Source organism: Canis lupus, chromosome 24, assembly GCF_003254725.2.
Source record: "Canis lupus dingo isolate Sandy chromosome 24, ASM325472v2, whole genome shotgun sequence".
Lineage (NCBI taxonomy): Eukaryota > Metazoa > Chordata > Mammalia > Carnivora > Canidae > Canis > Canis lupus.
Genome location: NC_064266.1, coordinates 31977986 through 32236638, shown reverse-complemented (window position 1 = coordinate 32236638; position 258653 = coordinate 31977986). Strand labels below are relative to the sequence as shown.

General features: G+C 45.6%; 5 protein-coding genes and 1 long non-coding RNA gene across 28 annotated transcripts in view; 3 read left to right on the top strand and 3 right to left on the bottom strand.

Moving 5' to 3' along the window:
- CCN5 (cellular communication network factor 5) overlaps positions 1-6567 on the bottom strand; it is a 12837-nt gene extending 6270 nt beyond the window's left edge. The window contains exons 1-3 of one of the 2 annotated variants that reach the window (XM_025470178.3): positions 6242-6567; positions 5983-6097; positions 1798-2014 (exon numbers count right to left, since the gene is read on the bottom strand). In XM_025470178.3, the coding sequence (XP_025325963.1) occupies positions 1798-2014; positions 5983-6042 (277 nt within the window). In that variant the 5' untranslated portion in view covers positions 6043-6097; positions 6242-6567. The remainder of the gene's footprint in view (positions 1-1797; positions 2015-5982; positions 6098-6241) is intronic. The other variant, XM_025470177.3, reaches the window with a different exon arrangement.
- A 41979-nt stretch (positions 6568-48546) lies between these two features.
- On the top strand, positions 48547-84273 carry ADA (adenosine deaminase). Of its 8 annotated transcripts, none has more exons than XM_049100483.1 (13): positions 51931-51968; positions 52937-53011; positions 67587-67648; positions 73337-73459; positions 77995-78138; positions 78846-78961; positions 80022-80146; positions 80835-80906; positions 80987-81088; positions 81347-81411; positions 82630-82759; positions 83402-83504; positions 83964-84273. In XM_049100483.1, exons 2-13 carry the CDS (start codon positions 52958-52960, stop codon positions 83978-83980), a joined length of 1113 nt encoding a protein of 370 aa, XP_048956440.1. In that variant the 5' UTR covers positions 51931-51968; positions 52937-52957; the 3' UTR covers positions 83981-84273. The 8 variants fall into 8 exon arrangements, with proteins under 8 accessions (XP_048956445.1, XP_048956442.1, XP_048956440.1 ...); XM_049100484.1 differs by having other exon boundaries at positions 51952-51968; positions 83967-84273; XM_049100488.1 differs by lacking the exons at positions 51931-51968; positions 52937-53011 and adding an exon at positions 48547-48754.
- Positions 84274-84751: 478 nt separating this feature from the next.
- On the bottom strand, positions 84752-184859 carry PKIG (cAMP-dependent protein kinase inhibitor gamma). 11 transcript variants are annotated; one of them, XM_049100491.1, is made up of 6 exons: positions 117275-117643; positions 112335-112409; positions 107064-107133; positions 101095-101158; positions 89183-89356; positions 84752-85490 (listed from the first exon to the last, which is right to left on the bottom strand). In XM_049100491.1, the coding sequence occupies exons 5-6, from the start codon at positions 89331-89333 to the stop codon at positions 85411-85413; spliced, it is 231 nt and encodes a 76-aa protein (XP_048956448.1). In that variant the 5' UTR covers positions 89334-89356; positions 101095-101158; positions 107064-107133; positions 112335-112409; positions 117275-117643; the 3' UTR covers positions 84752-85410. The 11 variants fall into 11 exon arrangements, 10 of the variants coding, with proteins under 10 accessions (XP_048956448.1, XP_025325958.1, XP_025325959.1 ...); XR_007405597.1 differs by lacking the exons at positions 84752-85490; positions 117275-117643 and adding exons at positions 184280-184313; positions 184716-184859 and having other exon boundaries at positions 89341-89356; XM_025470173.3 differs by lacking the exons at positions 112335-112409; positions 117275-117643 and adding an exon at positions 177546-177654.
- Positions 184860-185883: 1024 nt separating this feature from the next.
- On the top strand, positions 185884-205113 carry SERINC3 (serine incorporator 3). 2 transcript variants are annotated; one of them, XM_035705415.2, is made up of 11 exons: positions 185924-186062; positions 186484-186726; positions 190773-190934; positions 191546-191739; positions 193305-193384; positions 194084-194221; positions 197239-197408; positions 198220-198310; positions 199153-199333; positions 203348-203575; positions 204180-205113. In XM_035705415.2, the coding sequence occupies exons 2-11, from the start codon at positions 186724-186726 to the stop codon at positions 204316-204318; spliced, it is 1386 nt and encodes a 461-aa protein (XP_035561308.1). In that variant the 5' UTR covers positions 185924-186062; positions 186484-186723; the 3' UTR covers positions 204319-205113. The 2 variants fall into 2 exon arrangements, with proteins under 2 accessions (XP_025325936.1, XP_035561308.1); XM_025470151.3 differs by lacking the exon at positions 186484-186726 and having other exon boundaries at positions 185884-186062.
- A 4249-nt stretch (positions 205114-209362) lies between these two features.
- On the bottom strand, positions 209363-247548 carry TTPAL (alpha tocopherol transfer protein like). 4 transcript variants are annotated; one of them, XM_025470161.3, is made up of 6 exons: positions 224049-224184; positions 223483-223708; positions 220420-220879; positions 217750-217943; positions 215853-215963; positions 209363-213701 (listed from the first exon to the last, which is right to left on the bottom strand). In XM_025470161.3, the coding sequence occupies exons 3-6, from the start codon at positions 220862-220864 to the stop codon at positions 213423-213425; spliced, it is 1029 nt and encodes a 342-aa protein (XP_025325946.1). In that variant the 5' UTR covers positions 220865-220879; positions 223483-223708; positions 224049-224184; the 3' UTR covers positions 209363-213422. The 4 variants fall into 4 exon arrangements, with proteins under 4 accessions (XP_025325946.1, XP_025325947.1, XP_025325949.1 ...); XM_025470162.3 differs by having other exon boundaries at positions 223483-223541; positions 224049-224172; XM_025470164.3 differs by lacking the exons at positions 223483-223708; positions 224049-224184 and adding an exon at positions 247453-247548.
- On the top strand, positions 224666-225646 carry LOC112674000 (uncharacterized). The gene is made up of 3 exons (XR_003145181.3): positions 224666-224993; positions 225179-225219; positions 225408-225646. It is a non-coding gene; the product is annotated as an uncharacterized LOC112674000 (long non-coding RNA).
- Positions 247549-258653: the final 11105 nt, after the last annotated feature.

Below are 258653 nucleotides of genomic sequence, written 5' to 3'. Positions count from 1 at the left end.
TGCCTCTGTGCGGGCTCACCTGTGGGGTTCATCAGCCTCCAGATTTGGTTCATAAACACCCACTACGTTGCCTGACCAGGGCTGGGAGTTGTAGGAAGAAGCAAAGACCAAGTACATTTTTTACCTCCCACTGTTTGAAGTCTGGATCAAGGTGAAATAAGAAAAGCCCCTTATTAGACTCAGGGGCAACAGCAGCCAATATGTACTAATCAAATGCTGAGTGTCAGGCAGTAGAATGATGGAAATGAAGATTGTGAAGCCAGCTCCCTGAGTTCAAATCCCAACTCAGCCACTTATAAGCTGTGTGACCTTGGGCAAGTTGCCTAACCTCTCTGTACACCCCCCCCTACCATTTATAAAATGCAGATGACATTAGTACCAACCTCATATGGTTGTTGTGAGATTAAATGAGGTGATATTTGTGAAACCCTTAGAGCCTGACACACAGTAAATGCTATGCAAGTGTTCAATAAGTGAAGCTCTGCCAAACGCTTTACATGTGTCCTGGCTAATTAAAACAACAGCCTGGTAAGCTGAGTGTTACTTATCTCATTTTTCCTTTAGCTACATTTTTATTAGCAATCATCTGAGTTCATAAAACAAAGCACTATTTTCTCATGATTATACTCCCTTGATCTTAAAAAAAAAAGCATTTAACAAGGATTTAGTATTGATAACTTCATGTCTATTAGTCTTGTTGGGTTTTTTCCAACCTTGTTTTTTTCTGTAAGTGGACTCATTATCGGTGACTCATGAGCCCTTCTCTCTCTTGTTCATTTTTTAAAGTGATGCATGCAAATAGATGATAGAGGTAGATTGCTCTACAAGACTTATTAAAAAAAAAAAAACGCCCTCATGTTTTTCTGTTTCTCTAAAGAAGTGGTTCTCTATTGGAGATGATTTTGTACCCCAGGGGACATTTGGCGATGTCTGAAACAGATTGTCACGACTCGAAGGTGGGGGACAGGCTACTGGCATCCAGTGAGCAGAGACCAGGGATGCTGCTGAATGTCTTACCATGTACAGGACAGCATCTCCCCCCACACACACCGCCATGAAGAATTATAGCAAAGAAGTATCTGAGCCAAACAGCAAAGTTGAAAAACTCTGATCGAAGGCATCAGAGGGCACCAAAGCTTGGAATGGTGGGAGACGTCACACGCTCAAGGTCATTAGTAAATGGCAAACTCAGGATTCAAACTATGGTCCAGGGGCTCCCAATCCAGGAAGAAGACAGAATGAAATGTTGCTTCAGAAACTGTGTGACCTGGTCCCAAGCTGTGCCAGTTAATATTACTGAGCCTCAGTTTACTCACCTACAAAATGAGTTGAAAGGACAAACCTCATAGGATCACCGTGAGGATTATGTGATTTATGGGAGGATCATGCGGTAAGTTTCAGCATACTGCCTGACACATAATACTCTGTGTCCTAAATAAATGATTGCATTTTTTATCTTCTCAGAAGTGTTGTGAAGGTCCTGAGAAAGGATAGTGATTCCTGGTTTGAAGAATCTGGGAGGACTTCTCAGGGGAGGAGTGTTTGAGCTTGGCTTTGACAGTTGGTTGTGATTTGGGCAGGTAGGAATGGGGGGGGGGATATCCATTCAGGTGGTGGGTGTGGTCGAAGGGGAGGAGCAGAGGGAGGGCCTAGGGAAACCAGGATCCCCAGGTTTGGCTGGAATGGCTGGTGTACCTGAAGTGAGGAGGTAGAGAGAGAAGAGCTCCTCTTCAGCTTGGGACCCCTCAGCCTTGACCCTCCCAAACATACCCACGTGAGTCCCGCAAACCTGCTTACAGAGGCACAGGGCCCCTCGGCCACCAGGGCCCGCCCTGGGCTGGCAAACCAGACCCTGGCTGGGGTCGCAGACGTGGAGGTGGTCACAGGGCTCCCCCAGCCGCCGCGCACACACCCGGCAGCAGCTACAGCCATCCAGCACCAGGGGCACCCCCAGTGGACATCGGGGTGGTGGCCAGGGGCAGGCACATGGTGTTGGGCACAGCTGAGCACACACCTGCAGAGACAGAGCATGTCACTCAGCCATGGTCATTCAAGGTGGGCAGTGAGCGGTCCACACTTGGGCCCCAGGGTCACACAGACCTGGCCTTGAACCCTGGTCATCTGGTGACTCCCCTCCCTAAGAGGCAGTGTGGCATTGTGGTCAGGAGCAAGGACTTTGGACTAGAGAGCCCATCCTAACTCTGCTCCTTATTAGCTGAGTGACCTTGGGCAAGTTGCTTAAGCTCTCCAAGCCTCAGTTTCTTCATCTGTAAAAAGGGAGCAAAAGTAATATTTAACTCAGAGGATTGTTTCCAGGAGTGCATAAAATGGTACATATTAAACCCTGAGCACACAGCCTAGATGCCGTAGATGTTCAGTGCATTCAGCTATGATGATCACCACCGGAAATTACGACGAATGATTAGGCCCTGCCCTCTAGAAGCTTACAGAAAGGAGAAAGCAACAAAAGCAAGGATTATAATGACAAGGTACAGTACATTTTCTAGCATGTAGACTGTGAATATTTATCTTGACAGCTGAACCAGTCAAATAGTATCATAGATGTTTTTGGTCTTTGGAATAATCCAGAACATATTTCTGGATACATATCAAATGAGCCAGGAGACTTGGTAAAATACTGATCCCCAAGCCTCCCCTGGGATTTGCCAAATAGGACTTCCAGAGACAGGGCCCTGGAATCTGTATTTTTATTGGGCTGTCCCGGGACTTCTGGTGCACAGCTAGGTTTGGAGCACGTCTACTCCAGTACTAACCCCCATTCCCCTGCCAGGGTGAGGTGGGGGAAACTGAGCTCCAGAGAGAGAAAGGGTCTTGCCAAAAGTCACAGTGTGTTAGCTGCAGAGCTGGGAACCTCCTTAAGGATCCTGGAATAGAGAAAAGCCTGAGCCGGGGACCCCTCCCAGGGACAGGGTCAAGGCATCGACCCAACTATCCTGGTTGCTCCTCCCCACTCAGGACAGAGAAACAACCAAACCAGAAACCAGATGCCATGGTCTCCCCATATGTCCATTTGAAGGTGGGGACCCAGAGACAGACATCACTCAAGATGCTTCCAGTGGCCCCTTCAGTGACAGACCAACCTTTAGGTCAGTAGGATCCTTGGAGGACCAGAGAGGGTTTTATTTGGAGAATGGAAGACTTAAAGTTTACAAAAATGGAATACATAACATCCTAACTTGTATGTGGCCCCAAAGCAGGCAATGAGCCCTTTGCCCTGGTCCCCACTTTGTCCCACCCCTAGGACCCCTCAGTCCTGCAAACCTGCATTCAGTGGCCTGCAGCTTACACCCTGGCCACCAGGGGCCGCCCCAAACTGGCAGACCAGCCCTGGCAGGGGAGGAGGCTCCAGCCTAAGACAACACTGGCAATGAGGCAAGTGGGTGCTCAGTGCCTGGAGCCTCACCGGAGAGCGAGTTGCCATCTCTGCAGGAGTTCCAAGCCAGAGACTGGGTGATACTGAAGAGATTCTAGAGAAGATGGCCTAGCCTTGCCCCTCAAAGCCTGGTCTGGACCACCAGCAGCAGCGTCGCCTGAAAGTCTACAGTGGCATCTTGGGCCTCTCTATAGGAACCTAATTCTGTATTTTAATAAATCCAGAAATGGTTCTCATGGAATGGACCTGAGGAGCAATCGACTGGACTTTGGGGTTCCTTTTCTTTTTTAAGATTGTATTTATTTATTCATGAGAGAGAGAGGCAGAGAGATAGGCAGAGGGAGAAGCAGTCTCCCTATGGGTAGCCTGATAGAGACTCGATCCCAGGACCCCGGGATCACAGCCTGAGCCAAAGGCAGATGCTCAACCACTGAGCCACTGGGGTTCCCTTTCAAACCAGAGGTTGGGTTCCCTTGGTTAGTGGGAAATAGGAACTCTGACCAGAATTGGCTCTCGGGTCCCTCCCACCTGAAAGCAGGGGTGCCAGGCCACAGGCTCTCTGCTTTGTACCCAGGTTCCCACTCTGAGCTCTCTAGAGGGTGAGCATGGCTGGGGCCAGGTGTGCAGGTCCTGATACCCAGGAGGGGCCACTAGTGATATCGATGATTGTGGCTAACATTTACGGCGGGCAAGCCGTGAGCTGTAACATGTTGTCTAACCCTGTAAGAGGAGGTACCAGCTTTGTGCCCACTGTAAAGACAAGGAAGCAGATGCTCAAAACAGTGTAGTGACATCACTGATATAAGGTAGAGTCAGAACCAGAATCCATATTCATATGAATCCAAGGACCAGGCTTTTATTACCACACCTGCTTCTTGTCCCTGGGCAGCTCTGTTGCCAGCTTCGCTACTGCCTCAGTTTACCGATTTGTAAATCGGAGGGACCGAGACAGGTCGAGGGAGCACAGCCAAGGAGAGAGAGGCCCTCTCTGGACTCCCTCGATCTCCAGGCCCTTCCTAATCACCCGATACATGTGGTTTCCCCAGACCTTTGCTGCAGCCACCACAGGGAGGAGCCCTGGACATGGAATATTCTAGGGAAGGGTTGAAATCCAAGTTGTATCACTGATGAGCTGTGTGACCTTCAATATAAGGCTTAACTGCCTCGTGGGGAGGGAGCCACTTCCTTCTCGGTAAAATGGGGTGGAGATCACCTGCCTTATAATTGTGACAGGGATTAAATGAGCTCCTGGCTAGCTCTTGGTCACTGTGACTTTGTCCGTTTCCAGGTCTCTGCCACCTGCATCTGTTCACAGGCCTGAGCCCAGGAGCCCACAGCCTGCTGGAAGATTGTTGTGGCTTTCCACCTTCACGATGACTAAGTCCCTGAGTTCTGTGCAGGATGCTGCCTGGCTCCCTGGGACGGGGAAGAAGGGAGGGGTGGACAGTGGGTCCAGGATGGCTTCATTTTGGTCTTTCATTTAAGCCTGGGCCCGGGAACCCCAAATCCCCTGCTCCAACTCCCCAAGCCACCTGCTCAGGCATCACGTTTTGCTCAGCCCCTTCGGGAGAAGAAACAGTGGGGTCAGGTTGCCAGCAAGGTTCTCAGCCTTGCCCCCACTACTGCTCAGGACCTCACAAGAGAAAGCTCCGGCCGTGCTCCTCAAGGGGGTGTGAACCTACAGTGAGATCATGGCTGTGGTGGGGCCGATCTTCATGGCATCAGGAACTCAGCATTTGCTGAGGAATGACAGGGCTCGGCAGTTGTGGCCTTGGTCCAGGTAGGGGAAGAGGCAGGGGCAGGAGAGGTGCAAATAGAAGGGTCCCTTCCCCCACCACACACCACCCCAAGCCGATCCTGGGCTCCACCTCCTTTGTTACTCTGATGTTTCTTCGCTGTGTGATTTTAGGCAAGTTGCTTGCCCTCTCTGAGCCCTGCTTGACCAAAAACAGGGAATAATAATTCCTTAGGAGGTCATTGGATATGTTAGACAAGGTAGCTATTTCACAAACCTTTTGGAAAATGTTCCATAAGAGGAGATCATTATTCCATGAGGTGACTCCCTGTCCCCCTTCAGCCAGGGTCTGCAGGTCACTCACTGCCAACAGCATTAATGCCCTTGCAGTATGGACTTTACAATCAGTGAGACACCAACATCCCTTCAAGTCCTGGCTCTGAGTTAGGCAAAGCAGGTTGTATGCTGTGTCTCCCCATTTATAGTGAGGACGCCCACGTCAGCTTAGAAGGGCCCTGGGGACTGCTAATAGCCATGGTCCTCTTCTTTGAACACCTGCCATGTCCCAGGTCCTGCACCGAGTACTTCCGCTGAATTGCCAAAGTGCCTCGTGATCATTATGCCCCTTTAACTGAGGAAGCAGGTGAGGCTTAGAGAGGAGGAGGGACTTGCCTGGGGTCACATAGCAGAGCTGGCCGGAGGCAAGTGTCTGGGCACCAGGGGGGAAGCTGGGCTGTGCCCACCTTGAGGGACCTGCAGGAATTCCCCCAGGGGATCCTTGGCCGGGATTTCACACCTCCCCCACCACACCGAGGAAGTCAGCAGGACGTCCTGGGGCCCGGGGCGCCCTTACCTTTGAGAGGAGGCAGAGGAGGGAGAAGGCCAGAAGAAGGGTCTGTGGTGTGCCTCTCATGTCACTGTGTCCCCCACGGAGCCAGCTTTGAGCCTGGGAGGCAGGACCTGTAAGTCTTTATGTTCCGGAGGCTGTGAGGTCACTCCCAGGCGGGCGTGCGCGCGCGCGCGCACACACACACACACACACACACACATGCTGGTCTCTACATTCCTTCTCTTCTCTCCATCCTCATGCTCCCACTGATGAGCCCATTTACCTGAAGATGAGATGTGGAGGCCACCAAGCGGGTGCCTGCCAGTGTGAGTGTGTGCGTGTGCGTGTGTCTGTGTTTGCGTGTGTGAAAGCCAGAGCCGGTGCCAAGAGCCTGTGACAGGCTGGCAGGGGCCTCTCTAGCTCCTCCCAGCCCAAGGGGGCCTTCGGAGCTGCTGCTGCTGCTGTGGCCCTGCCCCCAGACCCCTGCCCAAGCCCTGGGGGGGCTGCGGACCCAGGAAGAGCTCAGCAAATAGCCCGTGTGCAGCGCTGACCCACGTCCTCCGAAGCCCCGTGGCCCGGACTCTGGGCAGTTTCGGCTGGGCCTGTGGTTTCTGGCAGGAAGATTGGCAGCCACCCAGAGGCGGGTGTGACCCAGAGCAAAACTTCCCTGGGCGGCCTGTTTGCTTTTGGCAACAAGGGGCCTCCCTCCAGCCTGCTTCCCTAGGCTCTGGAGGGTGGCCCATGGTGATGGGCCCATGCAGGTTGGACCTACTGTGTGCTGGCACTTGCTGGGCCCTGCCAGGTGATCTGGAAAAACCAAATCCATTTCGTTTCATTCAACCATCTCCGAGGCCTCCGTCTGTGAGAGCTGGAGACACAACAGTGACTTGGACAAAACCCAGAGTGGGAGACGGCAGTGCAAAGACAGGTGGACTTCCTGGGCATATTGAGGAGGGGTCGTTGTCCAGACCGAAGGTGAGGGACAGCTTCCTGGAGGAGGTGCCTTTACAGAGAGCCACAGAAAGAGGGTAACAGAAGGCAGAATGTGGCAGGCAGAGGGAACAGTGCATGCAAACATCTAGAGGCGGGGGTGAGCATGATAATGTGCCTATTCTGGGAGCCAAAGTGTGGCCGGAGCTGAGGGAGGTGGGGAGTGGTGTTGTACACGGCGGGGGGGGGGGGGGGGGGGCAGGACACCCAAATTCAAACCATCAATTTCTGGGGGCACCTCCCACGGTCCAGCCACTGGGGGTGAGGGATGTAAAGACAAGGCCTTGGACTACAGAATTTGGTAAAGACACTAAACAGGTGGTGTCAAGAGTTGGGTTGGGAAGGCTTGGACCCCCATGGTCTCCACCAGTACTCCAGACCTCGAAGTGAGGGCCCTGGGTTCTAGAATGGGCCAGGGATGAGGAAGAAGAGTGACCTGCTTTAGGGTCAGACTGAGTGACTGAGGGGGAGACTCCCTCCTGACTGCAGTCCCCAGGGAAGGAGGCGATGGGATGGAGGAAGGTGGAAATGCACACTAGGCTCGGTGGTTCTGGGTGGAGGAAGAGGAGGGCAGGGTCGGGGTGGGGGTGTCCCCAGGCCTGGAGGGAAGGCGGTGCAGTGTGCGTTCATCTCTACATGCTTATGTTTTAGTCCAAGGTGTGCCTAGGGTGCCAAACACCCAGAGCGGATCGTTGCTGAGCACCCCGCTCCTGCGCACAACAGGATTATTTTCAGTAATAACCACGAGATGAGACAAATACTTTTCACGTATGAACTGAAGTTTGCACTTACCAAACAAAAACAGCCTCCCTTCGCAGTCACACTGTCTCACTGTTTTTAATTTTAAGCACAAGCCCAAACTCCAAGGAATCACATAGAACGAGAGAATTGAAATACCTATATCTTCGTCTTCACCATCACTCTGTGACTGTTGTTGCTTTGAATCTACTGTTGGGGTACAGAATCGCACCCCCAGGGTTGGAGACAGGGCTGTGCAGGATTCTGAACCATCAGGAGCTTCTGCTTCTGGTCACAGGTTCCTGAGTTCATGTGCGCTCGGCAGCTGTCTTCCTAGAGACCTCCAAGTTCACTTCCATGTAGGGTAGGTTTATTAAAGGGTAAGAAATTAGGGGGTGCCTGGCTGGCTCGGTCGGTTAAGCACCCCACTCTTTATTTCAGCTAAGGTCATGATCTCAGGGGTTGTGAAATTGGGCCCCGCATGGAGTCTGCTTGAGATTCTCTCTCTCCCTCTGCCTCTGCCCGTCCCCTGTGGAAGAGAGAGCTTTCTCTTGCTCTCTCTTTCTCTCTCTAAAAGAAAAAATAAAAGAATAAGGAATTAAAATGTGCTAAATTTGAAGCTTACATACATATGAGTAAAATTTAACAGTTACCGCATCAATTGTTTAGAACTTGGACCAAAAAAATGTTTTCAGGACGAAGTATTTTATGACTGACATGATTTATATTTATATACGACATGGTTTATTTACTTTTTAAAAGATGTATTTATCTTAGAAAGAGAGAGCAGGGGGAGGGGCAACGGAGAGGGAGAGAGTCTTTAGCAGTCTCTGTGCTGAGTGTGAGCCAGACTCGGGGCTCAGTCTCAAGACCCTGAGATCATGACCTGAGCTGAAACCAAGAGTCAGAGGCTCAGTTGACTGAGCCACCCAGGCGCCCCAATACTGACATGATTTGTATTTCTATTTATATACTGACTTCTCCTAAGTTTCATTTTATCTTTAAATTCTCTACAGACAATATACCCCTCTTGTTGCCTGCACCCAGGGAAGACCACTCCCGTGCCCTGTCCTTGCTAGGACCACTGGTTTTAAGAACAATTAAAGTGATTACATAAATGGCACACAGAGGAAGCCAGCCTTAGGCTAAGGGTTTTTTTTTTGTTTTTGTTTTTGTTTTTATAAAATGTGGTGCTTCTAATCCTCACAGTCTTTGCCTCAATAAGAAAGGGGAGGTTCAGAGAGGTTAAGTAATTTGTCTAAGGTTACACAGCCAGAAAATAGAGCAGGTTTTCAGTGCAGGTCCACTGGACTCCAAAACCTTATCTTGTGGTTTTGTTATTTATTTTGGCTACTGCTAATAGAGCTCTCAGTGGCATATATTTTTTAGATTGAGGGGTAATGTGTACTGGGAAGTATATATCTCAACAACTCTTTTTTTTTTTAAGATTTTATTTATTTATTCATGAGAGACACAGAGACAGAGGCAGAGACACAGGCAGAGGGAGAAGCAGGCTCCCTGTGGGGAGCCCAATGCAGGACTCAATCCCAAGACCCCAGGATCACGACCTGAGCCAAAGCCAGACAGTTAACCACTGAGCACCCAGATGCCCCCATCTTGACAACTCTTCACATGTGTGCACACCCTTGTAACCACCACCCAGGGCACAATACATTTCCAGAAGGTTCCTCATGCCCCTTCCAGCTACTCACTATTCTGACCTCTATCACCGTTGATCAATTTTTCCTGGAAGGGACAGTGTGGAGCCACTTCTCTGTCTGAGGCAAGAAGGAAGGCAGGAGAATTTAGGTGTGGGGAGGAGCCGGCGAGAGGCGCACAGCTCAGGGCAGCATCTGAGGGAGGGCCTCCACCGACAGCCAGGATGTGAGGCTGCAGTGGGCTCCCAGGGGAGTGAAGAAGGCATGAGCCAGCGTGGGCCAGGGAGGCGACAAGGAATGAGTGGAAGTGCTGCCACCACCATCCTCCCCCCTACACCCACCAGGGCCTCTCTGAGTCAGAGTGTGGCTGTTTGCTTGGAACTTGTTCTCTCTCATAACCGAGGATGGCAGCGTGTGGACAGTGGGAGGCCCTGGGGCCCGGCCAGTTCTGGAAGTACGCGGCCTGGCATCGGGGCGTTTGGTGATGGAAGTGTCAGAGATGAGCCTTCCATGCACAGTTCAGAGTGTTGAAAGCCTGCGGTGGGAACTGCCACTTTGCTGACTGGTTACACGTGGGTCAGGCCCCCCAAACTGCCAAGTTTGGTGCTAGAGGGCTGTGACAGTCCAGGGGACCCGTGCACCTCTCAGCTTGCTGCTATAGCCTTCCCCACAAATAAGACCCCAGAATGAACCTCGCTGCCCTTTGCATTTCTGGAAGGAAACACAGGTTCATAAATCAAAACATCTTGGGTTCAAATCCTGGCTCCCCCCAGGACTCACAGTGCCTGGATTAGGATGTGGTAAGAGGGGCTCCTAGATGCCCCAAGGGAGCAAAATGTAAGGGCTGTTCCTCTCAGGTGCCCCCTGGCACTGCACCAACCGGACAGTGAGTGCCTCCTGAAGAGGGAGGCGCCTGGGGCATACAGGGAGCTCCTGGCAGCAGCTCAGTGAATATTGGTTGCCTGACTGCATGATAATCCCCCAACCTACTGCGTTAATCAGGGTGCATTAGGCTATGCCGAGGTCACACATCCCCAAATCTCAGTGGCGTAACCCAACGGAGCTTTATCTTTGCTCCCGAATGGTCCAATGGAGTCAGGCAGGTCTCCTCCGTCTTGGGGCTGATCCTCTGGCTCCCCCCTCCCTACCTGCCTGCTGGGATGTCAGCATCGCCCAGGTAGCTTGTTCCCAAGTGTGGAATCCCAGCCCCGCCCAGAATCAGAATCTGCATTTTAATGAGACCCCCAGGTGTTCTGCGTGTGCGTGTTCCAGTTTGGGAATCGCCCCAGGTCACCTCGGAGAAGGCACCCTGGGGCCTCAGCTGCCTTGGACCAGAGGTTGCTCCGCACTCCTGCTGGTGTTTCATTGGCCAGAACGAGCCTGCGTTGTGTTCATTTTATCCTAGGAGCAGCTTTTAGCTCTGCTCTTCCACATTCTTTTGTTCTCTAGTTCATTGATTTGTGTCCAGAAGTTACTGTGCAGCTGAACCTCATTTGGGCCCTCAAATCCTGAGTCCTTCCTTGTCTGCAGCGAGGTCACCTCCATCAGGACGGGCCCAGTGAATGGCCACGGCTCGCCCAGGTCTGGGCTCCTGCCCCGGAACACGAGCTTCATCAGTCCAAGACCGCCGCCTCCACAACGCCCTCGCCCATGACCTTGTTGGGAGGAGCTGGTGCAAGTACCGCCTGCCCCCATGCGCTGGTCCGCAGATGCCCGGCCCCCAGGCGCCTCTCCACGGCCTCCTCTCCGGCCAGGGGTTCGGAGGTCTGCTCCTGACCCTGAGATCTCAGGTGCCACGATGAGCTCCTTCCCCCTGCCCCGGGACAGCTCTGGGGCTTGAACCGTTTAACACTTGGCTTCAGCCTGCGCTGGCAAGGGTCTGCGTGCAGGGGCTGACGCGGTCCTCCCCCAAGGGGGGGTTGGAATGTGGAGCTCTCAGCACACGCATGTGACCGCCGCTGCGCACGGCTTCACATCGCAGTGTGAACTGGAGGGCCTGGCAATGAACTGGTCCTCACTTGCTGGGGGGGGGGGGGGTGGCACAGGGGCTGTGCCAAGGGTGCAGCTGGTGAAGCATTGATAAGCCTGCTGGGGAGGAAGTCATGATGGGACATGGAAAGGGCTTTGGAAATTGGCACCGGGGTTTATTTGCAGACTTAGTATGCCAAGGAGAAGGCGCTGAACCTGGCAAATGTGAGGTGCTAGAGATACATATTTGTTGCATGCATGCATGCATGAATGAATTGGGGGACCGAAGCTCTAATCCTAGCTCTATTACTGTACATTCTTGGGTAAGTTCCTTGGCCTTGCTTGGGCCTCAGTTTCCTCATCTGTTAAATGGAAGAGGGGTAAACACCATATTTTCTAGGGCCTCTTGGCTCTAGGAATCTATTTCTATGCCTGGAAGCAGGGAGTGGCAGCTCTGACCCAGAGGGAAGTTTGAAGGGGGGGCCCTCAGGAATACAGAGTTCTAGAACATCAGGAGGCAAAGGTGGTTCGTTCAACCAATGTCTGACTAATTACCAGAGTTCAGGAGACCTCGTTGAGCTGGAACAAGTTGTTGCTCACGAGGACTGGGTGCCAGGGCAGAGGTAGCCTTGCTCTTGGCTAGACATGTCTTGGAGGACGTAGATAATGTATTAGGTTACTCCCCATCCAAGAGCCTCTTTATCCGTGGGGATATCCAGTCTCTAGGGACTTAGCTCTCACAGTCTGAATCCCTACCGGTGCCATTACATGTCCGTATCCATACCTAATCCATTTATCTGTTCATCAGTCCATTTGTTGATCCATTGGTTCATTTGTTTGTCCATTCATCCATTCAGCTATTGGTCCAAGTGTATTTTAAATTGTCAAATTTTCTGAAAATAAAGAGGATTGAGAAACCTAAAAAAAATAAAAATCCATCCATCCATCCATCGATCCATCCATCCATCCATCCTTCCATCCATCTATCCTTCCATCCATCCTTCCACCCATCCATCCATTTGTATATCCATCCACCCATGTATTCAACTCAACAAACACTGAATGCAGTGGGTAAGGCGCTACTAGTATATAAAGAATTAAAATAAGGTTTCTGCCCTGTGAGCTCACAGATCAGAGGGGCAGAGAAAGACAAGTGGGGGTGATGAGAGCACAGTAGGTGGAAAAGCACTGAGAGGAGAGGATTGAACCCAGTCTGGGAGGTGGGAAGGGTGGCTTTGGAAGACTTACTGGAGGAGGTGACATCTGAGCCAAGTCTTGAAGCAGAAGTAGGAGTGTCCGGGCAAAAAGGCCATTACAACAGAGGGTGTGAGAACAAAGGGAGGACCCATGAAAGCAGGAGCTGTTTGTGGAGCAGTGAGGAGCTGAGTCTGGATAAAGCCCACAGAGCCAAGTGGGAGCTGCCTGAGATAAAGCTAGAAAGGCCTGGTCACGGAGGGCCCTGTGTCTGCTGGGGAGGACATTTGTGGCTGGGGGTAAGAATAGGGACAGAGGCCTTGGGACATCCAGGGACTATCAGAGATGTAGGAAGGCTCTGGGTCAGGCATCAGAATGCCAGCTTCCTTCCTCCTCTCTACCCCTGAGTAAACTTAAGGAAGTCACCTGCCCTCTCTGGGCCTCACATCCCCCACTGTGACATGACAAGGGGGACCCTCTGTGGCCTCTTGGGAGCCTTCCAGCGCTGAGGGAGCCCTTGAGTCACATGTGGTTAGCAAAATCAATACCCATGTGAACATCTGGCCTGGCCTGAGGCCGGAGTTAATTGTTCCCAGTCCCTATGTGTGTTGGGGGTGGGGAGGGCATTGGTTAGGAGGACCCTGGTTAGAGGTCCTCCTTGGGGCTCTCAGTCATGGGACAGAAGGGTGTACTAAGAAGGGAGTGAGTCATCAGCCAGTCATCAGTTTGGGCCCCAGGGTCCCCAGGTAGAGGAAGGGGAGCCCCACTCTTGGCTCCTTGTCACCCCAGAGCCCCCTTCTCAAGACAGCCGACCCCTATTCAGAACAAACTCCCATACAAAACTCTAATATTTAAAACAGGCCTAAGGAAAGTGGTTTAAATGGTTTGGCATGAAGCAGAGGGTGCGGGCCCTCATCTGGGGCTCTGGGTCCTCTCTACCCCCCAGCAGCCCCCAGGGCCCTACCACTGTGCCACACTGCCTCTCAAAAGATGACCCAGAAGCACATCCCAGTTTCTACTATTTGGGATTCAGATAATAAGATAGAAGTGATTCAGAAGGAAGGGAGAGACCCAGTCACAACGTGGCTCTGTCACTTGCTGTGTGACCTTGGGCAAGTCACTCCATGTCTCTGGGCCTTAGTTTCCAAGCAGAGTTGTCATGAGAATTAAAGGGCTGGGGGCTAGCTGCACTCAGGGGATAGCTCATCCCAGCCCATCCTCCCCAGTCTCAGCACCCCACGACCCCTCGCAGCCCTTGGCTTTGGGTGGGGAGGAGGCCGGAGTCACAGCTGAGACTTGCCCTTCCACCTCCAAGCTGCCTGGCTCTGTGTCCAGGAGAGGCTGTTTCTCTAACCCCGCAACCCCTCAGAAAGGACCAGCCACAGCCTCCCTCTGGGCGCAGCCCCATCTCTCAGGATCCCAAGACCTGCCCGCTCAGAGGTAATTTCACCCTCGGGCACGGGGGTGGACATGCAGGCTGCCCAGGGCTGCAGCGAGGGGCATCCAGGCCAGCGTCCAGGATCCCAGTGCAGGAAGTGGGGTAGCAGGGCCCCCGGTGGCCCAGCCATCCAGCCCCACCAGCCCTGGAGAAAACACTTCATTACTGGAAGCCCAGCCAGGCGGAGGGGTGGAAGTGGCCATGCTGGAGGAAACCTCACAGGGTCAGCCAAACCTCGGCCCCCAGGGCCGGCAGCCCACGGATGGCCACGTGGGGCTGGCTCACTGGGGTGTTTACGGAAACACTGGCCCTGAGGCCAGCGCAGCTGCTGGGCTGGGATCCCCTGAGGCACCCCCAGGCCTCAAAGTGCCAGCTTGGCAGAGGACATGAAAGGCTGAGCTGAGGCCTTGTCCTCCCGGCCCACCTGGGGAGTGGAGTGCTGAAGAGCCCCCTCAGGGAACAGGGGGTGGCAGAGATGGGGGAGGTCTTCAGGCCACCCGGTCCAGCTTCCTGAGCTGGGTCAGGGGACCAGGCCCTTTCTGGATACCCCTAGAAAATGGCCTCAATTTAAAAGAAGCATGTAGCACCCAGTGGGCTCTGGAGTAAGGCTGCCTGGGTTCAAATCCTGACCTTGCCCCTCACTGGCTGTATCACTCTGGACAGCTTGCTCAACTTTTCTGTGCCTCAGTTTCCCCATATACAAAATGTGGGTAATGATAATAGTACACACTTCATGGAGATGTTGATACAATTAAATGATCTCATATGTGCAGAGTGCGCCACACCAGTCGCTGTCGCATCTCAAGTGGGATGTTTATTATGGAAATCTTTTCCAGCAGCCCACGTGGCTCAGCGGTTTAGCGCTGCCTTCGGCCCAGGGCGTGATCCTGGAGACCCGGGATCGAGTCCCACATTGGGCTTCCGGCATGGAACCTGCTTCTCCCTCTGCCTGTGTCTCTGTCTCTCTTTCTCTCTCTCTCTCTCTGTGTGTGTGTGTGTGTGTGTGTGTCTCTCATGAATAAATAAATAAAATCTTAAAAGAAAAAAGAGAAATCTTTTCAACTTAAATATTTGCTGAGATCCACACTGTGACTGAGGAGCTGCAGTTATGGAGATAAATCTGATCAAGGTGAGCGTTTGGGGGGTTAGGAGGTCTAGGGTGATACATTCAACTACTGTTGTCACAGCGGAAATGAACTGGTGAACATCTGTCCGGTGTCTCTGTGGGAGCAGGGGCCACATGAGTACAGTCACCGCTCTATCCCAGCACCCAGCATGGAGACCAGCACCCACTCGGTGTGTAAACCTGGCTGCAGAAGGAGTAGAAGGACACCTAATCCTTTCTGAGCCCTGAGAGGCTACAGGCACTGAGCCCAGCACTTTGCCTGCATGACATCCTTCCAGATCCTCAGCACCCAGATGGAGTTGCTTGTGTCATTCTTTCTGCGTTCAGAGAAGCAAACTGAGGTTCAGAGAGGCCAGCCCAAGGTCCCACAGCTGGTAAGTGGCAAAGCCAGGGCTGAACCCACGCCGAAGTTCAGAGCCTGCATTTCTAACCACTAAGATCCCCATCGTCAGTGTGGGATTAAATTGCACAGCAGCCCTCAGGCCTGGGAGTTCAGGGCTGTGTTTAGCCCGGCCTGAGGATCTAGGGGGAGGGAGGACACTCTAGGCAGAGGGACTCGCCTGTGGAGAGAGAAAGAGGCAGGGTCAAGCCACTGTACTACTAGTCTCTGCAGCACGGGCTGTTTGTGGACTAGCAAAGACTGTGGTGTGTGGGGCTGAGGTGTGTGAGTGATGGTAGCACCAGGGGGCAGGAGTGAGGGATGTCTGCAAACAGCCTGGAATGTCAGGGAAAGATCTAAACTTTCCTGTGGGGTATGAACCCCTGGACAGTTCCAGAGCAGAGTTTGCATGTGCCCAACGTATGACCACTCTGGTGACCAGGATCAAAGATGAATTACAAATGAAAGAGTTAGGAGTTGGCTGAGGTTTGTACAAGTGACAAACCTCAAAAAAAAAAAAAAAAAAAAAACAAGTGACAAACCTCAGCATTGTTCCTGGTGATAAGCTGTCTCCCCCAGATCAAAGTTTACCTGCCCTATGTTCTACTTGATCTGGAGCCATGTGTACGTGCATTTGGGGCCCAGGGCCTGGGGCAGGGAGTGGCTGAGCTGGGACTCCTTACAGCCCAGAAACTGCCTCTGTCCCCAGCCCAGCCTCAGCCAGAGCCCCAGCAATGACCTACTTTGAAGTTAACCCCATGTTGCCTGCAGTGGCTGCCAGCAGCAGGAAGAGGCACAGAAGGTAGCAGTTGACTGGGGGCAAGTGCCCACAAGGCCCTCAGCAGCCAAGCCTTCAGCCCCCAGCCCACTTGGCATTCAGTGGCTGAATGGGAGTTCAGATCTTGGACCTGCCATATACTTGGGCTCTGTCCTCAGCCAGCTGCCTTGAGGTCTCTTTCATTCATAACATGGACAATCATGAATGAGAGGAATGTTGTGAGGCTTGATGGGGGTCTTTAATATGGGGAATGGAGCACTGCACTGGTTCAGGGTGAATGTTCTATAAATATGAGCTCAGGGTCACTACCATGGCAGCCTGAAGACAGAAGCTGCTGTCTGGTTGGGGAAGAACTCAGAGACCACCTGCTATGGCCTGGAAATCCTCCAAGGGCATCTGGGCCCTGTCCCCTAAGCACCTGGTGCCTGACTTAGCTCTGGGAGGTCAGTCTCCCCCAATGGGTAGGGGGGCTCCTGGCTTGAGTCATGTGTCTATACCTCGTGGGCCAGGCTGGTGGAAGACCAAAGGAACCATGTCTGGGCTCCAACACGCGGGGTTTTCCGTTAGACCTACCCCGAGCTCTAGCCCTTCCTCACGGCCCATCACAGGACAAGTTACTTCATGTTCTAGTGCCTTGGCTCCCTTGTTTGTAAAATGGCCGTATCATGGTTCCTAGTCACAGGGTCACAGTAAAGATTAGGAGAGAGGTGGCATATACACGCTTAGCACAGGGCCCAGCATATGCAAAGCACCTGGGAAATATTAACAATTATCGTGGAGCAGGAGCTACAGGACAAGGAAAGTCATGAGATTGGCAGGAATTAAATACCGAGAGAAAGGGACCATTAAGTTGTGCAAACCGTCCAGTATGCCCAGGTGGACGGAGATGCAGGCCAGTGAGAGAGCCGGGAAACAGGGCCGGGCCTGGGAAAGGGCCCAGCCTCCTTCTGAAGAACAGTAAGAATAACAAACAAGCAGCAGCATTTCCCAAAGAGCAAGCCTGAGGCGTGTGCTAGGCCCTGTGTTAATGTGCTCTGCACAGAATCCCATTTCTTTCCCAAGACAGCTCTGAGAGGAAGGGCTAGGATGAGAGTTGGCAGTCAGATGACAGGCCTAATTTAAGGGGTGTAGGACTCTCTTGCCTGAGAGCCAATGCCTCCTTACATGTGTCCTGGGCACCCAGCTTGCCTCATCCTAGTCCCAGATCTGCTGTGAGTTGGGATAATAATTATCCCCATTTGATAGATGTGAAAGCCGAGCCTTCACCAGGCGGGGCACCTGTGCAGTGTCACATGGAAGAGGCACTAGGAAGAAGCAGATCTCCAGATTCTTAGATTTTGAAGCCTAGACCTCTTTTTACTCTGGGGAGCTGCCTCCCAGCCTAGGAATAAAAGGTCCCGATCCACCTCCCCAGAAAGCCCAGCAACCGGGAGAGCTGCCTAGAACCGCCCTCCTCTGGCTGGCCCAAGGCGGCCCAGAGAGCTGGCCTGCAGGGCAGAGGCCTGGAGATTCCTCCCCACATTCCTGTGGGTTAAGTCTGGGGACCCAGGCTTCCAGCATCAGCCATCACGTTCCCCAGAAAGAATCTCTACTAATAACAAACCCCAAAGGTCACTCATCTGGGAGGGAGCCTTCTGTCTCCACCCCTGGGCAAGAGAGAGGGCCCCAGCTTTTATGGAGAACACCCAGGTGCCCAGATGGGGATGTGGGGCTTCTGGCTGGCCTGTGAACCCCTCTCCCTCCTCTTGGTGTCGTCTGTGGATGGTGGTTAAATGGGACAGGTGGACAGAGAGGATGAAGGAACATCCCAGTAGAAGCCACCTAGAGAGCTCTAGTGCAGGAAATGCCTGGGCTCTGGACTCAGCCTGCCTGAGTTCAAGAGCCCCTTTCACTGCCTTCTAGCTGTGTGGCCTTGGGCACCTTACTTTACCTCTCTGTGCCTGTTTCCTCTTCCAGAAATGGGAATGATAATAATCCCTTCTTGCATGAGGATTAATTAAATGAGATCCAGTCACTCAACAGCTATTTTATTGAAGGCCTACCAACCTCCAGGCAGCGAATAATAAAGCAATGACTAGAAGAGACAAAACTCTCTGCCTTTAAGCTTTTAAAGAGGAAATAACATGATGAATATTATTTACTTTAGAAAATGCTGCTTTAAAAAAAGCAGAGTGGGTGGTGCCTGGGTGGCTCAGTTGTTGAAGCATCTGCCTTCAGCCCAGGTCATGATCCCAGCTCTGGGATCAAGCCCCGCTTCTGGCTCTCTGCTCAGTGGGGAGCCTGCTTCTTCCTCTCCCTCTGCCTACCGCTCCTCCTGCTTGTGCTCTCTCTCTCTCTCTTTCTCTGTGTCAAATAAATTTTTAAAAATCTTTTAAAAGAATAAAAAAGAAAAGAAAATGCTGGTACCCCCCCCCAAAATGAAGCAAATATGGTAAAATATTAACAGTAATAAAATCTAGGGGACGGGCAAATAGCAAATGGGTGTTCATTATATGTTTTCTATGCTTTTCTGTATGTTTGAAATATTTTATTAATAGAAAGAAAAATAAGTGAGATAGAAAAAGAACAGAAGGAAGGAAAGGAGCAAGGAGGGAAGAAGAAAGGAATCTCTGCCCTTCTGAAACTTATGATCAAGTGGGGGAAACAGACAATAAAGGAATAAGTGAAATATGAAGTATATCAGTTGATACTAAGGACTTTGGAGAAAAAACAAAAGGGAATGGAGAATGCCCAGATGGTAGGAGTCACATTTTTGTTCGTGTGGCCTGGGGGGGCATCCCTGGGCAGGTAACATTTGGGCGTAGAGCTCAGTTCTGGTTCCCAGACCACGGTGCTGCCATGTCCATGTACAATCTTCTTTCCACTCAAGGAAAGAGTCGTGGGAAAAGTCCAGAACCCAAGACTCTGGGGATTGTGAAATCTTAGAATTACACGTAGCAGCTGCAAATCTCAGTTCAAAATTCAGGTGAGCAGGATATGTAATCTATTTGGCATTTATTTTTAAAGATTTTATTTATTCATGAGAGACACAGAAAGAGAGGCAGAGACACAGGCAGAGGGAGAACGGGCTCCTTGCAGGGAGCCCGATGTGGGACTCGATCCTGGGACCCCTGGATCACGCCCTGAGCTGAAGGCAGACGCTCAACTGCTGAGCCACCCAGGCGTCCCTCTATTTGGCATTTTTGTTGTGATCTCCCTCTTCACACATGGCAGAAAATCAATCCTGATCAATTTCTCTCTCTCTCTCTCTCTCTCTCTCTCTCACACACACACACAGGTATGCATTTGCACACGTGTGTGTGAGCATTTTCCCTGAGGCTGTGCCTTGGTGTGAGGGCGTCTCGGGCTCCCGAGGCTTAGACACACCACATGACCGTTTCATCTTTCGATGCCTTCCTCACTCTACTTTTGGATTCCTCAGAGCCGTCTGGGGTCATGTTGACCCACACAATTCAAAAAAAATGTTCACTCAGAGCTTCTCTGGCTCCCTTCCCAGCTTTCTTATTTGGGAGGAGGAGAAGCAGGGGGTGTGGTGGTGGGGGGTGTGTATCCGTCAGGGTCAGCTAGGTCATGGTGCAGTAACAACCACCCCCGAGTCTCGTTTCTCAGTTACTCATGCTGCGTGACCTCTCAGGCCTCTGCAGCCCGGCTTCATGTCCCCTCACCCCAGGATCCGGAGCGACGGAACAGCCACTGTCCCGAAGGTTGTAGAGTGGAGGGACAGAGAAAGCAGCGAAGCATGTCTTCCTCTGACTCATGATGTCTTCACTCTGCCCCCAGTCCCTTCAGGAATGGTCTTCTGGGGAGAAAGGGGGGCTTTTGAAACCTAAAAAGTGACTCTCTACTTTCACTGAAATATCCCTTCCCTGAGTCAGTAGGTGTTCCACAGTCCAGTCACCAAGAGGGGAGCAAAAAACACGGAGTGGGAACAATGCCTACAATCCCAGACTCCTAGATTTTGAGTATTGTGCAATCCTAGACCGGAGGCTGAGAACCTTACAATCACAGATTTTCAAAACCAAAAAGCTCTTTGAATCCAGTATCATTTTCCAAGCGGGAGTTACTTCTGTAACCTTCTTCACAGAAGAAGAGGACGGGGCACCGGGCTTTGCTTGTACTCTCCCAGGACAGGGGAGCTCGTCGCATCTCAAGACAGCCTGCTCGGTTCTGGATCAGCCTAAAAAGCTCTGCTTTAGGGGATCCCTGGGTGGCTCAGCGGTTTAGCCCCTGCCTTCAGCCCAGGGCCTGATCCTGGAGTCACGGGATCGAGTCCCACGTCGGGCTCCCGGTGCATGGGGCCTGCTTCTCCCTCTGCCTCTGTCTCTGCCTCTCTCTCTCTCACTCTCTCATCATGAATAAATAAAAATCTTAAAAAAAAAAAAAAAAAAAGCTCTGCTTTATAAAATGAGTCAACTTTCCCTCTCTCAGGCTCTTCCACTCAGGTCCTGGTTATTTTCCTGGCAGAGCAAAGGTGCGCAGCCATCACCAGGACAACCTTGGAGACAGGCCGAACTGGCAGCCAGCGCTAGGGAACGAGTCCAGGAGAACCTGAACAGCCCTGGGGGCCAGTTGTATTATTCCTCCGATGTCTGAGGCTCCGCTGTCATAGTCTGCGGGTCCCCGTGAGGAAGGCTTCTAAATAGCAGAAAGCATAAAGGCTTGGACCCAGGCCTAGGTTCAAGTGCTGGCATCGTGAGCCTGCCTGTAGGCCAGTTTCCTCACCTCCCTGAGCCACGGTTTTCCCCTCTGTTCGGCAGGAACAGGCACAGCAACCAGAGCGCCACCTCCCATGCAGGACTGCCGTGCACATCCAATGGGAGAACGTAACTAAACACCTGCCACAATGCCCAGCACGTAGTAGGTGCTCAACTAGGCCTGGGTTCCAATCCAGGTTCTGCCTCTTTGTATCTGTATGCCCTTGGGCTTCATTTCCGTGAACTTCAGATTCCCCATCCCTCCAATGGGGTTGATATTCCTCACACCTCCCAGGGTCTGGTCAGGATTTTGTAGCTCACGTTCACTGATAATGTGCTAAACTCTTTACCTGAATTGGACTTTTAATCCTCCACTGAATAGGTGGAGTATTGACAGGCACCCCAGTGTTAGTAATGGAGAGACTGTGGCACAGAGAAGTTGGATTGAGTGACTTGGCCAAGGTCATGGGCTGGTGAGGTGATGGAACCAAGATTTGAATCCAGACAGCTTGCCCCCACATAGACACTATGTATGTCAAGGGCCTGGCATGTGGTAGATGCTCATTTTGTGTTTGAACTGCTATACCCTCCCCACCTCTTCCCCCCAAAATAAGCACAATACCACGTGCATTGGCTTAAGTGTTTTCGGCATTCACTACCGAGTATCGGTCAGTTAGGGGATTTTAGGCTGCAAGTAATAGAATCTCCTGATACTCCTGACTTCAACAGTAAGGACCTTTGTGGTCAAGAAATCTGCAGGTTGGGTAGTGCTGGAAGTGGTTAGTTCAGAGGCTCAGTGATGGCACCCAGGATGCATACGGCAGCTCCAGCAACCTCAGTGTGCTGGCTTCAGCGCCTCATGGTCTCAGCATGCCTGCCAAAGTTTCAGACATCATATCCTCACAAACCACCTGAAGGGAAAGAACAGAGGAACTGCTCCCTCTGTAGCTTCTCATACACAAGGCAAGCCCTCCTCAGAGCCTCCCAGCAGACTTTGTGCCTCCTTGGTGAGAACTGAGTCACCCACCCGTGGAAGCCCGCTAGCATTCACCAACAGCCATCTTCCCTCTGGGTGCACAGAAAGGCTACAGTTCCCAGCCTCTTTTGCAGTTAGGTGTGGCCGTGTGACTGAGGCTGACCAATGGGATATGAGCAAAAATAAATGCATCCTTTTCAGGTCTGGCCTAGGGTCCTTGCTGTTTTTTCCCATCTGCCCGTTGAATGGAGAGGACTCTGAGGATGAGGAAGGCCAAGTCACAAGATAGGAAGAGTCTCAGGCCCTGAATGGCCACACAGAGCACAGTCCTCCTGCCAAGACTCTTTATTCCGGCACGTGAGAAAAAAAATCAGACTTTTGTGGCAGAAAGCCACTGAAATCTTGGAGGTATCTGGTACGGCTGCTAACATGACTTAACCCAGCCAATACGCATGCCCGTCCCTGAAAGCCAGCCAAGGGGACTGGAGAACTGTGAATGGCTCAGCCCCTGGGGCTGGGGAAGAGATTTCTTGAACACACTGCCCACCCCATACTAGAACAAAGGCAAGCTCTAGAGAGAAGGTTGGAGGCCGGAGAGAGAGTGGGCAAGGGGTTCTAGACTGGAGCTGGATGGAGCACCCCAGAAGGATGAGGCCCAGGAGACGCTGCCTCCCTCCCAGGCCTCGAGAACCCGGGTGGGGGTGGCTCTACTTGAGGAATGTGGGTTTCTGAGAACTGTGTGTTTGGGGACCCTTGGCAAATGGAATCTCATGAGCCTCAGGTGTGGTGGGCTGGGCAGGGTTCGCTCAGGCTGCTGCTGTCGCCTCCCAAGGGGAGGGGAACTTGCATGGTGGATGAAGAGGCCAGACTTTAGCATCTCAATTCCACAACTTTCTAGCCTGGTCTGCTGGACAAGTGAGCTCCCCCTCCTGAACCTGAATGTTTTCATCTGCAAAGCAGAGGAGGAAAATGGATGCCTTCAACATGGGTGAAGATGTGTCAAGCTCAAGACCGCGAGGCCAGCTAGCACTCCTTAAGTGCTGGCAGCCGTGGTTATAGCTGGGTGGAGGGGACCACATGTGGGTTCCATCACCACCCCCTCCCCATCCTGCTGAGGTCTGAAAGGGGCTGGTGCCCTCCTGGAAGAACTTTCTCTTGCCCGGAGCAGACATGCTGGACTCAAGTCTGCCCAGGCCTAGCCCTGATTCCACCTCTTGCCCACGTGCCACTAATCTGCTCCAAGCCTCAGTTTTCCCACTTAAACAATGGGTACAGTCAGCCCCTCCACTCTGCCCCCACCACCTCTACCTCACAGCTGTAACTGAATTCAGCTGAAGCCATCAATCAGGGCACTTCGGTACACAGAGTCCACAGGCACCATGCCCTGGGTTCAAAGCCAGCTCTGGCCTCTTCCCATTTTATGACCTTGGGGATGCCAGTTGAATTAAGGTTTGGGGGCTTTCAAATGGTAAACCGCTGGTTCCTAGCTTATGGGAGGGATGAAAGGGGACCGGGCATGTGACGTGCTCAGCTCTAAGCCTGGGACTTAGGAAGGGTTCAGTTAATAGTAGCAAATATTGTATCACTAGTGGTCTCAGGATTTTGCAAAGTACAGAGAGGGCTGTAGGATGGAAGGTTCTCAGGTCAATCTCCATGAGACACCAGAGAACAAAGTTCTACTTCCCCCTTGAGGCCTTTTGGTTACTCCCCGCCCCCTGCCCCAACTGCTCTTCCTAGAACCAGAACCACATGGGAGGCAGTGTGGTGCAGGGCTGGGCGTCTGGAGCTTCGAGTTCTAGTTTGGCTTCTGCTGCTCACTGGCTGTGTGGCCCTGGGCAAGTGTATCACCCTTTCTGAGCCTCCTTAACAACTGTGAGGCGATGAGACTGCAGGCTCTACCCTAAAGACCATATGTTACGCCATTCACCGACTCCTTCCTCACAACAGCCAGTGGCCAAGGAGAGAGGGTGTGGCTCCCTCGCAGGGTCAGGATCCCTGCTCTGTGCGGAATCTGGGCTCTGCTGCCCAGAACTGCATCTCCTGATGCCTGGAATTCCACCATTAGTGACTCATGCCTTTGGGAAAGCATTGCCCTCACCCCCACTGAGTAATAGCAATAAGAGTCCCTCGTGGCTTCTCTTCACAGAAAGCGTCCACACTCCACGGTCTCGCGGGTCTCAGCACGCTACCGGGAGGTAGGCAGCGAAGTGAGGAAAGTTTGAATCAGATGCACGAAGTAATGTGTCCAAAGCGACACAGCAAGTTCGTGGTGGAGTCCGGAGTCCTGGAGTCTCCTGGCTTCTTGGTCAGTGCAGGTACAACCCCAACAACCTTGCTTAAAAATGCTGCTCCAGGGATCCCTGGGTGGCGCAGCGGTTTGGCGCCTGCCTTTGGCCCAGGGCGCGATCCTGGAGACCCGGGATCGAATCCCATGTCAGGCTCCCGGTGCATGGAGCCTGCTTCTCCCTCTGCCTGTGTCTCTGCCTCTCTCTCTCTCTCTCTCTCTCTCTCTCTCTGTGACTATCATAAATAAATTAAAATTAAAAAAATTAAAAAAAAATGCTGCTCCAAATACCTGTGCACCCACATTTGTAGCATTATTCCCACCGGCCAAAAGGTGGTAGCAGCCCAGGTGCCCATGAACGAACAAGCAGGATGGGGTCTACACATGCAATGGGATAGCATTCAGCCTTAAAAAGGAAGGACATTCTGACCCAGGCTACGACGTGGATGGGCCTTGAGGACGTTACGCTGAGTGAAGGAAGCCAGCCACGTAAGGCCCGGTAGCGCGTGAGTCCACGTACCCGAGGCACCTAGAGCCGTCAGATTCAGAGGCAGAAAGTACACGGGTGGTGGCCCGGGGCAGGGGCAGGAGAAGGAGTCCGCGTTAGATGGGAACAGAGTCTGAGCGTCACGGCGTGAAAGGAGCTCTGGGGACGGATGGTGGCGATGGGAGCCTAACCGTGGGAATGCACTTAACGCCTCGGAACTGTTCCAATATTAAGATGGAAGACTTTATGTTACCTGTGGTTTGTCGAAATTTAGAAGTTACAGTTTTTAGGAGCATCTGGTTGACTCAGTCAGTTGAGTGTCTGACTCTTGATTTCAGCTCAAGTCATGATTTTGGGGTTGTGGGATTGAGCCCCGGGATAGGCCCTCTGCTCTGTGGGGAGTCTGCTGGTCTCCCTCTCCCTCCGCACCTCCCCCACCTCTCTCTCTCCCTTTCTCTCTCTCTAATGAATAAACACATCTCTTTGAAAATATTTTAAAATTACAGTTTTTGAAAATATGCTGCTTCTGAGAGGAAGATGGGAAGTCCTAACCTTTTAAAGGATATGTATCTTAGTTTATCATGACTTGTACTAGTCAGGATAGGCTAGGTCATGCTGCTGTAAGAAACAGCCCCCAAATCTGACTTTTGAGTCAAACACTTACTCACTGCACCATACCGCCTCACGCACTAAACCTTGTTCCCCCTGGAACACTCTTCCTTGCTGTTCTAAACATTCCCTGCTCTGTCTGGACTCCAGGCCCAGGATAAGGCAATGGAATGGGTCAGATTCACCCTTGGCTGGCTATGTGGTTGTGGCTAAGCCAGTTAACCTCTCTAAGCCTCAGTTTGTTCATCTGGGAAATGGGGGCAATAACAGAATGTATCTTGAGGAGCATTTCACATGGCTTAACGCATGCTGTCAGGCCGTGGGTATATTAAGCAGAGTTTGGCATCCAGGCAGGAATGGGGTAGGCTTTAGTCTCCTGCCAGCTAGGCCCTCAGCTTGAACAATCCCAGGAGAAACACCTTCTTCCAGCCAGCTTTGCGTCAGGGCCGGGGAATGGGTGGGACAGGAGCCAGAGACTGCAGAGACAGTTGTCTCGAGCCTGAAGTACTTTTCTCCCCAATAATCTGTTTTCAATCTCTCATTCTTTTTCCCCCCCTTTTCAAACCCATCTTGCCAAGGAACAAGCACATAAGCATGCGTCAGCCCCCAGGCCAGCCAGCATCCATCCCACCCTTTGGGAATTTCTGCTTTAAATAGTAGAGCATGGGACCTTTTAACACACCACGCATGTTCTGGCCTCCAAACCTTCACATGTGCTGTTCCTGCTCCCGACCATGCCTTTCCCTGTCTCCTGGCTCTATTCCGATTCTGCTCATCACCTGTCAAGGTTTGGCTGCAGGAATCTCTCCTGCAACAGCCCTTCTGATTGCTCCCCTGGCCCCTGTTAACACATCTCCCCAGGTCTGCACATATGTCTTATTTCTTGTGTCCCTTAGTTACCTAATGTTTTTGACGGCACAGTGTCATCTAGTTCTTTGCAAAATCTGAGGCTTTTGTGAACTGAAGAGTGCTTTCATCACCACCACGTCAAGGGGAGGCAATTATTATTGTTATATCCCTGTTTTACAGATGAGAAAATGGAGTTCCTGGGAGAAGTGAGTGGTGGCACAGATGGGGACCTCAATCCCTGAGAAGAGAGACTCCTGCTAAGCCACCTGGCTGGGCTGAGAGCACAGGAGGCTTGTGCCTAAATGTGCACCAGCAAGAGAGAGGGCAGGTGTGGCAGAGACAGGTAACCCCTGTCCTCTTCTTTCTGGACATGCAGCTGGCCTACATTTCCCAGCCTCCCTTGCAAGGGACGCAAGGCCTTTTGGTCATGAAAGTGGACCCAATTCTCCATTCCTCACTGTTCCCACACCCCTTTACAATGAGACTTTGACCTAGTTCTTCTGTTTAAAAGGTGGATTCCTCATCCCCTCATATATGGGTTGGCCTTGAGTCTCTCTTTGGTCAACAGAACATAGCAGAAGGAACTTTGTGCTAGTCCTGGGCGTGGCCTTAAGAGACCTTCCAGCTCCAATCTCTCTCTCGCTCTCTCCCTCTCTCTGCTTCCTCTCCTTCCTCTGCCAGCCCCCTGGAGAATCCGAGAGCACATGGAATGGAGCCATGTTATCTCGACAGCTCTTAGGTAACAGTTCTACTATCATTTTCAGATGCAAACATGGTCTGCACTCAAATTTTCAATGTCAAGTCAAGATACTCATGGGAACTCCCAATTCAATTTAGGATTAGAGCTTCTCCCCTGCCTCTTCCCTGCAGGGGGGCAGTCAGAGGGCAGGGTGGGGAGCTCCTTCTTCATTCCTCATCTCCTCCCCTGTGGGTGGGGCTGAGGGGGCTGCGCAGAGGTGGAACCGGGAGAGGGAGGGTCTTACCAGAGGCTCCGCTGGCCTGGCTGACTTCCAACGCTCTAACCAGCAGACATTTCAAGCTGCCTTTCCCATTGTAGGAGGTGGTGTGGGCTCCATGAATTTGGCCATTGCTGAAGGCTCCTCTCATCCTTGACCTTGGTGGATGCACCTCTCCTCCTGGGGTCACTTGCCACTCCATGCTCAGCGCGAGGAATCCCACATCCATCTCCGACTTCTTGGGACAGGAAGGACCCAAGATGACTCCTGCCAGCAACCCCTACCCCAGCCCCATCTGTTCCAGAAACCCTCCCAGGTCCCTGGGGCCAACATCTGGATGTGCCATCTCTGTTTTTTTTTTTTTTTTTAAGATTTCATTTATTTATTCATGAGAGATACAGAGAGAGAAAGAGACAGAGACACAGGCAGAGGGAGAAGCAGGTTCCATTCAGGGAGCCTGATGTGGGACTCGATCCCGGGTCTCCAGGATCACACCCTGGGTTGAAGGCAGCGCTAAATCACTGAGCCACCGGGGCCACCCCGTGCCATCTCTGTTTGGCCATCTCAGGGTTCGGGGAAGGGGGGTCACTCAGGCTGGAGCTGCCCCTCCTCCTGTACAGTCTCCTCCCCCTTTCTCTAAGCGATGAGAGGTGAAGACTGGGGTGATGTATCCCTGGCCTCTTCCTTTGTGACTCCTTTGTACATGGTAACCTAGTCTGGAAGGTCACTTCTATCCTGTCACTGTGTCTTCTGTTTAACATTTTGATATATTTAAACAAATGCAAACATTCCTTACACTCTGTTCCCCCTTGACTTTTATGATCCGCTGTATCTTAAATAATTTTCTCACCTTTTCTTATAGACACCTCCCTTTTTAGAAATTTTAATTGTGGTAAAATATGCATGCATAATATAAAATTTGCCGTTTCAACCATTTTAAGTGTACAGTTCCGTGGTACTGAGTATATTCACATTGCTGTGCCACCATCCCCACCACCATCCCCAGAACTCTTCTCATCTGGTAAAACTGAAGCTGTAGCATTTACAACTTGCTCCCCTGCCTCCCCCAGGCCCTGGCACCCACCCTTCTGCTTGCTGTCCCCATGACTTTCATCACTCGGGGGGGGACTCTTCTAGTGGGATCATCTGTCCTCCTATGACTGGCTCGTTTCATTGAGCACAATGTGAACTCGAGCTTCATCCACGTTGCAGCCTGTGTCAGAATCTTCTTCTTTCGTACGGCTGAATAGTATTCTGTTATTATATAAACATGTTGTTCATCTATCCATGAACGAACACCTGGGCTGTGTCTATGTGGCACCTAGGAGTAATGCTGTTAAGATCATGGATGTTGGGCAGCCCAGGTGGCCCAGAGGTTTAGCGCCGCTTTCAGCCCAGGGTGTGATCCTGGAGTCCTGGGATCGAGTCCCATGTCGGGCTCCCTGCACGGAGCCTGCTTCTCCCTCTGCCTGTGTCTCTGCCTCTGTGTGTGTGTGTGTCTGTCATGAATAAATAAATAAAATCTTTAAAAATAAGAAAGAAAGGAGGAAAAGAAAGAAAGAAAGTAGGAAAAGAAAGAAAGAACATGGATGTTCAAATATCTGCTTAAGACTCTGCTTCCAATTCTTTTGGGAAGTCACCAGAAGTGGAATTGCTGAATGATACATGGTGATTCTATTTTTAATTTTTTGAGGAACTGCCATTCTGTTTTCCACAGCAGCTACAAACGTTCCCATTTCTCCACATCCTCGCCAGTACTTGGTATTTTCGTTGACAGTAGCCATCCTAGCGGTGTGAGTTGGTATGTCTCTAATTGTTTGCTATGATAAGAAACTGCAGTGGAAAACCTCGTACATGCTTTATTTCACACATGTGAAAATATATCTGTAGTTTAAGTCCTAAAACTAGAATCGCTGGATCAAAGGGCTTGTGCATTTTTTTTGGAGCTTTTTTTTTTTTTTTAAAGATTTTATTTATTTACTCACAACAGGCACAGAGAGAGGCAGAGACACAGGCAGAGGGAGAAGCAGGCTCCATGCAGGGAGCCCGACGTGGGACTCCATCCCAGGACCCCGGGATCATGACCTGAGCCAAAGGCAGACACTCAACCACTGAGCCACCCAGGGGCCCCTTTTTGGAACTTCTTATGGAAGCCTAACGTATACACAAAACTGAGCACCAATCCTAACTGTTTAGCTTGGTGAATTTTCACAAAGCAGTTGCACTCCTGCCGCCTGTGCCTGATTAGCAGAGCCCCACCAGCCCCGCAGAAGCCCCCTCGTGGCCCACAAAGAGGAGCTGTCACCCTGACCTCTAACATCACAGGGTTAGCTCTGCCTCACTTAAACTTTATGTAAGTGGACTCACACCACACGTACTGCATTGTGTGTCTGCTTTGTCCACACTGTGGCAGGCACTTAGTCATTCGTTCTTACTGCACTGCTCTGTGTGAATATACCAAAATTTATTTATCCATCCTGCCATTCATGGGCATTTGGGCTGTTCCCAGTTTGGGGACATTTCAAACAGTGCTGCTATGGAAATTATTAGTATAGTGCTGTTCAGTAACATATCCTACAATATACACTCAAGAATTGAAAACAGGTGGGATGCCTGGGTGGCTCAGTCGGTTGGCCCTCTGCCTTTGGCTCAGGTCATGATCCCAGGGTCCTGGGATAGAGCCCCGAGTCGGGCTCTCTGCTCAGCGGGGAGCCTGCTTCTCCCTCTCCCTCCACTCTACCTGCTTGTGCTCGCTCTCTCTTAGTTGGATAAATAAATAAATAAATAGCCTTTAGAAAAAAGGAATTGAAAACAGGGGCTCAACTAGATATTTGTACATAAACGTTCATCACAGCATTATTGACAACAGCCAAAAGGTGGAAGCAACCCAAAGGTCCATCAACTGATGAATAGATAAAACGTGGTACATAGGGCACCTGGGTGGCTCAGTGGTTGAGTGTCAGCCTTTGGCTCAGGTCGTGATCCCGGGGTCCTGGGATCGAGTCCCACAGTGGGCTTTCTGCAGGGAGCCTGCTTCTCCCTCTGCCTACGTCTCTGCCCCTCTCTCTCTTTATGTCTTTCATGAATAAACAAATAAAATCTTTTTTAAAAAATGTGGTACATAAATACAATGGAATATCGCTCTGCCTTAGAAGGAAATTTTGACACCCGCTGCACCATGAACCATGAAGACATTATGCTGGGTGAAATGAGCCAGACTCAAAAGGACAAATACAAAAAAAAAAAAAGACAAATACTGCATGTTTCACTCACCGAAAGCAGTCAGATTTACGGAGGCGGAGACAGAAAGGTGGCTTCCGGGGCCTGGGAGGAGGAGGGAATGGGGAGTTGTTGTTTAATGGGACAGAGTTTCTGCACAGGATGATGAAAAAGTTCTGGACGTGGATGGTGGTAACGGTTGCACAAAAGTGTGAATGTGCTTGATGCCACTAAGCTGTACTGTTAGAAATGGTTTCAATGAGAACTTTGATGTTATATGTATTTCACTACAAAAAAAAAAATCGAGCCACAAATGTAGACCACCTGTGTGACTTAAAATTTTCTAGCAGACACATTTTAAAAGTAAAAAGCATAAGAAAAAAAAAATCAAGTATAATTAACTTGAAAAATTATTTAACCCAACCTATCAAAAATATCATTTCAATACAGCATCAATATAAAAAAAGCTATGAAAGAGTTATTTTGCCTTTTCACACTAACAACATCTGGTGTGTATTTTTATACTTAGAGCACATCTCAATCCAGACTCAACACACTGAGACCTCAGTGTGACTGGTGGCCACCATACTGAATAACACAGGTCGAGTACAAGTCCGTGTAGCCGTGTATCATGCATTCCTGTTCGGATGCATGCAAATTTGCAGTTTTGATAGATCTATCAAGTCACCTACTGTAACGCGTTAAACCAAGTTTAAATCCCATCGGCAAAAAATAAATAAATAAATAAAAATAAAAATAAATAAAAATAAAAATAAATAAATAAATAAATCCCATCGGCAAAGTGTGAGGGCGTGTTTGGCCATGCCGTCACCTGCACAACTGCTGACTTGATAGATCAGAAGGGCCTGCTTGCTGTGGATTTAACTCAGATTTAACTCAGGTTTCAGTGATAAGAAGTGAGCTCAATCTTTTTATACGTTAAAAGCCATTGTGTTTCCTTTTCTGTGAACCTTGGGCCGGCCTCGTTTGAGGGCTGTTTGCTATTCCTCCAACACATCCCTGTGCTCCCTGGGCCCCACCTGAACCAGGTGTTCCAGAATCAGGAGTGGCTGCAGTGGGGCTGCTGCTGCCTGGAGCATTCTGTTGGCCAGGATTCTGGGAAGTGGGGCTTGTGTTTGAGGGCATGCCTCCCTCTGCTGGCAGCACTGAGTTTCGTCACCGCAGCTTGGGCCAGGAGAGGAGGACGGGCCCCTGGAGCCTGGTTTGATCTCACTTCTAACCATTTACTGCTGTGTGACCTGGTCAGCAATCAGCTCTCTGGGATGTCTACCCTCTATGTGTAAAATGGAAATCATCAGCCATTCCTCTGATCCCGGGTTTCCTGGAGGAATAATCAAGTGATGGGACATGAAGGAGCTTCAAGGGGGGGGGGGGGGTGGCGCACAGCAAGTGCTAAGTTAAAGGTAGCTGCGGGGTGTTGGGGGACTGTTGGTTTTTACTCCTGGAGGAAGGAGAAAAGGGTGGCCTAGAGGCTAGTAAAGGAGACAGAGGAGCAGCTGGCTGTTCACAGGTGCACCACTGCCCAGCCAACCACTTCTATTTCCTGTCCTGAGGTATGGCCACCTCACTTCACGGCAGGGGTGACAAGCCACCATGCCTGGGACCTTCACACCTCTATGACCCCATGCCTCACCTGGGCTCCCACCTTTCCCCACAAAGGCCTTGTGGAGGAGTGTGAATTCCCCCCACCACACACACACACACACACACACACACACACACACACACTTCGTGTGCAACCACACAGGGCTGTTGCCCGGTACAGGAAGACTTCCTTGGGGGCACCTAGGTGGCTCAGTCTGTTGAGCATCTGCCTTCAGCTCAGGTCATGATCTCAGGGTCCTAGATAGAGTCCCTCGTGGGGCTCTCTGCTCAGCAGGGTATCTGCTTCTTCCTCTCCTTCTGCTCCTCCCCCTTGCTCCTGTGCTCTCTCTCTCTCTCTCTCAAATAAATAAATGATAGAAGAAGAAGAAGAAGGAGAAGGAGAAGGAAGAAGAAGAAGAAGAAGAAGAAGAAGAAGAAGAAGAAGAAGAAGAAGAAGAAGAAGAAGAAGAAGAAGAAGAACTTCCTTGACGATGCTCTCTCCTATGAGCACCAAGGGCTCACCTCCTGACTCTGCCGCCTACCAGCTGTGTGCCCTTGTAAGTCATTTTCCAAGTCTCAGATTATTTATGATTGGTAGTAATGATTCCTACTTTGAGAGAGTTATTGCAGGAATTACATGAGATTAGGTGTCAGAGTGCCTGCGCACGGTAAGCACTTGTGTGCCAACCACCATTAGCAGAAGCAAGGGTAGCTGACTTCCACCCGGCAAGGCTGGGGCTGGAGGGTGAAGGTGGAAGCGGATCCCAGGTCCCTGGGGGATCCAGAGGTTTGTGCTCTTTGCCCACTAGAGGGAACCAGATATCACAAACATGTCCAGTGCTGGACCCTGGCTAAGCAGGCCCCTAAGCTCCCAAAGAGGTAAGAGTGAGAGGTTTCTGAGCTCAGAAGAGACCCCCAAGACCATTTAGGAGCCTGACAATTATCCTGTGTTCTTAGGTCTGGCCCACAAAGACTCTCCAAACCCCGAACTTCAGCAAGTGGAAAGGCAGCCCGCTCACCATGACCAAAGCCCTACTGTCCATCCCTGGCTGCATCCCACAGCCCGAGACAATGTAGGCCAAAGATCTCTAGGTTCTGAAGCTGGCTCTTCACATTTCTGTGTGACATTTGGCAAGTGACTTGACCTAAGCCTCAATTTCATTTTCCATGAGATGGAAATGTTACAGGTCCCAAGAAGGGAAAGGCGTCTGTGTGCCGAGGGCTGGCCATGATTGCTTGTGTTTCTTTCCATCAAATATGCTGCAGAGGAATTACTGTTTTCTGCTGATCACAAACGCAATGGATTGATTAATCCAAATGGTTTTTAAAGTGTCTCAGTATGAGGCAAGCTGTGTACTGGCTTGATTAGCAAAAATGAAATTAGTAGTTTTGTTGGGGGTGAATAGATTCTGGGTGATAGGTCCCCCCATCCTCTGTATTCTCCAAACTCTCTACACTGTTGATACATTGTCTTCACAATGGTAGACAAGGGAGTAAAGAAGGGATAGTGGGCACCTACTATGCACTGGACGTTTTTACTTTATCCTCCCTCCAACTCTGAAGGCTCCCTGCAGGCAGGGACAGTCTGGCTTGCTCACTTCTATATTCTCTGTGCCTAGCCCTGGGTGTGGCACATAGTAGGGCCTCAATAAATATTTGTTTAGTGATCAACAACGATTTGTGCAACGTTTACAAATGAGAAACTAAAGTTCAGAGAGGTTGTGTGACTTGTCCATGGTTACCCAGCCAGTAGGACCCAGGGCCAGGATCCTGAGGAATTTCTACTCAGTGCCTGTCCTTCATCCCTAAACCCCCTTTGCCCCAAACGGCTTATTTTGCAAATATGTACTTATGTAGTACTTGTTAGGCAACAATCCTAAGGGGTAAGCATTAGAATTTCCCCCATTTTATAGATGGGAAGACTGAGGCACCCATCAGTTAACTAACTTGCCCAGGTCACACAGCGAGTAAATGATAGAATCAAGAATTCTAAGCCAGGCAGTCTGTCACTAGAATGCTTGCCATTGACCACTATGTGAAGCCACCCCTAGGTGTGAATCTTGTTCTCTCGAACCCTTGGGTACCCCTGGAGGACCTGGATCATGCCTTCTTTTGTGCAGCCCTTGGAGCTCCTGGTACAGGGTTGGGCACACTGTATGTGGGCTCTCAGGTCAGGCCCTGCAGCCCCCCAGCAGATAAGGCCTTCTAGTTGCTGTAGTCTCATCTAGAAGTTAGTGGGTGACCCTTGGTTTCTAGTGCAAAGTCATCTCTGCTCTTTGAACCTATAGACATCTGTCTACACCTCACTCAGTGCTGTGCTGTACACACCCACCAGCACCAGAAGGTGCTTTGAGGGTGCAGGGAGGAGGCAGGAGTTGGACTTTGGCTGCTTTATCTGTACCCATTTTCCCACTCTTAGATATGAGTCCAAATGTATACAGCCTCTATGCACATGGATATATATATGCATGGAGCTCACGTGGATGCACGTGCCCTGTGCATGCCTGCAGATATGAGCAGTCCTGCAGGAGAGCACGCATGTGAGTCTGGGTGTGGCACATACGCTTCTGGGTGTGTCCAAGGATGCTGATACAGATCTGAGTGTGAACATGAGTTTGTGTGCCGCTCTGCACATGTGTGGGTAAAGACAGACCACCAAAGCGGAAGGGCACCTCCCTGCCTTGCCTTGGCTTCCTCCTGTATAACATGGGGACAATTACCTGTGTAACATGTCATCTCATTGGTAGAACAGCACCAGACACATGGTTAATTGTCATAATAATAGCTACTGTATTATCAACCTCCCAAGTTGCATGGAGAGTCCGTAAAACAATAGCTTTGCAGGATATCTGGCTCAAGAAATATTCCCGTCATCCTCAGATCAGTAATTTTTTCTTCTTACTCTCAGTTTTCTCATCACAAGGGGACCATAACAACAGCCAAGAGAGTTTGGAAAAAGAGGTGGGGAAGTGTGGGGAATGTATTACTCAGGGCCCCGCCACCCCCACACAAGTAGTATCTGCATCTTTACTGCTCCTTTCTGGGCTTTGTCCATCAGTCAGCTGGCTCAGGGCTTGGAACTCAGCATGTTGGTCAAAATACATTTGGATGAATTAACAAACGTACATTGTTTTCAGCTAAGATAAGATGACTAAATTGAGTATTTTTTTATTCTGCTTTTGTTTACTTATCATGAACACTTCCCATGTGACAACGTCTTTAAAACTATTGGAGATAACAGAAGAAAATTGGAAACTATCCAATGTGCCCAAACAGGGAAATATCCATTTATGGAAGAGCCAGATTAAAGTATGTTATGAAGTAATAATGGACACTTTTTCCATATAAGATTCTTTTTCCTTTTTGGGGAAAAGTTAGTGTTTCCATATGGGGAAAGGGGTGTCCCAGGATTTATCCGTCTCTAGAAACAAAATGGATTCCATTGAAAAAGATGGAGACATGAGCCATCAGGGAAATGCACACCCAAACCCCAATGAGATCCCACTACATACCTGCTAGGATGGCTATAATAAAAAAAAAAAAAACAATAACAAGCGCTGGTAAAGATATGGAGAAATTGCAACCTTCATGCACTGCCAGTGGGAATGTGAGATGATGCAGCTGCTTTGGAAAATAGTCTGGCAGTTCCCCCAAAAGGTTAAAAATAGAGTTATCATATGACCCAGCAATTCCTACTCCTAGGCCTATACCCAAGAGAAATGAAAACATGTCCATGCATAAATGTTCACAGCAGCATCATTCATACAATGGAATATTGTCCAACAATACCAAGGAATGAAGTATGGATTCATGCTACAACATGGATGAACCATGGAAACCTCGGTTAAGTAAAAGAAGCCAGGCACAATAGACTTTGTAAGATTCTCTTTGTATGATTCCATTTATTTGAAATGTCTGGAATAGGCAAATACATAAAAACAGAAAGTAAACTAGGATTGCCTAGGGCTGCTCGGGGAGAGAGATGGGCAGGGGCCTAGGGATGACTACCAATGGGTAAAATTTTTCTCTTGGAGATGATGAAAAAGTTCCAAAAGTGACTGCAATAAATATATGAAAAACCATTGAACTGCACACTTTAAATGAGAACATTGTAAGGCATGTGAATTTTCTCTCTATAGAACTGTTGCAGGTTTTTCAAAAAGGCTAGAGACCCAAGATGACAATGGGAATATACGCTGTCATTCACTGCGAGCCAGGTACTTGTTAATGGCACTTAACGGGGATCCCTGGGTGGCGCAGCGGTTTGGCGCCTGCCTTTGGTCCAGGGCGCGATCCTGGAGACTCGGGATCGAATCCCACGTCGGGCTCCCGGTGCATGGAGCCTGCTTCTCCCTCTACCTGTGTCTCTGCCTCTCTCTCTCTCTCTCTCTCTGTGTGTGTGTGACTATCATAAATAAATAAAAAAAATTAAAAAAAAATCTTTAATGGCACTTAACTTCCAGGACAACCCTGTTAGGTTATTTTCTCTATTATACAGATGAGGACACTGAGGTTCAGAGAGTTTGAGTAATTGGTCTAGGGTCACTCAGCTCATTAGTGATATGACCGTGATTTGAACCCAGATGCATGCTCAGTGTGAAGTACTTTTGTTGTAGTTCTGGTTCGAGATGGCAACATAGAAGATTCTGAACTCTCTTCCTCCCGTGGACGCTGGGTCTACAGCTACATACAGAACAATTAGCTGAAGGACTCCTACACATCGGGCGAAGGAGAACCCGCATCGGAGCAGGTAGGAGAGGCTAAGACACAGCCTCACCACAAACCTTACTCCTAGTGGGTAGACTTACAAATGAGGGAACTCAGGACCTCCGAGCTTTTCCCTGAAGAGTGAAGGGTGTGAACCCCACATCTGGTACCCCAACTTTTAAGATCTGCACCTGGAGTACTTTTGTTGCCTCCTTGGGAGAGGCCAGGAGCTGGTGCACCAGGCCAGCTGGACAGACAAACGTACAGCAGCAGGAAATGTGGGGCCAGGATCGGGGGCTCCTCCCTGCCTTTTATCTGGCCTGGGCAGTGAGTGGTCAGTCATGGTCAGGGCTCTTTATCACTCTCTCAAGTCTTCTCGAAGCATCTCCCTGTCCAGGGCCCTTCAAGGAGACACCCATCAAAGTGCTGCCTGAGAAACCCTGAGACTGGTTTGGCAAACAGATCCAGCTCAAACCAGTCTACTGGGCAGCCCCCAAGACTTCTCATCTTTACTGTATGGAGATAATTATACATGTGCCCTAAAATATATGGACAAGATGTTCATCACAGCATTTTTTTTTTAAAGATTTGAGAGAGCATGCGTGTGTGCAAGGGAGCAGAGGGAGTGAGAGAGAATCCTCACACAGACTCCCCACTGAACTCTATCCCAGGACCCTGAGATCATGCCCTGAGCTGAAACCAAGAGTTGGCCACCTGACTCAGCCAGGCGCCCCATTTCAGCATTGGTGTTTTTATTTATTTATTTTCCCCCCAGCATTGTTTATAACAGGAGAAAACTACAAAGAACCCAAATGCCCAGCATTTAAGGACTGGTTACTATGCAACAGGACGTGCAGAGGAAGGATCGGAGGCAGCCCTTAGAGCCCCGGCAGGAAAAAGCTGATGGGCATAGAGAACATTCACAGTACAGTGAGAGAAGCAGCCCCCTGCCACTGCCGGCTCCGTCCCCGCCGCCCCCCAGACAGCCCCTGGCTGCTTCTTACCGGCTAGCCACACTAAACTCCTTAAGGTCCTCACCCCCACCCCCACCCCCTAGTCCTCCTCCCCGCTTCCTCTCTTCTTCAGGCTTGGGGTGTTGGGTGGGTGTCCTTGGCACTTGCTCCTCCCTCTGCCTGCAGTGCCACTTCTGGTCCCTCCCTGTAATTCTCTTTCCAGCTGGCTGACTCTGGTTCAGCCCTGAGTCTCAGCAGAAGACTGAGACTTTTTGCCCCCAGAAGGTACTCCCCGGCTCCCTGGCTGGGGCAACACCCCCTCTGTGCTCCTGTAGCCCCTGTGAGCCCCCCTTCGGAGTGCGGTCACCCTCTCGAGGACTGTCTGCCTCCTACATTGGAGGCCGGAACAGGAGGCTATTTATTGCCTTCCTGACTATTGTCTTCTCAGTATCTACTCTCAGAGTGGGCACCGTCCAGTGAATTCCTCGGCAACTAGAATAAAAGCCAGAACTTGTTTTCATGGTCTGCAAGGTCTCATGTGATCTGGCTAAGGCCCACTTCTTCAACTCATCTGTGGCTCTTCGCACTACTCTGCTCACTGGCCAAGATAGTTCTCCAACATATCAGGTGCATTCTTGCCTCAGGACCTTTGCATCTGCTGTTTCATCTGCCTGGGATGAATGACCCAGTGATGGAGATCTAGTCCTTCTCTTCAAGTTGCTATTGGTCTGCTGGACGAGGCAAATACATAAACTGGCCCTGCTTTGGGCCTTGTTCTCCCCGACTATAAAATGAAGGTGGCCATCTGCCAGTCTCCTCCCTTGCAGGCCATTAGAGGATCCCATGGGGTCAGGGCAGTGCCTGTTTGGGGCAGCATGCAGGGCAGAGCAGGTGCAAATGGTTGTTGTTATAATGGGCTGAGGGCAGTGCTTAGCTCCCTGACCATCAGGAGGGGTAGGGCAGGGAAGGAGGGAACACAACCAGGCTGGTCCCACTTGGCCCTAGGCTGCACCTGGGTAGGTTCCGCAGACCCTGCTCTGAGCTCATCGCCACCAGCTGCAGCCTGGCCTCTGACAGGTCCTAGCTGAGGCTGGGAGGGGCGTCCATGGGGTCGGGTGTCTGCTGAGTGGATCTCCCTCCCCTTCCTGAGCCAGGAGGGCCTGGGGCAGGCTGCAGGGCACTACCAGCCCCGGCGCCTTTCCTATAGTGAGTCTCCCTTTGCCACAAACTTAAATTCTCTCCTCCCAGAAGGGAACCCAGGAAACAACAGGGTGCCAGAGGCCCCAGATAATCAGTTTTTGGGGGCTCCCCTCTGTTCTTTTGCCCCTACCACCATGACCCCCTGATCAGTGCTTAAGAGAATGGAGTGTGTGTCCTTCCCCTAGACTCACTGGCTGCCCTACAGAATCCTTTCATTCCTGTTTGTCTAGTAGGTAACTTTCAGGAAATTAAAGCAATATGGTGAGGTTACTAGCTCTGTACCGGGTAGGGTTCCTTATTCCCACTTGATATGTGAAGACACGAAGCTTTGAAAGATTGTGACCATATGAATTCAGGGAGAAAGGAGGTCTAGAAACTCCTCAGGTAGCTAAGATGGGATAGGCACTTAATAATCAGGATCTAGTTTGGCGAAGCCCTTCAAGGTAGGGACATTGGTCTTCATTTAGCAGATGAGGACACAGACTGAGGGAGGTGAAGTGAATTGGTCAAGGTATCCCCAAAGCCAGGTGGTGGTCCGGCCACCTGCTAGCACCAGTGCCCTTATTTTTTTTTTTTAAAGATTTTATTTATTTATTCATGAGACAGAGGGGCAGAGACATAAAGAAGAAGCAGGCTCCATGCAGGGAGCCTGATGTGGGACTTGACCCCGGGACTCCAGGATCACGCCTCGGGCTGAAGGCAGGTGCTAAACCGCTGAGCCACCCAGGGATCCCACGCCAGTGCCCTTAATCACGGTGCTTACGCCTCCTCTCTGCTGCATTTTAGCTGCACAGCAGACTAAGAGGTAGGTTACCGGCTGGATCTCTCATGGAAGAAAACCTCAGAGAAGTTGACGGGCTGTCAAGATCCCACAGCCGGCAGGACAGAGCGGTCTGGTCATTCACACCAGTTCAGGATTAGAAGGAATCACAAGGTCTTGGAAGGTCATCTAACCCAGCTCTCTCATTCTAACAGAGAAAATGGAGACCCAGAGAAGGGAAGCGAGTCTCATGCTTGCCCCATGTCCCGCGGTTAGCGGAATAATACTCCCACACCAGAGTAGTTTTGATGTGAGAAGCAAAGGCCAAAGAAAAAACTAAAAAATTAAATTTCCTTACTTTGTACAGACCATTGACAAGTCCTTGAAACGGGCAGAGTAACCTTCCCCTGGGGACTCAGCTGCCTCAAAGTTAATCCTTTGCTTCCTTTATCTCTAAACTCCCTAAGATACCCGTTAGCAATCATCCCCCAAGCATTTGACCCACTGATATGTATCTGAAGGGTCTCAGGACTCATGTTTTTTAGACAGTAATAAATGACATTTCCCTAACGATAGCTAAGCCCCTTAAAGTCCTGGAAACCTGGCTTCCAAAATTCCTTAGAGACTTACTCTATCCCTTACCTGCTCCCAACTTGAGAGTACATAATGGGCCACTCCTCATGACCGGTGCAGCTCTCTCTGCCCATGGGTTCCGTCCCTGTGCTCTAATAAAACCACCTGTTTGCCCCGAAAACAGCTCAAGAAACCTTTCTTAGCCGTCAGCTCTGAACCCCAATGTTTTTCCTACATCAGTTTGATGTTCCTGGCAGGGACAGTAGCTCACTATCACCACCTTCCTTCAACAGGTCAGTTCTCCAGCTCTGCATGATCATCTCGCCATCCCACATGGATCACATCGGTCCAGTTTATTGATAATAGTATGCTGATAGGACCTGATGATCTTAGGTGCCTGTTAAGACACATACAGACTGGAAGTGTGGAGACAGGACCAATAGAAGGTATGTGTGTGTATGTGTGCATGTGGGTGTGTGTCTATGTGTGCGTTTATGTAGGTGTGTATATATAGAGAGAGGAAGGTGGAGGAGGGAGATTGATTTTAAGGCTTGGTTCATACAATTATAAGATAAGTCTACCCACAATCCACTGGACAGGTCAGTCACACTAGAAATTTAGGATGTCTATATTACAGTCTTTTTTTCTTAAGATTTTATTTATTTGTTAGAGAGAGAGAGAGAGAGAGAGGGCACGAGTCGGTGAAGGGGCAGAGGGAGAGGAAGAAGCAGACTCCAGCTGAGCAGGGAGCCCGATGCAGGGCTGGATCCCAGGACCTCAAGATTATGACCTGAGCTGAAGGCAGATGCTTCACCGACTGAGCCACCCAGGTGCCCCAATGTGACAATCTTGAAGGAGAATTCTCATCTGCACAGACTGGAGCCTCCTAATTCCACTCATTTAATGTGGTGGTTCAAAGCATGAGCTCTAAAATCACAGAGTCCGATTATACCACCTGTATGCTCTGTAATTTCGGCTGCTTATTTAGTCTCTTTGAACCTTGGTTTCCTTGTATGTGAGGTGGGCTTCATAATTGTACCTATTTTGTAGGATTGCTTTAATGATGAAGCATAGACGACACCCAGCACAGAGCCTATACACAGCTAAGCACTCAACTCTTGTTGGCTATCCATCATCACCATCATCTATGTATGAGTGGTTAAGAAATCACTGAGATAATGAATAAGGAAGACTTTGGAAGTCAAGTTATAAGAGAAATCTTTGAAGGAAGCCACGTTATCCTGATTAAGAACAGCACCTGAACCCTGCCCTCAAGTGTCTGCAGAGCTATAATGAGACGGGCAGAAGTAGGTAGCAACCAGTTATTTCTGGGCCCGAGGGAAGATGAGGACCCAAGGGAGAACTGAAGATGGTTAGTGGTCAGCTTGACCGAAGAACTTCCCATAGTCAGAGTTTTGTCTTCTGATAGCATAGGATTTGGGGGAGGAGATAAGCTCTGCCTCCCAGGAGGTATGCAGAGCCAGCATCAGCGGGCAGCAAGGAGAGGATTCCTACACGGGTAGGAGGTTTGAAGAAAGACTTAGGAGGTCCTTCTTTGGCCTTGATCTTTCTGGATAAGGATCCCAAGATTCCTTCCCCTATTTGGCCACACAGCCAGTGAGAGTTCTCGTCAGGTTCATGGGCAATACCCTCTCACCCTCTCCTCTGTCCTCTCTGTGCTTCTATTCCTCAAACATAGCCATGTTTCTACCCCACTACCACTGGGCCTTTGCACATGCCACATCCTCTCCATAGAATTGCATCCAGGTCTTGTGGGTCTAAAACTTAGAAAGCTGAGAAACTCTCTTTGAGAAAAAAAAAAAAAAAAAAGAACGCACAACCAGATAAACATGTGAATATTTAGAATGAGAAACAAAACCATAACATTTAAAAAGGTGATAAACACTATACAGAAATGTCCAGAAAAAGAATGTAAGATTTATATTGGCCACTTGATACGCTTCCAGAATACTTTTATTCCTACATTTGGTCATCTACTTTCAGGATAACCTCTTCACTTGACATTGATTTAGTAATGTCATTTTCTTTATCTTCATTTTCTCTAGCACAGTTAATCAAAAGGGAGGTGGATATGTCTTATCCACGTCCTCCCCCCTTTGTCAGTAGTTTCAAAAGGTTTCTTTTAACTTCACAACTCATTATTGGTAGCATCAAAAGTTTTAGAATTGTTGTCAAATTTAGAAAAACTTCAATCAAGATCCAGGGTTTAACATAGAGGACTTCAGGATTCTTCATGTTTTCCTTGATTACTAAACTTAAAAAGTATTTGAACTGATGCCACCCACCAACCAGTTTGTTGCCAACATCCTGTTTGCCTTGGTGTTTTGAGTTTTGTTTTCAACCCTCATTGACATCATATGCCGTGACAACTTCCCCTTCGCTAGATTCCCCCGAGTGCCACAGCAGCTCCAGCAATATCCGAGGTCACAGGAAATGTGACAGGGAGGAGGCAGAGAAGGCCTAACTGCAGCAAAACAGCCTACTGTGGCCAACTCTAGGGTAGCATGTGATCCTGTGTCTTGCTGGGGCCCCTCCCAGGTCACAGGAAGACACTCGGGAAGTGAGGGGCTCTAGAGTTAAGCTTTGTGAGTTTTACAGTAAGCCTGGGAAATCCCTCCCTCCCACCCCACCCCTCCGCCAGCACGAAATCCCCACCCTACCCACCTCAGTGAACTGCATGCAGCTGGTCTTGTCTCCCTCTTCTGCAGCATCGCAGCTTCTAGGAGGCCTCCAGAGCCTCCCAGGAGGTTAGCTGGCCCAGGAGGCTGGAGGCCAAGTCCGTCTAAAGCTCACTGAGCCCTTAGTAGACTTTGAGCAGCGCCTGGTACACAGTAAAATCACAGGCCCGGAAGGCTGAAGTGACCACCTGCCAGCATCACCCGGATAGTAACGCCAGAGCTGGGAATCAACCTGGAAGGAAGGACAGATGGAAGGAGGGAGGGAGCAAGGGAGGGAGGGAGTGACCCCAGCTTCCCAGATGAACTGCAGACCTCAGACAGAGGAGTACACTTCCTGCCAGATGCCTTCAGAGCCCTAGCTGGCCTGCTTCTCTTCCTCCATCCTGAATAGCTGATCAGGAACCCAGAGAGGAGGTCCTCTGAGCCCCTCAACAGACTTCTCCCTCCCAGGCACTGTTGTGAGGGCTGAGATAAGAGTGTGGACCTGGGATTGAACTTCCTGACCACTCCTTAGCAGCTGCGTGGCCTGGAGCAAGTTAGCCTCGCCATTCTGCACCTCGATGTGCTCCTCTGTAAAATGGGCTTTATGGCCGTACCTCCTCCCACGGGGTGAGGGGACTGTCGATCATGTTTGCTGAGCAGACGTGCTCTGGCCCTGGAGCTGCAGCAGCAAGTGGCGGCATTATTTTTGTGAGGTGAGGCCTAAGCGGGAGGCTTTTCCTCCTCCCCACCATCTCACCCCCCACCCCCACCCCCAGCCCAGTGGTCCTCCCTACGCTAGACCTGATGCTGCCCTGCTGATGTCAACCAAAATGATCAACCTGCTTGTTACAGTCAAGTGACTCTGGGATCAGAAACATTCCTCCCCCCGCCTCTTGCTTGGAGGGCGAGGGCTGGCTCACCTCCATCACAGGTCAGGTGAGGGCCTGGCTCACACCCACAGAGATGGGAAGGCAGCGCCCCTGGACTGAGTGCCTCTCAGCAGGGCCAGACCTCCCCACACATGTCCCCAGCACTCAGCCCGGGGCCTGCCCTGGGGTCACATGCTGTACATGCTAGTTGGCAATTAAGGTGTTGCTGACACAACACCTGCCCCGGAGTAGTCACCCGAGTCACCCCAGTGGCCACTGGGACCACAGAGCGTGTACCCAGAGTGTTCCATATACCATGCTCGGCATTTCTACCTCCTCCTCCTCTTTCTTCACAGCCTTGTAAGATAGATGGTATTACCCCTATTTTGCAGAGGTGAAGGCTGAGGTTCAGCAGGACGAATCGCTTGCCTGAGTGCCCCCTGCCCCCCCCATCCCGCCCCAAGCTGCAGAATGATGAGGGGACTCCGCGGCCAGGGCCGCTGACCGCGCCCCTGCTCTCCCTGGCAGTCCTCGGGCCTAGCATCTCCCCCTCTGGGAATCATTCTTTTCCATTAAGGAATGCTCCTCTGCTAAAATGTAGCACTATGGCAAATAACTCTAACATTTAGTCTTTAAAATCGAATGCTATTTTCTACCCAGAGATAAAAACAGCTGTGAGCTCCTCCAGGGAAGGAATGTTGTTGCTTTTTTTTTTTTTTTTTTGCCTTGTTCTCACGTCCTCCCTCCCGATAGTGGGGCCCAGCGTGGAGTAGGAGTGCAGCAGGCGTTTGTGGCAGGAGGGTGTGAGCGCACAACCAGGCGAAGGCCGCTGCCTCACCAGTGTGGAATCACGGCCCAGGCAGCTAAGAGGAGGCCGCCCCACCCACAGGTCACAGACCGACACCGTGCAGGCTCTCTGGCTTCTAAGAAGATTTTCTTTATTCCGCACAATTCCTTTTACAAGTTGGAATCATTTGCTAACATTTAAAGATGAGAAGGTTTTGCATAGAATCCAGGTGTCCAGCTTGTAGCAGAAACTGGCTAGCTGTCACCCAACCTGTGCCCCGTTCTTCCCGGCACATGGCCTCCCTTGCAGTTAGTTGGGACCACGTGGCAATAGTCCAGTCACCGGATTGTGGGGGGAAGTAATATGCACCACTTCCTGCCTGGTCCCCAATCCTGCCGCCCACCCCCCGGGTCCTGCTCACTCTCTTCCCTGTCTGCTGACCAGATACAGAAGATCTGGGGAGGGGGGTGCTGAGGAGGACTCCCAGGCCTGAGGAGGGGACAGAGCCATCACATAAAAGGAGTGGGGCCCTTCCACAGCTGGCCCACATTGGACCACAGTACCAGGATATAAACCTTTGCAGTATTAAAGCTTTGCACTTTGGGGCTGCTCGTTACAGCAGCTTCTTCTGACTAATGCAGCTTCTTCAGAAAAGTCAGAAATGGGGTTCACTTTCCCATGCGACAACCATGAGCTGGAATTTTGCAGCTACTACCCCCTGTAGCCCAGCCTGGATTTTCCAGCTCACCTGATCCCTGACCTCAATCTGCCTAACTCAGTAAACAGGGAAATTGAGGCACACGGAAGACAGGGAACCACCTCAAATTCACTGTGTATTAGGGGGCAGAGCTGAACTTGGCCTGAAGTCTCCCAGCTCCTACTCCAGGGTTCTTTCTCAAGATCTTTCTCACTTCTGAGCAGAGAGGAGGTTTGATTAGGAAGTGAGAAGAGGGAGAGGTTCAAAGTCTAGGGCACTTTTGGGGTAAAAGGAGAGCTAAGTGCCCAAGAGAGGAAGGGGAACCCCAGATGGTGGAGGGGGTGAAAAGACGAGGGAACCATGATTGCTCTATGATTCCAGTTTGCAGAAGGCTTAGAAATGTTCAGCAGGTGAAATCAGGTGCTTTCCCCAAGGGGTAGACCTGCGTCTGGTGTGGAGGCCTGACTCTAATCCTCCCTTTCTCTCTCTCTGTCCCCCGCCCCCTCAAGGGCCCATACCCTTGGTTGCCAAAGCTCCACTGCAAAGAAGCAGAAGCCAGTTTTCCTTTCCAGACAATCAAATCCAGGAAGAAATGATTTGCAAAACAATCCCATGTCAAGGTTGTTGTGCCAGGAATGTCACCGTCAGGAGGGTGGGGAGGGTGCTCTGTGAAGTGTGCAGGGACATTCCAGGTGAGCCCTCTCCCAGTGGCTATGCTGGGGAGCTTCGCCTGCCCCCTTGCAGCCACTGCAACTCCCTAGTACCTCGAGCACCTGCCAGGCATGCATTTCTGGAGTGCCCAAAACATATCCCACCCAGGGACCTTCCCAGAGTCCCCTCTGACACTTTTCTGTAAGTAAAGTAGCATCTGCTGTGGAGGTGTTTGTGGATGCCCAGAGGCTGTTAGGAATCCTTTGGCTTTACTCTCTCACCTGCCCAGACCAGGCCACTGCCTAGAACCCATGGCAGCTTTGCCAGAAGCTCAGCTTGTTCATCACTTCTCCACAGCTTATGACCACCCTCCACCCCTAACCCTGACGCTGGCCACTGGGGCCCAGCTGGCTCCCCAGCTCAGACCAGGAAAGGTGCTTGGAGACTTGATTTTGCATCCACCACCCCAACCACCAAATACCCCACCGCCAACCACCACCGACCACCAAATACACTACCAACCACCACCAATCACCAAATACCCCACCACCAAACACCATCAGTCACCAAATACCTCAACTGCCAACCACCACCACCAACAAACACCTCCACGCCCCCCAACAACAACTACCACTGACCACCAACCACCCCACTGCCACCACCACCCACCATCAGCATATTGACAGGAACAGAAAGAAATGACTACATTTGAGGGTCTGAGTAGAGAAAGAAGGAAAGAGAGTGTCCCCTCAGAGCTGCTGGTGCAAAGGCCCTACTAGGAAGCTTCATGAACCCACGGGGACCTTGGGCACAAAAGCCTGAGTTGTCCTTAAGGGGCAATTATGTGGCACTTAGACTAGATGTGCATTAAACAATGACACAGCAAACCTGTACACATGTCTACAATCCCTTCCGCACACTTCTGAATCCAAGAAATTCTGAACAAAATAAGGTTAGCACTAAAATCATTTGGTGGAAAAAGCCTACCCTGAACAGATAAATATTCACGTTATTTTCTGCAGAAGTATTAATGTGTTTATAACTATGGGATGCTACCCCAGACCCCACTGATGTGTTATATGACATACGGTGTTTTCTTTCTTTCTCCTTTCTTTCTTTTCTTTCTTTCTTTTCTTTCTTTCTTTCTTTCTTTCTTTCTTTCTTTCTTTCTTTCTTTCTTTCTTTCTTTCTTTCTTCTTTCTTTTTCTTTCTTTCTTTCTTCTTTCTGTTATTGTTAAGTAATCTCTACCCTAACATGGAGCTTGAATTTACAACCCTGAGATCAAGGGACAAAGGGTCCACTAACTGAATCAGCCAGGCATCCCTGGTATGTGCTTCTTAAAACCCAAAAACTTCCCAAACTCCAAAGCATGTGAGCACCCTGAGACATCAGGGTTTGAGATAAGAGGTTGTGGGCTATATACATTCCAAGTGCTTTATATCTATTTACTCATTTCATCCTTACAATAATGTTGTGAAGGAGAACTCATTATTATTATTGTTCCCATTTTATAGCTGAGGAATCTGAGACAGAGGGAGGTGAAATGACTTGCTTCAAAGCTGGTGAGTGTTGGAGCTGGGGTTTGGATCCCAGCATCCTGGTTCCGGAGCCTACTCTCTGAACCGCCCTACTCTCTGCCTGGGGTACGGTGGTAAAGAGCAGAGAATAAGCATTTTCAGCTCCATGTGCAACAAGTGTATGCTCAGGAGAGAGTGTGAGGAGTAAATCTGTATTACAGGCGTTCTCGAGGGGTGGCCAACCATCCAGTCTGCCCTGGAATTGTCCTGTGTCCCAGGAAATCCCTCATTCCCACCAAACTGGGATGGTTGGTCGCCTTAGTTCTTGGGGACCATGTGCCTGTTCTCTTATAAGTGTCACGAACATCACGATCCACTGAGGGGGATCCCAGGGTCCCATATTGTCACATAACATGGCTTCTCAACCCAAACCAGGATCTCCTGCAGGTACTTAACCAAGATACCGGGAGAAAACTCGAGAGTGAATGCTGGCTGCGTCAGACTCACCGAGCGGCAGTGTGTGTGTGTGCAAGGAGCACCTGCCTGAGGGCTTATGAGGACAAGTGTGACTCTATGTGGCCTACCCTTTGAACATTGACTTTGGAATCCATTGTAAACACAGTGAGACTATTCCTCCAGAGGGACATTTATTCTGATATTCCAATTCAGAAAATGACTGGCTCTCATCCCTACCTTGGAATTTTAACCTGTTAAAGCCCACACCTGACTTCTTAGGAATGAGCCGCATCGGGGACTTCTAACCACCTGCCATCGGCTGCCCAGTCCTGTCTAAGTGCAAAGTAAAGGGAGCCAAGGTGCCTGCCCTTGACGAGCAGGTCTGGGCTATGGAGGTGGGAGAGGAACGTGCCTGGGCTGGTGGGGTGGGGGATCACCCCACGTGCTGAGGGTGTCCCTGGTCAAGAATGCAGGCTGGAGGCTGCTAGCTAAACCTGGTAGACTAAACACATTTCTTTACCTCTGTTGTTCTCTGAAATTTGAATAAAATGACATAAAAGCATTTTTTTTTAATGCACACCTATCCACTGGGAGAAAGAGACCACGTGAGGAGCTAACAGCAGATGAGAGGCGTCGACCAAATTCTAGAAGCTGGAACAGATGGTGAGTGGGGGCTGACTGAAGAAACTCAGAAAGCTGAAACCTGACTCTTTGTTGGGTGGGTGGCGGGGAGCCATCGGGACACGAGACAATTGAAGATCGTCAGGAAGGCTCAGGGCTGAGAGACACCAGGAACCTCCAAAGACCGGGGTGAGGGACAGGACTGGAAGCAGAAAGGCGGGGGGTGGTGATCCCAGGGGACTTCCAGGTCTCCCTGCCCGGCTGGCACGTCCCCACCATGGCTGGAGGCTCACCCACGAGAGAGCCCGGCAGATGCTCATCTGAGGTCACGTTCGCACGGGCTCTGCACCAGGCCTGGACTAGCACCGGCCCTTGGTAAGTTGCTGCTCTCGTGGTTATACTCGGCTGGTCTCCTTCAGTCTTGTTCTCCTATTTCCTTCTGTTGGTCAGTGAGAGCCTCAAAGAGGCGGGGGCGGGAGAGGGGAAGTGGACAGCAGGGCCTGGCCGCCTGGCCACAGCCCTCGCCTCTCCACATACCTCCTGACGCATCAGATGCTGCGTTGTGGCGCCAACGGCTCGTTGCCTCCCAATTTCTACCACCCTCTTCTTGAGTAACCAGAGCTCGCTTTCTAGTTAGCTACCTTGCCTCCCAGCTACGGGTATTTCTCAGTCTCCTTTTCACTCAGGTGTGGCCATTTGACTCTAGGAGTGGGAATGTTGCGAGGAAATCAGGAATTATCTTTGAAGGAAGAGAGCTCTTCCTCCTCTCCGCTCTCTGGGCTGCAGATGTGATGGCCAGTGCTCCAGCAGGCATGCTGGGCAATGAGGATAAAGGCCACATGCCAGGGATGGCAGAGCAGAGAGATGGAAGGAGCCATCTTCACCGAGTTGCCATAGCAGCCTGCACTGCCTACCTTTGGACTTCTTTTACATGACAGAAATGAACTTCATTCTTGTTTTGGCTACTGTTTTAGAATTTTCTATCCTGGGGCGCCTGGGTGGCTGAGTGGTTGAGCATCGGCCTTTGGCTCAGGGCATGATCCTGGGGTCCTGAGATCGAGTCCCACATCAGGCTCCCCAGAGGGAGCCTGCTTCTCCCTCTGCCTATATCTCTGCCTCTCTCTGTGTCTCTCATGAATAAATAAATAGAATCTCTCTTTTTTTTAAAGAATTTTTCTGTCCTGTGCAATGGATCTTAATTCTGTCTGTTTAAATTTGAGTTGGGGACAACACCTCCCTTGCCCTCTTTCCTATTCAGAGGTCAGAATAAGCAGAGACTTTGGTTGTTATGAAGTCCACAGAGCCAGGAGCAAAATCTAGTCCATTGATGTTTTTCTTAGCTCATACAAAGTTTTTAAAATTAGGAGATTTTTTTTTTTTTTTTTTTTTTTAATGATAGTCACAGAGAGAGAGAGAGGCAGAGTCATAGGCAGAGGGAGAAGCAGGCTCCATGCACCGGGAGCCCGACGTGGGATTCGATCCCGGGACTCCAGGATCGCGCCCTGGGGCCAAAGGCAGGCGCCAAACCGCTGCGCCACCCAGGGAGATATTTGAATACATGTTTAAAAACCTTTTAGTTATTTATTTGAGAGAGAAACGGAGATAGTGACAGAGGTAGCGAAAGAGAGCAGGAGGAGGGAGGGGAGGGAGAAGCAGGCTCCCCACCAGGCAGGGAGCCCCATGAAAGGCTCAGTCCCAGGAGTTCGGGATCACAACCAGAGCTGAAAGCAGATTCTCAACCTACTGAGCCACCCAGGTGCCCCGAATACATTTTTTTTCAGTGTTACTTTTTTATTAATATTTTTAGAACTATACCTCTTGGTTTTGATTAATTTTAAATCTTATTATTGAGGTATACTTGTCCCGCAATGTTATATTAGGTTTAGGGATACAACATATTGATTTGACAATTCTATAAATCACTCAGTGCTCATCATGATAAGTATAATCACCATCTGTCTGAACACATTTTAAACATTAAAATTGTGGTTTCTGGATTTTCTTGAATAAGTGGGGCATCCGGTGCCACTGGATCCATACTTCAGCATGGTAGCATTCATATGGGACATCTGCTGTCTCGTGGCATGGTCCTTCCCCTGCTCTCGCATGAGCTAGGCATGTCTATGTACTATCCCATGAGCTAGGCTTGTGTACATATATGTTAGCTCATGATATCCTATGAGTTCGGTATGTATATAGGTTGCCTATGAGCTAGATTTGTATATGGGTTTTCCTACAAACTAGGTATTCTATGGGTTATCCTAGGAGTTAGGTATCTATGTAGGTTATCCTATGAATTAGGGATGTCCATGCATTATCCTATAAGCTCGGTATGTATTATGTGTTATCTCCACTCAACAGATGAGGAATTTGAGGCCCAGAGAAGACTGGCCCCAAGTCACAGAGCTGGAAGTGGTAGAGCCAAGACTCCAGTCTGTCTGCATTCCATGCTTGCTCTGTCAGTCTTTGAGTTTGCAACCCTTGACTTTCCAACTCCTTGCTTAAAGTTTCACAGAAGAAAATAGAGCCAAGGAGAAGAAATACTTAATGACCCTTGTCATACCATTATCAAATTGATAGTGCTAGCTCCTCTGCTGCATTGGGAGAATGGATTTTTTTTTTCAGCATATCCTTCATGCCTGGCACAGAGCCAGCCTAGGGAACTACATGTTAAACAAGTGAGGTGGCCCATCCTCAGTCACAGAGCCAGCAGTCGAGCGGGATATGAACCCAGGGCTCCCGCCTGCCTGTCCCGGGCTCTTCCCCCAGGCCTGGCTGTTGTCCAATCTATCCTGCTTTCTCTTGAATACTAACAGAAGTCAAGAGCACAGGCTCTGCATCTAACATCTTCACACTCAAATTCCAGCTTCACCTCTTACCACTTTTTTTTTTTAAAGATTTCATTTTTATTTATTGATTTGAGAAGGGTGGGGAGAGAGAGAGCATGAGCAGTGGGGAGAGGGAGAAGCAGGCTCCCCGCCAAACCAGGAGCTTGACGTGCGGCTCCATCCCAAGACCCTGTGATCATGACCTGAGCCGAAGGCAGACACCCAACCAAACTACCCAGGCACCCCCACCTATTATCACCTTGAGCCTTGATTTCTTCACCAGTGAATGGGGCTAATCACAGAACCTACATCATCAGGCCACTGGGGGAGGAGGGAATCTCTAGATGAAGGCATCTGCATGTGAATAAGTGACCAGCACAAAATAGGTGCTCACTAAACAGTAGTTATCATTGTGACACAAGTTTGGTATGAGTGTGTGAGGTAGGGAGGGATTTTGCCTACGTCTTAAAATTCTTTCCTTAGGCATTATCTTGCCCTTCCTTAATCCAAGGCAGCCTGATCCCTCCACAGAGCTGGACAAAAGGTCATGCACAGGTCTGGACACAAGGTCACACTCAGGCAAGGGCATCCCATATATCTCAGGAGCTAGAGAACAATGACTTCCATTCTATCACTCACATTCTATCACTCCGCCAACAGGTAGTGAGTTCCTACTTTCTACCAGGCCCTGGGTTAGGGCTGGGGATCCAGGATAAGTTGACCTTGTCCTGCCTTCGGAGATTCTCCACCTGGCTGTTAAGGTTAGATGAGGTTACAGGATTCTCTGACACACAGTTGATGACAACTCTTATGGGAAGGGGAGGAGAAGGCCTACCTGGAGGAAGATGTATTCCCACTCCAGCCGAGACTGCTAACACTCCCCCACACCTGTAGTCTTCTCACCTTCCCAGGTGTGCTGCTGGACTACATTTCCCAGGCTCTCCCCCAGCTCAATGGGGCACGTGATCCAGCTGATGACTGAGCATGGGCTGCAATGATGTGCCACTTCAGAGCCCTGCCCCTCAAACCCCCAACACTCCTTAATACTCTCTTTGCCCAGTGAATGGCTGGAATAGTGATGACCCCCAGGGCCACCTTGAGACCCAGCTATTGAAGATTCAACCTGAATCCCAGAAGGACCAGTCAGAGAGTTGACACTTGCTCAGAATTGTTATATAAGCAGGAGCGCTATTTCTAGCATATCTGCGGGATATCTGTAACACCCTATGTGTAATAGTAGCTAGGATCACCCTAACCGATAATCTGCCATGAAAGCCTGATATTCTCTGTTATGTAACGCTTCTGCTTCACGGCTCTAACAATTACATTTGGCTCTGTAGTACTGTTACCAAAGCTATGGTCCCAGCTTAGTTCTTTGTCTAGCTGGAGATGATACTCCTGACCAGTTGTTTCCAATTGGGATACTCTTATTCCTTAGTTCTCTGTTTTCGTGCATTTATTGTTGTTATTGTTGGCTAGAACTAGATTTTTTTTTAAGATTTTATTAATTTATTCATGAAAGACAGAGAGAGAGAGAGAGAGAGAGAGGCAGAGACATAGGCAGAGGGAGAAGCCGGCTACCTGTGGAGAGCCTGATGCAGGACTCGATTCCAGGACCCCAGGATCACACCCTGGGATGAAGGCAGACAATCACTGAGCCACCCAGGCGTCCTTGGAATTAGATTGTGAGTGAGATTTTTATCTCTCTACCCCTCTTCCAACTGTGTAGACACTGGCTAGTCTTTGATTGATGTGGAGAAGTATCAGACCTGTCTATATCACTCAGGAGCCTGGCAGGAACCAGGTAAACACGCAGACTGAATAACTGAGGGGAATTGCATTATGTACATTCAGTTATGAAATGAATAAGGTCTGAGGATCTAATGTATAACCGATGGCTAGGGTTGATAACACCACTGCATAACTGAAATGTTGAAATGTGCTAGGAGAGTAGAACATAAATGGCCTCACCAAAAAGAGAGAGAGAGAGGTAAATATGTGATAAGTATGTTCGTTAACTTGATGGGGGAAATCTTTTCACATGTATACGTCTATCAAATCATCACATTGTATGCTTTAATTATTTACAGTTTTGTCAATTATACCTCAATAAAGGTGGAAAAAAATAAATGATTTACAAAGCTGTGGGTGGGTCCACCCCACATGCCCTCAGCATCATCTCTGCATGGAGCTTTACTGCTAATCTCGTTCGCTCTCTGCTGCAGGTGGGTTTTCTGGCCAGGGATGCAAGCTTAGCCAGTGCGTTGAGCAAGCCCAGAGTGCTAGGGCCAATGTCCTGGAAGCAGCCCTCAAACAAAGGCAAAGGGCGGTTGGCAGATGAACCTCCCAGGTTCCTCACTCCTCAGTTGGGTTAAGTCTGAGAGACCTGTTGCACATTGCCTCCCAGAGCTCCCCGGAGGACTGGGCTCTAGGTGCCTTGGCCCATAGCCTGCCTCCACAGGCTCACTTTTGGTCTTTCTCTGCACTGCCTTTCCACTGTTTCCTGGGATCTCTTCCTAAATTCGACTTGCACTCGAATCTTTGCCCCAGGCTCTGCTTCTTGGGAACCCTAACCCAGAGCAAAGTTTACGGGGAGCAATAAGGAGTATTGCAGTAGCCTGGGGGTAGTAACAAAAGGAAATCATTGCCTTTGAAGATGGGCAGAGGGACCAGGATGGCGAGGACAAGATCACCTGCCAGGATCTGTGGCCTTGGTGGAGAGACACAACTGACCAAGTGACTATACATGAGGGCAGGGGGAGAGAAAGAATAAACATCCTGACTTCTCCCTCCCCCCACTTTCTGATCTCCTGCTGGTGCCCCCTGTTGACCAAACCCGGCCAGAAGCCAGAGGTCAAGAGAACTTGCTGGTGTTTCCACAGTGGTCAGGTTGCCTGGCACAGAGCAGCGTGGAAGAGGGTAGGGAGTGTGCATTTGGAGGGGCAAACAGATGTGTAGCATACAGCCTGATTGTTTGTCTTTGACCTGCAGAATTTCGGTAGTGCAGGATCTGAAAAAGGCTTTTCCAGGTGTCAGAATGGAGTAAACTTTGGTGCAGAGACTGGAAGGGCTGGGGTGAGTAGGCACCAGCATTCCTGTTTCCTTGTGCAGAATGGTCTACCCCCAAGACTCAGTGGCTTCAAATAACAATTTTACTACATACAATTCTGTAAGTCAAGAGATTGGGTTGGGGTCAGCTGGGTAATTCTTCTGTTCCACATGGTGTGACTGAAGTCATATATTCAGCTGGCAACCATTCTGGTCTGGCGAGTCCAGCATGGCTTCACGAATATGTTTAGTTTCTTGGTGGGAGGGGCGGAAAAGCCCGGCTCACCAAGACTAGAGTGACTCGGGGTTCCCAGGGAGAATGTTCAAGATGCCCCAGTGGAAGCTGCAAGGTTGCTTATGACCTAGGCTCAAAGTCCAGGAATGACATTTCCACTGCATTGTATCAAACAAGTGCCTCCATGGAGCCCAGATACAACATGAGGAAACTTTTGAATGGGAGGAATAGCAAAGAACTTGTGGTCACCTTTACTTGCCCAGCCAGTCATCCAGGTTGACTAGTGTTTGGGGCATGTGCCAGGAAGTCAAGGAACAGAGGTTGGAGAGAGACTTGAAAGTCATGACAGGGGCTGGGGAGATAGTAATAAGGCAGAGAGTGAAGGCCCTAGAATTGGATTCAAACTCAAATTCCGTCTCTGCCACTTCCAACACTTGCTAAGCAAACTCTTCCTTTGTCTGAGCCTCAGTGTCCTTATCTGTAAAGATGGGCTGGGAAGGGGTCTAATAGTCTGCAGTTCTAATTGGTCCCAGGTGATATCGATGCCAATGATTCCCAGACCATACTCTGAGTAGCTGGAGACTACTTTTCCCCCCAAATAAAAGTTTGATTTCATTTTGCCTCTATTTACATTGTCCACTGATTTTCCAGTGTTCCAGTGTTTTCAGGGGAAAAAGACCAAGCAATCACTCACCATGTCCCACACACACCGCTGTGTGACCTGGCTCTCACTTAACTATTTAACTCCATTCCCATTTCCTCATCCTCTCTTCCCCTTACTTATTAATTTATTTATAATATTATGAAATAAACTGAAACCACCATGCTACCCAAGTACTGGAACATTACCAATAACTAGAATGTAAATGTAAGCTCCTCTCCTCCCCCTTCCCCATTCTCCCGAGATAGACCATTCTTCTCAAATATGTGTTTGTCTTTCCCTTTAAAAGTTTTTTTGGGGGCACCTGAGTGGCTCAGTGGTTGAGCATCTGCCTTTGGCCCAGGGCGTGATCGCGCTGTCTCTGGATGGAGTCCTGCACCCGGCTCCCCACAGGGAGCCTGCTTCTCTCTCTGCCTTTTTCTCTGCTTCTCTTTCTGTGTCTCTCATGAAGAAATAAATAAAATACTTTTTTAAAAAGTTTTTTTCTACCCATGCATGTATCTAAACATGCGTATTTTTGGTTTTGCTTTCACTATACATTCCAAAAGTTGCACCATAGTGTATATGTTCTGCAACTTGTTTTTTCATTTAAAATTGTTTCTGGAAAAAAAAAAAAATTTGTTTCTGAGATCTCGCTTCTCTGCCGTGCGGAAATTCATTCCATTTCCCGGTTGTGTAACATTCTATGGTGTGAGTATTCCAGTTTATTTGCCCATTCCCTGTGGATGTGCACTTGGGGGTGTTTCCAATATTTTTGTTGTTAGGAACAGTGCTGGTGTGAACATCCTCGAAAATGTTCCCTGACGGCACACAGGCAGGCTTCTGGAGGGTGAATGCCTAGGAGGATATTTGCTCTGGCCCCCTCCTCGCCTTTCATTTCCCAGCTCCTGGGGTCTCAGGCAGAGCCGTCCTCCTCCCCTGGGCTGCTCTCTTCCACCCCAACCCCTTCACCTAGGAAACTCAGAGAACCCTTCCCCGACCTGCAAGCCACGCTGGTCCCCCAACTGTACATTTATGTTGAGCGATTCTGTGATGAACGTGTGTCTCTCCCAGTAGAGTGCAAGCCCCACGAAGCCTGGACGCTCACGGTCCCCGGCTTCCAGCTGGGGCCTGGCACGCTGCAGGCGCCCCGGCGGTGGCTTGAAGGCTGCCCGATGGGGCGGGCGGGAGGCCGAGGGGCCGGGCGGCTGGAGCCTGAGCCCACAGGTGGCTCCAACCCGGCGTCCCGGGCCTGGCGATTGCGGGCGGGTCACGGATTCCGGGAAACGCACAGCTCAGGTCCGCGGTTGGGCGGGGGAGGCGGGGGCTTCGATGAGGGGGCGGGGCCCGGGCGGGGGGCGGGGCTTCGGCGAGGGCGGGGGGCGGGGCCGGGGCCGAGGCCGGGACCCGGGCGGGGGCCGGGGGCGGGGCCGGGCCCGGCGGGAGCGGGGCGGGGCGGGGCGGGGCGGGCCCTGCCCGGGCCTCGTTAAGAGGATCGTGGCGCGCCGCGGTCCCCGCAGGTCCTGGGGTGAGCACCGACCGGCGGAGGGAGCCGCGCAGGGGCGCACGCTTGGCACCATGACCCAGACGCCCGCCTTCGACAAGCCCAAAGTGAGAGCGGGCGGGGCTCGGGGTCCCGGGGGCCGCCTCCTGGTCTGGCTGGAGGCCCTAGGGGCGTCCCCAGCCCGGGAGTGAATCGGGGCCCCTGCAGCCGCTTCCTTCCCTCGGCTCGGGCCCTCGCTGCCTCCAGGCCCTTGAGGGAGAGACAGTGAGGCGGGGAGGGTCCTGAATCCCCGGGCGCCCGGCTGGCTTCCGTGTTCTGCCTCTGCCCCTGACTTGGCCTCTCTGAGTCTCAGTTTCACTACCTGTCAAATGGGCCTGGGGCGCCGCCGGCGCTGGGTCGCTGTGTGAGCCCAGGCAGGGGGCTCGACCCCTGGAACCTCGGCCGTAAAATGGGGCCCGGTGTCTACACCCGTAGGCACCTCAAGCGTTGCGGAAACCGCTTTATACTCCAACACTGTGATGGTTTTGGGAGCGCCCAGGAGCTCAGGTTTGTGGATGTGCCAGTCGGAAGGACCGTGCGGTAGAGCGGAGGGCGGGCAGCAGGGCGACCCCTCTCCCTGCTAGGGGCTGAGTGGGCCTTAGGCCCTGGGTTCATTTAGGGCCAAGACACAGCTACTGGCCTAGAGGGATAACTCCGTGGTCCCTCCTCCCACCAGCTGTGGCCTCCCGGGAAAGGCTGGATCAGGTTTGGAGCACGGAGATTCAGTCCACAGGCGGGAGGGGTCCAGGGGTCTGTCAGCAGGGTTTGAGACTGCTGGGGAGGTGGTGATGGGAAGGAGTGAGTTGTAATCAGACTCCACTTACCTCTCTGAGAAATAGGTGTGAGTGATGATGGCAGGTATCACAAAAGTGTTGGTGAGAATCCCATGTGTGTGGGGGAGTGCTGGAGGAGGGGTGGGCAGCGCTGGAGGAGGTAAGGCCTGGCCCCCACCGCTGATACCCTCATCGTAGGGTAAATGCCCAGCTACCCCCTTCCAGACGTTGTTTGATGTGAGCGGGGGAGCACTCCTGCTGGACCCCACCCTATGCCTCCTTCACGCCTTGTCTGGATGCCCCATCACTGGTGCTGCTTTCCTTGTGAAGGCTTTTTTTTTTTTCCTTTTTTTTCCTTTATAAAATACTTTTGGATTCCCTCGGCCCTTGGCCTGGGGAAACCACTTGCCCTAATCTGAATCCTGAGGTGGTAAACAAAGCCTCTTGACTGGGAAGCCCCTTGAAATTGGCATTTTCCAGATAAGTGGTAGGCAACGCTTCTGTAGAACTGATGTGCACCAAATCTGTCCTTGCAACACTTGTAATAGCCCCCTGAGGGAGAGACTCTTTTACCCTTTTTGGGCCTCACCCAATCTTCTCTGCTTCAAGCTGGTAGGTTATTCTCCCTTTCTGGGCCTCAGTTTCCACACCTGGGAAATGGGCTCCACCTGTTTGGGGAGAGATGTCCAGAGATTAAAAGATGCTTGAGAGGGAAGGGATTATCCACGATGTAATGAGGTGATTAAATTTTTTATTGCAAGGAGGGAACATGCCTGAGCTGGCAGGAGAAGCAAAAAGGAGCGTGTCTCAGCCACTGTGACCGGAGCCAGCTCTCTGCCTTCATGTGGGTTGGAACAGATCATAATGAGAAGTAGTATTAGTAGCTGGAGCTAATTAAGTCGTTATTGCCCTGTGCTGAGCTAATAACAGTCGTTATTACTGTTCTGAACTCGTTACTTTCATTAATTCATTTGATTCTAGCAATGACTCTGAGGTAGCGGGGAGCACCCCATTCAACAGATGAATAGAGGAGCAGAGAGATCAATTGGTCTGTGGTTACACAGCAAGGAAGCAGCCAGGCTAGGGTAGAGCCCAGGGAGCTAGCATCAAAAATCCCATAGCCAGCTTTCCTAAAATTGCCTTTGCAGAAGCCTTTGGGGTATAGGTGCCTGTGGCCCTGCTGTAGGCCCCTCTGGGACAGGAGCCTCTGCTGGGCTGTTTGGCTTCTTCTGGCTACCACTAGATGAGGCCCAGGACCTGGCCAGTTTTAAGAAAGCAGAACAAGGCTTTCTAAACTTTAATGTGTACCCCATCCCCTGAGTGCCTGGTTAACATTCAGACACTGAATTGGGAGGTTTGGGGTGGGACTTGATACGATCCCTTCTAACAGGTTCACAGGCAGTACCAACACTGCTGGACCACGGACTACACTTTGAGTACCAAGGCCCTAGGTGGCTGCCTCCCTGGTTTGATTGTGTTATCCTAACCAATGCTTTCTGAGCACCTGTTGGGCACTCGAGGAGGTGTGGAGGAGGCGGAGGGGTGGGTGGCCCTTATCAGTATATTTCTACATGAGGCAAGGCTGGAAAATCCCATGGTGCTCAGGAGTTCTTCATCACGGATCACATACCTGTTTTTGTAGTACCAGTGGGTACCTGGCACCTTCTGTGATTTACATCACAAATCTCTGGACACTTGGACAAGGTAGATCTCTTCCTCGTCTAACAGACCAGGAAGCTGAGGGGTGAAGTGACTTGCCCAAGGCCACACAAAATGAGCACAGCTGTAGACCAGCAAGTGGACTGGCCCATTTTGGAAGAGCACAGTTTCTAGATTGTCCTTCCCTGACGCAGAGAACTGGGGCTAAATCTCCCACATAATTTTTTAAGTAGGCTCTATAGCCAGTGTGGGGCTTGAACTTATGACTTTAAAAAGTTGTAAGAGTCACATTCTCTACGGACCAAACCAGCCAGGCGACCCACCCACACACTTTATTTCTCCTTTTTGAATGTTCACTCCATACCAGGCACTGTTCTCACTGCTTTGCATATATTCATTTAATGCTCACAGTATCGCTTTAAGGTAGATCCTCTTATCTTCAATTCTGTATGAGGGAATGGCTCAGAGAGAAGAATTTTCCAAAGTCACATAGCCAGAAAGCAGAGCTAGACTTGAACCCAGTTCTACCTAAAACTGAAATGGACACTGTCAGTTGTCTTGGCGATTTGCCATTCCCACTTTGAGGGGAGGGAGTGGACTCAGAGTCACCTGGGGCCTCAGGTAGATTGAGAGTGGGTCCCTGCCTTGGTGCTTGGCGGCCACAAGAGCTCACGTTTCTCTGCAACTCCACTTCCTTCTCTTATAAGATGCATTAAGACCAAGGTCATGGGGGATCCCTGGGTGGCTCAGCGGTTTGGCACCTGCCTTTGGCCCAGGGCGCGGTCCCGGAGTCCCAGGATTGAGTCCCCCATCGGGCTCCTGGCATGGAGCCTGCTTCTCCCTCTGCCTGTGTCTCTGCCTCTCTCTCTCAATCTGTGTCTATCATAAATAAATAAATAAATAAATAAATAAATAAATAAATAAATAAATAAATCTTAAAAAAAAAAAAAAGACCAAGGTCATGGGTTCTTGGGGAAGTTGTGCTGAGTGGCACCTGTGAAGCCCCTGGCTGATGAGCAGTGGGTCCTTAAGTATGCTTTTCTTCCCCTGGGACGGTAGTGGGGGTCCTGGTGCCCTCTGGGAAGCCCCTTTCCCCTGCCTTACCTCTTGACTTCCTGCTTCAAAGCCACTGTAAAGCCCACCATTGGCACTGATTTGGGCTTCTGGTGTTTTTGGTTACCAGAGCCACCTGTTCTAATTTTTAAAAATATTTTACTTATTTATTTTTAAAAGATTTTATTTCAGAGCATGTAGGCAAGCATGAGCCAGGGAGCGGGGCAGAAGGAGAAGCAGATTCCCCTGGGACTCCATCCCAGGACCCTGAGATCAGGAACCTGAGCTGAAGGCAGATGCTTAACCCACCGAGCCACCTGTTCTTAAAAAGCCCCTCAGCGTGCTTTCCTTATCCATTATAACACACGTGGCACTTGGGAGGGAAGGGAATAAATGAGCTTGGGTTTCAAGGAAGCCTTTTGTTTGACAGAAGCAGCAAGGACCAGAGAGGGGAAATGTGGTCGCACTCCTGATGCTACATCAGGCCTTGGGTTGGCCTGGCCTAGATGGGAAGGGGCCCTGTGAGGAACTTGTATACCTTACCCTGGTTGCCCTAGGAGGGGTGCCCCTCCCGGGCAGGGAAGGATAGCCCTGGACCTGGCTTTGGACAGGGGGGAAGAGCAGGCTGGGGGGCCAGAGTGAGTTTCCAGCCTATATTTACTCAGCGTTTTGGGGTCAGGCTCACTCTCACCCCTTAGCTTTCTGAGGCCCCAGAGCAGCGAGGTGAGGGAAGAAACCAGCCCTGGGGTCCTTGCGACTATGGAGGCAAAACAGTGAGTTTTCCAGTCTGTACCAGAGGAATCAGATTCGTGTCCAGCCTACATAAAACACCAAGCACAAGCCTGGCTCGGGGGTGGGGTGGGGACACCCAATGTTACCTGCTATGGAACATGGTTCTCAATCCTTCTGCTTAGATTTTACCAGCATTGACTCAGCACTGATGGGCAGGATGAAGGGAGTGCATTGTGGCCGTTACAACCTCTGGCTTTGACTCACACAGCTTCCGGCTGTGGTACTTAACTAGTCTGGCCTCAGGCTGGTTCCTTAATCTCTGGTGTCTCTGTTTCATCACCTATAAAATGAGGAATAACTGTACTGCCATTCCTGGGCTGTTGCCCGCCTTCCTGTCTTTTGAAACCTCTGGGGAGACTCACCGCAGCAGGTGAGAGCTCGGTCAGGCCCCAAGGCAGCAAGAGGCACCAAGAGAGATCCTCAGCCCCTTCAGCTCTGTACCTGGGCTCTGCAGCAGCTCAGATGGGGCTGAGCTCAGAGGACTTCCTAATGGAAGTGTGATTGAAAAAAATCTGTCAGCCCAGGGCTGCTGTGTCTCCTGGCTTTACCCCAGAGTCTGCTCAGAGGCCACGGTGGACCCTGACTCCCTGGGCACCACTGCCAAGAGCAGGGCTAAGAAGGGAGAGGGTGGCTGGTTGGCGGGTGGAGGCCACCTGTGGCTCATGCGGGTTCTGGGGGCCAGTCAAGCAACCCGGGCCTCTCTGCCCTGTCTGGGTTCTCTTCCAGGCCCAAGGGGGTCGGTCTGTCCCTTCCTTGCCCCCCAGGAGAGGACACCGTACTGCTGACCTAGGACAGGGGAGGCGAAAACAATTACTTGGTTATTTGGTGTGTCCTGAGCACTCTTTGCTGTGCTGGGCACAGTCTTAAGCCCCGAAGACACAGCAGCATGATGCAAGGTCCCCACTTTGAGGGAACTAATAGGGAGACAGCTGTGGTAAGTGAATATAAAAAGTCAGCGGGATGAAAACAAATCCGAATGGTGTGTCTGGGGAGCCTGGGGAGAAGTAGCTTGACTGGGGTGTTTGGGTGTGCCTCGAAGGCACAGAGCCTGCCAGGGATGAGCAGGAGTTCCGTCTGGGAGCGTCTGGCCCAGGAGTCCATGACCCGTGTCCCCGTCCTGGCTCTGCCTCTGACCCGTCGGTGAGTGTACCTCCCTGGGCCGGCAGGCTGGCTGGCATCACCTGAGGGCAGGATTTAACATGTTTTCCTGTGCCCAGCACCTCGTGGGGGCTTTGTAAAGATTTAGTAACTGGGGATGCTTGGGTGCTTGCTATTCCGCTCTGGATTTTCCTGCAGTTCGGTCAGAGGCTTGCTGAGTCAGCCCCATGGAGAGCATGTGCAGGCGAGGAGGGGTGCGACTCCCTGCCGGAGAGGCCAGGAGGCTGGGCATGGGGTGGGGGGCCTGGGCAGGACCTGGACTTAGAGCAGAGAGACGGGTTCTAATCCAGCTCCGTTGCTATCAGCCTGAGCAGCACAGGGCAGGTGGCTGTGTTCCTCCCCGTTTAGCTTGGCAAGCCTGTTTCTCCTCCTTCCGCAGCACCCTGGCTAATGTGTACCTTGCCTGGGGGTCAAGTTGAACTGAGATAAAGGACCTGATAACAGAAGGCTGCTGCCTTTATTGCTGAATTGCTAATGACAGTCTCTCTGAGGCTAGGCCTGTGGGGAAAGCCTAGTAAGAGCTGGGGACTCAGACCCGGGTTCGAATCCATCACTGCCTGCCTTTGTGTCTTTGGATCCTTCTTGGAGCTTTCTGGTTTCTGTGCTGTAAGATGGTAGTGAAGTTCCTGCCTTACTGGCTGCGAGGATGAAATCAGTTAATATATGTACATGGTCCAGCTCAATGATCAGAGGCCACTGCTGTTCCTTTTCCCTGAATGGGGACAGTAGAGCAGGGTCCCCACCCGAGTCCTTGAGCTTACACCCCAGTATCACCTGGGGTATGCTGACAGACATCTTCATGGGTAGGGGCAGTTTTCCAGAAAGTTCCGTGGGAGGCCTGCCTGAGGAGCTTGGGCTGCCTGGGGAGCTTGGGCTGCCTAAGGGGTGGTTGCTACCTCTGCTTCTTCCCTAAAACGTGTCTGGGCAGCTTCCCAGGAAGCCCTGGGAAGGGTGGGGCATGTAGGGCACGTGGGGCAGCAGGCTCTCCTTTCTCTGTCCCCAGGGGTGCTCTTGCCTCCTACGGCTAGCAATCTAAGACCGTCTTCCCCTGCACTGCTGCACTGGGTAGCCCATGTGCAGGGAGCATCTCCTGTGTCCAGAGCTGCGGGCAGATACTCCCTGTGGGTGCTTATCTCTTATGGGACAGGGGAGCCTTGTCTTCTGTCCTGGCTTCCTTTTCCCCTATTTTGCATATGGCAGCCAGAAAAAGCTTTGAAATGGTGCCTCCTGATCTCAAACCCTTCAGTGGACCCCCCTGGACTGTGACCTGCGGGCACTCCCTGCCTTCCACCCCCTCGCCTTCGGTGGCCTCCTCTCTCCCCCACTAAGCTCCTTCTCCACATCAGGCCACTCCCCTCCCCCCCCACACCTCAATCAGATGTCTGCACTTGCGGTTCCTCTTCCCTGGGGCCCTTCTTGGTCCTCCCTCTTTCCCTTGCCTGGCTGCCCCTCCAGGCTCCTCCCCCATTTGTCCCTTGTCAGAGGGCTCCCTCCCACCTTCTCATGGTCTCCTGCACCCCCTCTTCTCCAGCGCTCTTGCAACTTGCCCGTCACTTCCACTGCACGGAGAAGCCACTCTTTTCACCCACATTGACTTCTAGTCCTTTCTCCAGCGCTTTCTTCCCCTTGAGGGGTGAAATTCTGGGAAGAAGAATCTACACTTTCTCCGTTTCATTACCTCCTTCTTGCCCTATTCCAGCATGGTTTCTGCCCCCCACAGGCTCCCAGAACATTTCCTGTAAGACAGGGGTTCTCAGCCTTGGCTCCGTGTATTGAAAACCAGCAACACCCCCCAAACCCCCCCTTCCCCGCGCAGGCCGGGGCCTGAGGACTGTGACTTCGTGGACTGGGGTGGGCTCAGGCAAAGGCGACTTTCCAGAGCTTCCCAGGGGCTCCTAACAGGCAGCCGGGGCCAAACACCTCTCTTCTGGGCCCCGGGGCCCTGTGGCCTCAGCCCCAGGGACGTGTTTCTGTTCGCCTAGTGCTTGGCCACTGGCAGGACCTATTTGTTTCATGTAGCTGCTGTAACAAGTTGTCACACACTCCGGGTAGCTTAGAACATCAGCAATTTTCTCCCTATTCTGGAGGTCAGAAGTCCAACGTGTGTAGCTTAGAACATCAACAATTTTCTCCTCATTCTGGAGGTCAGAAGTCCAATATCGAGCTCTCCGTAGGGTCACACGCCCTCTGAGAGATCCGTTTGTGGCCTCTTCCAGCTTCAAGTGGTTCCGGGCTGCCCTTGGCTTGTGACCATGCGGCTCCCATCTGCCTCAGTGGTCACGTCGCTGCTGCCTCTTACAGGAGTTTCGCTCAAAACTCTACCTCCCTCGTAAGGAGATGGGTAATTGCATTATCCAGATAATCCAGGATAGAGTCCTCAAGACTTTAAACCATCTCTCTTTTTTGCCACGGGGGGTAATACAACTTCTGGGGATTCAGATGTAGACCTGTTTGGGGGGCTACCATTCCGCTGACCCAATGGGCCACTCCTCCTTGCAATCTGATCGCCCCTTGCCTTGGGCACACCACATTCCTGGGTTGCCCCCAGCCTCTCTGGCAGCTCTTCTCTGGGCTCCCCCTCTCCTGCAGAGCCACTGGGTGCTGGCACTTGTGTGAAGGCTTCCGCCTCAGCGCCTCGGTTGACCCGCTCTCCCCGGGTGAGCTCACTCAAGACCTCGGCTTCAGTTGCCCATATTCCTACTTGCATTGCCAGCCTGGGTGTCTGAGCACTCTAGAACTGCCCATCCACTGGCTCTGTCCAGTTAAGTTTGGAGGGCTCCCAGCTTCACCTCACTAAGATCAAACTGACTGTGTCTCTCTCCCTGCACCCCTGCCCCTTCTTCCCTCTTAGCACTTGGGCTTCTTCCTTGACAGCGTCCAGAGTGTGGGAATCACTGCCCACACCCACCCAGGCCTAACCTGAGGTATTATCCTTGGTCCCTCTTTCTGTCCCCCTGCTTTTCCATATCTGTCTTGCCACCCTGGTCCAAAGCACCATCATCTCTCATAAATTTGACTGCAGTAGCCTCCAGCTGGTTGTGGTCTGAGTCAGCCTCACCCTCCAGCCAGCTTCAAAGCCTGCCGTGGCTTCTCTGTGCTCTGCTAAAACTGGATTCCTTGTGGCCTGGGCAGGCCTGCAGCCTCTCCAGCCCGGTGACCCCTTCCTTCTCAGAGTCCTATTTCAGTTCCTCTCCTGCATCTCCTGTTCTCCTACCACATGGCCTTTGCACATTCTGTTCCCTCTGCCTGGAATGCTCTTCCAGCCTTCCTTCTCACCCTGCCTCTGCCTCGTTGGTTCCTCTTCATCTTTTGGATCTTGGCTCAAGCTCTGTTTTTTCCAGGAAGCCACTGTCGGTCCTCTAGCTGGGAAAGGTCTTTTGTTTGTTCTCTTTTGTAGGACTGTTTTTGTCTCTCAAGGAGTGGTCTTGGCTTGTGATTGCACATTTGTCACTGTGACATTTATTTACTGCCTCTTCCCTTGCTGGCCCGTACGCATCCCAGGACTGAGACTCTATCCCTTGAGCTTTACTTTCCAATTCCTAGTACTCAGCAGGGCCTTCGCAGTTTGGTGAATGCAGGACCCTTGACTGATGCTGTTTTAGCTTCTGCCCCGTGCTACGTACTGGGCTGGCACACAACATGAATGAACGTGGTCAAACCTCACAAAGCCCTAGGAGAAAGGCATGTTATCCTTGAGGATGCCAAGGTACTGAACGTGAAGTAATTTTCTCCAGGTCAGCAATGAGTGAGTGGGGGAGCCAGGATTCCAGATCTAACCACAAAGTATCCTCCCTCTCTGGCCATATTCTTAGCACGGCCATGTGTGGGTTAATGATTAAAAAGAAAGAAAGAAGGGGATCCCTGGGTGGCTCAGTGGTTTAGCGCTGCCTTCAGCCCTGGGCGTGATCCTGGAGTCCTGGGATCAAGTCCCACATCAGGCTCCCTGCATGGAGCCTGCTTCTCCCTCTGCCTGTGTCTCTGCGCCGCCCCCCCCCCCTTTCATGAATGAATAAATAAAATCTTAAAAAAAAAATAAGAAATACCCCATAGGCTCAGAGAGGGGAGGGCCCCTGTCCAGGGTCACCCAAGGTGCCTTGGCAGTTCCGTGGGCTGGAAGCTTCAATGTTTACAAGGCAATGAACATTTAGCTAGTGGGCATTGAACTTACTTTGTCAGGGAATCCAACTCGCTTGCCTCTGAGCCTGGGCTAAGTGCCCCTGGGTCCTTTGCAGGCTGGGTGACTTCTGGAGAGGTCTGATTACTCGGACCTCCTACTGGGAGGCAAGCTTGGTAGCTCTTTGCCTGCTGGCCTCAGTGGATGGGCCCGTTGCTCCATCCCTAGCCAGGACAGCTACTACTTTCTTGTCCAGGTCCCCAAATTCCAAAGAAGACCCCAATTGGGCAGATGTCCCTGGAGTTTTCTAGATCTCCTCCTGGCCCAGGAAAAGTCCCTTTCCCCCTTTCTCCCAGCACCTGTTGTGCTTTACAGCTCCTGGAAGATGCACTGGCTGAGAGGCCAGGCCTGCTTTCTGTAAACCACACATGTCCACCTACATTGTGGGGTTTGGGGGGTTTTGTTTTTGTTTTTTGTTTTTGTGATCCTTACAATTGTTCTTGGACAAAGAGGCAGAAATACCCTGTTGCTTTGCAGCTGAGGAAACAGAGGATCTGAGAGATCAAGCATCCTGGCTGAGATCACACAGCCAGTGAAGGGACAGAGCTGGGAGTCTGTCCGATGCACTGTCTCCAAAGCCCATGTCCTTAATCTCCTGGCTTTGTTTGTGGGGCTGTGTGTGTGTGTGTGTGTGTGTGTATGTGAGATGATCACACAGATGGCCAAGTAACTTGGACCCTTCTGGAGTACTGGAAAGGTCTTGCTTTGTCTCCTAGTGATTCTTGGTAACTGTGTTTAAGTAACACCTGCTTTTGAAAATGAAGCCTGGGTTTTTGAAAGCCACTGTGGATATTCACGGGTCTGGGAAGTCTGCGATCGATACTTTTTTGTGAAGGTTGGATTTTGTTCAGTGATTTGGCAGAGAGCAGACTGCTCGGGTGGTGGCCGGGGCTCCTACGGCACCCAGGCTGGCCTTGTGTGTTAGAACCCCAGCCTCAGGCTCGAGTTCTGGTTCTGCTGTTTACCAGCTGTGGTTAAGAACCGAGGTATTGGGCTGGGTTCCTGCCTCTGTGGCTTGTGTGTGAACTGGGGCGAGTTACTTAACCTCCCTGAAACTCGACTATGGTTGAACCTCTGTGGTCTTAACCACGAGAGAGCGGGAGAGGGCCATTAAACCCACCCCACAGATGAGGATGGAATAAGATGATGTGTGTTTGGGGAGCGGATGTGGTTAAGTGTCCAGTCAGTGGGGCTAATGGTTATCATGGTCATTGTGAACACGAACCCTCTGGAAGGTCCTGCAGACATTGATGGCTGTTTGTTCTCTACCCAACCCCCCATTTCCTCTCCCTGCCCTCTTGCAGGTGGAGCTGCATGTCCACCTCGATGGGGCCATCAAGCCTGAAACCATCTTATACTTCAGCCGGTAAGTCCACAGATAAGAGACCTCTTATCCTCCGGTTTGGGGACATTTGGGGGTCCACAGTTCAACCCAGAGGTCTCCAGAGAATTCCAGGGTGTTTGTTCCTTCCAGTATCCTCATGGAATGAAGCCAGCCCCCTGGCCAGAAGAAGGTGGTCTGTGGGGAAATAGTGGCCCCTCAGCTCTGAGCTGGAGACCCACAGCCCACGTCCTCTGCTTTCTATGCTTCCGACTCGTGTCCTCCTGCTGCTGAGTGAGCCAGGAGGAGCTTACGCCCCTTATATGCAGGTGTCTGCATGCATACATGCTCACAGCACACACATGCACACGCACACACAAGAGGAGGCAGTCATCAGGGCTGCACCCATCGCTATGTTTTGACTCCGCAGAGAGCCTAGGCAGAGGCGATGCCCCTACATGGGATACCAGGACTATTTGCTGCGCATCTCCTGGTGCTGGGCTGCTGGGCTGAGCCCTCTCCTTGACTCAGCAAATTTAATACCTCCCCAGAGAAGAGCATTGCGATGCCCATCCCGCTGAGGACAGCTGGGGGCTCAAAAAAAGTGAAGGCAGTTGCTTGAGGCCACATGACCATAAATAGCAGAGTCTAGAGCTGACCCAGGGCCATTGGGATCTCCAAGGCCTTCCCTGTGTTGCATGCCAATAGCCCACTGGGGGAGGTAGACAGGCAGCGCCTCCTCTGGGGGCCGGTCTTCATCTTCCACAGGACAGTGTGCCTTCTGCTTGGCTTGCATGCATGCGAGGGGGTTGTAGGGCCCCCCGGTGCCCCCCCAGTGAGGGACACCGGCCCCTCCCTCCCCACCCCAGAGCTCATGGCGGCCCCTTGCTCAGGTGGCTTAAGAGGTCAGAGGGTCTAGATATTCAAATACGGCCCACTGTCTCCTGGCTGCCACCTTGGCTGTAGCTTGAGGGCAAAAACAGGGCCTCCCTCCAGAGCTGACCTAGGAAACGGGGCCCCTTCTGCCCCCACAGACTATGCTCCTCACGTGTTTGCTGGACACTCACTTGGAGCTGGAAGGACTCCACCTCTCACATCACCTGGAGCAGTTGAGCTCCAGACCCGAATGTGAGCACCCTGCTCCCTAAGCCAGAGTCCCCTGGGTTCTCCAAACACCGCGACTCTGCAGAACTGGTGAGGCTGGGCAGTCTGTCCTTAGTCCTCAGGAGCATCTCTCCCAACCCCGAGTCTGAGTTCTGACAAGAACACTGTCCTCCACTTTGTCCTGCTTCCGCAGACCTCACTCTCCCTGGGAAGTTGCTACTGATTTAATTCTCGAATCTCTCCTAAGTCATCTGTTAGCATTTACTGTGTGCCTCGTGCCACGAGGCGCTGCACTGGGGCTGCTGTACTGACCCCTCAAGACAACTTGCAAGGGGTACTATTGTCGCCTCTGTATTATAGAGGAGGGGACTTAACTCTTGCTTTTTTTTTTTTTTTTTAAGATTTTATTTATTCGTTAGAGGCAGAGAGACAGAGAGGCAGAGGGAGAAGCAGGCTTCCTGCAGAGCCGGGAGCCCAATGCGGGACTCCATCCCAGGACCCTGAGATCAGGACCTGAGCCAAAAACAGATGGTTAGCTGCTTAGCCACCCAGGCGCCAGGAAGGGACTTATCTCCTAAGCATGGTTGTGAGCCCGAGTCCACACCCCTGCCCATTACTACTGCCAGCGAGAGGCTTAGCTGAAGCAGTTTGAAGAACACTTAGCTCAGGGCTAGGCACTGTCCATAAGGGCACTTAATAATGCTATTAATTATAAACTATGGCTCTGGCAAAGTGAGGTAAAGCTGCTTGGCTTATCTCTGCCTGTCCTTTGCCTGTGCTGAGTGCCAGCCGCGGTCTCAGAGTCCCAAATGAGGCTGTTGGGGCGGGTTATCCAGCACCATGATGGCATCTCATCTTGGGTACTCATTAAGGGGTCAGAGAGCATTTATTAGTGGAGGAAGAAGGCTGGAGTCCGGGAGAGGGTGGAGAGAGGAGGGAGGGGAATCACCCCTGTGGGGAGGCTGGTCCATTTTCTGTTTCCCACATGACCTTGGCACCTCCAGAGCTCTGGATGGGCCTCAGGGCAGGGGTATTATGAATGCCAGGTGGAGTTTGAGCTCAAGGTCAGTGGGCAGAGGACCAGGGAGTTGGTCAGACTCAGCTATGGATGCCCTAACCATACTGGAGGACTTCCTGGTGGAGATGGGCTGAGAGAAGGAAGGAAGACCCTCTCCCTGTCGGCCAGATCCAGTGGCCCCTCTTCTGCCTCTGTGATTTTGGGCCTCTGTTGCCTGTGTTCTTACCTACTCACTTCTTCTGTCCGCTCCTAGGATTCAGTCCTCTCCGGGGCTTCTGCACCTCTCTCAGTCTCCTTCACGAGCCTGTCAACTCTTTGGCCACAGAACATTCTAGATTTGGTGCTCATTCCCTTCACCACTCTGGCCTGAATCACCATCAACCTTCACCTGGACTATGGCAGTGGCTTCCTGATTGGCCTCCCCCCATCTCCTGTCCCCACAGTACTGTAGTCAAAACCTAGTCTGACTGGTCCCTCCCCTGCTCAAACTCTCCCCACGCTCCCAGCTTGCTCCGTGCCAAAGCCAAAGTCCATCCATGCCCCTTAAAGACATGCAAAGGCTGTGTTGCCTCTCTGCCCCCTTCTCCTTAGTCTGCACTGGAGGTTTCTCAATCCTGCCAGACCTAGTAAACAGAGAAGGTGAGTCAGTCTCTCAAGGTCAGACAGCCTTTAACAAATGCAGCTGGGGGGGTGGGGGGCGGGATCGCTGGGTGGCTCAGTGATTTAGCACCTGCCTTCAGCCCAGGGCGTGATCCTGGAGACCCGGGATTGAGTCCCACATCAGGCTCCCTGCATGGAGCCTGCTTCTCTCTCTGCCTGTGTCTCTGCCTCTCTCTCTCTCTATGTCTATCATGAATAAATAAATAAATAAATAAATCTTTAAAAAAAAAAAAAGAAAGAAAGAAAGAAATGCAGCTGGGATTCGAAACTAGTCCAATACTCTGGTTTCTTTTTAGATCATACACATCTTGCACCTTTTCAAAACCAGTCCGTCAGGCTTTGGAGTTGGCGGCCTTACCCTGGGCACGTAAACCACCTCATTTCTTCTTCTCTGAATGCTCCAAAGAAAGCACTATCTGTGCTACTGACGAGGACGTGGAGGTCCTCAGGTGGGACGGCTCCTGGGCGTCCATACACGCAGCAGGGAGATGGACCTCGAGCTCCTGAGCCCGGGCTCTCTGCGGCGGGCTCCCCGTAGGCACATCGCCCACCACGGCAAGAGGAGGACTGGCCAGGGCCTGGCTGACCGGGGGCGTAGGGAGCATCCAAGAAGCAAGCGCTGTCCCAGCTCTGCTGCCTCGTGCTGGGGTGGCAGGGGGCCCGAGGGAAAACTCCTTGCCTCAACTGTGGGTCCCAGACAAGAGCTTTACAGCTCTGAGCGGCTTCCGGAGGCCCAGGCCTGCGTGAGATCCAGAAGAGCATCTGCTTGTTTCGGGCCGGGACCCCTGCAGCAGCTCTTGGATCTGTTACCCACGCTCAGCCAGAAGCTCTTGAAGTAAATCTCTTCACCCGCTCCCCTGCTTGAAATCCTTCAGTGGCTTCCTGGTGCTTTGGGGGATAAATCCCCGCCTGTCCTCTGGCTCATCGCCTACCACTGACCCCCCGGGAACTCCGGCTGCCCTGCTCTCTCCTCCTCTCCTGGCTTCTGCCTGGAGCCTCCTCTGTTCCCTCCTCTCTCTTATTTCTGCTCTAAATATCCGCTCCTCGGCCCAGCCTACCCAGACCGCTCTGGGTGGCGAAAGATCTCTGGGCGGCTGTCGAGGAGAGAGGCTGGAGAAGGTGGGACCAGTGGGACAGACATTTGGGAAGTAGAATAAGTGGGACTTGGGGACTGGCTGGTGGTGGGTGAGGCCGTTGGAGCTGGGGGTTTCAGTGTGTGTGTGGCGGGGAGGCCCTTCCATGGGTTGGGGAGCTGGGGGGGATGGTGGGGCTAGATTTGGAAACATGGGGGCAGAGGGGAGAAGTGGCAGGAGGTGGGGGGGTCAGGGTCTGTCTTGGTCACTGCTCTGTCCGGTGGCCAGCACATCGTGGGTCCTCACGCGGTGGTGTGTAGTGGTAGAGGCCTCTGGATCTTGGGCTGAAAGCCACGAAAAGGGAGGAGTTCCTTGGGCAGGGGTGTAAAAGGGAGAGTCTGAAAGAATGGCCAGGAGGAAGAGCCCTGCCAGGCAGCGGTGGTGGAGGTCGCTGGCGGGGGACCACCAGGAGGATGGCACGCAGCAGGTGCAGCAGGCCCACCCCCTGTGGCCCCTGTGGGGACGACGCGGGCACCAGAGCCCTCGTCTGCTTCTACCGCTGGCTCCCCAAAAGCTCTCCAGAGCACAGCCCTTGCCGGAGAGGCTCTCTGGGGGGGGGGGGGGGCTCCTGAGGGCCGTGGGGCGGGCTGCCCAGCAACGGGACGCTCAGGGGGCACGGAGCGCGAGGACCGCCCTGGGGAGTCCTGCAGGCTGGGGGCCCTCCTAGGGACTTGGGCCACCAGAAGGGGAGGAGGGCCTGTGTGGGGGGCTTAGGGGACAGGCATTTATGGAGGGAAACATTTTAGTATTTGGGCCACTGAAGTCATTAAAGACTTAAACACACTAGTCAAACTTCCATCTCCCTGGCGACCCCTCCCTTCCATCTTCTGTTCTTGCTTTGTACAAAACCAGATGTTGGAACCTGATTTAATCACCCGATTTCCTTAATCATTTGCTATTTTTTTAATCTTCTTTTGTTCTACTTGCTGGAGGACTGTATTGTCCATTCATTTTATTACATCCTGATGAAGGCACCGTATTCTTCTAGGTTTTGATTTCTTCGTCTCGGGGACCCCCTTTCTGAAAGGGGTGTTCTATTTCAGGGACGTAACCTCTTCTCCGGTCCGTGTGGCGCCCTGTGGTAGGGGTTTCGGGTTTTCTTCTGTTCCCGGCGTGGTTTCCTCAGAGTTCTTTCTGGGAGAAGCCTTTCTTGCCTGTCTGGTGTTCCTCACCTGCCCCTATTACCTTCAAAGTGGGAAGCCCGAGGCCCTGGGTGACCTGCGAGTGGTGGCAGAGGAGGCAGGCCGGGTGTCGCCCCTGCTGCCCCGGCTGCGAGGAGGCTCCGGGCCAGGGGGGGCCACCGTACGGGGCTGGGGCAGCAGAAGCCCGAGGTGACAGCCGGGGAGCACCCTCCCAGGAGCCCGCGCCCACCCTCTCCCTCCCTGATGTGCTGGCCGGAGGGCGGAGGAGGGAAGTCTGGTGCCTGCCCCTGCCCTGGGCATCGTGGTGCTGCAGTAACTGCCCTGATAACCCCTGACCTGGCCGACCAGCTGGCCCTGCCCGCTGCTGGAAACTGTGGGCTTCCCTGGCAGCTTCCCTGTCCCCAGGAGCAGGGGTGTGCGTGTGTGCACGCGTGCGTACATTGCAGACTTTACCCACAGTTACCCCCCCCCCCCCCAACAGTCCCTGGCTGGTCACGGCCTTGGGAACAGGAGATGCTGGAAGGTTTCCAGTCTGGGGTCTCTATGCCCCAGGCCTCCGTCTTCCTGTCTGTTCAATGGGAGGAGTTGGATGAAGCGATGCCGAGTGTCCTGCTCTGGTCCTGGTGAGGAGTTAGTCGGATCCCGTCCTCAGCTGCCCTCACTGCTTTGTTCGCAGGAAGAGGGGGATTGCCCTCCCTGCTGAGACTGTAGAGGAGCTGCAGGACATCATCTGCATGGACAAGCCGCTCAGCCTCTCCAGCTTCCTGGCCAAGTTTAACTACTACATGCCCGCCATCGCGTGAGTCGACCCCCGACCCCTGGCCCCAGACCCTGTGCCGGCGACCTGTGCCTGCACCTCCCCCTGTGGGGTGGGAGAAGGTGCTCTGAGACCCCAGCTCTGCTGCTCATCCTCGTGTATACGTGTGCTGACTCTGCCCATACCTTTCAGGTCTTCATTTTCTCCTTCTGGAAAGTGGGTATAACGTCTTGAAATTTCTTCAACTTCTACAGGAAAGCGACAGAGTGTGAGGTCAAGAGCCCACATCCTAGTGCCCAATTCTTTCAGGAAATAACTCACGTTGGGAAAACTTAGCTTCTCTGGGCCTCTGTTCCCTCATCTAGACAAAGGGGCTTGTGATCCTATCTACCTCCTGGGGCTGGAGCTTGGCCTGGACACAGCTCTGTCCTCCACAAGCTCCCTCTTTATTGATAGCCAGGCCCAGGTGTTTTTATATTACCTTCTGTTCCTTCTTCTTTTTGTAACAGAATATCTTAGATCTAGAATACGTGTGCAGCTCACACAACTATACTTTGTAGTTGTCAACAGTCCTGTTATGGGACATGCTCCCCATTTGCAGAGAGGATATGCAGGCTCAGGGGATTGTAGGAGCGTGCCCAGGACCACACAGTTGCAAGGGGTGAAGCCCACATCCCGCCCTGAGGCCACCTTGGGCTTCCTGGCGCTGTCCCTCCCAGGCAATGTTCCCCAGGCCAGGTGGGGCAGGCCTCTGCAGTCTGTGCTGCCAGAGCTTGGGAGGAGAAGAGACAAATGGGCTGGAGGCAGTTAGGGAAAGCTGCCTGGAGGAGGAAGCGTGGCCCAGACTTTGGGATTGAGAACGTATAATGTCGTCCAGAGGGCTAGACCTAAGAAAAGTTTGGAGCACGTGCCAAGTATGGGTTGTTGGGAGACCAGTGAAGGAGGTCTGTGAGGCGGATGGAGGCCCTTGAGTAGATAAATAGATGGGCAGGTGCGAGGAATTCTGAGGAAGGAAGATGTGTGCCAAGGCTGCTTGCTGGAAGCTTGTGGACTCAGCCTGGAAAACACCGACTGGCCGCATCCCGGTCCTGGTCAGCAGATGCACCGAGGCATGTGCCTTCTGGAGGCACCTGTCATATCTCCCCTGGCACCCCCACACCAGAACATTCGGATGGGTGGAGCTCCTGAGCAGGCCCAGGCACCTCTCCCACATCACCCCCAAGGCAGCTCCTGTCCTCAGCCACAAAACAGAATATGCCTAGCTCCCTGAAGGCCCAAGATGACCAGGCTGTTTGGCATCATCTCCTTCCAAGTTGCTTGGCCTTTGGGGATGGGGCCCACAAAACTAATGTCCCCACCACTTGTCACCATCCACAGGTGTTAGATGAGAACCTTCATCTTCTGTCCTTACACTTCTCACTTCTCTCCCAGCACGCGGGCCTCCTGTGGCAACTGGGGCAACAAGCACGTTCCCAACCTCAGGTCCTCTGTGCATGCTGTTCCCTCTGCCTGGAATGTTGTTCCCCATAGATGCCCTGTGGTTAGCTTCCTCGCCTCCTCCTTAGGGCTGCTCAAGTTTTTTCAGTGAGGCCCTCCCTGGCTGTACTGCTGAAAATCGTAGTCCCCTCCCGTTTTATGTGTATCCTTAGACCATTTCACCAACTACCTACTATAGATGGTATGTTTTACTCACTTACCTGGCTCTCCTACTAAACTGTAGGCTCCGTGAGGACAGGGATTTTGTCTGCCTTGTTTGCTGTATCCCCAGTGCTGGTCATAGCATGGAATGAATGTGTTCCAACAGCCGTGGGGGAGATAGGGCACCCTCCTCCTGGGTGGCCAGCTCCCCTGCAGCAGGTCCGAGGTCCTAGATCCAGGCCCTGCCCCTGCCCACTGGGAAAGGTAGTGGCTGCCCATCCTCATCCTCAAAAGCATGGTATTTTCTCCCCACTCCTTCCCCTCCAGTAGCTTTTGTTTTCTTTCTTTTTAAAAACATGGTACTTGCAATGACCCTTTTCCCAGGGTGGCCAATTTCTGGTGCATTCTGGTGACCATTCTGTGTTCACTCTTCATGGTGGAAACTTCCAGCTAGGTATAGTTCACTGTCACTTGATCACCACTTAGAACAGCCCTGGCAGGTGAATGTGTGCCTTGCTTCTAGAGCCAGCACTCGACAACTAAAATACTTCCAAGTATCTCTCTGTTTTATTCCAAGCCCTGGCCTAGGTGAGTTTTATGAAGTTTAACATATTTGTCCTCACAGTCACCTATGACGGTAAATGTCAGGGTGACTAACCAGAGTCATACAACAGGTAAGTGTGGGAATCAGGATTCACAAGTCGCTGTTTCTCCACCACCCGGTACTCTCTGGATTTGTCCATCTGTGTCCTTTCCTCTCTCTCTCTCTTTTAGTTTTATTGTAGAATTGGTGGGAACACTTGAGATCTCCCCTCCTAGCAAATCTCAAGTATATGTTACAGTATTGTTAACTGTGGTCACTGTGCTGAACATTAGATCTCCAGAACTTACCTCGTCTTACTGAGAACTGACACTTTGTGCCTTTAGACCAACATCTCCCATTCCCCCCTTCCCTGTTCAACATGCTCCTGACAACTACTGTTCTACTCTCTGCTTTTATGAGTTGGGCTGTTTTAGATTCCACATGCAAGTGAGATCATGTATTTGTTTTTCTGTGTCTGGCTTATTTCACTTAGCGTAGTGTCATCCAGGTTCATCTATGTTGCACATGCCTGAATTGCCTTTAGGTGGAACGATATTTACTGTGTGTGTGTGTGTGTGTGTGTGTAGCACATTTTCTTTATCCATTCATCTGTCGATGGACCTTTAGGTTGTAACCATGTCTTGGCAATTGTAAATAATGCCTCATTGAACATCATGGCGCAGGTATCTCTTTGAGATGCTGACTTCGTTTCCTTTGGATAAAGGTCTGGAAATAGGATGGCTGGACCCTCAGGTAACTTTTTAAAAGTTTTCTTGAGCCACCACCACTGTCATCTAGAGTGGCTGCACACATTTGCATTCCCGCCAACAGCGCACGAGGGGCCCCCTTTCTCTGCATCCTCGCCCACACTTGTTGATAGCAGCTACCCTGACAGGTGTGAGGTGATCTGTCCCTGTGGTTCCGATTTTGCATTTCCCTGATGAGTAGTGATGTTGAGCATCTTTACATAAAACTGTTAGCCGTTTGCATGCCTTTTGAGAAATGCTGATTCCGGTCCTTTGCCCATTTGAAAAATTAGATTATTTGGTATTTTTGCTATTGAGCGGGAGAAGTTCCTCGTAGCTTTGATGTTAGCCCCTCATCAGGTAGGATTTGCAGATATTTTCTCCCCACTCAGTAGGTTGCCTTTTCACCCTATTGAAGGTCCCCCTTGTCATATGTTTTTGTTTGATGCAATCCCACTTATCTTTTTGTGTGTGTGTTGCCTGTGTGTGTTCTTTGATTTCTCTCCCCTGCTGACCTACACCCATCACTCAACAAACATCTGAGTGGCCGCTGCATCCTAGGCTCTGTCCTGGGCTGAGGGGTCCTAGCCATGACCAGACCATGACAGGACCCTTGTCTCACAGAAACTACATTCTAGTAGGGGGGATACAAAATAACTGACAAGCCATGCGGTAAGAACGTCAAGTCGGGATAAGCTCCCTGGCAGTGAAGCCTCAGGGAACAGGTAGGCCATGGCAGAGGAGTCCTTTCAAGGCAAGGTGGTCCGAAGGGCTCTCTGAGGAGGCCAGGTGGAGCTGGACCTAAATGGAGAGAAGGAGCCTAGGATGACCCAGAGGGGAAGAGCCATGCAGGCTGGAGCTGCAAACACAAAGGCCCTGACATGGGAAGGAGCTTGGATTGTTCCTTGGACAGAAAGAAGGCTCTGGTGGCCTCATGGAATGAGTCAGAAGGAAGGTTAGGGGAGAGTGACAGGGGCCACGGAACTGAGATGTCATTCTGTGAGGTAGGAAGCCACTAGGGTTCAGAGCGCAGGAGCACTGTGGTTTGATTCACATTTTAAAAAGACTGCTGAGGGATCCCTGGGTGGCGCAGCGGTTTAGCGCCTGCCTTTGGCCCAGGGTGCGATCCTGGAGACCCAGGATCGAATCCCACATCAGGCTCCCGGTGCATGGAGCCTGCTTCTCCCTCTGCCTATGTCTCTGCCTCTCTCTCTCTCTCTCTGTGACTATCATAAATAAATTTAAAAAAAAAAAAAAAAAAAAAAAAAAAGACTGCTGAAAAAAAAAGAAAAAAAAATAAATAAAAAATAAATAAATAAAAAGACTGCTGTACTGCTGTGTGGAAAACAGAGTTGTAGGGGCAAGCATGGCACCCGGGAGGTCCGTGTAGGCGGTGGTTAGAGTGGAGGGGGCAAGAATTGGCATGTAGTTTGGAGGTAGAGCTGACAGGACCTGCCATGTTTCTAGGATCTTCTCCAGCAGATACCTGGAACTTGGGGCTGGGGGGCCAGAAGTGGGTTTGATCTGCCAAGGGTTGGGGCAGCCTTGTTGCTCCCGGAGCTCCCAAGGGACTCGGGGAGGCTTGTCCCCAACCCATCTTCCCTTCCCAGGGGCTCCCGGGAGGCCATCAAAAGGATCGCCTACGAGTTCGTCGAGACGAAGGCCAAGGAGGGCGTGGTGTACGTGGAGGTGCGCTACAGCCCGCACCTGCTGGCCAACTGTAAAGTGGAGCCGATCCCCTGGAACCAGCCTGAGTGAGTGCTGCCTGGAGGGGGCCGTTCGAGGGCTGTGGTGGGGTGGCCTGACCCGAGACCCCATGGGCAGACTTTTGGGAGCCTCTGACCAAATCTTGCTCCCTGGTCCTGACTGTGGCCTCAGACAGATGGGTTTAATTCTGTCATAAGAGACCTGGTTCTCAGCCTTCAGCTGGGCTTTTTTTTTTTTTTTTTTTTTTTAGTTTTTTTACCTTTGGAAAACGTGTGTGGCAATGTCTTACCTGCCCCCCTTGTCCGGACACGAGCCCACAGTCTAGGGGTCCCCTTGTCCGGGGACTTCTATGTGTCCCGTTCTAACCCTGTAGCTGAGGGGAGGGCAGCCCATTCCCGCCCTCTGCCTGGACCGCAGAGATCTCGCAGTGGTATCACTCGGCCCCTGCCCCCTGCCCCCTGCCCCCTGCCGCTAGGACTCTGATAGCGGTGGTTGAGCCAGAAGCAGGCCAGGCGGGCTTAGCAGTGCCCTCTATCCGAGGGCCAGGGCTGTGTCTGGACTCCCCAGCTGGAAGGGGGCGTGCTGGGACCTGGGACCATGTCTTTTCTCAGAGGCAGTGGGTTGGTAGGGGGTGGAGCTGCTTCTGGAAGCATCTTCTTTCTCTTCCCCTCCTCAAAGCCCATGTCCCAGGCCCAGGGCTGTCCTTCAGCCCTTCCTTTATCCCTGGCCCATCCCTACTCCTCTCCCTACACAGAGGGGACCTCACCCCGGATGAGGTGGTGGCCCTGGTGAGCCAGAGCCTGCAGGAGGGAGAACGGGACTTCAAGGTGAAAGTGAGGTCCATCCTGTGCTGCCTGCGCCACCAGCCCAGTGAGTACACCCTCAGCCCTGCCCCAGGCTGCCCTCTGACACTGGCCCCCACCTCCTGGTCTGGCACCGGAGCCACATCTGGTCTCCCCATGCCCCCAACCCCATGGTCTTTGTGGAGCCCACCAGCAGGCTTGGGGCTTCCGGAAGTCTTTGGATCTTCCCCTGGGCAAGCTCAGAACTCCTGGCGACAGAGAGACCCTTCTACCCGAGGAGACCAGGCCTGCAGCCCTGTGACCTGCATGCAGGAAGCATAAAAACAAAGGAAACTGAACAGTAGAAAACCCCCCATCTAAGCCACGTTCTGATGAGCCCGTCTTCCCTTGAGACCCTGTGGGCCAGGCCTCCTCCTGTCTCGGCCACGGGCCTGTAAGTAGCCTGATATCCGGGGCTTCTAAGGAGCCTCGCCTGTGGCTGACACTGATCAGATGTCGAGAGCCCCAGCTTCCAAGGTGTGACTGGACAAGGCCCCTCACCTCTTCAGACCCCAGATACACGTCGCAGGCAGTGATGGTACTCATTCCCTGCTCTAGGGAGCAGTGCGAGCCACAGGGTTCACGCCACCTAGGGGCCTACCTGGGTGACTTGGTGTCTCTCCTCGGATCCTGGCCGCAGCCTGTGTGAGGCGGGCCTGCCATTGCTGGGTGGGGGAGCTGAGGCTGAGGGAGGTGCGGCCTCTGGTTCCAAAGCCTATGACTGTCCGTTCTTAAACACTTCGTGATGACTTGATTGGTTAAGAGGACAGAGTACATTAGCAATACGTTCAGTAACTGTAGCGTGAGTTCTATTGGGGGCTTAAATGTGAAACGGCAGGGGGCCTCTGTCTCCTCCCTGCCAAGTGGGGTTATGCCCCGCTTGAGGGCTGCTGTGGGATCAAGTGAGGAAACTCTGAGGCCCCGGTGGAACAGTTTGCTGAAGGCCATGTGCTTAGGCCATGGCCATTAGGATGTGAAGACATCCGGCCTTGCACTGGCCTCAGGGTCAGGGGACTGTGAGCAGGGGAGGTTGGGGGGCTTCTCTCCTTGGAGCTGCCAACAGAAGCCGGTGGGTGTCTTGCCCACAGACTGGTCCCTGGAGGTGGTGGAGCTGTGTCAGAAGTACCAGCAGACTGTGGTGGCCATCGACCTGGCAGGAGACGAGACCATTAAAGGGAGCAGTCTCTTCCCGGGACACGTGAAGGCCTATGAGGTAGGTCCGGTGTGGAGGAGGCAGGAGGGGCTGCCCCTGCGTGAGCCACAGGAGCGCCTTTCCACCCTGGAGGGAGAGCCCCGGGGAGAGGGAAGCCGCCTCCATTCTCAAGTGCACCTTAGTTGGGTCCTGGCGGTGCTGAAAATTGGAGATTTGGTATACACAGGAGATCCCACTTGGTGTTGGGAGTTCTGAGCCGGTTTCTGCCTGTAACTTGCTGTGTGACCTTGGGGAGACTATCCCTTCTCTGGGCTTCTCTTTCATCTATTGGGATGATGGAATCGGAAAAGACATCTCAAAGCTTCACAATGTGCTTCCTGTGGCCAAAGCACAGGCTTTAGAATGGGGCTCTGGAGTCTCAGAGCTTGACTCCCCTCTTCCCAGCTGTTTGTCTTCTTACTTTCCTGGGCCTGTTTCTCCTCTTGTGAAATGGGTATTAGAATATTTGTGGATATTAGGTAACACATACAAGCCCTTTCATATGATGACTGACCCATAAAACTAATAAATGGTAGCTACCACTTGAATTAGGATGACACAAACAAAAACCTCAACTTCCCCATCTTGAAGCAGGCCAGCTGACTGGGCATGGTTCAAGCCTGCCAAAGTTTAGACCCAAAGTGTGGTAAAGGCCGGGCCTGTTGGGGGGGCCCCCCAGGCCGCCTGTGACCAGCTCTTGCCCTTCCAGGAGGCTGTGAGGAGAGGCATCCACCGCACTGTGCACGCAGGGGAGGTGGGCTCAGCGGAGGTGGTCAAAGAGGTGAGGTCGCTGGGCTGGCGTGGGGCCCCCTCCCCACTTCGTCCCCACCTCGTACTGGACTCTACTCCACTTCTCTGCAGGCTGTGGACACGCTCAAGACGGAGAGGCTGGGCCATGGCTACCACACGCTGGAGGACGAGGCCCTTTATGCCAGGCTGCGGCAGGAAAACATGCACTTCGAGGTGAGTGGCCAGGGAGCAGGAGGAAGAGGGTGGAGAGCCCAGAGGGCCCCGGGAGCTGAAGAAGCAGGGCCAGCATGGTAGGAATGGGCAGGGGGCATTAGAACAGCCAGGTGGTGGAGGTGCCAGGAGGGGGTTCACAGGACTCAGCAGCTGGGAGGCCAGTGTGGCTGCAGCAAGAACGGTGTCAGAGTAGGTGGCTCCGGCCTGGGGCACAGAGGGGCAGGGGTCCCCGTGCCAGCCACCCACCTGCTCTTCCAGATCTGCCCCTGGTCCAGCTACCTCACAGGCGCCTGGAAGTCGGACACGGAGCACGCGGTGGTTCGGTGAGGCCTGGTCCCTGGGGCCTGTTCAGTTCTGTACCAGCAAAGCCAAGGGCGGGAGGGAAGTACAGGGACTGGCACTGGCCTGGGCGGGGCCTCTTGCTAGGAAATCTCTTCAAGTCCTTGGGAAGCAGGTGCTGCTGTCCTCCACTTACAAACAAGGAGGCCAAAGCTTGATATGCTGTGACGTGAGGTAGCCCAGCTCCTAAATGGCAGGACTGGGGGCCCTCTCGTGCACTCTTTGGTCAGAAGGGGGGCTTCCATGCTTCTAGATTCCGTCTCCTGGGCATCTGGAAGAGGAGTCTCTCTAGTTCATGTGGTCCCTTCTCCTGGCACCTCTGGGTGTTCCACTCTGCTCCTGATCCACCATCAAACTAGAGGCCTTGGTCCTCCTTCCAGCTGTTTTGTGACTGAGCCCTGGGAGTGGCCTCAGCCTCAGGAGGGCAAAGCCACCCTTCCCTGGCACAGGATAAGGAACAAGGGCTCTGATGTTGTAATTACGGGGTTCCTGAGGTCGGCTTCGGGAGGGGGAGTGTGTAGTACCTGCAGAGCCCGGCATGTGGGGATACAGCCTGTGGCTGGAGAAAGATTCACAAATCAGCTACACAGATATGGTGGTTGGAGAAGTGACAGCCTCAGGAGATGGTGGATGGAGCGAGAGGGCCTAGGAGAGAACCCAGAACAGTGACACTGAAGGGGACGGACAGAAGATACTAGCCTGAGAAATCCAGAGAAAGGGTTTTAAGAATAGCCGACAGTATAAAATCCTGGGACACAAGTCGAGTAAGAGCCACTGCGCTTCGACAGAGGGTGGTGATCTGGGCTTGTACCAGGAGCCCTTTCCATGGGGTGGTGGTTGAAGAGTCCATCCCAGTGGGATTGAGGGTAAAAGGGGAATAGACGACTCTCCCAGGATGTCGGCTGTGAAGGTGAAGGCTAGAGAGGGAGGTAACTGAGGGGGGCTGCTTGTTTGGCCTCCCCAGGCCCCCATTCCACCTGTTCCTCTTCTGCCTTTGCCTGGCTCTGGCCCACTCGGATGGGTTCGAGTCTGAAGATACTAGTTACATGGCATCGTGCAAGTCACCCGAGTTCTGTGAATTTTCTTCCCCTGTACAGCAAGCGGTGGGGGGGGGGGGAGGGGTGCTGCAAGGCTCAAGGCTGCGGTGACTATTCACTGGAGTAAGTGAACACAGGTGGCTCTTCCCTCACCCACATATCCAGGCTCAAAAATGACCAGGCTAACTACTCACTCAACACGGATGACCCACTCATCTTCAAGTCCACCCTGGAAACGGATTACCAGATGACCAAACAGGGCATGGACTTTACCGAGGAGGAGTTTAAGAGACTGGTGAGTGGCCGTGAGTCCTGGGGGCCTTGACCCGGCCCTGTGTGTAAGGCCTGCAGGCCTTGGCCAGGGCCTGCAACCTCTGGAGATCAGGGGGGAGTTTGCCTCACTGGGCCAAGCCAAGCCAGACCTAGAGTCAGGTGGCTTCTATGGAAAAGCTCTCAGACTGGCATGCCGAGCTAGGACCAGGTTTTTCTGGCTTTGCTTGCATGGAGTGCCCGCAAAGATTCCTTTAAAAGCTGCAACTCTTTCTCCGGAAAGGTGTGCTCAGCTATAAAATTCTACACACACTTCTCAGGCCATTCATAGATGCCAGGCTGAACCCTTGATTTTAGGAGTTTTGATACCCCAAATCTGTCCCTGCAGGAATCTCTGGCCCCACATATCCCACCCAGTCTCCCAATTTCTCCAACTTCTTCTCCCATCACGGTGTCATGTCTTAAAGTATGTCATCACTTTAAGAACACTGAACCTCATGGTCTCTGCTCTGGCACTTGCTGCTATGTGACACCGGACACGTCCTTCCCCACTCTAAGCTTAATCAATTGCTCATGCTCACTGAAGAGGATGGCTCATCACTCGATTGCCAAGGGCTTTCCTCCATGCTCTCTGGTTTCATATTATCTGCCATTCTGGCCCTTCTAGAACATCAATGCGGCAAAGTCTAGTTTCCTCCCAGAAGATGAAAAGAAGCAGCTTCTTGATCTGCTCTATAAAGCCTATGGGATGCCATCTTTGGATGCTGCAGGTATGTTCCTGGCTGAGCTTCTGGGCTGTTGATTTGCCTGGGCTGCAGCCTGGCTTTCTGTGGAATTTCCTACAAGAAGCCCTCCCTTTCTCTCAGCACTAAGGATGTGTGAGGCCTCCCTTGCTGTGTGGCTCTAGCTGATGGTGCCTCACTAGATCCCCTTACCTTCTAATGCCATCTTTAGGCTGGTCTCGGGGGAGACTTTCCAAAGCTCAGTCTCAAAGGTCTTGGCAACCTGGGTCATCTCCATGTCTGTCTAAAGCCAAGGGTGGGGGAGCTGGGCCCAGGTGCTCAGTTCCTCTCCTGCCTTCCTGTGTGATGCTGGCAAAACATTCCCTTGCTCTAACCCTTAGTCTTCCCATCTGCAGAAAGGGGTTCCTCTCTTGCTCTGATGTTCTGGGAATCTTCTACATCCTGGGTATTGGCAGGTGCTAACCTTTGTGTCTCTGACCTGTCAAGCAGGGCAGCATCCCTGAAGACATCATGGCCACCTCTCCAAGCCCTCCCCCTGTGGATGGAGCCTCCTCAATTCTCTGGGGTTGAACGACACTTACCTTTACTCTTTCAAGGAAGACGATGATGCCCATAGTCAACTTCTGCTGCTCTTGAAGCCATGTGCCTGTTTCTATACACAGGAATACCTCGGCACACCACATCTCTCCTGACTACGGGCCAGAGTCTGGTTGAATCTGAAACCTCCCTCCTATAGTGACGCATGCTGAAAATCTGGTGCTCAATAAAGAAGCCAATGGCTGGTATTGTGCCGCAACTGTGGTTTTGGGCAGAGTGAGAACAGAAGGAGTCTCTGGGCTCCCAGACTTGGGCAGCCTGCTCAGTGGCGGGTCCTGAGATCTGGTGTGGGGGCTGTGACGGGGAGGCTAGAGCTTCTAAGGCCGGGGGCAAAGACGGGACCATAGTCTGCCCTCCCTCCAGAAGAAACAAAGCTTCTCTTGAAAAGTGAATCTGCTTAAATGCTCCCTCTTAGCCCCCTCCCACTGTAGGTTTTAAGGGCTGGGCCTGTCCATGTGGGCAAATTGAGTTGTGGACTGGGGTGAGTGAGAGGGACAGCTGGAAGAAGACTCATCAGGCACCAGGCCAAGAAGAGTGCCAGGCTCTGGAAGACTGACCTCTTCTCAGGTACTTCCTGCACTGAAGCCCAGGGCAGTGACAGATCCCAGCTAACTGCAGACTTGGGAAAACCAGGCCCACCCCTACTTTTGCTGTTTAAAGGAGAAATTGTAAACCAGTCACACAAATCATCAGCATTTATTTCCTGGGTCCTAGGTGTCACTTATCTTGGTAGAAAGGGCAAAGAGTTGGTCAGACAGTTTTGAGCACAAAACCCCTTCCCTAGAAATGGATCTGTGGAGTTCCATGAGAGGACGCAGAGCTGCATAGAAGGTCAGTTTAGCTTATAATGCCTCCCCTGCCCCCCGCCCCCCAAAAAAAGCCAGCTCTCTCCCTCTCTGCTGAAAAAAGGTTTAAAGTTTTTAAAAAGTTTAAAAGTGTTTTTTAAAAAAGGGATGTGAAGATCTTGACCCAGAAGGTTGGGCTTGGAGAGGGGGGCAGAGCTGGGCTGTGGCTGTTGCCCAGGCCACCTGTGGAGATGCGTTCTTGAGGGGGCTGCTCACTCAGGTGCCTGCTGAATAAATAACACCCCACAGCTACAGGGCCTCGAAAGTGTACCTGGGCACAGTGAGGAGGAGGTGGGCCAGTGCAGCCTGAGGGTGCAGGTGGAGGGCTTGCCAGGGCAGGGGCCACGGTGGCCTCTCGGGGTGCCTTTTCACTCTGGCCTGGCCTGCCTGGGACAGGGGCTCAGAGAAGAGACTGCCAGGCCAGTGCCAGGGCTCCCTGTCCCGGTGAGGACAGTAGGTCTCTTTTCCATCCTCCATGGGCAAAGTCCGACTCAAGACGAGGTGGTCCCATCGCTGCTCTCGGGCTGGTTGCTAGCTTCCTTGTCTGGGGTGCCCACTTCTGTCTGTCCTTCTGGAGAGGAGAGAAGAGGAGCATATACACAAACGTAAAGGATAGAAGGCCCAGCCAAAGTGGTAACAGTGGATGAGCCCTGGGGCGCAGAACAGGAGCTGGAGTACAGGTGGTCGTGGCCAAAGGGGCCTTTAGCCTGGCCTCTAACACGTTAACCGTTTACAAAGAAAATGCGTGTGGTGCTACTAAGGTCAATGCAAGGCCAGGATCATGGATGAGGATAGCTACAAGCCTCGGTGAAGGGCTGTTGAGCGTTAGGAGGTTTGTGCGGGTTCTCCAAAAGGAGAGGGCAAATGTGAAGGTTGCTCAGTGGGGAACCAAGGTGTGGCTGAGGCAGGGCCCAGGGCTGTTTCACTTTGCTGTGTCCTTACCAGACTATCCCCACCCTCCCGCTAGGGCCTCTGTCTTGCATCCTTAGACTGAGCCCTACACTGACTGAGGCCGAGGACCCCACCCTATCCTGAGCTCCAAAGGCTGTGGACTGGCAGGCACTTTACACACAGCCTGGAGTGATTAGGGTCATGACATGGATGAGAAGAGCAGGCTAAGAGAGAAGCAGTGGAGGGAGCCAATGTCTTTTTCACTGACTTTAACTTCGGCCACAAAGCAGCACACTCCAGGGTTTCTAAGGGTCAGATGTCCTCGACACTGCCTCGTTCTGCCCCTGTAGCAGTGCGAGCAGCTAGTAGTGAGTGGTGCAGCCAGAACCGGATACCTGGCGCCTGCCCCCATCACGACTCCCTACCCTGGGGTGGCACCTGTAGCAAAAGCTTGGGCCCAGAGAGGCCTTTTGGCCCTCCAGAAGCCTGACAAACTAGTCTGCACTTGGGGCAAATTTCCCAACTTGTGATGTTCTATTTGACCCTGAGCTTCTTGTTCTGGCAAGCTGGAACATTCTTGTTAGATTCCCTGGTAATTTCTGCTCTGCCATTTCTTTGCTGAGGGACCCCAGGCAATTTGTTTCATCTCTCTGAGCGTTTGATTCCTGACCTATAAAGTGAGGATGGTGAAACCTCCGCCCACATGTGATGGGGGTATAGGGCCTGCAGGTGGTCATCTGGCACGTAGAAGGTCTTCACCAATGGTAACACTTCCTCTGTGCCAGTCCCAGCTCTCTCTCAGTAAAGTGTTTTGTTTTTTAGAGAGCACGAGAGTGAGTGGGGAAGGAGGTGGAGAGGGAGAACTTTAAGCGGCTCCACACCCAGCGTGGAAACCAATGCAGGGCTAGATCTCATGGCCTTGCGATCATGACCTGAGCCAAAATCAAGAGTCCGATGCTTAACCAACTGAGCCACCCAGGGGTTGTGGAGGAGAAGGTTCTTGAGCACTTTTGTCACCAACCAGTACCCTTGGGACTCCCTTGAGCTAGTTTCAGTTTCAGGGCACACTTTAAAATGTTTCATGGTTATGTACTGCTGGGCAGTGTACTCCTTTTATGTCTTATCTGTTGTTTCATTATTAGGCAAAGTAAGGAAACCTTTGCGCTCCCCACATAAGAGATACCAGGGAAGGCAAAGGTTGATGTATGCTCTGCTTAGCGTTAACACACACCAGCAGGCCACAGACTTGGGAGGACTGGGCAGCCAAGCCTTTAGGACAGGCCAAAGCCATGCCTCGCCTTCCATCTGGGTAGGCATCTGTCTTCTGGACTGTGTTAAGCAAACAGATTCTAAGCCGGGCCTCTATAAGCCCATAGGCTCACTCACTCAGTGAGTCTGGGGTACTGAGCACAGCCCCCAGGCCTGCCTGTGGAAATCACTCGGTGCAGGGCCCAAGGCAGCCTACAACTCTAGCATGAATGCTTCACTTCCTTGCAGTGAACACTGTTCCTTCCCCAGGTCCCGTTTTTAAATGTCTGTCATCCCAGCAGGCAAATGTCCTAGACCCAGAGGACCCAGAGACTTGAGGGATTCCAAATTAGAGAAAATAGGTATTCAAAAGGCCTGGGTCCATGGAAGAGTGGCTACCACTGCAGAGGTAGAGGGGGACAGAAAAGTTTACCAGAGCTGAGGATAAGGGTGCAGAAGCTCTGAGCAAGGCCTCTGGCTGCACGCCCAGTGTGGAAGTGAGGCAGGCTGGTCAGTGAGTAGCCGTTGACTAGGCAACCTCTCCCACCTGCCAAATGCCATGTACCATGTGCATAAGACAAAGATCCAGGTGAGAGAAGCCCACAGCTTGGAGGAGGGGTGCTATGCTAAATGGGATGATGGAGATGGCTGGTAGCAGAGGTGCTACCTCCTGCTTGTGGTCAGGGAAGGTTTCTCAGCAGAGAACAGTCTGGTCTCTAAGAATGAGAGAGGTGAGCCAGGCGAGGGGAGGGCAGGAAGAACCAGCCCGAGGAAGCAGTGTGTTAAGGTCCACAGGGGTTGAGAAACACATGTGTTCTCCTCTGGCTGGGTCAGAGGCAGCAGGCTGAGGTAAGCCATGAGGGGTACAGGCCACAGGACAGGGAGGGTTGACATTATCACTGGAAAAGGGAAGGGGTATGGGGTGTGCTTCCTTCGGCAGGGTGCTGTTCTGTGTTAACTTACTGGTGATCCTGAGCAAGCCACCCAGCCTCTTGGGCCTGTTGGTCCATCTATAACAGTAGTGGGTTGAGTCCATTTCTCCACAGTGTACTCTATACTTAGTTCTGGCCAATAAGCACCAAGGGCTCTAGATTGGAGACTACATTGGGGTTGGGGTGCAGGATTAGACAGTGGCCCTCCAGGACAGCTCTGTGGGAGACACATGGAATCCTATAGTTGCAGTCTGCTGTGAGAAGTGACACAGACGTCACCCCTGAGGAGCTATGGGGACAGGGAGGAGAGGGCTCTACCCAGTGCAGGAGGGTCAGGGAAGGCTGCCTAGAGCAAAGTCCCAGGGCTGACCAGTGCACTGAGCAGAGGAGGTCCACTAGGACAGGAAGGGAAGAACAGATGCCCCAGGAACTATGGGGGTTGCTGGCTGCTATTTCCCCCATTTGTTCAGGCAGCCTGTGGCTTCCAAACAGCTGCTCTCCTGGAGCTCACATTCAAACTCATGAAATCTTGTCATTCAATCAGTGTCAGGGCAGGCCCCTCTGAGCACCTAGTAGGAATTCAGCCATAGGACAGGTGGGAAGGTTTCAGCAGAGGAAACCATGACACAGATGGCTCTGGGGAGGGCATGCCTGTGCCTTGACAGACCAATGGTGGGAATGGGGTGAGGGTAGAGAGCCCCCCAGTTAGATCTGAGAGGAGGGCAGGGCTTGGTCACACCGTAGGGTGCTGTGACAACTCCTGCTTCAATATGAGTGTGACAGGGGGCTTGGGGTAGAGGCATGATAGGACAGGATGGTTTGAAGAAGCCTGCTGGAAGCTGGCTAGCTGGTGGGGAGTGGTGCAGGGAGGCCAAGTGTGTGGGCCATGAGTGAGCCAGGTCGGGGTTCTGGGTGCTGAGGGTAGAGGGACCTGGGATGTGTCTGGGAAGGGAACTGGCAGTACCTGTGGATGGAGGTGGTGGGGAGGAAAGGGAGGGGCCCAGGATGCCTGGCCAGAGAGTTCTCAGGGCCTGAGACACTGGTGCCCTCCAGCCTAGAAACTGGTTAGCCTCTTGGCCATTGACCATGAGACTGGGGCCTGATTTAAAGTGAGCAGTCTAGGACTTGAAGGGGAGCCCCAGAGCCCGGAAGAGGGACTCATGAGCAAGAATGAAGACCCATGCATTCTGACCTGCTCCCTCAAGTGTCAGCTCGCCCATGTCTCCAGCCAGCTTCCTCACGCTCACAGCCTCGGAATCCCCCTGGATGTCAGGGACCGCGTTTCGACGGCCTGTCCGGTCACAGGAAATGAAATCTGAGTAGGAGGACTCAACCTCCATCATGCCTATCGCATTGCTCCTCAGACCTGTGGGAACAGGGGCAGAGGGACAGGTGAGGCCAAGTGCATCCCAAAGCAAAGACTCCACTTTGGCTCCCAGCATGGATGTCTTTTGACAAAACGATAGTTTTTGCTTTGATCAATGAAGACAAAACGCAGAAGAGTATGAAGAACAAAATAAATCACCCATAATTTCACAGCCAAGAAACTACTATCAACAGTTTAAAAAACATCCTTTGTCTTTCCTCTAAAGTTATTGATAAATATCTAGTATTGGCTGCGTGCTGTAGATGCAGCCGTGAACATATCTGCCAGTCTCAGTCCTCAAGGAGCCAGCAGTCTTCTGGGGGCCATAACAAATTGCCTAAATCACCCAAGGGACTACCAGTGCTCAGGGATTCCAGGAGGAAGGCAAGGTACTGGAGTGACTTACCTGGGTCTGACCAAGGCTGGGGATCAGAAAGCAACATTTTAGATGAGCTCCAAGAAGACTTGTTATCTAGACAAGGAGTTGAGGGGAAGAGCATCTACGAAGGCTAAGGAGAGTGAAGGGTATTGTGGGATGCAAGAACCAAAAGAGCCATGGGCTGGATATGCTGACCGAGGGGGCAGGGACACCAAGGATGCTGCTGAGATAGGAAGGGGCCAGATCACATCTGTAAAGGTCACGAAAGATCATATCTGCACTTTCAAAGATGACTCTGGCACCTGGGTTGAGCAGGGCCCAGAAGTGGGCAAGTTGTGGGCTCCTGAAGGTCAGGTGTAAGAAGATGGTTAGTGGAGGAAGGAGGAGGTAGTGGTGCAGATTCTAGATTACCTTGGAGGTTAAATCAATAGGACCTGGTATCTGACTGGTGGGGAAGTGTTTCTGATCAGTTTTCTGATCCAACTAAGCTGAAGTGTAGTTTACTAAGATGAACAGCAGAGGAAAATTTTGGGGCATGATGGTGAGGTGAAGATTAAGAGTTCTTTTTTTTTTTTTTTTTTAAGATTAAGAGTTCTATTTGACCAAACCAACTTGGAGATGCTTGTGAGCCCTGTAGGGGGAGATGCAGAGTAGGTGCTTGGAGTTAACGGGCTAGGACTCACAGAGAGATGGGGGATGGTATGGGGAAGAAAGGAAATTAGAAGTTACTGCTACAGAGATGATTAAGAGCTCTATTGGTTGATAATACAGGCTACAGAGAGAAGAAAACCACATATATAAAGAAGAGCCATATATATTTGAAAACACTGGGGACGGGGCGCCTGGGTGGCTGGGTCATGCTCTCAATCTTTAAAAAAAAAAAGAAAACATCGGGGATTATACTGTATTTTATAGCCTCCTCCGTAGAATATTCTAGAACATGTCATTAAGATTCCCTCTAGATGAGTTTTGTACACACGTACTTGGATGTACCAAGATTTGATCAGTCCTCTAGAAATGAACATAGAGGTGTTTCCAATTTTCTACCATTATAGACAGTACAAGATCTTTATGTAAAGCTCTATGCCTAGCTCTAGTTATTTTCTTAGAGTACATCTCTAGAAGCAGAATTGCTGGGCTAAAGAGAAGGATGAGATGATTTTTAAGCACATTGTTTAGACACATTGCCAAGCTGCCTTTGTGAATAGTATAGGTACTTACGATGACAAAAAATAAGGAGAGAAAAAACTTTTAAATTCTGCACTATTCCTATTTATATTCCCATTTGCGACACATAAGATTGTCCATTTATCTGCACCCTTGCCAACGATCAGTATTGCGATTATATAAAAAATGTTCAACTGCTAGAGGGACATGAACATTTCTCACTGAGCACCTCTGATTTTCTGAAGGCATTCAAATAACACCAGATGGACCTGTACTGATATAGCAAGGTTTCTGAGATAAACTGTTAATTGCAAAACAACACCTAAGATAGAAACTAGTTTCTGTAGGGAAAGAGCAGATATGAGGAAAAAAACTTTGTCAAGTGTGGTTCTTTGTAACTAAGGGGAACTTTTACTTCTAAGACTATTTCTGTAATGGTGGAAGTTCTTATCAGCCCAATCGCATGATGCTTTCATTAGGTGACTGACACTGGCAGAAGGTGCCTGGTGTAGGGGGCTTAGTAAGTGTGGAGAGGGAGTGAGCGTGGAAGGACGGGCTGGGCTGCCAGTATGGAGGGCTGGCCCCACATCTCCCCACAACATCTAGTTCAGAAGACACAACTACAGAATATAGCATGGGCACTATGAGAATGCTCTGCCCCTCTCTGGGCCTCTGTTACCCCATCTGTAAAATAAAGGCAGGGCTTGTCTAAGGCAATCCCCCCAAGCTCCAATAGAGGGTGTGCTCAGACTACTTTTCTTGGCTGCCTTGAGAGAAAGAAGTTGCCCCAGTGCTTGGTCTTCTCAGCAAAAAACAAAACAACAAACTCTCTGAAGTCCCAGATGTGGTTCCTTCTGCAGGTCACAGAAGTTTTACTTCTGCACTCTCCCTCTTGGGAAATGGCTCAAAGCTTCAGAACAGGGGACTGGCCTGTTGCAGTAACAGTAATAACAATAAAATTTCTGACAATTCTAATAGTAATAATAAAGGTAACAGTTACCAAATCATTCTATACTTTCTGTACCTCCCTTACTAAATTGCCACAATAGCCTTCTGAGGTCATCGAGGTGAGCTTATAACCATGACTCAGAAAGGTGGTAGGGGGATCTATCTGGCTCCTGGGCCCAGGCTCATCCTCTGTGTTACATCTGCTGCCAAGCACAAGGGACAGGCCCTGGGAAGGCCACACCACCTCCCCAAGCTCTGTCTCCTCAACTTCTTTCCAACTAGGATGTTGGTTCCATAGAACAGGGATTTCACCATGCCAGACCAAAAGGCCTAATCCAGGCAGCAGAGCCAACACACTCTGGCTGCTGCATCCTTAGATTCTCGACCAGTGCCAGGCAAAGACTATGTGCTCAATAAATAGTTCTCAAATTTCTGTCTACTTACTATCTTCCCTCCATCTCTCTTTCCTTATCTGTGGCGACTCCCAAGTGCTGCCAGGAAAGGTCTCTGTCCATTGTAGACTACTGATATTCTTGTCCATTATCTCTAGGGTCTGACACTGTGGGATGGAGTTATAAGCTCCATCTAAAAGGTCAGCTTCCCATTGGAAGAGACACCCTAGGGCTTTGGCTCCTGCCCTTGCCTAACAAAGTTACCCTGTGCAAAGAGCTGATCCTCCTAGCTCAGAGAGGGAAATGTGCCAAGTGCAAAGCCCAATCCTAGAAAACACCAATGCACCCAGCGTGCTCTGGCTGCCTCTGCCCCATCCTCATCCTCTTGGGGAAGAGGGATTCTAAAGCTGTCTTAGGATTTAGTCTGGGGAGCCCCCTGATCCGCAGCACAAGCACACAATTTCATTTATCTTCAACACTTGAATGTTTGCTCTCTGTTCTTTAAAGTCAACAGCAATGGGGAAATGAATCCTTAGAGTTGGAAACTGCGTCAGAAAATGGTCATTATCAGACTGCTAATGACAGTATAAACTGCCAGAGCCTCTCTGGGGAGTGATTTGCTCAGATGCATTAAGAAACTTCAACTTTTTTCATATCCTTGAGCAGCTCAGTTCATAATAATTGATTCTAAGAATCCAAGTTGTGCATGAGGATAAATGTACAAAGATATTCATATTACTTACAATAGTCAAAAACTAAGATATCAAAATGAGCTCCTATATGGAAAACAGAGAAATATATACATATCTAACTAATTTACAGCCAAATGAAGTATACTTCAGGCATTAAAACATTTGTGATTTTTATTTTATTTATTTTATTATTTTATTTTAGAGAGAAAGAGAGAAAATCTTAGGCAGGCTTCTCTCTGCTGAGTGTGGAGCCTGAGGTGAGGTTCAGTCCCAAGACCCTGAGATCACGACCTGAGCTGAAATCAAGATTTGGACGCTTAACTGACTGAGCCGCTTAACTGACTGAGCCACCCAGGTGCCCCATGTTTCTGAATATTTTTAAAAGACCTGGGAAAATGTTCACAACTGTTAAATAGAGAAAAATATCAATGATAGCATCACAAATTTAAATTACAATTAAAAATTTTTCTGTATTCTTCATAGTGAAAACATTCACTTTATTTTTAAATTATTTCATTTTTGAGTATGTGTGCATATAATATAAAACTCAAAAAGAACATGCATCAAAAAGAATAAAATCCTTAGGAACAGCCAAGCAGTGAAAGACTCGTACTGAAAACTGTAAAATATTAATGAAAGAAACTGAAGATGACACAAACAAATGGAAAGGTATTTCCTTCCATTAATGGAATAATTAAATTGTTATTGTTAATTGTTAAAATTCCATACTACCCAAAGCAATCTATAGCTTCAATGGAATCTCTATCAAAATACCAACAGCATTTTTCACAGAACTGTAAGAAATAATACTAAAATTTATAAGGAACCAATAAAAGGCCCCAAATAGCCAAAGCGATCTTGAGAAATAAGAACAAAGCTGGAGGTGTCACACTTCAAGATAGACAACAAAGCTGTAGTATCAAAACAGTATGGTACTGACACATAAAACAGACACCTAGATCCTAATGGAACAGAATAATGAGCCGAGAATAAACCCATGCTCACATGGTCAATTAATCTACAACAAAGAAGGCAAGAATATACACTGGGGAAAACAGTCTCTTCAATAAAATGCTGGGAAAACTGGGCTACTTTCTTATACATCAAAATAAACTCAAGATGGATTAAAAACCTAAATGTGTGATCTAAAATCATGAAACTCCTAGAAGAAAACAGGCAGTAATCTCTTTAACACTAACCACAAGTGACATTTTTCTAGGCATGTTTCTTTCTTAAGGCAAGAGAAACAAAAACAAAAACTATTGGGACCACATCAAAGGCTTCCTGGTTTCATCTTTCACTTAAATCTCAAATATAGTTACAAATTCAAATTAAAACTAAGTTCAGACTTCATATTGAAGTCAGTACCATGGAAGAGATTTTAAAATGCACGTCATACCCATGTGAAAATACTCTGAAAAGTATAACATGTAACATAAAGCTTAAAAAATTAAAAAACAAAAACAAAAACCCAAACCTCAAAAGTTGTTTTTTATCTTGCTTTTTTAATTTAAAAATGTATCCTGGAAACAATTCCAGATCACCCTGAAGCCACAGCACTGATTATCAATCAAAATGTGAGAAATCCAAAATTCTTTATAGCTAAAACTTTTTTCTTCTTTTTTTCATTGACTGTATGGTATACTGCTGTCTCTGCTGTAGACCGATTACTTCTCTCTTGATGGACTTTGGGGTTGTTTCTTTTTTTTAAGATTTAATTTTTTAAAAATAATCTCTGTACCCAGTGTGGGGCTTGAACCCACAACCTCAAGATCAAGAGTCACATGCTCTACAGACTGACCCAGCCAGGTACTCCTGGGGTTGTTTCCATAAGAGCAGAATTGCCACATTAAAGGATCTGTGGATGGGAAAGGAGTGGTGAATAGACACCACCAAAATCTGCCTCTACAAAGGTTATTTCCCATTGGACATATATGAGGAACACTTTGTTTCTTTCTTTCTTTTTTTTTTTAAAGATTTTATTTATGTATTCATGAGAGACACAGAAAGAGAGAGAGGCAGAAACGCAGGCAGAGGGAGAAGCAGGCTCCATGCAGGGAGCCCGATGCGGGACTCGATCCTCGTCTCCAGGATCACACCCCAGGCTGCAGGCAGAGCTAAACCACTGCGCCACAGGGGCTGCCCAAACTTTGTTTCAATACACTCTCATCAACATCCTCATTTCCCCGCCCTCTGTCTGAAGGGTGAATGAAACAGTAACTGGTTCTTTAGCTTATACTGTTCCTGTGAGCAAAGCTGACCATCTTTCAACGTCTATTTCTTTTTCTGTACACTGTTTATTCAAATCCCTTTGCCTATTTTTCTACTGGATTATAGCTTTTTAAAATTGATTTGTAGGAATTTACATATAAAGGAAATGAGTCTTTTTACTGTATGAGGAATTACAAGTATTTTTTACTTGTCATTTGTTCTTTGACTTTAATTTTTGGCATTTTTTCCCCATGCACACAATTTTTCTATTCATGTGATCAAACTGATCCATATTTTATTTTATGGCTTCTAGGTTCTGGATCACTCTCAGAAGATCATGCTCAGAAAAGTTTTTCCCATTCTGAGATTAGTAAAGAATTCTCCCTCATTTATTTCTTACACTTTCATGTGCATAGAAGGCCAAACTTTCTGTTTGATATAAAGGAAAAAGGAAGAAGGGAGGGAGGGAATATATATATTGCATACGGTATATCTGGAAAAACAGAGAAAGTGCTTGCCCTGGGGACAGTGTCTGGTGCTTATGCCTTTTCCTTTTGTACCTTTTGAGGTTTGGGTTTTTGTTTTTTAATTTTTTCATGACTTTATTTTTCACACTGAAGTCTCTGATCTAGAGTTTAAGGTATGAGCTGGAGATCTACCTTAATTACTTTCTCCACTGACCTCAAAACCATTTGTGGAATAATTAAACTGAAGGAGATCCCAGACTCCATCTTGAGAAGTCTCTCATTAATAGCTGGGAAAACTGAGGCTCAGAAAAAGCCACTTGCCCAAATTTCTTGCATCAAGGAGTCCTAACTCTTGGTCCAGAGCTCTTTCTCCCATACCAATCTGCCCCTTCAGGAGGCCTGGGGGTGGTGGTGGTGGTGTATGTTTTGGTAGGCATCTCAGTATAAACATGCCGTCCGGCATCCCTATTCACTAGCTTGGAGACCTCAGACCATTCCCCTCACCTCTCTGGACTTGCTTCCTCCTCAGCGGTGTGGGGATGACAGTAACACCCTGCTGATCAGGGGTCTACTGCGAAGACTGACAGAGACGATGTGTGTAAAGAGTCTTACAAGGTATGTGGAATATAAGAAGCACACAATTAATAAGTCATTAGTATGGCCTGTTTCAATTGGGTGTCTTATCAGTAAAACTGTCTTCTTGACATTTTCATTCAAATCCTTTGTTTTTATGTTTATGTTTGATAAAACATAGTTCGTAGGTATGTAGAAGGCCAAAAACTTATACTTCCTTCTCTTGTTCTTTATGAAGGGAATGTAAGTTCCGCACAAGAGGCAGCCGTGGCTGGCATGTATCCTGCATCCTGCTATATCTGAAAGGCCTAGCACACGGTTGAAGTTCAATGAATATTTGATGAATGAGTAAATAATAGAAGATGTTCCAGATTCTAGGGCAGAAAGATCGAGGGGTGTGCTGCCCTGATTATAAAAGGGGCCAAAGGCCTGGCTCAATCTCCATGCTGAAGGGTGATACCCATCCTCTCTCCCAGCTTCCTTTTCTCCCATATGAATATAACAAAGGTTGAAATATGCTCTCTACATGTCTTCCAGTCCTGACATTCTTTCCTTCCTCCTTCCCTCTCATTCCCTCCTTCCTCTTGTTCATTCATTGTTTACCAAACACCTTCTATATGCCAGGAACTGTGCCAGTATAGACTGTACACTGGAGACTTAAAAGGCATTTACCATCTGATAAGAGAGAAAGGCAATGAACAGGTGAATGATCATCACAGACAGTGGTAAGTGCAAAGGAAGAGAACAGGGTTCTGTGTGTGGATATTTAGTTAAGGGTTGTATGGTCAGGGAAAGCCTCTTTACGCAGGTGACCCTGTGCTGAGATCAACAGGAAAGTTGGACAGAGTGTGATCCAGGCAAAGGCAACAGCCACTCTGGGTCTAGTGATCTAAGACCTCCAATCTCAGCTCTCCAGCCCCATGAAGTACTCAAGAGTGACACTCCTCACTCTTCCACAGCCTCAGGAGATTCAAGGGCCTTCTTGGGATCTGGTCACTGGTAAGGCATTTGACTCCAAATGCCCAGGACGAAGGGGAAGACTCTTGTAAACAGCTTCCCAGACCTAGACACAGAGCCCTGGCGACCCAGGGTCAGAGACTCTTGCAGGTGCTTGCTCTGGGCACTGTCAAGCTCCCCACAGGAAGCTGCCTTTCCTTTCGGTTTCTAAGCACCCCCCCTCCCTCCATAAACAGAAGAGGCCCTGGGCTCTGCCAAGAACTCCATGGTCTGTTCCAAGACTGCAGCTACTAGCCCTCATTGCTCAGGCAGATTCCAGCACAACTCCAAACTGTTTTCCAAATATACCAGAAAGGTCACTTCCTGTTTTCCTTTTCTTTTTCAAAAATTAAATATTTGCAGAGACCATACAAAAAGAAAGCAGACCCTTTTGCAAAAGACACAGGGCACGGAGTGAGACTTGGTCTCGTGGGAGAGGCCTCCTCAGGGGAGAATGTTCTTAAAGGCTTCTCTGAGGGAAGAACGGGCTGTGGAAACCTGATAGAAATACCAGGGCCTACTGAGCTGGCATTCCTCAACTTCAAAGGGAAGCGACTCTTCCGAACTCTGATGGACGGCCAGAAGAGGCACTGAGGCCAGCAGCAGGAAAGTCAAGGGCCCAAACAGAGCACATGCCAGAACCTGAGAAAGGGCAGGGCAGCAGATTCTAACCAGGTGCCTTGGGGGGCACACCCAGATTGGCCCACCAGAGAGAAGTCTCCTGCCAGGGCAAGGCCTTACGGGAGGAGCCTCCAGGGAGGCTTCACTTGGAGGCAGTCAGACAGGGCCTTGGCCTCTGCACCCAGAGGGCCAGGTGGTGGAGACACAAGCTTTGGGAGTCCGCTCAATAAGGAGGATCGGGCAGGGAGCTGAGTCACACAAAGTCCTCAGCGACCTCCTGGTTGCCAGTCCCTGTAGACATCCTTTTACTAGGATCACTGTCCTCCAGAGGCCTCCCCTAACCTCTTGGGCCGTGTCGTAACCCCTTCCACACAGATGCCTCCTCTGTTAGGGACTTTTGTGTTACAGGCCAGGCTGCCTAGGACTGGGATCAGGACCAGACTTGGGTTCTCCTCTTTATTGGTCCCTGGAAGTTCTTAATCCTTTCCCTTAACAGTAAATTGAGGACTTCCCACATAACCTAAGGCATCTCTCCAGAGCTCCAGATTTGCCAATCTGTCTACTTCAATGTGTCAAGTCATAAGCCTGCTCCCTCTAGCCTTCTCCAGCTCAGTGAAGGCACCATCTCTCCAGACTGCTCAAGCTGGAAGCCTGAAGTCATCCTGGATTCCTCCTCATCCTCCACTCATATACAATACATCACCAGGTCCTGTCATTTCCACTTGCAAAGCTCAGCTTGAATATGCCCTCCTTCCCCCTCCATGGTCTCCATCATGCCTCACCTGCACCCTTGGTGGAGCTTCCTCACTGGATCCTCGCTCTGCCCTTGCCCTTGGCCCAAGGTCTATATTCTACATAAGCAGCAGGGGTGAGGTCTGCAAATCAGACTTTGGGTCATTCCCTTGCTTCATTCAACCTTGGAAGCATTTCCATTCGACATCTGGAAAATCCAAACTCATCCCACCAGCCTCTGAAGTCCTGCATTGACCTGGCCTTGCCTTCCTCTGTGATCTTTCTTCACATTCCCGCTATCTTGTGGTCCATTTACTCTTTAATTCCTCAAACCAACTAAGTTCTTCCTGACCTCAGGCCTTCACGAGACTGTTCTCTCTGCATGGAATATTCTCTGTTCCTCTGCTCCCCTTACAGTGCCTTGTATATGGATTCCTGGCCCTGCCTTTTCAAATTTTGTTGCTCTGGGACTCTGACCAGTGGGACCTACAGGGCACAGCAGCCTCCAGGGCTCATCGCTTCTGTAAGTCAGGGAGTTCTGGCTGAGCCACCTGCAGTCCTGTGTAGTGTGGTGGATGTGACAGGGGCTACAGAGTCATTGGCTTCTGCCCCTACAGCTGGGAGACTCACCTGACCACAGATTCCTCTTCTGGAAGATGGGGGTTGCTGGGTGGGTATGACAACTGCCTCAAAAGGTGGTTGTGGGGAATAATTAGAGCCAGCATTTACAGAGCCCTTATTACATGCCAGACTGTGCACTAAGCATCTTATAGGCATTATCTCATTAAATTTTATAGCAGCTCTATGAGGTGGAAAGTGTTCTTAGTCCTGTTCTACGGAAGTGAAAGCTGAAGTGCAGAGAAGTTAAGTAGCTTCCCCAGAGTGATATATCCACCGAGTGGGGTGGGACTGAGCCTGTGGTATTCGGCTAGAAGGCACAGAAATGAATCAGCATCTACCTGGAACTTAGTAAGGGTTTGCTAAATGCTGCTGTCCATTCCCTTTTCTCCTCTCTGTCTCCAACCTCACAGTAAGGCGCTTCTGAGGGAAGAGCAAGAAAGCAATGAAGTCCCAAGAAAATATTCTATACCGCTGGCTAAAACATATACCTATATGTACTTTCCCCCCACTTAAGTGAAGTTCTATTTAGAATTTTCAGCTGGAGGTAAAAATCTTCAGAATCTTTTTTGGTGATGTTAGGTTGATTCTCTGAATTCAGCCACCAAATCCTATTTTTTGTCATCTAGCTTCACAGCAATGGAAAAATAATTATTTGGGGTAAATTTTGAAACTCGCATTCCCTCAGCAGCCACATCTCTCTCTGGGGCAGGGCAAGAGGGTAGGGCCTGGGGATTGAGACAGTGATACAACCTCTTTAAATCCATGAACATCTAAAAAAAAAAAAAAAAAAAAAAAAAAAAATTCCATGAACATCTGTGCTTCTGTAGAGGTCTCTGGAAAGAGGCAGAAAGTCCAGCTGTATTACCACTTGGGGACCAGGCATACTGGGTCTCCCCAGGCCTTCTGCTGTTTACACTATCTGAACTTGCTGATGGCTTGGCTAAAACAGTACCCAGAGACTGGCAGTCCCCAGCATACTGTGGAGGGAGGCCAGGAAAGAAAGTACTATCACTTCCATGCAGGCCAGCCAAAGGTCCAGAGGCTGGCCTGAGCTCCAGCTCTGCTAAGTACCTCTGGGTAAGGTTCTTCTCCCCTCAGACCTTGGGTGTCTCAAATGTAGAATGAAGTGGGTAAGCTGGGGTCTTTGTGGTGATTCTGACACATTTCTGTAAGTACTTTGACGCTCCTCCTATCAAGAGGGGGAATTTAATTTGAATCCTTTGAATGATGTGGCCTAACTAATGGATGCAATAGGAGTGATGCTGTGTGACCACCAAAATGGGGTTAGGGGAGGAGACACAGCCTCCCCCTGGCTCTCTCGGGACACTTTTGTCTTTGGAGCTTTGAGCTGCACATAAGGAATCTGAGGCTGCCACGGTCTGAGGAAGTTCAAACCAGCCCAAAGAAGTGTCCACATGGAGAAATCCTGCTAGGGCATGTGGAAAGATGCAGCTGGCAGCTGCTAGATGCACTGGCCCTTAGCTGTTCTTGCATGAGAGACCCAAGCCACAAGTACTTCCCCAATTTCTGACCCACAGAAATCATGAGAGATATCAAATTATTACTGTTATTTCAAACCACTAAGTACTAGAGCTGCAGTGTTGTTCAGCAATGGATAGCCAGAGTGGTCCCTAGCATGCTACTTCCAGCTCTGGGGTCCCTCTCCAGGTGTCTTTTTAAAAAAATAAATAAATAAATAAAATAAATTATTTATTTATTTATTCATTCATTCATTCATTCATTCATTCATTCATTCATTCATTCATGAGAGACACACAGAGAGAAGCAGAGACACAGACAGAGGGAGAGGCAGGCTCCCTGCGGTGAACCTGATGTGGGACTCGATCCCTGGACCCTGGGATCATGACCTGAGCCGAAGGCAGATCTCAACCACTGAGCCACCTACGTGCCCCCCTCCAGAAGTCTATAAAAAACATACCTTAAATCCACTGTGGAGGATGAAAAGCAGCAAGATATGATTTCTATAATATTAACGTATCCATCTGTTGGTTCAACAAAATTTTACTTGTTATTCAGTGTATACTAGGCTTGGGACTAGACGCCATGAATGCAAGAACAGTACAACATCACTGCTCTTGAGGGGAGTTCATGGCCTAGTTGGGGAGATCGACTCACACCTCGATACTTATAAACAGTGTGGGGGGCATATAGCACAATTACCAGGATCGCTTGGAGAGGGTTTCAAGCTGCACCCCTTGCCTATCACAGGGATTCTAGTAGTGCCACATGGGGACACAGGGCATGGGCTTCTGCTACTGCCAGGAGGGTGTCAGAGCCCACACAGGTGAGGGGACAGAACAGAGTTTAGGGATTATTTCTGTATACAAACCTTTAAAATTTTTCAGAATCTTTAAAGAACTTAGTAGTTAAGATCTGTAATGAAAAGATGTGTAAGGCAGAGTGGGGGGCTCAGGGGAAGCTCAGTCATTTATACACAGTCACTAATTTTAAGGAAGTTACTCGCCCTCCTTCCTTTTTATCTATCCCTCACTGGGCACTGGGGATTTGGCTGTGAACAAAACAGACTCTGCTCTCATGAAGCTGACATTCTAGTGGAGCAACTCATACTAACGAGCAAACAGAATAAACAGCAGGTGGCAAAAGTACTAAGGAGAAAACCAAACAGGGCAAGAGGTATGGGATTTTTCTACAGAGTGGATAGGGAGCCTCTGATAGGTGGGACCCTAGTGCAGAGAGCCGAAGGCAGGGAGGGAAGCAGGCAAATACCTGGGGAAACTGTGCCAGGCAGAGGGAGGAGATGCAAGAGGTGGGGGCTTGCCTGGTGTGCAGAAAGATTGGCAGGAGGTCACAAAGCTGGAGTGCAGGAACCCTGAGGGTGGCTGACCCCTTCTGGGGTCCTGGAGGACAAAGGTGCCTCTGGATTGCGCTGTGATTTTGATTTTACTCTTTCACAGGCATTTCCAATTGGATGCTTTAATAGTTCCCTTCCATACCAATTTTCAGAGCTTTCTGGCTAGTGTGGGGTGAGGGAAGCTTCGGGTGAGTGAAGCCACCTCATCACGCAGGGCTCACAGAACACAGACACTGTATGCCTGAAGGTAGTGCCAGCAGGACTTGGAGCCTCTTGTCTTAAGCTGAAAGAGAAACAAAGTTCTCATTCTATTCTTCCTGCCTCTGTCTGGATAGAAATACAGATCAGAATCCGCAAGACACAACATAGGTATAAATACTAACTAAATGGCCTCCCTTGGAACCTGGAAAAATAAGGCAGGGAGTATGGATTCCCCTGTGTCCTCGGCCCACAATAGCAGTCTGCACAGATTCCCAGTCCCTGGATTCAGTATTGCAGCCCTCCACCCTCCACTTCCAGGAATGGAGTCTTCGTGAGATGGCCGGCCCCCAGCCCAAGTGTCCTGTGTAACTCCTAGTGGCTCAGGACAGATACCCTTCAGCCAGAGCAACCTCTTCCCTGACCCAGCAGAAAAGATAAAAGCTCTTTATATTTTTTCATGATGCAAGTGTTGATATACCTGTTCACTATCTGTCTTCCCAGTTGGTTCCAAGAGGACAAGTACCCTGACTTTCCATGTTTGTCACTGTATCACCAGCACACAGCATAGCTCCTGATATATGGAAGAGGCTCAATAAATATAGTCATGAATGTTTTGGTAAACAAAATAGAAACTTAAGAAAATCTACACTGTCAAGCCAGTGATTGAAATAACAATCTGGCCCTGGCTCCTGACCAAATAACAACGATAAGAATAAAATTAAAATAGCTCTTACATATGGGGTGTATATACTGTGCATCAGGACACGGTAACAGGTGCTTTCCATACATCCTCTTAGTTCCTTCATGGTAGCCCTGTATAACTAGATCCCTTTTAAATATACTGGGATGAAAATAAATAAATAAATAAATATACTGGGATGTACTGGAGACTGCATTCTCACCCAGGACTGGTTGGCTCCTAGGCCTCAGGGAAGCAGAGGACGTGAGAGCCCCCACCCCCCCAGAATAGATGAGGCTGCGGCAGTGGCAGGAGTGGGCTGCCAAGAAGAGGAAAGGAAGGGTCTCCTTTGTCTTCATTTACATTTGTGTCTACCTAGCCACCTGACCTGCTCAAGTTCTCTTCTAGCACTGAGAATCACAGAACGTTCCCTCATTCCTTCCGTCATTCATTCAATACTTACTAAGTGCATACTCTTCCCAGCAACGGTCCTGAAAGTACCTCAGAGGCACTGCCTGAGGGTTATCTAACCCTCACAATGGAGACCAGGACTCACAGAGCCACCTAAGGCCCCCATCCGGTTAGTCAGCAAATCGGGATTGAACCCATTCTTCCTCACTCCTAATTCAGTGCACATTCTTTGGGATGCTGCCTGCCAGTGATGGGGGCTTTGTCCTGATGTGGCTGAGAGCGCATCTGTCTCATCCCCATCACCGAACTGTTCTGTTATCAAACTCCCTGTCCCTCTGGCTTCTCTCTACATAAACGGCTGTCCCCACCTGGGTGAAACAAGGCCCCCGCTCTAATAAGGGGGAGGAGGAGCCTTTCAGAGCCCAGATTTCCTGAGCACCTACCACGAGCCTGCTGCACAGTGCCTACTAAAGGTTTTCTCAAAGAAAGAATGAATAAACGAATGAGTCAGGAAAGAATACAATGGAGTCGCTACCATGAAAAAGCTGGAGAGAGCCATGCAGCTGGGTGTCCTCCGAGGGCCTGGCAGGATCCTGTGCATGCTGTCTCCTGAATTTCAAAGAGTGACAGGCATCTACATGAGCAGCCTTCACAATGACAACTATAGTAAGGCAAAGAGAGAAACCACATCAGGGATTCGATGACAGAAAAAAAGATCCTGTGCTGAATTGCCTCTGATTCTCATGCCAGTGGGGAAGAGTGGCCCCATGAAGCCATTGTTTTACAGCTGCTCACCAAGAAGAGCCTACTTGACAGGGAATGTTGACAAGTGGAAATGACTCAGAAAAAACTTGTTTCTTGCCTACGTCAACCCCAAATTTGGGCATATCAAAGACACGCTTGTAGCTTCTTAGCCATTAAGCCATTTATAAAATACGTTGGAGTCAAATTTCATTTGTCTAATTATCCTTCAGGGAATGACTCACTCCAGATCACCAAGATTCCCACACTGTTACTCTTGTAAGTATCAAAACCTCGTCTGGAGACAGAAAGTTGAATAGTGGCGTTGCCTAGGACTGGGGAGGGATGGGGTTGGGAAGGTGATGGGTAATGAAAATGTTCTAAAACTAATTATGGTGATAGACTAACAACTTCATAAATACACTGAAGGCCACTGACGTGTACACTTTAAATGAGTGAATTGTACGGTATATGAATTATATCTCAATAAAGCTATAAAAAAGCCCTTATCTGAATTATAACAGACAAATTTTTCTCATATAATGCATTAATGTGTTACCAACCTTTTCTAAATGATTGGAGATCATAGCTGTGTATCTGCTATAATACAGCAATGCTCTATTACCATATACAGGACAGTTTGATCTACACTAAATGGCCCCATATTTTTTCTTTTCTTTTTTTAAAAGATTTTATTTATTCATGAGAGACACAGAGAGAGATGCAGAGACATAGACAGAGGGAAAAGCAGGCTCCCTGCGAAGAGCCTGATGAGGGGCTTGATCCCAGGACCCCAGGATCATGACCTGAGCCAAAGGCAAACGCTCAACCACTTAGCCACCCAGGCGTCCAGACCATCTTTATTTTCTGTTTACTTTAGTTTTTCTGCCAAGGCACTTTACTTTCATCATAAAGCTTGGTGGTTAAGCTCACGTGCATGGGTCATGTATCACTTACTGACTTATGTGATCTCTGGTGAATTACTAGATCTCTCTGTGCCTCTGTTTCTCCATTTGTAAAACAGCAGTACTTACCTCACTGGAGGGTTGTGTGAGTTAAAGATGATGTGGATAAAGCATTTATTGCTGTTTCTGGCAATGGGAAGCCAGACTGAATTTCAGTCATCAACACTATTCTCACCACTGTTAGTACAGCTGCCCTAAAAGGACCCTTCTGAGCTATGGGCTTAGAAACCAGAAAAACCACCTAGAGTATTCAATATACCTGATGTGTTCAATAAGATGAAACAGGCACTGGGAGTATAATTTCAGGATTGGACTTTGGGACATCCCATGGGAAGGCTTTCAGTTTCAGTGACACTAGGTAATTTGTCCCAGTTCACCCTTAAACAGAAATACCAGAGACCTGGTAAGGTTTCTCAAGATCCTGGCATCTGGGCAGCCCGGGTGGCTCAGTGGTTTAGCACCACCTTCAGCCCAGGGTGTGATCCTGGAGATCCGGGATGAAGTCCTACATCGGGCTCCCTGCGTGGAGCCTGCTTCTCCCTCTGCCTGTGTCTCTGCCTCTCTCTCTCTGTCTCTCTGTCTCTCGTTAATAAATAAAATCTTAAAAAAAAAAAAAAAAAGATCCTGGCATCTGGGAGGCTAGTGCCCAGGGGGATACAGTAGGCTTTCTCTAGACTAATGGTTTCTAAAATTCAGAGGTCACAGATTCCTTTGAGAATCTGAGCAAAGCTATGGACATTTGGCCCAGAAAAGTATATTTGTAAATACTGTACCCATGAGTACAGAGGAATCCTGAATCCCAGAAACTAACCATAAACCCCTGGTTGAAAATTGTAGCTCTAGGGGAGCCTGGGTGGCTCAGTGGTTGAGCATCTGCCTTCAGCTCAGATCACAGGGTCCTGGGATCAAATTCTCATCGGGGTCCCTGGTCTCTGCCTCTTTCTATGTCTCTCATGAATAAATGAAATCTTTAAAAACAAAAAACAAAACTGCAGCTCCAGACTTCCTATAACCCTGGCATCCTCAAGATTCTGTGGCTGTGAGCCCCAGTACTCCCACAGCAACTGCAACAGAGGCCTTCTAGAGGCATGCCCTTCCGAACTGGCCTTAGCCAGATAAACAGTCCTGGGAGCTGATTGTTGCATCTTAGTCACTGCAAATAACTGCATCCAGGGGATTCCCAGGGACAGTCAGTAAGAACAGGACAAAAGCCTTGCTGATAAACAGCTGGGGAGCCCCAGCCCTAGGGCAGCTGCCAGATAGACTAGACTTTCACTCTGCCACCAACAAAAAGGAATTTTAGGAGCTAGAGGCAGGCTAGACAAAGAGAAGGAATTCAAAGGAGGTGGAAATCCCCCAAGCTCCTGGGACTACTAGGTCTTGGACAGAGAAATAAAGGCTGGAGATTCTGCTCTAACTGCAGGGAGACACAGCTGAAAGATGGTGGGCAGGTTGTGGGGAAGGGAGGGGACTGAACAATGGATCAGAGGCTGTTAAAAATGATTAAATGATGCCAGAAATGCTTCAGTGTGAACACAGGCCCAGAGTACCCATACTTCCAAGCAGGCCATTCGTATTTCATGAACTACAATTCTCTTCCGACTAGAAGGGACCTGCACCAGCTCTCTGCATCAGACTAGTAGGCTGTGCTTGTTTCTCCAGGCTGGTTTTTTCTTGCTTTTGCTCCTCTATCACAGTATTAAAATTCCCATAATGTGCCTTAGACTTTATGAAAATAGCTTTGCAACAATTGGTGGACAGGAAAGTTGGCATCATGCCCAAATCTGCTAATAACTCCCGTGTATGATTCCATCAGCATAAGTAGATGGTTAGAGAAACTCATTCTCTTTGGAGCCACTAGAAGCAAACTGTTTTTCTGATGCTATTTAAAAAATGGTCTGTAAACTGCAGTGTGTTATTGTAGAACTTCCATAAAGGGCCATCCTGCTTTTTTCTTCATGGGACCAAAATTCCTTTCTAATTTCACTTGGAATCTATTTGTTCAAATAGAAATAAAGGTATTTAGACAAACATTTGGGATACTACAGTACAGTGGTATGAGCACTGTGACTACCCACCTGGTTTAGTTTCTTTTTCCTACTTGCATCTCTTCAGATTTTCCACTGTTGACTAATCAGTGTGGAAATTCTAAGGGACCAGAAGAAAAACAAAAATTAGAGCCAGACACACTCTATGGCTGTAAACTAAAACAATCTTTTGGGAAGACAAGTTAAGCTACTACTAGTTAACATCTAGTAACATGTTAAAAGTACACATCCTTTGGGTCAAATATCTAGGAGTTTATGCTATAGGTATGTTCCCACAAGTAAAAGGATGCTCAGTAACATATACTGTGTAACAGCAAAGAAAATAGGAAACAAGTTAAATGTTAAGAGGAAGAATTAAGTTACAGTGTATTAATACAGCAAGAAAGTAGGCGGCCATTACAAAGAATGAGACAGATTTCGTTGAACTGACAAGGAAAAATATACATGCTCTGTTAAAAAAGTACTACAAACTGTATATGTCATCATATTTAATAAAAAATATGAACATGATTGTTTATGCTTAGAAAACTATAACATTTGTATACAATACACAGTTTTTTATATCTACACAGCAGCAAACCATAAACAGTCTCTCTGGGACTCAGGAACTATGGGAAAAGGAGTGAAAGACTTTTACTTTTTCCATGAATAATTTTTGTTTTGGTTAAAAACTTTGTAAGAGGCACACATAACTTTCACAATCATTATACATGCTGCCTATCTAGAATTCTAAAATATCAAGAGTGAGTGCAAAAGACATTTTCAGACAAAGACTGAGCAAGTTTGCCCTTCAGACTCCAAGCATGTTCTCCAACAGAAGGGAAACCAAACACAGAAAGTGAGATTTTTGGAATCAACAGTGAGCAAAATTAGTAAGTACAGCGTGTTGGTAAATCTAAAACACTGAGTGAAATAAAGCTAAGTGGGGACATAAACACAAATTTGATGATAACATATTTGACAATAAGAGCATCAAGGACGGAAGAGAGATCAGAACAAAAACTTCAGGAGAAACAGAAATACTGTTTAATTGAGACAATATATCCATGATGCATATTAAAAACTTTTAAGGTAAAATGACAAAACATAGAAATAGAACATTTAAGTTTCAAAGCAGTTAGCATGTTCCTGGGTAGAGAGGTCTAATTATCCAAAAACATTAATCATCTCCAAATTACTACTTAGTTTTAATTAAACTTTAATAAGAATATAAAGTTTTTGGGGGGTTTTAAAGTAAAATTACTTTAAAGTTCATATGGAATAATAAACTCTCCAAAATTTAGCCAAGAAATAAGAAAGGAAATTATTTTTTAAATGTAAACAAAGGATCTGTCTTAAGAGATAATAAAAATTTACTTTATAAAGACTGAAGAAAAAGATATGGTTGTAACGCAGGGATACACAAATAGGTCTGTGGACTAAAGCAGCAAGTTCAGAAATGGATACAAGAAAGGAACTTATTTATCACAAAGATGGAATTTCAATGCAAAACAGAAAAGACGGCTTATTTAAGAAATAGTGCTGACATATCTTGAACAAAGCTTCACCACTACCTCTTTGCTACGTTAAACATAATTCCAAAGGGATTAAAGGTTCAGGATTAAATAATTAAAACCATAAAAGAATTGGAAGAACGTTTAGGAAAAATATTTATATAACTCTGAGGTGGGGAAATTATTACTAAACAAGGCAAAAAATCCAGACACTGTGAAGAAAAAAATAGAAAAAGTTTCGTAAACAAATAATAGATTAGAAAAAATTTTTGCAATACATATAGAATCCTTAATACATAAAAAGAGCTCCTGTAACTTGAGAAAAAAGTAAACAATTCCTAAGAAAAAAAGGTGAAGGAAATGTACAGAAGAGGAAAATAAAATGGCCAACTAACATGAAACAATGTTCAATCTCACTAATAAAGAAAATACAAGGCAAGACACCATTTTCTGACATCAGCTTGGTCACAGAAAAAAACAGTACAGACAGAGGAAGGGATGGAGGGAGGAGGGGAAGGGGGAGCAGAGGGACAGATGGTAGGAGGGAAAAAAGGAAAGACTGTCTAATATTGGCAAGGATGAAAAAAATAATATTGGCAAGGATGTAGGGAAATGGAAGTACTCATATTTCTGGGAAGGATGTAATTTACTAAATTCTTTATAAAGTTGGATGATACTCTATTAAAATGTCAAATACATATACAACATGTACATTATTATTAAATTACGATATTGTTTTTGAAAATGTAACCTATAGAGATAAAAGCGCCAGTATAGTCAGTGGTATTATAATAGTGTTGTATGGTGACAGATGGCGGCTATGGCTATAGTGACACAGCATCACCTATGACTTGTCTAATCACTATGTCACACATCTGAAACTAATGTAACATTATGTGTCAGCTATACTTCAATTAAAATAAAAGCACCAGCAGAGGATATATATATAAAGATATTTAACGCAACAATATTTCTAGTGAAAACAAAACATAACAGATTGAAAATCTATCAAAGGAGAAATGCTGAATATATTGTGGACCCCTAGGTCTAAAAGCCCTGAAGCTACTTAAAAGGATGCATTAGATTTATACCTACCCAGGACATATTGTTTAGTGGGAAAAATAAAGTGCAAAATAAAAGTATGATCCCACTTCTGACAAAACAAATAACCACACATCTACCCAACCCTACATCCATTTCAACAGAAGACGGGAGAAAGGTGTGAAAGGATATGCACCAAACTCATTTTAGAAGGACGGAAATGGGAAGCAGGGGGAAGGGAGAAACTATAACTTTTTCTTTATAACATCTTCAAATTCTTTAGTTACAAGGAGCACATGTATTATTTTTGGGAAAATTAATGAAAATAAAAACAATGACAAGCATATGAGAGCAGAGAAAAATGCTGATAAGCATGTTATACACTACGTGTATTATCTTTACATATAGTTAACTTCATTTACTGTCACTTTCTTTTTTGTCCGAAATAGAACATCTTAATAGCTGGAAAACAATTAAAAAAAAAAAAAAGCTTCATAGAGGGGAAAAAAAGGTTTTTTAATTCCTAAGCATTTATGCTTTTTATTTAAGAAGGGGCAAAATATTTTCTAAGAAAAAATAGTATTTTCCTTATTAAACCCCAAAAGAAAGCCTAAACCTTTGGCTTGAAATTGCCCCGTTTAGGTGGTGTGTCGGCTTGTTCTGTGCTGTTGACTGTTTTCCATGGCTCAGTGCCCTTGACTGCTTTCCTCCCCCAAACCAATTAAATACACTCCTGGGAGTGAACTGGCTGCTGGGAACCAAAGCCCTGTAAATCCCTCATCTCTGCTCACAGGCTCTCTTGGTCTCCAAGCAGATGCTTTGGCTTCTACATCAAATGGGTTCTGGAATCCAAAGAAGTGAAATGGCTTTGCAAACCATTCTGATGGAAGGAGGAGAGGAAAGGGTTTATCCCAGCAGATGAAATAGAAGAGATGAGGAACAGTGTTCCCAACAAGCTCCTGAAGAACAGCGACTATACCGAATCTGCATTTCAGTTACGTGCAAGGTACATTCTGGCCTTCCCTGGTGAAGTGCTTTGTTTTTAACTGTTATTTTATTTCACTGACAATAAATTTTGCCTTGAAATAATAATGATACCTCACATTTCTACAACACTTTATTGTTTACAGAGCACTTTATTTTTTTTTAAACATTTTTTTATTTATTTATGATAGTCATACAGAGAGAGAGAGAGGCAGAGACACAACAGGCAGAGGGAGAAGCAGGCTCCATGCACCGGGAGCCTGATGTGGGATTCGATCCCGGGTCTCCAGGATCGCGCCCTGGGCCAAAGGCAGGCGCCAAACCGCTGCGCCACCCAGGGATCCCTACAGAGCACTTTAAAGTACCTTTCTCGTTTCACCTTCACAATGACCGGGTATCAGATGAGTATCATTCCCACTTACAGGTGAAAATGACTCAGAGAAGTTAAGAATCTTTCTAAGTCACATGGCAAGTTGGAAATAGAGCTGCAACTCAAATTTGAGTCTCCAAATCCAAGTCCAGTAGGGAGCTCAGGTATGAAATCACAGGGAGGAGGGGGAATTACAGACAAGCCGATGAATAAAAGCAGGCTCTTGGGACTAACAGTTTTTCCTGTACCTTAGGAAAAAAATTATAGTCTTGGAGTAATATCCTACACCACCTCAGAGAGAAACTTTGTTCATATACTGGAATAGAGCTGCTAAATATAGAAAGGAAATCCCATATTCCTGTGTCTGCCCACCCACATTGTACCCAACCTTCAATGCCATTAGACCTCTAAAGCCCAGGGGACAGAGGATGTATCTCTTTCATCTCTATGCTCTCAGGGTCTAGCCCTGGGTCTGGCACAGACTAGAAGCCACTAAATTTCTACCTTTAATAGTTTCAAATCCATCTACCTCTTCCATCCATCCCACCCACCCCTGGCTCCCAATGGTCCTACCCAATGCCAATCCTCACTCCCCATGACTACTGTGACTTCCCTTCAACCCATCCCCCACACAGCAACCACCACCCACAAAGGCCTTACTGACTCATCACTACCACCACCACCATCATCATCATCATCATCAGGCAGCCCCTGACTAATTCTCTGAACCCTAATCTCCACCTCTTTCTCAGTTTCCTTTTCCTCTATGCTTTGGCCACACTGGCTTCCCTTTATTCTCTCTGATATTGCATATGCTTTCCTGCCATGGGCTCTTGCACACATGTAACTGTCCCCTACCTGGATTATACCTTCCCACAACGCCCTACTTCCCCACCTCCTGCCTTAGCTCTTGGCCTAATGGACACCTCACCTCAGTTTAACCACTGCCTCTTCAAGCAAGCCTGCCCTGACTACATTCCTGTGTATTCACTTTATAACACCACCATTCATCTGTGGCCATGAAGGACCATGTGCAGAAGGATCATGCCTGTTTTATGAAATACTGTCTACCTATCACCTTGCCTAGTGCCTGGCAGATAATTAGGGGCTCAATGAGTATTATCTGAAAACATGAAAACTGTATTGAACTGTTCCTCTTTCTCAAGCTTTCCATGGCACCGTCCCTCTCTTGGGGCACATAATGACATGTGTGAGAGTTATCTGAGTCTTTTTTCCCCTATCAGACTACAAGCTACTTAGAAATCTAATTTATCTTGGTATTCCCCATAGCGCCTTGCATAATGCCTAAACACAAGGGTTCTTCTGCACAGTGGATGGATTCTTGTACATGCACAGGAAAGTACAAAGGAAGGCTCCAACCTCTCACCAACTATAGACAATGATTTCTCCTACCTGGGGGACTGCAGCATAAGGCATGAGCACTTCTGAGACAGGCGAAGACTCTGCCCAGAGAATCAGAAGTGAAACCTGAAAAGCAGTGGTAGTATATGGGTGAGAAGATAGAGGAGTGGAGGACAGGACAAGCCTGTACTGCTAAATGGGAGTTTCTTACACTGGCAGAAACTTTCTGATACCCAAGTGGAATGTGTGTAAGAGATCCAACAAAGTTCACCTCTGACCTAGACATGGCTTATTAAAAAATTGGAGATGTGAAACCACTGGGTGATGGTTTAAGTGTTTTTCTGTACTATCTAGCTTTCCTTCCATGAACATGTTCTAATTTTGTAATCTGGAAAAAAAACCCACCATAATAAATGTCATAAAAACAAGCCAACAGAAAATCCAGTAGTGATCTTAGACTGAAGAATTACCCATCCTTATTTCTCCTTACTAAACCTGGGATTGCAGATTCAGAGTCCTCCACGGTGGAGCCCCTGCAATGAGTGAGGGAGAGTTTCTGCCTTTCATCTGAAGCCTTGGATGGGAAGGTGCCAGGAGTGAAAGCTTGAGCAGGGCGCAGCTCTCGTTTCTCCCTAATGCAAACTCTGGCAAAGCTCTGAGAATCAGGAAATGGAGGGGAAGTGTGGGAATAAACAACCAGCTCAAGACCAGGACCCCCACCCACTAGAAGCCAATCCACTGCAACTGTTCATTTACATTCACCATCCTGTCTTTCCTGATGCACCAAGAACTTCACAAGGCCACAGGCTGTCTCCTCATGGCCCTGTTCCTCCACCCTTGTGCTCAGTATTAGTCTGTCTTCAGTGTAATTTACTGAAAGGCAGAGACCACATTTATAACGTACTAAACATAATGACTGACCTAGGTCCCTGGGACGTGATAAGAACACATCAGCTACCAATACTTTATTTCTGTAGTGTCCTGAAGGTCATTATTCATTTTGGAAAAGCCAAGTTGAAGAATAATAATTTCTTGGAAGATTAAAGAGACTTCTTTAAAATAAAGTTAGGAAACGCTGGCCTCCTCAAGTAAGAGCGAATGCATTTTCATCTGCAGTTCAGAATCATTCAGCATTGCAGCTGACTTGCAGCTTCCAAAGGAACCACTCTTTGAAGGAGTAGTGCTCACAGTTTTCACAAAGCATTTCTGAGAGATTTCCAGGAGGTAGTGAGCTCAGCCTTGAGTTGTGATTAATGACTTGTTTCCAAGAACTTTAGATTTTCCACATCTCTCTCCACTTAGGAATCACTTCTGGCCCCTTGTGAAAACACTCAGCAGAGTTAATTGGGTGAACTCAGCTTCTTGTCACACAGAAAATAACACCTGCCACCAGTTTCTTCCTTAAGTGGCCGGGCCAGCATCCTCTGGTCCCAGCAGAAGAGCATCCACTTTTGTTTTTGGTCTTAGCACCTGACTGAGTGATAGGAAACAGTGCTAAGGCTTGGCTGAAAGAGCCAGCATAGCAGCTCCAAGGGATTTCGACAGTTATCAGTTCAGAGATGACCTCATGTCCCTCATATAAATGCCATGCTATGACCAAGGGGACCAGGGCCTGTATACACTGGCTAACATTCTCCTTCTGGAAACCATAAAGTAGCTAATCCAAGCATGTATTTTTGTGTCAACTAATGTGCTATGAGCTTTGTTTCATCCTCGTGGTACCCGTGGAGGTAGGTATAACTGCAACCCCTTACTTAGAGAAACAGGCTCTACAAGGTAATCTGTTCAAGATGTCTCCCCTAGGAGGTGGTGAGGGCAGAGCTCTTACTGCTACTCTCCCCAGCTTCTCACTGAACTCTAGATAGTCTGAGTGACAGGGACTACAGACATCCACCAGCCTAGGGGCGCAAACGTAAATGCCCATAGGGGCCAAGGGGCAGGGGAGAGACTAGAGATGGTGACAGACCAGCAAGCAAATGGCATATATAGTAATGAACTGGAGAACACACCTGCTAAAGACATTCAAATTCATACAAAAATAAAAATCAAAGGCAGGTACTGTCATTCCAGAGTATCAACTCCTCACCACCATCTTTGGAAGAGGGACCACCCTTTTTTTAAGTAGGTGCCATGCATAGTGTGGAACCCAACACAGGGCTTGAACTCATGACCCTGAGATCAAGACCTGAGCCGAGGGGCACATGGGTGGTTCAGTCAGTCAAGAGTCTGCCTTCAGCTCAGGTCATGATTCTAGGGTCCTGGGGGAGAGGCCCATGTTGGGCTCCCGGCTCAGCAGGGAGTCTGCTTCTCCCTTTCTCTCTGCCCCTCCACCTGCTCATGCACTCTCTCTCAAATAGATAAAAATAAAATATTTTTAAAAAGCAATAAAGGGACACCCTGGTGGCTCAGTGGTTGAGCATCTGCCTTTGGCTCGGGTCATGAACTCGGGATCCTGGGATCAAGTCCTGCATTGGGCTCCCCTCAGGGAGCCTGCTTCTCCCTCTGCCTGAGTCTCTGCCCCTCTCTGTGTCTCTCATGAATAAATACAATCTCCAAAAAAATTAAAAATAAATAAAAACAAAATAAAAAAATAAGACCGGAGTTGAAATCAAGGGTCAAGGGTCGGATATTTAACCAACTGAGCCAACCAGGTACCCCTGGAATCATTTTTTTAATTAGCCAAAGTGTAGAGATCTTGAGTAGCTGGGCTGGGGCTGAGGCAGAGACAGAGACAGAGGCAGAGGCAGAGGTGGAGGCGGAGGCGGAAGCCCACTGCCCATGACCATGGGTGATTCCATGGCAACAATGGTCCACTTTCAAAGGGTTGAGATGCTGGTGAAGACCAAAACTCTCAGATATGCAAAGGGGCTTTGAGAACCCTCCTAGTAACCATGATCTTAATTCAAGCAGTTTTAAAAAATTATTTTATTTTTAAAAGATTTTATTTATTTATGAGAGAGGGTGAGAGAGAGCATGAGAGGGGTAAGGGACAGAGAGAGAAGCAAACTCCTGGCTGAGCAGGGAGCCCAACTTTGGGCCTGATCTCGGGACTCTAGGATCATGACCTGGGCTGAAAGCAGACACTTAACCGACTGAGTCACTTAGGCACCTCAATTCAAGCAGTTTTTAAATACTGTATCTTCCTGAAGGCTGGAGCCTCTAATAGCCTTAAAGATAAAAGTCCCTTAAACTGCCAACATCTAGAACCCTGGCAACTCTAAAATCCAAGATTTGACAACATCATTGGCTTTTCTTGCCCTTTGGCTCCAGCCATGGTGTCCTGAAGCAGCAGAGGCCATGTCTCGGTGGAAGAGCAGCAGAGAGATTTTCCTTCCTTTTCTCCCTCTTTTTAGCCAGGCTAGGGACTAGGATGGCGGGCTCTCCATAAAATGGAATATGCTAGGCCTCCTCTGGACCTGTGTGCCAGGCTTTCTACCAGGTAACAGGATTATGGTAATGGAAGAGACAGACTCAGGAGAGCGAACCTGTGGTTAGGAGAGAGGATGAATGGGGTGAATGGAAGGAAGTCCTGTAACTATGTAAGCACGGTTCAGGTGAACACAAGGAAGGCGTTCAGGATAATCTGAGAACATACCCTGGATGTTAATCCTCAATCAGTGGAGTTAGGGAATGATGACACTGACCACCTCAGGTTATGCAAAAGGCTGAGCACCTAAGAGACACTCAATAGTGTTGTTATTTCTCCTCCCTCCCTATTGTGTGTGAGAGTGCACACATGCAAACACATCACACTGACATTTTCTTTCTTCAGGAACAACAAATTTACAAAACTATAAAAACTCAGAAAGTAACTTACTGTTGCCTGTTTTATGTCCTCTTTTAATTGTCCTTATAGGTGCTAGTTTTTACCCACTCTGGCATACTGAAAACAAAGGGTAGTTTGCTCCTCAAGCCCTAAAGATTCTCCTCAAAGCAAGAGATATGGATGGTTCATTTCAAGCTGAATTCCAAAATATAGCTATCATCTAGTTTTGTCCCCTCATTTAGGAAGAAAAGAGGAAACCAGGGCCCAGGGAGTGTAGAACACTTGCTCAGGGCCACAAAGCCTGTGTGGGTGGCCCCTTGGTTCTTAAAGCTGAAGGCTTTCCCCTTTAACAGTGATTTCCCATCTATCTCTACCAGCTAGCAGGGGAGGTGGGTCGCACGCAGCAGCTGCAGGACATGTACCTCCAACCACCAGAGAACTGTCAGCTCAGGTGGTCAGCTCCGGTGCCCACCGGTGAGGGGCCTGGACCAACAAGGCCTCTGCATAGAATGGCTCACCTGGTTGAAAATCCTGAACACAGACCCCAAAAAATAAAATGCTGAAGTGCTTACTGACATTTGTTCTGTTTACTTTCTAGACATCAATGGCAAATTTTAAAAAGGAAGCAATAAAAAGACCACAAAGCCAAAGTTAAAGCCTTCCAACACTTCTTTCCATCTTGGGAGTCCGCGCAGCTGCTGTGGCAGTGGGGCTCATGTGACAAGTTAACTTCAGAAACCCGATCACTCCTGTATCTTACATTTAGAATACGAATCTTGTATTTGGGAGGGGAAGATTACAGGGAATTGTCACTTCCAGAGACATTTTTCTCTAGAGCGTTTAAAATTGTTTGTAGCACCTTCGTAATCAGAGAAAAAACTAAAAGTTTTACAAATCCCAGTGTCTAAGGAAGGACTTAATTCTTCACCTATCTTGATGCAAGGAGCTGCTTTTAAAGCTTTAGCCAATCTGTCAGCGTTCTCTGGGTAAAAAAAAGTCAAACAGCGATTGAATGGAGCCCATCTGTGAAACTTGAGTTCAGACTCTTGCCCCAGGCAATTTCAGACAAAGCCATAATTTTCAGAGCAATAATATATCATAATATAAAAATAGACACCTTGTGACCAACAGGCTGTAAAGCAAGCCAAGCTCTCCAGAGAGCTCTGCCTCCAAGCCCTGTTCTCCCTGGGGGTGGAGGTGGCGGTGAGAATAAAGTTCTACTTACAGGACCAAAGAGTTTCTCCAAAGTCCAGGGCTCCTCAGTCACAAGCGAAGGGAGAATTTAAGAAACCAGGATTCAAAATGCCTCCCCTTTTAAGGGTTAGAGATTAGCAGCCCAAGTCGGCAGGGCAGTGCAGTCTGGATTCTTTCTTCCCTCTCTCACTCTCCGTGTCTCTCCGCGTCTCTAAATGAAATGCACTTCGAGGTTTTAGTGGGTGTTTCCCACGTCTCCGGCCAAGTAAGTCCCCATTTGTTGTAACCCAGTGCTCAGCCTGATGATGTCAACCACTCAACTCCCTTGCTCAGTTTCCACCTCTCTGTCAACGGGGGAGATCCATTTCCTCTGGACAATGAGCCAGGGGGCTGTAACTGCATCCCAGGCCGTCACATTTGCCTAACATCCTTCCTTCAATTTTCAACAGCGCAGCCTTAGTGACAAAAGGCTTCCTATCCACTCACTGGGCCAGGGCTCCTGGCCTAAGTCCCTTTGCCTTGTAGTCACTGCTGACGGAGGGCGATCTAGTTTGCTTTGCTGGGTTTTAATTCACTTCTTTGGTGTGTAATACCCTCATTAGGGTGGAGATCTGCATCCCCACTCCACTTCACCCTCATTTCCTTCTGCTCAATTTTCCAAGTTGTTCAATTTCTCCACCAAGTTTCCTAAGTGCATGCTGGGGGATCCCTGGGTGGCGCAGCGGTTTGGCGCCTGCCTTTGGCCCAGGGCGCGATCCTGGAGACCCCGGATCGAATCCCACGTCGGGCTCCCGGTGCATGGAGCCTGCTTCTCCCTCTGCCTGTGTCTCTGCCTCTCTCTCTCTCTCTCTCTGTGACTATCATAAATAAATAAAAATTAAAAAAAAAAAAAAAAAACCTAAGTGCATGCTGGGCACAGTGTTAGGTTTGTCCCTCACATAGGGGAGATGACACATATCCAAGTGCAAGACTCAGAAGGAGCGCTGGTCTATTGCCTGGAGAACTCAGGTTCTGGTCTCAATTGCACTCCTTTTTTTTTTTTTTTTTTTTTTTTTTTTTTTTTTTTTTAATATTTTATTTATTTATTCGAGAGAGAGAGAGAGAGAGAGAGAGAGAGACACAGGCAGAGGGAGAAGCAGGCTCCATGCACCGGGAGCCCGACGTGGGATTCGATCCCGGGTCTCCAGGATCGCGCCCTGGGCCAAAGGCAGGCGCCAAACCGCTGCGCCACCCAGGGATCCCTCAATTGCACTCCTAACTGAATGAATGACCTCAAGCAAGTCACCTCTCTCCCTGGACCTCAGTTTCCCCATCTATAAAATGATGGTTTTGGGGTCTCCCACTTCTGAAATTCAATGACTAAGGAGCTTACCAACAAATGCAACATAAAAAATTTTACTACAAGCTGGCTGACTACACTTGAGGGAGGGAAGAACCTGTGACAGGTCAGAGGCCAATGCCCATGATGCCAGGTTTGGCCTGGCTCCTCAACCCCCTTTGCGGTGGAGCTGAACTGTTTCTCTAGGAGAAAACCCCAGAGAATTCACTGCACAAGCCCTGGGAGACATGGAAAGAGGCAGCATAAACTACCAGATAAGATAAAGGAGCATGAGAACTGTCCTTAGGGATTAAAATGGAACGGCAATGATTAGAAGAGACCATAATAATCTCTTGCATTTGTACAGGCTTCCAGGGGAAGACAAACAGAAACCTCTGTACTTCTTGTACAGAGGGAAGCAGTGTTACATGTATATTGCTTATAGGCATCAATTTGGGAACCAGAGATATGGATCTGAGTCCTGTTTGACTTAACTTCTCTGAATTTTTTTTAAACTATAAAATAGGGTAATAGGAACTCCCTTTTAGGACTGTAAGAATTGAAGAAAACATGCAAGGGAACTGAACGTATCTGCACATACTAAGTGTTGATAGATGGTAGCTTTGTTTTCATATATAATCTCATCTGATTCTTGTTTTAGGAGAATTAGTACCCAGGGGCTGAATTATTTAATCTGCTTTTCCTAGATAGGAAAATGAAACACAGAGAAGTCAAGTAATATGCCCAAGGTAACAAAGCTCAAGATTAAAGGCCCAGACCTAGAAACTGAGTATTTAACTCCTTAGGCCAGCACACGTGCCACACACATGCCAATGATACTTCTCAAAGTGGTTACTTCTCTGAGTATGGCCCTTATTTCTAATTGGGATCATTTCTACTTAGAAAAATGAGCTAAACTTATTCAAACAAATGGGGAAGGGGTGGGTTCAGACAGGTCAGTGGAGAACTGAGGTAGTCAATCTATTGCCTAAAGGAAACACTAGAGGCCACTAGGTAAGAGGGGGTACTTACTTGCATTGCTACCAAAACACCATATGACTTGAAGGAAGTCTGGGCATTAGTCGCCCCTCCCTCCAAAGGGCAGATTTGATTTGTCTTAAACCTACTTGGATGGGAAGTTGGGATTGGAACTCTTGGGAAAGAAGAAGCTATTTATAGATGGGGGTAAGGCTGTGGGAGTTTGTGACTTAACAAAAATTTTATTTTATTTATTTTTTAAAAGATTTTATTTATTTATTCACGAGAGATATATATAGAGAGAAGCAGAGACACAGGCAGAGGGAGAAGCAGGCTCCATGCAGGGAGCCCGACGCGGGACTCAATCCCGGGACTCCAAGATCACACCCTGGGCTGAAGGCAGGCGCTAAACCACTGAGCGGTGGAATCCCCAACAAAAATTTTAATTCTCAAAATCTTTGATGCTGTAATCATGAAGGACCAAGCAAACAGACTATATGTTAGGAAGGAGTTTGCCAATCTGAAGGCTTTCCCACAAGTTGGTGTGGGGCTGCGGTGGAATGAAAAGAACTCCAGCCTGTTAAGTCATAGAGAACAGCAGTTAGCAGCTCAGAGAGACCTGGGTTTCCTTCCCGTCTCTGGACCTTCTAGCAGTGGATGGTCTTGGGCAAATCAACTTCTGTGTAAAGTGCAAACAATAATAGCACTTACCCTACAAGGCTCTTGTGTGGATTAAGTGCCTGGCACATAATACAGGTTCAAAAATATGTGGAAAAAAAAACTTGCAAAAAAAATAAGTTACGACATCCTAAAGTAAAGACATTATTTTCTAATTCTGACTCAGTGTCACCATCCTCTACCCTGAGACTGATGTAACAGTAAATGAGTAAGGTCAAGAATGTCAGGAAACCAGAAGAAGGACCCATTATTTCTCTAGAAGGTCAGAATGAATAAGGACACCGAGAACTGTCAGGCGTGTTCTCAGCAGCAATACTCAGCTTGGAAGGCCTGGAGGTGGAGGCTGGGGCCATTGTCTGGCCGAGCCTTTACTCCAGAGGCTCAAGTGGGCATCAGGAAATGAGCTGGGCCCTGGACAGGTCAGTTTGCCAAAATCACTCTCAATGCTTTGAAATCATGTTTTGTTATTTGAACAAAAATAATAGGTAAGGAGCCCATTCATAAAAACAAACATGTTGGGGCACCTGGGTGGTTCAGTGGTTGAGCATCTGGCCTTTGGCTCAGGTCGTGATCCCGGGGGTCCTAGAATCCAGTCCCCACTTCGGGCTCCTTGCATGGAGCCTGCTTCTCCGTCTCTGCCTCTCTGTGTCTCTCATGAAAAAATAAATAAAATATTAAAAAATAAATGAATAACTAAATAAATAAAATCTTAAAAATAAAATAAAAAATAAAAACAAAAACAAAGATGTTGTTTTCTTTGACCACATATATTTTGTAACACTTGCATGGCTGACTGAATAATGTACACCTATGTCAGAATCCATGGAGAGAACAGACAACACCAGCACGTCATTCTGCCTTCTGACAGTGGCAGATACACTCTGTGGACTGGGGTCACGCTCTGTGCTGAGTATTCTATAAACACCACCTTCTATGATCCTTACAACTATCAGGAGCAGGAGGTTTACTATGCCCTCCTCTTAAAGCTACGGAGACCAATGCTGCTGAGGCTGACCAACCTGCACAAGGCTCACGGGAGTGAGTGACAGAGCCTGGGGCCAGGCCTGTATTCTGAGTCCCTTCCTCTACTGCTCTTGAAAGAGTTGCCCTCCAGGAAAGCTGGAGTTCTTCACAGCCAGCAGTATCATCTCCACCTGAGGATAAAGGAAACTCCAGCTGCTTCTGAGCATACAGCTGGTCTGAAGGGCTCAGATAACCACTTTTGCCACAAAGCTGCCCTTAATTCTGACCCCTCACCCTTAGCCTGGAAGGGGTCTCTCTCCCTCTAAATTTCCTTAGTACTTTATCTGTTTCTCTCTCAAGAAACTTAACCTTTTTTCCTCTATGAGACATATTTATTTCTGAGCAGACTTTATTCAGCTGCTAGAATTTGAGCTTCTTATGGAAAAGCTGTGTTTAATTTATGAGCATTTTGTACATGAGACACTGATTAAAATAAGGAAATCTATAAATAATGAAAACTTCTAACGGACGTTTACCATATGCCAGATAATATTCTAATTACTCTATATAAATTCTCATTTAACCCCCATGACGGTCCTATGAGATAGGCATTACTATCTCCACCTGACCAATGAGGAAATTCTAGACATAGATCAGTCATGTAACTTATTCAGCTGGCAACTGGTATCTGTTGAAAGGAGTACATGATAAATTCTGGGCACCACAGCTGATCTTCTAGTCCAAACAACTGCTGCAAAATGCACTTAGCTTTTCAGTGTATCAAAGGTAGATTTCAGTTGTCATGCCATTTCAAACTCACTTATTCACTGTCACACAGCTGGAAGATCCCCATTTTTTTCTAGACATAAGTGAGAAGTATACTGATTGAGACTTAGAGTTGTAAATATAGATTTTGTTTTCTTTCCAATTATAATTGCTTATTGTAAAAAAAAAAAAAAAAAGGAAATACAGAAGAGCAGGAAAGAAGGGAGGAAAATCCTCCATAATCTTACCACCCAGAAGTAACCAGTTAACCTGCTGGCATATGGACCCAAAAAAGAACCGTATCTACACTGAAAACAATGTTTTGGGGTGCTTGGGTGGTTCAGCTGGTTAACTGTCTGACTTGATTTCAGCTCACGTCTTGATCCCAGGGTGGTTACTTCAAGTCCCACATTATACGTGGAGCCTACTTAGAAAAACAACAACAACTTTTAAAATCAGACACTTAAGTCATTTGGGGGTGGAGAGAAGTCAATACCATAAAAGATGAAAAAGAAATGTTTGACTTTTTTTTCTGGTTTTGGAGGACACTTGGCTGCTTTCTCTGCAGGATTTGCGGTTCTGAGGGGCCACCTCCTAGCCCCCTAGGACAGCTGTTGATGCAGCCACTAAGCCCAGTGGAGGGATGGCAGAAGAGAAGCTTGATCCCAGAAAGTATATACCTAAAAAATGGGTAGGTTCACAGGATACTTCCCTTCTAGTATGAGACTGGGCATTCTTATCCTTTGAAGGACCCCCAGTCTAACTGCTAGTCAGGTGTCCCAAATCAAAGTGTACTGTTCAGTGTGGTACATGGAGCTTCTAGCAGCTTTCCACATAAGGCTGAGGCCTAGGTGGCAAAGAGACAACCAATTCCAGAGGAAATAAGGGCCTATCTCCTAAAAGGAGGTTTTTATTACTGTTTACAAGTAGAGGAAAGAAAAAGTATCACAGGGCATTTGAGGAAAACCAACAGCATGACAGAAACTACAAAAAAAAAAAAAAAGAAACTAAAATAAAGAGAAAATGGACACTTATGGGAAAGAAAATTCTGACAAGTGAAAACCCTTAAAAAAAAATTCGGGCAGCCCGGGTGGCTCAGTGGTTTAGCACCGCCTTCAGCCCTGTGTGATCCTGGAGAGCCGGAATCGAGTCCCATGTCGGGCTCCCTGCATGGTGCTTCTCCGTCTGTCTGTGTCTCTGCCTCTCTCTCTCTCTCTCTCATAAATAAATAAATAAATAAATAAATAAATAAATAAATAAATAAATAAATAAATAAAAATCTTTAAAAAGAATTCTATGTCATCAGAGAGATTCTGAAGATACCACGTCCACAAAACAAGCTGACAAAACCAGGCTCTTGGAAATTAATAATATAAATACTGAAATTAACACTTCAGGAGAAAAACTGGAAAATAAAATCTTTCAAAACACAGTACAGGGAAAAAAATATTTACAGGATAAAAAGGAATTTTGATATAGAACAATAATCCAGGAAGCTCAACATCAGACTGAAATAGGAATTCCAGAGAAAGAGAGGCACCTGGGTGACTCAGTAGTTAAGCATCTGCCTTTGGCTCAGGTCGTGATCCTGGGGTCCTGGGACTGAGTCCCACATTGGGCTCCCTGCAAGGTGCCTGCTTCTCCCTCTGCCTGTGTCTCTGCCTCTCTCTCTCTGTGTCTCTCATGAATAAATAAATAAAATCTTAAAAAAAAAAGAGGAATTCCAGAGAAAGAATATAATGTACAATAGGAAGTCATCTAAGAAACTATGAAGTCTTAAAAAGGGGGGGGGGGTGGCAGGTGGGGGGGTGGCAATTGGGTGGCTCAGTGGTTGAGCATCTATCTGCCTTTGGCTTAGGTCATTGATCCCTGGGTCCTGGGACTGAGTCCCCCATCAGGCTCCCTTCAGGGAGCTTGCTTCTCCCTCTGCCTGTCTCTTCCTCTCTCTGTCTCTCATGAATAAATAAATAAATCTTAAAAAAAAAAAAAAAAAAAAAAAGGAAGAAAGAAAGAAACCATGAGGAAACTTTCCCAGAGTTTAAAGTTACATCTTTGAACTGAAAAGTGTATCAAGTGCTGAGGAGGAGAGTCTATCATGCCTACATGTAGTCTTCTAACCTTTCAGAATTCAAAAGGAAAAAAAATCCCATATGTTTCTAGAGATACAAACTGTGTCAAAAGAAAAGAATCAGACTCCTTCCGAGCCACACTGGCTGCCTGAAGACAACGGAACAATGCTTTCGAAGGGGAAAGTTCTAAAGGAAAATGACTTGGAACCCAGAATTTATCCTCAGCTAGGCAAAATAAAGACATTTTTGAGACATGCAAGGACTTAGAACTGTTTCTCCCTTGGGTACTGTTTTCTCAGTAAACTTCTGGAGAATATACTTTAATCTAACTGAGGGTTTAAACTATAAAGTAGGATTTGAAAGCAGGGATCTAACAAGAGATGGAAGACACCAAGGATGAAGAGGAGGATAACTCCAGACCCCCAACTGATCTACAGACCAGGAGGGCACCAGTCTGACTAGAGCAGGAGGGTAGGAGGCTCCAGGAAACCAGAGTTGTGGGGCCCCCTGACAGGCCTGCCGGAAACTGTACTGAGAGTCCACAGGAAAGTGTGGGAAGCCTCTGCAGTAAGAAACAACAAGGAAAACTGACCATATTTAAGAAGAAGCTGTTATTAAGTCCAGGAAAAGTCTACAGAAAAGAAAAACAACCAAAAAGTTACTGGCTCAGCAGTAAACAATATTTATAATGCCATAATGCTATAAATCACTGAATACTGATTTAAGCAAAAAACTGTGATATCTGGAGAAAAAGGAAAAGAAGTGTGAAGGGGGCTCTGGTGCATGTAAAAAAGCTAAAGCCTCATGAACCATCCTAGGGGGTCATTAGGTGACACATAAAATTGATAAAGAAAAAGCAGTATGGTAGTATGTGGTCCTTGTTTGAATCTGATTTGAATAAAGAAATACTTAGAATTTGTTAATCAGCAATCTTTGCAAGTAATAAGGGATTATTTTATGTGTAATAATGGTAGTGTAGTTGTTTTTTAAAAAAGCAGTCCTTGTTCTCTTAGAGATACATGCTGAAGTAGCTATTGATGAAATGACATGATGTCTAAAATTTATTCCAAAATTATCCAATGGCAGGAGGAAAAGTGGCTACAGGCATACATGAAACAAAAGGTCATGATTCTTGAAGCTGGGTAATGAGTGGTACGTGATAACTCAATTTATTATCCTAATATTGTATATGTCTGAAAATATCCATAATAAAGAATGTTCACAGAGATAGCTGAATAAGCATATTATTTGGATATATGGAAGTAATATTAGAACAAACAGCCAGCAGGATCCAAAGGGTATCCCTTTGGGAGCAGGGCAGGAGGCCGGGGAGAGGGCTGGGGGCAGGAGACAGCTCTTTTCAGTACAAGTTTATAATGGTATTTGATCTTAAAAAGAATAAAGCAAACCTATGAGAATGTGCCATTTTGACAAAAACAATTTTTTTAAAGATTATTTATTTGAGAGAGAGAGAGAGAAAGAATAGGGGTAGGGGGAGAGAGAGAGAGAGAAAGGGAGAGAGAGAATCTCAAACAGGCTCCCCACTGAGTGCAGAGCCTGATGCAGAGCTTGATCCCACCACCCAGATCATGACCCAACCCAAAAATCAAGAGTCAGACACTTAACCCACTGAGCCACCCAAGTGTCCCAAAACACAATTAATTTAATTTTTTTAAAAAGATTTTACTTATTTGAGAGAGAGAGAGCAAAAGCAGGGGAAGGGACAGGACAAGCAGACCCCCCCTCTGAGTATAGAACCTGACATGGGGCTCAATCCCAGGTCCCTGAGATCATGATCTGAGCCTAAATCAGACACTTAACCAACTGAGCCACCCAGGCATCCAACACAATTAACTTTAAAAAAGAAATGGGAGGTGGGAGAAGTGTGTCTGGCTGGCTTGGTTAGTGCAGCATGCACTCTTGCTCTTGGGGTTGTGAGTTCAAGCCCCACATTGGATGTAGAGATTACTGGGGAAAAAAAAGAAAGAAAGAAATGGAGGGAACAATGGAAGGGCTAAAGCAGACGTTGCCTCAGGTGAGGGGGTAAGCAAGAAGTAAATCTGGACCTGGCAGATTTTTAAAGAAATGATGTTAATATATTACTATGATTTTTAAAAAATGTTATCTATTTTTATTAGTTATTGCCATCAGCTTTTAGCTGGGCCTTTTGCTAATCTTGACATCTACAAACTGAATCTGTTTCTCCAGGTCAAGAATCCTGAATAACCCAGAGTAAGTATCTTACATTAAATGTAATAATAATCATCACTGTGATTTAATAATTATCTACCACTTGTCAGTGCTTTATATGTTATCTCTAAACTTTACAACACTCTTGGAAGCCAGTATCATATTCCCATTTTACAGACGGTAAGGTTAAGGTTGAGAGACACATCAGCCATGTGCTTGAGATTACAGAGTAGAAGGGCAGGCTCGTTGAGACTCCTTCCACTACCCTATCTCTCCTTTATACTCTACTAGTTTGGGATAGTCCAGAAAGTACTTTAATATCCACCCTGTCATCCAATCCATGAAGCAGGAGAGACAGAATTATCTATACTTGGCAGAAAGTTAGGTAACTTGCCTGAGTATCCAGGTTTTCTGATCCTTAATTCAGTACTTTTGTATCAACCCTACCATCTGCCCCCAAACAAAATGTTATTCGTAACCTCCTCAGAGGCATATGACATAAGAGTCACTGTAAATGAATGCAGCTGAAGCAGGAATTTTAAAAAGAGACTTATTTTTTCCAAAGGAAATATAGTAATAAACCATGGAATGTCCTTAGTTGCTCTAATGTCAGCATTTTACTTGAGCCCTCAAAGGGGTTCTGAAAATGTCAGCAGCCTGTCTTCCTGGCATAAAGCAGATCAGCTGCTGGCATAGGCAGCCCGCAGCAGTTCTGACAGCTAGTGCCACTCTTCTTGGCTCCAAAAGAAAGGAATGAGCCATGCATGCTTCGGCCCTGGAAAAAAAAAAGTCTGTGTTCTCCTAAATCTACTTAAGTCAATGGCCATGTGGCCCCAGGGTTTTTTATAATTGCCAGGAACCTCAGATTGGTGCTAGTCTAGAGCAGAGTGAGTTTATAAAGCCGTAGGACAGGCTGGGTCAGGGTGGGAGCCCAAAGTGGGGAATTGAAGGGCCTGAATGTCTGCCCTCTGGTCATCTCAAACCCTGGGTAGCTGATGGCCCTGCCTGGCAAAGAAGGAGATTAAGAGTTGGGCACAAGTGCCATGAGCTTGGCTAGAGAAGCTGCTCCCTGGCTGTTCTGGCATCTGAACAATGGCCAAGCAGCAGCTAGAGGGAATAAGCTGTTTACTCGAGTTCAAACTATTTATAGTACCAGCAATCTGCACATATTTGGATGACAAATCTCTGGATTTCAAGTGAGCGGTGCTTTGCTCCTGGACAATTTCATCAAACACATTCCCTCCCCGCGCCGCCCCCGGACCCCTTCGCTCACACATGTTGCCCTCAGGATGTTTTATTTAAGTTGCTGAGTTTAAAAAGATCAAGATCATAAAAAGAAATCACATTTTAAGAACAAGCGACTTTTAATCCTTTTGCTTATGAACTTAAACCACATTATATCATTTTCTTTAGGCCTTGAATCAGAAATTAAATTCTAATATATGTGTATTCTATAAAAAAAATCACTAAAATTAAAACAGTATCTGAATGAGCTTTGTAATTTAACAGGTATTTTATCACCATAATGATGCTAAGCCCCACTTGAGACCTGCAAAAAGAATATTTCTTACGACACCGGTTTAGAACGATAAAAGGCTGTTACAGAACAGATCCACCAACAATATGTAATCATATACACACTACAAACAAACAAAAGAGGTCCTACACACCGCTTCTGTGGCAGCTGCAGCTGCAGGGACAGTGCTCCCAATGACCCTGTCCCTGGCACAAGCCACACAGGAGAGGGGTCTGATGGGAACAAAAAGATGTGCAGAGCCTTCTGCATGGTTTTAACTCACAGAAGGTTATTATTACACCCCTGCCAACACATTTGTTTGGAAAAACCAGCCTACCTCTAAAAGCTGCCTAGATTTTTATAGCAAAGGCAATGCTGATCAGCCACCTCCCCTGAGCCAGGCACTGGCTAATTCCAAAGGGGAAACATGGTTGTTAATCAACATGTATACTGGCTAACATGCTGGCAGCTTCCAGTCCTATCACATGATGCAGGCAGGAACTGGCAGAGAGGAAAGGGCACTGAGTGAGAAGAAAAGTTTATAGTATAGGGGGTGATGCTGGACAATGAAGGGATTCCTCCAAGAGACTAACTTGTTTCCTTATTTTTGCCCCCCACTAGGGAAGCTCTTTAGAAGGCAAACAGAAAGGTCTCCAAGATAATCTTTAGATTAATCCCACTTTTTAAAATCACACAGGAGAAAAGGGTGGTAAGGGTGAAGGAATGAAGTATGTTTGTAATATGGAGGAAATGTAAATTATTTGAGAAATTTTTTGCTGGTCAGTTGGTCAATATTGACCAAAGACTTTAATGCATGCAATTTTGATCCCATGACTCTACTTCTAGGAATTGAAAGAATATCCTCATCATTCAGACCTTAGCTAAAATGCCACCTTTTGGGGACTTCCCCAACCCACTCATCCTCAGGTAACCACCCATCTACCTATCACATCACTTAAAAAAATTATTTATTTGAGAGAGAAAGAGAGCACCAAGTGGAGGAAGGGTCAGAGGGAGACAGAGAAGCAGACTCTGTGCCACTGAGCACAGAGCCCGACACAGAGCTCGATCCCAGGACCCCGAGATCATGACCTGAGCTGAAGACAGATGCCCCACATTACTTTAATTGCCTGCACAGCACTGCTATTTTTCTTGTTCATTTATCTGTGTACTGTTCGCCTTCACTCATCATCTCATTTAATCCTCACAGCCACAAGAGGCTTCTGTTCTTATCCCATTTTACAGATGAGCAAAATGAGGCACAGTTTAAGTCTAGTGAGTGACTAGCAAGTGGCAGTAGGAATATAAACACTGCTATGCATGAACACAAAGCCCATGCTCTTAACTACCTCCCTCAAAATAAAACAGAAGTTTCAATATGCATAGTTTTTGACCAAGCATTATAGTTCTGGAAATTTGTTAGGTGGAGGTAATCAGACAAGAACAATGGTTAAATACATGTTTACTTACTGCAGGCTACCTATAGAAGCAAATATTGGAAATATGTTTAGCAAGTCTTCAGTTATAAGCCTCAAGTTTACTTTTTGGTAAACAAGGGGCTCCATCTCAGAGACACTGTGAAGATTTAATGAGACAAAGCACATCACATGGCTCATAATCAGTCTTTTACTATTGTTGTTATATGCATTTACATCTCTAAAATGATGTACAATATACCAAATTGTTATCAGAGGCTATCTCTGGACAGCAGGATTATGGCAGGAGGGGTGTTTTTTGTTTGTTTGTTTGTTTTGTTTTATTTCATTAACTAAATTGTGTACTTCCATGTTGTTCTAATTTTTATAAAATTCATACTGATGTCACAGTCAAAAAAATAAATATATGACTATTTTTCAAAAGAAGAATATGAAGAAAAAGTTAAAGAAATGTGGAGGAGGAAACTTAGTTTATGGGACAGTGAGGGAAGCCAGTTTAGTAGATCTCAAACTAAAAATGTTCCTCCTCTTTTGTTCTATCTTTGTTTGATCTTCAGTGGGCTTATAGGTCCTACCCCACTGCAAAGGCCTACATTCACAGTGAAGTAAGTCAGGGAGATTCTTATTAAGAACATAGACCTACAGAATTATTCAGATGGATTCAAGAAATCTGAAAAGATGTTAAAATATATATACAAAAGGAAAAAAAATATTTATATCCACATCTGCCTTCTGAAGAGAAAGGCTGTCAAATGGGAGGCCTTTTTAGCTACTGGTCACCTTTCTGAGTTCAGCCATGCAAAAAATAACAAAAGCTCAAGGTTGCCAAGTAGCTCTGCACAATAAAGAAAGGATAACTGAATTCCAAGGGAAATCTGTAAGGAATAAAGGAAGGGGAAGGAGAAAGGAGCCAGGGAGATGCCAGAGGTCCAGGGTCTGGGGCTCCCAAATCACCAACAAAGCTGGTAACAACACTGACAAATGCTTTCTGTGAGTGTATTCTTTGTTATTGATGGAAACCAAGAAAGGACTGAGTTTCAATTCTGAACTGACAGGTTAAGAAACAGGAAAGAGAGGAGAAGGAGATGACTGAGAAAACACCTTCACCCCCAAGGAATCTGCAGAATCTTGGGGGAAACTTCAGACTTCCACAGGACTGTAAACAAGGAGTCAAGCTGATCCTATCTACATCTTAAGGTGCTAACGAATCAGAGGTATATATGGTTTGCCTATCAAAAGGGATCAAGGAAAAAAAAGGGGGGATTAAGGAACAGACTGATATGTGTTTGGGCACAAAAATAAATTAACTCATCTACCCTTCCACACCACTGAAAAGCTTTTCACAATTTGTGTGGTGTTGCTAACTCATTTTGGGTCACATATTCCTTTGAGAAGGTGATGAAAACAAAGACCTGCTCTTTAGATAATGCACACCTTTAAATGCATATCATTTCAAGAGGTCTGTTGAACCTGTGGAGGCCATTTCTGGGATGCTCACTGTAGGAAAACTGCAACAGCACTGACTGATATTGCTTGTTGTTGACAATGGATACTCCAAGCCACCTTGTAGTTTATGCAGAAAGTACTAGAACACCGCTGACATCTATTGATTTATAAACATTTGTTGGAAACCTAATACACATAATCCTAAAGGTATAAACGTAAACGCAAAGTGATACCTCTACTCACAAAGGTATAATCTACTGAGGGAAGGAAAGACTATAGACTGTTATGATAGGGTAGGATAAGCCAGACTGTACATTTCAGACTAAGCTCACCCCTCAACTTTCTTTTTGGCCCCAGGACTGACTCCCTAACTACAAATGGAACAACAGGTGGAAACAAGTGACATGAATATGGAGCACAAGCAGAGGAAAGCAACAAGATGCCAAGGCACTGGGGCCATTTTAAATAGCCAGCCTGCTATTTTGTGGACTTCGATTTCTCTGTGTCTACATAAAAATATCTCCAAAAAACAAAAACCAAAAACGAGAGCTTTTCTCTTTAATAAACAGTAACCACAGATTTTTTAAAATGCCACTTTAAGAAAAAGTAATTGACAAACTAAGATTGTTCTGAAAAATCTATGTGAAGAGAAGCCTACAATCCACATTGCTGGTTTGCATTGTTAGATCAGCAAATATTTATTGAGCTCTGAAATAATCATGTCTGATGTTTGCATTACATAGGACCTTTTACACAAGATTATCTCATTTTTTTCTGCAAAATATCTTGTAAATGCTTATATTTAAGGGCATAGTGACTCGATAATTTACAGGTTGTAAGTCCTGCAGCCAAAATCAAAATACAGACCTACCTACCTTTTCCTAAACTCCCAGGAAAAATGACAGCAATGCCAGATACAGGAAGGGCAGGGGAGGTAACAGTCTTGAGAGTCAGAGTGGAGAGGACATGTTAATGTGGCACCAGGATAAGCCTGGGTGTTGAAATCAGATGCACTTGAGGGGTGCCAGGGTGTATCAGTTGGTTAAGCATCTATCTTCAGCTCCAGTCATAATCTTGGAGTCCCAGGATGGAGTCCCATATTGGGCTCCCTGCCCAGCCAGGAGTCTGCTTCTCCCTCTGCCCCTCATCCTGCTCATGAGCTCTCTCTGTCACTACCTCTCAAATAAATAAAATCTTCAGGAAAAAAAAGAGAAAGAAATCAGATGTACTTGGGAAAAAATCCTGGCTCCCTCCTCCACTTAGGAGCTATGTAACCTCAGGCAAATCACTTGACTCTCTGAATTCTGAGATCTCATTTGTAAAATGAAGAAAATAATAGCATCTATCTCATCTGAATGTAGGAAGATAGAGGGAAGAACAGGAGGTAGAGTGGAGGGGTGCTAACTACTTCTTTTCTACAGAGGGGACTCGAGACAATAGCAAAGGCATCAACACTGACTACCATTTCAGCCAACACAAGGGATCCCAAAACCGTCTTGCCAAAACACCTCAAATGATGGATGGGTGCCATCACCCTAGCAAATATGTCAAATGTAATCCTGAGCTTAAAAGCCAGCATGGGAAGTTTTCTGAGGTCAAATAAGAAGCACAAGTTTAGCAAGATGAGATAAGCACTGGAACGTTTAAAGACATCTGCTGTTTAATGATACAAAGCTACTTATAAAGTTAACTGTCTAAAAACATAAATAAAGAAAAAATAAGTATGTGTGTGTAGGAATCTTATTTACAATTTTGGAGGTAACTACCACAATCACTAAAAACCATTAAAGTAAGGAAGAAGTCTCTTTCAAGAGGAAGCTGGCTAAGTGAAGAGGGAGACTTCCCCCTCCCTTTTTTTCTCTGTGTATCTTTCTGTTCTATGGAAGTGTTTATTTTTATGTACAAGTAATACTTTTCTAATTTTTGTTAAACTGGCAAAGGAAGGAAGGTTGTAGAACTCTGCCATCACCAACCATAGAAAAGAGTAATGGGATGAATAACATAAATCTGAATTTCAGAAGGAAAAAAATCAGCTTTACGATGACTGGCATAGGTATTCTACTTTAAATGTACCTTATCAATGATTTATTTTGAATGATAACACCCAGTGCTGTGGTGATATGGGAAAATATAGGTTAAGAATGGAAAATGGTGCAACAGTCCTAAAAGGCAATTTGACAACACGTGCTGAAATCCTTAAGATCCTACATGCACAGGGGTATATGGGAACTTTCTGTACTTTCTGCTTAATCTTGCTTGAACCTAAAACTAGTCTAAAAAATAAAGTTTACTAATTAAGAAATATATATATGCATGCCAGGTCATTTGACTTCTAAGACTTTATCCTGGGAGAGATCATTAGAGGATGAGTGCAAAGACTGGACACAGGTTGTTGACTTCAGCAATGCTTATAAGACTGAAAGACTGAAAATAATTCTAGAAGTCATAATTAGGAACTGCAAAGTGCACTTTTGGTATACCTGCAGAATGGCATATTATGCAGTTATAATGCGATCTACAGAAGAATATCTCAAGACATGAGAAAAATCATCTTATTTTAATGTTAAGATGTATATAATAGAGGCTCATGGTCGTAAAAGGGAAAACAGTATTTTGCATAAAAAAATAACACTCCAAAAAAAAAAAGTAACACTCCAGTTAACTTTTATTATCTTCTTTTAGTATGTTGGCATTTTATTTTATTTTTAAAAGAATTTATTTGAAAGAGAGTAAGAGTGAGAGGTTCCACACTCAGTGGGGAGTCTGCTTCTCCCTGACACAGGGCTCAATCCCAGGACCCCAAGATCATGATCTGAGCCACCCAGGAGCCCTAGTCTGTTGGCACTTTAAATGTTGCTTTTTGTAATAAAAATACAGTATTCTATAAAAAGAAAAAATATAAAAAGTTGTTTTTAAGTTCCTTTGGACAACGCATACCAAGAAAAGAGAAAATAAAATATGGAAGAAAATGGAGGAACTTTTAAAAAGCAAGATGATAAGGAGAGAGAAGGGGCCAGGATCTGTGAGATGGAAGTGCCCTGGGCAAGTCTCTGAGTTCCTCAGCCAGAGTCCTGCTTCCAAAGCTTTGATGGGAAAATCACAGAGAAAGGACCCCAGAGCTTTCTTCTCATTTTCCATGACTGATTGCATCGCTCCTGGCATGTTGATGGTAATTACACATCCACTGGATTTCAGTACAACTAAAGATTAGATCAAGAACAAGGCTGTTAGTCCACAGAACTAAAGGTAACTTCAAACTAATCTGCACCAATGCCATGATTTACAGCAAACAGAGGCTATTTATTGAAGAGCTGCGAAGAAGCTATTGTGTCCACAGAAGAAAATTCTTAGCTGGGAAAAGATTCCAGGCCTGAAGCAGAGCAGTCTTTAAAAGAGAGCAGGCTTACAGAAGATAAAAGGGATTCTCTCCTCCCTTTCGGAGAGGACTGGGGCTGTTGGCCCAGAGATAACAAGACTCTGTAGATACTTACGCTGAAGCTTTTAGAAGTCCCAATAAGGAAAACAAAAAGAAAGGTGATGTGCTTGAAGAGTAATTTAAACAACAAATTAGACAGAAACTAGAGGAAACTGAACAAAAAGCTCATTAATAGTGTGAATTTGAAAGAAGAAAATCAGATGGCACAGTAACACTGGAACTTCTCCATTCTGTGGATCCCATGATAGGAGAATCAGGCTACTGCCTTGTAAGATGGGGCATAAAAACAGAAGACTTCAGTGTGGGCTAAATATATTACATGGGGTCAAAGAAGAGAAAAAAGTTAGACCTGAATCACAGTCCCTACAATTCGTCTACACCCAACTACTAACTCTGTATGTGCAAATATCACCAAGGATAATTCTGATTTAACCTGGCTTAACATACAGGGAAGACTGATCTTCCAAGCACCTGTCATTATCCATTAGTTTCTGGCCATATCCAAAAATGATTCATATGTTATGGCAGAGAGTTTACTGGACTTCTAACAACAGAATACTCTGTGAGCTGGAGATACCATTGTCTGAAGCTAAGAAATAGAGGGGGACCTTAATAGAGCAAAAGGCAAAAAAACAAATAAAATAATAAATAAAATAAAATAAAATAAAATAAAATAAAATAAGATTTAATTACAGAAGTAGAGCCAATAGGCCCTTTGGACTCTAACAACAAAGACAGGCTGGCAGCACTAAGCACTACACTAATAAATATCTGCACACCAGCTGGGGCTTTTGACTGAAAGGTCTGGAATGTCTGAAAGGAACCTTGTTGAGAACATCACCTAACTCAGGAAGCTGCAAGAGGCCCATTATGGTTGTGCTCATAACCTGTCTTATAAAGTGATACACGGATGGAGAGTTACAGAAAGATCACTGGATGAGATGGAGTTGGGATTAGGCAAACACATTCAGAAAGGAAAGCCCTTGGAAACAATGATCATAAAAATAATGACTAGAATTCACTGTAACTCATGCTACATCACAATTTAGAGAGAGCTTATAAATGAAATGAAGCTGTGCCTTTTTGTGATGTCAGAAAACAGCCACTTTAAAATGTAACAAAAACGAAAAAATAAAAAATAAAATAAAATACAATAAAATGTAACAAAAACGAGATCAAAATTGTAACATATGAAGCCTACTGTTACTGTAATAATTCAAAGTTTTGATAAATGAAATGGAATACTTAAAAAGGATTCAGTTTAAAACTATTTTTCCCACCTGCTGTGGGAAAGAGGAGCTCTGATTTCCTATGCTCATTCCAGGTTTTCTGAGTGAAGGGAATTCCATACTCTAAAAGATGATCAAGACTCTATCAGATCCCCTCTCCAAAGGTCAAAATTCATCTCTCCATCTGCCTGAGAAAGGTAAGATTAATAGCAGAGTCTTAGACTTCACACAAAAAATAATTCCCAATGGATCTACAGATTTAAATGCAAAAATATCAAACCACATAAGTCCTAGAAAAATACACGGCACAACATTTTATAGCCTCACAATGGGGAGGGCCATTCCAAGTATGAAATAAAATCCAGAAGTCATTAAAGAAAAGATTGCTAAATTTTATTGTATATAAATAAAAACATTCTGCATGGCAAAAGTCATGATCAGGAAAGTAAAAATCATAAGTCATACTGGGAAAAATTATATATCATAGTGAATAGCCAATTTCCTTAATCTACAAAGAGCTTTTAGAAATTGGTAAGAGACGGGCACTGGGGGTTATTCTGTATGTTAGTAAATTGAACACCAATAAAAAATAAATTAAAAAAAAAAAGAAATTGGTAAGATAAAGACCAATAATCTAAGAGGGAAATAAGCTTAGAATATAAACAGGGAATTTAGAGAAATGTATATACATATGGCTCTGAATATATAAAAAGTATTCCACTTTAGTGAAATATATTCTATTTTTCATCCACCATTCAGGAGGATCAAAAAGTCCAACATATTGGTGTTGGAAGACAGGAATTCTCATCCATCGCTGATACAATCATACATTAGTGTAGTATCATTTGGCAATCAATAGAAAAAATTCACATATCTTCTGCCTTGGGAAATCCACTTTTAGGAATGTATCAGAAATGTACTTCCAAAAATACGATATACGTATTCATTGCAGCGAAAGTTTAGAAATCATCTAAATATCTATTCATAAGAGATAGGTTAAATAAATTCAAGGTACTTCCAAATAGAAGCCTATGCAGCCATAATTTAGATACACAAACAATAATAATTTAGTGATGCAGAAAGATTCCAAAATATATACTTTACAAAGGGATCCCTGGGTGGTGCAGCGGTTTGGTGCCTGCCTTTGGCCCAGGGCGCGATCCTGGAGACCCGGGATCGAATCCCACGTCAGGCTCCCGGTGTGTGGAGCCTGCTTCTCCCTCTGCCTATGTCTCTGCCTCTCTCTCTCTCTCTCTCTGTGTGACTATCATAAATAAATAAAAATTCAAAAAATATATATATATACTTTACAAAGCCTGATGCAGAAAAATATGAGCAGTATACTATCTACTTTATAATAAGGAAAGAAACAAATATGCATATTTACTTTTATATGCATGGAATATCTTTAGAATGCATGAGAAACTGGAAATGGTCTCTCCAGGGTAGCTGAAGGATAAGGATGACAGGAAGATTTTTCTTTTTAGGATCCAATCTAGAACCCACTTAGAATCTGTTTTATTTCTTAAATCCCTTCTAATCTAGAATAACACCCATGTCTTATGAAGAACTGATATCTCTGTAGCAGTGAGTTTTCTAATATTTGCAACAAGATCTATCTCCTTTTAGTGGTTTTCTTTAATATCTCCCAATAAAATTTTATAATTTTCTCCATGGAGGCTTGTGATTTTTGATGTTGCTTTACAGAGTATCTTTTAAAATTTAATTTTCTATTTATACTGATATGTGGAAACAGAATTGATTTTGTATATTGATTTAGTATCCAGCAAACTTGAAAAACTGTTATTAAATAACTTTAATAATTTATTTATAGAAATATTTTATAATTTCTATATAAACAATCATATCATCATGTAAATAAGAAGTTATTAATTCATCCTTTCCAATTCTTTCATTTTTTCTTGCCTCACTGCAATCGCTAGAACCTCCAACAAATATTGAATAGATGTAATAACATTAATAGGGCAACTCATTCCTGATCTCCAAGTGAAAACTCTGTCAAACTGAAAATTCACCATTAAGTATGATGTTTGCTGTACATATTTTATAGTTCTTGCCACCAGATTAAGGAAGCTCCCTTCCTATTTTCTACCTATTTCTAGGGGGCTGACATTGTTGCTGCTATTTTAATCAGGAATGGATGCTGCATTTTATCACACGATCATCATTTTTCTCTTTTTATGTTAGCAAATTACACTAATTGAGTCTATGGTTTTAAATCAACCTTGCATTTTGCGTATAAAACCACCTTAGTCACGATCTATTATCCTTCTCACATACTGCTAGATAGGGTAACTATGTTTTCCAAAGATGGCCTCAGCAATACTACTCTATCCTGCATGTTTTTCTTACAGTGTGACTGTGATACTCCTCCAAGTGGATATAGGGTCTTGGACACATTCTCTGAAATCTGTAACTATCTCAACCAAGAGAGTATTGTCAGGATGGCAGTACGTGAACTTCAAGATTAGACCATAAAAATGTTAAGTACTTCCAATTCACTGACTTAGCACCCTGTACTTAGAACCCAACTGCCATGTTGTCAGGAAGCTCAAAATAGTCCAGTGTAGACAGAACACAAGGAGAGATCCTGCACAAGGAGAGATCCTACACGACATGAGCTGACAGTCTACACAACAGTCGATACTGTAGGATCGACTGTAGGACATGGAAATAAAAACATCTCCAGATGATTCCAAGCTAATTTGAGTCTTCTCAGCTGGGTGCCCAAACAAAATGGAGCAGAAACAAGCCACCCTGGTTGTGCCCTGATCAAATTCCTGATCCACAGAAACTCTGGTATAGAAAATTGCTATTTTAAGCCACATACTGGTTTGTTTCTTACACCACAATAGTAAGTGAAAAACTGGATTTTGCTTTGCTAATGTTTAGTTTAGGATTTTCCATAGCCATGAGTAAAAAAGCCTGTGAATTTTCCTTCCTCACGGTGTTACTGTCACATTTTTTTTGTTCTGTTTTGATAATCTCTTTTTCTATCCTCAGGAAGAGTTTGTGTAATATTAATTCTTTCTCAAATGCTTGATATAACTTTGTAGTGAAGTCATTCAGACCTGCAGTTTTCATTGTGGAAAGGTTTTTAAATTGCTGATTCAATTTTTATTTATAGTTATATTACTAATAAATTTACCCATTCACCTAAACTTTCAAAATTTTTGGCATAAAATTGTTCACAATATCATTATCTTGCTAATGACTACATGATCCCCCTCACTTTTCACTCTTGATATTGGTTATCTGTACCGTTCCTCCTTTCTCCTTCCCTTTCTCCCTGTCTTCCTTTTTTTATTCAGCCTCACCAGGGTCTATTATTTTTAATTAATATTTTCCAAGAACCAAGCTCTCATTGATAAACTATATTATATATTTGCTTTATAGTTCATTGATTTGTTTTTATTTTCTTTAGAATTATTTTGCTGTGCTTTTTCTGACTTAAGATAGATCCTTGATCACTTTTTAGCCTTTTTATTTCCTAATACACGCATTCTGAGCTATATACTTTTGGATATCTGAATTCATGTCTTTCAACAGTTCTGAGAAATACTCTGCTATTACCTCTTCAAATACTGGCTCTGCACCATTCTTGCTCTTCTCTTTCTGGGATTCCAGTTAAATATATTTGACCTTCTCACTGGATCTTCTTCTTTTTTTTTTTAAGTTTTTTTTTTTTTTTTAAGATTTTATTTATTTATTCATGAGAGACCCAGACAGAGAGGCAGAGACACAGGCAGAGGGAGAAGCAGGGTCTCTGCAAGGAGACCTGATGCGGGACTCGATCCCGGATCCCAGGATTACGCCTTGAGCCAAAGGCAGACGCTCAACTGATGAGGCACCCAGGCATCCCTCACTGGATCCTCTTAATTCTCTTACCATCTCTTTGATATTTTGTACATTTTTGTCTCTTAATGGTTCACTCTGGATCATTTTCTCTTAACCTACCTTCTAGTTCGCTCATTCTCTCTTTAGTGATTTCAAATCCACTGCGTTCTTGTTTCTGGTTATATTTTCAGTTCAACAAACAATGTTGTTTTCTTTTTCAAATCTGTTGTTTTTGATAGTGTCGTTACCTCCTGATATTTTCATTCTTAGCTTCTATTTCTTTTTACATAATAAATAAGTTGTTTTATAGCCCCTGTCTTAAATTGCAATATCTCATAGCTTTGAGGATGCTTTTGCTGTATATTGTTTTTTCTAGTTCTTTTCATGGGTATCTTGTTTCCTTGTAAACCTGGTTTTCTTCTATGTGCTGATCATTATATAACAAATTATTTAGAGGACTATTTTTTTAAACATTTTGTTTATTCATGAGAGACACACAGAGAGGCAGAGACATAGGCAGGGGGAGAAGCAGGCTCCCTGTAGGAAGCCCAATGTGGGACTCAATCCCCGGGACTCTGGGATCATGTCCTGAGCCAAAGGCAGACACACTCAACCACTGAGCCATTGAGGCATCCCTAAAGGACTATTTTGATATACAGGATAACATCTTCCTTTAAAGAAGATTTTTGCTTGCTTCTAGTTTCCTTATGGTGCTATTCATTTAAGACCATCAAGGTTAAATGTTCCCTGAAAGCTTTGGTTGCAAAGCTATATGAGGGCTGGTTTAGTTCAAAATTCCCCCCCGTCATGTCCTTAAGGGTCCCATTCAAATTGGAAAGGTGGTTTAATGGAGTCCCTATCTTTCGCAGGCAACAAGCTATGAATTCTGTCCTCACAGATGAGGCCACTAAAATTATCACTTAAACTTCATGGATGCTTTCTCAGGATAAACAAATGCCTTCAGAACAAAAATGGCTTTGGCATCTAGGCTTACCTCTCTTACCTTTTTACCTCTCTTAGCTAGGCTTATTTCTCTTACAATTGTTCAATATTTTCTAAACTTCTTGAAGCTTTCAGGAAAATGTCCCTGTATCTTGTACACTTTCTAAATTGTCATCAGCAGGGCTGACCTCATCTGACATTACTGGAAGTAGAATTCCCACCACATATCTTTCAAGTAACTCGGGAATTCTGTACCATATAATGGTATTGCCTGTTCAAATAAGTAAGTACAACAAACCCTGAAAGAAGTAAAATGATGAAATAATCCAATATTGAGGAAAACAAAAAGACGGAATGGAGAAAAAATAAGGGAAGTCAACTTACCTTTCAGTATTTCATAAAATGCCTGCTGGAATACCTTGGGTATATTGATGAACACATTAGCCTCTACATGGAAAAATATAATTAGCTAACCAAAAGCTTCTCTTAATATACTTATTGCTTGGTTAATGTTGAAATTCTATACTCCAGCCACTTAGATTTGGTTTTCCACTTGTTCTGACACTTGTGGTTTTTATGGAGTATTTGGTTATAAATAACTTTGTACCTTATAAATTAAAAGAAAGCTAGTTCCCTCTCTAGAATGTAAACTAGTGCAAACTTCTAAGGATAAATTGGCAATATTCAACAAATTTTAAAACGTACATACCCTGTGATACAGCACAATCTTCCACTAGGAATTAATTCCAGAGATACACTTAAACAAAAATTCACAAAGATGTAAACTAATTTTCTTTGCAACAGTTTTTTGCTAGTGAAAAAAATGAACATGACAACTTGAAAATCTACCAAGGGGTTGCTAGTTAAATAAATTATGGCATATTTATACAACAGAATACCACTGCAATGGAAATTCATCATTTTTTAAGCTGTCTGGCATCCAACTGCTACCTCCTATTTGAACGTACTCCCCACCACTTGGACTCTGAATCATAAGCCAGTGACACAAAGACAAAAGGACAGTTGGAATTCATTCCTGACAGAGTCCTAGGGCAGTAATGGCAACATTCTGGCCTGGCTGCTTCAGCTAAAAGAGGCTCATTGAGCCTATTACTTCATGATTCTCAGGCCTGCCTTGGTCCTGACCATTTTCCAAACTTTGTCCTACATCTCTCTGGTACATTCTTTGTTTTTTGTTACTTGAAGCCAAAAGGTTTGTAACTGATACAATTATGAAGTTGTTTAAAAGAAAAAACTGGATCAAAAAAAAAAAAAAAAAAGAAAAAACTGGATCTATGTGAACACTAGTGGCAGAACAGTATGTTCAATATGAGCTAATTGATGTAATTTTAAAGCAACCAACAGATCTAATATTTCTGCTGGGAGATGCACAGTTTCTGGAAAGATTATCCAGGCAATTTATAATAGTTATTTCTAAAAATGATCCACTTACAAATTTTTATTTTAAGAAACAGTTTATTTTAAAAAGGAAAACAAAAGCCAGAGGAGATGACTGTTCTGAAGTTGGGATACACTGAAATCTCTAGGTGCTTATTCTTCTTACTGAGGGCCATTCAAAGCCAAAGCCCATTATCATTCCTTAGGTAATAGGCGATAAAAAATGATTGAATTATTTTAAGTGGCAGATTGACATGTACAAAGTAGGATTCAGATATAACTTTGGCAGAAGGATGCATTAAAGTAAAGAGAGGCTAGAAAAAAGGCAAACTGATTAAACTGGAAGAAATATGAGCTCAGACTAGAGAGTTGGCAGTAAGATGGAAATAGAAGGGAATCGTGCAAAAGACAAGATGGTTTTACATCTCACACAATTATTTCTCAAGAATTTACTGAATGCCTAATATTGAGTGCCTAACAGAGAGCAAAAAGAATCTGAACTTTACCAAATCAGCCAACCAACTAAATTATATGTAGTCTATTTAGGTCTTAGTTCTCTTGTAAAATGGAGAGAATACCTAATTTATTGAATTGGTATAAGGATTAAAGGACACTATGCATATAAAATATACTAAGTCTTCCAGAAATGTGAATTACTACTAGCACTATTATTAGAACTAATACAGTGGAGAAGATGACAATTTAAATAGCAAAAATAATACAAAGTGGTGTATCTTTCAGAAACATATCTACGTTATGGAATGGGGTCTCATATATTCATTTTGCTGTATTAAGATACTGTGTTTCCTTTAAAGACTGAAAGTTTTATTTCTAATGATTCACGGCTTTACAGGGGTCTCTTGCAGAAAGCTGGTCAACTTTTAAAAAAATAGAGAAGTTTCTAGCCCCTTTGCTACACAAAGGGTCCTCCTAATTCTCTTTCAGTCTCAGACATGGAAGGTCTTGGGAATCCAAAGCAGCACCACATCTCATGTTTACATTCTATATTCTGCTGAAGTTCTTTGAGACCAAGGTATACATATGTAGCCTCTTTTAAACATTTACTATTCAGGTGAGGCTGGGAAGTTGACTGGTAAAATAGTATAAATAAATGAAAAAGTCAATTTCATTAAGAATAGATTACTCTAAATACACTGAAAATCCCAATAAAATCATTTGTTTATATCTGACCCTAACAAGACAGATAAAATTAATGATCCCTTTAATTTTAATGAACTAAGATATTGCAAGATAGATACAACCCCTGAAATTTATTTTGGAAGCGCAAATAATCCTTGAAGGCTTGAGGACAAACAAGCTTGGAGAAGTCAGAGACTTTTATTACACTATCATAAAAATAGTGAGTGGGACTTTTTGAATAATAGGGCGTATTTAGACTTGTGGAAAGGAAACACACAAGAGACTTAAACCTATACTTCCATTATGATTTCACATCCCAACTTAAGACAATTAATAAAAATATACCTATCTTTCAAATCTATACTCTCCTGTAAATGAAAATGTTACATACTTGGAATCCAAATTTAGTACAGATCTTTACAAACTTAATACTATTACTAGCCAAAATGTATAATTATGACTAATACTTAACTTTTGATTGTCACGTATGAGGGACAAGGTATTTATCAACTGAAATATATGTGACAAACATTTAAAAAAAAAAACTTGGAAATTTAATTAAATGAGGACCAAAAAAGAAAAATCTTTTATTTTTGGCAGTAAAGGATTTAATTGTTAATAGTAATTAATCAACAATACATTTTGAAACTGGTGGAAGTCTCTAATATTCCTTCTAACCTTGGGTTCTGTGAGATGAATTTCATCATGCAAAAAATATTTTGTTAAAAAAATGTATGGGAGTGACATTAGCAAAATAGGAGAAAAGGAGTGTTGTATCATCTTTTCTCCAAACGATAGTAATTTTGGCAATACACTCATGGACAAGAGAGTATCTTTGTGGAAAGAAGACAAGGAATCTGGTGGAAATTTTTCAGCATACTGTTACAGAAAAAAAACAAAAACAAAAACAAAACCCAAGACTGGACTCACTGAAGAGGGTAAGAGGAACAGTTTTGCTTTATCTGAATCATCCGTCCTCTACCACAGCACAGCTCAGAGCCCAAAGAGACCTTTACTTTCTTTTTTTTTTTTTTAAGGTTTTATTTATTTATTCATGAGAGACACATGGAAAAAGAGAGCGACAGAGACACAGGTAGAGGGAGAAGCAGGCTCCATGCAGGAAGCCGGACGTGGGACTCAATCCTGGGACTCCAGGATCACGCCCTGGGCCGAAGGCAGGCACTAAACCACTGAGCCACCCAGGGATCCCCAGAGAGACCTTTTCAGCCCATGATTTCTCCCATGAGGAAAAGAGAATGTGTGTGAGTGAGTGCCCAGATCCCCAGCTGTGCAAGATGCTGTCAAAAGATCCAATTCTTTCTCGTTCCATCCAGAAGACTAAGGTGTTCACATGATCATAGGATGGGGAAGGGCTGAGAGACCAGCAGCTAGGACTCTGGGAAGGCATCAAAGGGACACAGATCACACTACTCCTTCATGGACTCCATCAGAAAGCCTGCCCACAAGCCCCTGACAACACCTTACCTGAAGATCTCCAAACTGGCCCATGGGCACCCACCAAATCCTGTGAACCTCATTCACACACATACCATTCCATGGCTGGCTCCAAGTGCACACACACCCTGAGGGCAGGGAGGACAAGCCTTTACAGATGGCTAGTAAGCACATGCAGAGAACGCTAGCTTGACAATATGGGATTGAGAAAAAGCACACAAACTTAAGTATTCAGACCACCCAAAGGAAAGCAAATGAGAGGCTATCAGTACCTGACCTGGCTTTACACTATTGAGAGAAGGCATAAATCTTCAGAATTCCTCCTCAAAAGGCAACAAGAGTACAGAGCAGGTGTATCCATAGAAAAAGTCTAATAAAGCCTCAGAATCCCTAGTAGGGTGGACAGAAGATGTTTCTTTCTTGAGTCTAGTCACTAAACACTAGAGGAGGTGACTGCTTCTTCAAATGTGAAGAGAGCAACACAAGACTTCAAGGAACACGGAAAATCAAGGTAACATGACATCACCAAAAGAACACAGTAACATTCTAATCATCGACCCCAAAGAAATGAAGGTTTGTGATCTGCCCAATAGAGACTTCAAAATAGTTGTTTTAAGGCAGCTCAGTGAGCTGCAAAAAAAACAACAACAACAACAAAAAAAACACAGAAAGACAATTCAATGAAACTAGGAAAACAATATATGATCAAAATGAAAATTTTAACAGAGACAGAAATCATTAAAAAGAACCAAAGAGGGGATCCCTGGGTGGCGCAGTGGTTTGGCGCCTGCCTTTGGCCCAGGGCGCGATCCTGGAGACCCGGGATCGAATCCCACATCGGGCTCCCGGTGCGTGGAGCCTGCTTCTCCCTCTGCCTGTGTCTCTGCCTCTCTCTCTCTTTCTGTGACTATCATAAATAAATAAAAATTAAAAAAAAAAAGAACCAAAGAGAAATTCTGCAGCTGAAGAGCATAATGAATGAAATACAAAATGCAATGGAAAACATCATCAGCAGACTTAATTAAAGCAAAGGAAAGGATCTGTGAAGTCAAAGACAATTTGAAACCAGGTAGGAGAGAAGAACAAAGAATGAGAAGAGTGAAGAAAGCCTTTGTGACTTCTGAGATGCCATCAAGAGAAAAAAAAACAAACTATGTACTACTGGAGTCACAGAAGGAGAAAAGGGAGAAAAGGGCAGAAAGCTTATTTGAGGAAATAATCTAGGGAGAGATTTGGATGTCCAAGTTAATGAAGCTCATAGGCCCCAAAAAAGGTTTAACAGAAGATCTTCTCCAAGATACATTCTAAAACCGTTGAGAATCAAAGGCAGAGAAAGAATTTTAAAAGTAGCAGGCGGAAAAAAATTCCTCACATACAAGGGAATCTCCATAAAGCTATCAGTAGATTTCTCCACAGAAAACTTAGAGGCTAGGTCAGGGCAGGATGGTACAGTCAAAGCAATAAACGCATACATTAAGGAAAAAAAAGAAAAATCTCAATTAATCTATTTTTATATACCTTGAGGAACTAGAAAAAGAAGAACAAAGTAAGCCCAAGGTTAACAGAAGGAAGGAAATAACAAAGATCAGAGCAGAGCAGAGAGAGAGAGACGAGAAAAACAACAGGGAAGTTCAACAAAACTAAGAGCTGCTTTTTTTGAAAAGATAAAATCGACAAACCTTTATAGAAACCAATAAAAAAAAGAGAGAAGACCCAAAATCAGAAATGAAAGAAGAATTCCTCTTTTCTGGAGACTTCTACCACACGCTTTAAAGAGGAATTAATTCAAATCCTTCTCAAACTCTTAAGAAAACTGAAGAGGAAGGAAGGTTTCCAATTTATTTACAAGGCCAGTATATCAAAGCCATCCGAAGACACTAGAAGAAAAGAAAGTTACAGGCTGATAAGCCTGATGAATATAGATGCAAAGCTCTTTAACAAACTATGAGCAAACTGAATTCAACAGCACAATAAAAAGTTATACATTCTGATCAAGTTGAATTTATCTGTGGGATGCCAGAATGGTTCAGCATATGCAAATCAATAAATGTGATACACCACATTAATAAAAATGAAGGATATAATTGTATGATTATTTCAGTAGATACAGAGAAAATGTTTGACAAAATTCCTCCTTTCATGATTAAAGCTCTCAACCAATTTAGTATAGAAGAAATGATGCCTTCACATAATAGAGGCCATATAAGACATACCCAGAACTAATATCATACTCAACAGTGAAAATCTGGAAACTTTTCCCCTAAGATCAGGAATAAGACAAGGATGCTCTACTCTTGCCATCCCTATTTAACCGTAGTACTGGAAGGCCCAGTCAGAGCAATTAGATAAGAAATGAAAAGTATCTAACTTGGAAAGGAGAAAGTAAAACTGTCTGTTTGCAGACGACATGATTTTATATACAGAAAACTCTAAAGGGCCACCAAAAAACTTAGAACTAACAAACGAATTCAATAAAGTTGTAGAATATCAAATCAACATACAAAAATCAGTAATTTTTATTTTTATATTGACAATGAATTATCTGAAAGAGAAATTAAGAAAACCTCATTTATAATAGCATCAAAAATAATATTTAGGAATAAATTTAAATGAAGAAGTATAAGATTTATACACTGAAAACTAAGAAATTGATGACATTGAGAAAGACACAAGTGAAAGGAAAGATATCCCATCCATGTTAATGGATTGGAAGAATTAATGTTATTAAAATGTTCATATGACCTAAAGTGATCTACAGATTCAACACAATCCCTGTCAAAATTCCATTGGTATGGGGCACCTGGGTAGCTCAGTGGTTGAGCATCTGCCTTTGGCTCAAGTCATGATTCTGGGGTCCTGGGATCAAGTTCTGCATCAGGCTCTCCACAGGGAGCCTGCTTCTTCCTCTGCCTATGTCTCTGCTTCTCTCTATCTCTCACTATTAAATAAAATCTTACCAAAAAATTCCATTGGTATTTTTCACAGAAATAGAAAAACAGAAAAAACCACCCTAAAATTCATATGAAACCACAAAAGATCACAAATAAACAACATCCTCTTATGAAAGAAAAACAAAGCTTGAAGCATCACACTTCCTGACTTCAAACTATAATAGAAAGCTACAGTAGTCAAAATAGTATGGTACTTACAGAAAAAGAGACACATAATCTAATGGAACAGAGCAGAGAGCCCAGATACAAACACAGGCATATACAGTCAACTAATCTTTGACCAAGAACATACTATGGGGAAAAGATAATTTCTTCAATAAATAGTATTGGGAAAACTGGATATCCATATGCAAAATAATGAAACTAAACCTACCTTATATGACTTATGAAAATGAACTCAAAATGGATTAAAGACTTCAATGTAAAACCTGAAACTATAAAGCTCCTCAAAGAAAGCCTAGGGAAAAAGCGCCTTGACATTAGTCGTGGCAATGTCTTTTTGGACATGATAACAAAAGCAAAAGCAAAACAAGTAATACCATATCAAACTAAAAAGCTTCTGCACAGCCAAGTACACCACCCACAGAGTGAAAAGACAACGTGTGTAATTAAAGAAAATATTTGTAAAACATATCTGATAAGGAGCTAATATCCAAAATACATAAGGAACTCAATTCAATATCAAAATAATAATAATCCAATTTAAAGACAGACAATGGACTTGACTACACATTTTTCCAAAGAAGACAAAAAATGCCCAATAGGTATAGAAGAAGGTACCAACATCACTGATCATCACAGAAATTTACAAATCAAAACCACACTGGATAATAATATGGAGATTCTTCAAAAAATTAAAAATAGAACTACTCTATGATAATTCCACTTCTGTGTATATATCCAAAGAAATCACTACACTCAAAGAAATATCTATACTTCCATGTTCACTGCAGCATTATTCACAATAGCCAAGACACAGAAACAAACCAAGGTTTTGTCAATGGATGAATGGATAAAGGAGATGGTATGTATATGTGTATATATATGTATGTGTGTATATATATATGTATGTGTGTATATACATATATATATATATGTATGTGTGTGTACACACACAGTGGAATATTATTCAGCCATGAGAAAGAAGTAAAGCCTGCCATTTGAAACAGCATGTATGAATGCAGAGGTCATTAATTTTGAATTCATAGAAACCAACAGGGTAGAAGGATAGTTATCAGGGGCTGGAGATGGGGAGACAAACCTTCGGATATAATATGATTAAGCTCTAACAATCCAATGAACAGCATGATGACTATAGTTAATAACACTGTTTGAAATTCGCTAAGACCTTAAACATTCTTACCACACATATATACACAAAAAAGGAACTATTTGAGGTGATGGATGTGTTAATTAACTTGATTGTAGTAATCACTAAATATACATATGTTAAATTATCACATTGTGTACTTTAAACATATACAATTTGATTTGTCAATCATGCCACAATAAAAATGAAAAAAACTGAAACATGAGGAACAATAACAAATATAAGGAATAATAAAATAATCTACACAGACACACACACAAAACAAGTGGGCACACTAAAACAAAAGAAATACTTTCAGAGTTAGAGCAGGATGCTTTTCAGAGGAAGCCCTCAAATATACTAAGGAACTATGGGTGAGCTTAAACCCTGTGGACCTTAACTACTTTGTAATCTACCCCAAACCAACAAGATGGTATCTCTGAATTTAGACACAGAGAGATATAAGGCAGAATGGATAATTAGATCAATTTAGGTTAAGCCCAATGTGTACAAAAATATTTAGTAAACTTCTATAAAGACTGCAGAGCTTGTTGAGCACTGGAGAAATAAAACCTGGTGAGAAACAAATTTCTTGAAGATATATTTCATAGTGCCTGGGCAGTAAACTTTTTTACACACTGTTCTTTACAATTTTTTACAAAGAAAAAAGAAGGGAGGTAGAGAACACACCCAGATCTCCCAATACATTTTTATGTTTGCTTGTTTTAAATAGAAAAAAAAAATTCCTAATCGGAAACACTGAGGATAATTAGTTCTATACATGTTATCTTTTTTTCTTAAAACAACAATAACAAAAACAGCACAGCAACACATTAAATGATTTCTGGCACCATATCAAAAATCCAGATATTGAAATAGAACATTTAAATGATAAAAGCTTCAGTAAATCCCTAAAAGCCAAAACTTAACAATATTTTTAATACCCTACTCTTAGAAAAATGTCACATGTATTGTAGGTAATAAAAATACACCAAAAAGGTGATTATTTTCTTGTGTTTCAATGGAGTCGGGAGAAACACTGCCTCTGTAGTTAGCGAGGCTTTCTCCAAACTGCAGGCAGCCTGGGAGTCTTTCCAGGAAGACCTTGCAAAACAACAGTATTCTGTACTCTGTGTAGATACTTTGGATCCTACAAAAGCACTTAGGGGTTTGTCCTCTGCTAAAAACATTTTAGGAAATCTGAGATCCTGGTACATTCCCAAGCTGGGTTTCCCCACCCACCTGCACACAACCACCTATTCCAGTCCTGTCCTTCTGGTGCCCTTGCTACCCAGAGGGTTCTAAGCTAGCAATTAGCAGCAAGTCTGGGCCCTGCCCAAAACCCATTCCTCTCACTGCCTCACCATCAAGCTAAAAATCCTTACTCTAATAATAGAGTATTGTTACAAAAGTATATGCACTTGTCATGAGCACTGTACGGAAAATCTACCTCAATTTTTAAATTTTTTTAAATTAATAAGCTGATCCACAATGCTCTGCATGATCTGACTCTGCTGTTTCTCCAAATGTTTCTTGTGCCAAACTTCCCCTGCCATCAACTGTCCTTGGGTCCCCATGGAACTTATTTTGGTTCCTCCATGAGCAAGCTCTTTCCCTATTCAAAGCCTTACACATGGAGCTCCCTCTGCCTGGAATGTCTTCAGCTGGCCCTGCCCCACTCTACCTGCTTTCTCCTCAGTTAACGCCTACTTCAGCCAGTCTCAGCCTGGGCACCTTTTCCTTCTTTCACCTTCACACACAAGCACCTGCTCACACATACAGGCCAAGGCACCTCTCTGTTCCCTTAGCATCTTCTACTTCCACCACCATAGAACTCATTGCAAATGTGTCAGATTATAAGGTCCATGGCGGCAGGCTCCATGTTTTTATTATTCACTCTTACAGCATTAGCACCTACCATATCACAGATGATAAATATTCATTTAATGTATATCATTAAATACATGGTAAATATTGGTAAATATTCATTTAATGTATATCAAATGAAGGCATGAGGGTATTAGTCATCTGATCTATAACCTTCTCTCCCCACTGTGCTGACTATAATGTGCTGCCTGACTTCTGTGTCTGTCATCTCAAAGCCAACTGTTAAGGTATCATATAGGTCTGACTCTAATTCTGCTCAGGTTTCCTATCTCAGAAGAAATTTTCTAGGTTCAACAGAATGCAAGTTAAGGTGCCAACATGTGTTTAGTCGATTAACATGTACATTTCAGGCACTTGTCTAATCTCTCAGCCAACAGAATTGGTTTGTCTAGACAAGGTTTTATGTGAAACATTCAGCTACATGGCATTGGTCATTACAGCCATTCTAAAGCAGTAGCCTCTCCTGAGATGGAATTAATGACACGACACCTTCAAGCTTTCAACTTTGGAAAGTTAAAAAAAAAAAAGTAACCCGACTGATTTCCCTAAAAATTCTCTCCCTTGCAAGGTTGTTATGAGCGGTGGGAAGGAAAATGAGAAGGATGAGTCAGTGTGAGTCAGTGTTAAGAAAAAAGCTCTGCTTCTGGTAAACAGTTTGCTCTTTTACAGACAGGATTAGGATTACCCGACTCCCATTGCTAAAAATACACAAATAACAGGTGGTATACATTATATAAGTAGTTCCAAAACAGAGACTCAGATCACTGACTCTAAAAAGGGAACAGTTATAATCAGCGATTGGCCAGACCTTCTCCAAGGCCTGTTTCTTCTTGGAGAAGCCCCAGGACTAACTAAGCATTTCCTTTAAGATAATTAAGATCCTAAATACTTCTACTGCTCACTCAACTGACCTAAAGGAACGACTGAGCCTCCCTTACAAGAGCTACCACTGAATGAGCACCTATTTTGTGCTCAACTGTGCCTGCACTTCAGAGAATTCATCTTTAAACTTGCAACAATCCTGTAAGATGGCTATTATTATCAGCATTTATAAAATCTATCTATAAGATAAAAAAATCTGGAGCTCGTGGAAGTTAAGTGATTTAAGTGGCAGTGCCATGATTTTAACTCAGATCTAACTTGGAAGTGCTTGTCTCCCTATATCTCAAACTCAGTTCAGGAATGCATATAAATCACCAGGTACAAAACAAGGTACCAAGTATCACAAGGGATACCAACAAGAGGCTCCTCCAATGATCAAGAAAGTAAAGATGAAAGTGAGATCATCTATGGGAGATGCATCTCTATTTCATGAACCTTGTACAAGGCTTGCCATATTCAACTGGCCTAGGGAATTATTACTGAAATATATGTGGAAGGTAAGGGAAACAACACAAACGTAACACAGGCAGTCTGTGGTTAGCATCATGAGCAAGAACGTGCTATGAGGTTTAGATTATATCTGATGCAGGGCTCTGAGGAAGATCCATGAGTAAGATGGCATTTGAGATAAGCTTGACAAATGGGACTTTTTGACAGGCAACAGTGAAAAGTAAAGAAATGGTGGAGTCCAGGGAGCACTACAGTTGAGATAAATCCTTCAGCATCTCTATCTCTACCAAAACAGGGAAAATAAATCTGGAAAAGCAAACTGAGTGGGCCCTGAGTCTAATTCAAGTCCTTTTATATAGAAAAGCACAAGAGTTATAGATATTTCCTAAGCTGATTCAGATCAATACATGAGGAGACACTCTTATTGGTTAAATAAATCAAGAACTGTCATATAGCCTTTCTGGAACAAAGTGGTAGTGTAGTGGTGGCAGTAGTGGGGGATAGAATTGACTAAATTAATAGATCTACACAAATACAGAACATATGTGGTAACACTACAGGTAAGTTCTACCACTTCCATTACTTTAACACTGAATCATTACCCACAGAAGTATGGGTTCTGTGAGTGTACATTTTCTTTTAATTTAACCTACAGCCCCATCATTAGAAGACCAGTTACGTCAATAATCTCAGGCTCAGTCACTAGAGGGCTTTCGGAATTGGGGGAAGAAGAAAAGGCATCTTTGGTTTCACAGTATTTGACTGCCTACTCACTCAAATGGGTATTTAGAAGGTGGGGACAGGGACAGTAAATGTCCAGCAAACTGTGAGGTAGTCTTACAGAAACAAAATTGCCATTACCCTGCCTAACTTGCAAATACCAAGACATTCATGTAAGGGGAAAACCTGTTTATAATGATCTGAGCCAACCACAAATGTTGGAGAGGATGCGGAGAAAAGGGAACCCTCTTACACTGTTGGTGGGAATGTGAACTGGTGCAGCCACTCTGGAAAACTGTGTGGAGGTTCCTCAAAGAGTTAAAGATAGACCTGCCCTACGACCCAGCAATTGCACTGCTGGGGATTTACCCCAAAGATACAGATGCAGTGAAACGCCGGGACACCTGCACCCCGATGTTTATAGCAGCAATGTCCACAATAGCCAAACTGTGGAAGGAGCCTCGGTGTCCATCGAAAGATGAATGGATAAAGAAGATGTGGTTTATGTATACAATGGAATATTACTCAGCCATTAGAAACGACAAATACCCACCCTTTGCTTAAATGTGGATGGAACTGGAGGGTATTATGCTGAGTGAAGTAAGTCAATCGGAGAAGGACAAACATTATATGGTCTCATTCATTTGGGGAATATAAATAATAGTGAAAGGGAATATAAGGGAAGGGAGAAGAAATGTGTGGGAAAATATCAGAAAGGGAGACAGAACATAAAGACTCCTAACTCTGGGAAACGAACTGGGGGTGGTGGAAGGGGAGGAGGGCAGGGGGTGGGGGTGAATGGGTGACGGGCACTGAGTGGGGCACTTGACGGGATGAGCACTGGGTGTTATTCTGTATGTTGGCAAATTGAACACCAATAAAAAATAAATTTATGGGGATCCCTGGGTGGCGCAGCGGTTTGGCGCCTGCCTTTGGCCCAGGGTGTGATCCTGGAGACCCGGGATCGAGTCCCACATCGGGCTCCCGGTGCATGGAGCCTGCTTCTCCCTCTGCCTGTGTCTCTGCCTCTCTCTCTCTGTGACTATCATATAAAAAAAAAAAAAAAGTCCTACATTAAAAAATAAATAAATAAATAAATTTATTATAAAAAAATAAAATAAATTAAAAAAAGAAAAAAATACAATGATCTGAGCCTAGAACTTAAATCCTTTTCACTTGTAACAGCATACTTTCACATGGTTTTAGAGGCAATGTATTTTCCAAGAATGCATGGAAAAGGAAGGATATAAACGCCATTTAAAAGGAAGATGATGCTGTTTTGTATTCAGGGGTGAATTATCACATCTGTGCCATACTTTTGAATAGTCCAGTAAAAAACTGAAAAATACACACTTATAATAGAGAGCATATGCAGCAAAATGTTAGCACTGTTCCATGTTTCATCTAGGTATCTGATGCAGATGCTCACTGTACTTCAAAAAAATTTATTTCCTGTATGTTTGAAATGTCTTATTATACAAAGTTAGGGGGGAAATCTACCTGGGCCCCACTAAGTGGGAAGCCATAATAGAGGCTAAGAGAAGGCTAAGACTCTAGAGCTCTGTGACCTTAGGTAGACTACTGCCTCAGTTTCCCCATCTGTAACAAGCAGATCATAACAGTAACTACTTCCCAGAGCTGTTTTAAGGATAAAACAGGTTAATAAATGGAAGCTGCTTAGAACAGAGCCTGGCACAGAGTAGATGCTACTGAAGTGACAGCTATTCTCATCATACCTCAGTGAATAGTCACCTACCCATGCATCTGCCCATCTCTCCATTCTGAATTATTTGCTCAAACAGAAAAAGGCTGGAAATTCTTGACCAAAAGTCATTGTCATACTACTTCCTTCCAATTAGATCCTTTCCCTCTCTTTTGAACCTGTTCCCACCAGATGGATCCTCCTTAGGCTACTCTAGTGCTCTTCTTTTCTCAGATGCCTCCTGACCTTGTTCTCTCACACCCCACCTGAACACCTATCCTCCTTTGTCCCTCCTAAATTCTTACTCACCCTTCAGGATGCTGGCCAAGTACCAGCTCCTCTGTGAGCCTTACTAGGCTCAGCCATATTTGGCTGACCTCCTCTGAGTCCTCCCAGGCAAGTAGTAGAAGACTGCTTTGAAGTGTCAACAACCTTTCAATTTGCAGGTGTCTCTCCAAACAGATTTTAAGTTCTTTGAACAAGGGCTACATCTTTCTTTGCTACCCTATTTTCTTGGACTTCTCATAGTCCCTCACCACAAATGCATGAGGAAATTTTTCTTCCATCTCAGCTGCTGCATTTGTTCTGAAGAACTGCCCTTGTTTTTAATGCTGTCTCAGATAAAAACTGGATCCAAAGGGTTTGCCCCAAACAGAATACTTCAGTTAACAATACCTTCTGTGCTAACATAAGATATCACACCAAGGGTGATCCCAAAGCATTCCAAGCTGCATATGCCACACCTACAGACGACAGAGTACACTGACGAACTGATTGGGTGTCACCTGGTGCCTCCTCCCTGAACACACCAAAGGCCATCATGAGCCGTGTCGTCCTTTCCCTCCCAGCAAATCCATCATTCTACGTGAACTCTCTATTGGGAAGACCAATGTGATTACTGGGTGATATAGTCCTTTTCCTGAAGTGGTCTCCAAGAGAAATGTATGTACACGGGGGCAAAGTAAGGAATAGGAAAGCTTCATTCTAGACCAGGACTTTGGTCCCAGAACTCCCATGAGCTAAGCTGGACCATGTTCTTCATACTGTTGCCTTGTTAGAACCTTCCAGTGCCTCCCATTGTACTCAGAATGAGATCTACTCTACTCATAGCAGTCTACAAAGCCTGAGGTGACCTACACGTGGACTATTTCTCTACTGTAATCTGTACTCTCCCTCTCATTGCCTATCCTCCAGCATCATGGTCCCACCTGTTCTTTGAACAGGACAAATCCAACCCTCCTTTAGGGTCTTTGTGCCTGTAGCTTCAAGTCATGGTTCCACTATTTATTAGCTGTGTGATCATAGTTAAGTTACTCAATCACTTTGAAACTTAGTTTCTGCCTCCCTAAAGTTCAGTCATTCGGGAAATAGTTATCAAGCACCTACTATGTACATGTCCTTTTCTAGGCACTGGTAATAAAGCAATGAACAGAACAGATAAGATTTCCATTCTCTTTAGCTCACCTTCTACTGGACAGAAGGCAACTAAGTAAATAATTTCAGACATTATCAAATTCTATGAAAAAAATTAAGAGTAATAGGGCAGGTGAATGAAAGTGGGGAGAGCAGGCTGTATCAGAGTGGTCAAAGAAGCCTTGAAGAGGTGACAGGTGAGCTAAGTAATAACTAAGGGAACAGGTAAAGAGCACATGGGATCTAAGTTATTTCTTACAACTGCATATGAATCTGCAGTTAGCTCAAAAGTTTTTTAAAAAAATCACTCTGGTTGCCATATGGAGATGTATATATATAATATGTAATATATGTATAAAATAGTTTCTTAAAATTTTATTGTTTTATTTAACCCAGTATTTTTAAAACATTATCATTTCAACATGTAATCAATCTCAAATTATTAATATTTTTTATCTTTGTGCTAAGTTTTTGAAATCCATTTTATATGCAACATATCTCAATTTAGTCTAGCCACATCTCAGGTGTTCAATAGTCACATGTGGTAGGGACGCTTGGGTGGCTCAGCAGTTGAGTGCCTGCCTTCAACCCAAGGCATGATCCTGGAGTCCCAGGGTCGAATCCTGCATCGGGCTCCCTGCATAGAGGTTGCTTCTCTCTCTGCCTGTGTCTCTGCCTCTCTCTCTCTGTGGCTCTCATGAATAAATAAATAAAATCTTTTTAAAAAAATAGTCACATATGGCTAATGGCTATCCTACTAGACAATACAACCATGGAGTTCTATACCTAAAGCCTTGGATCATGGGCATTTAACATTGACCCTCATTTCTCTCTATACTCACTCTCCCCTGCAGTTTTATTGAGATACAATTGATATATAACATTGGACTAGTTTTAGGTGTACAACCATAAATTTTATAGTAGTCAAAAAGGGAATCAGGTAAGTCTTGGACTCAGCAATCAGACAACAACAACAAAAAATAAATGGTATCTGAATTAGCAAAGAAGTAAAACTCTCATTCTTCACACATGACATGATACTCTAGGTGGAAAACCCAAAGACCCCACCCCAAATTGCTAGAACTCATAAAGGAATTTAGTAAAGTCGAAGGATATAAAGACACATAGGTCAACGAAACAGAATAGAGAACCCAGAAATGGACCCTCAACTCTATGTTCAACTAATCTTCGACAAACCAGGAAAGAATATCCAATGGAAAAAAAAGACAGTCTCTTCAACACATGGTGTTGGGAAAATTGGACAGCCACATGCAGAAGAATGAAACTGGACCATTTCCTCACACCATACACAAAAATAGACTCAAAATGGATGAAAGACCTAAATGTGAGACAGGAATCCATCAAAGTCCTAGAGGAGAACACAGGCAGCAACCTCTCTGACATCAGCTGCAGCAACTTTTTGCTAGACACGTCTCCAAAGACAAGGGAAACAAAGGCAAAAATGAATTCTTGGGACTGCATCAAGATATAAAGCTTTTGCACAGCAAAGGAAACAGCTGACAAAACCAAAAGACAACTGACAGAATGGGAGAAGATACTTGCAAATGTCTTATCAGATAAAGGACTAGGATCCAAAATCTATAAAGAACTTATCAAACTCAACACCCAAAGAACAAATAATCCAATCAGGAAATGGGCAGAAGACATGAAAAGACATTTCTTCAAAGACGACATACAGCCAACAGACACATGAAAAAAAAATGTTCAACATCACTTGGCATCAGGGAAATACAAATCAAAACCTCAATGAGATACCATCTTACACCAGACAGAATGGTCAGGAAACACGAGATGTTGGCTAGGATGTAGAGAAAGGTGCACCCCCTTACACTGTTGGTGGGAATGCAAGCTGGTGCAGCCACTCTGGAAAACAGTATGGAGGTTCCTCAAAAAGTAGAAAATAGAGCCCAACAATTGCACTACTAGGTCTTTACGCCAAAGATACAAATGTAGTGATCCGAGGGGGCACTTGCACCCCAATGTTTATAGCACCAATGTCCACAATAGCCAAACTATGGAAGGAACTGAGATGTCCATCGACAGATGGACAGATCAATGGATAAAGAAGATGTAATATATATATATATATATATATATATATATATATATATATATATATATATATATAAAATGGAATACTACTCAGCCAACCAAAAGATGAGACCTTGCCATTTGCAAGCAGGTAGATGGAACTGAAGGGTATTATGCTCAGAGAAATAAGTCAGTCAGAGAAAGATAATTCTCATATGATCTTATTCATGTGGAATTTAAGAAATACAACAGGATCATAGGGGAAGGGAGGGAAAAAGAAAACAAGACGAAATCAGAGAGGGAGACAAACCATAAGAGACTCTTAATCATAGGAAACAAACTGAGGGCCGCTGGAGGGGAGAGAGGTGGGGGATGGGGCAACTGGGTGATGAACACTAAGGAGGACATGTGATGTGATGAGCACTGGGTGTTATAGAAGACTGATGAATCACTCAACTCTACCTCCAAAACTAATAATACACTATGTATTAATTGAATTTAAATTAAAAAAAAGTAAAAGGGAATCAGGGAAACATGTGAAGAGTCAGCCAATGCTCACAGGTTGCAGAGGGAGCAGAGGGTTTTGCTCTTATGGCAATGTAGCCAAATGGACTGGGTATGGACAGGACAGTAAAAGGGATCAAGGAAGATATTCTGCTTAAGCAACTGGGTATTTAAATCCTATCTACCTACCCAGGGATTCTCTGAGAATTAAATGAACTAGTATATGTAAAACACTCAACACAGGGCAGCCCAGGTGGCTCAGTGGTTTAGCACCACCGCCAGCCCAGGGCATGATCCTGAAGTCCCGGGATCAAGTTCCACGTCAGGCTCCCTGCATGGAGCCTGCTTCTCCCTCTGCCTGTGTCTCTGCCTCTCTCTCTCTGTGTCTCTCATGAATAAATAAATAAAATCTTAAAAAAAAAAAACACCACTCAACACAATAGTAGATGCTAAATATATGTTGAAATGAAAGAAAAAATTGATCCCATAGTTCTAGTACATAAAAAAAAAGAAGGTACACCTCATAAACTGGATAGAAATCTTCCAAACCCTTCAGAAGTTAAAACTAGTTCCAAATTTCATTTTTCAATGATTAACAAGTTAGATCAAGGAGTATATTCAGCCCCTTTCTAACTTCCTTTTCACTCAAGGAGATGTAAACACATATTACAGAGAAGGAAGCATTCCCATAATTATAAAAATCCAACGTTTTCCCCGGTCAACATCTCTAGAACCAAAATTAGATTTAAATTAGAAGATGCACTGGGAAGCCTGGGTGGCTCAGTCAGTTAAGTGTCCGCCCTCCCCTCAGGTCATGATCACAGGGTCCTAGGATATTGGGCTCCCTGCTCAGTGTGTAGCCTGTTGCTCCCTCTCCCTCTGTCCCTACCCCACCCCCCGTGCTGCTTGTGCTCTCTCTCTCAAATAAATAAATGAAATCCTAAAAAAAATTTAAAAATTAGAAGAAGCATATCTTCTAGTATAACATTGGCTAGATGACTACTAGAGATGATGTGAGGTAGATCTTTTTTTTTTTTAAGGACTTTCATATTTTTTTAAAGATTTTATTTATTTATTAATGAGAGACACAGAAAGAGGCAGAGACATAGACAGAGGGAGAAGCAGGCTCCCTGCAGTGAGCCCGCAGTGGGACTGGATCCCAGGACCCTGGAATCATGACCTGAGCCAAAGGCAGATGCTCAACCACTGAGCCACCCAGGTGCCCCAAGTTATATCCTTTCAAAAGAAATATCAACAAAATATACTAGAAACCCAGGGAAAAGCACCAAGAAAAGAAGCCGTGTAATAAAACATTTAAATAGAACAGTCTGTGGGAAATAAAGCTAAGAGAGGTCATATGTCACTGGGGTCAAATACTGGCAATTAGGATATTGCTCTTTTTGAGACAAAACTGCATTTTGTATTTATTTATGTTGTTATTTGGGAGTACAGAATGGGAGTTGAGTTTGTCTGAATGAAGAAGTTTATAAAAGTACAAGATGCTATAAATCACAAATGGTAACAAGGTCAAATTTTACTAACTAAAACAACAAAAACCAAACTTTTAAAAAGTCAAACCTATGGCAAGTAGTAGTTTGAAAAAAGAAAAATCTTCCTGAGAATGTAAGTCCAGGACACTGACCTTTGGACTGGGATTTATATAACTCTCATGCCCAGGAGACAAGACAGCTGATTGTCCCATCCAAACAAACATTGCAGAAATTTATTATAACCACCAGGGATATTGCACTTCTCTTCCCACAGTATCTTACTAATTCTTATCTCAGACAGATATGCATGTGATTTTGATGAATGTTCTGCATAAACAGAATTCTTTGCAGTACTAAGGAGAAAGCAAAGTGTTTCAAACTTAGACTTCGTTGAAAAGAAAAGAAAACTGATTTTTTTAAAAGAGGAATCCTGGAGGAATTCGGGAAAGCTATTTTTAATTAGGGATTGAGCAAAGTGTTATAAGAAAAATAAAGACAAATGAAAATACTGTTTATATTTCAAAGATGATGAAACCGATTCTGCCACAATATTTTTCCAACACTAATTCCCAGCAAACTGTTCCTTAGGAAAACTATTTTTATCCCTTTATCCACTTGGTTGATAAGTATTTCATTTCCACTGCATATATGGACAAGTTATATAAAGTAAAATTATTTCCATGCTTTAGAAACAACTATTCTGCAAATGGAAATGAAGCTTTCTGTGCTATAGTATTTATCTGCTAGGCTGACAAATGACTCTGGGGCCTGTTAATATCATACAGTCTCAGAACAAGAGTTCATACAAGTAATAGGCTTGACTCCCCCCAAATTCCGGAAGCATGGTACCTCTAGTACAGAACATCACTCTAGAAAATTGTGATTAATGTTAATCAATCCACAACACATTTACATGTCTCATTGCACTGTCTTATGTGGTATATAAGATGTTACTATCATTCTCATTTTTCACATGAAGAAACCACAGCTTGGAAAGGCTGATGTCCACAGTCACCAAGTTAATAAGTGCCTCAGCCAACAAACTCTGCTCCCTCAAGTTATGCAGCGGTGACAGTACTGGTGTGGCAATGGCAGCACTGAGTTGCATTCATCTTGTGCTACGCCCTGTTCTTTGCACTGTTCATTTGTCAACTCACATAACCCTCACAACAATCCTAGGAGGGAGGTAGGCAGGTTTTCCTAGGCCATCACCTCCTTTTTTCCACTCTGCCCATCATACTTGGCCTGCGTCTTTCCCCACAAAATCAAAATGGGCACACCAGGGTCCTCATGTCCAAATCAAAACTGATTCTAAAATGTTGATAACTATTGAAGCTAGATGGACGATGGGTAATGGCAGTTTCTTTTTCTGCTATTCCATCTTTGTTTACATCTTAAAATTACCTTACATTTAACATGTTTTGCTCTAATGTGGAATCTGACCTATTAAAGAGCCTAGGAGACTAGCCTCCAACAACAAGGAATGCAAAGGCAGTGTTATGGTAGATGACTATATCATAATACAAGAAACTGACATTGATTCATCCATTCTTTCCTTGAACACAAAGTGAGGCCGACTATGTTAGGATATATAAAGGTCCAACAAAGTACTCTTGTCCCCTACAAGAGTTTAGTAGCAAATACAACACAAATGCAAAAATAATTACAGAGGAAGACTATTTATGAGAAAAGCTATAAAAAGCAAAGTTCAAACAAAGTACTATGTGAATTGGAAAAAGAAGCCACATCAGGATGTATTCCATTACACTGAACTTTCTGGGGCAGTCCAAACTTCTTGGTGTATCAAACACTAAACATTATCTAAAATCAGCAAGTGGCCCAAAAGGACAAATGGAGCTAAATCCAAAAGCAAAATTAGGGCTGGAATGCCCACATGCCCTCTTTTATGGTATTCTAATCGTTCCTAGATTAAGACTCAGGCCTCTCAGTGAAAAGGGCAGGATTCCTCTGAAATCCTGAGATCAAAACATGCTGATTGGAGAAGATTTATCTGTAAAGAAGCTCACCAGAGCACCAACACTAAAAACCAAGGAAGCACGTAAAATGTCCAACAATAGGGTTCAGTTTCATTTCAATTGTTGCAGAGTAATCCCTAAAAAACAATTTAAAAAATAAAACAGCCACTCTCTGCCCAATGGGATCAGGACTAATCATGGTAAAAATCATTAAAAAAAAAAAAACCAAAACGAAACAAAACAAAACCAGAAGTAGTCAGTTAAAGAGAAGAATCAATAAAAATATATGTTCATCTGCCTAATACTTGATAAGAGACCAAAACTTTTTTTTTTAAGGCTTTTTCTTTGAAATAAATTCTAGTAATTAAAGTTCCTATATAAGGGACACCTGGGTGGCTCAGTGGTTTAACGTCTGCCTTTGGCTAAGCGAGTGATCCCGGGGTCCTGGGATCAAGTTCTGCATCAGGCTCCCTGCAGGGAGTCTGCTGCTCCCTCTGCCTATGTCTCTTGCTTCTCTGTTTCTCTCATGAATAAATAAAATTAAAAAAAAAAAAAGTTCCTACATGAACCACACCCACATGAAATAGTCTGAAGGCAAAATCCTATCTTTTTTTTTTTTTGTATATTTTTTATTGGAGTTCAATTTGCCAACATATAGCGTTAACACCCAGTGCTCATCCCGTCAAGTGCCCCACTCAGTGCCCGCCACTATCACCCCAACCCACCCACCTCCCCTTCCACTACCCCTTGTTCATTTCCCAGAGTTAGGAGTCTCTCATGTTTTGTCACCCTCTCTGATATTTCCCACTCATTTTCTCTCCTTTCACTATTTTTTCACTTTCACTTTTTCACTATTTTTTATATTCCCCAAATGAATGAGACCATATAATGTTTGTCCTTCTCCGATTGACTTACTTCACTCAGCATAATACCCTCCAGTTCCATCCACATTTAAGCAAAGGGTGGGTATTTGTCGTTTCTAATGGCTGAGTAATATCCCATTGTATACATATTCCATTGTATACATAAACCACATCTTCTTTATCCACTCATCTTTCGATGGACACTGAGGCTCCTTCCACAGTTTGGCTATTGTGGACATTGCTGCTATAAACATCGGGGTGCAGGTGTCCCGGCATTTCATTGCATCTGTATCTTTGCGGTAAATCCCCAGCAGTACAATTGCTGGGTCGTAGGGCAGGTCTATTTTTAACTCTTTGAGGAACCTCCACATAGTTTTCCAGAGTGGCTGCACCAGTTCACATTCCCACCAACAGTGTAAGAGGGTTCCCTTTTCTCCGCATCCTCTCCAACATTAGTTGTTTCCTGCCTTGTTACTTTTCCCCATTCTCACTGGTGTGAGGTGGTATCTCATTGTGGTTTTGATTTGTATTTCCCTGATGGCCAGGGATGCGGAGCATTTTCTCATATGCATGTTGGCCATGTCTATGTCTTCCTCTGTGAGATTTCTCTTCATGTCTTTTGCCCATTTCATGATTGGATTGTTTCTTTGCTGTTGAGTTTAATAAGTTCTTTATAATCTTGGATACTAACCCTTTATCTGATACATCATTTGCAAATATCTTCTCCCATTCTGTAGGTTGTCTTTTAGTTTTGTTGACTGTTTCTTTTGCTACGCAGAAGCTTTTTATCTTGATTAAGTCCCAATAATTCACTTTTGCTTTTGTTTCCCTTGCCTTCATAGATATATCTTGCAAGAAGTTGCTGTGGCCAAGTGCAGAAAGGGTGTTGCCTGTGTTCTCCTCTAGGGTTTTGATGGATTCTTGTCTCACATTTAGATCTTTCATCCATTTTGAGTTTATCTTGGTGTATGGTGTAAGAGAATGGTCTAGTTTCATTCTTCTGCACGTGGCTGTCCAACTTTCCCAGCACCATTTATTGAGACTGTCATTTTTCCTGCTGGATAGTCTTTCCTGCTTTGTCGAATATTAGTTGACCATAGAGTTGAGGGCCCACTTCTGGATTCTCTGTTCTGTTTCATTGATCTGTGTGTCTGTTTTTGTGCCAGTACCACACTGTCTTGATGATCACAGCTTTGTAGTACAACCTGAAATCTGACATTGTGATGCCCCAGCTCTGGTTTTCTTTTTCAATATTCCCCTGGCTATTCAGGGTAAAATCCTATCTTTTGATGAACTCTTTTTCTCAGTCTCTTCAGAGGTCTCTTCCACCTCTAATTTGACAAGAACTTTCTTTTTGTCCTTTATCAAGTCTTTCAGACATATTAAGCTTATTTTTCACAAGAACAATGTCCTTTTTTCCCTTTATGTACCCAAATCTCATTAGCCAACATAACACTTATTTTGAAATTATAAGAGTAAGTCAAACTGGCATGAACAGATTTGGGAACAAACCCAGCTAACCTTGATGGTCATCGCCGCCACCACCACCACCATCATCATATCAAATATGTATAATTGTTTACTATGTGCCAAGCACTATTCTAAGCACTCTACATACACTGAATCCTTTACCCCTCATAGTCTAGTGAGGGGTCTAGTGAGTCTTAGTAACCAACATTTTACAAATAAGGAAACTGAGGCACAGTGAAGCTAAGGAACTTACTGCAGTCACAAAACTGGTAAATGGCAGAATGAGAATTCAAACACAGGTGGTCTGGTTCTAAGCTGGTGATTCTAATCACTACACTTAAACTCCCTAAACCCAAACAGGCGAGAACTGCAGGGTGCTGGTGCTGCGGACAGGGCTGTCCAACGGAAGTTTCTGAAATGATGGAAATGTTCTATATATATCTGGGCTGTTCAACACAGTAATTATTAGTCACATGTAACTCTTGAAATAGAGAAACTGAATTTTTAATTTAATTTAAATTAACTAAAATTTAAACAGCCACATGTGCCTAGTGGCTATCATAGTGGACAGCATACTACAGAGTTATTTATTGGCCAAGAACATTTAGAGGGCTGTGGGAATTAAACACTAAATTTTACAATGAAAATGAAGAGGGTCTATTAATCTAGCATCTGTTAAGTGGAGATAAAGAAGCTTCTACTGTGTATTAACTGATGTGAAAAAATACTCAAGATGCCATCAAAGGGAAAATATGAATTATAACACATGTAGAATATGATCTCATTATTTTTTAAAGATTTTTTATTTATTTATTCATAGAGACACAGAGAGAGTGAGAGAGAGGCAGAGACGCAGGCAGAGGGAGAAGCAGGCTCCATGCAGGGAGCCCGACGTGGGACTCGATCCAGGGTCTCCAGGATCACGCCCTAGGCTGCAGGCGGCACTAAACCGCTGCGCCACCAGGGTTGCCCTGATCTCATTATTTGATTAAAAAATCATGGACAGGAGATCCCTGGGTGGCTCAGCGGTTTAGCACCTGCCTTCAGCCCACAGCGTGGTCCTGGAGTCCCGGTATCGGGTCGACGTCAGGCTCCCTGGAGAGAGCCTACTTCTCCCTCTGCCTGTGTCTCTGCCTCTCTCTTTCTGTATCTCTCATGAATAAATAAAATCTTAAAAAAAAAAAAATCATGGACAGTAAACACATACAAAACTGTGGTTTTGGGACACCTGGTTTGCTCAGCAGTTGAGCATCTGCCTTTGGCTCAGGTCGTGATCTCAGAGTCCTGAGATCAAGTCCCACATCGGGCTCCCTGTGGGAAATCTACTTCTCCCTATGCCTATGTCTCTGTGTGTCTCATGAATAAATAAATAAAAATCTTTAAACAAAAAACTGTGGTTTCCTCCAAATGAAGGGTATAGTGGAGGTTGCCGTCTGCCTTCTGTGGTGGGCATTGCACATTGCCAGGCCTACAGCCCTTCCTCCTTCCATAGCAACACAATCCCTGGATTGTTGGGAATAGCAATGTGTCAGCTGAGAAACTACATTTACCAGCATCCCTCACCCATAAGAAAGGACAAGATGTAACTGAATGTGTTCGCTGGGACTTCCAGTACTTTAAAGCATGTCTTTTGCCTTCTCCTTTCCTGCTTCTTCCTGCCTTGAGGACGGACTGTCTGGTTAGAGCCAGAAGCCCACTGGTGACCACAGGTGACCACTGAAAGTGACAGCCATGTGATAAAGATGGTGAAGCTGAAAGAGAGAATGATGTAGATGGCCTGAGGTCACTGTAGAACCACCATGCGAGCAACAGACTGCCTAACAGACTTAATGTTTTTTGAAAGAAGAATAATTTGTCTTCTTTAAAGCACTGTGGTCAGCAGCCAACGATAATTCCTAGCTACCCAATCTATTTAGAGGCCATTCCTCATGCTCACAGAAAAACACCTTAATAGAAACACAATTCTATTCCTGATTGGCCTAAAGATAATTTCATCCTCCTCATAACCTATTCAAGAACAAAGCCTATGCCAAAGGCATTGCATGACAATGCTGACAGGACCTGGTTCAAGAATGGGCAAATGACCCAATTCAGGCCACTGAGACTCTAGGATTAGTATTCTGAGAACTTCTGAGAAAAATTCTCACTTAGGAGAACAGAGGAGGAGAGAATCTTTCAATTCCTTTGCTGGGTGCCATATGCGGACCTGGGACCCAGCACTGCCAGAGCTATTTTGCTGCTGGCCTGAGGATGAAGCCAACAACCTGGGGAGGGCACAACCAAGACAATCTCAGGGAAAGAAGCTCAGCAGTGGATTAAGTTAATGTTGAAATCTGTCCTACCTGGAACAAATACAAGTTATATGAGCCAAAAAATATCCACATTCCCAAGAACATCTTAGAGGCAATGGAATAGGTGCTTAGAGTTATTCAAATACTGTGAGAAAATCAGGTCTTCCCCAGGGGCATGCCAAGTTGGGCACTAGGTCTTCAAAATATTTCTATGCCTTTTCCATAGCAGGCCTGATAAAGCCTGCTATTATATAGTAAGTTCCCAAATATTGAGTTACTTTAGAAATTTTTGTTCTTCTACAGGCTTTTGCAAAAAAGGTTACTGAATAAGTGTACCTGTTTCAAAGACCTCATAATAATGACATTTAACATTTACATGTCAAGTACTACTTGCCAGGCCTTGTGCTGAGACGTTTATCTCATGCAATCCTCATGAGACAAGGAACTCTCATTATATTCATTTTACAAAGAAATGCTGGAGCTTAGAAAGAAGCTTAGCCTTAGAAAGAAAGGCTAAGTAACTCATGCACGATAGTAGAAAAGTGCCCAGGCCAAGATCTGAAGTCATGTCCAATGGATTCCAATGCCTCACCATGACTTTGTACTGTTTCCTTAAGGATACAGTAAATACACATCTAGGATTTCCCTGAGACTACACCATTTTAAAATATGCTGTTCTCTAGGGGTGCCTGACTGGATCAGTTGGTAGAGCATGCCACTCTTGATGTTAGGGTTTTGAGTTTGAGCCCCATGTTGGGTGTAAAGATTACTTAATCTTAAAATATATATATATATTCTGTTCTCTTGATCCTGAGTATACTATACTCAAGCCAATTTTTGGTTCGAAAATGTGGCCATATGGGCCACATGTAAACAAGCAGAGATCATTAAGAACCACTGAATGTTAAACCTCATACACACAAAAAAAACAATAAAATTGCACATGTTTAACTAATGTTGAAAGTAGGATGGGGCCACCAACTTTTCCTTTTTTCAAATTTCCTTTCGGTGGTAAGCAGAAGCACACAGTAGGCAGGTTTGTGGAAATGGGAATAGAAGAACAGAAGATAACATAACTCATATTTACTAAGCTCTTTCTAGTGGCCAGGTTTTATATAATGGTTAACTCTCAAAAGATCTTATGAGCTGTTTCACTGATAAGAGATCAAGACTCAAAGACTTTGCCCAAGGTTACTCTGATCTGCCTGAAACCCAAGTTCTTTTTCTTCCCATATATAACTCTGCATTCCTATGAGGTCAAGCATTTCCCAAACGTTGGCTAGAAGAGAACAGTGACTCTAAGCCTACAGGAAACTTACGCCATTTTATTGGGCTCTCCCTGGAAATATTATTTTAATTAAGTTTCAGTGACTTTCAATCATGGTACCTTTGGCTTTAATAGATTATCCATTACAAAAGAACCTAAGTTGAAAAGACCTAATACCTCAAGTTTTAAACAAGGAACAGGTATTGTGTTTCAGATAAATGGATTTAAAATTATACATATAGTATTTATTTTACTAGGCAGTAAAATACAATCAGAAAGCAGTAAAATTGCTAAGTTGTGGTATAAATATTTAAATACAAACACAGTCTAGTCTCAAAACTACACTGGCCACAGACAATCTCTCAAAACAAACAAACAAACCCCATCTCACCTTAGGGACACCTGAGTGGTTCAGTTGGTTAAGCATCCAATTATTGATTTTGGCTCAGGTTGAGATCTCAGGGTTGAGGGATAGGGCCCTGCATCAGGCTCCACACTCAGTGGAGCCTGCTAGTCTTCCCTCTGCTCCTCCCCTTCTCATGTTCTCCACTCTCTCTCTAGTAAATAAAATAAAATCTTTTTTAAAATTTATTCATGAGAGACAGAGAGAGAGGCTGAGACATAGGCAGAGGGAGAAACAGGCTCCATGCAGGGAGCCCGATGCGGGACTTGATCCTGGGACTCTAGGATCACATCCTAAACCACAGGCAGTTTAACTGCTGAGCCACCCAGGCATTCCAATAAAAATAAAATTAAAAAAAAAAAAAAAAGACTCAGCCAATGGGCACCTGGGTAACACAATTGATTAAGCATCCAGCTCTTGATTTTGGCTCAGGTGATGATCTCAGGGTTGTGAGACTGAGCCCTGTGTGGGAATCCCCACTCAGCACAGGGTCTGCTTAAGATTCTCTCTCCTCCTCCCTCTGCTCCCCAACCTCATGTGCACTCTCTTTCTCTAAAACAAATCTTAAAAAAAAAAAAACAAAAAAAACACCACCCAAATCCACCTCATGTGCAACTAATGTTATCATATTAAATGGCTTATGAAAACTTAGGAGTTGGGATCCCTGGGTGGTGCTGCGGTTTGGCGCCTTCCTTTGGCCCAGGGCACGATCCTGGAGACCCGGGATCGAGTCCCACGTTGGGCTCCCAGTGCATGGAGCTGCTTCTCCCTCTGCCTGTGTCTCTGCTTCTCTCTCTCTCTCTCTGTGTGACTATCATAAATAAATTTAAAAAAAAATTAAGTAAAAAAAAAAATTAAGAAAAAAAAAAGAAAACTTAGGAGTTATATATTTTTAAAAGATTTTATTTATTCACATGAAAGAGAGAGAGAGAGCGAGAGAGCACAAGGAGAGGGTGTAGCAGACTCCCTGCTGAGCCAGGAGCCAATGGAAAGGATGGTTTCTTTAATAAATTGTTTTGGGAAAATTGGGCAGCCACATATAAAATAATAAAACTGGGCCACTTACACTACACACAAGAATCAACTTAAAATGGATTAAAGATTTGAACGTAAGACCTAAAACCATACAACTCCTAACACATAGCAGGTGAGCGCCTTGACATTGGTCTTTGATGATGATTTTTTTGGATGTGACGCCAAAAGCAAAGGGAACAAACACAAAAATAAACATGTAGGACTATATCAAACTAAAAAGTTTCTACACAGCAAAGAAAACCATCAACACAACTAAAAGGCAACCTACAGGAGAAAATATTTGCAAATTTCCTATCTGATAAAGGTTTAATATGCAAAATATACAAGTAACTCACACAACTAAATAGAAAAAAAACTCAATACAATTAAAAAATGGGCAGAGGATCTGAATACATGTTTTTTCAAAGAAGACATAGATGGCCCACACATACATAAAAAGGTGCTCAATATCATTAATCATCAGGGAAATGTAAATCAAAACCACAATGAGGTATCATCTTATACTTGTTAGAATGCCTTTTCTCAAAAAGACAACAGATAACAAATCTTGGCAAAAATATGGAGAAGAAAAAATGCTTTATGCAGTTGGTGGGAATGTAAATCGGTACATCCACTATGGAAACACTATAAAGGTTTCTCAAAAACTTAAAAATAGAACTACCATATGATCCAGGAATTCTAAGTATTGATCTGAAGGAAATGAAATCTCTATTTTGAAAAGATATCTGCACTTCCATGTTCACTGCAATATTATTTATAATATCCAAGACATGGAAGCAACCTAAGTGTTCACTGACCTAAGAATAAAGAAAATATGGTATATATACACAATGCACTATTATTCAACCATAAAATAGAAAGAATTCCTATCACTGGCAACGACACGGATGGACCCTGAGGGCATAATGCTAAGCGAAATAAGCCATAGAACAAAACCATGTATTCTCACTTATATATGGAGAACACTTTCCTTCTTAAAAAAAAAAAACAACAACAAACAACTATAGATACAGAGAACAAATTGGTGGTTGCCAGACCTACGGGGTAGGGATGGCAAAACAGGTAAAGGTAGTCAAAGCACAAATTTCCAGTTATAAGATAAATCCTAGAAATGTAATGTACAGCATGAGGACTATAGTTAGCAATACTGTATTGTAGATCTGAAAGTTGCTAAGAGAGTAAATCTTAAAAATTCTCATCACAAGAAAAACAAAAATTTGTAACTGTGTTGATGGATGTTAACTAAATTTATTGTGGTAATCATTTCATAATATTAGCCAAATCATTATGTTGCCTACCTAAAACTAATACAATATACATCAATTATATCTAAACAATAATAAAAAAGAATCCTTGTTATACAGCTTTAATCATTTCTGGAATAAGGAAAGGTTAAAAAGAGACATAGGGCAGCCTGGGTGGCTCAGCAGTTTAGCGTCGCCTTCAGCCCAGGGCATGATCCTGGAGACCCAGGATAGAGTCCCACATGAGGTTCCCTGCATGGAGCCTGCTTCTCCCTCTGCCTATGTCTCTGCCAGTCTCTCTCTCTCTCTCTCTCTCTCTGTCTCTCATGAATGAATAAATAAAATCTTTTTTAAAAAAAAGAGAGACATAAAGGAAAATGGGTTATTTTTTTTAATATTTTATTTATTCATTCATGAGAGACACAGAGAGAGGCAGAGATAGAGGGAGAAGCAGGCTCCATGCAGGGAGCCGGATGCAGGACTCGATCCCAGGACTACGGCTGAAGGCAGATGCTCAACCGCTGAGCCACCCAGGCATCCTGGGTTCATTATTTTAAAAAAGAAATAATAATAGCTCATATTTACTGAGTGGTTCTTGTGGAAAGCTGTGCTAAGTGCTTTTACTATGTACTATGCTCATTGCTTTAACTACATATTCAAACCTTATAACAATCCCATGCAGTAGGTACTATTATTAAGGAACTTACTCAGCATTACGCATTTATTCAGAATATTTCCAGGATTTGATAAACCCTTGAAATTTTGCTCCTCCACTTACTGGCTAATTCTGAGCTACTTACTCACTCCATCTCTATCTCCACAGCTTTAAAATGTTAACTGTAGGGGCACCTGGGTGGTTCAATCAGTTAAACATCTGCCTTTGGTTTACTGTCATGATCAGAGAGTCCTGGAATCCAGGCCCGCATCCAGCTCCCTGCCCAACGGGGAGTCTGCTTCTCCCTCTCCACCCTGCTTGTGCTCTCTCTCAAATAAAAAAAAAAATTAAATCTTAAGAAAAAAATAATCTCTGAAGAATTCACATTTCTTCAACCTCAATACTAGAGGATTGGGTCACTGGGGTAATGTAACTTTGGCTAACTGGCAGTCACCCAAAAAAGCCTTTAAAGGAAATTCTAAAATTGATCAACATACTGTACTATTTCACAAGTAACACATTTGAACATAACTCAACCCTTGACTGAGAAACTTGCTATAACTCAGGATAGTCATCTGAACACTGGAACAATTTGGTTTGACCAAGACCTTAATAAGAAATACATTCTACATCATGCCTCAGAGATACCTAAAAAGAGCTGAAACAAAAACTTTACAAACCAAAGCTTATTTTTACTATATGAGATGCACTCTGATTTTTTTTTTCCTGTTCTTTCTGCTCTGGTTTTTCATTAAAAAAGAAATCCCCCCGGAATCCCTGGGTGGCACAGCGGTTTGGCGCCTGCCTTTGGCCCAGGGCACGATCCTGGAGACCCGGGATCGAATCCCACGTCGGGCTCCCGGTGCATGGAGCCTGCTTCTCCCTCTGCCTATGTCTTTGCCTCTCTCTCTCTCTCTCTCTCTCTCTCTCTGTGACTATCATAAATAAAGAAAAAAGAAAAAAAGAAAAAAAAAAAGAAAAGAAATCCCCCAAATAATTCTTTAACATATTCATGTGGAACAACATGCAGTTTGAAAACCACTGATGTAAGCAATCAGTGGTTTTGCCAATACATAAGACCAACCCAGGAAAGCAATGTTGTGAGCCATGAGTACTGGACACAGCACATGGGCTCTATTTAAATATATACACACACATAGCACATGGGCTCTATTTAAATACACACACACACACACATATATATATACACATATACACACACACACATATATATATATTAAGCTGAATTATTAATTGAGTGATTTTTCTCCACCTATCAGAGCAGAGAATATAGGTCAGTGTGCAAAACATTCCCGTATTAAGGAGACAGTGGGATTTAACAGAGTATATGACTTGGCATCAGAAAACCTAGATTCATTTTCTGACCCCCAAAGAAATAATAGATCTGGATGATGACCACGGATAGCCGCTAAAACCATTCTGCAAAAGACTGATGAGAAACATAACAAATGGACCATGCTAACAACACCTGAACCCCATGATCAATCATAAAATCACATCCAGTGAGAAAACTAGACTTTACTGTCTGCTGATGAGGTGCATAGCACCACCTATAAAGTATAACAGCCACAAAAATAAAGGGAAGGGAGGGACACATTAAAAAAGAGGTGGCAATCAGCCAAATTCAGAATGTGAAAGAGAAGTTGTACAGGACAAATGACCTCCTTTTTCAACGAATAAAAGGGAAATAGGAAAAAAAAGGAGAGGAGAAATTAAAAAACTTAAGAGACTATCAACCAGATTTAATAGGTGGATCCCAATTTAAACAAACCAATTGTAAAAAGACTTTTATGAAATAGTTGAGAAAATCTTTTTTTTTTTTTTTTAGTTGAGAAAATCTGAATGCCAAGTAAGTATTAGTATTTTTTAGGAGTTACAACTATTCGTTTTTCAGGTGTGATAATGGTTTACGAAGATAGGGGAAAAGGAGCGGGGGAGGGGGAGTCCTCTCTTAGCTGAATATTGAAGCATTTACGGACAAAATGATAAACTGGCTCAGATTTGCTTTAAAATAATACAAGGTGCAAAAAACGATCCAAGGTGGGGAGGGAGTGAAGGTTACAGATAGAATAAAATTGACCATATGCTGATAACTACTGAAGCTGGGGTATGGGTATACTGGTATTAACTATATACTTTTGAATATATTTAAAAATTTCCATATTAAGAAACTATAATATATATAAAAAAAAAAACCCAGATTGAAACTCCAGAGTTTAGTAGATGTAGGACTTTGGAGGTCTCCTGAATCCTCTGATCTCTAATTTTCTCATCTGAAAATGGGAATGATAATCCCTGCCTCACACAACTGTGAGGAGGAATGAAATGAGATCATGGATTCACATCTTTTGAAAATCCAGCCCTTATAAGCTGCAAAATTCTTACATATGTTAGCATAATAGTTCCCTCTCTCTGTGATGCTCTAGAAGCAGAGATTAGTTTTGTCAGAGTAGAAATAGGTAAAGAGCTAAGTCTATTAGAATTTTCCAGAATTTTTGTTTTGTTATTACAAAACAAAAATTTGTTAGTACATATCTCCTTAATATCACAATGTTTACTGTACATTGGCCCTTTTCTTCCAAAAGGAGAGTGTCAAAATTTATTAGCAATAAATTGAAGTCCTCTAACTTGAGTTAATTATACTTCTTGTTTACTTTACCAATTATTCATACTTCCTCTGCTAAAGGTAGAAAGTAAATTTACAGGAGACTGTGTTATTTTTTTTTTTGAGACTGTGTTATTGAGATAAAACTGAACACAATTAGAAATCAATGTCATCTAAACAGGACTTTGAATAAATATTCCAGGAGCTTTTAGGAGAGTGGATATATATCTTTCAACACGAATGCTTCATCTCAAATAAAAGGAAATTAGCAGAGGTCCAAGCCTAAGTAACACAAAGGGAAACTTGGCACTGGCTGGCTTCAGTTTGCAGAATGAGTTGGAGGGAATCAGGGTGATCTTTCTATAACGCAATTTCTGGGTAAGTCATTTTCCTTCCTTTCAATGGCTTCCCTCTGCTTTCAGGAAAAAGTCCAAATTCCCGGACAAAGACTCAGGTGGCTCTCCAGCCTTGCATCCTCTCTTTTCCCCTTGTCTAAGCCCAGCCAGGACTAATGTCCCTCCTCACCACTGGCATAGCCAGTCTTCCACTCTCCTCTCCCTTATCTTACCTTTTAGTGGTCAAGTCCTGTTAATTCTCCTGAAATGTCTCCCAAATCTGCTGCCACTGCCCAAGATCAGGCCTTTTTTTTTTTTTTTTTTTTAACCTTTACTCCCCCCATCTCCCCAAACAGGACATATCCTTATTGCTTTTTCTGATTATAAAAGCAATCCATGCTCATAAAAAAAGAAAAAGGCGGCAATAAGGAAAGGAATACAAGTCTCCCCATGATCTCCTGTCACAGACACACAGAACTTATCTTTCTAGTACACTCCTGTTCATAGCCCCATTACTGACAACAGCCAAAAGGTGGAAGCAACCCAAGTGCCCATCTGTGGAACGGATACACAAAATGTTTATACGTACAGTGTATATACAAAATGCATATGTACCTACAATAAAATATTATTCAGCCTTAAAAAGGAAATCTGACACAGGATACAACACGGATGAACTTTGATGACATTATGCTAACTGAATTAAGTCAGTTGTACAAAGACTTATATTTAATATTATATGATTCCATTTATATAAAGGTAGTCAAATTCACAGAAACAGAAAGTTGAAGGGTGGTTGTCAGGGGTTGGGGAGGGGGGAAATGAGGAAAAGGTTCAATGGAAATAGAGTTTCAGTTTTACAAGAAGAAAGAATTCTAGAGATCTGTTGCACAACAATGTGAACATCCTTAAAAGTACTGAACTATACACTTAAAAATGTTTAAGTGGCAAATTTTATGGTATGGGTATTTTGCCACAATTCAAAATTTTTAAAAAGAACTAATCTTTCTAGACATTATTCCCTATAGGTATATATGTATATACTTAAACAAAAATAGGAACACACTGTACTGTAATGAGCTTTTCACACTGAACCATATGATGCAAACATCTTTCTCATATATATAGCTCCCACCTCATTCTTTTTTAATGGCTTACAGTATATATCATATGATTGCACCATAATTTAACCAGTCTTCAGCTTTTTGTATAATATAAACATCACAGTCAACATCTTGCGTATTTTCTCATTATGTCTTATTATAGACATTCATTTTGTTTTATGTGACCGGTTTCTGGTATCAATACCCCAAGTTTACAAAAGGAAAAATATTTCCTCCTTATCCAAAGACCCATCAGTACCCAGCACCCTCCCCTCCAGCCACTCTTGTTCTATGTGGCTAGCCTGGGCACATTTATTTGAAAGTTTGTTCCCAGATATTTATTTTTCATGTTGTTATTTTCATGTCATCTACAATACATCTTCTATTACTGCTTGTATAAAGCTCTTGCTTTTTGTCTATGTCCTACCAGCTTGTTTACTTAACCTTATTATATCTAATTATTTTTAAATTAATTCTCTTGAATCTTCTCAGCAGATCCTCATATCATTGTGATTAAAAGTAAAAGCTCTGGGTTCAGGCAGACTTGGGTTCAAATCCTGTATGATCTGGAGTAAGCATTTTACCCCTCAATTTTCTCATCCATAGACTAGGAATCATACTAGAGGCTATCTCACAGGACTGTTGTCAAGATCACATTGCTAATTGAGACTAGTGCCTGAAAAGTGCTTAACACATATATTAGTTCAATAAATGTCTAGTATCTCACAATAGTGAAAATACAACTTTCTCTCCACGCTTTTATTTATTTATTTTGCAGTTGTTGTTGCATTACATGGGATGCACTCCTTGTTGGCGACTGCCTTGCTTCCGGAGAAGCCATCGACTCCTTCTAAAGGATCTGTGCTGTGGATGTCATCCACTCTTCCCTTCTCAGGAAAGTAGTGCCATCGATTCCCCCCTTTCATGCGTATTTTCTCAGTCTCTCCCCTCACTACTGGCTCTTTGCCATCAGCATTTAAATCTGCTCACATCTCTCTCATGCTTAAGACTTCACCTTATTCCCCAGTCACTCTCCAGCCTTCTCTCTCTCTCCCTTCACAGCCAAACTCCTGTGAGCTGCCTACACTTTGTCTTTACTTTCTCACATCCCACTCTCTCCTCATCCCACTGATATATTACATTGAACCTTTGGAAGCTGCCGATATTCTAGATTCCGCCCCCACCATTTCACCAAATCTGCTCAATTAGGTCTCCAGTGACCTCCATATTTATTTATCCGAAGGACACATTTTAATGTTTAACTTCTTTTACTTGAAACCTAAGCAGCATCCAGCAAAATTAAAATCCAAAATTAAAATCTTCCTTTGGCTTTCATTACTACATCCTCCTAGTTTTCCTCCTACTTCTCTGGCCATTCCTTCTTAGTATAGACTAAGTGAACTCTTCATCCAAGAGTGTGCAACACAGTGGCCTAGGTCTCCCTTTTTTCTTTTTCTTTTTTTTTCAATCTCTCTTGATGATTCTCTTCCAATATTAAGTTCCAATGGTACTGGATTTATATCTGTACCCCACAAATATACCCTGGAACGTGTCTGGAATATATGCCATGAGGGCAGGGATCTGAGTCCTTACTGCCCTCCCCCCCAACAATCCTTGGCACACAGCACTCAGTAAATAAATAAATCTTTTAATAAATATTTTTTTGAATCACCATAAATGAATGGCTGCATAATGAAAACCAGATTGAAGTAATGAAGACCAAGAGACAAAAAAAAACCCTGATCTTTCTGAAACCGTACCTCTGATCAAACACATGCAACACACACTGCCTGCCTGCTTAAAATCCTTTGATTTTAAGCTTGGGGGCTCCTCAATGGCCCCAAGCTAAAATCCAAACTCTTCAAAACTTACAAGGAGATACAAGAAAGTCTTTCAGAAGGGACACCTGCTTATCTTTCAAACATTGGCCAGAACACTTTGGCTTCCTGGAATCCCGTCTCTACCCTGCCTACGAAATCCTTGCAGAGGCCCCATAAGCCTGCAGTCTTATCCTCTGAGCTTTGCACAAGCAGCTCTTTCTGCCTGCCTGGAACACACTGCACTTCACCAGCCTCATCTGGCCTTCACAGACAGCCTTCATGTCTCATTTTGGAAATCATCTTCTTTTAGAATCTCCCTTTGACCACCCTCTCTAGCCTCATTTCCTGAAATCTAGGTTAACTGCCTTCTCTGTGCATTCACAGTCCCTTGTATGTCCAAAACCATAGCTCAAATTGCAAGGAATTCTTATTTATACCTTAGAACTGCAGAGTTCCCTGAGGACAAGATGTCTCATTCACTTTACCCCTGGCGATCTGCCCAGGCCATGACACACAATACAGGCTCAATGATGGACTTCCTTGTAGTGGTAGTAGTAATGATAAAAAGCTCCAAGATATTGAGGACTTACCTGCGAGAGTTTTAAATATGAATTTCGTGTGCCTTATGAGACTATTATTATGCCCATTTAGCAGATGGGAAAACTGATGCACAATGAAGTCAATCCTCTCTGGCCCCAGGAGAGTCACACAGACATACATTTTGTTCAGTTTTGAGTTATTCCCCGAACCCCAAACTAAAGGGGCTTTAAAAAAAAGAAAAGAAAAGAAACTTTGAGGTCAGGTCACGCAATGGGCTCCCAATACAGAAAACAGTCGAGAGCGCACTCCAAGCCAAAGCCAAGCAGGGCTAAAGGGCAGGAGGGGGCGCCGCCCCGGCGCGGCGGGGGGGCGGGGGATAAAGGTCTGACCCCAGCCTCCTTCCCGGGGGTCCCCCGCGCCCCAGCCCCCGGCCTGCCCGACGAGCCGACGCCGGTGCGGGCGCGTCTGGGTCGCGACTGCCGCCCGGCCCTGCTCACCTGCCGCCCCGCCGCCTCGCCGAGCCCGGGCCGCCGGCCCGCAGCGCCTCCGCCGGGCTGCTCGGCGCCCGCAGCGCGCAGCGGAGCGCGTTGCCTTGGCGACCGGAGCTGCCGAACACCCGCGGCGGGAGCTACGGCGGCTCGGAAGGGACCGGGCAGGTTCGCGTCCTCTTCCGCGGCCCCCGAGCGGCCAGGGGAGGGAAAAGGAGTGCGAGTGGCGGTCCTGGGCCCCCGGGGACCAGGGTGGGGTTTGGCCGCCTGGAACTGGGCCCCGGGAGGAGGGGAAAGGAAAGGAACGGTGAGGAAAAAGGAGACAGTAAGGCGGGGGAGGGGTGGGGACTTGTACCTCCAAGCCGGTCTTTGCCTCAGTTTCTCTCTCTGTCATCAGATACAGGGACGGTTCCAGGAGGGAACCGGGCCATAGGCAGAAGCTTGCTAGACTGGGAATATTTAAAGTCGAGAAAACTGATGTGGGAGGAGTGGCAGATGCGTTTCCCTTTAATCTCAGAAGGGGCTGTGTGGCAAAGAATGAATAAACTTGTTTCTTTGGGCTCAACGTGACAATTAAATCATCAGATTTCATTTCAATATGGCAAGTCTACTTTAGCTTCTGACCGGCAATTATATTTCTTGAAATAATCCTGCAGCAGATATACTGGAACGCGAGCACAAAGGATATCCATTGCTCCCATAAAATGAATTACTTATAGCAAGAATTAAGACAGACAGAAGTAGATGTGGATACAGTTTGGATCAAGACCTATCTGCAAGCTGTGCTTACACCAGTGGTCTGCTAAGGAGTCCCCTCTGTGCTTCTACTCCTACTTCCCACCTTACCCAACCCTGCCCCAGTCTATTCTCCACCCTGCAGCCAAAACGTCCTTTTTAAAATATAAGTGTGGGACCGCCTGGGTGGCTCAGGTCATGATCCCTGGCGCCTGGGATAGAGCCCCACATGGGGCTTCTCTCTCTCTTCTATCTTCCCCCCCCCTCCCTTTTCTCTCAAATAAAATCTAAAAAAATAAAATGTAAGTATGATCATGTCCTTTCCCTGCTCAAAACCTTTCAACAACAAAAAAAACCTTTCAACAGTTTTTCCACCACATTTAGAATAAAATCTAGAGTTGTTACCATGTTCAGCTTCATCTCTTACCATTTTTCCTCTCGTTCATGCTCTAGTCACACTGGCTGTGTTTTTAAGTAAAGCATGTGTTTGAAAAACAACAACAACACAGGCCCAAAATGGTGTCACTTAGAATTCCCAAATAGGTGCTCAGTATATAATCAAATTGCAGTTTCAACCTCAAATTTTTCAATCCTCACCAAAGGGTAAGCGGCTTGGGACCACTTCATCCCCCAAAGAACAAGGTAATTTGCATGATAAGAAAACTTGCTTTTCCTCAGAAAGTGGCCGGCCTAGAACAATCCCTTTCCTTTGCTAATGACTTTTCTTGCTCCTCTTTTCCTTGTATAAAAGCTTCCATTTTGTGTAATTCCTTGGAGTGCCTCTCCACGTGCTAGATGGGTGCTACTAGATTGATGAATCACTTAATAAAGCCAATTAGATCTTCAAATTTACTTGGTTGAATTTTGTTACTTAACACGTGCTTCTGTTTTGTGGCCTTTCTGCTCACTGTTCCTTCCACGTTAGGACCACACTTCCTCCAGATATTGGAGCAGCTTGCTTTGTCATTTCTTTGGTATCTCTGTTTAAACACCAAGTCTTCAAAAACTCCTGCCCCGCCTACTCAAGAGAGTAGACGCCCACCAACTCTGTTCTCACCTGTTTTATTTTCTTCACAGCTCTTGTCAGTTATCTGACATTTTATATTTGTTTATTGCTTGTCTCTTTTCACCACAGCAGAAGCTCTTTTAAGGGCAGGCATTTTGTTTTGTTCCCTGCTGTTTTCTCATCACTGGGAACTGCCCGGCACATAGTAAGAGCTTGGTAAATATTTATTGAATAAATGAAAAAACTTAAGTGAATAAAGCAATATGCACCACTATGTGGTTGGAATGCTACCACGTGTAGAAAGGGAATGACATAATACATGTAATGCTGGTATATGCATATATGAACTTTGTAAAGAGATCTGGGAGGTGACCGGGTAAGATAATACATTTTCACTATACTTTTATGCAGTGTTTTTATTTTTATTTATTTATTTAAATATTTTATTTATTCATTCATGAGAGACACACAGAGAGAGAGAGAGAGAGAGGCAGAGACACAGGAGGAGGGAGAAGCAGGCTCCATGCAGGGAACCCCATGCAGGACTCATCTGGGGCCTCCAGGGTCACACCCTGGGCTGAAGGCAGGCACCAAACCGCTGAGCCACTGAGGGATTCCCTATGCAGTGTTTTTAAAAACCAAGTACATGTGTTATCTTTTCAAACAATATATAAGAATGTAACGAATCAGAATATGCCACTTTGGCATAAAGATTATTTTGAGCTGAAAGCAATTGAGAAGTAGAGACAGAAAAATTCTCTGCCTGCACCCTTATAAATTTCTATGTGTGAAGGTGTTGCCCCCCTCCTCTCCAACAGGAAGAGCAGAAGTTAATCACAAGCAGCAACTCTAGACTTTTATCAGTGAGAGGAATCTATATATAACAAACCTTGTAAAACAATCCTTATCTTCCATTAATTTCTCCCATATTTACCTTCCCATAGTCTGCCACCCTCATAGCCTAAACTTTTCATCATCTTATCGCTTCTCTGCAAGTTTAAAATGTACCATCCTTTGTCAGAATGATATAAAAGCCTCCAGGCCTGTAATCATCAAACAGTAAGGTACTAGCACAAAAACAGACACACAGATCAATGAAAAAGAATAGAGAACCCAGAAATGGACCCTCAACTCTATGCTCAACTAATCTTCGACAAACCAGGAAAGAATATCCAATGGAAAAAAGACAGTCTCTTCAACAAATGGTGTTGGGAAAATTGGACAGCTACATGCCGAAGAATGAAACTGGACCATTTCCTCGCACCATACACAAAAATACTCATAATGGTTGAAAAACCTAAATGTGAGACAGGAATCCATCAAAGGGGCAGCCCGGGTGGCTCAGCAGTTTAGCGCCTGCCTTCAGCCCAGGGCCTGATCCTGGAGACCCGGGATCGAGTCCCACGTCGGGCTCCCTGCGTGGAACCTGCTTCTCCCTCTGCCTCTCTCTGTGTCTCTCATGAATAAATAAATAAAATCTTAAAAAAAAAAAAAGAAATAAAAATTTATAAAAAAGGAATTAAAAAAAAAAAAAAGGAATCCATCAAAGTCCTAGAGGAGAACACAGGCAGCAACCTCTCTGACCTCAACTGCAGCAACTTCTTGTTAGACACGGAAACAAAAGCAAAATGAATTCTTGGGACTGCATCAAGATAAAAAGCTTTTGCACAGCAAACAGTTGACAAAACCAAAGGACAACTGACAGAATGGGAGAAGATACTTGCAAATGTCTTATTAGATAAAGGACTAGGATCCAAAATCTATAAAGAACTTACAGATTTTCAACACTCAAAGAACAAATAATCCAATCAGGAAATGGGCAGAAGACATGAACAGACATTTCTTCAAAGACGACATACAGCCAACAGACACATGAAAAAAAATGTTCAACATCACTTGGCATCAGGGAAATATAAATCAAAACCACAATGAGATACCATCTTACACCGGACAGAATGGCTAAAATGAACAAGTCAGGAAACACGAGATGTTGGCAAGGATGTAAAGAAAGGGGCACCCCCCTTACACTGTTGGTGGGAATGCAAGCTGGTGCAGCCACTCTGGAAAACAGTACGGAGGTTCCTCAAAAAGTTGAAAATAGAGCCCAACAATTGCACTACTAGGTCTTTACGCCAAAGATACAAATGTAGTGATCCAAGGGGGCACTTGCACCCCAGTGTTTATAGCACCAATGTCCACAATAGCCAAACTATGGAAGGAACTGAGATGTCCATCGACAGATGGACAGACAGATCAATGGATAAAGAAGATGTGATACACACACACACACACACACACACACACACACAATGGAATACTACTCAGCCAACCAAAAAATGAAATCTTGCCATTTGCAAGCAGGTAGATGGACCTGAAGGGTATTATGCTAAGAGGAATAAGTCAGTCAGAGAAATAGAATTCTCATATGATCTCACTCATGTGGAATTTAAGAAATACAACAAGATCATAGGGGAAGGGAAGGAAAAAGAAAACAAGACAAAATCAGAGAGGGAGACAAACCATAAGAAACTCTTAATCATAGAAAACAAACTGAGGGGGATCCCTGGGTGGCGCAGTGGTTTGGCGCCTGCCTTTGGCCCAGGGCGCGATCCTGGGGACCCGGGATCGAATCCCACGTCGGGCTCCCGGTGCATGGAGCCTGCTTCTCCCTCTGCCTGTGTCTCTGTCTCTGTCTCTCTCTCTCTCTGTGACTATCATAAATAAATTAAAAAAAAAAAAAAGAAAACAAACTGAGGGCCGCTAGAGGAGAAAAAGGTGAGGGATGGGGCAACTGGGTGATGAACATTAAGGAGGACATGCGATGTAATGAGCACTGGGTATTACATAAGACTGATGAATCACTGAACTCTACCTCTGAAACTAATAATATACTATATGTTAATTAATTGAATTTAAATTAAAAAAAAAAAAAAGCCTCCAGGCCTCCCCTGTCCCATCTCTGAACCTAGGGGGTAGAGAAAAATTTCCTCCCTTACAAGGGAAAAAACAACCCAGTTTTGACAATCAAATTGTAAAGATAGGAGGGGCTGCGTTGGTTGGCAGGGGGCTCCTCACCCAGAGGAGATGCTGCTGAGAGGTTTCTGCACGAAGTGGGAAATTGGAGCAGATGATCTGCTTCCCCACTTTTGCCACCTAGAGGAGGTACACTCGACCACTTGGAGTGAGAAACACTGAGAGATGGGCAGGATCCCACAGTTGGGCAGATGAGAAAATGAAACTTTATCAGACCCAATGTTCCTTACTGAACATATATAGCGCTCAAGGAAGATAAACAAATCTCAGACAAGGCCACTTTGTAGTTGGAACAAGGCAAGGACAAGGCCACTGTGGAACCACAAATAATGACAATTTCCTCCTAACATGAGTAAGTCCTGCTTCCTTCTCAATAATAATTCTGGCCCACTTCAATCCTCCCACCTCCTGGGTAAAATTATTAATAAGATACTTAACCACTGAATTGCCCCTGCGACTGTAATCCAATTCAAAACTGTTCCCCACTTGCTTAAACCCTCCTTCTAGTTACCCACCACAAACCCAAATCCTACAATAAGCCCTTACCAATTCCCTCTTAGCAAGGTACCTCATGTTTTCTCTGATGTGAATTCTCCCTTGCTGAACAAGATAAATAAATCTGATTCTTTTTTGAGTACAGGTATGCTCCTGATGGGATTTGATTGTGGACTTTATCGTAGTCTTAGCTTTCTTCAGCCCAGTCCAGCAGTACCCAAATAGGAAGACATAAGAATTTTAAGGGTTACTTGGAAGGGTTACTTTCCGTGATGGAGAAGCAACCTGCCTTGGGCAGGTATTCAGTGGTAGGGGTTATGGGGCTGGGGTGAAGGGCTCAGGTGGGAATTGGGAAAGTTTGAATAATTCTCCTTCCACTGCCATCAGCCCTTTCTGTGGCCTGGGGTAAACCATTTCACTATGAGCCTTTTTCCATTTCTGTAAAAAAAAAAAAAAAAAAAAACAGATTGAAATATATTTCTAAGCTTCTTCTAATCTTAATATTCTAGGATTCCAAACTCTAGAGGTTCTTATATTCCGAGATAAATGTTCCCTTCTTCGTTCTCTGTACAACACTCATTACTGTTGCCATATCTGCATACCACCTGCACTTTTATGTATCTATGTGAATCATTTCTCAAAATTTTTTCTTTAAATAGACCTTCAGTTTTTACTTAAATTTCCAGAGTGAAATTTACATCACTTCTTAAATGGAAAACCAGCGTCGCTGAAGCCGCCTTGGCCCCTCAGGCCAACCTCATAATCTAAACTTCAGAAACACTCAGAGCCCAAAGACTGATGAACTAACCTTTCTTTGTGTATCTATAGATTGTGCATTCTTTCCTAGAAATAACATAGCACTTCTGCACCTCACAAAACAGAAACCAGACCCCCTTGCACAAACCCCAGGCACTAAGGAACCAGGCCCCCTTGCACAACCTTCCAGCCCTGTGATAATGTTGGTAAAGCTGGCATGTGTTAGGGCCACTGCATTCCCTTTACTGGTTAACTGCCCTAAACCCCTTTCTAAATCCCTGAGTCAGGCAGAAACCTCAGAGCTGGCCTTCGGACAAGAGTGTGCCTTCTCAGCACTCCCCCTGGGTGGCTCTTGGTTGAGAGCCTGCCTTGGGCTCAGGTCGTGACCCCGGGGCCCTGGGATGGAGTCCCACATAGGGCTCCCCACCGGGAGTCTGCTTCTCCCTCTGCCTATGTCTCTGCCTCTCTCTGTGTCTCTCATGAATGAATAAATAAAATTAAAAAAAAAAAAATAGTGTGCCTTCTCTCCAGGTGGCCAGCCTTTTGAATAAAGCTCCTTATTCCTTTCCAAGCAAAACTCAGTCTCTTGCTATTGGCCTGGAGTGCGACGGACAGCCCACCTTGGGGTTCAGCAACACCGCTTGGTAGAAATGAAAGAATTTCTGCAAGCACACACAAAAACCCTAAGACAAAACAATGTTGTTTAAGATGGGCTTACCTTCTGGAGAGATTTGGAAAATGAAGCCCTCGCCCTGTCAAAAAGGGAGATAAGCAAAGGTTAGAAACACGTTAACTAAGTACTGGTGTCAAACTCTCTTAGGTTTGAAGCAGGACTTTTCTCTGCCTAACGTGTTCATGCACCGCGAGGCCCTTTCAGGTACCCTGAGTGGCGTCTACACCTCACATTTTCAGAAACAACGCCCATCCTTCGCAGCTTGAAACTGGTCTTTCAGTTCTCAGATTAAATATAAACGTCTCAGAACACCCTTCTGGGACTAGCACCCCCCCCCAACTACATTACTTTCCCCTCACATCGTAAGCATTAAACTTTTATTGAAGAGTACTCCCTCGTACTACTTTAGGGTACTCATCACAATGTGTCGTGGTGCATGTATGTTCAGACTCTTTTCATACATTTCTGTGCACTTCTGTACCTCCGATCTCGACATATAATGGGTTCCCAGTAAATGCAGGTGAGGTGAAGGAATAAAGCCTTCACAGCTCCTGCAGCTGTGGGTCGCTTTCGCCCCATTCTCCAAGCCTGCTGAGACCAGCCTCCTTCCTCCGCGCGAGGCCGGGTTAGCCCCGCCTCCTCCCCCCCCCTCGCCGGCCACATTAGCCCCGCCTCCTCCCCGCCCCCCGAGCAGGCCTAGCCCCGCCTCCTCCCCGAGCCGGCCGCATTAGCCCCGCCTCCTCCCCCCCAGCCGGCCACATTAGCCCCGCCTCCTCCCCGAGCCGGCCACATTAGCCCCGCCTCCTCCCCGCCCCCCGAGCAGGCCTAGCCCCGCCTCCTCCTCCCCGAGCCGGCCACATTAGCCCCGCCTCCTCCCCGAGCCGGCCGCATTAGCCCCGCCTCCTCCCCCCCAGCCGGCCACATTAGCCCCGCCTCCTCCCCGAGCCGGCCACATTAGCCCCGCCTCCCGCCCCCCAGCCCCCCACGTTAGCCCCGCCTCCCGCCCCCCAGCCCGCCACATTAGCCCCGCCTCCTCCCCACGCCGGCCACATTAGCCCCGCCTCCTCCCCCAGCCGGCCACATTAGCCCCGCCTCCTCCCCGAGCCGGCCGCATTAGCCCCGCCTCCCGCCCCCCAGCCCGCCACATTAGCCCCGCCTCCTCCCCACGCCGGCCACATTAGCCCCGCCTCCTCCCCCGAGCCGGTCTAGCCTCGCCTCCAACCCCCACCCCAGCCGGCCACATTAGCCCCGCCTCCTCCCCCAGCCGGCCACATTAGCCCCGCCTCCTCCCCACGCAGGCCACATTAGCCCCGCCTCCTCCCCCCGCCGGCCACATTAGCCCCGCCTCCTCCCCCGCCGGCCACATTAGCCCCGCCTCCTCCCCACGCAGGCCACATTAGCCCCGCCTCCTCCCCCCGCCGGCCACATTAGCCCCGCCTCCTCCCCCGCCGGCCACATTAGCCCCGCCTCCTCCCCCCGCCGGCCACATTAGCCCCGCCTCCTCCCTCCCCTCTGGGACGGTTTGGCTCCGCCTCCCTCTTAGCGCCGGGTCGATTTGGCTCTACCTTCTCCCTCTGCGCGACGCTGATTTAGCCCCGCCTTCCCCCTCTACCAATGACAGAGGCTCTCTCGGCAGCGGCGGCCGAGGGCGGTGGGCGGGGCCACGCAATGACGCCACCCGCGCGTTTCCGGCCTGAGAAAACGCCGCGTTTCTGAGGCGACGCCTCGACTGGCAGTTACCACCGCGCTAGAAGCCTCCCGGGCGGCCGCCGGCATCAACAGCGTCACCATGGGGGCTGTGCTGGGCGTCTTCTCTCTCGCCAGCTGGGTGAGTTCGGGGTCTGGTGTCTCTGCGGGACGTGTCGTTTTGGGGAGGGCGATAGGGCGTCCCAAGCTCTGACCCGATCGGGCCTCGGCTGGGGGCTTGTGGGGACGGGCCCTGGGCTGCAGAGCGTATCCGGGGGCGCAGACCCAAATCCGTGATGCCCGCTGCTCCCCGCCCCCGGGTCGGGATCGGGCGGCTCGCCTTCCGGGTTTGTGGGGGGAACGTAGGAGGCCAGGCCGTCATTGTTTACAATTTCGATTGCCCCGCCCCCGCGGGGTTTCCGGCCTCTGGGTTCCTCGGGCGCTGGAACCCGGACCGCGGAATGAGAGTTCCGGGGCGAGGGCGCTCTGCTTCATCTCCCGGGGCCTTCTTCAAGTGGCGTCGTTTAATTTGGGGTGGCTTACGGGATATCGTTATCGCATAGCGCGGATTTCCCCGGGCTACTGAGTGTGTGGCGGAGCTGGGATTTTAACCGAGGCCAGTTTGCAGTTGTGCAAAGGAACAGAAGAAGACCGTGGCCCTTCCCGTAATATGGGGATAATCACCCCAGCATTCATCGCCCTGAGAGCTGCTGTGAGGATAGAGTGAATAAATGGGTGGAATCGCTCGGTAGACTGTAAACGCCATATTTTGCAAGGAAATTTTAGGATCTGTGGAAGAGAATATGGTGAGTTTCCTCACGTACTCCCTCCCGGGGAGTAGGATTTTTTAAAATCACTTATATGTTTCATTACTTCCCAGCTGATGTTCCTTGACCAAAGACTCGATCTCAGCTCATTGCACTACCACTTCTTAGGGACAAAGTGTATTTTCCGTTCTTGAAGCTTGTTGGCCCCAAATCGAAAGGGCGTTTGGTCATTTACAGGTTCCTTGAGAGCAGTGGCTTTCCAATTTTTTGACCTTGACCCGAAATTGAAAAAAAAAAAATAGATTTTACATAGTTTACTTAATACGCCAGTTTTGTGAGATCATTTTTACCTTTAGCATCTGCTGTACAATTTTTCTATCACAGAATAAATCCCGGTAAATTGAATTTTACAACCTAGTAGTGGGTCAGACTACTTGCAAAGTAGATTTAGAAGAAATATATAGTTAGGGTAACTGAGTAAATTTGTAAATTGAAACAAAGATGTCTTGCTCATCCTAATAACCTGAAACGCATTTTGCCTTTGATGTAAAACTAATATTTGAATTAATGCCATCGAAGCATTTCTATCTGTAAACTGCTTTTCTATTTTATTAATCTCTTGTTCAGCAGGAATAGCAAGGAGTGCAGTGTACCAGAGAATGGAATGAGGGAGGGAAGGAATAATGGGAAATGAGGTCGGAAAAGTAGCAGCGAGCCAAATCATGTGGATACCTGCTGTGTGGTCTTAACAGGCCAATTTAAGGACTTTAACTCAAGTGATATGCGGATCCATTGTAGAAAAGAGAAATGATGTGATCTGACCTGTGTTGGAGAACAGATTGTGGAAAAGAAAGGGTAAACCAGTGTAGAGGAGGAAGAACTTTGCTTGCATCCTCTATGGGGTTGGTGGTTGGGGGCCTGCAAATTAAAGTACTGAAAGATTAGCGAGAGAAAAAAAGCACTATGTACACATGCAACACACACACAGGATGTTATTCATCGTTCAGTGATGAATAACTCAAAGGGATGGTTAGAAATTAGGGCTTATTGTATACCTTACTTAATAGGGGAAAAGAAAAGAGCTTCTATAGGAAGAACAAATAGATTTCTTTAGGAAAGACAAATGGGTTTTTAGGAGAACAAACAGGAGATGAGAAAGTTTGTGGTAATACTTGTTTATGTAGGTGCAAAGGGCTTTTGCCTTCTTGATGGCCATAAAACTCCCTTGAAGAGGGAATTTATGGCAGCCTTCTATCCCAGAGGTTGCTGCTTTTAGTCAGATGAGGAAAGCTCCAAGAACCTTTTCTTCACTATATCTGTTGAATTTCAAGTGTCTTCATCTTAAAATAATCTTCATACCAACTCTGGGTTCTGATCGGGTGGCTACTGCAGTGAAATTGGAGCCATCGCATTTTATCCGGGTGAAAGATGATAGTAGTGGCTTGGACCAACATGATAGCTAAGGATGCTAAGAAAGTAGTCAGATTCTGGATATATTTATTTATTTGATTTATATATTTAAAAATTAAGTAGGCTCCATACCCACCTGAGGCTTGAACTCACAATCTTGAGATCAAGAGTCCCTGCTCTACCAACTGAGCCAGCCGGGTGCCCCAGATTCTGGATATATTTTGAGGATAAAGCTAATGTGCTGACAGATTGGACGAGGGTTTTGGAAAACTAAAACATCAAGGATGACTCCAGGGTTTTTGGCCTGAGTAACAGAAGAATAGAGTTGTCATTTACTGAGATAGGGAAGTGACTTAACGTAGTAGGTCAGTTATACAGATTGAGTGCCTACTTTAAAGGTACAAGAGACACAACAGTAGGTGGCCCTTCTTAAAAGCACTTATATTTTCATGATGTTTAAAAACAAGTTAGTGGGTATAAGGTTTCTAGGGCTAAATAAAAAAAAAAACAAAAACCCAAACCACAAACTGGGTTGTTTAAGCAACAGAAACTTGTCTCAGTTTCTGGAGGCTAGCAGTCCCAAGTTGAAGGTGTCAGCAGGGTTGGCTCCTGAGAGTGGTGAAGGAGAATCTATTCCATGCTTCTTCCCCAGCTACTGGTGGTTTGCTAGCAGTCTTTAATATTCCTTGGCTCGTAGATCTCTGCTTTTGTCTTCACTTGGTGTTTTCCCTGTGCTTCATGTTTCTGCCCAAATTTCTCCTTTTTATGATACCAGTCATGTTTAATTAGGTGCTCACTCTTCTCCACTATAACATCATTTTAGCTAATTACATCTGCAATGATTTTATTTCCGAATAAGGTCACACTTTCAGGTACTGGGAAATAGGATTTCAATATATGAGTTTGTGGGGGTAAGGGGACACAGTTCAGCCCATAACAAACACTAGGCAATTATTATGAGGTTATTTAATAGGGCAGAAAATAAGTAGCTAAAGAGAGTCAAGAGTGTGAGAATGCAGATAAAATAAACATGAAGCAATTAGTGTCATTGTTTTTGGCTGTAAAACTTCTGTTTCTGTCTGCAGCCAGCTATTGACCTCTATATGGTCTTTTGGCCCAGACTGTAGTTAAGAATTGGAGACTGAAGCTGGGTGATCATTTTCCCATTTTCCCATGGCTGTTGCAATTACAAGTAAAAATGGTTCCAAATATGCCTTCATCCAGAATGCTCACCAGAGATCCAGGTTATTCTTTTTTTTTCAATTGAGATAAAATTCCATAACATAAAATTAACCATTTTAAAGTGTATAGTTCAGTGGCATTTAGTATATTCACGGTGTTATGCTGTCATCATATCTGTGTAGTTCCAGAACATATTCATCCCTCCAGAGAGAAACCTGATTCCCATTAAGCAGTCACTCCCCAGCCTGTGTCCCTCCTTTTCTAACCTTTGGAAACTACTAATGCTTTCTGTCTTTGGATTTACTTACTCTGTATATTTCATATAAATGAAATACAATGTGTGACATTTTAGATCTGGCTTCTTTCACTTAGCCTGATGTTTTTTAGGTTCACCCATGTTGCACCATGTATCGGTACTTCATTCGTTTTCGTGATTGAATAATGTTCCATTGTATGGATTTACCACATTTTATGTATCCATTTGTCAATTAATGGACATTTGGGTTGTTTCTGCCTTTTGGCAACTGTCAGTAGTGCTGCTTTGAACATTCATGTACAAGCTTATGTTTGAATACCTATTTCAGTTCTTTTAAGTGTATGTTTAGGAGAGGAATTGCTGGGCCAAGTGGTGATCCTGTGTTTAACTTTTTTGAGGAATCTCCACGTTATTTTTAAATTGAGCTAAATGGCTCTTGTTATCTTTATGTATAAGGGTTTCCATGTAATGGTGCTTGATGCTATAATACCAGTTTGGTAACTAAGATTACTTAAATAGCAAGTGGAGTTAGATTTTTATATTATTTTTAAATAAAGTAGGATCCTGTGTGAGTATAAGTAACATTTGTTGGGCTCTTAGTTTGTCTTAGTATGTTTTAGGCATGTGTTGAGTACTTAATAGAGCAATGTCTGAGGGAGGAAGATTCCGTTATTCAGTTGCAGATGGAGAAATAAGCTTAGCTTATGTAACTTGCTGAGTTAGAAACAAATAATATTGACTCTAGAACCCATGCTTTTTTTTTTTTCTTAACTAGGCTCCATGCCCAGCACAGAGCCCAGCATGGGGCTCAAACTCATGACTGTGAGATGAAGACCTGAGCCGAGATCAGGAGTCACATATTCAGTTGACTGAGCCACTCAGGCGCCCCAGGACCCCTGCTTTTAACCACTTCCTCCAAACCATAACTTTTTTTTTTTTAAGATTTTATTTAATTATTCATGATAGACACAGGGAGAGAGAGGCAGATACACAAGCAGAGGGAGAAGCAGGCTCCGTGCAGGGAGCCCGAAGTGGGACTCAATCCCGGGACTCCAACATCACGCCCCGGGCTGAAGTCAGGCGCTAAACCACTGAGCCACCCCGGGATCCCCCAGCCATAACTCTTTCAGTTAAAGCTGTTAAAGTCTGGTTTGCCTCATCTTCTACTCTGTGACCTTTATGACATGAAGGAGTCCACTGAAAGAGGTCTCAAATAGCTGTGGTGTGCTTGTTACAGGTTCCCTGCCTTTGCAGCGGTGCCTCATGTCTGCTGTGTAGTTGCTGTCCCAATAGCAAGAATTCCACGGTGACTCGCCTCATCTATGCTTTCATTCTCTTCCTGGGTGCTGCTTTGTCCTGTATCATGTTGACGGAAGGGATGGAAACGCAGCTGAAGAAGGTGAGTAGAAGTAACGGTAGCCTTAATGGACTGGTTATTTGTATTTTCTATTTTGCATAATTGTAGTTGTAATTAACGTCCTTATTTCTTTACTGTTAGAAAACTCAGTCAAATTCATTGTGATTGTTGGTTTTTAAATTACTTTTGGGTACGGTCAGGACATAGAATATAAAAGTATTAGTCCTTTTCCAGAAATCAGGGTACTCAGAATAAACGTCTTCAGGCTCTACTCTAGCATTTGAAAGAAAGATATTACAAGAGTGGCACAAAAAAATTCTTTCCACGTATGTTTTAGAGTTAAACATTTAACCTAGGATAGCCCTTCACCTGTGGAAAGAGACGGTTGTAGCATGAAAATTCATGTCAAAATGGGAGATAACCTCATCAGCAAGAAGAGCAAAGAAGAGAACACTTTTATTTGTGAAATGCAAATTGTTTCTACTCTTTGGGGATAAGATTGTAAGTGAATTGGAAGACAAAGAGAAAAGTCCCACAAAACAGTCTTGCAGTTGTTGATGTAGTCAGTTTTATAAACTCAGGCCTTCTTATGACAGGATACAGTCTTTGTTTAAATGTGGATATTCCCATAACATTGAAATTGCTTTTTCCAGATTCCTGGATTCTGTGAAGGGGGATTTAAAATCAACATGGCTGATAGGAAGGTGGATAAAGATTGTGATGTTCTTGTTGGTTATAAAGCTGTATATAGGATCAACTTTGCCTTGGCCATCTTTTTCTTTGTCTTCTCTCTGCTCATGTTAAAAGTAAAAACAAGTAAAGATCCCAGAGCAGCAGTACACAATGGGTATGTAAATTTATTTTATTATTTACTTACCATATTATATTGTGTGGATCCTCCCCTTGGGCAGTTAATGTTGCCATTCTCATGGAAGCAGTAGAGTATATGGATCAGTGGCCCACATATATTTCTGACCTATTGTACATGTGAAGTTGTTTCAGTGTCATTTTCAGTTGGAGTTCTGTAGCATAGAGGGGAAGAGCAAAGTTTTGTCTTTTTTTCAATACCTTTGTTTCAAGTTCCTAGATTTTTTCAAACACATGTGAAACAGTTTAAGGAAGGGATCCCTGGGTGGCACAGCGGTTTGGTGCCTGCCTTTGGCCCAGGGCGCGATCCTGGAGACCCGGGATCGAATCCCACGTCGGGCTCCCGGTGCATGGAGCCTGCTTCTCCCTCTGCCTGTGTCTCTGCCTCTCTCTCTCTCTCTCTATGTGACTATCATAAATAAATAAAATTAAAAAAAAAAAAAAAGAAAAAAAAAAAAGAAACAGTTTAAGGATTGTGCTAGGAACTGTATGCACACGCAAACACATATGCTTTTTACTGGTATAAGATACAAATGAAAAAGATAAAAAATAAAAGAAATAGACTTGATCTATTGAACATCATACAGAAAGATAAACTAGTTATATATGGGCCACTGATTTATAAATCTGTTGTTTCCCATTCCTGACTGCCCCCGCCTCCGTTCTCCTTTGACATATAATTCTTATTTGGAGACTGAAGGAAGTTTTATATACTTTATATGTATTTTAATCTCATTTTTGTAGATGTAGTAACTGAATTTCAGAAAGATTAAATAAAGTGCCTGAGATCTCTGAGCCAGTGAGAGTGGGGTTGGGATTAAAACTTGGGTCTGTCTAGCTCCAAAGCCTGATTCCTTCCACTTTGCCATACAAGCCTTTAAAGATCATGGAGGGATCCCTGGGTGGCGCAGCTGTTTAGCGCCTGCCTTTGGCCCAGGGCGCGATCCTGGAGACCCAGGATCGAATCCCACATCGGGCTCCCGGTGCATGGAGCCTGCTTCTCCCTCTGCCTGTGTCTCTGCCTCTCTCACTCTCTCTGTGTGACTATCATAAATAAATAAAAAAAAAAATTAAAAAAAAATAAAATAAAATAAAGATCATGGACTAAAAGCCACGTTTGGTCCTAGCTTTGCTAGTGATGAATTGTGTGACTGTGGGCTCAAGGCACTTATGTCCTATATGTGAAAGGATTAGGTGATAACTTTTCCCTACATCTAATAGTTAATTGCTTTATATTTAGCTAACATTGTTAGTAGAATGCTCCAGACTTCTAGAAAAATTTCTATCTTCAGTTGCTAAATGTAGGGAAATTCTTAAGTTGTAGGTTTATCTCTTATTATGTCTATCAATGATTTGTTCTCTGGGTTAATGTTTGTCCTGAAATTGTCTGAAAAATTCAGTGAAGCAGATTCATATCAAATGAAGAAATAAGCCCAGAAAATCATATTGGAAATGCTACTGAGTCTTTTGCATTTCAGGAATTCACTTTTCTCAGTGGAAGGATGAAAATTAACATTTCATAAATGCACTTTTGTATTTTAATAGGTTTTGGTTCTTCAAAATTGCTGCCATTGTTGGTATCATGGTTGGCTCTTTCTACATCCCTGGGGGCCATTTCACCACAGGTATGGCTCACTGCTAAGAGTTAATTATACTATATATACAAATTTTACAAATGATAAGAGTTGAAGTTACATTTTCATTACTGGTTTTGCAGAACTGGCAATTAAATGAGGTGGCGTTCAATTATATGACTTGGTACTACCATTAAGGTAGCAATTAATTGATTAAACTCAGGAGGTATTCAGCCCATTTCTCAGCTGTTCTGGAACCGTATGTTGCCAATATTTTAATCGCTTACCTTCTCACTTGGCAATACTAAGTTAATCTGAGAGTTTGTCAACATGGGGACCTGTACTCATATGTGTCCTACTATCCCTACCTTAATATGCTTTCTTACCATAATATCAGGTAAGAATTTTTTATTTATTCATGAGAGAGATACACTGTCAAATAGCTGTGGATTTCCACTGTGATTTTTTTTTTTCCTTCTAAAGTAAAAGGCTTTTATTATACCATTTGGAATGTCAGATCCCAGACTGCCCTTGGCACAGCCAGAACAAGTTTTAAAAGGTCTGAAACCCAGCAAAACACTTCTCAGAGAATAGCCTTTGAGTTTGGAATTGGAATAATCTTATACTGCTGGAGACAGAATATGTCTTTACTCACCTCTCTCTTGAATCGAAATCGTTTTAAAATTGGATAGTAACATTCTGAAATGTTACTCTTGTGGTAAAGCATAACTTTGTTCTTTTGGTTTGTAGCCTGGTTTATTGTTGGCATGGTTGGGGCCTTTTTGTTCATCCTCATCCAGCTAGTGCTGTTGGTAGACTTTGCTCACTCTTGGAATGAATCATGGGTAAGTCGAATGGAAGAAGGAAATCCAAGGTGCTGGTATGCCGGTAAGTATCTAAACTCCCCTATAAGAGCCATATTGCATTATGCTATATTAAACAGGATGTACAGTAAAAATCTCCATTGATTTAAATGTGTAAACTTCCAAATTAGAGCTGACTTTTTAAAAACTAGTTTCCCAGTTGAGTCAATTCCGAATTATACATATAACTGGAAAGAGGAAGCACAGGTGATAGAAATCATTGGCTCTCAATTCATTTATTTTGAAATTTGTAATGTAACTAGATGTGTTTAGATAAGGAAAAACATCTGTATATTTAGTGATACAGTTCTGGTTTTGATTTCCTTGTTTCCACGGACAGGGGACTCAGGTAGGTTTTACATAGGGGTCACCTGCCCACATCCCTCAGGCAGGTAGAAGTGAACAGTCTTTACTGCTTTATTCAAAGTATGGCCCACATCCCTTGTAAAAGCTTTCTGGTGGAAAAAGGGCACTTAAAATTTCTAGGGTGGGAATAGGATTTCTAGCTTGTAATAATGGGGAAGGACTTTGGAGTTCTCTACTTATTAGGGGCAACGACCTAGCCATTTAAAAAAATAGTGTTGAGATCCCTAGCCTCTGCACCCCACCCATTATTAACATAACAGCTGCTCTTGTGTGAAGAATGAAAAACCAGGAATTACAGAAGAAAACAGATTACCTGTAATGCAAATCTATAGTAATTGATACTCACTGTTAACATATTACTCTGTATCCTTCCAGTCTACTTTCTTGCATATGTACCTGAAGAGTCACTGAAAAAGATGTATATTTGTATCTTATTAATTTTTACATATATTATACATTCGAATAGCTTACAGTTGACTCAGAGAAATAGCCTGTGACTATGTGACTACAGCGTAACAATAAATACTTAATAATATATTTCTGAGCACATACTTGGTTTTTTCCTTAGAATAAATTCCTAGGGGATCCCTGGGTGGCTCAGTGGTTTAGCACCTGCCTTCGGCCCAGGGTGTGATCCTGGAGATCCAGGATGGAGTCCCATGTCAGGCGCCCTGCATGGAGCCTGTTTCTCTCACTGCCTGTGTCTCTGCCTCTCTGTGTCTCTCTCTCTCTCTCTCTCTCTCTCTCATGAATAAATAAAAAATCTTAAAAAAAAAAATTCCTAGAAGTAGAAGAGTGGAAGAGTATAGATATATTAGGGGTTTTAGTACACATTATCAAACTGCCCAGTTTTCTTTTCATCTTATTTATCTAGCTTACTTTTTATTTATTTATTAATTTTTAAAAATATTATTAATTTGAGGTAGAGCACATAAGCAGGGGGAGAGGCAGAGGGAAAAACAGGACTCCTGCTGAACTCACGACCTGACCCAAAGGCAGCCGCTTAACCAGCTGAGCCACCCAGGCGCCCCCTAGCTTGCATTTTTTTTTCCTAGCTTGCATTTTAAATAACAAAAGCAAAACCAAAAAAAAGAAAAAAAACCCCAAAACGAATACAAAGATGATGGAACTTAATAAAAAATAAAAATGCCAATCTCCACTCACTTGCAACCCACTTTCCTCTCTAGATGTGACCACGATTACTGGATCTGTATGTATTTGTGCACATGTACACATGTTTCTGTTACTTAAATGTAAATAGGTTCACATTATATATTCTCCATGACTTGCTCTTCTCACCAACTATATGATGAGTATCTTCTGACATATCAGTGAGTTTAGATACATCTTACTTAATGGTATATGGTTCCATGGTGTTCCATGGCATGGTAGACCATAATTTATTTAACCATTGCCCTATTTTGTTGGTCACTTCAGTTGTTGATAACTATTTATTTTAGCATGAGATTTAAGAAATTGTTTTATTAGGGTGCCTGGGTGTTTCAGTTGGTTAAGCATCTGACTTTGCTTTAGGCCATGATCTCAGGGTTCTGGGATAGAGCCCCACATCAGGTGCCACACTCAGTATGGAGTACAGTTCTCCCTCCATCTTCCTCTGCCTCTTACCCTCCCCCTGCTCATGCTGTCTCTCTCTCTCAAATAAATAAATAGAATCTTTTTTTTAAAAAAATTGTTTTATCATAATGAGTTGGAAATCCCAAAACACCTCCCCATTTCTGATAGAAATGTATTAATTTTTTATCTATTTACTTCTGTTTACTTACTATAAAAAATGAATTTTTATAATTCATTTGAATTACTCAACTTTAAAAGAATTTAATAATGAGTTATAGATTTGTCATTTTGGAGTAACTAAAGAGTAGATACATCTTGCATATTCATATGGAAAAATATTAAGAACTGTGCTAGTACTTTAACATACATTATCATTTTATAGTAACATCATATACATTGCTTAATTTTAAATATGCAAAACCCATGGAGATTATTAATAGAAACCGGTTTTCTCAAATAAGTCCACGCTGTGAATTAAGCACAAGTTAATTGAGCTCACCACTGCTATAGTTGGCTGGGCATACTGTTATTTTTTTATGTTTTCTAATTTTCAGAGTTACATAGCTAACTTGATTATGTGAACATAAAGGAATATTATTTTAGGTTTTCGAAAATAGCAAATATGCCACTTTCCCACAATGATGTAGTTTCATCATGGCAGGAAGCGGGTTTATGTAGCCAGTGGCTGCAGAGGACAAATTTCATAAAAGATGCCTGTCCGTTGTTTTCTGCTGACTCCATCCCTGGCATTTAGCTTGCTAGAACTTGGCCAATTTGAGGGCCCACAAGGTTTGCAAGTTCCTAGAAAAGCTTATAATGCACATTATGTAGCATACAGTTAGAGTTTACTCTAGCTGGAATGATCAAATATCTGGTATTTGAACCCATGGAATTGAGGTAGGTGATCTATAAAGTAAATCCAGCCACCTCTAACATGATCTGAAACGTCAACCTTGGGCCCTTCTGTAATTTCCCTGTAAAATGTAGACCACCATCACAGTAAAATAACGTGTCTTTATTTTTATATGAAGAAGAGAATTCTTCTTTGTTAGAAATGTTTGCCACAGTCACGTGCATTCATGTTGGTTTCCCATTTTCCAGCTTTGCTCTCCGTCACAAGCATCTGCTACATTCTGTCTGTCGTCTTTGTCGGCTTGCTCTACACGTACTACACCAAACCAGATGGCTGCACGGAGAACAAGTTCTTCATCAGTATTAATTTGATCCTTTGTTTTGTGGTGTCTATTATATCCATCCACCCAAAAATTCAGGTATGGTTTTATGCTCCTTCCTCCTATGAAAGATTTTTAATGAATGCTAAACTTGAACCAATGTAACCTTTATATGAGTTTATGTTTATCTACTTAAACATTTTCCCATATTATGATAAATTCTTCATAATTCTAATTTAATAACTGTAAAATGTGCCATTGAGTGCCTGTATCATAATTAAGTGAATAATTTCCCTAGTGTATTAAAAAAAAAAAAGAAAACACCTAGGTAACCTGAGAATTTTATAGCTCTTACAAAATAGTTTATGTCATGAGAATGATTTTTATGAATCAATAACCAAGCTGTTTTAGGGAGATTAAACTAGAGAATCATTGCTTTTAATAGTTAAAAACAAAACTCATGTGTGCAAGTTTCATCATTTAAATACCATACCTTAAAAAAATTCATGGAGCTTTATATAAGAAATAGGAAAAGAGATGTACACATCACCTCTCCTTCCAAAAATGAGAAAACTGAAGGTCCAGAGAGATGATGGGTCACCTAGCTGGTTAGCACCGCCGTTGAGCTTAGTCTCTATGCCACCAAGGGACTAAAATCAAAGCCTCTGCGGAATACACAGGCATTCCAGAGCTATCAAATGCCTGGGGAACCAATAGTACACGGTTCCTCTTTCTTGGTTCTTTTTCAGGCCAACTCAGACTGAAAGGTTATTTGTTCTCTTTCAACTGTCAAATAGAATAAGAAGGTTCTCAGTTAATAACATTTCACGGGGGGCCCAGGAATTCCACTGGGTTTTAGAAAGTCAGCCCTTGCAGTTCCTGTGGCATTGTTTTCTTTTTGATTCCATAGGAACACCAGCCTCGGTCTGGTCTCCTGCAGTCCTCTCTCATCACCCTCTACACCATGTACCTCACCTGGTCAGCCATGTCAAATGAACCCGGTAAGGGAATGTCAATAGCACATTCATTTGATGGAGAGAAAGTAGGAAATGACTCCTTTGGCAGGTGCAAAAACTAGAGGTGAAGCAAATACCAAACAGGCGAACAAACAAAAAGCTTCACTTAAATGGACTGTGTTCACTGTATGATGATGCAGATACTCACATTTCAAGTTTTATTCTCCATGTCTGTCTGCAGCTGTTCATAGCTGACAGCCTAAAGGACCGCAGTCCTTACACAGTCTAGGCTTTTCCCTGGAATAAGTCAACTAGTCAAGAGTTGGACAAGGCACCATTGTTTTGGCCCTTTGTAGCATTGTTGTAATTGAATTTCACTGTGGTGTTACAGGCTCTAGAGGAAATGGCTGTAGAAACCTCCTTCTGTAGTTACTGCATTGTACTGTATTGAGATAGTGCATTCTATGGACTTGTTTTAAAGGAAAATGGTTACAGCAGACCCTTCAATGATGACTCAACTTACTGCTATTGTACTCCTCTTTAATAACCTTGTAAAAACAAAGCTAGCAGAAAAACTCCCGGTGCTTTAAAGCCTTTGTACAACAGACCCAAAAAGATTTGCCAGTTAAACGTCAAAATCCGTAAAGTCAAGATAGACATTTATGAAATTTGACAAATGCTTTGTTGTATCTTTTCTTTTTTTTCTAAAACTAAGTCCCTGATTGCAACACAAGTAGGTAACTAATTGCTGAGTTTGCAGGTTCTTTTAAGTCTAGCATTCCCATGTTTTACATCATGACTGAATGATGTGTGAGCACATCCCTCACATCCCTTCCTGGAACAAGAGAATCTCTAACTAAAGATAATAAAAAGTCTTCCACTTTCAGATCGTTCCTGCAACCCTGGCCTCTGGACCATTGTGACGCATATGACCGCACCAACCTTGGCTCCTGGAAATTCAACTGCCATAGTTCCTACCTCTGCACCACCCTCAAAGGGTGGGCATTTTATAGATCTAGAGAATTTTATTGGGCTGACAGGCTTCGTTCTCTGCCTTTTGTATTCTAGGTAAGTTAAAAAGTACTTGGGACAAGAATCTCATCAAGGTTAATGGCAGAGCAAAGAAGCTATTTTGCTTTCAAAGAGCAGTGTGAAGAAGTAAGAAAAACAACTTAACTCTTCTTTATTGAAGTCCTCAACTTCAGTTACTAGCCACATATATTTCTTAAAGCCTAATAAATTCTCTCATCAAATAAGTTCTTCCAAACTGACATAGAGATACCTTCTCCCTGGATAGGAAGATAAAGTCTTCACCTGACCGTAAATCTGCTAGGGTAGTGGCTCTGAAAATTGGTTGGTTTCCCCTTTTGGTAAGAAAATCTTAATTTTCTGATTGTTGTAAAAAATATTTCTAGAACTGTAGAATTGTATACATCTGATTTTAAAATCTCTAATCCAAGAGCTCAGATATAATGTGTGTTAGCACTTTGTGTTCATCCTCTTACCCATTTTTTATTGATATTTTGTATATAATAGCATGTAGTTTTAAAATATGAGCTAAAAATGGGCAAGAATATATTTATACAAATTAAAAACATAAGTGAGATAAGGGTAAAGTGGGAAATGAAAGTATCCTCCCTCCAAATTTACCTCTTCCATGGTTAACATTTTGGTACATATTACTTCATACTTTTTCCCCTGTGCTTCTACTTATCTATCAATTTATTTATTTCCTTATAATTATATGTAATTTTAATTTTATATGTAGTTACATATAACATTGTATTTATATTACTTGATAAAATAATTTTTAAAAATAAGTTAGGGACACATTATAAATACATATAGTATTCTCAAATATGAATTTGTCATAATTTGGACAACTTTCCAAGTATATGCAGATTTTTTTTTTTTTTTTCTTAATGATTGTTTAAGGGTTGGCAAACTACAGCTCTTGGGCTGTCTATTCTTGTAAAGTTGTATTGGAACACAGCTATACTTACGTGTTTTTAAGTTGTCTGTGACTTGTTTGTTTTGCTTTTGGCCTAATGTGTTTTGTTTTGTTTTTGAGATACAATTTCCATACTATAGAATTCACACTTTTAAAGTATACAGTTGAGTAGTTTAGTCTGTGTTTTCAGGATCGTGCAGCCATCACTACCGTCCATTTTAGAACATTTTATTTTACCAAAAAGAAACTTCATGGTCATTAGCAGTCACTTCCCTATTCCTTATCGCTCCAGCAGTGGCAGAAACTAATCTCCTTTTGTTTCTGTAAATGTGTTTATTTGAATGTTTCGTTTATGTGGAATCATGAAATATATGGTCTTTGGTGACTGGCTGCTTTCATTTCACTTAGGATGTTTTCAAGTTTCATCCATGTTATATAGGACTTAATTGTTGGAAATGATACTCCATTGTGTGGATATATATACTACATCTTGTTAATCCGTCATCAGTTGATGGATGTTTATTTGAGTTGATTCCACCATGGGACTATAATGAATAATGCTGCTGTGAATATTTGTGTACAGGTTTTTTGTGTGAATGTACATTTTCAGTTCTCTTTTATCTATACCTAGTTGTAGAATTGCTAGGCTATGTGGTACCTCTTTGTTTACTTTTTTGAGAACTGCCAGTGTTTTCCAACGTGACTACATCATCTTAACAGTCCCACTGTACAAGACTTCCAATTTGATAATTTTTTAATCATTACATTGTAATTGTCTTTTTTATTGTAGCCATTCTAGAGGATGTGAAGTGGCATTTCATTATGGTCTTGATTTCCATTTTCCCAATGACTAATGATGTTGAACCTTCTTTTCATGTGCTGGTTAGCCATTTGTATATCTTGAAGAAATGTGTATTTAAATTTTTTGCCTATTTTTAAGTTGGGTTGTCTTATTATTGTTTTTGTATATGGCTTGTGGTAAGGGGTCCACCTTCATTCTGTTGTGTGTGGCTATCTAGTTGTCTCAGCACCATTTGTTGAAAAGACTATTCTTTACTGTGTTGAGTTGACCTGGCATCCTTGTCAAAAATCATTTGACCATAAATGTAATGGTTTATTTCTGGACTCAACCCTATTCCAAATTTGTCCAGATTTGTTCTTTTTCAAGATTGTTTTGGTTATTCAGAGGGCCTTGCATTTCTGTGTAAATTTTAGGTTTAGCTTGTCAGTTTGAGATTTTGATAAGGATTACATTGAATCTGTTCATCAACTTAGAGAGTATTACTATCTCAACACTGTTAATAAGGCTTCTAGTTTGTAACATGGGATGTTTCATTTAGGTCTTCAGTTTTTTTCAGTGGTTTATGGTTTTTAGTGTACAAGTCTTAAACATGTTTTGTTTCTAAGTGTTATTTTTGACAGTATTAGAAGTGAGATGGTGTTTTTGTTTTTAAGATTTTATTCATGAGAGACATAGAGAGGCACAGACATAGGCAGAGGGAGAAGCAGGCTCCATGCAGGGAGCCCAATGCAGGACTCAATCCCAGGTCTCCAGGATCACACCCTGGGCTGAAGGCGGCACTAAACCACTGAGCCACCTGGGCTGCCCAAAAGTGAGATAGTTTTCTTAATATATGTTTTAGGTTTTTCATTGTTACTGTATAGACATAGAATTTTCATATATTGATTTTGTATTCTGCAAGATCATTTATTGATTCTAATAGTGTGTATATTCCTTAAGATCTTCCATGTACAAGGTCAAGTCACCTGCAAATAGAGATCATTTTACTTCTTTTCCAATCTAAGTGCCTTTTATCTTTTCGTTTCCTAATTGCTCTGGCTTGAACCTCCAGTACAGTAAATAGAAATGGTGACAGTGGACTACTTGTCTTGTTCCTGATCTCAGGGGAAAATCTTTTAGTCTTGTACTATTAAGTATGATATCAGCTCTGGGTTGTTCATAGACGCCCCTTTATAAGTTTGAAGAATTTCTCCTCTATTCCTAAGTTGAGTGTTTTTTATCAGGAAAGGGTATTAGATTTTGGTCAGGTTGCTTTTTGTGTGTCTGTTGAGATGATCATGTGGTTCTTGTCCTTTAGTTGTGTGTACTTTTTTATTCAGTCATTTAATAAGCTTGCAGTGAGCATCTGCCGTGTGCTGGAAATGCATAGATGACTACGGTCATTATTGTTGAGGAGTTTTAGGACTAGGAAGAAAGACAGGAATGGTAAGTGCTATGGCAGAGGGAAGCATAAGGAGTTGTAGGACTTTAACCCAGCCTCATGATGACTTGGTGTCAGGGAAGGCTTTCTAGAAGACATGGCACATAGAGAATTGAATGAGTATAGCTGGGAGAATGTTGGTAGGTGGTACATTCTAAGCATGGAAGAGGCACTTGTGGAGTCATGGACGCAGACATTGAAAACCTAATGAAACTCCTAAGCAGTTAAACTTTAAGTGGTAACCAATGAGAGTGCTCTCTGTCTTGTGATGACAGGCAGCAGTTGAGAACTTTTAAGGAGAGCCCTTCAGAAGGCCTTCAGTTCCCACATAGGGGCAGTTCAGAAATAACCTTCATGAGGACCCTCGGTGTCCATCGAAAGATGAATGGATAAAGAAGATGTGGTTTATGTTTACAATGGAATATTACTCAGCCATTAGAAACGTCAAATACCCACCATTTGCTTCGACGTGGATGGAACTGGAGGGTATTATGCTGAGTGAAATAAGTCAACCAGAGAAGGACAAACATTTTATGGTCTCATTCATTTGGGGAATATCAAAAAATAGTGAAAGGGAATAAAGCGGAAAGGAGAAAAAATGAGTGGGAAATATCAGAAAGGGAGACAGAACATGAAAGTCTCCTAACTCTGGGAAACAAACTAGGGGTGGTGGAAGGGGAGGTGGGCGGGGGGTGGGGGTGACTGGGTGACGGGCACTGAGGTGGGCACTTGACGGGATGAGCACTGGGTGTTATTCTATAGGTTGGCAAATTGAACACCAATAAAAAATAAATTTATAAAAAGGAAAAGAAAAACAAATAACCTTCATGTATATAGGCCAAAGGCAGCAATTCATCTCATCAATTCATTCCTCTTTTCTGATTTGTCTTCTTTTGGATCACCTTCCAGCATCCGCACTTCCAACAATAGCCAAGTAAGTAAGCTGACCTTGTCAGGAAGTGACAGCGTGATCCTCCGTGATACAGCTGCCAATGGTGGCAGTGATGAAGAGGATGGACAGCCTCGGCGGGCTGTGGACAATGAGAAAGAAGGAGTGCAGTACAGCTACTTCTTATTCCACTTCATGCTTTCCTTGGCTTCTTTGTACATCATGATGACCCTAACCAGCTGGTACAGGTAGGAGGCACGGACAAATCAGATGGAAGACGACTTGGCCCCCTTGGGCTGTCTATAAAATCTATCCAATGCTTAACCTCAGAATCCCCTTCTCTTAACTATGTAATGAAATTGTGTTCAGTGCTCTTTTCTGAAATACTTTTGACTTTTTCTCCGCTTGGATTTAAAATCCAGTTGGAATTCTTACAGTACAAACCATGGAGGGTTCTTCCAGACTTGAGTTACTTGAGAAAATCATAAAGCAGTCTGATCCATCTTCACTAATTTTCCTCTGTGTCTTGAGATGGCCATATAGAGTATTCTGATCAAAGTGATGATGCGATACGGAAAGTTTCAGGGATGCCATTTCAATCTAGACTTTCCCAATATCTAGAACAGGTAGGTGTTCCTGAAGAACTTTGCCCAGTGAGCGCAGTAGTCAGTTCTTCATGCTGACAAGATAAGAGTTATTTGAGAAACAGAGTCCCCTGCCTCTAATAATAGCAGCTTTCACAAGTTCCTTCTAGAGCCTTACTAGAGTGTAATGTCAGCCAGTTTTCTTGGCTTTGGCTCAGGGGGCTGGGTGCAGATAACCAGTTCTTTACCTGACTCTTTGTTTTCTTAGCCCTGACGCAGAGTTCCAGAGCATGACCAGCAAGTGGCCAGCTGTGTGGGTCAAGATCAGCTCCAGCTGGGTCTGCCTCCTCCTCTATGTCTGGACCCTTGTGGCTCCACTTGTCCTCACCAATCGTGACTTCAGCTGAACCTCTGAGAATTCATAAAGGTCTGCTTTGCTGAAAGCCCATTATCTACTTTACTTTTGCTTCAACTAAAATATTAAGTGAACACTTTGCCAATTTGACTATATCCAGGTTTATATCAGAGGGCAAAATTAAGTAATGCTTGATGCAGGATCTGAACTTTTCATTTATATGTATATTATGTTTATTTGTAAGGATATAGTGCAAAGGGAACATTTTGCGTTTTAAAGTGAATTACAGCTGTGCTGTGAAGAGAGTTCTTTATTGACCTGTAGGATCCTACAACTTTGATTTAAAGTGTAAGAAAATGTTGGATATTTGAGGCCAATTGTTAATATATTTCTATTGCAGTATCCTTAAAAAGCAAACAAAAACAAAACAAAACAAAAAAAAAACCCCACCATTTCTGTGATGGGTTTCCTTTGTGAAAATCTTCGTGTGATGGAAGCACTGTGTTCAGTCCTTAATCCCCTACCAGGTGTAGCATCATAGTACTTGGGGGAAAGGGTGTGTGCATATGGGTCCTTCCCCAGAAGAGCAGGGTGGCTGATTTGGCTACTGCTTCTACAGCTTGAGTTTGTCCACTTAATGTTCTACACTACAGCAGTGATGTTGTGCAGTTCCAGCTTTGCCAGAAGTTTGTTTCCATAAGCGCTCTGTAGGTTTGGTTATAATGAAGATTCACTTGGGAAAACAGTGTGACTTCAGCCTATGTAATTACCTTGTTATGAGTATGTAAAAGTAAAATGCATGTGAATTTATTATATTTGCACTATAAAGGTATTTGATTAAAATAGAGACTTCAGCTTTTAAGGCCCGTTCTTTTACAGCTTTTATGAGTTAACAGCCATCCTGTAATTTTTAGACCTACATGGGCAGTCAGGTTTATCAAGCATCGAGCAGAGTGCACCTATCTCTTCTAAAATTTGAGGTCTGGCTAGTAAGTAGTCTTGAACTCATCCAAAAATTGTACTAATAATATCTTCCTTGGGCAAGACACTTGGTGCCAATGAGAGAAAAAGCAGGTGCTATCAGGAAACTTCTTCAGGAGAGGTAGCACACAAGGAGGTAGAATAGAACGGTTCTTCCAACAATCATTTACTGAATCTCTCTCAGGTTCGGGGATCCAGCTTTAAACATAAGAGACACCAGTTCTGCCATCCTGGACTTCTGGTTTAGAGGGTAAAAATGAGCTGACAGTTGTGCAACATGGTGTGATGACTGCTGTGATTGAAGAATTGCAGAGAACTCAAAGGAGAGTTGCCTGGGGTCACGAATTGGGGATTGTCCTGGTAGGCTCCCTGGAAAATGTGGAATTGAGGGCTAGGACTTACTTAATAGGAGTTAGCCGAGAGAGAGAGATGGGGAAGTAGGGTGGCAAAACCGCATGTTCAAGAAGGGAGATGAAAACTTGTTCAGGAAAGCTGGCATGGGGAGAAGAGGGCAGGGACTAGGTCATGAAGGGATTTGTAAACCACACTGAAGTTTGAACATTAATGTTGAGAACAGTGGGGAGCGTGTGCATAGTGACATGAACAGACGGTCTTCAGTCACTGCCACTGACCGGTAGAGAGGGCATCTAGAAAGGAGACTGGGGGTGGGCCATATACCATTTCAAACAGAGAAGTGAAAATGAGGATGGGGGGGAATTGACAGCTGAGAGCTACGTAGTAATTAAAATTTAAAAACTGGAAATTGATTAGCTATCAGGAAGAGGCAGGTTCCTGAATGATGCTGGTTTAATTACCTGAGTTGATGGAGGTTCTGCTTATATGGTGAGACAGGAAGAGAAACATTGTGCCAGAAGAATGGAGTTCATCCCTTAAGAATGGCTAAGAACATAGGCTTGGAAGTCACACGGGGTTTGTATCCAGCTTTGCCGTTTCCGTCAAGACTGGTGGGCTAATATTTATTGAGTACATAGTATGCTTTATGACTTACTTTGGGCGAATGACGGTGTGACCACCTGTCTGAGCCTTAGTGTTTTCCTTGTTTAAATAAAAGCTAGTACCTAGTCCATGTTCTTGTTTACAGAGTAAAGTTGCTTTGCAAAATGCTTATGAACCCATTTAAACACTGGAGGTAGCTGCTAATCTCACTATGGGCTAAAATGAGACTAGACAGTATTCATAGGTCAGAGATGTTCAGCCACAGTCTGACGGAGGCTAGATTTGAGGTGTTCTTACAAAATGAAACAGATGGGACACAGGGGACAATTTCAGTTGGGATGGAGGGAGGGGGGAGAAGCAGGGCTTGATAGGAGTCGTTGGAACCACCATGTTTTAAAACAGTGCTTTATGTCAGGGTACAGAGGTAAAGTTGTAAGGGAGGTGGAGGGGCAAATAGGGGAGGTTTAGCCTCTTACTTTGCCAGTGTAAGGCAGCCACCCTACTTTCCTTAATAGCAGGGGTAGCCAGATTAAGACCTTTAAAGGTCCTAAACTTCAGAAACATGAGGGTGTGCCATCCCCTACCTTATGTAATGCAAAATAAAGCAATACTAAACTGTAAAATAAGTGTAACACCGTCCAATAAAGCTTTTATTTTTTTCTCATAACTTTGATATTAATTTGAAAGAACAGATTTGAAAATTAGGGAGCAGTATCCCTGTTTGCTTGACTGTAAGTTAAGCTGGCTTGGTGGTAGGAAACCCAGGATCACTCAAGACTCAAGGGAACCGTACTAGCAAGTGTGCTGAGGTATACACAAGCGTAAATAACATCAGCAGGTCGAGTAAGCCCAGAATCATACTTAAAATCAGGAGAGTATTTGGACTTATCAGACCTCATGGTCATGTCATCTCATTCCAGATAAGTCACCTGGTGTGTCATCACCATGAGCAGGCCCATCTGTCCCTCAGGATTGCAGAGTGATGGCCCTGGCTTTGAGGTCAGGAATTCCTCAGAGGCAACAGCCGTGGCTGCCACTTTTCCTGGGTTCGAGCTGGGAGGAGGCTTGTAGGCCCATGTGGCCCCTGCTGGATGTTTACTCTCTAGATTGGTCTTGCAAGGTACTTGGTTGGGAAATAAAAGTTTCCCTTACCTGCCAGAGAGTGGCCACGGGCCTGGTTATTGCTGCTTTGGTGTTCTGGACCAAGCCAGAGCTCAGGCCTCACTTAAACCACCAGCACATGGTTTTGTCCATTACAAGTCCTATTTCTTTTTACATAATCAAGCGAGAGTATCTGGTAACATGACTTGTGCCCTTGAGCTCTGCAGATTGATGGTGGGTACCAGGCTTATCTTACCGAGAGCTGCTCATTGTTTTCTTCTTTCGTGTAGTTCTATCCACCCTGTTACCTAGGAGCCCAAACTAGGCAGCCTTCTGAGTGGTGTCCTAATTCCTGCTGAGTGGTGCAAGCTGCACACAGCCATCTCCTCAGGTGAAGAATAGCTACCATGAGACAGTGCACATGCCCAGCTGTGAATAGACACTGTCCACGCCCCTGGAAGGTGGTGATTCTTCTCCCTCTTTGACAGATCAGGCTGAGGCTGAGAAGGAGGGACTTGCCCGTAGTTATTACTAAGAGGCAAAACATAGATAGAAACTAGGCTTTGAGTTCTTTTTTCAGTTAGACCCTACTGTCTCTTAGCATAAGGTTGTAGGCACCAAGATAACCAGAGACTGCTTAGAGACGTGTAGAGGACTCACCTGGCTGTCAAACTACCCACCACCAAAAAGGGAAGATCAGTAATCCCCTGAAGGCAGTAACCAGCATCTGACTAGGTCACTGTATCTCTGATGGCTGGCCACCTTATCAGGTAAACATTTGGTTAAAACAATTTGTTTCCAGAAAAGTGGCAACCCTAAAGGATTTTCTTCCTCACCAGCTTTAAATGCGGTAGCAGGACACATTTGCTGCATCATTCTAGGTGGGGCCACATCCATGCTCTGTGAGGAGTGAGCTTTGGGGAAAACAGGGAGAGTTATCTTAGACAACAAACCAGAAAGTGTGGACTCCTAACATGGGAAGTAACTCCCAGTTTGTAAAAAGCACCTGCTGATCCTTGTAACTTGACTGCACTGGTTGGAGCCTTTAGTCCATTTTTTTCCAGATGTGAGAAATGTACTGAGTTTAGAGCCACAGCTTCCTTAGGAGGGTTCACCTGAAGAGCTGGTGTGCTGCAGTATAAGAATTTACCTGTTGCATCATGGGAGGTCATTGGTAAGTGTACAGACATCCTACACAAGACTATTTCCCAGCTGACCCATCACCAGCACACCACGCCCATGGCGGGGCCTACCTTGTCTCCTTTGGGGCAGATTACATGTTCCTGCATCGAAACCAAAAGGGAGCAGGTAGAGAAAAGCCAAAGATGCATGGGACCAGAGTTGATCAACACCTAGTAATCCCTCAAAGGAGTCTGAGTTTACTTCTAAGTGCTTCCAGAATAAAGCCTGAGGTATAGCCTGGGTCCCAGAGGTTAAGAACCTCCGCTTTATATTTTACAAGAAGCCAGAAGACAATCTGGAACCGCCTTTCCTTTCTTCTGTGTTCTGTCCCAGAGTGAACGACAGTAAAAGGCAAACACAACCTGGCTCTAACCATCAGGAGAGCAGCTTTAGTCAGCTACCTGGCTTTGAAGCCCAACTCTACTGTTTGACTAGCTGTGTGTCCTTGGGCAAGCTGCTTAACTTCTCTGAGCCTCATTTGTCCCACAGGGGTAGTAATATTACTTAAGTGTGCTTAAAGATTAAATGAGGTTATCTATGTGAAGCACTTAATGTAGTGGGTGCCCAGCCCATACAAGCACTCAGGAATTCGAGGCCAGTCCAGAATGTACAGCTGGGCCTTAAGAACTGAAAAATTTGCATATCATCTCTACCACTGTGTACATCAAGTGCCATTCTTTGTACACACTGGTATCTTCTAATTGCACACGATCTTCAGAGGTAGCCAGCCCCAAATCTATAGGTACACGGTGTTGCGAAAGCGCCTCTCTCTCCCGGACCTGGAGGGAGGCTCTGCACAGGCCATGATGTACCACAAATAATAAAACTTCAGTACCTTTATCCAAGCTGTCATTGTCACAAAAGAGCTCCACACATAACCTTACAGGAATTTTTATTGTTTAAGACCCAGTCATGCATACTAAAATTACATGTTTTCACCACTTTGACGTAGAAAATGCACTAGAAAAATAAACTTTTGGTCAAAACAAACACTGAAGTAGATGAATCCACCACCACTTGTCGGTCTACTCAAAGCTAAACTGAATTTCAGTTTGAAGTGAGGAATGTGACCAGTGGCTGAAATGAGGAACCAATCCGGTCAGAACATTAGCCTACCTCCTACCCTGTCAGAGGAGGATCAGAGGCTTTAAGCATTCCACCCATAACAGGTTACCACCTGATGTGCCAAGATGTGGAGGCATAGCCACAAGAACCCCAATGGCAGCTTTCTCCCCAGCTTAACGTGCTGCCCAGTGAGACCAAGGACGAGCAGCCAGTTGGCAAACAGATTCATCACTAGCTTCTCCATCCACGAGTCACACTGGGCCTTCCAGTGGAGCAAGTCTTATAAGGAGGAATATTTGACTCTGACAATGCCTGTCACTTGCATTTCAAGCAAACCAATACTGAGTCAGGAGAGCAAAAAAGAATTTACTTTAGATTTACAGAATTAACAGATCCCAATACTGAGAGACCTCACCAGACAGCCCTCTTTCCTGAACAGTTGAGATGTTTCTGTTTGGTTTATGCACATTATCTCATGCCACAGAACAGCCACACTTGCATCATGACCTAAGCTAACACTTCACTTCCCAAATGAAAGAGGCTTCAAAGGAAAAACCTTAAAAAACTGAAAACTTTAAAATTAATTATTATAATACCACCACCACTGTGCCACAGCTTTTGCCTACCCAAATGGGAAAGTAATCCCACAACTGATCTGACAATCTGGTGGCATTTAAGAGAAACTGCCCACTCTGGGAGAATTCAGAAAGACTCTCAGGAATTCTGGGAAAATACCTCTTCTTGTCCTTTCTGGCAAACATGTATCTTACAAGCTGAAGTGTTTGTAAACCTCTAAGGACAAGTGGCTCCTTGTGAAAGCAAGATGAAGTATGGGGAAGCTAGAGCCACTTCTGCCAAAAAGCACATAAACTCCAGAGAGGATGCAAGAGTTGCATAGGTGCTTCTGTACGTTTCTCCCAGCCTCTCCTCTGTGAAGGAAGAATAGAATTCCAAGAAGAGGCACAATTTTCCAGATTCTATGTAAAGAGCAGAGGAGGTTTAAAAAAAAAAAAAAAAAAAAAAAGAGCAGAGGAGGAAGAAAATCCCCATATTACCTAAGCTTACAGATTTCATTTGGGAGCTTCGGATGTCAATTCAGACTTACATTTTCTGTAAAATAATCCAGATTGGGGGTGGGGGAAGGAAGAAGGCCTCTAAATGGTAGTACAATGTCCCTGTGGCAAGGAAGCCAAATGATGCCTAAAATACAGGGTTCAGAACTCAGAGCAGAGACCCTTTTATCATGCGATTCAGGGGGGGTTCAGTGGCTCATCCAAGGTCACATAGCAGTGTAAAGCCAGAACTCAGGTCCCCTGGATACTATCCCTTTCCCTTTCCTATACCACAGTACCCTGAATTTAAGGAAGTTACTTTTTAGATTTTTGTGAAATGGGCCAGAACTTTCCCCTGAAGGAAGACCCTCCCAGTTCTCCTAATGTTCACTTGTTTGCCCCGTCACTGTACCCCCACTACTGAGGCTCACTGTGTGCTCCTTTGGTCATTCCCCCACCCTGCAGCGGTGACTGTACAGAGATCTGGTGAAGCCACACAGAAATGGCCTTGATTTTCACCCAGGGAGGTCCTGCTTTCACACCTTGATTCAAACCTCCTGAGGCGTCAGAACTATTTGATCTCTCTTTGGAACCAAAATAAAGCACAGTGGCTACAGAAGGCAGACACATCTTGGCTCTGACTCCTTTCAGAAGCTGAATGCATCGGCTCCTTGGGCCAACTGGAAAGTCCTAGGAAGTGGGCAATATCCTGGTCTTGGGAGATGCTTGTCTCCGTGAGCTTAAACACACATAAGCTTTAAAGTCCAACAGACACGGGCAAAACCAGCCAGGAATGCAGTGCAGAGTGTAAACTGGGGAAAGTCTGTGGGGCTGAATAGTTCATGCCTCCCTCCATCTAGCTTGGCAGCAGTGGTTGTTTTTCAATCTGTTTTCTCTTTGAGGCCTAAGAATGCTTCTAACCAGTTCCCACATCCAAGCAGTTGGGTTCTGAACCTTCTACTATAGCTGTCCTACTTGTGCTATTTAGATCTTTCCAGCCTTGCTGGTCATGCTGTCATTGGCAGATGGACCTGGAGGCTGCCAGGGGTCTGCGTGTTGGCACTTCCAGCTCTGCCAGGTCCCTAGAGGGGATCCAGGGTTAGTATCTATGGTGAAGAGCCTTCCCTGGAATTGGCACTAATGAGGTGAATCGTTTCCACCACCACCTTCTCCAGATATTTGAAACAGTACTATGAAGATGCAGAGCTTATTAACAATAGACTGGCCTTTGCATTTCAGAGCACCATCCTCTTCCTAACTGAGCTGTTTTTTGTTCCCTTGCCTGGTGGTCTCATAAATGCACGGAGAACGTACTTACACAACACACTGTACTTGTTGCTTTTTATCACTGTAATTTTCAAGGAATGAATACGAAAGGAAATAGGTCAAATGCCACCAGATGAACCACCTAGTTAGATGCTTGGGCTAAGGCTAACGTTTTGACAGGAAGAGTCTAAAGTGCTGAAACGCAGAACTAACGTTCGGACTTGCTGGCTAAAGTCTGTCCACCCACATCAGAGAGAGAAACAAGCATGTCTGGGAGGACTAGGGTCCCAGAAGTGATCCAGCAATAACTCTTGCATTTGTTTCTAGAGACCAAAATTTAAGAATCCCAAGTAATTTAGCCATTCCCCACTGTTGGGTTTCCAGTGTCCCACCAGAGCCTCAGGGATAGAAGGAATTCACATGAACCCTGGTCATCTCACCTGCCATTGTCCAGTTCAACCCTCCCTATAAAAAGGAAGTTGGTTATCAGCAGGTCCCAAGAATATAGATACTACTTTCCTTTTTAAAGGTAGGCCAGATGGTGACATGTGCCTCTTGGAAAGGCCCAGATGTACCACAAAAAAAGTAGGATCACACTTGCCTCTAGAGAGCCATTCTTCTGGGCAGAACACCAATGTTTGGCATTTAGTAACTAAACCAAATTCTCAAACATCAGCCAAAGCCCCTGGCATCATTTCATCCAGCTTCATTTTACAGATGAGAAAGGAGAGGCCCACAGAGGCCCAGGTCTTATCCACAGTCACACTTCTGGAGCTGGAGTACTGGTCTCTTCATTCTTGGGCCAGAATTCTTTTAGCTACTCAGGCCTGGCATGTGGTGTTTTAGGTTGAGTAAAATCACATACCTCTAGGATCCTTTATAATTTTATTGAGAACCAGGGCTAAGGCTTTATGGGTTTGGGAAAACTTCAGTTTCTATTGCAAGAGTCAACCAATGAATCTTAGAAGTGCTTTGAAGTCTCTGGCTCCCAAATTTGATAAGGAAGTGCTACTTATGTCCTGATGCTCCCATGATTCAATTAAGGTGCTTTCCAAACCCAGTGATGGCAGCTGGGGCCTGGTCCTCAAACTAGAAATTTCCTGATGAGCAACAGAAGTCTGTAGTTGGGAATCAGGTGAAAGACACAAACTCCAGAAGTCTCCTCTGTGGCCACCTTGGAGACTCGGCCAGGTTCTTTCTTAGGAGTGTGCTGACTGGCCAGTCAGGTGCTTTTCTTCTGGAATGTGGGACAAAAGTGACTTTGGTCCTGATTTTTCTTGTTCCAAGATCTCTAAGAACCAGACATAGCTTCCAGATTGATGGTTGCCAACTGAGATTCCAAACGTTTGAGAATCACTGGGACCATTTTCCATGTCTTCCATGGATTAATTCCAATAACCAAGGCCTTACTCCATGGCTCACCTTCAGAGCTGTACAGGCTGCAATTTAATTACAAGGAGCAAGACTGACTCACGGGCACCTCAGATTCTCCTTGCGCCTCTCCAGAGAAAAAGGAAAGGATTTAAAGATGGTGGCACTCACAGGGGACTGGTTAGTAGCAGGAGTACAGCTGTGATTTCACGGCCCGTAGGGAATCGTCACACTGCGCATCTGAGGCTAGCCCCTCCGTCGGCAGGGCCTGGCCCAGGATGCTGTCGCAGACGGAGACAGGTGGGCAGAACTCCCTCACAAAGTCCTCCTCTGAGGCCAGGAGCACGGCATTCCAGGCAGTGATGTCCAGCTCTCCAGCCGTGCCACCATACTCCTTGGGGAGAATGCTTCTTGGAAGGTTTGTGTGGAGAGAGTTCAGGTCAGACCCATGGAGGAAAAACTGAAGGGGAAATGGAAACACGTGTCCTCAGGTTAATCAGAATCAGTAACCTGCAAGGCAGGCAAGTGCTCAAACACCTGCTGAATGAATGAAGGAGCAGCTGATGGCAACCTGACCCTTCCAGTTCCTCGAAGACCTTGAGGATCCTTAATTCCCTTCCCGCGCTGTTGGCTGGTCCTTCAGAATACAGCCAGATGCAACCACTCTGCTGCCTGCCCACGGAACCCTGGAACCATGCCGCCGCTGCCACTTCTCCCCTGTGTTCTCACGACAGCCTCACACTGGCCTCCCTGCTCACAGCCTGTTTCACGCTCAGGTCGTGCCAACTCCTTTCTGTACGGCCTGCCAGTGCTCCCACCTCACGCACTAGGAGCCAAAGTCCGCACACTGGGCCATAGGGCCTGTCACAGTCTGGCCCCCGCTGCTCCTCTCTTCCCCTCCTCCCACTTCCCTCTGCTGCTGCTCCAGCATGTCCAATGTGCTCCCACCTCAGGCCAGTACCGTAGCTGCTGGTCTCAGATATCTGAGAGCTCATGCTCTCGCCTCTTCCCAGTCTTTGCTTAAAGGCCAGCTTCTCAGCGACGCCCAGCTTTAATCCTGTGCTACAGTCCCGTGCCCCTGCTCTGTACTGTCCCCTTTCTCTGCTTAATTTTTCTGCACAGCACTTAGCATATCTTAATACTAGATCACATATACCCACTGTCTGTTTCTCTCTAGAATGTAAGCTCCCCTGGGGGCAGAGATTTTGGTCTATATTGCTCATCTAGAACGTATTTGTAAACACAGTAGTTTAATGGATATATTTTTTTTTTTAAATGGAAAGTTTGTACTTTTTTTTTTTAAGATTTATTTATTTATTCAGAAAAAGAGAGGCAGAGACATAGGCAGAGGGAGAAGCAGGCTCCATGCAGGGAGCCTGACGTGGGGACTCGATCCCAAGACTCCAGGATCACACCCCGGACTGCAGGCGGCGCTAAACCGCTGCGCCACTGGGGCTGCCCTTTAATGGATATTTTTGAATGAATGAATGAACATATGAAGGATGAAATGAACAAGATTATGGACCACAAATAAGGTCATTTCATAGATATAATGAGGCGTGTTCCAAAGACTGCTTTGGCTTTAAGAGCAGGTTCCAAACAGGATCTTCAGGTACTAAGATAGGTTCAAACCCAGGCAGGGATGCCACTAACTTAACTTCAAACCTGACTGTGCATCAGAATCACAGATTCTGATTTTAAGATTTTAAAATCACACTCCTGGGCTCCACCCCTGGACTGGAGTTAAAATTTTCAGGGAAAGGGCCTGGGAATCTAAATTTGATTTTTTTTTTTTTTTAAGATTTTAAGTAATCTCTCTACCCAACATGGGGCTTGAACTTACAGCCCTGAGATCAAGAATGGCATGTTCCACCAACTGAGCCACCCAGGCACCCCTCTGTATTTTAAATTCCTTCCCTTGCAACCTTGAGATTCTGTTTCCTCTTTGAAAAAGAGTACAAAATTCAAGACCCGGTCTTTGGAGGGACCACGATGTTCCTAGGCCTGAAGGAGGAGGAGAAAAATACCATCCATTACATGCAACCATGGTACCTAGCAAAGGCTGAGTGAGAAATGGCTCTTCTAGGTCACAGAGGAAGACCATCCTTCAAGGGCCATCTGTCCTTTCTTAAATAACGGGTAGGCTAAAACTCACTTATCTCATGAACCTTGAAATATTCCACAAACCTGATACACGAGACAATAAACTAGGTAAATAGAAGAGCTCAAAAATTGCGTTTTTAAGCCCCAAGGAGCTGTGGTAAGAAATCACTATAACTTTTTAACTACCTGCCCAATACTACCCTTCTCCCTGTCCTCTTATACAGGAAATACAATGATACAATGTTGGTTCACAGTGCCCAGGCCAGGATATTGAAGAGCCAAAATATAGCATTTTAACTCTTAGAACTGCCTGCCTCCCTGCTCTCTCCACTGTCACATATTATGGTCCTATTAATTTTATTTTCCTTTCACAGAAAAGATCATTTATCTGTAAATCTGTTCTTTCCAAATTAACCATCCCAGGGCAAAAATAATAAACTAAAAGAAGTTTATTGATGTCACAGGGGAGTAAAAAAAGAAGTATCAAGTTAAAAGAATCATCACTTACTCTGTTTGCTATTTTCTCCTTCAGAAATGGTTTTATGATGGCAAAAATGCCTTTAAATATTCGAGGTTCATTCACTACATGGACTGCTTTTATCCGAATGGGGAAGCCGTCCTGTAGGAGAAGGGAAGGAGATGTTAGAACATGTGGGAGGCACTCGCAGGCTGTTTCCACAGTCTGCCTCCCTCCTTTAAATCTTCTTTAGGCCTCCATATCAGTTTGCTCTGATTCTCATGGCCTCCTCCAAGACAGCTCAAGTGAGGGCTAACCTGGAAGACAAGACTCAGAGAGAGGGTCTTTCTTGGGGCAAACAAGTGGAGAGCTGCTCCTCTTGTGGCAAAGGAAAAAAAAAAAAAAAGGTTGGAGCCTGTGTGGATGGATCTAACAAACATTGGACCTTCAGGACTGGTGTTGCCAAACGGTATTTCTCAGGATTGTACTAGGTGTGATGCCCAAATGGTTCCATGGTAGGTAAATAAGTTTGAGAACAGCACGCTGTATATAGTCATACAGATGTCCTTAACCACAGGACTGTCATATGCAAATGTTTACAGTCACATTCTCAAGAAAGGGACATACTATGCCACATCTCCCAGACCTATCTAACCCTGGAGCTTTTTCCCCTCAGATCACCTTAGAAGACTAGAAAACACTGATCCAAACTCACTATCCTAACACTTTAATCTGTGCGGTACTTAGCAGGTAGTAAAAGAAGAGTGGAAGCAAAGGAAAGCCAGAGTATTAGCTCCACATTTCTGATAATGACCAAATGTGATGCTGATGTTTAAATAATCAACCTGGCACCCAGTGCGGGCTCACACACTTTGTGGGATTCACAGGGGAAACTTTTCTTTGGTGCCCTACAGCTCGCAAGGGACAGTACCTGTGGGCTGGTCAGAGGGAACAGGGAGCTGAAACTGTTAGAGACCTGAGACTCAGGCCATGCTACCCCTGCAAGGGCTGTGTCCCCAGCCACCAAAAAGGAAAAGGGATTCATGCTCACTTCAGCAGCACATATACTAAAAAGGAAAAATAAATTTTGCCTTGTAGGATTGAATGAGTTATGACGACTATAAAAGCACTTTGCAAACTGTTGAACATTGTGCACATATGGAACTTTCTGGTTCCCTGCACTTGTGTCTTTTTTTTTTTTTTTTTTTTGGTGGGCAGCAAAGCAAGGTTTACTGAGCAATAGCAAAGTGATAGTACAAAGCTCCTGAAGAGGGAGGGGACCCAAGAGGGTTGCCCCCCACTATGTTCTAAAACACAGAACACGGGGTACCTGGGTGGCTGACTCAATTAAGCATCTGACTCTTGATTTCAGCTCAGATCATTATCTCAGGGTTGTAAGATTGAGCCCTGCCTCAGGCTCCACACTGGAGGTGGAGTCTACCTCAGATTCTCTCCCCCTCTGTCCCACCCCCATGCACATATGTACACTCTCTTTCTCTCTAAAAATAATAATAAATACATAACACACGAGATACAAAAGCACCTGTCCAAAATAGTCCGACAGGATCCCCATTCTGAGGTCCCAGAGGGCAGGATCTATCTAACACATCAGAAACACAAATTCTCAGTTTCATTTGTTAGAATTGTTCCCCTGTCTTCTGGAGAAGTAAACAACAAAAATGAGCAGAAAGTATTTCTCTGGTTGTTTGAGCTCTTGCCCCTAAAGCTGATCTTGTCCAGACTGAAGGGACCTTAGAAACCACTGGAGAACCTGCTGAGAATGAATGGTAAATAGGACATTTGCGTTTCTTCCCATAATGCTGTTGTATCTTTCAGACTGTAGGCATGAGAAGTGAGGTTTGTGTATCATGTGGGACCTGTGGTAAATAGGACCCTGAGAAAAGCCAAAACCACCACGAAACAGGCACACGACAAACAGGGGCCATACCTGAAGGATGCCAATCACCTTTTTGGCTATAAAAGGGCCAAAGTGAGATGCTTTTGATAAGCTCACTCCTTTGTAGTCTGCAAGAATTACAATTCCATTCACCTGGGTTTCTTCAGACTGAATGAGTTTTTCTAATGTCAAGTATATGGCTCGGATGTTTTCGGTAATTGGATAGTTGCTCGGTATCCATCTGTCTGAGGTCATAAGAAATGGACAGAATGTTACAGAGATGAATACAAAACAAGTAATCACAGGCTAAGATTTATCTCCTTGCTCGAACTCTTAATTTAAAAAATGGAAAGAAAGCTACTCTATTGGCATGGCTCTATTTAGGTTAGTAAATGGGACACCTTAGCAGCAGCTGATGTTAATTCTAAATGCAGCAGCACATTTGGAAATGGGAATGCAAGTGAGTGCTGGAGTTAAAAGCCTGAGCTCTGAAGTCAGACACACACGGAAGGAGGGTGTGTGTGTTGAATCTTACTAGCTGTGTGAGTTACCTCCTCACTCTGAGCCCACATCTCCTCAGAAGAAGAATATGCCAGTAATACCTTAATGGACATCTAATTACATCAGATTTTCATACCACCGCCCTGAGCCACCTCTTCCCACATTAGCCTTCCCACTTTGGGTACCACTGACCTGCCTCCTGGCTGCAGAGATGGGCGTGGTCAGTGGGAGTCGACATCATCCTGGCTACTGTGTGATCCAAGCCAGATCAAACAGAGCCAAGGGGACTCAATTCTTCGACCATGGCCCTTTGGAGAGAAGAGATCCCTCTCCCCTCTTGCAGTGGTGAGGCTAGGAGCCTGAGACTCTGGGGCCCCAAGCGACAAGAGCTGGCCTGAAAATGAAGCATGTGTCAAGGAAAGCAGGGATGGAGATGGCTTTCCAGTCTGTGCTTTGTGCTATATCCCCTTTCCGGGCCAGACGTTCTCTTAGTATTGCCCATATGTTTAAAGGAGTCCTTCCTTTCTCTGGGAAGAAGATGGAAATGACAACTTTTGACTATTAACCGCTGTTCTCAAGAAAATTCCACCAATCTGTGTGTCCTTTTCTTAGGACGATAAAATTCCACATGACTGCCGCCACCAAGGGGATATGTAATATGTGCAAAATTCCTATGAAAAATAATCTTTGTCCAAAAGCTGTGCCAGCTTGCTACTGAATGTTGCTGCCAACCAAACCTGCTTCTACATAACCGGATGTCTTCCTTTTCAATAACATATGTCCCAAAAGAGGCAAAGCTAATACCCAGTTGAGAACAAAACCATCTCAGTACGCCTCCTCCTAAGTTGCATTGGTAGGGAGGGGTCTAGCTGCTCCAGAGACATGGGGGAAAGACTTCATCTCACAAGCAAAAGGCTGAAACTGTGCAAGCAAAGGTTTGAAACCACACAGGCAAAGAGGTGAAACCAGGGTGCTAGTCTGTTTTGTAGATCCTTATGAGTCCAGTACAGAGAAGTAGCAGAAAAAAAACCTGCTGATTGGTTCCTAGGTCTCCTGGTGCCCTAAAATCACCACCACATTGCCTGTTTTAAAATAACCCTAATTTTGGAAAGTGCCTAAAACAGCAGGTAAAGCACTTAGTTAACATTGTGCCTGGTACACAGTAAAGGTTCAGGAGGATGGTTTAGTCTCCAAAAAGGGTTTGGCAATTGACCAAAGCACATGGCGATGCAGACCTTAAAGGCAGAGAGAAAAGTGCAGGGAGGTGTCCACTGCCTGACAGACATCCCTTCAAGAGGAGTATGTGAGCAAAGGAGGGCTGCCAGCGGGCACTCTCCTGCTCCTGGCTTAGTTGGGAAGAACACTGCGATCTTACTTTCAAATTTTGTCTTTGCTCTGGCCTGACAGATTTTTAAGGCCGTGGGGGTTGGAGTCTAGTGGACAACACTCTTGAGTTTATAGCATATTTGGTGCCCCTAATTAAAAGCAATGCAAGGAAATGTAAGATGTCCTCATTACCAACAGTAAGTGCTGAGTTGGAAAAGTGAATCTAAAGTGAATCAGTGGCTTAACAAAGTAGAGGAAAGGAGGGAGAGGAGGAAGAGACACACAGTGAATTGTCACCTTTCTGGTCATCTGCCCAGCCGCGCCCCCCCCCCCCCCCAGATGCCTGCCTCACCTCCTCGCAAAGGAGGCATGGGGCAAGCCTGCTTGTACCCTCTGACCAGGGCAGGAATTTGCACGGAGGAACTTGGCTGGGTAGCCCAGGAAGCCCGCACACTAAGGGGTACGAGATCTTGACAGGTGCAAAGTGGTGGCAAAAGCCAGTCTCCAGGAAAAAGAGCAAGGAAGATATATACAGGACAGCAGAAACGTGTGGCCTAGGGAGACACGTAGACAGAAGCAGAGACAGGGAGAATGGCTGGCTTAGTTCCTGATGGGGGGGGCAAAGTGGATTCTGGTTTTGGGGCCCGGGAGCCCCAGGAAAGCTGCTACACTTTGAGCTCACTGCTTCTGGGGGATGCTCCTGTTTCTTTAACTCCTCCCTTTTCTCCTAGGCCAGGTTGAGTAGCTTTTTGTCATTTGTAACCAGAAGAGCTTTGACTCCAACAGGGAGGGGGCCGATAGGGAAAGGCAAGGGAGAGACGGGGTGCCAGGCACACGCATCCCACACACAGGTGGGCACGCAGGCAGGTACCTACGGCCTGGCCAGGGCAATACCTGGGCGGATGCACAGGATGTGGCAGCCTCGGGGGTCAGTGTGGGGCAGCACAGTGAGGAATCCGGAAGCGAGGACATCCTTTAAGGCCGAGGGCTTCAGGTTGTTGAAGACTTCGGGCCAGCTTCTCCTGCAGCTGTGGTAGTTGACCAGCAGCTGTAGGGCCCGGTCGTAATCGAACTTGCGGGCGCGGAGGAAGCGCAGGAGGAAGGCATCATCCAGAGAGGTGCTCAGGGTCGGGCACTCCTTCCGCACCATGTCACGGAGGGCCTGCACATCTCGGAGCCTCCATTCCGGCTTCTCCTGCAGCTCTTCCCTGGCTTTGGTGACCAGCTCCTCTGTCAGCGAGCACACGTAGCCGGGAGGCTCGGGCGGGGGCGGCAGCTCATTTTCCGAGAGTGAGGCCGCAGAGGGGCTGGTTCGCAGAGAGTCACTTTCTTCTGACATTAGCTACCAGGATCCCTGCCAACACACAAACCCCGAGCCAAGTGAACGAAGCCCGGCACTGCTCCTCTGAAGGGCAGCATGATGTGGAGGGGTGAGGGTGGTGGGCAGGCGCACTTTTGTCAGAGCGGCGGTTCTCAGCTGGGGGAATGAAGTGGATCTGGACCACAGGCCCAGGTCCGACCCCCGACCGAATGAAGTGAAAATCCCCACCAAGGCACCCAGGCAACTGCAGTGGGACACACACACACTCCTCAGGCAACGCTGTGGCCTTCTGTACAGAGATAGGCTGCTCGACCTACTTGTAATTAAAGAAAGGTGAGCTAAAACAACTCTGAAAGTCATATTGGCAAAAATACAAAATGGGTGCTGATGTGCTTTCTGTTGGACAGAGAATAAACTGGCATAGCCTCATCGGAGGGCAGTTTGTCGCTATCAAAATTTAAAGCCACACACCCCGTGGCTCAGCATCTCATTTCAAGGGCATATACTTGTACATGTGCACAAAATATACACACAAGGACAATTACTTCAAGTATTGGTTATGATGGGAAAAGACAGGGAAAAGACTTTAACTGCATACCAGCTGGAGACTGGTTAAATGATATTATCCTAACAATGGGATACTAGGGGAAGATTTTTATGAACTGACACACTAAGGAAAAGAAAGCAAGTTGCAGGACAGTGGGCACAGAATAACCTTATTTATATTCTTAAAATCTATACCTATATATTGAGCGCACCTAAAATTTCTGGAAGGAAATATAAGAAAATCGTTACCAGTGGTTCCCTCTAGGGAAGAGTACTGGATAACTGGACATTTAAGTAGGGTAAAAAAAGTAGTACCTTTTTTTAAAAACTATACCTTTTTTTTTTTTTTACCATATACATATATGACTTATGATGGCCGTGAAACAAGGCTGATTGACGCTCACATGGGAATGGAGCATAACTGACAGGATGGCCCCAGCTGCCATCCCTCTGGATCCACCATCCAGTGGATGTCACCCTTTCCCCAGTCAATGACTGAGTGAAATGTGGGCCTCCACTAACAGGCAACTTTGCCTCGAGGTTCAGCCTGAACCTGCCATGGAACTGCCCTACCGTCCACGACTCCCTGCCCAAACCTCCTTCCCTAGAGAGCTGAGCTCCTATTGGAGTCTGAAGGCTCTCCCTGACTTCTGCAGCTTCCCCTCCTTTTATGCTTCACAGGTGCTGCCTCCAATTCATTCCTTGCATGTCTAATCTCATCCTAGTGTCTGTTTCTTGGAAGAGCAGAACACATTTATTGAATAAAAAAACAAAACCAAAAACAGCTGCTTTAGATTTTCCAGGAGTAAGGCAGTAGCAGCTGTCCAGTCCCAAAGCCCAAGCTCCTGTCCACAGACTACCACTGGTCCCTGACTCTGAGCTCAAGGAGAGCAGGGACCATCTCAGGGGTCTCTGCATGTAGCTGGTGACCAGGTCACTCCCCCAAAACCGTCGTCTTGCCACTCCGTTCCTTGCATTCTAACCTCCAGCCCCACCCAGCTGCTTTCAGTTCCTCCCAAAGCTGTGTTTTCTTGTCTTGTTCACATCCTGTTTCCTCTAGCAAGCTTGTTCTTCACCTGACCAATACTGATTCATCCAAAAGTCCCAATGCCACTTCATGCATTCAACAAACATGGAGGACTTACTATGTACCAGGTCCTCTTCCAGGCACTAAAGATATACATCAGTGAACAACAACAACAAAATTGTGCCTGTGTTGAACTTAGATTCGTGGGAGAGCCAGACTATAAGCAAGAAAAAAAACTATAATCTACCAGATGAAAGTGCTAGGGGGAGAAATAAAGCAGGGTAGAGGGTTTGGAGGTACCTGGGAATAGGGATTGAAATTTTAAATAGGGTGGTCAGGGATGATTTGTTCACCCAAATGACATTTGAGGAAAGATGAAGATGAGGGAGTAAGGCCATGCAGATATCTGGGAGAACAAGGGCAAAGCCAGAGGCAAGAACACACCTGCCAGTAAGGAGGCCAGTGTGCGGCTACAGCCAAATGAACAAGGTGGAGAATATTAGCAGATGAGTTGATAGAGATACCGGGAGCCCCATTGATACAGGGCTTTGTAGGCCAGTAAGAACTCTTTTATTGAGTTTGGTGGGAGCCATCTGAGAAGAGTGACACGATCTGATTTCTATTTTACAGGATTGCTCGTCTGTCTTGCAAACGGATTGTAAGGGGTTAAGGACAGAAGTAGAGACTATTCAGAGGGTGCTGCAGTAAGCCAGGTAAGAGATGATGGTGCTTGACGCAGGACGCCTTCTCCAACTCCAGGCCAGGGGTAGGAGCCTCCCCACCAGGAGCTCCTTGGCAGAGCACGCTCCCTCTGTTCTGATGGTCTGTAGGCAATCTGCCGGCAGCATCTTTATCTGTCTCGTTCGTCGCCTTAGACCCAGTGCCTAACAACGTGTCAGACGGGTAGACTGCACTCCATGAATATTTGCTGAATGAGCTGGATCTGCCTGGCGGAGGAATGCTAAGCGAGGCATGAAACCGCGATCACGGCTCACGGGACCCACCCTGGGCTGTTTCCACGGGAGGCACCGACAGATGCCTGTAATCCCAATCCAGTGCTTACCTGGGAAACAGACTGTAGTGTCCATTGGCTATAGGCCTAGCCTGGCACATGACGGTGCTCTGTGAATATTAGCGGACGATGGGAGGTTAAGAGACGGGCCGGAGGGTACACACCTAGGGCGGCACCGCGTGGATGTGCGTGGCCCCACACTGGGCTTCACCCTCCGCCTGGAGCCTCCTGTGTAATCTCCAGGGCCTCGGCAGCGTCAAGCCCAGGGCAGGACAGTCTGGAGCGTCAGGTGATGGGTGGGCGTAGGGACGGTGCAAACACCGTTTGTTACGGTGAAGCCTGGAACCTCCCCCGCCTGGAGCCCCTCACGTCGCGGGCACCGCCCTCCTCCCCGCCCCGCCTCGCGGAGGCCAGGAAGCCGGCCCCCCGGAGCCCCGAGCCCCCGCGTCCCGCCGACCACCTTCTGAGGCCCCCCACTTCCGGCTGTCACCCCTTCCCCAGCGTCCCCATTTCCTGGGGTCTCTCTCCTTGAGTCCTCCAACTTCCGGTGATCCCTCCCTCTCGGGGGTCCCTCTCCCCGACCCCCCTGACACAGGGGCGGCCTCGCGGGCACTCACCGGCCCGGCTACACGGGGCGGAGCGCGGGTCTAGCGGCAGTGGGAGCCTCGTCCGGCAGCGCGCACAGAGCCGACCCGCACTCCCGGCCCGGCCGGCCCGGCCCCTCGCGCCGGAAGTGACGTGCGCGGGGCGTGGGAAGGCGCGGCGCCGCCCGCGAGTGCGCACGCGCAGCTTCCCTCCGCAGTGCCGGCCCTCGGGCCCCACCTAGCGGCCGGGCCTGCGCGCTGGCGGGGTCGGGCCTGCGGAGAGGGGAGGCTTGGGGGGGGGTACAGAGGCGGGAAATGAGACCCCGAGGAAGAAGGCAAGGAACTGCGGCTTCAGGACATCCCACCGCGCGCCCGCGGCTTTACACCCACTGCCTCACTCGGTCTTGTTTATGGAGCCCCCCTATGTCGTGGAAGGGAAATTGGCAAGCAGTGAAGTAGAAGGGGCTTCCAACCTGGACTTCGGGATTAGCACGCGGGGAGATGCCCATCCAGCGGACCTCCGTCTGCCTCCAGCTCAGTGGCCGCAGGCCTCAGGGTCCTCATATGCAACACGATTCTGGCTTTGAAAATCACCCTCTTGAGTAATGACTTGTGTCCTGCTTTGGGGCTCATAAAGTCCCCTTCCTGCCCCACCCCCACCCCCAGCACCATCAGCCCCACACCTCCCGCCCCAACATACCTATTATTATTACGCAACCATGACTTTGAGACAAAGCCCCTGGGTGGCTCTTTCAAGCAGAGCAAAGACACAAATCTGTAGAGAGAAATTCTGTGGTCTGGGAGGACCGAGAGCCCAAAGGTGCATCCAAGAGATGACTTTAAACAACCCCTTCCTTTCCCAACCCCAGAGGGCAAGAGGAGCTCTGGAGGATGGGAACTGACCCACGCAGGCCATGAGAACATGGCAATTTCTGCTGGATCCCAGATTGTTGGGGAAAGTGGAAGAGCCATGAAGTCGTAAGTTTTGACTCCTGCTCTGGCTCCACCATTTCTAGGATAAAATACGGAGCACTCAGTTAAATCTGAATTTCAAATAAACAACAATTTCTTTTTAAGTGTAAGTATGTCTCCTGCGACATTTGGGATAGACTTATACTAAAAACCAAATCTTTTTTTTTTTTTTTTTTTTTTTATTTATGCAGGACTCATTCCCAGGACCCCAGGATCATGACCTGAGCCAAAGGTAGACACTCAACCACTGAGCCACCCAGGCATCCCCAGAAATTCAAATTTAACTGGACACCCTGTGTTTTGTTTGTTTGAGTCCCCCTCCCCGCCCCCAGTCTATCTATGTATTAGTTTCCTATTGCTCCTGTAACAAATTACTACAAATGTAATGGCTTGAAACAATACAGATTTATTATCTTACAGTTCTGCAGGTCAGAAGTCTACAATCAAGGTGTTGACAAAGATGTATTCTCTCTGGGGACTTAAAGAGGGGATTCGTTCCTTTGCCTTTCCAGCTTCTAGAGGCCACTCGCATTCCACAGCTCATAGCTCATTCCTCAAATCACTTCAACCTCTTACTTTTGTTGGCACATCTACTACTGACTCCGATCTTCCTGTGTCCCTCTTTTATATTAAAATTTTTTTTTCTTGTGGCAAGAGCACTTAACATGAGATCTACCCTCTTAACAAATTTTTAAGTGTATAATACATTATTGTTGTCCTGCCTGCCTCTTATTATAAGGACTCTTGTGATTACATTAGATCCACCCGGATAATCTAGGATTATCTTCCCCATCTCAAGATCCTTAACTTAGTCACATCTTCAAAGTTCCTTTTATCATATACGATAAGATAGTAACAGGCTCCGGAGATTACCACAGGGTTATCTTTGGGGTGTCATTATTCCACCTACAACAATCTGGCAACCCTATGTCCAACTATGTGACCATAGCCAAATCACTCAATTTTCCAAAGCCTCTAGTTCCCCATGAGCAAAAAGCTGATTAAATAAGCTCATAAGAGGAAACACCTTGCCCCTCACCAGGCAAACCGTATTTTTACAAATGGCAGCTCTCATGGCAAAGGGCAAGGAATGATCCTTTCCAGACCATGGTGTCCTAGTTATTTGAATAAACTTCACCCAGACCCCAGACCCACTGGTGGTACGATCAGGTTGCAATCCCAGATACTGCCAGCAGGAGGAGAAGAATATAAGTCTAGAACCTGGTCTCAAGGGCAGGGGAGGGTTGAGAGGAGATTCAAAGATGCCCAGAAGTCCCTGCCCCTTCCCTCAATTAAGGGCCATTATTTTTGGGTCTTCCTGATGTTACATATCATGGAACTAAGTTATCTTAGGATTAGAAGAGTCTCAGTCAAAAAAGTTTTCATAAAAAAAAACAAAAAAAAAACAAAAAAGTTTTCATTTTTTGAGGGATTATATACACCAGGTACTATGCTAAATAATTTGTTTATATGATTTCAATTATACCTTGCTACAACCCTGTGAACAGGAAGCTAGGATTGTCTCATGTACAGATGGGAAAACTGAAACCCAGAAAGGGAAAGTCACTTACCTAGGGGCTCAAGATAGTCAAAGAAAGAGCTGGCTTTGAACCCAAGTCTGTATGACAACACGGCCCCAACTTTTACTTTGGTTTAGAGATTACTTTGCCTCTTTGTTCCTACACGTTGAGAAGCAGGCTCGGAGGAGGAAAAGAAATTGCCCATGGTCACATGATGACTCCAAGATTGAGCTGCAGTTTGAACTTCTGTCTTTTACTTTTTTGCACTGGATACTCAGAAGTAACACACTCAGAACTACCCCTCAAAATATCCATTTCCTTGTGGGCAAAATGGGGGTATGTGTCTCATTGTCTAGGGGGTCCTTAGAAGGATTCAGTAGAATGGTGTGTGCAGAGTTCTGGTACATTGGATCATGACATGTCTGTTAACTCGTGATGACCACCCCACTTGAGAGCAGAAAGGTCGCTGGAGGGAGGGCAGCTTGCCCTGCATCTTGGTTTGGAGGACTCCTAGCATCCCGTCCTCCTAGCTTCATCCAGTCTCTGAAGAAAGAAATCTGGCTGTTGGGTATTTGCTAGAGGAGGCCGGAAATGCCTGACCTGTCACTGTTTTCAAAGCATGTGATTCTGACCTCAGACAATCTGCTAGAACAAGTTTTAGTATTGATTCTAAGGGAGGGCTTATTTAGGATACCACCATGATATAGGGCTTAGTTTCTCATGCACAATACTATTGACCTTAGGGGCTGGGTGAGTCTTTTTGAGGGGTGGGGGTTTATGTCAACCTGTACATTGTAGGATGCTTAATGGTATTCCTGGCCTCTAACCACTAGATGAGAGTAGCACCCCACACTTACAGTGGTGAAAAACAAAAATGCCTTCAAATATTGAAAAATATATACTAGGGAACAAAATTGCCCCCATTGAGAACCACTAGTATAGAAGAAAGAAAACTGGCTTCTGGTTGAATAGACATGAGTCAGCTGTGCAACCTTGGAACAATTATTTACCTTGGTTTCTTTTTTATTTATTTATTTATTTATTTATTTATTTATTTATTTATTTATTTATGATAGTCACAGAGAGAGAGAGAGAGAGGCAGAGACACAGGCAGAGGGAGAAGCAGGCTCCATGCACCGGCAGCCCGACGTGGGATTCGATCCCGGGTCTCCAGGATCGTGCCCTGGGCCAAAGGCAGGCGCCAAACCGCTGCGCCACCCAGGGATCCCCTACCTTGGTTTCTTTAATCATAAATTCTTTACTAACAGGTACCTCTGATTGAACACCTTTTTTTTTTTTTTTTTGGCAGTGCCATGAGCTCTTTGCCTGAATAATCTCACTGAATTGTCAATAACGAATCCTGAAGGGACATTGACTGGTAAAAGCAGGGAGGAAAAAGTAAGGGAGAAAGTCATCTGTATTAAGCATCTTCTCTGTACCATGCAGGATGGCAGGTGCTCTCACATACATTTATCCCTTCTTGTTAGCTATGTGATTTTGAGCAAACCACCCTGGGGCTCAGTTTCCTTATCTATAAAATGATAGCAGCAGGGGAGTTCTGGGAAGATGATGGCAGTGATGCCAAGCACAGATTTAAATCCTCCCAAGTCCCCACATAAAAACAAAAATAAAATCCATACCCATGTTTACAACAGACCTAGGTAACAAGGTATTTTCAGGAACTCCCTGAACAAATGAATGAGGACAAATCAGCAGCAGCTCTGAGGCCTGAGTGCCACCAGGGCCTCTGGAGGAAATATAAAAGGGAAGCAACAACCTGTCTAACAAACCTTAAAACTGGAGTCCCCAGACTGCAACATCTATGGAAAGCATGTCAGGGCTATTTGAAAACAGCAGCTAAAACTGGGAAGGGTTTTCCCAACTCCAACTAGAGGAGTGCAAGGAGTCTGCCACGAAGCCTCAGGGCTAATGGAGTTTAATGCCCATGAGTTCCAGAAATGACCACCGAACCCTCCTTCCAGGACAGGCCTCATGCTGAGAAACTCCTGGGAAATTTCAATGGAGTAGGATAGGGAAAGCAGAAATCAAGGAAAAAAGTGGGCTAGATGAATGTAGGGGAGGAGAGCAGAGCCAGAAAACCTCAGAGGTAAAGCCAGATTTTTGTTAACAATCTGCAGAAACAACAGAAGGGGGAGCTCTGTGAAAATACAAAAGTTTTCTTAACCAAGCCTCCTCCAAATGTTCAGAAAAACTATCTCACATAAAAATGAGCAACGGAAAAGTACCAAAGTCAAATCCTAGGAAAGCAAGATGGCTTGAAGAAGGAGGAGAAGGAGGAAGAAGAGGAGAGGGAGGGAGAGAGAGAGGAGGGAGAGAGAGAGACAGAGACCAGGAGAGAGAAGTAGAAGGAGTAAAATAGCAGCCCTATAGACAATGATCACTTGCCCAGAAAGACATTTAAAAAAGAAAAAGAAAAAAAAAATTTTTTTTAATTTTCTTCTTTAAAAAAGAAGAAAAGGAAAGCAAGCTAAAAACATGAACAACGTGACATTAAACAAAAAAAGAACAACATAAATCAGAATTATAGAAATTCAGAAACCAGGTGTCAAGTCATGAAAGAATCAGAGGTAAAAAAAAATTATTTTTAAAATGAAAAGTGAACTAAATGGAATATAAGAGCAAATGAAAAAAATAAAATCAACAGATAGTTGAGATAAATAGAAAGCGAAGGGGCATTTTTTAAAAATTAAAGGTAAATGAGGACATAAAAGAATTTGAGGGAAAGGGACAAATCAAAGTTCAGAAATGATCATCTAACCTAGGAATAAGATGAGTCACTAAAGGGAAAAATAAAACAACATAACAACAACAACAAAACCCCAAAACAAAGCCAGCAATACATCATGGTCTCAGAACAACCAATACCAAGGCACACTTTTGTAAAATTACTGGTTTTTAAAGATAAAGAAAAACAATTTTTAGGTGCCCTGAGCACGTAGGCAAAAGGAAATAAAATGAGATTTTCATCAGACTCTTCAACAGCAATGCTTTAAGCAGGGAGGAAATGCTATAATATATGTAAGACACTCAAAGGAAGTACATACCAAGAATTTAAATCCAGCAAAACTGATCTTCTATAAAGACCCGTTATTATCTCACAAACACTCAGTGTTTTTTCTCTGAGCCTTTCCTGAGTTGTCTACTGAGAATGAGCTCCAGCCCAACAACATGCCTGGAGAGACTTTGCCATGAGGACTGGTGGTAATATTGCATTGCATATTTACTGAAAGATAGCTAAAAGAGAAACAAAGGGGCATCCCAGGTGGCTCAGTGGTTTAGCGTCGCCTTCAGCCCAGGGTGTGATCCTGGAGACCAGGGCTCGAGTCCCATGTTGGGCTCCCTGCATGGAGCCTGCTTCTCCCTCTGCCTGTGTCTCTGCCTCTCTCTCTCTCTCTCTCTCTCTCTCTCTCTCTCTCTGTCTCTCATGAATAAATAAATAAAATCTTTAATAATAAAAATAAAGAAACAAAGTTTGTAGAGCCTATATGCTCTAACAATGTAGCTATAGTACAATTCCCCCGAAGTGGTAGGGAATAGGCCTAGTGGATGCAAACATTTTTTTATCCATTTTCACTATTCTAGTTAACAGCGGCAGTTTTACCATTGCTATTCTGTTGTAAGTATAAAGTGGCAAATCAGTTATTGCAGAATCTTTCAAATTTTTCATCTCTTGTGTCCTTGAAAACCAAAGTTACATTGAGATATATATATGTGTATATATATATACACCCTATAATCTATATTAACAAATATATAATAAAATCTATGTCTATATTTATATAAAATATTAATTATATTCACTAAAAACAATGACCAATCTAGTAGCAGTGAGTGTACTTAGCCTCAGTTTATAGTCTTGAAATGCCCTTTTCTAGAAGGACTTCTTGGAGAAATTTCTGATTCTAAAGATGTGGCAGGAAATGAGCCTGGAATATCTTGTCATAACTAGATAACAAGGAAGCCATCCAGGCTATCAAGTGGACTTAGAAACCAACCTAATGATGGTACAATTTCTGCTGAAACAAAGATTATAATTGCAATTGATTGAAGTGCATCAAATATGTTTCAATAAGTTCATAATGACATTTAGCAAAAAACACCAACTGATCTCCTTCTGAGGATGGCATAGAAACAAATTATATTCTTAAAACTACGTAAATAAAACAGGAGAATCAAGTATTTGTCCCATCTTTCCTATATGAACTGTACCACTGGGTGACCAAATAATAGATTAAGAAAAACATCTTATAAAATTATTAAAATTGGTACAGGAAAACAAAATGATACAATACTGCCATTTTGCAACCTCCTATGAATTTAGTGTATATAGCTGTTGTACACAATAGCAGCTAATAACAAAAAAAAGAGCAAACTCTAACCACATATGTGTTTCTTGATAAAAGAACACAGAACCACCTATAATCATGTCAGAGGGATGGAAACTGGCTGACTTAGCTGCTAATATGCAGGAAACACAGAAGGCAAGGGCCATGTTGAATTGAACTGTAAGGATGCAGTAGACAAAATCCAGACTTTGAGAAACTCTATGGGTCAAAAAGCGTAACAGATAAACTACAAGGAAAAGAAAGAAATACAGGGGGAATCTACGGCTTAAAACACATATTAAGATTTTTTTTTAATGGGCAGAATAGAACTATAATATCTAGGGATGCACATGAAAATGATTAAGCAAAGAAATAATTACTATTAAAGTCAGGCTAGTGACTTTGGGGGGAGGGGTTTGATTGAGTTGGGGTACATAGAGAGGCTCCTGGGGTCACTGGCAAAGTTTTATTTCTTGACCTGGGTGGTGGTTACTGGGATGTTTGCCCCCCAAATAATCACTAAGCCACACGTTTAATTTGTATGATTTTCCACATCTGTGATTTGTTTTATAATACAAAGTTTTTAAAAGATGAAAACAGAACTGCGTACCTCACTGTGTACGTGTATGTGCATATACACGTTTGAATATATGGCTTCTGATACATAGTAGGTTCTCAATAACTATGAGTTCTCTTTACCGTTAATCCTGTCGAACAGCCTTACTGGTGTGATTTCAGCACCATTGCTAACATCACTAACTTGTGTGACCAATCAAAAATAGTTAATTCTCATTAAGTGATTATTAGGTGCCAGGCACCATTCCCAGTGCATCTAATTTAACAGCATCCCCATAATTCTATTATTATTATCATTCCCATTTTATAGAGAAGAAAATTGAGTCAGAGAGGTCACCTGTGACCACATAGAAGGTGGCAAAGCAGCTTGGTTTTGAACCTAGGCAGTCTGCCTCCACAGTCTACCCACTGCATATATAACTTACCGGTTTTCATTTAGTGTCCAGTGCCCTGTTTGTAGGAATTACTTCCCCCTACTGAGTGCCTGTCAATGTGTGTGCCATTCCTCTATCCTTATTACCTGAATCTCACAATCCTGGTGGGTGGAGGTGCTTGTTAGTTTGCATTTGACGGATGGGAAAACCAGACTCAGAGAGGCAAAAGAACTTGCCCAAAATAAATGGCAGTTGGGGGTGGGGGAAGGTAAATTGTGGCTGGGGAGGGTTCATACTCTTTGGCCCTTGGGATTCTAAAGAACAAAATGTTCCATACTCTTAAACAGATGCTCATCTGATGGATCTGACCCAGTCTGAGGTCATGGGTTGCCCAACCAGCCGTCCAGAGCCTGACTTGGCTTGAGAAGTGTCCAGACTAGGGCTGAGAGAGTCAAGGGTTTGGCAAGCACCAGACATGCCTGACCCCAACCAGGGGGTCATGCGAAGCTTGTGACCCATGGGCCTGGTGTTCCTCAAGAAGCCAGAGATTTCTGTTACTCCGTGTGCCAGCCTTTTTGTTTATAAGCCTTAGAATCAGGGCCCTGAATAGGGCCGGCCACCTCTCCGAGCTTGAGATAAAGACATGAGTGGGGTTGGCTGTGTGGATTTCCCATACGAGGTGAGAGCCCAGCTGTGTTTTTCTGGTCACACATTGATTTTTAAATCTGAGTCAGCATGACTGTTTGGAGGTACAGACTGTCCTCTCTGTTCCCAAGGGCCCTGAATCCCAGCTGGGCTGAAGCATTTCCAAAACAGGGCCTGGAATGCTAGTGGACCAAGAGGGGTAGACTCTACACCCCCTATCCCACCAGGACCAGCTTTAAAGCCCACCCAGACTGCCCTCACCGTATTATTAACATCCAGCAGTACTAAATCCTTACCAAATGCTAGGCCCTGGGCTACACACTCTCTATATATTCACCACACTAACCTCGTGGAGATGCTATCAGGTAGGGGCTCTTCTGAGTACCATTGGACAGTAGGAAACCTAAGACCAGGTCAGGAAATCACTTGTCAGTGATCACACAGAGATGGAATTGCAGGTGTGTGATTGTGGGATCTTAGAAAGTCAGATCTGGCAATACTCTATCTGTGCCACGCGGCCCTCACAATGGCCCCGCTGGGTGGGTATTATCGCCTTCATGAAGATATGAGAAAACAGAGTCTGGGGGAGGTGGATGTAACTTGTACAATGTTGCCCTAAAGCTCTGCTGTGACAGCCAGTGATAACTTTTCAAGAGCATAATCCAAAAGCCCACAAGTGCTAAAGTTGTATGACCACAATATGTATTATTACCCCTACATTCACCCACAGTTCTATGGTGGGGAGAGAGGGCAACATTACTTTGGTGGTCACCTTCTTGGAAGAGTGGAATAGAATGGTGGAGGCTTCTTGAGGAGGGAGGGGGGAACCAATGTGAAGAGTTAATATGTGACTCCTATGTGGGCAGGGATGTCTAGAAGTTGGGAGAAATGGGCTGCCCAGCTGCACTGGTGAAGGAGCTAGAGTGTGTGCATGTCCTGAGATCAGTCCATACTCTCAGATGCTCCAAGGCAAAGGCTGTTTCAGTGTTTCCCATGGACCAGCATGAGCTGATAGCATCTACAAGGGGTCCAAGCCTCCCCTTTGGTCACTTGGGATAGTGCAGTCATGTCCCCCAGGACCTCATGGAGGGGCAGAGGGGTGGTAGCAGCAAAAACCTAGAGTTGGATGTCAGATTCTTAGGGCTTAGAAAGGAGTTTCTAGACACCCTTAGAGAGGAGCATCCACCAACATCAAGTTTGGGAAGGGCCTATGGCATTGGCCATCTCCATGAGCCCACGGCAGCATCCCATGACAGAAAGGGGCAACTTAAAATGTTTCCTAGATCCAGAGAGCTCTGGCCAGGTTGGTGGCAGGTCAAGTGAGACACTTCCTCTCCCCACTCCCTGTCTACCCAGCCCCCTCAGCCCCACCTGTGGGAAAGGGGAGGAGAAAGAATGGAGCCTCCTACACCGCCTCCCCCACTGCAGCAGGCTATCAGCCTAAAGCAACACCAAGCAGGCTACGGGGAGAAGCTTTAAACCCAAATCAAGCTTGGAGTTGTGATCAGTAGCTTTACTGGAAATTCTAATTTATAAATCGATACTGTGTTTATGACCTAATGTAATTATGGAACTGTTTCTTGAGAATGAGCAAAAAAGTAACACGATGAGTTTTCACCTCGTGGCAGAGAAAATGTCTCTGCACTGAATAAATTTTAAAAGGGATGCTAGGAGACAAAAATAAAGGTGTGTGTTGATTATGTCACAAGTCTAGTTTGTTCAACATGCTGGTTGCAGCAGGATGGACGATTCTCCAAAACAAGCCTAGAAATGAATGTTCCCGAATGCCCTAGAGCTTGCTGCATTAGGAAGGCAAGAAGTGTGAGTACCTCTGAGAACCTCTTGAGTCCTTCCTGTTTGGGGCCTGGACCCTCCACCCTCCAGATGCTTCAGTGGTTGGCGTCTGATGGCTTATTGTGTCTCCTTGTCCTAAGCACTGTGACCTCAGAAGTCACCTCACCTAAGAGGTTATCCTCCTCATCCACAGAGTGGTTCATGGCCAATGACCCAAAGTGATACAAAAGGCCAGCGCCCTTGTAGGACTTCACCTGAGAGCACATTTTGCTGGGTTCCTTCCTATCCTGCTTTCCTCCCTATGGGTTCCACCCTTAATAAATCACATGTACTTCATCCCTGCCAGACTCTGTTTCCAGGGAACCTGAGTGAAGTCAGCCCTGAGCCTCAGGAGGCATTTTGTAACTGGGCCATTTTGCTAACCCTGAGCCAGGTACTCTACTAGCAATTCTTCTGGATCCCAAATCAGATGGACCAAGGTTCAAATCCCAACACAATCACTTAACTGCTGTGTGACCGTGGCCAACGACTGCTTACCACACCTCATTTTTCCTGTATGTAAAATAGAGGGAAAAAAAAAACCACTCTCTTCAAGGCTTTATAAGGATGAACCATTTACAACACCTAGCACAGTGCCCGGCACAGTCACCAGTAGTCCTGTTACTCCTCCAGGTTCAGAGCACTGACTCCACACAAAGAAGGCAGCTTTTACCACCTGGTTTGAAGGTGTGTCCTGGGGTGCACTGGGGGCCCCCAGACCATGGGATGGCTGGGGGTCCACTGTAATAAAATAGCCATCTTTTAGAAATTTCTATGATCTGCTTGTCCCGATACTCTATGTTGCTTCTGTGCAAGCTCACTACCTTTCAAAGCTGTTATGATTACTTCCACTTTACCCATAAGAAAACTGGGCTCCAGAAAAGGCTAAGGGACCACCAGTAGGGGCCACAGGTTAAGAGACTCCAGTGCATCTGGCCCGAATGGCTAAAAGTAAAAAGACATGCCCCAGCACCTGAGACTTTCCTACACTGCTAGTGGGGACACCAGATAGCACAACTACTTCGGAGAATGGTTTGCAGTGGCTTTTTCAAGGTTAAACATACACTTGCATGACTCAGCAAAGCCACTCCTCAACGCTTGCCCTCGGGTAATGAGAGCGTCTGTCCACTTGAAGGTGTGCTTGTAAATGTGCTTTGCAGCTTTATTTTATTTTATTTTTTGCAGCTTTATTTTTAATGGCTCAAAACTAGGGAAAAATAATGTCTATCCCTAGGGGAGTGTGGTATATGAACTGGTATACATATAAAAAATAAAATGAGCAATTAAAAGGAACAAATTATTGATATGTACAACAATGAGGGTGAATCTCAAAATAATTATGCCTAATGAAAGAAGCCAGGCAAAATGGGTACACCTTGTATGATTCCATTTCTATAAAATTCCAGGGGTGCCTGGGTGGTTCGGTCGGTTAAGCATCTGCCTTCAGTTCAGGTCATGATACTGAAGTTCTGGGATCAAGCCCCACATTGGGCTTTCTGCTCAGAAAGGAGTTTGCTTCTCCCTCTCCCTCTGCCCCTCCCCACCCACTCTTGCTCTCTTTCTTGAAAATAAATAAAATCTTTAAAAACAATAAAATAAAGTAAAATGAAATTCTAATCTGTAGTGAAAAGTACTCCACAGTGACCATGACGGTATGGGGATAGGAGTGTAGTGTGATAAGGAGAGGGCTTACACAGGGGCACGGAAACTTTTGGGATGGTGAAGATGTTCATCATCTTGATTGTGGTGATGGTTCATGGGTATGTACATATGTCAAAAATCATCAAATTATGCAATTTAAATAGGAATTATTCATTGTACATCAATTATGACTCAATAATGCTGTGTTTTTTGTTTTTAAAGTAGAGAGTGGCACAATTAGTACTTGAAGCCATATGAGTCTGATGTGAAACCACTTGGGAGGTGGTGAGTTATTAGAAGCCTTCCTTTCTTGGCTGGAGACATAAAGTGAGTCCAAATGGCATCACCTCCAGGAAGCCTTCCATCCCCACCATGGTAAACTTGGCTTTTCAGAAATTGCCTCTCCCATGACCACACTGCCCTTCTACCTGCCTTCAGGATTTTATCCGTGGCTCCTTCTCCCCTTGGGGGTCTCCCCTTGAATTCTCCCCCATATTGTCCTTCAAATGTGCTGGTGGAGAGCTCAGGACCAGAATCAGACCACCTGGGTTTGAATCCCAGCTCTACCATTTACAAACCAGCTGTTTGTCTAGCCTTGGATTGGCTCCTTTACTTCTTTGAGCTTCGGATTCCTCATCTGAATAATAATAGGAGCTACCTCGAGATTGCCTCAAGGATCAAATGAGAGATAGTTCACGTTAAATAATTAGCATAGGGCCTGGTGTGTAATAAAACACTCAATAAATGTTAACTATTATTGATCTTCACCTGGGCAGTGGCTGCTGATTGTTTAAGTTTCTCAGCCTTTGAATCAAGTACTTACCGCCCCAGCTATATTTATTGACATGGAAAGATGCCCAAAGCATACTCTTGGGGGAGGGGGGGTTATCGGGTAGGGGACGGGAAGCAGGCTACAAACAATATATACCTCACAGGTCATTTTAAGGATGAAAAGGGGGGGGGGGGGGAAGGGACATTTATCTCTTGACCTGGTGTGTGGCACACAGGAAGCACTCATTGAAAGCTAGCTGCGATTATTGTTGATGTGAAAGCATTCTGTAGCCTGTCCAATGTTACTTTCAAATATGATCATGTGAGTTCCTGGGAACAAGATGTTTGCAGTTAATGCTGGGCCAGCGAAACACAGAGACCTGTGCGTCCCCTTCTGCCTGCCTTCTCACGAACTTCAGGGGGCTACCATGGGCAGGGCTAGAGCTGGACTTGGGACTCATTAGTCTGAAGTGGACTTGGGTACTTTCTTCTGTGTCCTGAAGCAAAGGAAAAGCAAAGCACTGGCATTTATAATTGAGACTCCAAGCTTGGATAAAGGGTATTCTTTGCAGTAACTGAGGTGCTATGACAAAATGTAGACACTTGAGGGCACTCTAATCAATCTGCAATAGAGAAAATCAAAAAGGGAGTGAAGAAGGAGGAGAAGACGAAGACGAAAGAAGAAGAAGAAGAAGAAAAAGAAGAAGAAGAAGAAGAAGAAGAAGAAGAAGAAGAAGAAGAAGAAGAAGAAGAAGAAGAAGAAGAAGAAGAAGAAGAAGAAGAAGAAGAAGAAGAAGAAGAAGAAGAAGGCTACAGTTACATTTAACAATGGCTTCCATTTATTGAGTTCTTACTAGGAGCTCCTCAAATGTGCTAAGAGACCCACAGCCTTTATCTCATTTTATCCTTTCGAGCACCCCATCAGACACCATTTACTAAAGATTTTGTAAAAAGGGTGTATTGCTCTTTAGAATTTTAAACATTTTTTAAGGAGTCATAATTCATAAATCTTGTAAAATGGGCAGATATTAAGTGTACAGCTTGGTGAATTGTTACAAGTGTGTATACAGGTAACACCACATCCAGATCAAGTTATATGACTTTTCTTGAAGCCTTTCCACCCACCCCCACCCTTGGCCACCACTATCCTATAACATCTATCATCATTTATTCCTTTTACTATCTTTGAACTTGTATAAATTGAATCATACATATATAATATTTAGGATTGTCAGGTTTAGCACATAAAAACCCAGGATGCCAGTTGAATTTGAATTTCCCTTGGGAAATATGCTAAAAAAGAAATTCACTGTTTACCTGAAATTCAAATTCACCTGAATATCTTGTATTTTATCTGGCAACTCTAGTGTTTTTTGCACCTGGCTCCTTTCAACATAATTGTGAGCTTCACCCATGTTGTTATAGTCATTGGTAATTTACTCTTTTTTCATCACTATTTAGCATTCCACTCTATAGATAGACCTCAATATATTTACTACTTCTACTATTGATGGGGAAAGGGGTCTTTGAAAGACACTCTAGAGTAATGTTAAGCAGCTGCAGTCTGCAGGTCTGTCAGATGCCTGGGGAATTTGAATCCAGTTCCACCTCTTACTGCTCATGAGACCTTAGCCAGGTGACAATCTCCCTGTGCCTCAGCTAGTTTAACCTTAATGTGGGCTGATAATAGTACCTCAAAGGGAGATGTAAGGTTTAAAGGGGACATTAATGTTGGGAGATATAAACCATTTAGAATAGGGCCCAGCACACAGTTGGCACTCAATAAATTTTGCCAGCATCATTGTACCCATTAGGCTGAGAAGAAAACTGAAGTTCAGAGACAGAGGCTTGCTCAAAGTCACATACCAGTTAAGTAACAGAGCTCTTTTGTTACTGATATGGGTGAAATTAGAGTCATTTATTCATGCAACAATTTTTGTTTAGCATCTACTATGTACCTGGCACTATTTGAGACCTGAAGCCAGTAAAACAACCAAAACCCCAGCACTTATGAAACATACATTCTAGGGGAGCTAATATTGCTGTTTGTCTGTGAGGCGCTTTACCTGTGCTTATTAGTTAAATGAAATATTGTCTGGGGATCCCTGGGTGGCGCAGCGGTTTAGCGCCTGCCTTTGGGCCAGGGTGTGATCCTGGAGACCCGGGATCGAATCCCACGTCAGGCTCCCGGTGCTTGGAGCCTGCTTCTCCCTCTGCCTGTGTCTCTGCCTTTCTCTCTCACTGTGTGCCTATCATAAATAAATTAAAAAAAAAAAAAGAAATATTGTCTGAAAAGCACTTAACATGGAGCCTCGCTTGCATTACTGTTCCAGAAACAGCAGCTATTAGCCAGATTGGAGCAATCTCTGTGGCAAAGCTGTGTGATGCATATCAGCAGTCCCATTTTATAGATGTTAAAACTGATGCTTAAGGAGATTAAGGCACTGGCCCAAGGTGACACAGTTAGTATTGGCAGAACAGGGATTCAAAGTCATGTCCACCTGACTTCAAACCCTTTTGAATTTCTTAGTGCTTGTTTCTCAGTCTTGAGCTCTGCCTCTGGAGTCCAGATGTTAGAGGCTCAAGTCCCAGCTCTGTGACCCCACTGTGCCTGGAGCTTGATCTACCTCCATCACCCAGATCTGCTCCAGGCCTTCCCCTGGAACCTTGATAATTAATGAATGAACCAAATCACCATAACTTGCTAAGAGTTTACAGGTTTTAGAAGTAGCAAGAGACACAAGACCCAACCAGATGGATGACACATGGTGGCCCATTGGGCTCAGAGGGTATGGCCATCTGAGAGCCCTGCCCAGGCTGATAGGATAGGAAGGGGCTGCTGGGAGTTTCTGCCTGTGACCCCACTTATGACCCCAGCTCCTATCACCCCAGCCTCTAAAAGACTGGGCCCACAGGGCCATAAATTCTTGCTTGTCGTTACTCAGTATCTCTATAGCCCAGGCTGTTTGCCAGGAGCCCTACAATTATTTTTATCACTTATGAGTCCTATAATTATTTTTTATCACTTTTTTTTTTTTTTTTTTCTCACAGCAGCCTTGCAAGTAGGGTTAGTTTTGTTCTCTTTTGGTTTGGAGTTAGGAGAACCCAAGTCCTGGAAGGTTTTAGAGAATTTTCTGGCTTTGCCCCAAACTCCAGAGAGGGTCAGTGTTTAAAGTCACAACCCCTCCAAGTCCAAGCCGGAACTCTGTGTGAGGCCGGAGGCTGAGGGAGAACTGGGAGGTGAAAACTGGGAACCACTGAGAGCCAGAGAAAGGCCTGAGGCTTGGCTACCTCCAAGCTGTACAACCTAGAGCAAGTCACTTAACCTTTCTGTGCTTCAGTTTCTTCATCAGTCAAATGAGGATGTAGTAATAGTACCCATCTCATAAGTTACTGCATATACGTGCTCAGTATATACTGGGTGGCTTGGGTAAGCCGCTTCCCCTTCTGAGTCTCAGATTCCTCATGTGTAAAATGGATATAATCTTTTTTTTCAAGATTTTGTTTATTTATTCATGAGACACACACAGAGAGAGAGAGAGAGAAAGAAAGAGAGAGAGAGAGAGGCAGAGAAAGAAACAGGCTCCATGCAGGGAGCCCGATGTGGGACTCGATCCCGGGGCCTCCAGGATCACCCCCGACACTGAAGACAGCACTAAACCGCTGAGCCACCTGGGCTGCCCAAAATGGATATAATCTTGCCTGCCTCACATCCCGGCTTTCTTTGGTCCCATCAGCCTAGTATTGTCAAAGCCCTCAAACTACTGACTGTTCCCTATGCTTGGAACTGAGCCCGTCCCTCCCATCCCCAGCTTTGCAGGCTAACTCTCCACTATCAACACAGGCATTCTTCCTTCCCCCTTCCCTTCTTTTCGTCACTGGGTCAATAAATATTTATTGAGCGCCTACTATGTGCCAGGACTGTAGTAGGTGGTAGATAAGACAAGGCAAAGTCTGTGTCTTCACGAGGGGGAGATAGACAATAAAAAGAAATTAAATACAAGACAAAACCAAAAAAAAAAAAAAAAAACCAACTCTAAGGCAATTACAGACTGTATTATATACTCATAAGGGAAAATTACAGTGCCATAAGAGGAAGTAAGCGGGGAAGGTTGCTTTCCAGAAAGGCCTCTCTAAGGAGACACTTGTGTTTGAACTAACAATTTATGTGAATAGGCCCTTGGTACAAAATTCAGGCACTACACATCATCCGGCCAAAGAGGTCCCTGTGTTGCCAGCTTCTCGGGGACGGGTGACATTTGTGGCAACAACTGAATCATGAGAAACAGCAACCTCTTGGAGATGTGGGAGAAGAGTCTAGGCAGAGAGAAGGGCAAAAGCAAAGGCCCTGAGGCAGGACCCCCATGATTGGACAGTGGAAGAAAGGAGAGCGGAGGTGATCGGGGCCCATGTAGGGCCGGTGGGTGGTGGGATATCACTCTGGAGATTGGATTTAGGGGTCTGACTGGGACAGGGAGGCCAGTGAGTTAGTGACTGTGGAGTTGGGGTTGGTGCAGTCTAGGCCAGGGTGGCCGAGTGGAGCTGTGAGAAGAGGCGGGTTTGGGTGGTTTGGGAGGCAGGGTGCAGACCAGCGAGGGTCCTTGGCCATGTGCTCTTGTGACTTGCTGCTGTGGGTAGTTCCGTCTTTGTGATTGTTGGATGAACGTTACACCCTATAACCTGGCACAGAGTGGGCACTTGGACATGTTTGCGGAAGGGATGACTAAAGATGAAAAGGCCCTTTGTAAATGGAGACACACCCTTTGAGAAGTGGCTACAGTGGCTCCTGGGTGCTCCTTCCACCCCCAAGAGCACTCCCCTGCTACCCATCCCCGTTGGTGAATCACCCCTGAGCCCAACCTGCCACGTGGAGCCTGGTTCTGAGAGGCAGAATTTTAGAACCTGAAGGTTCCCACATTTTTTTTAAGATTTTATTTATTTATTCATGAGAGAGGCAGAGACATAGGCAGAGGGAGAAGCAGGCTCCCAGTAGGGAGCCTGATGTGGGACTCGATCCCAGGACCCCGGGATCACGACCTGAGCCAAAGGCAGATGCTCGACCACTGAGCCACCCAGGCACCCCAGGTTCTCACATTTAAAATTTTAGCCACAAAACCCTTTTCCCATGAAAGTCCAACATATAAAATGTATAGAAAGTTATTTTTTGTCACTTCAAACACCTGAGAACTTCGATAAATGAGGTGAACTAAACAGACACGATTCTCAACACAGATATTCTTATTTGAAGAAATCCTCAAGGAAAACGAAGCTGTTTTATTCAACACCTCAGTTTCAAATCAGGGCATACCTGACAATTGCTCTAGTTGCATTTATCCATCAAAGAGCCATCAGATGCCTCCTGCAGGGAAGCCAGGCTCTAAAATCTTACTTCGGTATTTGGTTTCCTTCCCATCCGAAAGCAATCCTGCTTCATCCAGAGAAATATTTCCAAATGGTAACAATCTGTGTTGTATGTGTGCTTCGAAAGTTTTATATAATTTTAAAGATACACATTTTAAAAGTACACAAAGCCTACGTGGACAGCTTCAATGACCATCACAAAGGGAGCATCATCACCACTGCGTGCTCCCAGATGAAGAGCTAGCCCCCGGCCAGCCCTCTAGAAGCTCTGCTTGGGTCCTCTTTCAGCTACTCCCTGCTACCTCTGAACAAGAGTAACCACAGTCCTGACTCCGAACATCTTCTATTAATTTGGTCTGTTGTTGAACTTTATAGAAATGGAAGACATAGCGTGCATTTGTTTATGTCTGGCTTATGTTTGTGAGATTCACCCATATTTTTATGTCTAGAGTTCATTCATTTTCATTGCTGTATTATGTTCCATTAGATGAATATGACATCATTGCAAGCAGTCATTTTTTTTTTTTCAACAGCTCATGGGGCATAGGGGGCAGGGCTTAGGTTTGATCCACAGACAGGTTTTGTTTCATGCACCTAGTGTTTTTGTTTTGGCTTCTCTAGATTAGTTGTTGTTGAAGGTGGGTGTTGTTAAAGGTGGGTGATCTTCTCTTGCAAGATCTGCTATTACCAGACCCTCAATTTCACGGGCCCAGAGCTGAGTCCTGACTTCTCCCAGTCAGTACGTGTATTCCAGTCCCATTCCGCCACGGTCCCCACCACGCCCTGTCCCCCTGTTGCATTACAACCAGGCCCACTTCGCACGCCAGCATTGCCCACCCGGTCCTGTAAATATTTGAGTCTTCCACTCCAGCTATAATCCAGCACAGGTGGCCCTTTATTCTGAGGTCTACACAAGTTGTAGATAAGCAGCCCAAGTTAGAATAGAAGCGGCCTCCACCAGGTTAAACTTCGGAAAGAATATGTGAGTGCTCAAAAAATGTATTATCGTTATGACTATTTCAAAAAACGTTTAAAAAGTAGATTTCCACCACCACCACCACCATCACCATCATTATTACTATTACCATTAGCCTCTCAAAGATTCTTTTAAAATGTATTTATTTATTTTTAAAGATTTTATTTATTCATGAGAGACACAGAGAGAGAGGCAGACACAGGCAGAGGGAGAAGCAGGCTCCATGCAGGGAACCCGATGCGGGACTCGATCCTGGGACCGTGGGATCACGCCCTGGGCTGAAGGCAGAGCTCAACCACTGAGCCACCCAGGCGTCCCTTAAAATGTATTTAGATGTGTCATAAAGGTCATGGTTATATATGGGTAACTCTGGACCCAGACAACCTGAAATCAAGTCATGACTCTATTACTCAGGAGCTGGGTAGCCTTGGCCAATGACAGAACCTCGTTGTGCCACTGTACAAAGAGGGATGCTAGTAATATTTATCTTACTGGGATTATGAAGATTAAATAAGATAATACTTATAAGGTCATTAGAAAGGCACCTGGCACAGAATAAGTGCTCAATATATGTTAGCTACTTATTATTTTAAAAATCACAGGATGTCTGGGTGGCTCAGTGGTTGAGCATCTGCCTTCAGCCCAGGGTGTGATCCCAGGGTCCTGGGATCGAGTCCCACATCCGGCTCCCTGCATGGCGCCTGCTTCTCCCTCTGCCTCTGTCTCTGCCTCTCTCTGTATGTCTCTCATGAATAAATAAATAAAATCTTAAAAAAAAATCACATAGGCAGAGGCACCTGGGTGGCTCAGTAATTGAGCATCTGCCTTTGGCTCAGGTCATAACCCCAGGGTCCTGGGATCGAGTCCCACATAGGGCTCCTTGAGGGCAGCCTGCTTCTCCCTCTGCCTGTGTCCCTGCCTCTCTCTCTGTCTCTCATGAAAAAATAACAAAATCTTAAAAAAAATCACAAGGTCAGACTGATCATCTGACCTGCTCGGGTGACCAGCCATCTCAGTCTGCCCAAGACTGGGGATTTTCAGGACACACGACTTTCACTGCTAAAACTGGCCAAGTCTCAGGAAAAAAAAAAAAAAAAAAAAAAGATGAATTGGTCACTTGAAACCTACCTGACAGTTCTACCTTAATGTTACTTAACAGACCTGGCTTTTACTTTTATTAAATTACAGATTTGATTTTGAAAATAGTATTTGAATCACCTGTTGTGGAGCTAAAGCATCCCCTATGATAGTTTCTGCTAAGCACTAATCTTGCCCATTTTACAGATGCCCAGAGATGCAGAGAAGCCCCCCTTCTTAGTGGCAGAGCTCCTCCCCAGCACCCTCTTGGCGATTCTCCTCCATCACTTCCTCCGGATAGCTGATAGATATTGTTTCTTTTGTGCTCACTGATCACTAAGAACCATACTAAGTGCTTTCCCTTAATTTGATTCTGACAGTAATCCTAGGAGTTGTTTTTGCTGCAACACCCATTTAAGAGATGAGACACCTTCTTGCTGTCTTGCCTTCCCGCCTGCCCACCCACTCGTATCTCTGGAACTATCATTCATTCATTCCTCATTCATTCTGTACATATTTGTCTAACTGTGGTTTCCCTGAAACTTCTGTCACAGGGGGAAAAAACCCCACCCAGGTTCCCTGGGTCTTGTTTAGTGAGTCTAGACCCTTGTCTGCTGTAGCCTGTTTTAAGATATTATAGAAGTATTCTTTGATTCAAAGAGCAAATGTCTCCTACCCCTGAGGCTATGTGGTGAATGACACAGGACCCTACCCTCAAGGACTCAAGTCTGGCGAGGGACTCAGACTCAGCTCCCCAGGTTCTCTCCCCACAGTACAGGGGGTAGCTTGAGGACAAAGACTGGGTCTCTTCATCTCTGCCATTTAGAACAAGCCAACAGCAGGCCTGTAAAAAAATAGATAGATCACAGTGCAGAGAGGGCTGCAGGTGTCCAGAACCCCCAGCCTTGAACTTTCCAGCTCCAAACTGGGAGAGGTTGGCAACTCAAAGGTGTAAATCAGGGTTTCTCAACTCGGCACCATTAATATTTGGGGCCAAACAATTCTCTCTTGGAGGAGGGGCCATCCTGTGCACCAGAGGATGTTTAGCAGCATCCCTGGTCTCCACCCACTAGATGCCAAGAGTAGCACCCCCACCCTAGCAACGACAGCCAAAAATGCCTCCAGACATTGCCAACTGTTCCAACTGAGGGGCAAAATTATTCCAGGTAGAGAATCACTGGCTTAACTGAAGCAAATTTTGAAGGAAGTATTTACAGAGGCGTGGGGCTAAGGAAAGCTTTAAGGGATATGGAGGCGGCCAGGGACTAGAAACAGCAGGAAGCTGTTATCACCCCAAGGCTTGAAGGGGCAAGAGAGGAAACAGGACTCCAGGGAGAGCTGGAACTGTGGAAACAAGGCCAAGACAGGAGTGGAGGTCTTGTAGAAACGTAGCATCCGTGAAGATGAAGGCAGAGCAGGAAGGAGACGGATGGCATTAACACCCCGACTGCTTTCTCATCCTGTCTTTTTTTTTTTTTTTAAGATTTTTTTATTTATTTGACAGAGAGAGAGAACATACAGGGGTAGCTGCAGAGGAAGAGGGAGAAGCAGAGGACCTAGTGGAGAAGGAGAAGCCCCGATGCGGGGCTCCATCCCAGGACCCTAGGATCATGACTGAGCCACCCAGGCGCCCGTCCTTTTAATTTACCACCGACACCTTCCTCTGCTGGGATCCAGTGAGAAGTCAGGAGACATGGATGCCTCCTGGGGCACAGAGCGGGGGCAGATGAGGACATGCAGAGGTGATGGGCAAATGGAAGATAGCCATCGCAGGGAGCTGGCCACAGGCCCCTGATACTGGGCATCCAAGCTCAGTCTTGCAACTTGTGCAGTTTTCTGGGTGGAGCAGACCAGGAAAGGGCAGAGGGAACAGCATGTACAAAAAGCCATGGAGTTACAAAAGAGCCTGGCTCACTTAATTGTTTATTTAATTATGATTGTTTGTTTGATTGATTGACTTTGATCTATCAGCACTGGGTGAAAATAAAACATTCGAACAGTACAAAAGGGCATAAAATGAAAAGTAGGTTTTCCCCCCACCCCTGACCTCAGCTATCCAGCTTCCCTCCCCAGAGGCCACCTTTCTCTCCAGTCTTTTAGCGCTTTCTAGAAAGAGTCAAGGCAGGTGCTAGCTGGGAAATGTATAGGATGTGTGTCACTTAAGGTCCTAATTCGACTTAATTTCACTGATGCTTGTGGACTTCCTACTGTGTGCAGAGAAATGGACTGGGAGTTCTGGCTATGGACTCTAGCTCAACCCTTCACTAAGTACTGTGTGGTTTCCCATTTCTTCCTCCTCCAAGCAAGGAGTGAGTCTCTGCAGGTCTTGCCAGCCCCGTGGGGTTTGCCCACAGTTGTGTTGTTCACCTGATGATTTATGGATCCAACTGAATTAAAGTTGAACCACTGGCAAGATGCACATTGTAACACAGGAGCACACATACCCTTGGGTCTGGTTCCAGAGACCACATGTTCTTGTTCTGAGGACACAAGTGAGGTTTCTGTCTCCACAACCCTACTCTAGTTGGAGTAAACAGAACAGTTGCCTAAGAGGGGAATACTAGAGTACGGCCTCCAGGATGGGCTGGGTTGGAAGAAAGCTAAGTGCTACTTGACCTGGCTTAGACCTGCCCAGGAAACACCAGATCCCACATGGCCACCTCCAGCTGGTGTCTGCAGCCTTCGGGGGGAGTTTAGCACCAGAAGGAGGGGCTGGGAGGGCCAGCAGGCTACAGATATGAGGAGTCCCACAGCCAACTGGCCCACCTGCCAGTGCCTGGGAGAAAATAACCAAATCTGGGAGCCAGATGCTGAGCCAGAAGCCCAGAAGCCAGAACAACCCAGGTCACTAGGAGCAGATGAAAATAGGCCTCTTCCTTACCTCTGTTCTTCCATTCTTATCTCTCTTATTCTCTCAAGAAGCACTTCTTTCCTGGCAATGTCTGCATATCAAGCACTTAGCTCAAACATGCCTACCATGGACCAAATGCCTGCTTCGTGTGTGTGCTGACCACACACCAGCTCCCACTCCCCTGGCTGCTCTGCAAGGAAGGTGTAGATGATCCCCACTTTGCAAACAGGGAAAACAGGCTCAAAAGGGGGGTATGCAGGGCAGTGTGAAGTCAGGGATTGTAAGTGTACAGTGATATCAACAGGCATTTTATGACAAAGAATTATGGAGTGTTGAGCACAGAATCCAAGAATCAGAGAATCATGAAGTCCAGAAGTCCCAGACTCACGGGTTACCAGTAAAATCCACACACACCCCCATCCTTTCACCACACCACGGATAAAACAGCTCTCTCTGGCCCATCTCCCATCTGCTTAGGCCTCTTCTTCTCTCACCTGGGGTCTTGTTTCAGCCTTCTCTCTGGTCTCTCCTCTTTCCAAACTTTGCATGCAGCAGCTGAGGTAACTTTCCAAACTCTAGGTACACTATGCCACTCTTCCCCTTAAAACCCTCCACTGGCTCCCCTTTTGCCCTCAGGATAAAGTTCAAACTCCTTGACATGGTTTACTAGGTCCTCTGTCACCTGGCCATAGACTCTTGCTACTCTGCTGTTCTCCAGCACTGCTTCACCAACTCTACACAAACTCACACCGACCTCATCTTACCAGATATCCACTCTCTTTCCCACTTCCTAACCCCCGGACCTTTGTATGTGCTGTTCCCTCCACTTGGACCTCAGTGTGCATTAGCGCCCTCTTCTCCGGTTGGACTCCTCCCTCTCTCTTCCTGTCTCCTCTGGGAAGCCATGTCTACTCACACCCTTCTGAAGGAGGTTGCCTCCTTCTCCACTTCCACCTCCCACCCCCAGTACCCACGTGACTACTCCCTATGTATCACATATGCTCATGGGTTTACCTGTGTGAGCTACAAGAGGGCAAAGACAGGGGTCATCTTTTCTCTACTGAACTCCTAGCTTCTGGCATTGTGCCTACAGAGAACAGTTGTTGAACAAAGATATGTACTGTTAAGTAAATCATAGTATGTTAGAATCACCAAGTCACAAAATTTGAGAATCATGGATTTGGTGAAACAAAAACCTGAAATCTCAGAATCGTATAAACAGCAATTTAGAAAGTATTAGAAACACCAACAGAGAATCCCCAAAACAGAATCTCAAGGTTGAAAGAATTCTTGTATAGATAACTTGTCCAAGGACTGTTAGTGGATTAGGAAAGTCTCAGTTATGCTCTTCTATGTATTTAATTTATATTTTTACATATATTTATATAATATTACATTCATGTCTTTCAAATATTAATTTTTGTAATGTATCCTTCTATAATATGTATTAAGCACCAAACTTATTTATTAGCCAATATTTATTAAACACATACTATATACAGATACTAGTGCTGGTGACTGTATTTTATCTATGGCTACATAACAAATCATCATGATTTATTTATTTATTTTTAAATATTTTATTTATTTATTTGAGAGAGAGAGAGTACATGTGCATGAGTGGAGTAGGGGCAGAGGGAGAAGCAGACTCCCTTTTGAGCAGGGATCCCAATGTGGGGCTCTATCCCAGGACCCTAGGATTATGACTTGAGCCAAAGACAGATGCTTAACCAACTGAGCCACCCAGGTACCCCTAAATCATGATGATTTAAAGAAATAAAAAATGTATTATCTCACAGTTTTTGTGTGGTAGGATTTTCAGGAGTGGCGAGCTGGAAAGTCTGGCACTCTAAAGTATCTCACACTGTGTGCCAGGGCCATGGTCACCTGAAAGCTTGACTGTGGCTGGAAGGTCCACTGCCAAGATGGCTCATCCACATGGCTGGCCGTTGATAGGAGGCCTCAGCCCCTCTCCACGTGGACTTCACCACAAGGCTGCTTGACGTCCTTACAGCAAGGCTGCTGGCTTCCTCAGAGCAAGTGATCCAGGATGGCAAAACGGAAAATCCCAATGTTTTTTCTAACTTGGGCTTAAAAGTCACACTCCTTCATTTCCACAGTATCCTGGGGATTATACAGGGCAGTTCTAGTCAGTTTGGGAGAGGAGCTCACAATCTGTGAATACCAGGAAGTGGGGTTCATTGGGGGCCATCATGGAGTCATGTTGAATAAGACTGACAAAGTCCCGCTCTTAGAGTTAACAGTCTAGGGGGAAGGGTGGAGGAAGACAATAAATCAATATACAAATAAATAGATACTTTCAGATCATTGTAAGCACAATGAAGGAAATCACCAAGAAAATAAATTAAAATAGGGGTCAGCAAATGACGGTCATTGGCCGAATCTGGCCTGCTGCCTGCTTTTGTAATAAAGTTTCATTGGAACTCAGTCACGCCCATTCACTCATGTATTGTTTATGGCTGCTTTCACTATGCAACAGAAGATTTAGGCAGCTGCACCAGAGACCATGTAGCCTGCAAAGCCTCATATATTTTGCTAAGTTGGTCAGGGAAGGCCTCACCTCTTGAAAGAGGTGACATTTGAGCAGAGACCTGAAATGGTTAGAAGGAAGCAGCCATGGGAAGAGCTGGGGAAAGAGTGAATGCTCCAGAAAAAAGGGACATCAGGGTAGAGGAGAACAGGTTTGGTGTATTGAAGAACAAGGAGGAGGTCAAGGGGGCTGCAATGGAGTGACTGAGGGACAGAGTAGTAGGAGCTGATTTTGGAGAAGTGGTCAGAGCCATGGCCTATAGTGTCTGGGGGCCCCAGTAAAGGTTTTGAATCTTGCTCTAGGGATGGTGGGAAGCCATTGGAAGGAGAGGTGGGATCTGGCAAGGATGGGAGATATGCCTGGTGTAGTTTGGTCCCATCCTCCGAGCAAGACAAAGCTTCTGCTGCCCCTCTAAGCTCAGCTGTCCTAGAACTTGTTGGTATTTTTTCTTTTTTTATGATTTTTTATTTATTTATTCATGAGAGATACACACACACACACACACAAAGAGAGAGAGAGGCAGAGACACAGGCAGAGGAAGAAGCAGACTCCATGCAGGGAATCCGATGTGGGACTTGATCCCAGGACTCCAGGATCACACCCTGGGCCGAAGGCAGGCTCTAAACTGCTGAGCCACCCAGACGTCCTGAACTTGTTGATATTAAGGAGACCCAGGTAATGACATTTTGCATTATTTTGCTTTGTGTTCAGGACTCAACAAGCCTTCTTGTTTTAATGTCCTTTCTTTTGACTCACTTTGGGTCCCTTGCTCTCCCATTTCTGCCTGTCTCTTCTGGACCTAGGAAATCTGTGAAGTTGGAAAGAACACTGGATTTTGAGCCCCGGATTCCAGACTCTTTCCTGACACAGTCTAGTGTGCGATCTTGAAAGAGCATGTAACCTCTCTGGGCCTTAGTTTTCTCATCTGTAAAATGAGGTGAGACTGCAGTCTGCTTAGCGCAAGACCAGGTGATTAGGCATGTGTGCCACAGTTGTAGGGAAAGCCGGAAGGTTGGGGTCCTGGGCTTGGCCACACTGGGGTTGCTGACTTGGGTGATGGGTCACAGGGGTGGTTGGTCCGCAGGGTGGAAGGCTCCCTGAAAACTATCTCCTGCTTGAATGTTGAACATCAGGGCAGCTTGCTGCCTCCCAGAGACCCCGTGGGATGGTAGGCTGGAGTTGTTTGGCTGGGGGCAAGGCCTTTGAGGGAGAAGGGGAAGTCAATGTCCATGTCCAAGACAGCATTGGGTATCAGAAAGAGCACACAATCTGTTGTCAGAGAGAATCCTGGCCACACCACCTGTTTGACCTGTGCCTTGTGTTCTCAGTTTTCTCATCTATGAAATGAGAGTTTTTCATCTATGAAATGAATATAATCTAGCCTAAGATGCTTTAGTTGTAGGAGGCGCTAGCATTTGGTACCATTAAGAAAGGAAGCACACTGGGATGCCCGGGTGGCTCAGCAGTTGAGCATCCACCTTTGGCCCAGGGTGTGATCCTGGAGTCCCGGGATCAAGTCCCATGTCAGACTCCCTGCATGGAGCCTGCTTCTCCCTCTGCCTGTGTCTCTGCCTCTCTCTCTCTCTGTCTCTCATGAATAAATAAAATCTTTAAAAAAAAAAAAAAAAGGAAAGGAAGGAAGCACACTGACAAATTATGGCATAATACTTTCTTGTGATTTAGAATTTTTGTTTTATATTTAGTAGAGAGCTCAGAGACTTAGTGTTTTATTTTTTTAATTTTATTTATTTATTTATTTATTTATTTATTTATTTATTTATTTATGATAGTCACACACAGAGAGAGAGAGAGGCAGAGACACAGGCAGAGGGAGAAGCAGGCTCCATGCATCGGGAGCCCGATGTGGGATTCGATCCCGGGTCTCCAGGATCGCGCCCTGGGCCAAAGGCAGTTGCCAAACCGCTGCGCCACCCAGGGATCCCTATTTTTTTTTTAATTTTTAAAAAGAATTTATTTATTTATTTATTTATTTATTTATTTATTTATTTGGCAGAGAGAGAGAGAGCACGCGCAAGCAGGGGAATACCAGAGGGAGAAGGAGAAGCAGGCTCCCTGCTGAGCGGGGATGCAGGATGCAGGGCTCAATCCTAGGACTTTGGGATCATGACCTCAGTCAAAGGCAGACACTTAACCAACTGAGCCACCCAGTCACCCCTAGACAGTGTTTTTAAAATCACATGTCACCCTTGTGCATAAATACAAAGGAAAAATATAAGTGACATAAATTAGGGAACTCTGAAAACTTCCTCATAGTCAGCATGCAGCTCATCTAGATAACTCGGAATCTTCCTTGTCCCTGTTTTTCACACAGTGCTGTCCCCCGTACCATGGGAAGCTCGGCTCACACAGCCTTTCTTGAAAGAATGCTCCACTATATGGTCTCCAGGATTTTCTTCCAACTGCTTGCTCCTCTTCTGCAAGTTTGATGCTGGTGCTTTCTTTGCTCTCATCAGAAGTTGTCAACAGGTTTTCAGAAAACAACCAGGACGCGGGTCCTTCCCTCAATGATCCCTAAATCGTTTGGGATGAAATACACAGGGTGTAAAGTTGTCCAGTCCGGCCACCACAAGTCATGACCAGAGCCAACCAGATCATGACTGCCACCTGGTCTCACCAACAGCGATTGCAAGATGCCATTGACTCATGGACACATCCCAACTTCAGAGACAAAATGTGAAGAAAGGTGCTTCAAAGAAATCTATCACAACAGCCACTGGGGTTTAATAAGCCTCCTGTGGTTTAGGTGAGGACAAAACGTGATAAGCGTGTGACAGGTCCTGACCATGGGCGCTGGGCACTGGGCTCAGCAGAGGCTGTTCCTTGGTATTGCTCAACTGTCCCCTGAATCTCCTGGCCTGGGACATCGCCCTCACAGGGCTGCTCAGGTTTATGGCGACAATCACTGTCCCTGCCAGACGTGATCTCAAGCTATAAAGGCTTTTACAGTTTCACTCTCCCCTTGAGATAAGCCTGGGAGCCCTTCCCAAGGCCGGGAGGCAATTTCAGAGCTGCAGGGGGCAGGGCTGGGCATTGCACCAGTCAGGAAATGGAACAAATTTTATGACTCCAACTTCTCTAAAAATACCGTGTTCTCATATCCTCAGTGTGAACCTAGTGGTGAAACCTCCAGCACCTGGGGCATGGTGATATTTATGTGTTCACTCAGTCATTCAACAAACAGGGAATTGACTGCAGGACACCCCAGTGTGGATCTCCTGATTTTGCCACTATTACACTCTGTGTGGCCCCAGGGCAGGTCACTTCCTCTCGGCTGTACCACAAGGACAGCTGATGTAACCTGCCTTGCAGCCTCAGTGACGGGGTTACACCAGACGACAAGTGTGTCCCACAGCGCTTGGCATAGAGTAGGCCTGCAAGGACCATTGCTTGTAACCTCTTCTCTCACCATCAGATTTCCATCACACTAGTTTTTTGTGCCTCTTCTTTCTGGCCTGGATGATGGGTGTGGTCCAGGGTGACGTCCTCGCCTGCTTCCCTGCTGGCTGCACTCCCTCTTTAAATGAGATCCATCAACTACTTGGCTTTTTTTCCTTTCATTTTTTATATTAAGGTATAAATTTCCATATTCTAAAACTTAACTCTCTTTAATGCAGGGTTCTGCAACTTTTGACAAGTGTATATGGCCATGTAACCACCACCAGAGTCAAGATACAGCACATTTCTATGACCCAAGCCCCCTCCTCTAGGAAGCTTTTTTCTTTTTTTGAAGATTTTATTTACTTATTCATGAGAGACACAGAGAGGCAGAGACATAAACAGAGGGAGAAGCAGGCTCCCTGTGGGGAGCCCAATGCTAGACTCTATCTCAGGACCCCAGGATCACGACCTGAGCCAAAGGCAGACCCTTAACTACTGAGCCACACAGGTGTCTCTTCTCTAAGCTCTTTTGTATTAGACACTCCACCCCTGCCCTACCCCTGGCAACCGCAGTACCTGACTCAACAATTTTGTCTTTTCCAGCATATCGTATAGATGGAATCCTCTTGCATGTAGCTTTTGGAGTCCTACATGTCACACTCAGAATAATGCATTTGAGATCCAGTTTGCTCGAATTGGCAGTTTGCTCCTTTTTCTTGCTGAGCAATATTTCTATTTGGCTTTTAAATTCCATCTATGCTTATGACTTGGACTTCTCTCCAGCCCAACTTTGCCTTGAGCTCTAGGCTTATATATCCAATGATTTCTCAGATGTTTCATTGGCATCTCAAACAAAACATCCCCAACGCACTCTTTCAAACTCAGATCTACATCCCCCCAAGTCTATACTGTCCCAGATGTACAGCTCCCCAAATCTATAGTTCCCCAAATCTACAGCTACCTAAATCTATAGTTCTCCAAGTCTATAGGCCCCCAATTCTACAGGTCCCTAAATCTGCAGCCCCCAGGTCTATAGTTTCCCTCAATCTACAGCTCCTCCAAATCTATAGCCCCAAAACTACAGCCCCTCAAAAATTTAAAATTTTTTTTTTTATTTATTCATGAGAGACACACAGAGAGAGAGGCAGGAGAGGCAGAGGGAGAAGCAGGGTCCATGCAGGGAGCCCAACGTGGGACTCAATCCCAGGTCTCCAGGATCACACCCTGGGCTGCAGGCGGCGCTAAACCACTGCGCCACCGGGGCTGCAGCCCCTCAAATTTACAGACACCCAAACCTACACCTCTGCAAATCTGCAGTTTCCTCATATCTATAGCTCCCCCAAATCTATAGTCCCTAAATCTACAGATGCCCAGACCTACAGCTCCCTAAATCTACAATCCCTCCAAATCTACAGCTGCTGAAATGTATAGCCCCCAAACTGTAGCTCCTCTCAAATCTGTAGCTCCTCAAATCTACAGACTCCCCAAATGTTAGACCCCCAAATCTGTAGCCCCCAACTCTACAGTTACTCAAACCGTAGCTCTCCCAGTCTTCCTCATTTCAATAATCAGGACCGCCCGTCCACCAAGCTACTTCTCTTCTTTGTTTCACACATCCCACCCATTAGCAAGCTCTTGGCAGTGCTATTTCCCTGAATCCCAATCTGGCCAACTTAGCCCTTCCACCACCTGTACTCCTCTTCAGTGTCATATAATGCAGTATACCAGATTTAGTGGCTTGAAACAACACTCACTATCTCAGTATCCAGCCAAAAGTCCAGGCATGGCAGGACGGGGTTCTCTGCCCGAGGTCTTACGAGATTGTATTCCTACCTGAAGGGTTTGGGGAAGGATCCACTTCTAGGCTCCTTCACGTTGTTGCCTGAATTCGGTTCCTCGTGGCTATAGGATTGAGGTCACCATATCCCAGCTGGCTGTAAGCTGGGCATCGCTCTCAATTTCTAGAGTCTGTGTGCATTCCTTGCCATGGCGGGGACCCCCTCCATGGAGAATCTCCCCTACCTCAAATCCCTCTCACAATCCTCATTTCATTTGCCAGAAAGACAGCAGCTGCTTTTAAGGCCTCAGCTGTTTAGGGCAGACCCACCAGGGATAATCTACTGGTCACAAAATCTAGTTTGGGACCTTCATTACATCTGTAGAATCTCTGCATAGAAGAACCTGGATTAGTTCCTGATTGAATAATTAAGAAACAGTGTATATAGACCAGGGGGAAGGAGTCTTGGGATCCCCTTAGAATGCTGCCCACCACCCCGTGCTTGTCCAAGCTGCCATTCTAACTCCCCTGGACCACTGCACACACCACCTCTGGGCCTTGCTGCTTCCACTCTTGCTCCATATTGTCTGTTCTCTATACAGTAGAGAGTGACCTTTTAGGAACACAGTCAGATTGCATCACCTACCTGTTTAAAAAATTTTGAGCTTCCCATTGTACCTAAAATAAAATCCAAGATCTTTCTCATGGCTTAGAAGGCCCGACCTGGTCCTGCTCTTCCCACCTCTCAGACTTCATCTCCTAATTCTCTCTAGCTGCATTGACCCTTTTGCTCATCCTCCAGTGTGCTCAGCTGCTTCCCACCTGGGCTTTCACACCTGCAGTCCCTGCACCTGGCAGGCCTTCCCTGCCCATCCCCAGCTCTGTGTGGTTGGCCCCTTCTCACCCTCCAGACCTCAGTCCAGAATCCCCTCCCAGCCTGATACGATCCCATCCCCAGTCCTGTCAAATTGTCTTGTTTTGAGATCTTTATTTTATATGCACACTTTCATATTACCTTGCTTCACTTTTAAAGAACTGGGCTGTTTCACTGATGGTCTGACACTCGACTGTCCGAAATCAGCTTCATGTATCTATTCACTGGAACTCTGTCTGTTCCCCGCAGAAAGCTAACTTCATGGAGTCGGGGGCTCCATCTTGCTCACGTGTGCACAGCACACGGTAGGCACCCACTAAGTACGTGTTGAGTGAGTGAATGAAAGGACATGAGTGTTTTCTGGATTGGCTCCCTCCCCTCCATCTCTGCTCTCCATCACCCTCTGTCCTCTGGTCCCTCCCACCTTCACTGATCTCCCTGCCTATACTTGCATCTCTTCCAATCTCTCCTCCATGAAGCTGCCAGAATGATCCTTTAAAAATACAGATCTGGGATGCCTGGGTGGCTCAGTGGTTGAGCATCTGCCTTCAGCTCAGGTCATGATCCTAAGGTCCCTGGATGGAGTCCCACATTGGGCTCCCCTCGGGGAGCCGGCTTCTCCCTCTGCCTAAGTCTCTGCCTCTCCCTGTATGTCTTTCAGGAATAAATAAATAAATATTTTTTAAAAATTTAAAAGATAAAAATACAGATCTTGGAGTGCCTGTATGGCTCAGGGGATTAGGTGTCCGACTCTTGATTTCAGCTCAGGTCATGATCTCAGGATTGTGGGATTGAACACCGCATCAGGCTCTGCACTCAGCCTGGAGTTTGCTGGTCTTTCTCCCTCCGCTCACTCCACACCTCCCTCCCCTCACTCTCTCAAATATATAAATAAATAAAATCTTCTTTTTTAAAAAAAAAAAAAACAGATCTGGCCAAAGCCTTCTTCTGATTGCCAATCTCCAGTGGTTTCCTGTTTCCCCAGAAGAAATTCTGTTTGCCAGCGGGTGAGCGACCATAGTGCACATGCACATCGCGGTGTGGGATGAGGACTTCAGTGGCCTGCTGAGTGATTTTAGGGATACGTAGGGACAACATTAGGGGGTGTGTACGATGCCTGTGGTGGGTAAAGTGGTCCCTGCCCTTCCTTCCACCTACAGGCTGCACTTCCTGCTGCCAGCTAAGCTCTGGCTCCTAACCTTGAATGTGCTTCTGTCTTTTCTCTGCCTTCCAGCCCCGAATACTTCTCCTGCAAGAGCATGCCAACCACTTTCCCCACCACAGCAGTCACTCCCGCAAACTACCATCTCACTGCCCATCAGTCTCACTCCTTTGGCTCTTAGTATTCAATTGCTTGTTTTTTCCCCTCTACAAAGGAAAATTTTAAGTTCCAAGACCTAGGCACCTTGTGGTATTGCTTCATCATAACCCCCAGGATGCTTTGGCGCGAGGCTTTGCCCATTGACTATTCTGTGTCCACCATGCAGTGACAGAGTCATCGACGTCCTCCCGATTCCGTCAAGGTGGCCCCTGGTGTCAGACAACTGGCAGTTTGAATCAAAGCTATCGCATCAGTTATCGCAAAGGGCAAGTCCTTTCCTCATTTCTAAAATAGAATGACAAGATGCCCAATTCAGGGGGTTATTGTGAGGATTAAGTCCTGTCCAGCAAAGTCTGGTGAAGAGGAAGGAGTCAAATGTTGTCCTTGGAATCGGGATTTGGTTTTTAGTTCCACCATCATCAATCCCAGGATTCTGGGATTCTGGTCTCTTAGGTCACATCTTGGAATTTACATATGACACTCTGATTTGAGAAATGTAGATCAAAGATGATCTGGGTTCTATGAAAGAGGAAGTGGGGCATCCCCATCAATTTGGGGTGATGGGTCATTCACACTTCATGGTTTCCCTATGGATCCTCACGCAGCCTATCACCTTCCACTTCTCATCCTCACTCTGAGCAGTGGGGTGCTATTTGGAACAATGGGATAAAAAGCTTTGAGCATCATGGCTTTGGAAGCAACCTCTGCAAGTGGGGGTGGGCAGTTCCCAATTCTCAGTGAGGCCACATGGGTTGGTAGAAGCCGTATGGATTCCACTTCTGGCTCAACTGCTCCCTAGCTATGCACCTTAGGACAAGTTCCTTCACCTCCCTGAATCTTGGTTTCATCAACTCTAAATCGAGAATGATGGGATTTGCTGTTTGTCACCCAAGCTGATGTTGTTTTGCAACTGAAATGGAAATCAAACTGGAAGCTCTGGCCGCCCACACTGAGATTTGAGATTAACTGGGGCAAAGGGCTGATGAGGTGGAGGAGCCAAGGCCAGAGGGATTTATGGCAGCCCAGGGTTTATGGTTTTGATATGGATTTATTAAGCACAGTCTGGGGCTGCAGTAGCCTCCTCTGGCCTCTAACCCCCTTGTCCATGCTGGCTGCCACATGGACAAGGCTTCTGTTGCAACATTATGGAAAACATTTCCTGGAGCTCAGGAGGTGAGGGAGGAGATGAGGGAAGGCAGGAGCGGGCCCCATGGATCTGCCTGCAGCTAATGGGTGCTCTTGAGGCTGGAGAACTTGATTAGCTTCTCATCAGAAATGGTCTGGAGAGTTCACACTGAGCCCCTGGTGGTGGGCACCTCATACCCAACAGCCTTAAACAGTTACTGTGGACTCATTCAATTTAATCCTAACAACACTCCCGGAGGGAGTTATCATTCCCAGTTTACAGATGAGGCTCAGAGGAGTGAGGGACCTGATCAAGGTCACACTGATCTGCGACTCCCAGACCAGAACTGCTGTCCCCTCCCTTGGGGCAGCTGAAAGGGTTGCCCTGCTCCACCTTCATCCTTGAGTGCCCCCACTCTGGCATCCAGAGTCCAGCCACCCAGCAGGCCCTACCCCCCATCACTGAATGCCGCGGTGTGCTTTCCCCAGGGGAAATGCCTTGATTTGTAGCTCTCACCTGTTCTTGTGGTGGAAACGCTCCCACCGCCACCATCGGTGTCACATTGCCACACACGAGGCTAAGAAGGGAACCTAACAATTGGCTCTCCAGTATAGCCCTGAGTGAATACGAGGTTGTGGTGTGTGGTG

What these genes read in the sequence shown, in the direction of transcription:
- ADA (XM_049100483.1), top strand. Translation starts at nt 52,958, where the DNA reads ATGTGGAGAAGTATCAGACCTGTCTATATCACTCAGGAGCCTGGCAGG. An exon ending in TACTACATGCCCGCCATCGC is followed by an intron (nt 73,460 to 77,994) that starts GTGAGTCGACCC and finishes TTCCCTTCCCAG; the next exon opens with GGGCTCCCGGGAGGCCATCA. An exon ending in AGGAAAACATGCACTTCGAG is followed by an intron (nt 81,089 to 81,346) that starts GTGAGTGGCCAG and finishes CTGCTCTTCCAG; the next exon opens with ATCTGCCCCTGGTCCAGCTA.
- PKIG (XM_049100489.1), bottom strand. Translation starts at nt 184,813, where the DNA reads ATGGGGCGAAAGCGACCCACAGCTGCAGGAGCTGTGAAGGCTTTATTC. An exon ending in ATTATATGTCGAGATCGGAG is followed by an intron (nt 184,314 to 184,715) that starts GTACAGAAGTGC and finishes CCTTTTTGACAG; the next exon opens with GGCGAGGGCTTCATTTTCCA. An exon ending in TTTCCAAATCTCTCCAGAAG is followed by an intron (nt 183,244 to 184,279) that starts GTAAGCCCATCT and finishes TTTTTTTTACAG; the next exon opens with AAATGGAAAAAGGCTCATAG.
- SERINC3 (XM_025470151.3), top strand. Translation starts at nt 186,024, where the DNA reads ATGGGGGCTGTGCTGGGCGTCTTCTCTCTCGCCAGCTGG. An exon ending in TCTTCTCTCTCGCCAGCTGG is followed by an intron (nt 186,063 to 190,772) that starts GTGAGTTCGGGG and finishes TGCTTGTTACAG; the next exon opens with GTTCCCTGCCTTTGCAGCGG. An exon ending in TCCAAGGTGCTGGTATGCCG is followed by an intron (nt 194,222 to 197,238) that starts GTAAGTATCTAA and finishes CCCATTTTCCAG; the next exon opens with CTTTGCTCTCCGTCACAAGC.
- TTPAL (XM_025470164.3), bottom strand. Translation starts at nt 220,864, where the DNA reads ATGTCAGAAGAAAGTGACTCTCTGCGAACCAGCCCCTCTGCGGCCTCA. An exon ending in CATCCTGTGCATCCGCCCAG is followed by an intron (nt 217,944 to 220,419) that starts GTATTGCCCTGG and finishes TTATGACCTCAG; the next exon opens with ACAGATGGATACCGAGCAAC. An exon ending in AGGAGAAAATAGCAAACAGA is followed by an intron (nt 213,702 to 215,852) that starts GTAAGTGATGAT and finishes TTTCCCCTTCAG; the next exon opens with TTTTTCCTCCATGGGTCTGA.